Source organism: Drosophila grimshawi, unplaced genomic scaffold (genome assembly GCF_018153295.1).
Source record: "Drosophila grimshawi isolate 15287-2541.00 unplaced genomic scaffold, ASM1815329v1 contig_131, whole genome shotgun sequence".
In the NCBI taxonomy this organism is placed as follows: domain Eukaryota; kingdom Metazoa; phylum Arthropoda; class Insecta; order Diptera; family Drosophilidae; genus Drosophila; species Drosophila grimshawi.
In genome coordinates, this window is record NW_025062826.1 from 670,472 (window position 1) to 884,072 (window position 213,601).

Sequence of the window (213,601 nt, forward strand, 5' to 3'; positions counted from 1 at the left end):
AAGCTGTCGATCAAATAAAGCAAACTTATTCTACTTATGTTATACGAGAACTTATATTCCAATTTTGAAGTATCTAGCTCTACAGACAGACGGACATGGCTATAATGACTCGTCTGTTGTTGCTGATCAAAAATATATATACTTTATGGGGTCGAATATATTTCCTTCTGCTTCTGTTGCATACATCTCCACAAAACCAATATACCCTTTTTACCCATTTTCGAGTGTTCAGGGTACAACAACAACAGCAGCAAAATATGGCCGCCCACTCATAAACACACACACACGCACGAACAGTCATTCACACACACACACACAAACACACAGCCATCGCACGCATGTGCTCCAGTTTAACACTTTCGCTCTCTTTCGAACGCACATGTCGGCAATTTTAACCCTTTTAATGCCATCTCCGTCTGCGTTGTCGTCTGCACTCTCTCACACACACACACATATTTTCGGCCATTGACTTGCCGCAATCTCACACACACACGTAAACACACACGCACACACGTAAACACACACGCACACACGTGAACAGCCTCCCAATTGGGGCCCGACTCTCTTAACTCGCTCAATTCGCTTTGCTCACACACACTCACAAATGCTGCCGCTCTCGCTCTTCGCCGCGTTCTCTTGCCAAAGGGGAAACTTCAAGCCTTTTTACTCTCATACCCCTTCACACACACACACATACACTCGCTTTGAGTGAGTTTTTTTTCGCTCACTCATTTTTTATGCGCGCAGTTGAAAGTGAAAGGATTTGGGCGCACAATTAAAAGGGGTGAGTGTGCGAGAGCGCTGTTCATTTTTATTGATTGCTTTGTGTGCGTGTTTGTGTGTGTGTGTGTGTGTGAGAGACGGAGAGCGCGAGAGTGCGGCGAGCAATTGAGAGCAACTCTTTCATTTCCATTCGCTGCATTCGCTTTAACTCTTTTTCTTTTCTTCGGCGACCGACGCGCATTAATTTTATTTTGACTGCGCCTGTCATTTGCCGTCCCTTGTCTGGCTGCATACGTGTATGTGTGTGTGGCGCTTTGTTATGCGTCTGTGTGTGTGTGTATGTGTTGGTGTGTGGTAGGCGGAGTTTGATCGATATCATTGTTGAAATGGCGTCGCAACTCTTTAAGTCCCAATGGAATATTGGCATTTTATTGCTGAGCAGCTTGAAGCAGTTTAAAGAGCGCGACAAAAATGTGGAATAAGGCAATAAGCAATAATTATAAGAATAAAGACATATAAATATATGAATATAAAATAAATAAAGTAATTTATGTATAAATAATAATTTGGAATATTAAGTTTTACTTAAATGTATAAATCTACTTCTTTTTATTTTAAGTAGAAGAACTTAAATATGTAACTATCCATTATATAAATATTTTTAAACTTTGGATTTTTTATTTTTATAATAATTATTATAAAATACTTTTTCCAGCATTTAAGCATGCAAAAGCTAGGAAAAAATATAAACATATAATTTTATTTTTATATGTATTATGGATACAAATTACATATGCGCATCCAATCAACAAGCAGTTGTATATATCCAATATATTCACACACTCCCCTTAAACTTTCTCCGGCCTACTTCAACTTCCGTTTTTGCAGCTGAATTTGGACAACATTTTGATGAATTGCCGACATTCAAATCTTGGCAAAATTATAAATATATATAACAGACAAACATAAGTATGTTAAGAAAATGCATTTGGCAAACCCAATGGAAAAACAGACAGACAAAACAGATACATCATCCTTCAGGACATGGATGTGGGAGGAGGACGAGGTCAAGGAGGATTTTTAAGAGCAACTTCGTTGTTGTCCAAAAAGTAAATGGGAATGCAGAAGACGTTTGTATGATGAAAGAGCAACACTGGCAACCCTTAATAGCGCAAAAATTATAATGATGGGGAGACTACACAAACACACACACACACACACACACACACACACACACACACAGACACTCGCACAAAATTCGAATCCATTGCCAATCCGAATCCCATAACGTGTTCATTAATAACTAATATCCTGCGGCCGCAAATAGCATTAGCCAATATATATAAATATATATATACACATATATATGTATGTATCTGTATATATGTATGTATATAGCATCTTCATAGACGGGCATTGTTGTTTTTGCCTTTGGTTTTCAATTACACAAGGAGTTGTGGCAGCAGCGACAGGCATAATGTGTGTGTTTGTTGTGTGTGTATTTATGTGTGTGTGTGTGTTTATTGTGCATGTGTATGTTTGTCTACAATCGATGAAAGTTTGAAATTAACACCCAAATATTGTGTTGAGTTCGTCGTAATTAATGAGTCCACAAATATCCGTGGCAAACTTTTGCCTATGACTGGCCAACTTTTCTCAGTTGGACAATCGCTCAAAGCCAGCTGCTTGGCAGCCCAACAAGCAAATGATTTTAGTCAAAACACACACACAAACAAATATCTATATATATATATACATACATTGTACATACATATATATAGATAGTGATTGCCTGAAAAATGTAGAGTCGATTTTTAATGCGTTCATTGTCGACCTTATGCTTTACTTTCCTTATTACAATTTAACAATTTAACAACAATTATGACTATTTGAAATTATAATTATTGGCGAGATCAAATCAACACTCCAAAAATATTTAATTCAGATTCTCACTTAGAATCCTTCCCTCAGACCTCTCAAGTCAATATTCCCAGCATAAATTCCAATTAAGCCATAATTAAGCTGTAAAGCGCACAATTTCCCACACACATAACTCAATATAGATTCGATTTATTTAAATTTGGAAAAACTAAGTGCAATAATTAAAAACGCTATAGTTGGCAACCCTAACAAATCGTAGGCGTTAATTGAAACTGAAGCTTCTCGATGAGCACATCAAATAAAAAAAGGGGGCGCGTTTGCGTGTCCAAGTTGATTTGGCTTGATTCCTTTGCTTTCTCAAGTGGCTACAACAATGCCGCATTGAATTGAACCACTTTCCCACATGTGGCACATGCAACATATGTTTGTATCTGTGTACATATGTACATACAACATTCACTGTTCAATTGGACAGGAAATGCCGCACGAAATCTCAACCGTAATCCGTTGCTCTTTAATCGCCTCGAATCATACGCTTTTATCGTGGCACATTCAAAAAACAGAATGAAAATAAACCGAAAACTTTTCAATTCACACACAAAAGCCTCATTCAGTTATGGGCACATTTATTTAGCTTTTTTTTTGGGCATCCATCCGGCATTTGCAACCGTTTCGACATTGGCGCCTTTTGTGCGCCTCTTAAATGGGGAAGGTATTGAATTGAGTTGAGTATTTATGGCACTATATATCTGTACATATGTATATATAGAAATGAAGAACTTGCTGCTATTGTTGTTCCTTCTGCTGTTAATCAGCGAAAAGTCGGGAAACACTTGAGTTCCTCCGATGCGTTGATCATCGCTTGTTATTATTATTGTCAAGTGTGGCGAGTTAATGAAACGCTTCTCTTATCTGATAAACTAAGCAATGACAATGGACGGCGATGAGGTTCTAACTACAATATTGATATATGAAACATACTTGAATCTAAAATTAATACAATTATAGTTGCTGTAAGAGTCAAACCTAAAATTATCTCAATCTTCGTTCTGCCTGCGGCTCACTTTTCTGATTTCTGTATTATGTGTGTAACTAATGAAAATACATAAAATAACACATTTTAACAAATATAAATATATATACAAATATAAGAAATAATATATCATTTACAGTAGCTGTCGCAATGAAAACCAGACTCTCAACTGAGCGCTCTTTAATGAACACACACACACACACACACAGCACAGCTCAAGTTAAACGACTGACCATTGCCAGCAGACCTTGTAATATCTGGGTAGACTACTATAAAAACCCAAACCCAGAATACAGCAAATGCCACGGCCCATTGAAACTAACGAGCGACACATGCAACTAGTTAACACTGTTGTTCGGTTGTTCAGGGTGTATCTATTGATATATTGATATTAATGTGCGATCAAACATGGCACCCGTTCATTGGCTCTGTCAAAGATGAACAGGAAGTCCAAAGGGGGAAGGGGGCGACAAGAGGTAGCGAAAAGCAAATTAGTTTTTTAGTTTTTTCCATCGAAATGCGCGAGTTGTTTTTTTTTTAATAGAAACAAACGCCCACGCGGCGGGCAGCCAAGCGATCAGAAGAACCAAGAACCAAGAACCAAGAAACAGCCAAGCCAATTAATAGAGTCGCAAAACAAATTAACCCCAAAAGAAATCAACACGAAAGTTCTATATTTCTTGTTGTTGTTCTTTTCAGTCCCCTGACACACGTCAGGTTCCCAAAGCGATGAGCGCCATATGGCAAAAAAAATAAACTTGACTAAGTGGAAACGAAAGGAAAACAACAAATACAAAATACAAAATACAAAAACAGCAGAAACAAAACAAATAAAACACAAATCTGAAATCGGAACGACTTAGAAATGCGGCATATGCTCTGATTTCGGAGGCGACGCGTGCGGCAAGTGTTGCCAGCAGTTTACTTGCAACCCTTTTTGGGGCGCACAATGAAGATATTGACGCAAAGAAAAGGGAAAGAATTGGGATCAGCTTGTTAGCAAAGAGGGGCGCCCCAGTTTAGAAAGATATGTTGTTGTTGATGATCACTAAATTAAGGGTTAGAGTTCACAGAAGCAAACAAGACGCTTATAAAAAACGAAAGAGGGAAACAAGCAAAGGGTGCCTTTGATCCCGATCTGGATCTTGATCTTGATAGCATCGGGGTCGCGTTCTCTAAGCGGCCTGCTAATGAGCTCACATTTCCCGTCCTTTCCCTTCCCTACTTGACTCACGTGACTTCCTCTGTGGCATTGAATTATCTTGCGGCTGCCTCTTGTGGCATTTTAATGTGTCTAAAGTGTCGCCCCCATCAAAGAAAGAGTTGATGTGGGGGACCGCCCTGGAATAGCTTCCTGGCATCCTGGAGTATCTCTCAAGTGGCTTGGCTCACGTGTCAAATTAATCATTTATGGCCAGTGTTTAGCATTGTGACAGCCAGCTGATTTAGGGGCTCAGATCGCATCAGGAATTGATTAAAGGTTGACGTCTTGCACTGAGTACTTAATGCTATATAATCGGTTAGGTTTTGGAGAGTTGGGAAACTCAAAAGCAGATGCAACTGATTTGGAAATAAAATGCATGAGTTATGCCAAGGCGAACTCTGAGGTAGGTCGGCCAGGACACAACAGGAATTTTAATGAAGATTTGTCTTGAGTTTTATGCCTCGTTTGATACCCTGTAGCCAGATAAGTAATGCAGATATATGTAACAGGCAGAAGAAGGCCTCTAAGAAACCAATTAGTACAATTAATATTATTAGTATTGTTATTGTTATTTCTATTATTAATATTATTGTAATTATTATTATTATCATCATTATTCTTTATTTTTATTAATTATTAGAGTACCTTTCAGTCGAGCTCGCTCGACGAGAGTAATCCAACTGATTAATATTCATAATATAACCTGCCACTTACATTTGATATACCAATGATGTCTTAATACTTTCACCAAATTTAAAATTCCGCTTGTTGTGCGCCACAAAATAATTGAAAGTCGAAATCAGAGATTTATAGATATAGACTTCGGGTCAGATCTCCTAGTCGAGCTCTCTCGTTGTTCCTCGAGGCCACAGCTAATTTTAATTCCGATGGTAATATTGACTACACAAAGTAAATTAGAATTTCGATAAAATATCTCACACATTATTAGATAGCTAGACTTAGGGTATCTCCCAGTCGTGCTCTCCCGACCTAATAATGTTACTCGACTTATATAAGTCTAATATACTAACTAAAAGCCGAGTACGTAAGTAGAAGATAATACACTATAACCACCCCATCAGCTATGATATATTTTAATGATACTTGAGCATCCATTGAGATGCAGGTCAAGCTAACGCTCATTAAAGCGTCTCAGTTCTCACCGATCTCCTACACACACACGTCTCACACATCTCACACAGACACACACACATCTCACTTTCGCTCAAGTCTGAAGTTCTCACAGACACAAACAAGCAGTTTTTTCACATGCGGGCTGCGGTTAGCCGAGACAGACGAGAAGCAACAAAAACTTAACCAGAACTCAACTGACCAACTCGGCTAATTACGCGAGTCCGTCAATATTTGTGGCAGATCGACAGAGAGAAAGAGAGAGAGAGAGAGGGGGAGAGAGAAAGAAACAGAGCAACGCACAAAGCATTGTGGCAGTATTGACTAACCCAAATCGCAGGCAAACACAAATAGAACACAAGATGAAAGAGAGGATGGCGACGAGGATGGTTGATGATGGAAAGGATTCCCAGTTTAGTTGAAGTTGAAGTGCGCACGCGGCTCAGGTGTCAATATTTGCACAAGGATAACGCGAGACGCGCGCTGCGACTGGCTACAAAAAGGATGTTTGCGCTAATTGCCCAAAAACACAGCGCTGCGGTTGATAAAAATAGAGACCAAAAATAAAATAATAGTATACATTTTTATGATTTGTTTAGGACGCCTTTTTTTTGTTTGGCTCTTGTGTAATTTGCGATAAGCGCTGCAGTTCAATCACAGATAAGCTTCAATCAGTGGAGCCGAAGCAGGTTCTTTTGTTTCCTCACAGGATGCCCCTATGTATGTGCCCGTACAGGTGACACCGACTACAACTGATAAGCATTTGAGGGGGGTTTGCGCAAATTGTTTTAGGCGTTTTCCGGGAAGCAGTGTTAAGTTCATGTTTGCGCCCTATTGTTTCTGGGAAAATGCAATCGCCAAGAGTCACAATTATGCTTATCTATGGAAAATCACATCCTTTGTGAACGAAATGCAATCAGGACATAAAAGAGATTAAAATCTAAGTTTGATGAGCACTAGTTGAACATTCCAAGGGATTTTGGATCGGAATGGGTGATTAAATCTTGAAAATCAACTTAAATTTCTACAATTAGAGAGAGGAGAGAGAAGGAGAATTTCTTAGCAAATGTCTACTATTGCAAGTAGGTAATATTATTATTGCAGAATGCTTAAGTGAGATATTACTAGTTCTTTTTGCATTGTAAGTATCGTCTAATTGTTGCGATCAACGCTTATTGGAACCCAGGACACTAAAGTCATGATTGACAGCAGCAGAATTATGTTTGACAACATTAAGCGAGGAATATCAAAATTATCAAACCTCTTAATACGATCAATTGGTTTGTCTTCAATTATTTAAAAGTGTATTCACTATATAAAAGAAAATAACAATTACATTAATTATTTATACATTTATCTATCTCTGCTATCTCATTTGTAGATGATATCCTTAAGAATAGTATAGCTTTGTCGGCAATACTGTTCACTTAGTAAGTCATAAATGCTCGATAGATAAATTTCCAATGAAATTCTCTAATTAAAAATGAAAAAAGTAAGAGTGAAAATGGGGCGTTAGGCAACAGCTGTTGCCAAAGAAAGTTGCGAAGGGTTTCTATTGTAAGTGTTGCAAGTGCGGGGCGTAAAGAGGACGCTAACTGGCGGCACATGGCACTGAGGAGCACAGGCAATGAGCCAAAAGAAATGTGAAACATGTGTTTGACTGAAGGTGAAAGAAGATGAGTTGAGTTGAGTATGAGGATCGATGATGATTCTAAAACGTTTGCTTGATGGAACGATTATGATTATTATTATTATGAGGCAGGCAGACCCGTGCCGCAACGGGAACTATTTACTTTCGTTTTCTGTTTTGATGCTTGTGTGTGTCTAATTGAGGAACTCAAGGGGTTGCACATTACACACTTCTCTAAATGCGTCATAAAAAAAGAGAGAAGAAAACGACAACAGTTGTTGCAAGCAAAGCAAAAGGAAAAACCAATCAACTGACTGACTGACATTCCTTTTTCTATTTTTCTTTTTTTGGGTAATGGGCAGCTCAAAGACAAAAGCCGCAAAATGCGCGCAAAGGATTTGCGATTGGGCTTAAGGATAGCAAGAGACCAAATAGCAACACATCATCATCAGCAAGGCGAATCCAACACCAAATCCAAGTCCAAGTCCAAGTCCAAGACCTTCAATACCAATACGAGTCCATGTCGCGCCACGTCATCAAATCAAACACATGGCAAAAACCTCACGCATCAACTACAACAAGTAGTAAAAACTTGCACGAGTGTGTGTGCCTGTGTGTGTGTGTGTGTGTTTATGAGATGATTTCATTTTGGTGTGTGCATGTCCCCAAACAGCAGCAGAGGGGGGCAGCAGGGGGAGTAAAGGGAGCAGTTTGGCCATTGTTGGCGTGTTGAGCGGCCATTGTCCAACCCTTAAATCAAAGTGTACGCAATTTCGTTAATAATCCTCAAGACAATATCGAAACGCCATAACAATATCCTTTTGATGATTATCGCTACTCCTACTTGCCATTTACTTGCAACGCACTCCCCCCTTCGTCTCTCCTGTCGACTCCCTAGCGTTTTGTTCGCCTGTCTATTTGATTCGGCTGCCGCAGTTGCTTTCATGTTTATTGCTTGGTTAAGGCGAAAGGATAATGGCCGCTGAGCAGCAGCAGGTTACTTAGTTACAACCAATACACCACACACACACACACACACACACACACACACACACACACACACACGTACACCGTACACACTCACTCGCACACTCACATACACTCACAGTTGAACCATGCCCAACACTCGGAGGAAAAACCGCACAGAATTTTAGTAATTCGACATACTTTTGACACTGGGGCAGATTATTATTCAAAAACTATGTTTCTAAAATAATTTTATGTATTTCTAATCTATTAATCTCGATTACAAATGCTGAGCCAGTCAATTCCACTTCCTGATTCTGAATTTTTGAAACGATAAATATTTCTAAAATAGGAGAAATATTTCTCAAAAAAGACAAAGCACAATATTTTTTGGATTGCCGATTTAGGATAAGCCTTTGTAATTTTAAGAAAAAAATTATCTCCACGTTAGAAATTATTTCTACAAACAAGAAAAATGTTCTAGTTTTGACTGCTCTGTTTTAAATCTCAGAACGATTTTTTTCCGAGTGTATTCGAGCTTAGCAGCTGTTTCTTTGGGTACAACCCCACTGGTTTTTTGGTTCTGTGCTTATTTTTCCCTTCCTCCAAATGCTTTTTATTACTTATCCCAAAAGCTGGCCTCATTAAAGAGATGAAAACTGTGTGTGTGTGGCAGAGAGAGGTTTAGCTGTGTGGAGTGGGGGGAGGGAGACAGGGAAGTGCAGTTCGTTGGGGTTGCGTCCTGTACGCATTTCAATTAAACTGCTCTCATTGTTCAAAACTTTGCTTTTATGCTTAAAATGCTAATTTAAATTACACGCACAATGTAAACAAAAGAAATTTTTGGCCTTCCCCATCAGCGAATATTTGATACTCTTTTTAGAGAGGGCAACCTTGGAGACCGCCCCTTTTATGACCCTTATGACCGCCCCTTAATATGAATTTCATATGCGCCCCCGCAGCTCAGAGCTAAAGAGCATAATGATAGCAGGCACTTAGGCCCAAAAAAAAACACCTGATGCGAAATGCCTGCCAAAGGATTCCCTTTTTTTGCAGGCCAGCAGGACACTCATTTCAAATGCACAGAAAGTTGGTAAGCACAAAAAAAAATACAACAATGTTTTACAAACTTTTGACAAAACAAAGCCAGCTGAGAAAGGAGAAAGGAGCGGAAAGAAGAAAAGAAAAAATTGGTCGTAATGTTTCAGTGAGCTGAGCACAACTCGGACGGGCCAACTCCTTTTTGGTCTCCTGTTGGTCCTTGCGCTGGCCATTTAAAATTCTTTTCATGTCTAAGCGAGCAGAAGCAAAAAGGAAATGGAAAAATGGAGAAATGGAGAAAAGAAAGGGAAAATATGTAAAAATTGTAAGCAAAAATATTAAAAGTATTAAAATTTTAATGCAAATTGTTATTTTATGCAAGAATGTTCGCAGGCCGAGCAAGGTCCGAGCACGTTTCATGTCCTTGTGCCGTGTCCTTGGCCCGACGGCAAATCCCCCTTTTATAAAAAGGCTGCGTAAAGGATTTTTTTTCCGGGCCCTTAAGAAATGTTTCTGTTGTTGTTCTGCTTTTTATATATATATGTATATATATCTCATGCACAAAAGTCGACATCGAGAGCAAATGACCTTTGGCTGAGCCCGAGCTCTGTTTTGCAAATATACGGCAGGATATGTGTGTGTGGCCTTGGTTATTTTTGGGCATTCATATGCATTGCTCGTGCTACGCAACTAAGCCCAATTTCCTTATGGCTTAAACCTTTAGAGCCATTGAAGACTCCCGAAGCCAAAAAGGATAATTGAAATGCGGCCAGCTGCGCATCTGCATGCAAATGATTTACAGCTGCCTCATTACTTGAGAAACATACTTGCATATGTACACATATATATATGTATATATATATATATATATACTTGTGGGCCACAATAAATGAATTATTTGACCGCAGAATTTGTTTTAAAAATTTATAAAAACAAAATAATGCCAGTTGAAGCCGACTCGGGCAACTCGCATATGTCTGTTTGGCTGATAGCTTCACCCTAACCTGAAACCATCAAGAGAAATGGCTATAATGGCTGTGGCAGCAACAACAACAACAACAACACCATCAGCAACAACAGCAACAACAACAGGCAGCTAAATGACATTAGGAATTTAGTTTAAACGAGGGTTGCTCCATTTCCCAAGTCGTTTCGTTGTTGCTCGTCAAAACGACGACTTCGTCAACGGTTGCTTTTCTTGCTTCGGACCTTAACCCTAAATGCAGCGTCTGTCTCCCTTCCTTCCCCTCTTCCTCCCCTCCACCCCTTCCCTTCTGCTTATCACCTTCTCCCTCTCCCACTCGTTCTCTCTTATGTAATTTAAGCTTGTTGTTCAACATCTACCAGCTACGAAAGGGGCTCAAAGCCACTCGTTTTTATTTCACTTGAAATACTCTTTCCTACTCAGAGTACTTTTGCTATTATATACAGTTAAACATAAATCTTTCTCTACAATGACCCCACCCAAAGCCAGACAAACTGTTGATAAATTTGGAAGATGTCACAAATATATGGAAATCCAACAGCTTGAATGAACTTAAAGCGGGGAACGTGTATTGAAATCTATATATCTATCAATATACCTTTACTTCAGGACAGCTTTATAGCTATTATGAAATCTGCAATATAAAACAAAGCTATATAGTATACCCATATTTTACTATACATATTTAATAGAGGGCATTCCCACTTCGTTTATTAGCTGTCAGATGCGTTCGCTTATTTTTGTTGTGTGTGTGTAAATTTAGTCGAGCGTGTCTGCGCATTTCGAAATTGGATACAAAAATTCGTAATTTTCTATTTCTATTTCTATAGTTTCAACCAATTTCGAATTTGAGTTTTGGCGAGGGTTGGTTGTACGTTGTTTGGTTCTTCTCGGTGTCGCAACTGTTTAGCTCTTTTATTTGTCACCCCGTAACCCACACACACCCCTCCCACCTTATTTCACCCCCTCAGACACATCCACCATTCACCATTTCGTTTCGTTCCGTTCCGTTTACCCGTTCCTTTGACTCTGGTTCCAGTTGTATGGCTCTTGTAGCAAGTTGCCCTCTAAAAAGACCTCGCGTGTGCCGTTGTATTTACTTAAATGTCCTTTCGCGTTTTGTGTTAATTACACTGCCAGTACACACAGACACACACACACACACAGGCACACACACACTCGCTGTGTGTGCTTATCGTCGCATTTAAATTGAAAGGCGTGTCCAAAAACCAAAAAAAAAAAAGTCCAAGTTTCCAAGTTTAGGCATTCGTTTGGTTTTTATTGCCGCTGCTTTTGTTGGCCGTTGTGCGGCAATTAACCCCTTTCCCACCATAGGGTTGTCAAGCACTTGAGCAGATGCACAAATCGCAGACTTAGGCTAGACTTTGGTATATAGCTTAAATGAGAGTCGATACACAATTATTTAAACAATTATTAAGCAAATTGAGTTAGAGCTAAATATTATGTATTTTACTTATTTCATCTTGTTTACTCTCCATTTATTTCCCTCATTTTAATGATAATTTACTCTACTATTCATTTATTTATTTATTTTTTACTATTAATTTACATCGCTGACTTTACTTGATTATTCATTATATTTTAAAATTTTGCGATAAAAATTACTATTAAAAGAAAGAAAACTTTTTGTTTGCTTGACAACCCTGTTTGAGCCTGTCATGCTGGCCCATTAAATGCGCAATCATTATTCATAGCCCAGTCAGGCAGGCAAGCAGGCAATCAGGAAGGGACAGGTTGGTTGCGTGGGGTGTGTGGAGTGGGGTGGCAACCCACTCAGCTGACAGCAGCGTTTAATTAAAAGCCAAAAGCTTGACATGCCGGGTTAAACGCTTCTGCTCCAGTTTAGCCCCTTGGCATGCATATAATTAAGGTCCTTTATGTCCTTAAAGTTTTCTCTCTCTCTCTCTCACTCTGTCCTTCCCGTTGGGTCTTTTTATGTTTTGCTTTGTTTTTGATGGTGGTGCAGCAGTTTGTGGCTGCCATTTTGTAGCCATGGACAACGCTAGCAACCCTGGGCAAGGGGTGTAATATGTAAGAAAGGGTTTGGTTGGGTTCAAAAGGGTTGCAAAAGGGTTAAATGCCTGGCAGAGGGCAGCTTTTTTTACACACATATATATAGAGAGAAATAGGATGTAGCCAATGGCAACGCTTAGAAAATAATAGTAAGGAAAACATTGAACATTTTATATGTAAGGGTTAGTTTATTATGAAAATATTATACCATTTTACCGCGATTCCGATACTGGTTCTAAGATTCAATCGGTTAGTTTTTATGAATACTATTGCTTTTTAGTGGTACCGGCTCTTAAATGATTACGTGTCGAGGAATGTAGAATATGGGTGCAATTTCCAATTCTGGAATCGGTTAACTTCGACTTACGGTTCTGCTTTTGGTTTGTTTCCCTGTAAGGAATTTGGCATTACCGAATATGGGTTCAAATTTCAAACGTTTTATTGCAATTGACAGTTCCGATTCCGGTTTTATCATCATTATCCGATTCTCTACGATTTACAGTACTACTCTACTTTCAACCACCGATATTTAACTTTATTAAAGCTACTCCAATTCTATGCCTAAAACACATACACCGTGCCACCCCCTGCCCCGCTCACTTATGAGCTCTCTAATTGCATAACTGCCCTAGTTCCTTGTTGCTGCATTGACTATTAAATTTCATAAGCACTTCCTGACAAAAAATATCGCATATGAACAGTAGGCACTAAAAGTACGAAAATGGTCATATATTTGTATATATACTGTACAGTGGGCACCACAAGCTAACATTTGAGCATTACTAAACGGCCACTAAATAAAAATTTCCATTAACTTAATTAATGGGTCGCAATTATGGTCACTAAAACAAAATAAGAAGAGAATGGGAAAGAAACGCTGGCAAACAGAAACTCTATAGTTTTTAATCAAAAAGTCATTAGGGATATATGTCACAGCGTGTACTCTGCTTAGAATAAGAAGAAGAGTCCCCCATGGAATGTACTTAGCCCCCATGCGCCCCTTTGTACCTATGTAGCCACCCACCCATGCCCCTAACCATATAAATCAAGCAGCATAAACAATTTGTCGCCCGCTGCTAAATTTGCAATAAAAAAATCTCTCAACACACAACACACACACATGAGAAAAAAGGCGCAAATTAATTTGCTGTTATTATTGCCGCCTTTTATCCTTTTGAGTACATCGAGCGACATCCTGTTGATATTTTTAGTGTGGCCACAAGGTAATAATTATTATGTGTGGAGTACTCATAAAAAACCAAGCAAATAGAGCGGGGAGGGGGGAAGGGAGGGAGGGGCATACCCTCAACCCCTATATAGGGTTCGCTACCTTAACTCCTTTGCTTTTGCTGATTGAGTGCTTTCTCCTTCATTGAAGGAACAACTATTGTCAGATGCAAGCAGCCCTCATTCTCAGCCCGAGCCTCAGCCTCAGCCTCATTGATGATGTTGCTGATTTGATGATAAAGTTCGGGTTTATCTTTTGTTTACAATTATTGTCGTTTTTTATAGTTTTGTGCAAAAAGAGAACGAGGAACCCAAAACAACCCTTAACAACGTGTGCTGCCCCTAATCCGCAAGTCGAACTGTTTTAATGCCGGGGCACGTGTTTGGCTTTTGAGCAAATTGTTTAAACATCAACTTCGATTGCGATTCTTAAAAAAAAAAAACAAAAGGCATATATAATGTATAGAGAACGTAATTTTAGGATAATTAAGGAATGTTGTAATCGAGAGAGCTCAACTAAAATCAAAGCAGGCTTGCTAATATTAGTCTTTTTATTTATAATAATATATAACGTAATATATATAATAGAAATTTAATTAAATGAAAGGTTTTACCATAACAGTTGTCTCCCTTTTATTGCTATCGGTAATCAGTTAGGATCGATATTCACGAAACGGGTGCTGTTATCGATAAAAATGAAATCAAATATAGTTGCATATTTTCAAAATGCTCTATCTTTAATTCTGATCTCTTCTAGTTGCTGAAATCAGCTCAGACAGGCAGACAGACGCACCTGTCTAGATCAACTGCGTTGTTGATGCTGCTCAAGAATATATATTATATATATATAGCACAACTACATCATAGCCTTTTTCGTCATTTTTAATGGATTCCAAAAAGTGAATAATAATAAATGTAGATTTCTGATGCTCCATCAAAGTGCGTTCCAGCTCCTTAAGCGCGCATTAATTGAGTGTAAGACAAAAAAAAAACAAAAAAGCTTGGAATATTAACCACATAGCGGAATAAAAAGAGAAAGAGAATTAATGAGATAAGCAAAGTAAGAGAAAGAGAACGAGAGAGAGAGAGAGCTAAGGCGATAAAGCAATGGGCACAAAATTAATTGAAATTTTATTTCAAATGCGAACTTTGACATGGTTTTTTCCTGGAAAACCGCTCCGCAAACCACTGACCCACCCAACCACCCAACTAAACCTAGTTAAAACCACCGCGAGAAGGCCAGTGAAATATTTAAGCTCGACAATAACAACAAGCAGCACGGGGAGCATGCGAGGCAGGTGGAGCAGGAGGAGAAGTGGCAGCTCTTGCGGGCATTTTATGAAACGGATATGAGAAACAAGCAAATGCAAGGACAGCCCTTAACCTGGGGACAGGAGAGAGTAAGCGGGGAGAGTGGCAGACTCTTCGCTCATGACTCAGAATTTTTGCGTTTGTGAAAATTAAAAAATGTTCGTCCCAGGACGCGGTTGGCTGAGTGCTAACTACGCGGGGCTGCCTCCATATCCTGAGTGTATTCTGGCTGCCGCCGGTCCCCCCACCTCGTTGTTGGTGCTTGTTGTTTGGGGTAAACAAAGGATCAAAAGCGCACTAATTGTTTTCTACTTAGGCGTAGGCCAAGCGCATTGGGGGTGCCCCCAACCAACTTAAAGATTGCCCGTATCCAGCACCAGGCTAATCTTTCGCCCCGGACACCGTCTCCATCTCCATCTCTTTCTCTATATCCATCTCTGTCTCTGTCTTTGCCTTTGCCTTTGCAGCGTAATTTTTCAAAACGTAATTTGCAATTAAAGACGGACAACAAGCGTTGGCGAGCCACGCAATGCGTAACCATCAACAAACCCCCCAACACCCAGCACCCAGCACCCAATCCTCCCAAAGCTCCAACAGGAACGCCTTGAGCCTTAAATTGTGAGCTTTGAGCTGGCTGGAACCTTATGACGTTTCATTTTCATTGCTTTAGCATTAAGATTACGGGCTACAAGTTTCTCTAAGGATGGTCTCTCTGTCTCTCTTTGTAAAGGATATTTGCTTCAGCTGGTTTACACAAAGAGAATTTTAATTAATTTTATTGCCTGGCCACACAACAACTGGCAGCCAAATGCCATTTGCATCGAATTCGCTTATTTTTGAATTTAAAATATAACGCGAGTTTATTCAAAATGTTTATTATTTTTAAAGGAGGAGTTTCATATAGAAATGTTGGAATTTATCTGTCGGTTAAACGATTATTAAAAATTAATCAGATATTAGTTTTGACCAAGTCTTGACTTTAAAAAAATAAATAGGCAATAAAATAAAATGAAGAAAAATAAAAGACTATTAAGTCAACTAAATAATAAAATAAAAAACCAAATAAAAATAATATTTAATCACATATTCCAAATTTGCTCATATGTTTCATGTTTTCATTATGAAGCATGTTTAAAAATATGTTAAGCAAACCCACAAAAAATCTACCTTAAAGTGTTCAAATCCGCCCGGTTTGACATTAACCAAGCACAGGAGACTTGGACACAAAAATCCATGACGCCAATTTATCAAAGCACACACACACACTACAAACACACACACAGACACACACATATACTGAGCAAAAGTTGAGGGTCCTGGCATTGGCGATAGAAATCGATAGGTCGTTTTGTTTTTGGCCACGCAGCCGGCGTATGGCGTCTGAATTTGCTTGATGACATGCCTCCTTTTGGCAAACCTCCCACCTCTCTCCAACACCCCCTTGGGCCCGCGAGTAACCCTTATGATGATGGGCCCGAGAGTAAAACCAACAACCCTATAACTGACTGAACAGCAACCCATTTGATTTCTTTCTTTTTTCGTTGCTTTTTCCCTTTTTTTTGCTGCTGCTGCTCTGAAGACGACATGTGGCTTTTGGTTAGAGAATCGAGACCGGTTTGTCCATGTCCGTTCAAGTTCAAGCCAAACAGAAAGGACACGCGCTACATGCTGCTGCTGGGGTGGGTTTGCAGCATTCACACACACACACGCACACACACACACACACACATACATGTATAGCAAAATAAAAACTTTTTATAAGACACAGGGTAAACGTAGCTCAGAATCGGGTCTACACTTTCGTATATATACATTTATATATATATATATGTAATACATATGCTACATAAACGAGTTCTGCGAAGGGTTTGTCACATGTCTGTGTGTGTGTGTCTGTCTGTGTTTGTCCACATATACATAAAAAGCTGTCACACACACACACACACTTACAAGAGTTTGCTTTTCACCCTTTTTATTGCGTCTTGAAGTTTTATGTTTCGGCTTATGTACTGCGCCATAGGCACAAAATGTGTGTATATAATATATAAAAATGTGTGTGCGAGTGTGTGCGTATGTGTGTGTGTGTGTGTATATGCATTTATGTATGCGTTGTTGGATAACCGGAAATATGAGACATCAAGGCTTTTATAAATGGCGCACGTTTGCTTCTTGCTTGATGCTGATGTTTGATGGCAGGCAACTTGGAAGTGGGTGTGAGGGGGTGTGTGTGTGTGTAGTCTGTGTGTGTGTGTGTCTGTCTGTTGATGTATGTATTTGACAGGCCACATAAGGGGGTAAAAATTGAGTTTTCACATGGCGCAAGTTTTATTCCTTAACATTGTTTGCTTTGGCCAAAGAAAGCCCACACACAAAAATTGAAGGCGCCTCGTGCGTGCCACATGACGTGCCACACACACACACACAGCCACAGCGAATTTAATAAATGACTTTATAGTTATTTTGGCAGTTCGTTCAGCTGGCGCTGCCAAAAACCCTTGCTGTGCCTCTTGCCCCTTGCCCCCCATTCCTGATCCCAATCCTAATCCCAATCCAAATCCAAGCAGCCTCTCGCGTTTTATGTTTGCTGCTTGTTTGAATGGAGCGAAACGGCGGCTGCAGCGACTATCAAAAATTAATACTTTTGTCTGCATGTGCCCCACTCACTGCCCCACCCTCTCACCCTCAACTTGCCACACACAACACGTCATTTTCACGTAATACTTTTTGCGACCCGAACACGAACAACAAAAGTTGTAAAAATTTTAATTTTCCCTTCAATATTTTTGGCATTTCAGCTGCTGGCGACATATGTGTGGCAAATAAAAACCAAATGCATTTATATGTGTATGTGTGTGGGAGTGTGTGTGTGGGAGTGTGTATGGGTGTGTGCGTGTGTGTGTGTGTTAGTGCCCTCTATGTGGTTGTAAAAATCTGCGCAAAGAAATAGGCCTTAATGTGGTACCACATTGCGAACGCATTTTAAGCCTTTAATAGCTTTAAAATGGCCACTTTATGGGCGTATAGCTTGTGCTTGTGGGCGTGGCAGCCGTGGTATTGACTCCTAAGCAACTTGCAAAAGCGAAAAAAAATATGACGAAACAATTAAACGAAGCTATATTGAGAAGGGCAGCAAATTCTATTTTTTACTTGGACTGTTCTATTCGAGAGAGTTCGAAGGAGAGAGCAACCTGAAAACTGTTAAAATATAATTTGACTCAGTTCAGCTCTTAAATATATATTCCGTTTCGGCAGTTATCGGGAGTTATCGACTTAATTAAATAAAGGAGAACTTATATTACAAATTAGAGGTATCTAGCTCTTACAGTCTCTGAGAGAGGCTTATCCGTATATATCCGTGTATAATACTAAATTCATGTTGATCAAGAATATATAAATAAATAACTTATGTGTCCGAAAATGCTTCCTTCGGCCTGTTGCATATATATTTAAACTTTCAAACAATTCACATCAGAAATATATATTTTGTATAAAAACTTTAACAGTCCCAATAGTTTACTAACATAATCAACTAGAACCGTCAACTTTCAATAAGTTCTAAGCATTCAATAAAAATAATTCAAGTCTTGTGGTTAGTAAGCCTCAATTAGAGCCTTTCCAGGCACGCAAAATTTGAATAGGTCGCCGCGTCAAGTGTCGTGTGGTAATAATTTCAAATTTTACATAGATATTTTCAGCTGCAGGCCGGTTTCATAAATAAGACACAAGACACAAAAGGAGCCACAGCCAGGCAATAATTTAGTTTTTTTTTAATAACATGGTTGGCGAGGCGAGGGATCGGCTGGGTTCTTTAATCTGGTTTGAGAACAAGACGCGGAACACGACCACACAAAGCCCATTAAAGGGAAAGTAAAGAGCGACCGACTCAAAGACACAAGGACTGAGAGACTGAAAGACTGAGAGAAAGACAGCTCGAGGTCGAAATAATTGGAACAATTTCCTATCAAATTTATGTGCTATAATCGGGAGCAGCAGGTTCAAAGATAATAATCGAACCGAGGACCTGCGAACAGGTGAAAGTGCCTGCGACAATAGAAAAAGGATGCTCGACTTTTAACGGGGCAGGGACAGGGAGGCAGGGGGAAGGGGAAAGGACTATATATAGGTTCAGTTGTTGGTCGAGTTATTTTTATGGCCACCAAAGCGCTTTGTTAACAATGATTTTTATATGTGTGTGCCACCGTGTGGCAAGCAGACAGGCAGACAGCCAGCCACTCAGGCAGTGTGGCAGGCAACACTATTTGTGGTTAGCTCAACTCGTTAGAACGCCTTGTTATAACCCTCCTGCCCCAGTTACATTGCCCCAGCTCTCCTCTATCCTTGCTGCTGCTTATCGCTGACGTTGCATCTTGATGGCGACGTCTTGACCAGTGTATGTGTCTGTGTGTGTGATTGGGTGTGTATGTGTGTGTATAAAATGGGATGCGAAGGATTGTGGACTGTGAATTGCGGATTGGAATTGGTAATAACCGTTTTGTCCTGCGTCCTGTCACAAATGTCTCAATCGTGGCTTTTATAAATTGGCTCGGGCCCATAATCGAAATTCCATTGAAACGTAAAATTGCCAAGAGAGAGCGAGAAAGAGAGGGAGGGAGTGATGGTGAGTGTGTGAGTGAGAGCAATGAGGCAGCTAACGGTTTGCTTCAACCGCTGTCAAACATTTTTAGGCGCCATTGTTGACATTTCTCGTGTACCCTTTTCTATTTCTCTGTCTTTCTCCATTTTTTGCTTGGCTTCCCCTTATTGATTATTGCCCGATAAGCAGAGGCATCATCCTCAGCAGACATTTTGATAAAATCATTCGAGAAAGGCAGGAACATAACTGTAAGTGAGTAGCAATGTTATTTTTGAAGGAGTGAGTTTCAAGGGGTTTCACTGGAAGAAATTGAGGTTTATGTAAGCGAAGTTGTTGACAGATCCGATGAAGTTGATAACACGCAGCACAACGTTAACTGTTGGATAAATTATCCCTCGTTCGTTGGTAAGACTGGACTGGAATATATGATAAGCAAACTTGATAGAGTTATGATGGATAGTAATCGCATAATAAACTAGCAAAGAGTAGCCGAGCAGGCGTTTCTCAAAGATTGACTTAGAAGATATTAACAGGTAGGTTGTCAACATTGAATACGAATGTTGAATCGGGGCGTTTGTCAGCGAGGGAGCAAACCCCCTTTGCTTTACTTGATTTTCTTCAACTATTTTACTCACGCAACTATACTTCAATTTTGAGGCACCTGTGGTTTGGTTTGAAAAAAGTTTGATGCCCTGGTTGAATATTGGAGAGTTCAAAGAAGAAAGATGACTGGAATTGAAGTATGTTCCTTCAAAAAGTTGAGCAATGGCAAAATAAGTCCTGAATCGATTTCTCTTCTTTTTTATCATGTCAAATTCTACAGTAGTCACTTAGTAAATTCAATTTCTTGATAGATTAGATGAAAGAAGTGCCTTAAGAAAACATGGAAAATAACACATAGATATTCACACAATCTTTTCTCAGCAAATTTCCCTTGAGGAATAAAACTAAATAATTATTAGTGCCTTCCTTAGTCAACGAAAGCAATGTACTTCGAGACAGATAATATATGAAATATATAAGATATATGTGAACGATCTTTTTAAATTCAAACTAAGCAACTAAAAAATACAACAACTCGAACAACTAGAACAATTTTCAGCTTCCCTGCAAGTCGCTTGCTGAATTAAAGTAATTAGCTTAAGACAACCTTTGTCAAGTCAGGAGTTAGGTGCTCGTATGTCATATTAGTGGCATAATTAAGAACTTATGATCGATTATGGACTACAGAGCTGTTTGCCAGGTACCTGCCATGTGCCAAGAATTAAAAACTCTCTTTGGCAGCTGCTATTGGCCAGAGAGGCCAAGCCGAACTAATCTTATCAAAAGGCACTCGTCAGTCATTTGGATTGGAGTCTTTACGAAATGCCGCCGACGATGAGGAATACAACGATGAGCTGATCGTTGGCAGGTGTAGGCCCGGCCAATAACAATAACAACAACATTTCATTTCGTTTGTTACAATTACCCAAAACATTTTGCGGCGCGAGCGCAAACTCTTAAAAATGTTTTCCAGGAACTCGACTTTTGCCAACTTGGCCTGGCTGATAAGATAAATAGCAAAACGGTTTCATCCACATGCCACATCTAGTCTAGGCATCTAGCCAGGGAGACATGTTGTTACAGCTATGTGCCTGCCGTGCAACACCCGCTGTGGCAAGCAGCGTGCAACGTGCAACGTGAAACTCAACCTGCAACTGACCTCTGCTGTGTTAGTCTTATCATTTGTTACATTTGTAATTCTTTTGCACAAACTGACCAACCGTTTGATGTGCACTTGATTAATTGTGGCCGAAAGAGTTTCGATATATTCAGCATATATATTTTGTTGGCTGTCCGCTGCCCCGCTTGTTGTGCACTCCACAGGGTGCTCTACTTTGTATGCAACCGGTTGTGGCACACATTTGTAAAAAAAATGTAATTGAAATACAAAGCGAAATGATTAATGCAGAGCATTCCAGTTGTAGGTCAGCGATGCGGAACACAAAGGATTTAGGTGGAATCGGTTAATGATTTTATATATATTTATTACATGTATGGGTTAAAAGATACGGTGTTCAACAAAAAATTTATCGTAGGGCAAAGAATATGAAGAGAATATCAATGTTAGAATATAGAATCCAAGAGACTTTTAAGCTGTGCACATAATCTCTAAATTATTTTATACGGGATATCAACTAAAAAGAAGAGGAAATCAAAGTTTCATAAGTATTTTCATAGTCACTCACTATATATGTCTTCTAAGAGGTATCTATATAAAATCATTTGGATTTCCTTTTATCAACTGACTGCTTAGTTGTCCTGGGTTTCTCAGCTTTCAGTTTCACTTCACTTTTACTGGGTCTGAACAAAATGAATGCATTTCCAACTACTTTGCGGGCTCACTCATGATGCATTTTTGGTTGCACAGCACACACGTGCCACGCCCCCATTCGATACCTTAAACTGTGCCCCCTCTGAGACCCGTGCCCGGCCTCTAATTACGTTCTTCCGGCTTAGAGCTGAGTGCGGCTTTCGCTTTCGTCTGGCGTCCTCTGCTGCAGCAGGCAACACAATTAGTGTCCTTTGACACGCCTCCCGCCCCCGCCCCACGCTCTTTTCTATCTTGACGAATCAAGAAAACGGAAAACTGAACTGAATTCAATTGAGAAAATGCGATGCACAAAGGAAAACCTTTGCTTTTATTGATACGAAAATTGGGTTTACACTGAAGAAAATCGCTGGCAGCTGCCTTTACCTCCTGCCTCTTCTTCTTTATCTTGAAATGCGGGGGCAACACCTACAGGACACACGTGTGTGTGTTTGTGTGCATGAATTTTGGACACGCGTTGATGAAATCTACTTTTGCTGTTGCTGTTGGCTGGCTGCTTTTGCTTTTGCATCTTTTTTTTGGCCAACGGCGACACCATCTAAGCAAAACATTTCAATTTTCTAGGCCAGTGGCCAGGCGCAAGATGGGAGAGAGGGGAGAAGGATGTAGAACTAGGCTACAAACTACGATGGCGATGAGAAGGAGCCCATGGGGCCGTTGTCCTGGCGAGCGTAACCACGCACAACGAAGGATTCGCAGCCCAAGGATTTGTTTGTCAAAAGCAGACAACAACAACAATAATAATAACAAATGGACTCTTTTTAGGACTCTGGTTTCCAGTTCGAATCCTGGTTGCCTGTCAACTTTCAAGTTGGTTTATTTATTTTTCATTTTTGGGCTCCTCACCCCCGACAATCTTTGTGCACACATTGATGAACCTTTTGCTTAGCTTTTTTGCTTTCTTTCTTTCGTTTTTTTTTTAATATTTGCAGCTTTGCTGTGTTTGTTTACAGTTAAAGGACACAACAGGAGCAGCGGCCACCCACAGGAAGTGCTGGGCGTAGGCCCATTTTTTGTCTGTGTGTATGTCTCCAGTTGGTGGGGATAAGCCAGGCCAGATTTTTAGACGCCAAACCTGGCCCCAAAAAATAGATTTCGTGCAAACGAGAAATAAGAGAAAACATTTCGCCTTTTGCGCTTCCTTTTTTGCCTTTGCTTTGCTTGTCTCTTCAAAATTTTAGGTAAAGGAGAGAGGGGGCCGGATACCTTGAGCATGGCTCGGGTTTTTCTATTTTCAATTTACACCCACAGTGCTGATGACAAAGGCACATTTCAGTGCTGCGCCAATCAGTTCAAGAAATACTTCAACTATAATGATTTTAAGCAGTTGTTTGGGAATTGCTTTTGGATATGGGCCTTGGAAAAGTCAGAAGATGTTTTTCATACTTTATGTGGTTACCTTTATATACAAATTTAGTTTTAAAGTGATTTGTAATTTTAAGAGAAAAAACTAAAATGAAGCTCCAACCGTTCTGTCCACAAACCGTATTCCTCCTATAATGCTTAATTCTCTTCTCAATTATTTAGACTTCAACTTCACCTTCAACTCGGTTAACAAGGTATTTACTCTAAGGTCAAATTGACTACTGACCTACTTCAACGAAATACACACATAACTCTAGTAATCTAACAGCGACATCGAAACCTTCATTTACATTTCTGGTTAAGGGAAAATATGTGAGCAGGCCAATTATCCAATTAAAATGTGAAAAGTTGACCAAGAGGAAACCCCAAACAAGGGTTAAACAAGCGCCAGGGGCTGATGACGTTTTGTCTTTTTTTTTCTAGATCTGGTTCAGATGATAAGGCCACACACACACACACACCTGCACACATGCACACACACTTCCGTTAGTGAACGAGTTTCTAAAATTGGAATTTACGATTAAGATAATGTCTCCGCCCCCTTCAAGACGAGACGAGATAATGTCATTTTTGGTGTGAGAGTTACATCAATTTAAATGAGCAGCAACTGTACTTTATTTGTGGGGGTTGCAAAGGAAAACGTTGGCATTAAGGACTCACATTTCTTCAAAAGGATAACAACAAATTAAAGGATTTGCTTCTTTGTGCCTCTTTTGTTCGACTGTCTTTTTTTCTCCATTGTTCAACTTCTACTTTATTTTTGCCTCTTTGTAAGTGCTTGCTGCCCAAAAAGGATTCCGGGAAATTGTTTATTATTTTTCTTTATGTGCTCATTTCGAGGTAAAAAAAAATGTTGCGCAATTTGCTGGAATTTGTGTGGGCGTGGCATTTGCCATTAGGCGGCTGCAACGAATGTTTTGAATGTTGGACAAAAGAGAGAACAAAATCTGTCAAAACAAGAGAAATCACATTTGAAGTGTAACTAAACCCTTTTATTTGTGGACATGCCACTTAACTTTATCACATGTTGTTGCTGACGATGAAGTTGTCAAGTCAACCCCTCGATAAAGTGAGAAAACCCTTTCGCTATGCGCAAGCGCAACATTTAATGGCTTATTAAACATGAAGGGTTGCTGGCAACGGAAGGGGTTGCAAAAGGGTTGCATGAGTTGGTTGCCGCTGATGACACCGCTAATTGTCGGCTAATTTGTTAAACACGCGCTCAAAATAATGGGCTTAATAATGAAAGGGTGCCATGAGTGGTGTTGCAAGCTGTCACTCAGAGCAGTGTTGAGCAACGGCACAGAGTTGCACACACCTGCTGAGAGAAGAGAAAAAAATAGAAGAAAACTATAGCAAGAAAGAAGTCGCTGCGCTCAAGTGAACTCATGTGAAAATTTCTCATTGCTGGCATTTCCGGCGCCAGCGGCGTGTGATAATTAAAAACTAAGACAAACGATGACAGTCCAACGATGGACAGCAGCAGGAGTAGGCATAGGAGTAGGAGTAACAACAGGAGCAGTGGCAGGAGCAGCAGGACAATGATGTTTACTATGCAAATGACAGCACAATGGACACTTGTGCCAACGAAACGAAACGAACAGAACCATCATCATCATCATCATCATCGTCATCGTCATCTCATCATCATCATCATCATCATTCTGAACAATACAATGAAAGAATACACAAAAATACAGATACCCAAATGGATATATATAGGAAAAATATACAAGCAAAAGCAAGGGCCAAGTGAAGCTGGTGTTAACGCAGATTTAATGCCCTTGCAAGATAGATCTGGTAATTGACTGGATTATATAAAGCTGGTTATATGACTTAAGACAAAATCTAGCCAGTAACAAGCAGGCATTCTCCAGTCGAGAGAGCTCCTCTAACAAATATGTCAAGATATGTACAAGCCCGAGGTGAAATATACATCTTTAAAATTGTGGCTCTTATGGCTATCAATAATCGATTTATATCGATATCTGCGAAAGGGAGCAAGTACTCGATCAAATAAAATAATCTTGATATACGCAGAATATGGGATAACTTAATTTATGAAAACACGCTGACAAAATTCGAATACCCGTTTTTGGAAAGTGTATGCTAAAAATGGCGGCTAATTAAAAACGTGGCCAAGCAAATGCCGCTGAATAAACAAGAAGAAGAAGCAAAAGATGAAGAAGAAGAAGCAGCAGAAGAAGCAGAAGCAGAAGTAGGCATCGCGATAATGGTCGCACCAAAAATGAAAGGACACGACGGCCAGATAATGTCCCTGGCACATCATTGGCCATGGCCAAAAAGGATAACCAAAAAAAAAAAAACACAAACTGAAAAGCAAGCAGGAAGAAGGCAACTTTTCTGCTTGAGCTTCTTCTGCGTCTTCTGCTTCTTGCTCGCTTTGCTGCTGCTGCTGCTGCTGATGCTGCTTTTGTTTGTGGAAGCCTCTTTTAATATTTAAGGCACACGAGCGTAATTTGCGCTTTGTGGAAATTAAAAGCGAAATATGCACAAAAATAAAAGCAAGCGAAATATTTGCCACCACTCATTGGAGCAGGCCACTAACTGAAGTGGAGCGAGGGGCGGGGGTGGAGCAGTTGTCCTGCGCTTGTCGCGCTTTTCCATTGTCCTTGGCAACATTGGCAGCCCGATAAGGTCGTCCCTCTTTTCATTGTTTCTCCGGCAAAGAATGCAAAACAAACTTTGCCCCAAAACTCGTGGGCGGCTGACATAGGGGGTGGTGGGTGGTAGCGGGAAGGTGTAGAGGGTGTGCAAAGCAAGTGGGCGTGGCTCAAGTGTGCCTCGCTGCCTGCGCACAAAAGCCTTTATTTAATTTAATTTTTGAGTGCGATTCTTCTCCTGCTCAAAAAGCTTTTTCATTAGCAGCTGCCCCAGTTTGGGGCACTAACGGGGGTGGTGCGGGCTTCGTTGAGGATGTTGGGGTAGTTGGAGAACAATGTAAACGAATGGTTGCCTACAACTTGTGCAAATATGAGATGCGTGGGTTGGCCTTTAAAGCGGAGTTCTACAAAAAATCTACAATAATTACAAATAAGTTTGAATATAGCAAAGAAAATCTTCATAAATCGATTAAATTAGCAAATTATCTTAGAGAGATCGACGAGGAAATAAAGTTTGATGATTGGTTTGTTTCTTATGATCTATAGGATGTATTTGTATAAAAATCTAAGGGAATTTTTACAGTAGATCAATATTTTATATACCTACCTCTTCTTGTCCCGTAGATCAGCTTTCCCATACATACAGACGAACTTGGCTATTGATTCTGATACTTCTTCTTAAAACTTTTTTATGACCTCTCCGACATTTTTAATATGCTCAGGGTATAATTAATATATTTATATTTTAACAAATCTAAGGTTTTAATTGTTATGGAGCTTGGAGCATCACATTAGTTCAGTTACACTACCCCCCTCCGCTGCGCCTGGCCCTTCTAACTCTCCCTCTCCTACAACGTAGTAGGAAACATTAATCTGCTATGTAAATCAAGAGCAGAGTGTAAGCAAAGGCATCGTACTTGCGCATTTTTAAGTATCGCCGAACCAAGATGAACGTCCAGTCAGGCGGGCAGGCGAGCAGGCGGGCAACCAACACCCATCCACACAACCACCCATCCACCCCACAACCCACGCATATTCATTGAGCCACCCACAGAACAAACGTTGGCCAGCATGAAAGTTCACTTTTTGCGCGTTGTCATTATTCATCAGTTGTGCGTGTCGAGAGGGTGGTGGGTAGGGATAGGAGATACGGAGTGCGGGGTGTGGGGTGGGATGTTGAACTTTTAGCTGCCGTGCAAATGCTAGAAATGTTTGCGTTCCCCTCCACACACCACCCCCTCAGCTACACCCGCTACCCTACCGTAATGCCATTTTCATGCAATGCGGCTCCCTTGCCTTGGACTAGGGCTTCTTTTCTTTTTTTAATACCCTGAACCCATTAAAACTGGCCAAGAAGGGTATAATCAAGTTGGGCAAAGGTATGTAACAGCCAGAGGCTTATATAAGTCAATATATATTCCTGATCAGCCGAGATCGACCGACTATGGGCGTCTGGGAGCCTCCTAATTTCGAATTTATTTTTCTCTTTTTATAAGTTTATATCATCTAACATCTAACAGATAACTGATATACCTGATATATTGTTAAGCTACTGCAATCTCTGAAGTTTTAAAATGGAAAGCACAGATTTTATTATCTAGAACAAACTAATATCAGCAAATCTTAAATTTTAATTTCGGCTGAGATTGGGGTATCTGCTAGTCGAGCACTCTCCACCTCGAACTTGTTTTTTACTTTTACCCTAACAGCACATTAACCCACCGAAAAATGCCCATTAGAAATGTAAGCAGCGAGCGAAAGAAAAATTAAAATTGGCCACGATTTTCATTTCTCGCTGGATCTGGCGCTATCTACGTGAATCGTTTCTCTCTCCCTCTCTCTATCTCTCGCTCACTCTCTATCGCTCTCTCTATCTCTCACACTCTACTGAAGCATTGTTTCATTTCATTTTTTGCTCATTTTTCACTTGAAATGAGCCGCTGGGCATTCATGTCATGTGCCCCATTCCAATCCCATCCCATGCCAGACCATCCCAGCCCAGTCCATCTCATCCTGGAGAAATAACGACACCGGCCGGGCAGATAGCGTCGTTGTTGGAGCTGGCTTTCAATTTACGCGACTGTGTCCGGCATATCCTTTCAGCGAGTGTGTCCTTCGAGTTGAAAGCAGCTTAAACAGCCTCCCAGTTTCAAGTCTTTGTTTGCTTAAACATTTCGGCTGCTTCTCTTTTTTCTGGCTCGACTTGGCGGTATTTTCCATTAAAATTCCGACACTTTTCTTCGTTTTTTTTGTGTTGCTCTCGAGCACTCGTAGAACAACAAAAACAGCAACAAACAACTGCTTCGAGCTGGACGAAAATTTAGAAAAATAACGCAAGAATTTAAATAATAAAGCAAGCGCGCACAAATGAATCTAATTTTTTACAAAGGGGGCAACGGGCTGGCAGGGGTGGGGGTGAGTGTAGAGTAGGGTGGGGTTGCATGGAGGTAGTCCAGTCCAGTTCAGTTCAGTACTTGCCCCGTAAAGTGCTCAAAGTGGGGTAAATGAAAAAGTGTTTTTTGCTTTCTGCCGCTTATTTTTGTTAATTTTTTTCGCCACTTCTTCGCACTTGAAAATTAATTTTATTTCGCCTCGCTGCTCCTTCATCGGTTCCATTGTCGTTGTTCTTGTTGTTGTTGTTGTTATCCTTCGGAGCCGTTGACAATTTCTCTTAAGCCTAATGGTTGCCACCACAGAAAGGACAAACAAATGGGCCTTGTGGACCTTCTGGTCGGCCCTGGTAATGTGTCCTTCCTTAGTCGATTAGAAATAAAATATTGCCACTTTTTATGGTTATATTTTGAACATGATTTTTGATGGAAAATCCACAAGGGTTCTTAATAAAATAATATACCCGAGGACTTTCGAGCTTCGATTTAGAAAAGCGTTTCGAACTTAAATGCAGTGTTAATTTGGTGATCACCCCATGTGCAAAAATACGTTATTTTTCCAAATCATTTTTTGACAAAGTTGTGGCTACCCTGAAACCGATCGCAAGTGGATTTTTGGAAAAGAATTTGAACATGAGAATCTATTCAGAAATGCATTCGCCACTTTAAATGCAGTATTTATCTACAGGTCAAACCATGACTGAGAAGGCCTCGTTTTGAAAATCAGACCTCTTTTGAGAATGTTATGTAAAGTGTAGATCCATCCCTACCAATTTCTGTCCTTAAACATCGATTCACCTTTTTCAAAGTCGAATAATATCAAAATCTATGACAATAATATAAAGTTTTGGCACCTACAGCTAAAACTGAAAATAAAAACAACCCTATGAACAAGTTAACAACGTTTTCGAACACCTTTCACACTTTATTTTGAAATTATATTTCAAAATTTTCGTTGTTGCTGTTGTTTAAGCCCGTGGCATTAGGGGTGGCCCCATAATCAAGTGTGACACATTAGAGACACGCACACCCTTTCCCTGCAGATGAAACCAAAATAGCAAAAAAACAAAATCGTTAAAAAATTTTAAACAAAATCGAAAGAAAAAAACACAAACACATTGCAAAAATCACAACAAAAAAAATCGTGTTTCATGTCACGCTTGGCGAAGTAGCTCAAATCACAGCAGAGCCGCCTCTCAGCCGCGCCCCTTCATTAAAGCGAGGGGCTTAATCAACGTGCAACGTGCAGCACCACCACGAAAATCAACTTGAAAATGGGTGCAAAAAATTGCAAATTGATACAAAAAAAATATAAAAAACGAGGCAACGACAGGCGCACAAAAGGCGCGCCGATTTCTCTGTCAAAGGGGCCCCCTGTCAGCTCGTGCGTGCCTGATTATAGGGTTGAGTTTAAGCTGGATATGCCGCAGGATAACCGGGCACGCGCGCAGCGAAAGGATTTAGGCGAACAACACAATAAAAAACAAGAGTGCTCTTGTCGTGAGACGCGAAGATACCCTGAACCCCAAACAAAGTCTGTGTTTCTGATGCGATCTTAAAAATTGATGAAATATGTATAAAAATATTTAATATATAAAAATATAATATAATAATTTCAGGAGTATAAGGATTTATCTAACTGCTATCGGTTATCGATTTATATCTATATTGGCGAAATGTATGCAGTTATCATTAAAATTAAATAACGCAAACTTTTGTCGCAAATTAAATTCCAGCTCAGCTCTTTCATTAGAGAGATAGACGGACATAGCTAAATAAATCATATATTTATATTCTTTATATATATACCTTATAGGTTTGTCACACCTTCCTTCTGCCGGTTACATCCCTTTGCACAACTGCAACACACCCTTTTTGCAATGGTTTCAAGGGCATAAAAACTGTAAATTTCATTGATTTTCCACAAGAAAAATGCGTTAATTTTTGAGCCAGCACACTTGCGGGTGCTGCTAGGCCCGGAAAGGGATGACTAAATTGATTAGGATGATGACGATGATGATGATGATGACAATGATGAGGATGCCGATGAGGATGAGCGGGTGGTTGTTACATAAGCCGAGTATATACTGTGTGTGTTTGTGTATATAGAAGAAGCCTTTATGTGTATGTGTAGCAAGCAACCCCTTTTGAGGCAGGCGGCAGACGCAATTAGATGACTCGAAAAGTGGACAGTGGACAGCGACTGGACACGCACACAACGGTCAGTTCTCGAGACTACCTTTTCATGTTACTATTCTATTTTTTTGGCATGACCAGCAGCCGACCAGTTTCGATATCCTTTTTCGGAGCAACCACCGAAAATAGCATGAAGAACTCAACAGCTGGCAAGGAGCTAGAGTGTAGAGGTCAGCGAAGGGGCGGGCAGCAGAGAGTGACCTACAAATGCCGCCAAAAATGGACAGCAAATAAAACGCTCAAAAAGGATGCGCTCTGGATTCGATTATCCATTTGATGGACGCACCCAAAAACTGACAATTTTAATGTGGCAGGCAGCGCGAGGCAGGCAGGCAAATTTCCACAAACTAACAAAAATTGCATGATTTTTGCTTTTTCGTTGCCAACAGATTACGCGGCAAGTTCTATTTGTTGTGTGGGGGAGCCTTGAAGGCGGGGTTGTTGGAGAGGGGAATATCTTGGAGTTGTGGAGTTCTGTGTTCCATGGAAATACGCGCCCGGACATGCAAAAGCGGCAGCTGTGCGGCTTCCTCACACACACAGCTCCTAGCCGTTATATGTCGCCTAGATAACCTTTGGCCTCTGTCCATACACACACAGCGACAAACACACACACAGAGCGAGAACAACTGGCACAAAGGATAATACACAAAGGACCTCCGCGCTGACGCAACAATGGCAGCACAGAATTTTTAAAAATGTTTTTGTGCTGTCAACTTTTTGTGTAGAAACTATAGGAAACGCAAAGAGTGAGAGGGAGAGAGAAAGAGAGAGAGAGACAGTGCACCCCATGAGCCACGTACCCCGTGCTCCGTACCCCACTCCTCACCCCTTGGCATAAAGCCGTAGCAATGCCTATTGCCTATTGCCACTTCGATTGCGACAATGCCACATATGAGGGCTGCCTCGGTGCGGCATCATAGCGTGTGTTGCCACAATTCGTCACCGAAGAGTCCACTGAAAAGTTGTTACCAACTAAAAATAAATAAAACAACAGCGAAAGTAACGATATAAATAATTGAGCTCACTGTGAACAGTATTCAACATTGGGTTAAATTGCTACAAATAATGATAAAAGTTTCATATTGTTTGTATCTAGGCGTTTGAAGAGTTACATTGCGGGTTTGCTTGATTGATTGATGATTGATCTAATATTCGTATTTTAACTGTACACATTCTAAATATTATTTATAGTTTAGCTATACATAGCGATATTTATAGTTTAGCTTACATGGAAGAATTGATCAAAAAACTGTTTTGACCAATCTAACCTAGTTTTATGTTCCAATTCATCCCTTCTGAGCCTTAAGTTCTTCCTCCATTATCATTGATTCATTATATTGAATCAATCGATAGCTAAGCTCTTGTATAAAAAACTTATTTACTTAACTAGTTATCCAGACTAAACTGATTTAATATACTTATTATTATATAAATATAGTTATGTTCCTCAAATTCGGGCAAAAAACCATCCACATCGCACTACTACGAGTATATCATATCGCTCTTCTAATGAAATTTAGATTTGACTCGGTGCCTAAAATATTCTCTCCTACCTGCATCTAATACATCTAATCTACATCAAATTTACATATACCAACTGTTACTGAATGTTTTACTTGAACTTAAACTTGAAATCGAACGTCAACCTCTTCCCTAGTTTATTTCGTATGCTCTCCCGATTTAGTTAGCTATTTAGAAGTCTACTTTGAACTATGAACCACCAAGTTAGTGGGCATCGCTTCGCATTACTCAACATCAACACCAAAATCCGCCCCACCTCGTAACTCCCCCTTCAGTTTTTCTTGTGGCACGTGGCTGCAGTCATCAAACCACAAGAGGCAACTTGCAGCCTGCCTGCAACAAAAAGTCAGCGAACTCTACGAAAAACAAAAACCGACACTTTTCTGCTCGCTTTGCTTCTCGTTTCTTTTCTTCTCTTCGTTTTTTGTGGGTGAAAAAACGTAATTCTTTAATCGCGCCAACTGTGTTTGGCGATCAAATGACAAATCAAACAAAAAGTTGACAACTACAAGGGGGACGTGGCGGAGGGGTAGGGGAAGGGGGAATGTCAGGCGAAGTGTGCAACACATTAATTTACCCCCCCTTCCCGGCCGGACCCAACTGCAGCCAGACTAGGTTTTGTTCCCCCACAAAGTGACAGCAATTAAAAGCCGCAAGACACGCGTCGCTTTCTACACTATCCCCCTCTGTTTCCCCCCTTTCTATCTGTCTCCCTCCCAAACAATTTGGATATGTAAATGTGCGACTAATGAACACTTCAAAATGTCGCCTCGATGCCTCCTTGCCTCTCGCCGCTCATTGAGGCAGCTGCTGCTTCTGAAAAAGTAGAGGCAACAAAAAAACTCGACGCGCGTTGAAAGTGCAGCAAGAGTCTGTGGCAAGTAGCCAAGGATCCTAGTCGCGTGCTGAGGATGCTGCTGCTGTTGTTGTTGTTATTGTTGTCGTTGTTGTAGCCTACCCTCGATGTGTTTTTTAATGCTCCCTAAATATAAAAAAGAAAGAGAGCTGCTGCAGCTTCTTAGGTCTCAGGACTCTCGTGCCTGGCTCCTGCTCGCTGTCATCCTGTTTGTCGTTTCCCTATCATATTCTGTGTTCCTCTTTCGCATCTCATCTGCTTGCCTACCTTTATTTTTTTATAGGTAAATCTGCTTTTAATGCCATCGATCCGCTTGTTGTTTGTATTTTGTATTTTGTGTATTTTGTGTGTGCGTCTTTTTAATAGGATTTTTTATAGACTTCTTCGTTTTGGGTGCAGCATCTTTTTATTTATTATACTTTTGAGGGGTTCCCTATTGCTTCCTTCTGCTCTCAGCTCACTTCAGTCGCGTGCTTTGCTCTGCGTTCTTCTTTTTTTTGCTTTTTTATTTTGTTTTGATATTTTTAGCAATTTTATTATCTTGTCTTTTTCTCACTGTCACTTTCCCTTTTTTTATGATATATGAAATATTGATGGATATTTTATGGCGAGGGCAAATCTTCGTTTAAGCGAGATCACTTTGACTTCGACTAATTGTTGAGCTAACTTCAATTGAGCAGTTAAAAAATAAAATACAGGTAATATAAATTATTATGGGATGAGCGTAAATCAATTTTTACATTTGCCTTTCTTCAGTTTGTATTTGAAAGAAAATACAAACGTTTTTTTGAAATGTTTGCCAGTGAAAATTGTTCAACAACAAACCTCCAATAGATTTATCGAAAATTGCGCAACAACAGAAAAACTTTTCGAGAGGGAAATGAAAATAAGCAACCCCTTATTCATTGAGTGACAGTTAAAATTTACTTTGCATAGAATTTTTGGCATTTGCTGCCCAAATGACCGTTAGAAATCTGGCGAGATGTCATAAAAGAAATAGACGTAATACGGCTTTTGTTCAGCAAAGACATTGACAAAGTTGTTGCAGGACATTCCAACATTCACAACTAAGTGCTGAGGAGTTGGGGTTTAGAGGGATAGAGAGGGGTACAGCTGATATTCCTTAGAGCAATTGTTATAAGAAATGCGCCGCATCATGCAAACGGCAAATGAGACACGCAACATTGTAGGGGTATTCCTTCTTAGGGTCTGGGCTAGGTTTTGGTTTTGGGTTGGTTTGATTTGACAGACATGTTTTGAATACGAAAATCAGACTGTGGGAATAACTCATAAGTTTGAGTGTGAATTGAGTTTCAGAAGGTTTTAATAAGATTTCTGTGAGTTGAGCAATCATTCCTTATAGCTTCTACTATAATATATATATAAAATCTACCATCAATAATACTACAAATAAAGAAAACATTTAACATTGTTCATTTATATATATTATGCAAAACGAAAAAACATAAAATGCAATCGACACGGATGAAATCATCAATGATGGCATAAAAGTGCAATTAATGTGCCATGACCCGATGATGTTGATGACGACGACTGCCGACTGACAATTGACAATTGCCAATGGCTGCCGCGAGGATTAGTTGGGCAAGAGAATCCCCCTCGACTTGGATATGCATGACTAAAGCTATATGTATAAAATATATAAAATATATATGTAGAGAGAAGAGCAACCCTTACACGCTTAGAGATATATAGATATATGGGTATATATGCATAATATGCCACCCCTTTATGTGAGGCCATACACCCACCCCTCGTACGCTTATGCAGCCCTCGTTCTTTTTGGGGTTAAGCCAAAATGGCGCGTGTTTGCCACAAACGAGCGGGAAAGAGAGCACCACAAAAAATGGTTGCTACAGCGCGTGGCAAGGCATCTTGCAGCTCGTCGCGTGGCAGGCAGCCAGGCTGGCAGCATCCTTAACCTTTTTGCATGCAACACAGATAAAAAATTTAAAATTAAAAAAAAAGAAATGCAGCACACAAATTTTGAACAGCCAAAATAAAAATGCGGAAAAAAACAATGTGAAAAGTGCCCAAAAAGCAGGCAAAAATTGCATATGTGCTGTGTGTGTGTTGTGTTGTGTGTGTGTTGCATCCCTTGTCAACAATGGCACGAAAATCCCGTTGCTGACCTCACGATGACCCCAAGCCCCTGCTCCTGTCCCTGTTCCTGTCCCTGTTTCTGTTGCTATTTCTATTTTCTGTTTTAGATGCTGCTGATGATTTTCTAGCTCTCCCCTTGGACTTTATTCAGGCCGCAAACAAAAGCCGGAGTTTTTGGGACTGATTGCGTTGCATGCAACGTGTAACAGCAGCAGCATATCCTTGCATATATCCTTTTTGTGTGCCTGCGCCTGGCGCTTTGACCAAACAATGCTTTTGCATTTGGTTTTGTGCACAATTTTTGTGCGCCATTTGCATGTTTTTCCACTTCCACACCAAACACATTTCCCATTTCCCGCATTTTCCGCATTTCCATGGCACGAAAATGTGCAAAATGCTAAATGCAAAATGCAAAATACATATGCATAAAGGGGGCACACCCCGATCCTCAACCCTCCCCTCTCTGGCTGTCTGTTATTTATGGCAACAACAGGGAAACGAGAGGTTGCCTTAAATGGCGTTATGCAAAAAAAAATATATAGAAAAAGAGAACAATTCAAAAAGGACACAATGCGCTGGTCATCAGTTGCCAACTTATGAAATTGCATATGAAGAATTCCCCTGCATATATTAAAACAAAATAAGAAATATAAAAAACCAAAAGTAAAAATGCTGTAGTCGAGAGAGCTCGACTAGCAAATAATCCAAAGCCAAGTACTATTATAGTTGTATCTTTATATTTATCCATCTATCTTTAAACATATTTACAATTAATTCATATAATTAATTATTAATACTTCCCTGCTTATCAACCGATCTTGATGAAATCCTAATAGATAATCAATTATTATTAGTATTACTATTATAACTATTAGTATTATTATTATTATTATTATTGAATACAGCAAAATTTCAGTTATAAAATATGAATCAAAAGCTAAATTTACTCTGATTTTTAATATGATTTTAAAGTTTATTATTGATTTAACTTAACAAAATATTCCCACACAATTTAAGTGACGCTGCCATTTCTTGGAAACTGAAGAAAAATCCAAGTCAAATTTAATTTAAAAGAAATCTTTTAGATGAACACATTTCGCAAATCCAATAAATGAAAAACATCTTCAACGATTTTTTCAGATTATAAAAAAGATCAAAAGCCAGATAAGATTTTAGTTCCAAGAAAACTAAATTGCATTTCTCACAATTCTGCGCCACTTAAAAACTTGACCCCAAGGACCTGGACCTGGACAACATATGCAAAAATGATCGCAGCAACATCAAAATATTATGCAAAAAAAGAAAAGAAAAGAACACAAAAAAACTTGACCTTGAGATCGACCCAGGAGACATTTAAAAAACCATTTGCTTAGCCATCAAAAAAAGTCTCATTTAAAGTGGTGCGGAAAAAACTAGGTGATGCCCGGGGAGCGACAGAGGGAGATGGTAAGAAGGGACATTCACACGCCGCAGGACTTCGAACTGTAAATCGCATATATACAAAGCAATGAGGCAAGCCTTGTTGCATTGTCGCCGTTGCAACAGCTCTTGGCTGTTGCCTCTCAGCCTTGCTGACAAGCGAACAATGAGCCAAAAAAATATATATATTTTTGCATAAAGCCGCCGCTTTTATATTATGCAAAAAAAGAAAAAACAGCAGCAGTCTCTAGAAATTATCACTGCTACCTAGGAGAAATAGATCTCTCTCTCTCTCTCTCACACACACACACACTCTTTCTCTGTGTCGCTCCCGCTCTCGATCACTCATGACGTTGCATTTTGCACGCCTGCTCCGTTTAATTAGAACAAACAAAACCAGTCCCAAGACGCACTCTGAAAGATGGTCTTTTTCCCATCCCTTCCATTATTTTTATTTCTGTTTCAATTTTTTTTTTTGCAAGTAACCTCGCTGCTGAAGGTCCTGTTTACTTAAGCCCAGAGGGAATGCCTCTGTCCCTCCTGTCCATCTGTGTGGGTGGCTTAAAAAAACACTCAGCGCATCGAGCTGTAATTATTGACCGTTAATTTGTCTGGCTTTAATCCTTTTTTGGGTAAAGTCATTCGTGCGTTCCCAAAAAAAAACGACCAGCTCATGGTTCGTAATTGTGCGACTGGTTTTAAAATAAAAATGGGTTCGACTTAAGGATTCAATTTCGACAAGTAATGCACTTGATTTCCACCTAGGTGATCTTCGCTTGAGGATTAGGCACTAATTCTAAATGCTCAAGTGAGTTATCGCTCTAGGGTAGTTATATACAACAAGGATTATCTTATGAAATCAATTAAATAATAGAAATATTCGAAAATCTTAATGTTTTCTTCTAAATAAAAAGTGTAATATCTTGCCAATCTAAAATCACCATAAGTTTACTTAACATAAGCTCCTCCATTAATTCCAACAGACACACCTTTCTCCTCCTTAAGGTTTACTGGAAAATACCCTACTCTAAAAATTACCTACGTTTGGAAATCATATTTGTTCTGCATTCCAGTCTTCCCTAATTTTCAACACTGAATAAAAATAAACAAAACAAATATGTAATTATTAAATGTTTATGTTATGATAAAATAAAATAAACATTAACATAATAATATAATTTTCTAATTGCTTGCCAATTGAAAATGATCTTTTGGTCCAATAATATAATATTATAATATTGAAATTTCCTGCCAATTGAAAATTACCTTCTTGCCCACTTGAAAAGTGCGACGAAAAATGCCCAGCAAATTGATCGACTAAGGAAATTTATGTTTACAAAACTCTTGCTGTTCGCACGTTTCGCACGCGAAAAAGAGAGATAGCCATACAGAAAATTATTTGCGCGCACTCCTCTTAGCGTCGCTGTTTGCGTTTTTTAAGTCGCTGCGCACACACACACTCATCTGCATATGCAAAATTCCCAGAACACACACACACAGACAAACTAATTGCATATGTGTGATGCTTGCTGAAAAAAAGAGGTCGCTGCACTGAAAATGAACTACGCGTTCATCGCCATCATTGCCAGCTCAAAAAGTGTGGAGAAAAAACGCGTTGTCTACTTTAATGCTTATTGCGTGTGTTATTATTTAGTTGATTTATAAGCAAATTAAAAGTGATTGCAAATGAGTTCGCAGGAATCGGATTTGAGTTTGGCTTTTAGCGCAGTCAACTTAAATGTGCGTTCCTCAACGACAGCATCGCAGCATGCAGTTGAGCAACCAGATGGAAATGTGGAATCAGCTGGAAGTGGGGAAGAAACTTTGACAGCGCCCGCGCCAGCTTCCCGGGTGCGTCGCAAGCAGGCAATGCCTTTAATTCGGGCTGAAAGATTACAGGGGGAGATCCGTCGACTGCAGGCCACTTCACAGTTTATGATACCACGCACGGCATTCGGTCGTGTCGTGCGTGAAATTCTGCAAAAGCACACGCGGTATCAGAATTCATTTCGCATCACGATGTCGGCACTGCTAGCGCTGCAGACGGCGTCAGAGTTATATATGACGCAGCGCTTCGAGGATTCCTATCTGATGACGTTGCATCGCAATCGGGTCACATTGGAAGTGAGAGATATGGCTCTGATGGCATTCATCTGCAAGCTGCATGGACTACTCTAACGGCTTCCCAGTTAAATATTTTTGTATGCGTATGTGTGGGCTCACTTATCGATTATTTATCAATCTTTTTAATCGATGTTTTTTATTTTGCTTTCAGCTGCTAGAGATCATATGAGCAGGCAGCTCTGCGTAGCGGAAGAGTGCGTGAGAGAGTCGATATTTTAATTTATGTATATTTCCAAGCAAATTCTGCTCTCACTTTGTAAGATGTCTTAATCGAACTTTGTTATGATTTATGCTTATGCACAGATGCTACAGTTTATATGAGACAGGCAGTTCTTTTACTATTAAGTATTCATAAATCAATATTTAATTCGCTTCAATAGCAGTTTTGATATTTTGATATTTTTTGCATTTTAGTTTCTTGCAAAACTAAAATTCCCTTAATTTCGCTCACTGCGCCGCCAAATTTCCCAGCTAAATGATCAGCCAAAAGGGAATTTACACCCACACAAGCAAAGCTTGCGCTACGTTTCGAAGGAGTGCGAGAGAGAAATTGAAAGAGAGAGCAGATATGTTGATATCCATCTATTTCCGGCAAATACTTTGCTCACTTTGGCCTTCTAATCTTAAGCACAGTTGATTAAAGAGAACAAATTCCCAATCCAAAACCCAATCATTCATTTGCATCAGAGTGAGGCAGAAGGATAGCGAGAGGGGGAGGGAGGAGGCAAGGAAAGTCGACAAAAAGTTTTGGCCCCAAGTGATTACTCAATTTAAATGGCAAACAGCTCTTCCTCCCCAACGCAGACTATATGCTAAAACAAAAAAAAACCCCGAACACAAATCGAATTCAGAGCAATAAGCTGGATGCTAATGCATCCAAATCCAAATTGTGCTCCCAAATGGCTGCGGTCGAGTGTCTTCCTCTTCCTCCTGCTCTTCCACATGTGGGTTGGTTTGGATTGGAAGGCGGCGGGTGTGTGCATATGTGTTTGTGCTAATATTTTTATTTACACCCTTAAAATGTGTGTGTGTGTGTTGGCCTGCTAATCTAATGCACACAATCGAAATTTGCCTAAAAAAACTGGCCACACCTCGACAGCAGTGGGTGGGAGGCGAAGGAGGAGGAGGAGATGTTGGGAGGGGGTGGCAAATTCTTTGGTCAGCGTGTCGCAGATAAAAGCATTATGGACCTAACTTTCCACAGAAACAGAAACATACACGCACACACATGCATACATACATATATATATATAAGTCTATTACATAGATCATTTATTACACGACCAGCAGCAGGACGAAGGACTCTTCTCGGCTGTTGACAACGCAACGTGTGTTTCTAATGTGATTTTTTATTTGGCCACACGCATCCCGTAATGTCTTCGGTTTTTTTCTTTCTTTTTTGACTCCCCCGCTATTTTTTAGCGCTCTCTTATCGCAACAGTTTTATCTGGTGTTGGCCCACTGTGCCAACGATTGCTCAATTTTCCAAGGCACTTGGTCCTCAAGTCCATGTCCTGCAGGATGTGCAGCTGAAGCAAAAGTTTGTTGTCCGCAACGATTTAGAGATATGCGAAGGGAGCAGAGCCCAAAGTTTAGCTTAAAAAGCAACCCTTAAGAAAATAGTAGAGTTGAGGGGGGTTTTTCTTAGGTTGGATTTGTGAGGTAAAAAAAAATTACTTTAATTTTACATTCTAAGAATTAAAAAGAAAAAAGTTAACTAAAAATGTAAAACAAATTTTGAAAAATGTTGTATTCTTTAAAATCTTTATTTTGTAACATAAGATCTAAGCTTAAGCCTAATTTAAACACATTTTCATAAAATTTAAACTTAGGAGAACTGAACGAAAAGTATCTTTATAAATCTTAAGCTCATGGAAGACTATAACTGATTTAAGTTAAGTAAATATTAAGAAAAGGTTTAAGAATAACTTGTAAAACGACATAAAATATTTAATTATTGAATATTATATTGTTTAATGCTATTATTAAATATTATTTTACTCAACTCAACTTCAAATTTGAAATTTTGATATCCTTGGAATATAATATATTAAAAGCTGATCAAGTTTATTTAATTTTATAGATAACAGCAATCGTTTCCGATTTCCCATGGCATTAAAACACAATTGTAAAGATATAACCTACCGATTGACATATTATATGTACACTGTAAAAATTTCTTTAACATCTGATAAGAAACACTAACATTGTTAACCAAAACACAATTTCAAATTAAACAAACTAATATCAAGATTGCTGTTTATGTTTCATTTGGGTATCTGTTAGTCAAGCTCTCTCAAATAGAGCTTTCCAAATCCCAGATCTACCTCCCACAAATATTTATACACTCAACTGAACCTGAACTTTTAAAATTTGAATATCTTCCAGCTATTTCTCGTTATCATTTCTCAGCCATTTTTCTAATCAGTTTTCCCCCGAGCCTGCTGCCACTGCCTCCAATAACTTTGGTTTTAGTTGCCACAAACACAACTGTACGATTGCAGACCCCCCCCCCCCATTCCCCCTCCGTCTCCACACCCACTCAAGTCGAATTCTAATCAAACTGTCAACTGGCAGCCAAAAGTCCTAACCCAAAGGCCCCGCCTCTCGTTAGTCAAAGCAAAGAAAAAAAAACCGAAACATGTGAGTGTGGCAAGTATCTCAATTTGATGCTTTTTCTTTCGGTTGCTCTTTATTTATTTTTTTTCTTTTTTTTTGGTGGCAACTTAATTTACTACTGGGAGCATATGCTAAAAAACCGAATGGCCATGACTCCAGTTTCTGTTTTTGTGCTGCTGCTTTTTTGCGCTTATCAAAAGTCAAGTAAATATCTGCAGCTAAGAGATACAGATACAGATTGGCCCCAAACAGACACACACTCGCACACACACACACTCGTTGATGATGCCGATGATGCTCCCGTGAGATAGTTTGATTAATGGCCAAAAAGTGCCCAAACATTTTCCGTTTTCTCTGTTTGCTATTTGGGTATTTGGTATTTGGGCATTTTCTAATGCGAACAGTTACAAAAAAGCGTTAATACACATGTGACTCGATCTGTTTTCCTTTTTTCCTGCTTTTTTTTTTTTTTGGTCTTTGAGTGTGTTTTACTTGTGGACACTATTAGGCGCACACACCCCCCATTCCCAAATAGTATTCACAAAAAACGTTGGCCTAGTGTTTAGAGACCCTTGCGGAGGGTGTTATGATTTTATCGTGCAGTTTGTAACTATTTATAGTTGAAGAAGATATCTTCTTTCCCCTAAGTATATATATTGTTGATCAGCTTCACTAGCAGAGTCGAAAGAGCCATGCTATCATAGGAAAGATGGGTTGTAGTAGAAACAACTTATTGGCTTATCAAAATATGTGAACGAAACTTATATATGCGTACAATTATGCATTCTACAATTGGGATGAGGGTAAGGGTATCTAAGCTTCGTCTTCTTCCCAAGAAAGCCCTTCTTTCTACTTCTTCTTCTTCTACCACTAGTTATTTTTTAGATTTTTTTTGTGGGCATAAAAAAAGTTGACTGTTTATAACGCGAAATCATCAAGTTAACGTTAACGCTTGATTTATGGCATGTTACGCTCACAAATGTATTGGTTCCGTTCACATACAGGGGCGTACTGGAGAGTGGGTAGGGGGAGTGGGTGGAGAGGGGGGAGGGTTTAACATACACAGTTTGCGTTTGTCACGCGACGGCATTTAACGGGTCTTTTGCAGTCATCGTCTCAGTCTTTCAGTTTTTGTAGTCGGTGTCGTTTTATTAATCAAAATTTCACCATTTTGCCTGTCGCCAGGTGGCGTGTTTGTAGCGGCATTTTATTTAAATTGCTTACAAACGCCATGTTCTTTGATTGCCACACGAGCTGTCTGTCCGTCCATCTATTCGTCTGGCTGTCCCTCTGTCTGTTTTACGACTTGGCAGCCATTTGACAAGCGGAAAGGGTTCGCTATTGACTTATGACTCTTCGATTTGTGCAACCTTAATGGGCATACAAAACCAGCAAAGGCAGAACACCCACCACCCCCCCCCAAAATTGTGGCACGACATGCAAATGGCTAAAGTTTTCAAGGTGTTTGAGTAGGCATGGAAATTGCTGGGTAAAACATTTAGACGATTTTAGAAAACTTGTTAAGAGAGAGAGGAAAAAGCACGGTTTCTATTTACAGGCATTGCAACTTGTCCAGAAGAAGGTGAGGTAAAAATATAAACGAAATTATGAAATATTTTCTAAATAAAAGAAAAAATAAATAATGCTCTAGTCGAGGGAGTTTGAGTGGAATATAACCAGAACCCACCTATAGTTTCTTCAATATGAAAATAGGATTTGATTAACGATCTTAATTAAATTTGTTCAGTTGATCAATATCTGTATATTAAAAATCAAGAGAGCTATCGCAAATCGATTTGTATCGATACTTCGCCTTTTGCCTGTTACACACTTTAGTAAATAATATATATCATTATTCTGATTATAAATAATATAATTTCTAGCTTCAATTTCTTGCTATAAATTTAGTCAAGCAACAGACAATTTTTTTTATCAAGTTTACAGAAACTACCATTAAATTTTGGGTATAGAATTACTGGATGCCATAACGTTCTGTCTGCTAGAATTAACTCCAAGGGACATCGTTTTCAATTACTGCCCGGTGAACATTGAGTTAACCCTTAGCTGTAGTTTGATCTCATCACTCATCGCTAAGGTCATTAAATACACCCGCACTTAACCCTTTAATTGCCATGGCTGAGGAAATGTGAAACCCTGTGGAAAATAGCCATCAAACCCTACTCATATTCATATGTACACACAAATACACACACAGACAATAGACTGACAACAGATCACATGATATGAGAAATAATGGGTTAAGATATACCCAGCTTACTCAGTTCGCTGTTCATTTTAACCCCTGAGCAACGGTCAAATTGTGCATTTCCGTTGGCCACTACAAATAAGCAAGCAAAACAACAAACAAACAAATAATATTCCTATTAAATTCAAATTACAGGCACGAACAGTTGGCGCCTCCCACACACCCAGATACAATATCCTACCCTACCCTACCCTGCCCTACTCAAGGGTTAAACTGACCCCTGTCCACTTGAACTCCTAACCCGTGAGAGACCCGCACACATGACGATATATTTATGTGTATATGTTTTTTATTGGTTTTGTGTGCCATATTTTTGATTGTTTTCAAAGCAATTAAGGTGTAGAAATTTGTCTAATCGCGTGCGGGTGCTGCAGGGTTGAGGGGGTGTTGATGGAGTGGGTTAAGGGTTAGCTGTTTCTTTAAGGGTTCTGTTGACGCGTTGTAATTTAAGTGAAGGGTTTTAGCTGCAACAGCTGTTCATGAGATTAGAAGACAGTTTCTTCTATAATCATTTATATATTTACTTACCCCTAAATCCATATCCTGTTAATCCGAAACAATTCGAAAACTTTAAGTTCAAGCTGAAACTTAGCTTGTCACACAGACTCCCAACAACAATATACACACGTACCAGTTCAGCGAGTATGCCGCATAAATCCCCAACAACACATAACTATATATATATACATATATAGACGACCCTCATCTGCATGCGTAGCGCATAAATTTTAACCCAAAAATACGCCCGACAGCTGTCTCCGCCCACCAACTTCCCACCGGCCACCTCCCTCCCCCTTCAAAACTTCCGCTGCTGTTGTCTGCCTTCGGCCCATTGGCGCTCAAGCTGAGCTGCCTTACCCCATTTTAATATTATGCCATCGGGAACGAAAGAAAGAGTTTCTTATCGTAATATATGGCCTATAAAAAGTATTAGGCAACTGTGTATATATATATTTATATATATATATATACTTATATATGTGTGTGTGTGCATTGAAAATGGCTGTCATAATTTGGGTGCTTGGAAAGTGATTCGTGATGTGCTACACTGCAAGAAAAGTTGTAGATACATAAAATAAAACACAAAAAACGAAGAAGCTTAATAAAAGTAAACGTTTTTTACTTTGAGGTTATCAGCAACACAACATATATGCCAAGGAAATAATTATAAAGTAATTGATTAAAGTAGCTTTAGTGAAACTTCACTAGAATAATATTTATATAAAAATAAATTAATTGAAGTATTTAACTAGAGTTGCTTAATATTTACGAACTAAATTAATTAGCTCTGGTGAAACTCCACTCATTTTTGTATAAGCATTAAATTATATACAAACTATTGCTATTAAGAATGCTCGATTAATTTGTATTGTCTGCAACTTTATAATCATTTGTATATATACTTTATAGGTACATTTTATTTTATAAATCTTAGACACTTTCCTAGAATCTCAATGTCAAGACTACAACAAGATCTAGGAAATTTCGCTTCATGTGTAGCCAGCCTCAAGTGGGAGTAGGAGTAAGACATCCTATTCTGTCTGCTTGTAACCCAAAAATAACTCAGTCAAGTCATCTCGATATTAAAAAACAACACACAGCAACCAAAAAGACAGAAAAAAAAACATAAAAAAGCAGACAGGCACAGAACAACACAGCATGCAACCCCAAAAACTGAAGGGGAGTATGCGGGAGGAGGTAGGCGAGGGGGGAGTGGGTGTCCCCCAGGGCAAAAAAAAAAAACGACAGCTTTTCACATACGTGCCCGCCCCGACAAAACCATATCCACTCCGCCAGTCGCATAAAAAATGAAAATGTCAAGAAGCAGAAACAAAAAAACTGCCGCACTCGGTTAAAAAAAGCAGAGCGCACAAGATACAAGCAAAAGATACACACAACGAGGCTGAGTTGAAAGGGGAATGGCGAAGGGGGAACGCAAGTCAGGCAGTCAAAGATGGCGTCTTTGCCACCCCTTTTGTTTTTTTGCTCCAATGAGAACGCAGACTGATTAGCATATGTGTAAAGAAAACTCTCTTTTTTTATATGCCCAAAAGAAAATGGCTGCCACATTTCAATATATGCATGCAGAAAAAATAACCCTGAAACTTCGAAAATCGTTTTAAATGACAATCACCCTGAAAGTTTGACAGTTTTGCTTGTTTACAAGAACACATTTTACTTAAAATTGCTGCTTTTTAGAAAGTAAAAATTAAGTCATATGAATTTATAAACTATGTTAAATGTTTGTATGTGTGAAAACTTAATATACTTATGTTTAATAGTAAATATAAGCAACAAGAATTCTATGTAATCACACAGAAAACCACATCGTCAAAATGAGACTTATTTCTTCTACATTTTTAAGAATTGCAACCCTGGTGTTTATTAGAAGTCCACAGAGTTCAAGAGTATGTGAATAATTAGGTGAATTTCTAAAATTCAGCTCGATTTTTTTTCCAAGTGTAGAGATCGGATGAATGTTTTTTTTTGCCGTTTGCCACAATTGTTGTGGTCAGCACTTGACCAGACAATTGAACATATGGCGAGGACAAACTGCAGGGCATAATTCTTGCATAATCATTGTGTGTAAGTGTGTGAAGGTGTGTGTGTGTGTGTGTGTGTATCTTAAAGATCTGATGCAGTAGCTACCCTCGAGGGCAGCAGGCACGGGCGCGCGCCAACATGCATAATCTGTCTTTGAGTAGGGACCGTGTTTGATTAAGGATAACTAAGGATGGCAAGGATAACCAAGGCTGGCCAAGCAATGCAATGATTGCATCGAAATTGCAAACGAATTTTCAAGAAGTGAAAACGAGTTCTCTTTCAAAACAACAACAGCTGCCAGTCTCACTGAATGTGTGTGTGTGTGTGTGTAGTGTGTGTGTGGCGTATGCAGAACGGATGCTAAGCAAAGTCGTGGAGAGAGAGAGAGGATATCAGGTAACAGTAGCTGTGTTTATTTGTCTCTTTGTGTGTATTTGCATTGCACAGTGAAAGTAATTGCTTGAATCTCCCCCGAGGGGTTACTCAATCCAAAAAAGAGAGATACACGAAAAGAGTCTGAAGAAGAATTTGTGCTAAAAACAAAGAAATTGAGAGTGATGCCATACGAACTTAAATACTCGCTCTCTCTCTCTCTCTCTCTCTCTCTCTCTCTATCTCGTGTGTTAACTCAAGACAACTCTCTCTCATATATTCCTAACTCAACTTATATAATGCTGTTAATATAGATCAGTTTATAGAAGCGAATTGGTCTATTTCAATGTGATATTAATCGAATGGCAAATAAAATATAATTTTAACTTGAAAATCGAGTCACAATCGCATTTCCATATTTAATTGCAGTTTTAAATTCAGACCGAAACTTATCCATTAAGTCAAGACATTTAAAAATCTGTTCACTTTTGGCAAACTTATAGCACAGGATAACTAACAGAAACCATGAATTTCGTTCAAGGCAAACAGGATTCCTGGAATAAAGTTGCTCGCAGGTTGCAAAGAAAATCTTGAATGGCTTCCCATTATATAAAAGGCATACAAATAGAGAGTTTTCAGTTGGCAGAGAGCCTGTCGGAGCCATATCCTTTTGATGCGTTGGCAACTTATCAAATCGCAAACAACAATGAGTAAAAATGCCAATAAATCAAAACACCTACAAGAAAAGGGAATAAGGGCATTCCTCGGCATTGGTTAAAAGGTTAAGCAGCCTCACAAATAGGGGTAAGCAGCTCCAGATTGAGCATAACAAATCGAACAACGATAAATCGTGGCAAACAAACTCAGTTGCAGACACAAAGGACATGAAGCACCATTAAAAAATGTTTAAAGAAAAGAAAAGGAAAAAACGCAACTCAAAATTTATAGGGTTACATTAGGTGCGAAGAATGCACAATGGCAGTAGCCGCTAGGGGAGCAGGAGCAGGAGAAGGAGAAGGGTAAGGGGAAGGGTTCAAAATGCAGCCAGGGGTAACCCAAACAATGCCGTCCTAAGTCACCACAAAGATCTTGGGCCAAAGCCAAAAGGGTTTCCTTCAAACCGAAGGTTACAAATAGGTGCGCAATAAAAGTCGCCTGAGTAAAGGGTAGACAATGGGTAACCAGTGATCGGGGGTTATTCGGGGACATAAATTCCTGTTGATAACATGTCTAAATCGTAGGTGTTAAAAGTAATGCGGCAAATGGTTGCACAATGGGGGGTCGAGTCTTACACAAATGCCGAGTTGGGTTTTAGAGCAAATGCAGAAGCTTTAATAAAAGTGAAAAATAAATGTGCTCGCTTGTTTTTCTAGAATTCAGCAATTTTTCCTTTTCTATTGTAAGAACTTACATGCCTTAGCACCTAAAAGAACTCTTAAAAACTTTATAAGCTTGCCCCATTTCTAAAGATACACTATCAGCTTATGTAATATTTCCAACAACTGGTTGTCTGATTCGAGAACAGAGGGTCTCGCAGAGCTGCTAATTCTAAATTTAGAATGCAGCCTTTCAGTTAGTTCTCTGCTCGGTTTGAAATGTGACGAACTAACCCCAAAGCCAAAGACCGCTTTTAGACATTATCTAATTAGATTTACGCTTGACAATGTCAGCTACTCCAAAGTAATTAAAAAAGAGCAGAAAAACTGTGCACGTATTGTGCACAGGAAATCAGTGGTGTATGTGTGTGTGTTGGTGTGTGTGTGTGTGTGTGTGCGGGGATTCTGGGAATTGTGCGGCAAAGGATGCTAACTCAAAATAGTGTCACATATTGTCCTATCTATCGAGCTGTCCTCTCGTCCTGTTGGTGGGCGTGCAATTGTCGCAGCTCATAAAAAACAATAACTAGCTGCCTGTTGGGATAAAAAATTTATGAGTTACTTTGGCAGGGACATGACTAAAGGGAGAGAGACATCGACATGTGTCCCAATATGCCTGACAGCAGCTCCGTTTCCATGTCGGGCATTTGTTGCATTTTATGCGCCAGCTTAAGTTCAACTACAGCCCAAAAACAAATTTTCATATGTTTAGCAAAAAAGATAGAAAAAGGAAGATTCGAAATAATTTTTGCTTGTTGCGGGATTTTAACACGAATTAAGCACTTTTTATATGTGGGGGTCGCCATTGAGTTCATTTAAGCTGAGCTAGCCCCCAAAAAGCAAAGCCGGCTAATGGCCACTTAAGTGAATTTACTTTTATGGCTAAATAACAGGGCACAGGACTATATAGTCCTGGCCAGGATCAACTTGATAGACGGCTCAGTTTACAAGGCTCAGCTCAGCTCGGCTCGGCTCGGCTCCTCTCACAAATCCCGTCCAATTTCATTTGTTAGCAAAACTTCCGACACTTGGCTTAGACAAGCCGCTTAACCCTTAGTCGGTGTCGGTGTCGCTGTCAGTGTTATCCCTATCTAATCCCTGTTCCTGGAAACATCTTGTCTATCATTTCAAAACGTGCCGCAACATTTGCAAATATGCAAATATCTATCTACCTCTCTCCGTCTCTGATCTGTAGGTGTAGACGTGGGCTGCAAATTAGCCAAACTGTTTGCAAACTCGACGCAGCGCTTCGTCGGCTTAGTCCTCCCAGCAAGATCCTTGTGATGTGTAGCGTAGGATTTGCTTGGTGAGGCGTGTTCTATTAGCCGCCTAATGCCCACTGTTTACTTTGCTAATCAGTGCAGTTTTCTCTTTCTCTCAGCTTTGGGCTTTGCTCATTTTTCAATGCATTCCGGCCACCAGCTCTATTTTAGGTAATTAGCCAAAGAAGACAGATGTTTGCGAAGCGTGTTGAACAATGCCATCTACGAGGTAAATATGAAGCTTGGGCAAGCCAAAGATTGCATACCCTTGCTGCCCAGAGTCAAACCGAGAACATATAAATTTCACTACGAAAGCTATGTGATATAGTAGTTCGATGTGGTTGAGTTGTTGTCCAAAACTGTTAAATAAATATAAATAAAATGTCAACCCACACCTCTACGCAAACAGGGTGTTCCAGGTGCTCCGCTCTTTTCCCCCCGGCTCCGCTGTTATCCTTTGCAGGCAAGGAATGCGACACACATCAAAGTGAAAGAGCGCTGAGAAATCCTCAAAATCCGAAACACCTACAAAACAAAGCGATTTAACGCAAATCCCCGAAGCCGACAAAGTGCGTTGAGGATTGAGAAATGAGAAATGAGAGACGAAAGGGTGCATGCAACATTGTGGCAAGGTGCCTAAGCGAGCGGCTTACAGAGCGAGACAAAACAAAAGCAGCGGCAAGAATACAAAATGGGAGCACTTGGCAAATCACAACCCACAAAAACCAAACACAAAACACCAAAATATTTGGCGCAATTAAAAACCGTTGAAAAAGAGGAAGAAAAAACAGCCGGAGCTTAATGCAATGCAGCCAAGTGGAAAAGCCGAAAGTGCCGCAGTGCTTGCCACACAATGCTTTAATCGCCTGTGGTGCAAGGTAAACAAAATAATGAATTCAACGGCCATTGAAAAAGATGCTTGGCAAGGCAAGCTTTCATTAAGGGTTGCGTTTGAGGGTTGTCCTGTGGCGTTAACCCTTTTGTATGTGTGACGAGCGTGCAACCAATGAAAATGGGGCAAGCACTTTTGATAAATGACTTTGTGGGTAATTTAAAACTTGTAAATGAATCGATCTGCTCAAAATATTTACGAGTGCTGATTAGAAGAGCTGAGAGGAAACAGGATGTGTCAAAGGATCAGCTGCAGCTGGATGCCCAAAAACAATTGGACACCTTGCCCCAGAGAGAGAGAGGGAGAGAGAGCTCTTCAAGTGCCACAGGATATGTTTGGGTTATTAATGAAGTGCGGGCATTGCAACAATTTGAGTAGCGTGTGAAATATGCAAATGTCACAAGGGATATATATATATATATATATATATATATATATATATTGTTTAAGTGAGAGCAGTGACTCTCAAACCAACCGATTAGAGTAAATTTCCGATAACTGAATGAATGACCAAAGATTATAGACTATATGAGTATATGGACTATAGTCTACATAGACAATATTTTGATAGTCTTTGGTCACATTTTGAGGTATGGACTCTATATATTCTATGGACCTTGGTCACACATTGAAATAGACAAGATATAGTCTAATAAGTTGGTTTGAGAATCACTGTCACATTGGACTAACTCTTGTCGATCCCAAGAGACTATAGCGATACAGTCTTTGGCTGGACTAACTAGAGTTTAAATTTGAATACTATCTTGGCTTTGGGGTGCTCCTTGCTGGCTGATCATCGGCATGCAGGACTCGCGTTGCATGTGTGATAAATGGCTTTGGCCGCCGGCAGCTGACAGGAAGTCAAACGACAAATTAACTCGACTCGACTCGACATATTTTTTGTACGGTTTTATTTTTATAGCCGATGACATCTTTTTAATGAATTTCTAAGACTACTCCCAAGTAGGACTATATGTGCGAGTAATGCACTCCTCTGTCTGCATTTTCTTGTGGGGAAGGGGGAGGGGAAAGGGGGAAGAGAGAAAAGAACTGCTGCTCAAGATTTTCAAGTGTCTTTGATGGCGTTCATTTAGACAGTTTGGAGTGTGTGTGTGTCTGTGTGTGTGTGTGTGTGTCTGTTTATGGATGCATATATGAGTGTGTGTGAATGTCCTTTTGTATGATAACACAAATGGGGTATTTTTAACAGAAGAATTATGTTTTTTTAAAGGATACAACATATTATGAATTTTATGATGCGTTAAAGATCGTATCATTTATTATGGTAATTTATATATGTTTATTAGACAAATATTAAAAAGTTGTTCAATATGTTGCAGTTTATATATGTCAAACTGAACTGCATCTTGAATCGTAGCTCAGATCTATAACCGGAACCAAAATTCAACTTTCTTGAGAGCCAGTTCCAGTAACCATTGTATTTATTCCATATTAGGAACTTTTAACTTTACGTACCGGAACCTGAACTGAAATACGATACGATTCTGCTCTCATTTTTAGGGTGTTATCGAAACTTTTACAGGTGATTCTTTAGTCGCTTAGCATTCAATTTGAAGTTGTCGTTTAGCTTCTTTTTTCTGTTTTATTTTTTGCTTTTTTTTTGTAGTGCTGTTGAGTTCTGATTGAGACGAAGTATTCGAGAGTCTTGTTTTTTTTGTTGCGGCTGTAGGCGGTACATGCCACATGTGACACACACACACACGTGTGTTCTATGTGTCCTCTCAGGTATATTTCAAGCATAAGCTGGCTACGCCTACAGTCCCACTCCCCCGATTGCCCCCGATTCCCCCGCATTTCAGTTTTTCATTTTAAGCTACGTTTTCATTTTTTGTTTTTTTTTTTTTGGAATTTTTTGTTCCTGGCTCCGTTGTTGGACATTCAGTGGCCTCATATATCCTGATGCTTGGGTCGTCGCTAGGATACCCTTTTTGCTTTTAAGGCACTCGCCTGTTATTTGATGCCTTGTTAACTTTCATCTGAATTGGGGGGGGTCAGGTGGAAGGGGGGCGAGACAGGAATTCGGCTTGTTTTAGCCAGATATTCGTGTTTTTTTTGTTGTATATTTTTTTGTTCAATGAATGTCCTTTCTGGCTAGGAAAATGCGTGTTCTCGCTGCTGCTCGTTTTTTGTTTTTTTCTTTCTCTTCTAATGAAAAGAAAAGTGGGCTTTCATTTTTCATTTCTTTTTCGTTATTTCGTCAGTTTTCTTAGCCTGTGTTGTGTACTATTTTTATTTTTTATTTATTTTGTTGTTTTTTTTTTTACTTTACAGTTGCTCTGAGCTGGGATGAGTCCTTGTTCGCTGCGTGGTATTCGCTTTCATGTACCTCAACAGAGTTTATTAGCTTTAAGCTGGGGGCAACGTGTTAGTCTCTGTTTGCCTCCCTATGTGTGTGTGTGTGTAGGAGTGTGTGTGTGTGTGTGTGTGTGTGTGTGTATGTGTGTGGACAGCTCTTTGGGTTACCTGGACAGCGGAGCGCCTTTGGAAATTAAAGCAATTATCGCGAGCTTCAAAAATTGCTCCAAAAATACTCCCCAACAAATTCTTTAAAATTTCTTGTAGAGTGGAATAATGTCAGAGAAAGGGAAATACGGAAGTTAAGAGCGACAAACTGAACCGAAGCCTTAATCAATGCATAAGTCGTACACATTTATATATATATATATATATATATATGATGAAATCTTTACCCTATTAGAAAGATATTAAAATTATTATTTCAAATTGTGTCTTTTATTGCTGTCGGTTCTCGATTTTTATCGTTACTGGCAAAACGGGAAAAGTCATCGATAACGTGAAATAAACTTGATCTGCTTAAAGTTTTCGAACACTTTCATTCGAAATTTTAAGACTCCAGCTCTCTTAACAAAACCACAAATGGTTTGAGGGCAACTGCTGCTAATTGGCTGGCTACAGTTTGAGAGCGACACACGCTTGACACTTGTTTGAAAAGGACACGCGTCCTTATTCTATTTAGCCCATGTTTATTTTTCTTAGGCCATATGTGGCTTTTGTTGTTATTTCTTGTCGCCGCAAGCCGCACACTTTCGCCTTTTTCAACCTTTTCGTCCTGACATGGAAATTTGTTGCGCTTGCGCGTCCTGCGTCCTTATCGTCCTTATTTTTGCCATATCGAATGGCATTCGCTGTGCCACATAAATTCATAATTGGAAGCAGGGCGCTGGGCGCAGTGCGTCAAAGGATTCGACAAAGGATACTGACCAACGTTTAGCGTTTATCCTTTTAACCGGCGGGTGGCGAGTTCTGCAGGATGCACAGCCAGACAGCTGCTGTTACTCTTTGGTATGCTGGTCAGTTTTATGGCTGACCATAAATTACACAACATGTCCTGCATTGAGGCAGGACTCGTTGCACGCAATCCTTTTGCTGACTGCGTTTTTGGCGAAACTCTCTTTTTTTGATTTCGTCCTGCGTCTGCCTTGCAATCAATAATTATTGTCCCGCATTGTGCTGGCCATTATTTATTGTCCTTTTGCACTGTTTACCTTTCCCACGACGTCGACGCCGACGCCGACGCCATCATTCGTCCCATATCCTTTTCTCTTTTTTTGTCTATTTTTCTATTGATTTCTTGGCTGACTCCTTGTTGCGTGTGTGTTTTGTGTGTTCTAGCTTCTGGGAAACCATGCACTGTGATTTTTACAGTTATATTTTGAAGCTAAATTTCTTATAAAATGCAGCTAAACCCTTTAAATAGTTTGTCTGGAGAGGTCCTCTGAACTTCTCTGCAGCATTATCCTTTTTGGCTAGTTATTCCACTTACAACCATGGCATTTCTGGTCTAACCTATAATTAAAACGACAGCAGTTGCAGCCTTTTGCGCAATTATCATTTCACTTAAAGCAGAGAGAAACGAGTGGGCGTTTCTTAAGGACGAAGGATGTTTGATTTGCTAAATGGCTTGCTTTGTTCAAAGGGACACCGACGCAGGTACAATTGCAGCCACACACCGCTTTTCCATTTATTCAATCAGTATTTATTTTAAGCAAGCTGGCTAAATTTGAAAAGGACTCAACAGTTTTGAAGTGTCTGTTTAAAGCTTAGAAATGCTGTTTGAGAGCAGCTGTGCATTGATAGCCATGCAGCTTGAGGGTACTTGTAAAAAACATCGCACAGCATTGAACGAACAGCAACAACAAGTGATGCAGTTTGAGAGCAGCTGTGAAGATAACATCGCAGAACATTCAACAAGTATTTCTGTAATACGTTCTGGCGGTATGAGCACACGTAGAACACCACTGCTGTTAGAATTCCAGCCACACATGGCTTTCGCATTAACTCAATCAGCATTTAAAAACGTCATTCGAAATATTTATTTTAAAGATATGCTCAAAATGCAAAAGAGGATTCAACAGTTTGAGGGTGGCTGTATATCGCTTAACAGCGCACTTTGAAAGTAACAGTAAGAAAAAACAAAGCAGCTCATGCAACTAGTAAATCAATGATAAATCGTGGCGGTTGGTCGATTTGGGCGACAAATGTGACTGCTTAACACGATTTGTAATTCCAAAAATACCAGCGCAGTGTTATCGCTGGCCATATTTAGGACATTTGTGAGTCGATGACAGTCAGTCTTCTTGTGCCCGGCAAACAAAAAAAAAAGAAAGAAAGAGAGAGAACTGATAAACGTAACGCAAGCGTGCGAAAATTTGTTGAGACATGACCAGTTTTCGGAAACGGACCGTGCAAAAGCCAATCCGTGGCACCCGCACCAGCCCCCACACCGCCCAGGTGATCACCTCCAGCGGCAATCCATCGCTCGATGTGATTTTAGGCGGCGGTCTGCCAATCGGCTCAATATGCCTCATAGGTAAGTCAATCTGTGTGTGCGTGTGTATGAGTGTGTGCAGTTAATGTGCAAATGTGCAAAAAGAATCTGTTTGATATTTTCTGCTCCCCAATTGCAGAAGAGGATCGCTTTATGACGCACGCCAAGGTGTTGGCAAAATATTTTCTAGCCGAGGGTGTGCTCTCCAAGCAGGAGATATTCCTCGGTAGTCTGGACGATTTGCCAGCGGAAATGTTGCGTCGTCTGCCCAAACCACTGACCGACGAGGAAGTCGAGCTGGAGCAGCGCCAGGAGCAACTGGCCAGCGAACAGCCAGCGGATAAAAATGGTTTGCGTATTGCATTCCGGTACGGCGATTTGCCGCTGGTCAATTCGGAGCAGGCGGGCCACAAAATTGGCCATCATTTCAATCTGATGGAGCACATGGATTCGATGATGTTGTACTATGCACAGACAACCGTCTGGGATGATAGCTACAAGGAGCATGACATTGTTGTGCAGGAGGACAATATTAGCAACTCTTCCAATTCGCTGGATCAGACGGCAACAATTGTTGCTGATGCGTCTCCTGCTGCTGTTGATGCTACTCCTCCTCCTGCTGCTGCTGGTGAGAATGCATCAACAGTTGCAGTTGATGTTGAGATTGAAGCGGATGCTGAGAGCACTGCTGTCATCAGCAGCAGCAACAACAACAATAACAATAATGACAATAATACTGCCAGCACAACTCCAGGAACAACAATAGCTATGCCGGCCACACAGCCACCTCCACCACCACCACCACCAGCAGCAGCAGTCGCACCACCAACAGCAGTCGCACCACCACCACCAGCACCATCAGCAATGGAGCCCCATTTCTTTTATAATCCACGCTATGGGCGCCTGCTCAACGATGTGCAGCAATTGCTGCGCGACGAGAGTTTCGTGCCCGGCACCAATACGCAGCAGAAGAATCTGTGCCGCGTCTGCCTCACCTCACTGGGATCGCCGTTGTGGTATGATGATCACTTCGCCGGTGACTTGCTCAAGTTTTTGACCATATTGCGGGCCAGTGTGCGCAGCTGCACCGCCGTCTGTTTCATTACAATGCCAATGCATCTGATAGCCAAATATGTGAGTAACCATTAGATAGATTATATTTCTATTTTTATGCAGTCTAAATTCTTTAATCTTGCATTGAGGTAGATAAGTTAGAGATATATTCTGATTAGTCCGTAGTTGTTGGTCAGACATTGAGATAGATAAGAGTTAGTCTAATCAGTTGATTTGAGAATCACATTAGACTAACTCCTATCTATTCCAGACTTGGACTATAGTATCTATGTACTCCTCTGTCTAGCCTATAGAAATTGTATTCGTTTATTTTGCTCATTAGGATACCAGTTTGGTGCCCAAGATACGTCAACTGGTTGACTATTCGATTGAGTTGGAATCGTTTGCCGGTTCGGAGCGTGAAACGCATCCGGCCTTCAAGGAGTACAGCGGTCTGTTGCATCTGCACAAGATGAGCGCACTGAATACGCTCGCCGTGCACATGCCGGAGACAACGGATCTGGCGTTTAAGTTACGACGCAAGAAGTTTGTCATTGAGAAGCTGCATCTGCCACCAGGTGAGTAAATGGATCAATAATTATCCAACAGCCTAATGAAATTGTGTCTTTTTTTTGTAGAATTGCAGGAGACGTCGGAAAAGTCGGCGGCTGCTGATATTATGGCCACGCCAAATTGTGGATCGATTGTGTCTGGGAATTCTAATGTATCAATGGATTTCTAGTGCCGAATTGGCCCCCAACACACACCCCACCCTCCAAATTGATGGCCATTGCCACAAGTTTTGTTGGTTGTTTAAAGAAACCCTACTTTTTTATACTCTGTCTCTGCGCAACAATCCAAAGCTGTGCGAATGCAACAAATCTTTTGTACGACAACTAAAAGCAACAACAACAACAACACACACAAAAAGTGATGAGTTTATATATAAAAACAAACAAACAAAAAAATACAAAAATTACATATATATATATATACATTATAGAGAGGTGAGTTGGTTTTTAGCCGATCTTCGCGCTCTTTTAGTACAACCGATTTTACAAGTTTTTCTTACTGCAAAAAGCAAACAACAACATAAATATATATATAGTAATGTATGATTTAAGCAGAGAGTGTGCACAACAACAAACACAATTCCAATTTCCATATGCGAGGTGGAGTATTTTTAATTTTTCCAAAAAAAAAAAAACAAGAAAATAATGAGATACGAGCAAAATTTGTAAGATTTTATGTAGTTATGTATGTATTAAAAACAACAACACAAAAAGCCATTGAAATTTTATTAAAAGTAGTTTTTACACAATTGGTTTTTTTTTATTTACAATTATACACATTTTTTAAGTACAATCGATTTTTGCCTTGTTTTTCTTTAATATTTAATTTACTTATCATTTTCATGTTAGCCAGACAGACACCATGGCGATATTGTCTTTATCTTGTTAATGCTGATCAAGTTTATATATACTTTATTGATGAAATTTATACATTTGATTAAAATGGATTGGTCCTTATTGCCATCGATCATCGTTATTCATTGGATTTGGCGTATTCCTCCAGGACATAAGGACAAAGATTAGATAAGGATAAAATTGTCTAATCGCCAGTATCTGAATACTATTGCCCAATATTTCCTTCTTCAAATCAATAACTTGGCAACTCAAAAATTGGGCAGATTAGTTGAGGAGCTTAAGGACTCTGGAATCTTTCAGCTTTTAGTTTTGGAAAACTCTTATTGAGCATGATTCTATGACAAAATCAGTCGATATTATTTGTAAAAGGTAAGATTTGATATTGATTATAATAAAGGCTTATTCATTGTAATATAGTCTGATGAAATTACATCTGCTCATATAGGACAAATATGCACTCACAACCAATCTCAGACACTCATTTGATCTACAAAAAAATCATTACGAACTTGATAGGATATCCTATTGGATGAATTGACTAAACTTTTCAAAATGTTTCATTAACCATGGGCAGGTACAAGTTGTGAGTCATATATATACATTTATATGTGACAATCTGAATCGCTCAATCTGTTTTTCTTCTCCCTCAGCATTTTGAAAGATGTTCAAGTTCATTGAACGCCCCCTCGGCAAGAGAGCACCTCTTAACCCCAATAAAGCCCAATTTTTGGACTACTTCTTCTAAAGATATATACGTGTATGTATGTGTGTGTGCATGCGTGCATCTGATTAGCTTTACTTTGCATCTTTGCCGCAACCCATCCACCCACACACACCCTTTGGGGCATGTACAAGTGGTTGCAGCAGCTTTGACCCCAATCGCTGAAGAGTGAATGAAGTAATGAATGATTTAATGGGCCTACGGGGGCATCAGCTATACACACATCTGTGTGTGTGTGTGTGTGTGTGTGTATTTGTGTAAGTAGCATGCGTATTGCGCAACAGCAGCGGAAATGCCAGCGCCATGTGGATCACAACGGTAAAATGAGAACGGGGCAGCGTAGAACATTGAGAGGGGCAGTGGAAAACAGAGAGAGAGAGACATTGGTGAAGAGAGAGGGGGGAGAGAGAGAGAGAGATAGACTCCAAGTCGCAGGTCAACAAGAAAATTCAATTAAAGTGTCGTCAAAGAACTAAGCTATTGCGAGGGCAGCTTCCGAAACATATAGAAATTGTTAAATCAAAAGTAATAAACTATAATATCGAACGATTTATTGTCTATTTCTAAATCTATTTAAACCTGTTTAACTGCATATATCAATTTTGACGTAAGAATTGCTTCTGGAACCTAAGCAGACTTTTTGGAAGAAAAAAAGTACTTAGCATTATTTTAAGCTGATCAAACTGCAGTGTTTTCATAGTAGTTTTGTAGCTATGACATCTCTTCATGCTGCCTTATCTTTAGAATTGATTTTCATAATATTTTAACTATTTTGTATGTATACATAAATATATAAATAAATAGAACGCTTATCACAACTTTAATAGCCGCTCTCGCTCCCAGTTAGATAAGCTTGTCCAACTAGTTTTTCAAGCAGCGTTCTGTCCAGCTCCAAAGTTGTTGTTGTTGTTGTTGATCTATTGTTTACAAGCGGTTCCATTTGACTGCAGCTGCAGACATGCCGCCACAGACAGAGAGAGAGAGAGAGAGAGGGAGAGAGAAAGAGAGAGAGAGAGAGCGGGAGTGTGAGTGTGTTAGAGTTAAAGGCAAAATGTGAATTTCAAAGAGTGCATAATAATCGTAAAACAAAAAAGTGAGCTCAGAGCGCTCTCTTACTCTCTCGCCCTCTCTCCCTCTCTCTTTCTCTGTCTGTTGAACCTGCCACAGCTTGGGGCAAACAAAGTTGCTGCTGCTGCTTCCACAGGCTTTTCAGTTATTGTTTTACAGTCGCGAGCAAAGCGCGCGTCGCTTTTCCGGAAAATACATTGAAAATTTGAAAACGCTATCGCTGCAGTTTTCCATAAACTTTTCACCCGCTGCAATGTAATAAAAGTCAAGAACTTAGAATAGCTGATCGCTCAATTGTGCTGTTTTCGAAATTAAGTGAACTAATTGATAGCTATCATAAACTCCCCCACAACAAATAATAATCAAAATAATAACAACAATAACAATAACACGCAACATGGGTCGCTGTTTCAATCACAAATTTGTGCTCAATTTTTGCAATTTTTTATTTTTGGTAAGTATATATATCTATATGTATATATATATAGATATTTTTTGTATATTTTGGATATCTAAAGTGAAATCTAGACCTTCTACAGTCGGGCAACTTTGTTGTACTTTGTTGCTGTGCTCAAGTTTAAAGAGCACAAAGCAAGCAACAAATTAAGGTACTAAATTTTCAATATGGGATCGTAATTTTTCTTCAGTTAACAGTCAAAGAACTGAAATGAAGATCTGGGTTTTCAGTTATCTTATCTTGAAGTCTGACAACAGTTGTGCTTCATCTTCATATCCCGCACTTTATTTATTTTGTAGAGCATTTGAGTTTCGTTTGTGGCAACATTTTAGACCATTTTGACTGCTCGTATTTTTTTTTGGTTGTATTATAATTTGGTTCTGCTTGGCTGGTTGAAAGTATTTGAATGGGGAGCTGGTGGGCGGAGGGAGGCTTGGCGGGAGGCGTGTAGACCAAAAAGTCTTTCGCCAACGCGCAGGCGCAGCTTGGCACCACAAAATAACAAAAATTAAACAGGTAACAAACAAGTGCGGGCGGAGGAGGAAATGGCGATCTGGAGTCAGTGGGGGGAGTGGGGCGGGATAGGGCGGCATTCAACTTCCGTTGCGTGTTGTGTGCAGACCACATGTTTTTCACACACACACACCTCGAAACACAGCAACATCGAAAGTAAACGACTGTCTTCATACTCTGTTCAGAATTGGACAGCAGCAACTTTTTGCATTCGAAGTTGGCCATGTAAGTCATTGCCTAGATTAGCTTTCGGCAACGCATACTTTTTGCATTACAAAGTAATGCAGCATGTGGAGAAGCTATCTTATGCTTATAAAAAAAGTAATATGCGTTCAAAGCTACACCGCCAACAAGGTACATATATATTACAAATCGTGTTCGTAATGGGGTTATTTCGCTGCTGGGTAGGCAGTTTTTGAGCTGCTTACTTTTGCACTGCTTACTTTGCACTGATGCAACTACAACTATTTATAATTATATTCTCTCCCACTCCCTCTCTCTTTCTGCATAGCTTTGCGGCACACTGCTTATTGTGGCCGGTTGTTATTTGTACACGGATAGCAGAAGGATTTTGCTGTCCCGCCTCCTGGCCGCGCCCAGTGAACAGCTGAACTCGCTGCCCCAACCGTTGCTTTATTATATAGCTGTGGGTTTGGCCATCGCTGGATTTGTGGCTGTTGTTGCCGCCGTTGTGGGTTTCTGGGCGAGCTGTTTGCACACCTACTGCTTCCTCACCATCTATTTTCTGAGCGTAGTGGTGCTGCTGCTGGCGGAGTCTGTCATCTGTCTGGCCATCACACTGTGGCCCCACTGTTTGGGCATTAGTCTGGATGAGGCACAGATGGTGAAGGCGCTGCAACGCAACTATGGTGTGCCCGGCCAGGAGCAGTTCACCAATGCCATGGACTTGGCCCAGACCCGCTTCGGTTGCTGTGGCATGCGTAGCTCCGTGGACTATGACACAGCGCTGTGGCGCCTGCAGGGCTATGGCCAGCGCAACTGGGCCGTGCCCCTCAGCTGTTGTGTCCTGTCCAATGCACCACAACCGCTCGCCTTTCTTGATCCCCAGCCGGCCAATGAGTCGCAGTGCCAGTCGCTGGAGCGTTCTATCCACGAGCGGGAACGCTACACGGAATCGTGCCTGGAGCATTTGAATGGCTGGTATCGGGAGCAATATGGTATCTTTTTGGCCGCCAGTCTTGTGCTCGCCCTAGTGGAGTTCAGTGTCCTGCTGGGCATCATACTCACCTGCACGGGCATTGCCTCGCGACGTGCCCGCTTGGATAAGACGATACCTACACTGAGTCAGAGGGGCAGAAGACGACCCACGGCAAAGTCGCGTCAGGCGCTCGTCGACAACATCTACGAATCGGAGGTGCAACTGCGTCATGGATCTGCACAGGGATCGGGTGCAGGTCAAGACATGAGCCGGCATGTCAGCAGCGAAGACTTCAAGGAGCTGTACGTGCAGCCGAGGGATCTCTACAAGCAGCGCCATAACACCACCTTCAAGCCCATTGCCAGCGATTATCAGACGCCAACCAGAAGTTATTTGGTTTAGCAGAGACGAGAGGAGAAGAGCAGAGGACTAGGTAAGCGGAAAATCTATACCGAAAGTATTTTCATATTGAGGAAACTATTATCAGCTAGATACAGGGTATCTTCTGGTTGATTCGAAGTCCGTAGAAATCGGAAAAGAGTCTCTTAAGCACGCCAAAGAATACATGGACCTGAGTTAAATTTACCAACATCTAAACATTTTTGAGCCTATTGAAATTATATAAAAATGAAGTTCGACAGACTCAATTAGTGATACTTATCAAGAATACATACCCTAAGGGATCAGAGATCTCTTTCGAAATTCGAATACCCTCTAGTTATCAACTTGCAATATTCTGATTCAGATTTAAGAACTCAAGCCTTCACCGATTATACTGCCATTAAGATGTCTAACTCAACTCCCAACACCCAACACAATAATGCACAATGCTTTGAAAAACGTTATCAAAAATATATATGATTATGATCAGTAACAAATTATGATATCATTATGGTAATTTCACAGTTCGGGTTTAAGGTACTTTAACTTAATTACTAAAGTTTCTTACAGTTTGATTTTATCTTCTTATTTTTATAGGTGCTTCAGCTCAAGGGAAATCACACAAAATTAAATAAATATGCAAAACCAAAGTATTAAAACAAAAAAGATACAAATAAAGTACTTCAACTTAACTTGTTATTGATTATATATATAACAAATAAACAGAGATAAATCCGAGTCATTATTCAAACTGACAAGCAGCAATGGGAACAGCTGTCTAGCTGAAGTGGGAGCACTTAGAAACCCGTTGGGAACACTTGTGATTAGGCATTAGCAAAGACAACTTTATCATTCTCAAAGGAACTCACAAAGAGAAGCAGTCATGGGAACAGCTCTCAAACTGATCACACTTAAGTTAAGGCATCAACAAAGATCACATCATCATCGTCACTGGAATCGCTGACGATTTGAATGCGTCGCCTTTTGCCATTAGTTGGGGGAGTTTGGACTTGGCCACGTCGTCGCTGTCTGCGTTGCTCCTTTAGGATACGCTCAGCACGCTCCAAAGGACACTCGCTTAGATCTTGGCTCAACTCATCATCGTTGACCACAAAAGAGCAGGGATAATATTGTGATGGCTCCGCTTCCACATCCTGCGAGTAAATGGAGGCATCGTTAAACAAACGCGGCGCTGGCATCTTAAAGGCGCCCGGACGAGGCAAGGGACTCCTAAAAAAGAGATTGCCATCAGAGATTACTATCAGAGCAGTTACAATTCTTGGTGTAATCCAACCTGCTGGCCTGCAGATACATGGCATGTGCATTGGTGTCATTATGCTGCTGCTGCCGCTGATCCTCATCATCGCTGGAGACGATCACAGAGTCCTTGAGGTAGGCGCCAATTGTGTCTTCCGCCTCCTCATCCCCGTCGTCATCTGAGCCACTTTGTGCCGCCTCCTGCAGCACAAAAGGATTGCATTTTCGACGCTTGCAACGATTGCGTGTAGGCGGCTGAAAAGGAAAGAGTTTTAGTTGCTTGAATATGGGAGCGTAATCCTGGCACTTACCAGCTGCGTGGCGGGCACCTCTTCAAAGCTATAATCAGCCGGGAGCTGTGTGCAGAGCACATCCTGCTCTAGCTCAGGTACCTGCTCGTCTTCGTCATCGGAGATGTCGTAGATTTTGCGCTTGGCTGACCGCCGGCGCACAATTGGTGAGTCCTGCTCGTGCTCCTCCTGCGCCTGCTCCTGCTCCTGCTCCACCTGCTTAACAGTAGCCAAGCTGGTCATTTGATGTATGCGTTGCGCCTCCTTGGACAGCTGGCCACGTCCACGCATGCCACGCAAATAGCTCTCGAATATGCTAGGCGAACGCTCCAGGACAGCAGCTTGGCTGCCCGCTGCACGCTGCGGGGATTGAGCTACCTCCTGCTTGCTGGCAGGCGTTTCAGGTGCCTTCGGTTTCCATGGTGAGCTGGACTCATCCGCAAAGAGATCGGGCGACAAATTGCGTGGCTCATTTTTGGGGGGCGTCCTTTGGAGCAGCTGCTCCTCAGGCAGTGGCTCTAGAAAATCATTGAGATCAAGATCGAGATTCTCCTCTGGTTGCTCTACTAATTCCTCAAAAACAGACAGATCCTCATCCAGCTCAGCCAAGAGGCAGTTGGGGCGATTCAAATTGGATTCCAGGCCAGGTGTTGGCTCCTGCTTCACTTGCCGCAACGGTGTCGAGCTGTCCACGGTTTTGTTATCCTGCCACTGGCTCTGAGAGAGTGAAGAGTTTTCCTTGCAGGATTCGTCGAGCAGGGTTTCCATTTCATCCTCATCCCAGGAATCCTCGAACATTTCATTGTTCAATTGCTCCCAGTTTCTGATTGTCAGCTCCAATTGACGCTCTTCCAGTTGCTCCAATTCCTGTTGCAACAGCTCATGGTTGTCCACACACAAACCGCGATCCGGCAGATCCTTAAAAATATCCTCAAAGAGGGCAGACTGATTCCTCGTCGTCCTCGTCATCTGCAGATCCTTGAAGTTTAGTTCCGCCGAGTTGGTTTCGGTTTGGAGCAGCTGCTCCAGCTGACCTTGGCACACATCCTGCAACAGTTCGTAGCTGCGACGGGTGCGTTGTTGCCGCGTATTCAAACGTGCCTCGGCAAGTTGCAGCTGCTGTTGGCATTGCATCTTCGCATGCGTTTCCCGCACAAATGGCACATTGCATTCGAGCAGATAATATTTGAGTGGCTGTGGCAACTGTTTGTCCTGCAGCTGTGCAACTAGCTCCTGGCTGCACTGCGCTTCGCTAATCAATGGCTTGGTGGCATGCAACAAACCTTGCAGCTTTCGCAGACGTTGCGACTCCTCCAGGACTGGGATTGGAGCAGCTGATGCTGCTGGTGCTGCTGCAACTGGCGTGCTCTGCAGAAAGTTGTCAATTGTCATAGGTTTTTGCGCCATCCTTTCTTGCAACATTTGCTGTGTTGCCTCACTCGGTTTGTAGGCAGGCTGATCTTGCTGAAAACGATCCTGACTCGGCTTAAAATATTTACGCAAATCATGGCAGCGCACAGGCTGCTTGCGTCCCTTGACCATGGGCGAGGGAGTCTTGGACTTGGCCGGAGTTGCAGCTTCCATGAAACGCTGCTCGCAACGCGGGTGAAATTGGGGGGGCACCAAGCGTGGCGCGTGTGGATAAAGCGATGCCTTAATTAGGGTCGATGTGTGCAGTTTGCGATTCGTCTGATCCCTGCTCGCCAGCACCTCCTTGAGCAGCTGCTGCTCGCGTCCCTCGGTGACCAACATGACGACCGCACCCTGTTTCTTGCGGCCAGTGCGTCCAATCCGTTGCACAAAGCGCGTCGGATTCGAGCTGCTAATGTCGAAGCAGACAATTAAATCGACCTCGCCCACATCGAGTCCTTCCTCGGCAATGGAGGTGGCCACCAGCACATTGCAGATGCCCCCACGAAAGTCCCCCATAACTTGCAGCTGTTCCTTTTGCGTCAGCGCACAAATTCCCACCCCGTTGCTGCTCTGACCCACAAAGCAGCGAGGACGCAGCAGCGGACGATGCTGGAGCAGTAAACGTTGAATCAGCATCACCGATTCACGATATTCACAGAAAACAATGGCACGCGATTCCGACTGCGACTGCAAAAGGAATTAGGAATGATGTATGTATTATATATATTATAGTTTGTGCAGCTCACCTCGAAATGCTGGAGCAGTACTTGGCGCGCCTGCTCATATTTGGGATGTCCAAAATCGAGTGTGGCAGGCATTGGTGCCACTTGTCCATTGGTCATGGTGTGTGTGGAATGATCCAGTGGATTTGCACCCAGTTCTTGACGCACCTGCTCCACCAGATCCCTGAGCGCCGCATCTCGCAACACGAGCTTTTCGTGTCCCTTGTCATCCGCCTCGAAATTATTGACAAACACACGGAGTCCGTGTCGCTCCAGCAGCTCCAGCGCATAATACAAACTGATGCACATGGCAAAGTTGCCAACAATCTCGCTATGCTCCGGATGGCGTCGGGATTCGGTGGCGGCACGCTCCATAAACCTGGCCTGATCGTAGAGCAGATTATTCCTTGAAATCTTGCCCCTGGCACCCTTCAGCACATCCGCTGCGATTAGTTGACGCAAATAGGGATCTATGATTTGTAGGAGACGCTCACGTGGCTCCTTTATCCGATCCGCCAGAGGCACAACAATTGTGTCCAGACTACGATGATGGACATAGGGACGCACATCGATCGAATCATCGCAGCGCACCTCCAAATGCGAGATATACAAATTCCTGCACACCGCAGCCACATCCTCCATTGTCCGTCCGGGCGTCGCAGATAAAGCCAGCATCCGAAAATGCGGATTTCGGGCCATTAGCGATTCAGTGACCTGGCGAGGATTGTTTTAGTGTATATAAGGGGCAACAATTTAAGGAAACAAATAATAGCATCATTTTTCATGCTATTATTTTGTCCCCAACGCAAGTCAATCAATCAATCAAACAATCAATCGGAGAGATATCTCGCTTAATCACCTGCGTGTAAGCATATCGCCCCTTGGCCCGATGCGCCTCATCCACGACGAGCAACTTGATGTCCTCGTAGGGAAACTGGAAGCCATCTGCTTGTTCCTGCTGCTCCAACATATCCGATTGCACCACTTGCGGCGTGGCAAAGAAGACCCGCTTGCTGCGCCACAGTTCGGCACGTTTGGCGCGTGGCAAGCGACCCGTTAGCTCCACAACATCCGACGCTGGCAGTGGCATTATTTTGTGGCAGGCGGCAATCTGTTGGGCGACCAAAGGACGCGTTGGCGCCATAAAAATCAACTTGCTTCGGGGAAACCAGCGATGCAAATTGTACATCACAACCGATGCAATAAATGTCTTGCCCAGCCCAGTGGGCAGCACAACCAATGTGTTTTTATACAATGCTGGTTGCACAATATTGTGTTGATAGCTACGCATTGGCAAATTACTCGGATAAATCCAATTATTTCCAGCACTCGAATCAAAACCAGCAAATTCCGCGTTTAATTTTGGCCCATTTTGTTCCTCATTTTTCCGCTCGGTTTCTTGGGTTTTCGCATCGAGCATGGGCCAATTTTCGTTCATTGTAGAATTAAAGATGTTCAATTTATTGTAAACATAGAAAACCGTAAACCAAAACAAAAAGTAAATAAAAAGTGTGAAATTTTCAACAGCTGATTGAGCTGCCAGACTGTCACGGAATTTTGGTATTTTTGCAGATCGATAGCGATCGCGTTTATAAGCGTCAATATAAGCAAATATGTGTAAGTATAAATGAATTACTAGTTTTATTTAATTATTAGTTTCTAGTTTATATGTATTTGTCTGAATAATGTTATAGAAACACTGTATAGGTAATTCGATCATTCTCTGTTGTCACTTTACAGCACTGCCTAGCTTGCTCATATTTTACACACAACTACCGACATTTTTACGCTAAAGCGCCTACGGTCACACCGCATCATCAGTTAGTACCGCTTTTTTTTCTGTTGCAGGCAGAGCATGCACGCGGTGTTTTTCATACCATATTTTGTGGTGTTTTTCGTACGCCAACAAACCGAATTGAATAGTAAACAAACAACAGCAACAAAAATAACAACAACAGTGCGTGTATGTGCTTAACAATTTAGTGTAAGCAAAAAAAAAAGAATAAAAAAAAAAAATAATATATACATAAATTTTTGGCTGCGTCCTTTTTGTGCGTGCAACAAAAATGTGCCATGTGAAAAACTGCAAAGCTGATTTAATTAATTAATATTTTTCATAGATCTGCAACATGTACAAAAATACATTCACATGCATATAAGCATAACCCAAGTTCTTTTTACATTTTACCGTTAGGGCCAGTCTCGTCTATGTGTGTGTGTGTTTTGTGTTTGGGTGCAACATTCAACATGTTGCACCAGTCAAAACAAAAGCCAACAACAGCAATAATAATAATAGCAACAACAACAACTACTACAGAAACAACAACAACGATCACAACTTAATTTTTTGTTGTTCTTTTTATGATTTGCTCTTCGCATTGCGCGCTCTCTCCCTCTCTCTTTCGCTCTCACTCACTCGCTTACGTGCTCGCACTTTTTCTCTCTCTCGCTCTCGGTGCCTATGCTCGCAACTCTCTCAGTTGCCGCTATGTGTTGCTGCGTGTGTGTGTTTTTGTCGTGTTTTGTTTTGATTTTTACACACACACACATACAATTTTGAACTGATTTCCGTGCTGCTCTTCCTCTTCATCTGCTTGCTGTTGTTGTTTTTCTGTTTGCAATCTAATAAAATTTTGTCATTGTAGTTGTTGTTTTTTTTACGTACGCGTCGCTCTCAAATTGAAATAACAAACTAATGAAACGAAAAAAGTGATCAAATTGGATTATCGCAAAGCGCAGCACTTCAAATAATAATAATAATCATATTCTTTGGTAAGTGACACAGCTTCTTCTTACTATTATTCTCATTACTTATTGCGTATATGCGTATGTGTGTGTGTGTGTGCGTGTGCGTGTGGGTGGACAAAGCTTCTAATCAAAGGCATCGGCCATTAAATAAATACTTTGCATTAATTGTCGCTCCGATTTGCGGAGCGCTTTGTTTTCTCCGTTTTTTGAAAGAGCTTTTTTGAGCGCCTTGAAACTGAACTAAAAATAGATCAAGCCGCAGACCAGTTTAAGTGTTGGAATACTCTAACTCTAACAATAAGCACAGCGACTGGCGATTATCAATTAGTGCGAGGGCAGCTCTAAGAGTTCATGAAAACTAAAGAACAATAAACCATTAGAAGATTTCATTCAACATATTCTTACAAAACAAGTTCTATAACAAATAAAACCACAACCAAAAACCTTAATGGCAACCCTCGCAAATCGAACACAGCTTGCGATTGCACTTTGTTGTTGTTGTTGTTGTTTTGCCTCTTCTTCTTCGTCTTGTTCTTGTTGCTCTCTAGAAACAATTGCCTGGATTTTCTTTTGGAGTTTAGTTCGTATTGCATACAACGACGAATGATGGATATGCTGCTGCGACTACTCTGCCGACGCTGACGCAGATGGTGACGCTGGCAGCAGCATTTGCCGAAGTCGAAGTCGAAAAGTTGTCGGTTGAGTTTTTACTCAGCCTTTTGGCTTAGGTTAACATTTATTTTTTGTTATTTGCCTTTGCGTTTTGCCCTCTATCGCTTCTGCTGTTGGTGTGCGCTGTCCTTGCTTGATCCTTTTAACTGTGTGTGTGTGTGTGTGCGAGCGAGAGAGAGACAGAGAGGGAGGGAGGTGGCAGAGAGGAGAGAAAGCGCTATCTAACATTTTAGCCACTGTTTCGAAGCAGATCAATCAAATGCGCGAAGCGAGAGGTAAGAAGAGGAACCAATAATAGTGTTGCAAAATAAGAATTGAATTTAGTATTTCAGAGCTGTAACATTTAATGAAAATGTTAGTGGAACATTCAAAATATAGTATTGCCAGATTTAGTTAGAGGTCAAAATAGCCCACGAATCGTCTTGAAATTTGAAAATGGTTTCGGCTTTGATAAAATGATGACAGTTATAAGTTTTGAAAGGATAAAGTACTTGAAACCCTTAATGTATAGATTAAAGATCTGAATAAACAAAAATTGAGGAAAATAGCGAACACTTATTATTATATTATTTATGTATTATATTTTGTATAAGTATAACAGAAAAACAGTTATTGTATTTAGTACTCGCATTTATAGATCAAAGATTTCAACTCGAGTTTCGAGTTGTTTCCACAACAATCGAGCGCTCGCTGGTGCCCTCTCTTTCCCTTCTCTCTTTCTCTCTGTCTTTTACTGTATATCTACCTAACACTTGGGCTCTCTTTTGTTGTGTCTTCTTCTTTGTTGTTGTCTCTTACCGGAAGTTGCTGTGCCTCAAAAAGTTTTTTTTTTGTGTGTGTTTGTTTTGTCGAGCAAGTGAATGACCCAATTAAGCTGGCTAAGATCGAGTTGGGCTTAGGTTTAGGCCAACAAATGTAGGTGGTACAGCTGGAGAGAGAAATAGAGAGAGAGAGAGAGGTAGAAGAGTTAAAGAGTCGTAGTTAACTTTAAACTGGTTTCCCTTGCAGTTGCAACAACAACAACAGCAAAACTTGCAATAGCCTCTTGCTCTTTTTGGCCATCAGCTTTTGGGGCACAGGCATTTTTTTGGTATTAAATATTTCGCACCATGTTCTGCATTATTTCGATTGCCTGATCTGAATCTGATCCCTGCTGCTGCTAGCCGGACTCTGTGGCATATTTTGTCGTTGACTCAGTCTTGAGGTCAATGCTGCTCTGCTCAGCTCAGCTCTGTTCTGCTCAGCTTAACTCTGCCTGCTTCTGGCCAAGCAAACAGGTTTGGCAAAGCTTAACAGCCTCGCTGTTATTGTCTGTCTGTCTGTCCGTCTCTCCCACAGTTTTGGGACAGTGCGCGCATTGAACCCCGTCGTTTGCTCAATATGCAAGACGAACCTTATATAAAACAACCCCTTTTGAAACAGAAGACAGCCCTTAGCAAAAGCTGCAGTTGAAAATTGGCAAATGCCTTTTTTATACCCTCCAGAAACCATTAAAAATATGTGTAAAAAGTGTATAAAGTTGTGCTGATGTATGTACAAATGTACAACCCCATAGAGTATATATATTCTTGATCAGCATCGATAGCAGAGTTGATTTAGTCATATCCAGCTGTACTATCAAGCTGATTTCAGTGACTATACTAGCTAGGTAAACTAAAAATTTGGGTACAAGTCTTCATATATTATGGAGAAACTCGGGAGACAATCGTATATAGTCGCATTATAGGGCTGCACAAAGAGCTGTATCTCATTTATCAGAGAGATTAAAATATAGTATCTCAATTAAAATCTAAATAGTAAATAGTATTATAATTATATCTTATATCATATATCATATAAAAAGCAATCTAAGTTCTAGAGACAAAATCTAAATAAATATAATTTTTTGAGAAGTATATGTAAATTTTGAATACCCTACACATCATAAATAAATAATATATTTAGGTAGGTTTCTTCTCAGTGGATTTACTTGATATTTATAAACGTTGCATCTTAAAGATGTAAAATGCTTAGCTTGCTGCAGGTGTTGCGAGCTATGAGTAAGCATTGATGACTCAATGCGAATATATGCAACATCTGCATTAGCTATAGGGAATCTCTATAGTCAGTATTTTATTTGGTTTTTTTTCTGTGTATACGTTTCGATTCCCATTGCGTTGATTCCCCGATATCCCATATCCCATATCCCTGAAATTGTATGCCCCATTCCAGGTGTTTGTCTGTGGCTGCGTAACAGGCGCTCAGCTGTCGCGATTAGTGGCAAATTTATGTTTTTGCTTGCTTGTGTGGCTTGTGTTGCATGTGGCACAATGCACAATTGCAAAGACAGACATGGAGACTGACAGACAGACAGAGAGAGCGAAAGATAGCAATAAGCCAACTATTTGCACCGGTTTTGGCTTTCTTTCCGAGACACACACACACCCCCAACCCCTCCCCCTCCTCTTTGTATGTGTGTATTTTGTTGTGCAGCTTTCAGCTTGCGCTTTCTTTCTAGTCGCCTGTTTCTCGTTGCTGCCACAGCGGCGGCAACAGTTGCACAGCTGCACTTGCTGCAAACAAGCAATTGCCGAAGGGATCGGTGGGGAGGAGATACTGGAGGGGGTTGCTTGTAACTTTGAGCATGTAGTTAAAGATTTTTTAAGCAAACTTTTTAAATGAAATAAAATAAAGTCAACTTAAAAGTTGAGTTCGGAAAAAATCAACCACTTAAGTATTAAGTATTAAAAATACTAATCAATGCTTAAGCAAAGCTTGGAACTTTAATTAGAGGCCAGAGGTCAACTGTAATTTATAGCTTTAGTGGGTAACAGTTACAAATATGTAGTTTAAGTTGAACTTTAAATATGACTGCAGAATGTAGTAAAAAACTGACGTCTTTTCAATTTTATTATAAGCTTGAACAATTTTATCATAAGAAATAAAAGTACTCAATTGTACTGAGGACTGCAGAAGTGTACTCGGCGTGCCTTAAATAATCGTTGATCTTTCATTCTTGCTTAACACTGAAGCCACTCGAAATGGATAAGTCTCCAGCGCACTATGGGATATTTATTCTTGATCAGAGATCAGGATCTCAGAGACTTCCAACTTGATTCCGATTTGGAATCGGTAAAAATGCGGTTCTGATTTGATTGAAACTATTGTTTGGCATTTAAACATAAGCTCAAAAGGCACAATTTGCATTTGTTTTGTGTAAAATTAAAAATCTCGGATTTGTATGTGCTTTAATCACTGACAAATTCTTAAAATTCTTTAAGCGCAAAGAGCTAAACAAAAACGAATAAAAGCACGCGACTGAAATGCTTTAATCAGCATTAAATCTTAAACAAAACATATATAAATATGTATCACATATCAATGACAACATTCATATATATAGCTTGTACTTACTTTTACACTGCAAGAATATAATACTCAAAAATATACAAATAAAGAAGCATAAAAAAATAAAAAATACGCCGAGAGAAAAAAAGAAATATAAACAAATAATTAACTGACATATCCGTATGCTTATCGCACAACAAACCACAGCAGCAGAAGCAGCAGCAGCAGCACCAAACAGCACACACACACACACACACACATACAAACACGCACACACACACACACAGACACACTCAGAAGCGAGCGCTCGAGAATCTGAATTTTGTATCTGACAAAATGCCATAATGAACGTGCTGAGTGGCGTCGTCGTCGTTGTTGTCGAGACCCGAGATACAACAACGACAACAACAACAGCAACAGCTCAAATGTATCTACAACATCAAACGTGCGTTGCGCCGACGTCAGCAGAGGCAGAGACAGAAGCAGCAGCGGCAGCATTTGCTCTCTGTACATTTTTTCGGTTAATATAAATCAGTTGGGCGCACACACAAAACACACACACACACACATAGCGTATATGTACAGTTGTATGTACTAGCTACATTTTTGAGGTATAGATAGATATGCTACGTGCTACATGCCTCATGCTACATAAAACAAGCAACTCTTGCTGCTTATGTGTATTATTACTATTATTATTATTATATATGTTATTATATATATATATCTATATGTCTTTAAACATTTAAGAAACGATTTGCGAAAGAATGAAAGGCAGGGAGAGGGCTAAAGAACTCTTGGCACGCGTAGCTCTTAGATACATTGGAGTCCAGAGCTGAGTTTGAGATTTCGTCCAAGGTTGCCACAAATGCGGCATACGTTACACTCAGGGAAAAATCTACGCCAATCGCCTTACTTTTATCTCCTTATTTTAGAAAGAAAATTTGTAAAATTTATGTTTTTGGATGAATTTTGTGAAAATGTAGAAGAAAATGTGTATAAATTCCGGTGTATTTGTTTGATTTGTGTGTGTGTGTGTGTTTGTGTTTATACATATAAGAATTCCTATATTATATATTCTGTTAGTTTATTATTAAGGTTTCAGGGCAATTTTTTTGCTGAGTGTAGTTGTCCTATTCGCTAGCTAATCATAGGGTGTTATACAACAACAACAACAACATGTAACTAACTACACACAGATCTCAGTGTATGTGTGTGTGTGTGTGTGTGTAACTGGAACTGGTCTGGATTGCATTTTTAATCAAGCCCAAAGCAGACAAAACCAAAACAACAACAAAAACAACAATTTAAAATGCTGAGCTGATACTATTTTGCCACAGCGTGGGAACTTTAGTCCAATATCTCTAAAAAGATATATATATTTATATATATATATGTATGTATACCCTACATTAGACAGGCATTAGCAACTGGTAATGATGTATTTTGTTTGGGTCGTAAATTAACATTTGGTTCGGCTTTGTTGTTTGTTATTTGTTGTCATAATTAATAAATAATTACATATTTTCCAGTTACTAACTAACTTAAGTTAATGTTCCATAAGCTCAGAAAGATGTTTCCCATAAAAAAAATAAAAATAAATAATGATTGATTTCAACAAAGAATGCTTGAGTCGAGAGACCTCATTTGGAGGATACCCTGTATTTAGCAGTAAAGTAAACAGTCGGCTTGCTGATATTAGTTTGTTCAATATTAATATTGATGCTGATCAAGAATATATATATACTCTGAACCCAGAGATTTCTTCTTCTGCCTGTTACACACTTTAGCACAACTTCGTTATACCCTTTTACCCAATTTTTATGTGTTCTGTTTCTAATAAGTCAATAATCATTCAAATGCACTTCATTCCGAAAACAGAGTATCGCCGCAGTGAGACTAGCCAGCAACTGTCGCAATCTGAATTGTTTGTTATTATTTGTGATCATTAAGCAGATCTAAATGGAAACTAATTAATCGAGTTTCCTGTTGCGAAATAACGTTGAATGAGAACAAATGAGAAATATATTTGTGATAACTGAAATTTCCTTGATTTAGGTAAAGTAATATTTTATTGAATTAAGCGAGAAATATAATTGATGAGTTCAGAGACAGGTGTCCTCTGTCTGCTACATTTTTAATCGAATTAAGAATGCCCTAAAAGAAAGCGTATTTAAACTTTATTCAAGTCTGTGTTCTTCTCACGGCCTTGTTTTGCTATCAAATAAAAAGTGCCTTCATTGACTTCATATACAAATTATTTAAATTTGCTGCAATAAAACACAAACAAAAAATGTTCTGTGTCGTGTTTTGCTTTGTTTTTTTTATCATTATTATTATTTGTTTCTTTTGTTGCATACATATATTTCCTGCACAATTTTATCGATTTCGAATTGGCTCGACAAAAATCCAAAGCAAGAAACTGGTTTAGACACATCTGGCAACAATTGTTGCCACAGTTCACATACCTATATATACCTATACCTATATATAGGCGGGGGTGATGTTCGAGAGAGAGGGAATTGAGATACGCTCAAGATTTTTATATTCATTCATTAATTTTATGGCATGCCAAAGACGCGACTTTTTTTGTTGGTTCGCTTTTTGCTGTTTGCTGTTTGCTTTTTGCTTTGCTTTTGCAGATGCATAGTAATTATCTTTAATTTTTTTTGTGTTAGGGTATTATTGATTGTGTAGCAAATACCTGCAACCCTATAAAGTATTTATATATTCATCATCAGACACATATAGCTTCCATAGGAACAATTGGTCGTCAAGCTACAAAAAAGAAGAATTTTCTGCTTTTCTGAAATAATTTCTAAATAAATAAAAACATAATCATTTTTGTATGTAAGAAACACATTTTTTCTATTGCTTCTATTCCGTTATATATTTCTTAATATATATATATATATATATATATATATTTCACTTGATTCTTGATTCTTAATAATAGCTAAAAAACATCTTTTCTGCAATTTAGAAAGTAGAAATAGAACATGCTATGTTAAACTGTTGTTATACTTATTTTGGAGAGTGTACTTTACACTTGTAGTGAACTTTATATGTATGCCAGGGTATGTCATCGTCGGTGTGCTCTAAAATATGCATTCTTTGCTCAGTTTTTTCATTTTTTCGGTAAGGAGGGACTCTATTTATTTAGCTTGTTTTTTCCTCTTGCCAGTTAGACTTTCACTTTTCTGCTTTGTTTCAAGCAGACATTATTTCTTTTACTGTTTGCTAGCTTTTGTTATTATTGTTGTTTTTGTTTCTGTTTTTCTTGTTGTTGTTGATGTATTTTGAAATTACATAAAGATGAATGGCCGCCTATTGTCTGAGGCGCTGCCTTTGGAATTTGGAGCGTCGGGGGCGGGTGTCGCCGCAGGTCGTTGCTCGATTGCAATATCAATCTCAGTGAATATATATATATGCAAATTCCATTTCCAAATCGGAGCTTATTTGACTATGCATTAGATACCTTTCTGTATGTCTTGAGAACCCTTTAAGGGCTGTTCTATTTCTGTTCATGGTTCAAAGCATTTATCCAATTCATTTATTCCACTTTGTGCCTAATGAAATGTTTGCCATTTTCCACAAAAATCTACATAGACGTCATTATATATAGAGAAATTCTTAATTCTTGTTTTACCTTTTCAATTGCATTCGTAAATGATTTAAATAGCTTTTATCTATTGAACGATTGACATTGTATAATTATTGGTTTGGTTAAGTGGTTTCTTATATAATTTTCAGTCAAATATTATTCTTAATTTTGTGCGTACAAAGAGAAAGTACATACGTCGTCCTCCATTTCGATCTCCTCTCTCTCCCCCCTATTGCACCCACTTTCTTTACAAACGTTTCTTCTATTTTAGATTAAAATAATATAATTTTTGGTTTAGTTAGTGTTCACAGAACCTTCTTACTTATTTACTTCTCTTTCTTTACTTTCTCTCACGCTCTCTCTCTCTCTCTGATTTCTCCTCCTTGTCTCAGTCTCTCTTGCACATTTTTTCTCGAAAAAAGTTATAGCATAAATTCTTGTCCACGTTTCTTGTATCGTTTTCGTAAACGTTTCTTCGACATGTCGATCATACTTATTAAGATTGTTTGCTTCAGTTGTGAGCTCTTCGTAGAATTCGAATTCCAAATGAATTCCTACTTATTTTGCTCTAACACTCTATATTGTACCTACTTTTCTTAATTTCCACTTTAAAACGCCTTCGGAAACGTTTTATGAAGAGTTCTGTTTGTTTTCGTAAATGTTTCACAAAGCCCAATTAGTAGATTGAGTTATTTCCCTACAGTTAATGCTCCACCTACCAATACATCATTGTTATTTACTGTGCATTCGATAAACATGTCCGATAACTATTCGATAGCTGTCAATTGTCAGAGTAAATGAATGGCGCACACACCTTTATAAACATTCACATGTCATGAGCGCAAAAAATAAAAACCCAAAATAAAAACAAAATTAATTTTTTACCTACAACTCTCGACACTGTCGAAATCAATCAAGGCCACACACACAAAATACGCACACACACACACGCATTTAGACATCATGACACATTTCATTGGAAAATGATTGTAGGAAAACAACAACAACAGCAACTCAAAGATGTGGAAAAACGGGCCCCGCAACGAAAATGAAGTCAATTTATAAAAGTCGACTGCGAACTGGACAACAAATAAACCCAGTATATATATATATATGTGTGTGTGTATGTGTTGTGTGTCGGCTTTTTACTCCTTTCTGTTGGGTTGTCAACGTTAATTAATCAATCATTGTACGCAACTTTGGCAGAGTTGCATTAATCATTTTTCCCCAGTGCCTCTAAAACTTCAAATTTCAATTTTCAAAGAGAGAGAGAGAGAGAGAGAGGAAGATATAGTGGGTAAAGTGGGTAAAGGTAGACCCAGCAGCGAAAAGACTACATTACGAATACTCTACAATATATAACAGATTGAAATATAAATATAAATATATTTTATTTTTCACCACACAGCTTGCATAACAGATAAGAAAAAGCAACTTTCGACGCGTCTGTCCAAATTAATAATTACAATTGTTAAGAATCCAATAAATAAATAAAGTTTTTGCTTGACTCTGCATACGAGAGCATTAACAGGTAATGACTTACATTGTATGCCTACAGAATGCCTTCCGTAATGAGACGTTATTCACTAATTTGCAGCTGGGACAGACTGAAGCAATATCATCATTCAATCATTCAATGCAGCTTTAAATATTATTTCTTTTTTTTTTCTGCTGTTATCCTTTTCATAGCCTGCCCCTCTCCCCTGCTTCTCTTCTTCTCTTTCGCGTGCTGCCACTGCTGCTGCTTCTTCTTTCTTTCACTTTGCATAGTCAACGCTGCTGCTGTTGTTGTTGTTGTTGCTGTTGGACATTTGTAAATCAAATTGCATGGAAGACAAAGTGACCAAGGATGTGGCTTATGCAAGGGCGAGGGGGACAGTGGGTGTCTGGGGGGCGTGGTGAATTGACCCGGCTGAATTGGCCCTCAGCATTGAACGTGCGCTGACCCAAGCGGAGTCACAAATGTTGTTGTTTTTTTGTGCAAGAGATAGCGAAACATTTGCCAAAGCCCAACAGAGATGCGAGCAAGATAGAGATAGAGAGAGACAGAGAACGAGATGGAGACCAAGGTAGATGGAGACAAAGCGACTTGTTTGGTGGGGCCACTCAACACGTTTCTGACTGCTCTGTGTGTGTTTGGTATGTGTGTGTGTGTGTGTGTGTGTGTGTGTGTTAGTGTGTGCTTAAGCATGCGACCGCACTTGTGCCACGTACAAAAAAAAACAAAGCAAGTAAGAATGTCTAAAGATGATCAGTGAATGCTTCTACTCAAAAATACCCTGTAATTGAAGGACTTGAAGTGCAATAAATAATGATGAGAGAAATTGAAAAAGATGAAAATAAATGAATATTAGGCAGATTCATAAAGGTCATTATAAAAACTTTACGAGCTATAAGATGAAAATACAAAAAATATATTTAGTTAAATTCTTTACTATAGTTATAGGAAGATCAACAATAGAAGTTCATCAGAAAAAATATTAAATTACATAAACAAATACTAAAAATCTATTTTGAAACTGAAGAGAATAAAAATTATTAAATGCCAAACTTGTTGTCTTGAGAGATATGCAAAAGACCTAAAGAAAGCCGAGTTAAATGGAGGTGACGACTATAATACCATTAGGAATACTTTAAGTTCACACAAAATAATATTACAAATCTATTATTAAAAGATTTTGGTAAGGAGAAGCAGAAAAAACCTTAATGAGTTGAGGAAAGTTATAGGGAGGTCAAGTAGAGAAGCTCGTTAGCCAAACTATTAGATTACATAAACCAATGATCAAAACATATTTTTAAACAAATGAGATGATTAAAAGGTGAACCAAAATCATAAAAAGCCAAAGAAAGATATCAAAGAAAAGAAAAGAAAGGGAAGTTATAGGAACACCAAGGGAAGAAGTTCATTAGAGTATGGAAATATCAAGAAGCGAAATTCATTTGAAGATCTTTAAGGTATAATTATATTTTCAAGATTATTTTGCAGTTAAAAGGGTAACTAAACCAAGTATCTATCCATCAACAAATTCATTTTGAATGAATATAAATGAGTTTGTTTCACTATTTTAAATATATATGCTAATCAATGCTTACCTCAGACAACTCCCACGCCAATATGTCTCACCAAACAAAAAAAAAACATTTCCAGGGTAAGCGAAAAGTTTATTTGAAGGTTTTTCTTTTACGCTGCGAGGAGTTGCAGATACACAAATTTTTTATGCTTGCCGCGCCACTCGAGTATATTTTGGTGTACTGTTGTTTGTTGGTGCTGCTTGTTGCTTGTTGTTTTGTTGTTGTTGTTGTTATTATTGCTTGTTGCTTGCAGCACTTGAATTCGGTTTGGCGCGCTCCATATAAAAAAAAATAATACCAGGTTCGTAGAGCCAAAGCCAAAGCCAAAGAAGAAGTGATTGCACTCATCGTTTGTTTTAATTGGGCATTTTATGTATTTTTTTTTATTAAATGCAAAAGCAAATCGAGTGCAACAAAAAACTCAACTCTTGAGCAAGACGCAACCAGCCAGGAGGAGGCTGCCTGCCGCTTGTGCCACTTGAGGCATAACAAATTTATTATATGCCCCGCTCAACCCTCCATTCTCCTGTTGCCCAACTTGTGTTTACAGTGAGACTTTAATCGGAGTGCGTAAAAATTCATAACAGATAAGGACTTTAAATGTATTTACTCGCACATAAATTTTGGAGGAGGCGAGTGGGTTTTTTTCTATAAGTTAGATAAGCTTTTGGGGAATTTTAGAATTTGCACAAGATTTTGACTTTGCATAAGATGAGCTCTTGATATGTGATAGACTAACAAATACTCTGTATGAATTTATTATATTAGATCTTTAAATTTTTTTTTTTTTTTGTTCTATTAAATATCGCATAAATTTAAATGGCATTATTATGGATAATAGAGATAAGGCCTTTAAAAATTAACTCGCACATAGGAGGGATTTGTATATGATAGATAAGCTTTGATGAATTTGCACATGATTTTGCCTTTGATTTGAATGTCATGTACTCTATTAGCTTTTATTATTTTAGATTTGTATATACTTTTGGGTTTTTTTTAAGTAAATGTCGACATAGATTGGGAGATGTTTTTAATTAGAAATATATTTTTAACAAGATGAAAGCTTCATATTTAATAAACTGATATAGATTTATTTATATATTTCATTACATTTTTTTAGTAAATCACTCATAAAACTAAATAACAATTAAAAAATCCATTTATAAACTAATTAGAATATGTTGAAACTAACTTTATAATTCGATTAATATTGATAAATGCTTTTAAGACAGCACTCAAAACATGTACCGTTTATTTCAAAGCACACACATAGTGAATTGTGGAGTTTGGAAGGGGAGGGGAAGGGGTGTCAAGCATGAGTTCCTTGTAACATTCCATGCCACATAACACTGACAGAGACTGTTCCATGTTAGTTCTGGCTGCCTAGTATTGCTTGCTGTTGAAAGCGCCACAGCGACTTTTATGGCAATAACTGTAAATGTTGTTGATAGAAGACATAACACAAGTATTTGCTAATGAGAATTACTCTATTATCCAATAGAACAGCAGCTTTAGCATAGCATAAACATGTTACGCTTACGTATGGAGAGCACCACACGCGCGCCAGAGAGAGCGAGTGAGAGAGCGTAACAGAGCAAAAAAAATAAATATCTGCATGGGGAAGGAAGGCTAAGGCAAAGCCGAAGCCGGTCGGTCAGCTACACATGTAAGAAGAGAGCAGGCGATGGAGGTGAAGGTGGGAGACACGGGAGACAACAACAGCAGCAGTAGCAGCAGCCACCACAATGTTCTTGATGGCCGATGTCCGTGTGCAGTCGACGTCGACGTTGACGTCGCATCGTGGCCTGCATGTGTCACTGCACACACACACACACACACAGCAGCAGCAGCGCAGCTACAGTGCAACGACCTGTGACAAAAAGGCAGCGACAGCAGCCGCCGACGCTGACAATGTGTGACGCATCCGCAGGGATGTTGAGTTACGTGCCAACAACAGTCCAAGAGAGCGCGTGAGAGAGAGAAAGAGCGAGAGAGCGCGCGCAAGCAGAGAGCGCAAGCATTAACTGCGTGCATGCATGAGTATGTGTATGTGTGTGTGTGTGTACGCTTTTGTACAGCTGTTAACAGACTCCCACGCTCTGTTCACAGAATGCGTCGCTGTTGTTGTTGTTATTGTTTTTGTTTCTTTTTTTTCTTATGCGGCTTCTTCTTGTAAGTCGGTGTTGTTGTTGCTGGTTTCTACGTGCATTATGCGGCTAGCGGATGACCGGGCGAGCGGGCGGGCGGGAGGGTAGCGTTGTTGGTCATTTTGTTCGTTGTTCGCTTCATTTGTTCGTTCATCGTTTAATTTTCTCTCTAGTAAAAATATTTTCCATGAAATTGCTTTGTTGTTGTGTACAAACAAACAAACAAACAAAACAACAAACAGGTTGCCGGGCAGCCCTGCGGCAACAGCAGCAGCTAAGCTATTTCTAGTCTCAGTTTCAGCATTCTGTATTCTCAGCTACATTTGCTGTTACTGTTACTGTTGCATTACATTAATTACCTTTATTAAGTGCGACTGTTGCTGCTGCTGCTCTTGCTGTTAAGCATGCGTAAATTAGTGGGTCAAACATTGCCCGCGGGTATAGTATACACATACATACATACATATCTCTGTAGACACACACACACATGTACAGCTCTTGCTGTTAATGCACTTACATACATACCCAGCGGCGAACTAGTGACTGACCTTTCATTACCGAATGCATTCTGTATGCACAAAATGTTATTCTTTCTTTAGTAATACTCTTGTATGCAGAGTTGTATACTGGAGCTTCTGAGACAAGCATGAAAAGCTGTTAGTCAATGTCTTATTACATATTTATTATATGTATTGGTTTCTTATCTATTTTACTATCTCTCTTAATTTGGCTTTGCTTATTCTTATTTGGACAGGCACGTCGTAAAGAGTTTTCACATAAGGTGTGCGAGCCTGTAAGGCGCATGAAAAGCATTCGGCAACGCATACTTTTTGCATTACAATGTAATGCAGCATGTGGAGAAGTTATCTTATGCTTATGGAAAAGTAATATGGTTTGTGGTTGGATTCGAAGCCCGAACACCGCCAACAAAGTGTAGATTACGAACTGAATGCGTGGTGTGCTCTTTTCGCTGCTGGGTTCTACATGCGTATGTAGCTCTAGCTGTTAATGCACATACATACATATATGTAGTTGTGTATGTGTGTGTGCATTTCCGGCTGTTGCTGGGAGCTGTCATTTGCCTCGTCTCTTCTACTCTCTTCTGTTCCCTTCTCCTCCCTTTTCTTCTCGTCTCGTTTAGTCATTTGTACAAATAAACGCAACTCGTCGTCGCATGGATTAATTAATGTTAATCAACTTTTCGATCCATAAACAACAACAACAGCAACAACAAGTAGCAACAACCATGGCAACAAAACAGTCAAATTAAGTGGCACGAGACATTTGATAGAGAGAACTCTGTTTGCCTCAGCTTGGCATAGATAAGTATTTATATAATTAGAGCTGATTAGCACTATATATATACATACATACATACATATAAATATGTATGTATATAGTCATAGTTATAGTTATGATAATTGCGTTTCAGGCCTTGTTAAAATGAAAGACCTGCGCCACTCAATTTGCTGTCGAATTTGTTCAATTCGTATAAAGAAATTACAAATATAAATATTGATTAAAGAAATATTGACTTTATAGATAGTCAGAAGCTGTAAGAAATGTCTTAATACATTTTATTTCACTCTTGAAAATGTTGAGAAAAATATGCAAGTATTTTGTTGAAATAGAAATCGAAATCGAAATAGAAATATATCTTGTCTTATTTAAGACTATAAAGTCTATTTCCAATTTAACATAGTCTACTTCTTTTCAAGGTTTATTTTTTATTATATATTTATATTCAGTTTATATGTTTTTCTTTCGTGTATGTATATTTTACATATATATTATAAATTTATATTCTATTCTGCAAGCGTGTGAAAATCATTAAGACCCATTTACAAATATTTGTACATTTTGTAATTCTTTAATTTACCTGTTCACTTTACACACAAATTCCAGCATAGAACTCGTTTTGCTGTTGTCCATCACAATAATAATTGTTGTCAATTTTGCCAGCGCACACACAGATTTCCCTATGCGCACACACACACACACACACACATGAAGCGAGAACACGGCTTAAATCCGGTTTGAGGACGAAGAAGAACAATGTGCGTTACTTGCAGACAGTCCTTAGACAGGCTGGCTGTGTGTATGTGTTTGCGAGTGTGTGTGTATGTAAATATGCCTGTCTTTTATGAGCAGGTGTGCTTACTTGACAAAAGAGAGAATTTACTTTACGCTCTCTTGCTGCCTAGCTCTCTCTGCTGCTGCTCTACTCTGCTTGTGTGTGTGTGTGTTGGCAATGCCATGCTCTGCTGCCTGTGCACATATCCTGTGTATGTGTGTATGTGTGAGTGAGCGCTATTTAAACTTTACTGCGGTCGCAGTCCGCCTTTGCCTTTGCTGTTGAGCCCTGTTCGCTGTACTATTTTGCATTATTTGCAAATTTAGACGACGGCTAGCCACAAACACCCTGTGTTCCCCTCGCCCCTCGTCCCCTTATCGCCTTGTCCCTTTTTGCCCATTTACGGCGTTGCCACCCCACGCTAAAAAAAAATAATAATAAAAACGCGCTTGTAATGAAGTCGAAAATTGCGAGTCATTTCGCAATGCTTTTTGCTAAATTAACAAACACACACGCACACAAATACACACACACACACACACACACACTCACACAAATACACACACACACACACACATAGGCACACACATATAGGCACACACAGAACAGCGCACAAAACTATAAAACCCCAAAGCCCAGCAACAGCGGCAACAACAACAACAACACTAAGGGGTCCGGTCCACTCTGCTCTCCTCTCGTCTCTCCTCTTCCTCTTCGCCGTTTCGTTTTAAATATTTATGAGCTAGTCGTGACGTCGGCAGCGCCATAAAAACGACGCGCAGCAGCAACAACAACAACAGCAGCTCGTAACATGGCAACAAAATTAACAGCAACAACAATAACAACATTAACAGCAAGCAGCAGTCAAATGTCGCCTTTAAAACTAACTAGCCAGCTTATGACACTGTTTATTATTAAACTACAACTTGTTGTTGTTCCTATTGTTGTTGTTCTTCTTACTGTTGTTGATATTTTTAATTGTTTTAGCCACATACACAGTAAAGCAGAAGTAAAAGAAATAATATAATAAGCAGCTAGAATATTCAAGTTGTGTTTGATTCTTCTTCTTCTTTTCTATAATTTCTGTTTACACTTTCACTTGCTCCTCTATAATAATAATAATTATTATAATTATAATCATAATATTTAAAGCCAGTTTGTCAACTAATCAAAGCTGAAGTCGGAACTTTGTCGAACTTTGAACCACATGATAAATGGAAATAATTAGGAATTTATAAGGGGTGACTAGTAGATACCCTATACATCAAAATGAGGTCGCTCAAAACTGTAGTCAGGCGACTTGAAGATACGCTGTATATATATATCATATAGGAATGATTGCAATAAGGGTGCTGATTTAGTGATACTCTATAGACATGCCTATAGGCAAGGCTCCGCTATGAAGATTAAAAATCATTCTCAATAGAGCTTTCGAGCCACACCTCACTTCGGAATGATTTGGGCAAGAGTTAGCGCCTAATAGATACCCTGTAGTCAGACATAAGCCAGGCTTAACATATTATCAGTTCTCTACACATATCAAAAGAAATACTTGCGTAATGGGTATTTGCTAGTCGGGCTTGCCACAAATTTTATCGTTCCACATTTATTGAGAGAATACTTAAAAATGTTGTCGTTCTAATTCATTCAAACAACTCAACAAATTTGAAATATTTATGAATTTGGCTTTGATCGTTTTCCATGGTCATCACTGTACTTGTGTAGTATTATCCATTTTGCTGCAGGATATGCTGTTGTCTTAATTCCGACTGGTTTCAAGTGACATTCCCATTGTGATGGTTTCATCCTACCTACGCCTCGCCACACCCCCTTCTTCTTCTTCCTACTCACCTCTTCCCCCTCCCTGAAGATGGACAGAACTCAGCGGTGCGTCAACTGTGTGATGAGTGTGCGAATACCCTGTAACTATTTAGAATAAAGTTGAGTAGAGCATATTAAAATTTTTGCATGTGTATGTAACGATTGTATTCTATTAGGTATTATGTTTACTCTTACTCTGACTCTGAATTGATTAGATAATAAAATAAACCCATTACAGAGTATTCTTGCAAAAAATAATTAGTACAGCGATTAAGAGAAAGTGGGAGGAAGTCACGGATAGAGTTCTAAGAAATTAATTTGTATTTCAACTAACTAGATATTTGTATATAGTTTAAAAAGTGTTATTAGTATGGGAAGTGATTCTTAGATCTATTGAGCCCCTTTCTATAGCTCTTCCATAAATTCTAATTCGAGCATGAACAAAAGAATTTCTATCATGTTGACCTTGAGTCAGGTTTGTGTGTGTTGCGAGTTTAACTAACTGGCTACAGTTCATAGATCTTAGCAATGTGCTTAGCTGTTTACAGGGCATTTCCCAGTCGTACACACTGCGCTTTAAAAATTCTTTCTCGTTCGATTTGAACTTCTTTGGCTTCATTTGCCACCCAAATGGCTAAAGTCAATGTCGAAACCGAAACGAGAGCGAAGCCAGTCTAAAGTATGCCTCATCAATCGTAACGTTTGTTCCCCTGGCTGCCCCTCCCCCTCCCCCCTGTACATCCCCCCTGCCCCTTCCACCTATCGGTTGCAAGGCGCAGCTGCGCCGTTTAACGCATGTTGTACAACATTTTAACGGCCAACCACTCGATGGATGAATGTATGGAAGCAAGGATAGAAGGATGGTGCAGCTAGGTGTGTGTGTGTGGCTGTGTGTGTGTGTGTGTGTGGCTGTGTGTGTGTGTGTGTGTGTGTGTGTGTGTGTGTGTGTGTTTGTATCTACCCGAAAGGCGCGCACAAGCGAGGTATAGATACACACACACACACAGTTGTAGATACAGATACAGATACACACACACTCGCAGGGGTGACTTTTCCCCGGAAAAAAAGGGATATAAAATTAAATAAGTAAATGGTATTGCTGCCTGGCTTGCCTGAAACTGCCAAACGAAAGGACTCTAAAGGACTCGCTCTTAACTTTAATTAATTTTCTATTTCTGTTTTGTCGATTGATATACATTTATTTATATAAATGTATTATTTTTAGACAACTGCCCTTGCGCTTTAAATAGCGCAAGTCTCCCAGTTCCAATTACAGCTGTCCCAATTCAGTTATGCCACATTAAACTGGGTAAATGCTAACTAAAAGAAATCAACTAGTTTCAAAAGTCATTAAAAATAATGTATATAGATATTCTTGATCAGCATCAAAAGCATAGTCAATATAGCCACATCTGTATGTCTATATACATCAAATTTGGAATTGAAGATCTCGTTTACTTAATTTATTATTATATTCAAGATAGCAATAAAAGACACTATTGTTAAGATATAGATTTTTAATTTATTTAATATGATTTTATTTAGTTTCTTATAATATACCCAAACATGTTATTGTTATTGATCAACTGTACAAATTCCATTAGGATCACACTTCTTAACTTAAATAAAATCAGTAAGCAGACAATAAATAATAATGGAGGTATGCCGCAACATTATGTATTATTATGTATTGTTTGCTTAGTGATAATATGCAGAGACTTAGCTAAATAAATAAGATATATATTATTGCGTGCTATTTAATATTTGTTATTTAACACTTGAGTGTTGATTAAACTGCTCATCGTTTTGTTGAACACTTTGTGCAATTTGCTGCGAGCTGATAACACTTGAACCCAAGCCAAATGATAGGCAGTAGTATATATATATAATATACTATATATACATATTAATTATACTTATTTATTAAGCGAATAATTCGAAATCAGATTTGGTTTTTAACTGGCAAAAACTGCTTAAGGATTTTTGGAATGCTACAGCTGCTCCATATATATAAATAGCAATATATTTAATAAATAATAATTGATTAAAATATGAATATTTATTTATTATTATTAGTTTTATATATTATTATTAAGTAACATTATACAACACTATTAATGTTATAATATTATTTATTGATTCCTTTTTATAATTTAAATCCTTTTTTCTGTCTATCGCATCCTGTCGGGATTCGTCTGCAGGTAGAGTTGAAGTTAAGTTATGTTTTTTATCTGTTTATTCTAAGCTTGTTTGCGCTAGATTTTCCCGCAAGCAAAACAAACAAAACTTAAATCAGCTTGAAAACAGCTGTCAGAAATTATCATAAAATTTGTTTAATCCGCAAGAAAAACATGAAATTAAAACAAAAATTTCAACGAACGAAAGTTAAAAGTTTTCTGATGCATACACAGGGTGGTGCACAGCAACACAGGCTGCGCTTGCCACAGGGTGTTAAGTGACATTTTTGGCTACATATTAAATGTGGCATGAATATATTAAGATCAATAAAAACAAACAAAGCAAAGGAGCACCGCAGGAGAAGCGGGAGAGTGATAGAGAGAGAGTAAGAGAGAGATAAAGGGAGAGAAATAAGGGAATATAAATCAATGTCGCATGCTGTTTGCTGCTGGGCGCCTGTGTGTTGAAGGGAGCACAGCAACTGGGAGACGCTGATGAGGAGACAGACTGACAGGCAGACAGAGAGACAGAGAGAGAGAGCAACAAACAACACGAAACAAGAGCAACAACAACAATAATTCCCAAGTGGTTCAAGTGTCGCTTTTGTCTACTTTTTTGCGCTAGTTTTGCTGCTGTTTGAACCGGTTTCATTGTTGTTTTTGCTGTTGCTGTTGCTTTTGTTGCTTGCTGTCTGTTTCTTGTTTGCTTGCGAATTTTCCAGGCTGTGTAGATGTATATATATATATATGTATATATATCCCGATTGGCTGCCACTTGCTGCAATTGCTGTGCGCCGCATCGCTGGTGGCACGAAACAACAACAGTGGCGCCCTCTGCAATGTTGCAGCAGCAGCAAAATGTTGCTGCTTGCTGCTGCTACAGCATGTTGCAGCTGTTTGCTGCCACTGCCACATGTGAAGCAGCAACAACAGCAGCAGCTACGCAGGCAACTCCAAACGACATCTGTTTTTATGCTGCATGAACCTGTTGTTGTTGTTGTTGTTGCTGCTGTAGTTGCAGTTGGTGTTGCTACTGTTGCTGTTGCTGTTGCAGCTGCAACAGCTTGCAACAGTTGGAGCCATCATGTCGCTGACAATTTGCATTTGATTTACTTGTGGGGCTTTTCCTTTTTGCGGTTTTTTCTTTCCAGCGTCGTGTGAACCGAAAACTAAAAAAGAAGCAAAAAAAATTATAATAATAATCTAAATAATGCCACGCTCATGGCGCTGTTGCTTGCCACATTTGTGGCATATGCATTTATTTGTGCAATATTTCATGATGTGAATTTATTAATATTAAATAGGTGTTGTTGTAGAAATGTTGTTGGTTTTTGACAGCTATATTTACCCATCTCAAAGTTGAGCTAGCTCTAATTGAGTTTCCTGACTTTATGACAGCCCTTCTATAAAAGTTATGCAAATTAAGATAATATACTCATAAGGTATTTCTATTCTTGATCAGCATAACTAGCCGAGTACATAGAGCCAAGTCCCAGTCTGTCCTTTCCTATATCTGTCTTCATTCTTTTTTATTTACTTATATTTATTATATATAATATAATAAATATAAAAAACTAAGAAACATATAATAAAAAATAAATGTGTAATTAAATGCAATGTTTTTTATGCTATTAACCGCTGTTCGTTTAGCTGAAGTGGCACGCAACACTTTCACATGCAACTTGTGGCAAAACAGTAGATACAATCTGCTGCTGATTGCCACATTGCCAAATTGTCGTCTTCATTCAGATTGTTATCAGGCTGAGAAGGCACAGGCCAAAGTAATAGTTGACATTTTCACCTAATCCGTGTTTCAACTGTTTCATCTTTACAGGCAACAACAACAACAACTGCTGCAACAACAGGAACAACAACACTGCCACATTTTCCACACTTATGGCCAGTAGGAAAAACTGCTTTTGGCCAACAAATTTAATTGCCATTGTACAAAAGCTGTTTGTTTGCTGATAAGCGGAGGAAGAAGAAGAAGAAGCCAGCCACCCCTCCAGCTCTGATTCCAATCAAGGGGTAAGTTTTGTGCCAAGCTATCATGCGGCATGCGGCATGTGGCATGTGGCATGTGGCATGCGGCATGTGAAGTATGCAAGACGGCGAACATTGCGCATGTCCTGATTCTTGAGCAGCTTTGCAGCGAGGGATGCTTATCAAATAGCGGGCTTCATTTACGCTTCTGCTTCTCAGTTTCAATCAGAGTTTTGTTATGAATTTTGAAGTTCCCAAACAAGAAACTATTCTTTGTAATCTCTAATTTCTCAGCAGAAAGCTTCTCCAAAGCCATAAACTATATATATTCTTGATCAGCATCAAAAGTGGACTTAGCCAGATCTAACTGTCTATCTGTATGCACAATTCGATTTCAGAGACTAGCGAGCTTTTTACCATGTTTTCTCTTATATTTCTTGGTTCCATTTATTTGTATCATTTGAAATGCACTCATGTGTGAAGCTCAAGCTTTATAGAAATTAAAAATTTTATGTTGTGTTTCAGTTTTCGCTTCTGTTTAACAGCGCGCAGTAATTGTCACATTCTTATCAGCAATAATTTCTTTAGCTTTCTCCCCGCATGCAACTTTAGCTTGTTACATATGTAAATTAACAGAGCTGCCCTCGCTGTAGTACAGCAACTGTAGCAGCAACAGCAACAGCAAGAGCAACAGAGACAATTAAGCTAATTGCTGTGCTAGATAGCACGAGCAGAAGAAGAAGCAGCAGAAGAAGAGGCTGCGGTGAAACACCAACCAAATACACCTCACTCGCTTGCACTCTCATACACACGCGAGCCTACCAACCAACCACCCACCCACAGCGAATGCAGTCGCATTTTGCTCTCTCGACACGCTCTCTCCCCACGCTCGCTCTCTATCTCTCTCTTGAGTGTTGGCAATGCTGGTTTGGGTTTGGGTGCGTTTTTTTTTGTTCGCTGCAATTGCGAGCTGAACTAGCTCTAAAAGCGGATCTTTCTCGCAGTTTGGATTAGGCGCCCAGCTGCCAGTTGAGCGAGTGTCGCAAATTTTGCGCTTTTCCGCACAGCTTTTCATTTAGCCATTTGTTTGCTTGTTGCCTGTTAGATTCCGATAAAAGTGACTTTTTGTCGGTCGTCGTTGGCGTCACTGTCAGCGTCATCAGCAGCGTCGCAGTCGCCGTCGTCGTCGTTCACCGTTAGCCGTTCATCGTCTCGTCGGCACCATTTTGTTTGGCGTCGTTTTCTAATGGGCCAACAGGCAGCGCAGCACATGGATTTATTTGTAGCCTAGGCAAAAGCGCTTTTCTTTGGGTTTGCAATTGGAATCGGAATTGGATGGAGTCGCGAGCGTTTATAAACGCGCGCGTTTTTCACATTACACGCAACGCTGATGTCCCATTAAAATGTGCCATAAAAGAAATGAAGGGGGGAGGAGGGTGGGGGTTGCAGAAAAACGTTAAATGTTTGCTGATTGTAATTAATGTGTAATCGAAGTAATTGATATACTTTTGAGCTTGTTATTCTAATTGCACGAAAAACAAACAATCATTTTTCATTTATTTTTTCTCATTGTGCTAAAAAGCACTTTTGATAAATTAAAATGCTACGACTGATGATTTCATATTTAATTTCAAGACGAATAGAATTTTAATACATTTTATGCTATAAAAAACTGGTAATAAATTAAAATACTCGAAAGTTCACGTTTAATTTCTAGACGTACATTGTATATTTTTATATATTCCTTTTTAATTTCTCTCAGCTCAAATTACCAATCGGCCACTGTGCTCATTTCTAATTGGCTGCCAAAAAACATTTCGGTTTGTGTTTACATTGGAAATCGTTTAAAACTTTTTAATATACTAATTTATGATATGTAACACACACTCACACACACACACACATAAATGCGCTCCTTCAAATGTTATAATATACTCCACTCAATACTTATGTTTCTCTCTGCAAGGGCATAAAAAAACCAATTCATGCTGTTGTTATTGTTGTTGCTGTGCTGCTCACACATAAAGCGAAAACCAATGCAGACAACAGCAACTCATACACACACATGCTCACATACTAAATACACACTTAAATATGGCGAGACAGTCGTCGAGGCGAGATAGCAGATAGAGGCTAACATTCACTCAGCAACAGCGACAGCAGCAACGAGCGAACGAGAGCGCAAACGAAACACTGCTGCTCTCTCACACCACAGACATAAATACTCGCACTCACGCTCTCTTTGCTCTGCATCGTTTGCTTGAACGTAACGTCGCTGCTTACGTTTGCTGGGAGCCTGTTCGTTTTTGCGATAGACGCGCGACGTAAGTCGCCGTCGTCGTTTTGCCTGAAAAAGTCGCCGTTGCACAGTGAACACAAATTCTACGTTATATTCGAATTTGACTAATAAATATCGTCATTCATTTTAGTTTCCAACTTTAGCTGTTGTAAAATTTTCCACTGTTCTTGTTTTCCATGCAAAGTGTGTTGATCTTGGGTCTTTGGCGTCATATTGAGCAAATAACATGGTGCAGCGGCTGTGCGCTTGTTAGTTTTTTTACCACTGTGCGCGCGATTGTCGTCGTCGTTGTCGGGCCGACGACGTTGCTGCTTGAACGCGTTTTTTTGTCGTCGCCGGCGATTTTTTTCTGATTTGCGCCGATTTTGCAATTTTCCATGCCGGCGGCGACTGTTACTTAACAGTGGCCAGGCAGACACAGTCTCAGTTAACAGAACGCGAACGCCTCGTACTCTCTCGCTCTCTCTGTTGTTTGCTTCTCGCTGGCATTGATTGCGAGAGCTGCTTAAAGAGTTTGTTTGTTGTGTGTTGAAAGTATTTAAGATGCTTGCATAAAGAAACGTTGTTTTTATTAGATTTTTAAATCAGCTTAAAGATGGCACAGTGGAGCAAAAGTAGTTGTATTTATTTATTAAATATACTTCAAATAAATGCAATTGTATATATTTAAATTAAAACACTTGCCATAGAAATTGTGTCGCCTGTGGCACAACCCTCCCTCTCTCTCTCTCTCTCTCTCACCCTTTTACTCTTGTGCTGTTATATTGTGTGAGCAGAGTTGAAGTAATTATGTCCCAAACGATGAAGATGTTAATGCTGTTAATGATAATTACAGCAGTGCTCTGCTTGCTGCTGCTGATGATGATGATCATAATAATAATTATGTCAAATTGAGTATCTCAAGTAAATCTGCTCATCTTCTTCATTCCTGCTTTTACAGTTAATGCTGTAAACCATTTTGTGACTAGCCAAAGCCAGAGCCAAAGCCAAAATTTACTGCCAGAATTTTTACTGCACGTAATTTTTATGACTGTTATCGATTTCTTAGCCTCCCCTCTTTCTCCTCCTCACGCAAAACAATGCAAATGTCAGTGAGGGATTTACTTAGAAGAAGGGCATGTAAAAAAAAAGAAAGCAATTCGCACTTTTTTCTTAATTAAATGCTCGAGCTCGTAAAATTTCTTATCGATGCTTTTGTTTGTTGTTTATTGTTATTGTTGTTCGTTCAATATTCGTAGTTTCAACTGTACTTTGAATTACAATCGCTATTGCTGCTGTAAAACACTTGACGTCATGTGACGTCACGCCAGCTGTTTAGTGCAATTTTACAAATTGCATTACTATCTGCTAATTGCTAGATGTAAAAAAAAACCCTATCTTAAATAATTATTAGACGTCTACACATAAATAAACACATACGTTTTAAATTAACTGAATGGGTTTCAATAAAATAAAAATAAATAAAAAAATAGCGCGTGGCTTAGTTTCCTAATTAAAATCAAACAGCCACAACAACAACAGCGAACAAATCGCTCGCCTTCAAATTTGACCTTTTTCGCTTTATGCTATTCTCTGCTGCTGCTGCTGCTGTTGCTCTCTCTCCCTCTCCCGCTCTCTCGCTTTGCTTTGCCAACCTGTGGGTGGCGAAAGAGTGCCAGTAACAGTAACAACAACAACAGCAATGTCAAATGTAAACAATGCTCAGGCCAACTCGCTCACACCAATGCTGTGAGAGCGCATCTTCTCGCTCCCGCTTCGCTCACTCGTTACGTTCTGCAGTTCGTTCGCTTGCGCTCTCTCCCACTGTCGTTGTCTGTCTGCGTCAGCTGACTGCCCATTGCTGTTCGCCTGTTCAAGTGTTCGGCCAAACCGCCGTTCGTTTGTATGCGAGCCGGAGTCCGTCGTCGCTGCTTGGCTGCTTTACTGCTGCTCGTTCGTTGTTCGTTGTTCGTTCGATCATCGAACGCGTCGCGTCGCGAGTAAAATTTCAATTGTTGTTGTTTTGGTTTTGGTTTTGTGTGTTCTTCTCAAGCCTGCAAACCCGTTTTGTGTTTACAGCTTAATTTGTCGTCCCTTTTTGTGTTCGCTGTTCACGTGCCACTTTGCAAAAGGTTTTTGCTCATTTGCGCCCACTGTCGCACACACACAGACACACACACACACACATAGAGCCACATACACACACATGCAACTCCAACATATTCGTTTGGTGTTCGCTGCTGCTGCTGCTGTCAGTTTGTCATTCATTCATTCAGCGGACCGCGTGCAGGCCAGTTCTCAACTCAGTTAGTCAGTCTGTCACTCTGTCAGTCTGTCACTCTCCTTAGCTTGCTTGCGTTTAATGCTTTTAATCAGTTGTTATTATTTGTTGTTCTTGTTTTAATTTTTGTGCGTAATTATTGTTGCTGTCTTCTCTTTTGGGCCTTTCTTTGGCATTTCGAATGCATTTTTTTTATCTTCGTGTTTTGTTTTCGCTCTATTTTGCATTTTGTCATCATTATTATTATTATTATAATTATAATTACTGTTTTTTGTGTGTGTTTCTATTTCCTTGTGTGTGTTTGTGTTTTGCTTGCGAGCACGTAGCACCTTAATTTTTATTCTTTTTTTTTGTTTTTTGACTCATATGGCTAGTCCGTGTCTTATCAGCAGTTACTGTTGTTGTTGTTGCTGTTGTCGCGCGGGGGGAATCCATAAGAACTAAAATGAGAAAAGTTTTTGAAAAATAGCGCAAGCAAAAACAAAAAAAAAAGATTCAACTTGGTGGCCAAAGTTTAGCACCAAAAAAAAGAACCTCGTAAAAAGTTTGATCTGTTTTAAATATGCCACAAAAAGTATCTGTGTGTGTGATTAAGTGTGCAATCCAAAAAAAAAGTATCTCAGATCAATCTTAGACATATTTAATACGTAATAAATACCTTTACTATTGTTAACTGTTGTTAATTCGGTTAAATGGCTTTCGCATGGTTACAGATTGATAATATTTTATCAGGCAATTGTGGAATGCGACAAGTTTCTAAATTAAACTGATTTTTCGTAACACATTACACTAATTACAGTTAGCTCTCAATACGATCAAATCTTATAAGATACAATGCAACTTAGATATGGTCGATTAACTAAAATTACCTTTTGAAACATTTTAGATGGTTTTTGATAAAAAAAATAATAATTAATTTGAAATGGGTTGTTACTGAGGTTAATTAATCAAATGTAAACTGATACGGTGCAGCCTCGATATGGTAGACTGAACTGAAGTCAACTTTCGAATCATTTTAGATTGGTGCTGATAAGAAAACTATAAAGAAGCATAAAAGTATATATAGCATTTTAAATTGTTTTTGATAAAACAGATTAATCACAAGTAAGTTGTTACTGACACTAGCTAATCAAATTTTATATGGTACAGTGCAGCTTCAATATGGTCGATTAAAGAAAGTTAACTTACAAAGCATTTAAGATGATTTCGATAAGAAAATTAATTATAAATATGTTATTAGTGAATGATTCTGTGCATCTTCGTAAAAGTTTCTTACTGCGAGTAGTTAATCAAAATGTATATGATACAGTCCATCTTCGACATGGTAGACTAACTAAAGCTATCTTTGGCAGCATGTTTTTTATATGAGAATCATACTCTGATATCGAACGCAGAAGCATGAAACTTGGTCTATATATATTCGTCTTAAAGTATTAAAATCGGGGTGATATGCTCACTGAAGATCGGGGAAATCGATAACATCGGTAAATGTAAATCGATAAGAGCTCATTCCTGGAAAAATTGCTGAAAGATTGGCATTTAAATTTCCCATTTGCTATCTTTTTTTTACAAGAATTGTTCATCGAATCTTGATAGAATTCTTAACTTCTAAATAATTAATAATTAACAATAAATAGCTGATTAATCACATAGTTTATTTTTCTCTTCTAGTCCTTCTAATTGCTTAACCTACTTAAATAGTTTATTAATCATATATATTTATTGTTTACTCTCTTGCAGGCACTGCAATATGTCCAGGCGATCGTTATATCGCTGCCTCATGCCTCACGACCCGCCACAACGAGCAGCGTAGAGTTTTCTTCTTCTTCGTGACTTGCCACAAATGCTTCCAACAAAACGGCAACAACAACAAATAATAATAACAGACAAACGCGTGCAACAAGTGCATTTTTTCAACGATAACTAACCAACTACACTGTGAGAAAAGCAGGTATTTCTTGTTGCTGTTTGCTTTTTTCTGTATTTGTTTTTGGGGGGGTTGGTCTTCGTTACTTCGTGCTTTCTTCGTTCGCCGTCGAGGAGGACGAGAGAGGCGAAGCAACGCAGCCACGTAGCAAGAAGGCCTCACCACGGACGCATTTATGGATGCGGGCGGCCTGCCAGTCTTCCAGAGCGCCAGCCAAGCAGCAGCAGCCGCCGTCGCCCAGCAACAACAGCAACAACAGCAGCAGCAGCAACAACAACATTTGAATCTCCAGTTGCATCAGCAGCATCATTTGCAGCAACAGCATCAAAATTTGGGCATACATTTGCAGCAACAGCAGCAGCTGCAATTGCAACAGCAACACAATGCACAACACCAACAGTTGCAGGCGCAACAACAACAGCAGCGACAACAGCAACAGCAACAGCAGCACTCACCCTACAATGCAACAGGCGGCATTGTTGGCAACCTTGTCGCTGGCGGCAACGGAGCTGGCGGCGTTGCAACTGCAACACAGCTCAACAACAACAACAGCGGCAACAACAGTGGGAACAACAACAGCGGCAACAACAGCAACCTTAGCAGCGGCAACAATTCACCCATTGATGGTGGTGGCATGCCAACGAAACGGCAACCGATTGTTGAACGTTTGCGTCGACGCATGGAAAACTATCGCAGGCGGCAAACGGACTGCGTGCCACGCTACGAGCAGACCTTCAGCACCGTCTGCGATCAGCAGAACCAGGAGACAACAGCGCTCCAGAAACGATTCCTCGAGAGCAAGAACAAGCGTGCAGCCAAAAAGACTGAAAAGAAACTGCCGGAGACCCAACAGCAACAACAACAGCAGCAGCAACAGACTCAAATGTTAGCCGGACAGCTGCAGAGCAGCGTGCATGTGGTAAGTGCAACCCTTCCATTATCCTAGATAGTAGTCTATATCGAGTATCTACTTTAAATTGAAGCCAAAACAATTGACAATTGGTACTCATCTATGTTTGATGTTTTTGTGGAGTACTATTTTGAGTGGAAATATTGTTTTCAGATTTAAATGTGGTATTATTCTGAAGGTCGAACCATGATTAAGAAGCCCTGCTTTTTGAAAATTTGGATCACTTTTGACAAAGTTTGGAAGTATTTTGGAAGTTTTTGTTTTACAAAATCGGATCAGTTTTGTGGGAGTTATAGCTGCTTGGAGAGTCTTTAAGTTGTTTTTAGGAACAAGATTTTAAACAGGATTTTCGAGTCAAAATCACGTTAAGTGAAGTTTTTATCTATATGATAAGTAATGATCAGAAAGAGCTGGGTTCGCCTTACTTTTGACAGAGTTATAGCACTGGGAAGTTTGGTGCAATTGCATCCCAATATGTGATGCACTTCTAGCATTACATAAAGGAATGCTCTTCATTTAATTTGTGCCAAATAGGGTTTATTGAATTAAACACGAAACACGAAACACGAAACTACGAAAAATGTAGAATAAAATCAACATTATTTTTCGGAAAAGTGTGTGTTAATAATTTGGAATCATTTTAATTATTGTTCTGGCAAAAAGCTTTTGAGCTAAATTTGTTTTTGCCACATGTGCAAATCACATGCATGCATATCGATATATGTATGTATATATATGTACATATATATATTTAGATGTATGCGAATTCCGGGTTTGCTTTTGGTTTTGGTCTCTACTCAGTTAGATGCGTTGCAGCCGTCGCAGTATTTGGACGTATGCATGCTTAGATACATGTGTATCTGTCAGATACATCTCTCTCCCTCTCTCGCTCTCTCTCTCGCTCTCTCTCTCTCTCTCTCTCTCTCTATGCCTGTCTCTGTCTCGGCATGTCGGCAAGGCTCATTGTGCTGCTTATTATTATGTTTTTGGGCGCAATATTAGAGCTGGTGCACGAAACGAAGCCAGCACACTTTGAGTTACACACACACACACACACACACACTTGCACACTCGCACACACACATCAGACTGCACACTACTTGTGTATACATAATAATAATGAGGTCAGCGTTATTATTTTTTTTTTACTTATTTATTTTGTGTTTTTTTTTTTCAGTTCAGTTTCACTCGCTGCTGCCAAAGTTGTAGCTACAAGATACTTTTTTTTAGTTATTATTGTAGGTACTGCGAACTGCTTTGGCTTTGGCTTGTGCATTTTAAATACCTTGAAAATTTTTTGTAAGCCAAAGATTTTTCTCGACAGAGACAGAGACAGAGAGAGAGAGAAAGAGGGAGGGCGAGAGACTCCCTAGATTGTGTCTCTCTGTCTGCCTCTCGATGTATCCATCTCAATCTCGAACTCAGTTTCAGTTGGCTAGGCTTGCAACATGTCTGTCTGTTTGTCTGACTGGCCAACGGGGCTGACTAACTGACTAACTGACAAACTGACTGACTGATTGCAACTCTAGTTTATATAATTGTTGGTTCTGCCATTCGCCATTCGCCGTTCGTTGATTGTTGTTTGTTGTTGTATTTTTCGTTGTTGGTTGTTGCAATTCTAGAGACCCGTGTAATTGCCACAAATTTACACAAGTCAACTTCATCTCAATCTCAATCACAAACTCTATCGTCATCGTCATCGTCATCATTATCGTCTTTGGTCTCGAAAAACACAACTCTTAAGTTTCTATTTCTTTTTATCAGCTCTTGCTGCAGCGCTCAGTTGCAACGTGAGTTATTCGCATTTCTGGCAAAGCTGACCAGTAGCCAATCTATGAACTCAACTCGGCCAAGATGACTTTACTCGAATTGCATTCGACTTGCATTCAATTTCTGGCTGCACACTTTTAAATACCCTACACTGAAACAAATTTTGAGTTTGAATCTTTGACAATTTTTAAAGAAATGTTCTTGCTTAAGCAAAGGTTTAATATACCATACCTTTTATGCGTTTAATTAATTCAAGATTCAGTTAAGTTGTGCTGTGAAGTATTTATAGAAATGTTTTCTGGAGATCTGCCATATATATATTATCCAAATAGAGTTTTATCCTATTCAAATTCATAGAGTACAGGACCTAGACTTGTAGACTGCTTTAACCAAATATCTGTTTTATCAAAATATCTCTCCCTTTTCTTTATCTATCTTTATCCATATTGCAATCTTTAGCTTCAAGTTAAACAAATATCCCACACTATTCCCTTCAGCTAGCTTTATCGCCAATCAATCTGTAAATAGAAATCTTTCTACAGGGTACGTGTTAGTCACTCAATTTTATTTATATTATATTGATATATATAGCTTTATGGCTTGTCGCTTAGCAGACACTATCTGTGTTATCTACATTTTATCTAATCTATCAATCCAAATAGCTATTTACAGGGTATCTATAAGTCACCAATGATTGGTTTATATGCTCGCTCGTTAATCAAATATCTCTTACAATGCTTTCCATCAATCTTTATGATCCATCGATAAACGTATGTCATTTTATTTTTATTTATTTCATTTTATTAACATTTAAAATATATATATTTCTTTTAATTCTACAGGACATGTTTTAGTCGTTCCGATTTAACCTCGTTTCATTTCTACTTTTTCCGCATCCGTTTGCAATGTCATTTGTGTCATGTGCGACCGGTAATCATTCACTTGCATCTGTGTGTGTGTGTGTGTTTGTATGTAGTCAGTACCCATTACCCACTCTATCCTTCCCTCTCCTTTCCTTAACCACCACCCCACCTGGGTTTGACCGATGCAAAGTTTTTGTTTAATTTTAATTGGCTTGCAAGTAAGTAAGTAAGTTCTTTGTCGTCGTTTCTCTCTGGCTTCTTTCTGTTGCTCTCTCCCTCGCGCTCTCTCTCTCTCTCTCTCTCTCTGTTTCTCTTTGTAGTTGATTCACTTTGGAAAGACTTATCTCTTATCCGTGAATAATAATTTACAAAGAAAAGCCTTAGCTCAATGCGATAAATGCTGTTATTATCGCTATTCGCATACCTTCAGCCTTAATCGCTGCCCAGTTGGGTTGAAGGCCCAACTTGTCGGTTAACCGCAAAACTCTGTCGAATTATGTAGAAAATATGGATAATTTGAAAAAATACTCAATGCACAGCTTTAATTTGAGATTTGATATGAAAAACCACTTGAAATATTCGATTATGTACTCAACTAGCTTTATTATTAATTACTCAAGTTGTCCAGCAAAGCTTGAGGATTAAATAGCAAAACTCTTAAGGATATTATAATTTATTGAATTTGTCAAGCAAAGCTTGAGGATTAACCAGAAAATTCTTAAGCACAGCTTGGCAAAAGATCTAAACTTAAATATAATCCACATATTTGCATTAATCAAAATACAATTTGAGCAAGTGGAAACGTTTCGTAGACTGAAGTCAAATTGGCGACATCAAAATTGTAGTATAAATTAAGAAAAATCTACAAATTGTTCCTTTGAAAGACTGACTCTGATTTTGATGATTTTTGTTCAAAGCAGCAAAGCTGATGAGTTTAGTTGGAATAAGTTGTTAAATTAAATAGTTGTTAGTAGTCATCCAATTCGGCCAACTCTGACAAACCTGCAACAAAAATGTGGAACTGAGGCTGAATTCCTGAATACCAAACTATTTAAAATTATAGGCATATTTTGAATCTAGTTCAGTATTCCCAGAAATGAGTGCAGTTTTCAAGCAATTCTTGAGAAATCTGTTCGGTTTGCAGTAGATGTGTGAATACTTTTTGCACTGTGCCTAGTTATTCAGTGAAGCGACTCGGCGACAGGTGGCATTAGAAATGCGCAAATGAATGATTGAATTGAATGAATGAATGAATTAATGATCAACTGTTCGTTTGTCCATCGAGCTCGCGTCCGGCCACTGAGCAGGGGTCCCAATCTAAACTAGCCACTGGCTTTTCACTTTTCTTTGCTGGTTTTGGAAAACTTTTACTGCTGTTTAGTATTGTTGTTGCGGTTGGCAGTGAAAATCATTACAAATTACGGCCAACAATTGCAACATGCAAAACAAGAAAGCAACAATAGTAAAACATATTGTTTATAATGCGTTTTTTATTTGGGAAAGTCGCGTGTTGCACTTTTTTTTCTTCTCTTCATTCTCTCTTTCTTGCTTTTGGTTTTTTATTATTATTTTCTTGTTTTTGTTGTTTTTGTTGTTATTTTTTTTTATTGGCTTCATGTTGTCTTTGCTTGTTTTTCATTGTTTGCATTTAGTTCGCAGTTGTTTTTGTTGTTGCCAATTTTCACTTCACGTGGTGGCATTTTCTGACACACATCACTCAAAGAGTCACAGCGTTGCATGTTGCCTACCCCAAACACCCCCAGCACCCCCCTCCACCCCTCACGCTCAAAGCTTCATTTACCCTTCTGCCAGCTTTCGACACCTTATACCCCAAGCCCCAAACCACCCTCCAACCCCCCCTTAGAGTTACCAACTTCCAGTTTTTCGTGCTGTTGTTTCAAGTGCGAGATTGCCTTGTTGTTTGTTGTTGTTGCTGCTGTTTGTTGTTGCTGTTGCTGTTGTCGTCAGTGTTGTTGTTGTTGGCTTGATTGACAAGTGACAACATATTATTGGCGTATCGTTTCAAGCTCAACCGACTTGTTGTTAAGTTAGTTGCAAAAGTTGTTGTTGTTGTTGTGGCATTGTGTTTGCCTGCTTTGTGCAACTTGAGGTGTTTTTCACTTAATATATATAAAGTATATACATATGTACATATATATATTTGTATTACGGCGATTTTATCTATACAAATTGCTGCACAAATTGCTACAACAAGTGTTGTTGTGAAATTATTTGTTTAGCCCGATTCTCTTGCTATTGTGGGGCATTTGACAGGCCTTTTGCAGTTATCTAGATTTTTAACTGAGTGTGTGCCCTTTCGGATAATTTTGGATAAGTCCGTGTAAATGTATGTAATATCTTATCTGTTTTTGACAGCTCTGATTGCATTTCGGATGAGTTAAATATTGAATAAAGACGGATAAGTTTATATAACTGCAAATGGATAAATGCAGTTATTTAGATGTTAAACTCAGTGTGCCTTTTTTTCAAATTTGTCTTTGGTTTCGAAGAAAGGTGTATAAAAACGGATAAAGTTGGATAAACTTGGATTAAATCGAATAAGTGTATATATTAACTTTGCTGTTTGCTTTTGACAACTTTGATTTTGTTTCGGATAAGTTCAGTTCGAACCGGATATTATTGAATTGTCGGATAAAGTCGAATAATTATAAATAACTCAATTTGTCAGCCATGTGCCTTGGTTAGGCTTGGATAACCTCGGATAAGCTCGGATAACTCCAGACCAATATGATGAGTTATTGGAGTATTGGATTATTGGAGTATCCTTCAGCTTCAGCAAATACTTGAAGTCGATTTGCAGCGGCAACATTAAATTGATTTGATTTTAAATTACCCCCTGGAGATTAGCATGTAAGCTTCAAATGTATAATGTATATCCATATGTATCCCCCTGCTCCTCCAATTGCATTGGAAAAGTGTGTGTGTGTGTGTGTCTGTGTGTGTATGTGTGTGTGTGCTGTGGGCGTGGTGTTCACTTTAAATTTTATACCTAGCCATGTGCATAATTTATGTTTTTTGCGTTATACAAATTTGTAAAATGCATCATTTATCTTCGGGCCGACTCCGACTCCGGCTCCGGCTCTGGCTCCGACTACGAAAAACCGCCCCAAGCAACACGGGCTGGCATGGCACCCTCCACTTGAGCCAGCCCCTCTACAACCCTACACCCCGTCAACGCCTCTCCTCCCCTCCCTAGCAAACACACCCTTTGCGTGTTGTGTCTTTTCTTTGGGGCTTATGTTATTTTCTTCTTTTCTTTTTTTTTTTTGGAAAGCTGAAGTTGGTTTGGCTGTTACTGTTACTCTTAGTGGAACTGGTGGCTCACCAAAATCGATTCGCATTTCGAAGGCATTGCCATTGTAGAGAGAAGTACCCCCAACCCCAACCCCATCCCTATGTCCCGCCCTCTCTCTTCCTTTACAAAATGCAACATTGGGGCGCATTCCTGTGTTATGGCTTGTTATTGTTTGGCTGTTGTAAATGTTGTAAATGAGTTGCTAATGCGAAAATTATAAATTATACTTGGAAATGAATACGCTAGCAGATTATAAAGTAGCACAGTGGTCGTTTGAAACTTTTAATTATGAAAATGGTAAGCTGAAGTTGCGTCAGGCAGAGGCAAGCATCTACAGGGACTATATATATGCCTGATCAGCACTCGCGGACAACTCGATTGTTGCCATATTCGTTTGTCTGTCAGAGAATATAGAATATATACATATAGTCATAGAATAATAATTAGAGTAGTTGATATATAATCTACACAGACATTTCGACTGTGAGGATTGCATTGAGGCCGTAAAAGAAAGTCAGATTCTGTTAAGCAAAAGCTTATTTTCAGCAGAGTGCAGGGTATCTGCTAGTCGACACACAGTGACTCAATTTGTGTTGTTTTGCATTGTGCAGAAGAATCTGTCTCCAATCCCATTAAGTATATAGCAGTACATGCCTGATCAGCATCTTAATTTGAATCAATTTAATCACTTGCTTCTGAAATTTTCAAGTTGTAAACTCTAAAAACCTGCACTGTATTGGCAATCGTTCCACTGTGCACAGTGGTGTCAACTTGTACAACCGTATCGCACTTCGTTTTGTTCCACAAGCCAAGTTCGCCACACACTGAAGGATGGAGCTGGTTGTGGGGCAGAGAGGAATGCTTCGTTTTGTGGGCTCCACTCGTATTGTGCTCGTATAACACACACTCTCACACACACACACACATGTGTACAGAGTGTCAGGTTGTGTGTGTGTGTGTGTTTTTGGCGCACTTCAAAGGCTTTTCTGCGTTAGTTGCTGGTTTCCCCCCTGAAAAAAGAGGGCAAGCGGAGCCTTTTAAAGGGTTGTTGGAAGGGGGAAGGGTGGGGTGGGGTGAATAACTGAAAGCTGAGAGCTTCGCTGAGAGAGTTGGGCGTAAAATGCATATTTGAGAATTTACATCTTTTATTTATAATGTTTGGTAAATTTCATTGCATATTAATAATGCAATTTTCTGTTGCACTTTGAACTTTGAAATTGAGGCGAGCTTTATCCGATTTATAACCCCTTCCCCTCCGTCCTTTTACCTGGTTTAACTTAGTTGAAATTGACAGACGCCCCCCTCTGTCCTCCCGCTTGTCCTGTTGTGGAGCGCAATTGTCTTGCAAATTTTAATTGCAGTGCGTTTGGCTGTTGCCCTGGCCACAAAATAATAATAAACAAGACAAAGGCGTTGCAGCAACGTCAACAACAGCAGCAACCAAGGAGGGGGTAGTTGAAAGCTCAGTGAAGGAGGAGTGCGACTCCTTAGGCATTGAGCTGTTCTTTAAAATTATTTGTAACCCTTAAATATTATGTGCGCATTTTTCACTTTTATTTTATATGAATTTATTGAAAATTGCACATGAGAATCAAGTGTGGAGCACACACACACACACACACACCCAGTCATTTATACTCACACATTCACATCTACACACCAATACAGATGCGGAATGGAATGAATGAGGTTGCTGCTTTTTTGCTTTCGTTTCCCTTTGCTACACTCAGACTTTTCTCTTCGACTCGGCTTTTATTTAAAATTTCAAATCAATTTTAAGATTAGATTTTTAAAAAGTACAAAAGCAAAACCTTGATTCTTGGAACTAATCCTTTCTCAAACTCGGAAAATAGTATTAAAATTTGACAGGGGAATTTTAAAAATTCAGCTCGATTTATTTTTCAGAGTGTAGCTTTTGCTGTGCCCCTCGGCACACACACTCACACACACAGATACACACGAGTGCACAGCAAGACAGGCAGTCAGCTCGACTACCTGCCCTTCAGTCAAAGCCCCACCACCCCCGTTCCCCCCAGTTGGCAACCCCCTAACACACTACCCTTGCCTCGAGAATGTGGCTTGCCTTAAAATCGATAAACTCATTTTGAAGTTCTCGCTCTCTCTCTCACTCTCTCTCGCTCTCTCTCTCTATATATGTGTGTGTATTAGTATGTGTGTGTCTACTTTTATTTTCTATGCGCCTATTTACTCCCTCCCCCGCCACCCCTTCTTGGCCGTAGGGTGCTTCAGCTTTTAAGGCGGCTTCTCATCTAAAATTGCGGCTGTTGCTTTTGCAGCCCAGCAATAAATTTGCCTTACGCTCAACATTTTTAGCTAATTAATTTAATTAAATTTGTATGCTTCAAAGCGAACAATAGCAGTTTCTATTACTACTACCCCCTCTCAGTGGGTTGCTGACAATCTAAATTGGGATTGTCACCTTTTCCTTTTGTTTTCTAATTTATTTATTTTTTTGGGCTAGAGGATTTAACGTTAGTGTATTTGATGGATCTATAAAGATTGAGGGGGGACTGCTCAGCAAAATCAGAGCAAATTAATTACACTCGCTTCAAATTCACCCTCTGCGTCTCTGCACCATCTCCCCTCAATCGGAATTGTGCAATTTTTGGCTTTCCTGTCCGCCATTTTCTTTCGACTTTAAATGCGCTCTGGCAACGCTGTCCGTTGTTGTTAAACCGCAATTTCTCAATCATAATTGCTGACAATGTTGTCACTGCTGGACCTACGAGTTGCCTGCCTCCTCACCACAAGTCCGCACACAAATCTAGCAGCACCACCTGCACCACAATCCCCAACTAAGCTCAAAAGCGCCCTTTTTATGCCCTGAAACCATTGCATGAAGTTGTGCGAAGGTGTGTAACAGGCAGAAGGAAGCATCTCTTATGCCATAAAGTACATCTGGATCAGCATCAAAAGACGAGTCGGCTTAGCCATGCTCCTCTGTCTGTCTGTCTGTCTGCATGAGCTAGAGACTTTCAATTTGGAATAAAAGTACTCGCAAATCCAACACAAATCAAGTTTACTTCATTTTATCGATTAAAATCGTTTGCCGATAGATATACAAGATGCAATTATAAAGACATAGTCTTGCTATTGATATATAATATTGCCTCACATATTATTGATTAACTGTACAAATTGCATATAAATCGCAAAAGAAAAACACGGTTTTTGTTATTGTTATTTTTATATTGGCCAAGCAAGCTTACCGTGTATTTAACAGGGTATCTGCTAGTCTAGTCTAGCTTGTCTACTGTGGTTTCGCTTCGTTCTATGCGTATCTATGTGTATGTGGAGGGGGAGGGGAGGGGGAAGGCAGAGGATAACGGCTCAAAGTGCCAATTGGCAATTGGCAGACGTCAGTTAAAATTGTGCGTTGGCATTTGCCAATCCTTAGACTGTAGTCCCTTGCCACCTGCCCCTCTGCTCTGTGGCATGCTCTCATCTTTATGCCCCATCTGCATTGCTTCACGCATTGCACTTCATCGTCAACGTGGCTGATGGTGCTGCTGCTGCTGCACTCGACCCTGCCACATTTGGTGGCGAGTGTCGATTGCTTTTTGTTGGCTGCTTAACGGGGATTATTGTTTTGGGGTTGCTTTGCTTCGCACTCACTTGTTAAATTAAGCCAAACAAGCCAAGCAAACATCTTCGCACCCGCAAAAAGACTTGCGACTGATTATTTCGCCTCAATGCCGCACGCATTTAATATTTAACGGGGCAAATATATATATTAGCATGGCTTAAACAAGCGTTCCCCGGAGAAAGCCAGTTAAAAGCTTTGCAAAAGCTCAGCTGTGAAACTGCAGCGGGAGAAGAGAGAGGAAAGCATTTCCATGTCTTAGAAATATATAGAGAAAAAATGAAAGCTCAACTGAAGAGCTCTTAAGTTGAGCAGCTTATTCAAAGGAAGAGATTCTAATCATTGGAAGCTCACTAGGAACATTCTAGATCGGTCTACTATATCAGACAGCAATCGGTCGAACGATGAGTTCCTATATGAAACAACTTGCTTTTGCTAATTCATCCGGCCTAAACTCGTTCTGTTCTGCGTGTTATTATGCTAATGTCATCTAGACAAGAAAGTATAAACATCAGACTAACAATACGACTGCAAGTTTGACACGAAGAAAGACACAGGCGTCAACGGAGGTGGGCAGAGGCATCAGTTCTCCGGCAGGCCAGATGTCCTCTGGGTGGATATAATAACAAACGATTTACGTAAGTAATAACCATGGGGTAGAACAGGCTTAGGATACTTACCGGTCTACTGACAGGACATTCTAGACTAAGGAGTCACCCAACTAAACACCTATCGCATTAGATCTAGTAGATCGCAGTGCCGATATCCCAATAATAATAATAATAATACAATATCAAGTATATGTATACCATATATATATAGTATGTAGCCTTAAGCATTATCTTTGCCATTCCAAATCATGCTAGAGTGTAGCCAAATATACACTTAACAAATGGTCCACGCAGAACAGTTGATATTATTAAATGCTTGTCACAAAAATGATGCAATATGGATAAGGATCTTTTATAGGAGGCGAAGCTAACTGCTTCATTGGGCATTTCCTTTTTCTGTGCAACTATTAGTTGAACATTTAGGCCACAAACACACACATAACTTGGCCATTACTTGGTTCACTTCTGCGTGTGTGTGTGTGTTTTGCCGTTGCTGTTGCTGTTGCTGTCAACATTTCAAACATCTGGCAGCGCATAATAACCATAACGGTAATGTTCGAGCAACATGTGACATCAGCATCAACATCAACATCAAAATCAACAGCATGCAATAACCAAGCGGGCGGCAAAGTCCTTTCTTTCCTCTGCTCATCCCCTCTCGCAGACTGACCGCTGTGACAATCCAAATGTTTGTTGGACATTCTTCATTTGATTTGTTGTTGTTGTTGTCGTTGTTGTTGTTGTTATTGTTTCCTCTACGTTTGTCTCACCTGCAGCGCAATTAGCTTGTTAATCAGGACTTCCCGCTGTGTTTTTAAATTCCTCGCCGATTTTCATGCCACACTCAGAAACTACAATATTAAAATTTGCCTCTCTCTGTAATATTCAGTAAGTAATTCTCTAAAATTATGGGTTGTGTGGATTTCTGAAAACCAAAGTTTACATTCCTTGCAAGTTCAGGGTGGATATTTCTAAAATATAGAAAAAATATGCCTGCTTTATTTGGAAATTATTTCTTAAAACAAGAAAAACCTTTCTGACTGTAGCAATTTGCATATGACAAAAGCCTAGGGGGAGGGAGGGAGGGATTGGGATTGTGATAGGGATTGGGACTGTGACTGGGTGTGCCAGCTCTTTTAATGAGCTTTATGCCTTTCGCCTTGCAGCCTGTCGCCACTTTGATGATTGAGCGGCAACTGATTGTCATTTAATGCCGTAGTGTCCCTTCTGGTTGAGATATTTTCGCCCCTCTCCTCTCTCCACCCTCTCTCTCTCTCTGTTTGGGCTTATGTGGCGTATGCGCAATATGCGAAATTGTCAAGCTTTGAAAATTCAGTTGCAGTTTGTTACCCTTGATTTAGCGGTTGATTCGCGTTCGGCTTGGAACAATGGACAACTGCTGACCACTTGCACAAAGAGGGGACCGGGGAGAAGGTGGGGGGAGGGGGGTGGGGGTTTAAAAGGGGCTTTTCATTTTCGTAGCAAGAGCAAAACATTTTTCATTTCTTCACTCGAGCGGAAATGGCAAATTAACTGCACAAATAAACGAGAAACACATTCAAAAACACACACATTTCTTTCTCTCTCTCTGCCTCTCGCTCTCTCTCTCTCTCTCTCTCTCTCTCTCTCTCCATTTCGATGTGTGCTCATTTATTCATTATACACAGCAGGGGGGTTGCCTGACACGCCCCTTTTTCGAAAATCGCTGGATTTTCGCTGCACAGCTTAACTCATTGCAACTCATTTCATTGACTGACCTACGAAAGTCGATTTGGTTTTTGCCTTTTGTATTCACAGCTACACTCATGAGTGTTTTAGGGATGAATACTCCTGTTTTATGTTGGTCATTTGAGTATTGTGTGGCCTAATCACAGATTATTCATTATTCAAATCGTTAGAATATCATAGAAATGTTTATACTAATATCAAAAATATATATTTAATGGGATCGTAGATGCCTCCCTCTGCCTTACACACTTTAAGCAACTTCATTCAGGTCAGCGTTCAAGTCATAAACATATAAAAGCTATTATTATTATATATAATAATATAATTATTATTGTGATATGATATTATAATCTAATTATAGCCTATATCGAAGTTCACAGAACGACTGGTTGTTGTCACAAATATATTTTAAGAACTGCAAAGAAATCGCAAAACATTTTAATCACATCAATTTGCGGAGCTTTTTTAAGCATTTTATCAGCGCATTTTTGCACGCTTTTGTTTTAAACAAGCAAAATTCAACAGAAAAAGGATGTTGAAGATGATGAATAAGAATTGAGGCAGCTGATGAAACACGTCGTGACTTTTATGTCGTCATCGTCATCATCATCATCATCATCATCATCATCATCAATGTCAACTGCAACGAAATTGTTGTTGTGAATAAACAAATGCCAGCAGCAACAACAACAACAATAACAACAACCAAATTAACAACAACAAATAGAAATGTTTAATGAATCGAGCTTGGACAGTTGAAGGAAAGGTGCTGCAAGCAGACGAGGGGACCAGGCAAGAAGAGGGGGCAGCTTCAACAATGAGCACGCCCGTTCAACGATATGTAGAAACATTTACGTCTGAGTGAACAGACGCACAGCTGCTTGTTGGGAGTGGGCGAGGGGCGGATTGAGGGGAGAAGGCAAGAAGGGAGAGTGAAGGGCTTGCGCTGGACAGTTAAATGTATCAACAGACGCCGCCGCCAACGCCAACGCCGACGACGACGACAAAAACAAAAAACGGAAGTTCAAAAGGTGACAATGACAACGAGAAAGACAACAACGATGATGATGATGGGACGACGACTACGGAAAATGAGTAAAGCAAAAGGGTGGAGAGGTGAGGGGTATATACACAGAGAGAAATATAAATGAGCTTAAGCCAATTAGAATTTTCTAACTCAAATCAAGCTTTATATATTTTCTGTAGATGTCGACTATGAAATCAGGCTATAAACTTGTTGTCGATTGTTCAGTTTAAAAAAGAAAAAAAAAAAAAACAGATGAATTCTTTATCGAAGAGTCGTGAATGAATTTTGTTGCATTCACATTGTTTCTCTCAGTGTGGTTGAGAGCTACTGACAACTGGGCAATTTTTCTGCACTGAACGGCGGCGAAATTCACTTTAAACAATTAAATTTATGTGATTGTCGTTGCTTTTATATTGTTATTGTTTTTGTTGTTGCTGTTGTTATTGTTGCGGCAGATGAAAGAAAGCAAAAGAGAGGAGGAACAAGAAGAAGAAGCAGAAGAGTTGCCCGGCTGTAGCGGAAGAGATGTCAAAGGTTAGAACTAGACAGCAACTGAGGGTGCAAAAACAATAAGCAACATAAAAAGCAAATACACAACAACCATATATATATATCTATATATATACATATACATATATATAAATATATATCTCAAATAGAGTGAGCTATAAAATTTCTTTGGTTTCGCATTTAAATCCGTAATTTCAATTCAACTTGTCGTGTTTACACACACAATGCATAATTTATAGAAATTTGTCTGCAGGTCCACGCGTGCGAGCGAGATAGCAATGCCAATTGTGTGTGCGAGCGAGATGCACAGAGTCGAGTGTACACGTGTGTGTGTGTGTGTTTGTGTGTGTGTGCGGAGCTCATGTAATGTCAAGTATACGCCGCGTGCGACTTGGCAATACAGTGACTGCTAAATATTTATGAAAGAGCAACGAAAATGTGAAGTTCGAGCAGCACAAGATTTTGTTGGATAAATATTTAATATATTTTAGAAATAAATGTTAATGAATGTGGAAACAATAAATGTGTAGTTGCAAAAGAGAATTGTTTCATTTAAGATTTTGTTATTTTTTGTTGTTAAATTCAAATTAAAGAAATGGTAATTATATAAACAAAGACAGATATTATTTCGAAAATACATAAAAACGAAGCTTACTTGATACTTGAAAGAAATAATCTTTGACAGACTCCATTTTCAAACAATATTATCTATTTAGCTAGTCGAAATAAAATATGGAACGATTTAGTTCGAGTGTAATATGAATATTAATAGAATATTTGCCACTCTAGCGCTATAACTATAGTTATTCATATATAGTTATGGGAACGTCTTTCTTTCCGAACTTTAGATTGCTTGCTAGTAGTGAGCCAAACTTTTTAGCCAACTTGCTTGTCCCTTATATTGTCAGATGTTTCTTGGTGCTTGGTGCCTAAACATTTGTTTTAGTTGTGCGCATTGTTTTCACACCCACTGTATTTATAGGCAATGGCACGCAGTCGACAACTGTTCGAGTGTGTGTGTGTGTCTGAGTAGTGTGAGTAGTGTGCTCTTCCCCTGCCTGTGTTCCCCACTTGAATTTTGTGGCGCATATGGCTAGCAACGTGTGCCCAGCAGAGTTGCCACCCCAACCCACCCCTCTGCCTCTGCTTCTGCCTCTGCCTCACTTGGGGGAGCTGTAATAAGGGGCGCCGGTGTCGCAGTCGTCTCTACGTGTGCCTATCATTGTATGTAAATATGTGTGTGTGTGTGTAAGTGTGTGTGAGTGTGTGTATTTGTGTTAAACTCAACGAAGCTTAAAAGCTTTGTTTGCAACCATAGACGACTCAATATTTGCTCCTGCTGCTGCTGCTGCTGCTGGACTGCGTTGAGTTTTTTAGTCGCATACAAAAATAAATGAAATAAAAAAATAGTTAAGGAAAGCAAAAGCAGAAAGTAAAAGCAGAATTTTGTTTAATTACGCTGACTAATTAGTAATGGCCAAGCAATTAATTTGCATCTTTTAATTAAGCAAGAGAAAGAAATCTTTGTAAAAAGTACACTTTGTTTATATCTATATATATTTATATATATATGTAAGTATTTGTATTCATTTTGCAGCGAGTTTTTTTTCAAGACGCCGCTCAAGTGGGGCAAGTTGATAAGAAATGTGAGCTCTTCTTGTTGTTCTTGTTTCTGTGGCAGTCAACAATCAAAACTGCAGCGTGAAAGGCGAGAGAGAAAGAGAGTGAGGGGGGGGGGGGGGGGGGGGCTGTGGATAGTATTTGGGAAATGAGTAAAAGGAAAAGGACCAAAAAGAAATAAAATACGAGAAGAAGGCACACCGAAGCTTCAATATCCTGACAGAACTATATCCTGACAGACCCTCACGACTAAGTTTAACAATTAATTTAGAAATACTGATCTATTTTCTATAATAGGTATATAGTATTGTTCCTATGGGAACTATAAGAATATAGTAGTCAGATCTAGATTATTGTCAGTCAAAATGTGAATAACATATATCTGATTGCTTAATAAATTAAATAGGTGCTTATGCAAGAACTACTTATTTTTATGAAATTTATGCAGTTGATTAATCTGGAGTGTCCATTATTGCTATCGATAATCGATTATTATCGATATTGGCAAGTTTCAAACGAATTCAGGGTATAATTAGGTAATTCTTCAAGTTCATAAGCACGAAATAGTAAAACAAGTTAACAAATTACTTATAGATAGCAAAAAATGCATTTCAATCTTTCTCTATACCCTGTATACCCTCTTGAAGGGTATACACCACGTTGGCTTTTGGTTGCTGTTGCTGTTGCATTTGCCTCACGAGTTTTCCACGCACGCCGAGCAGTAAAAGTATGAGAGCAGCAACAGCAGCAGCAGCAGTAGCAGCCACCACATAATCCATTTTATGTACACCCCCTCCACCACTCCGCCTCTGCTTTTACTTGCCCCCACTCCCATGGCTGTAGTTGCTTTTGTTGCTGCAGCAAATATAAAAAATAATTGGAAGTCGCTTGCAACGATGTCGTCGTCGCTGTCGTCGTCGTCGTTGACGTTTTGCTTGTTAGCTGCTGTTGCACCTAACCCCCTCCCCACCCCCTTGTACCTCCCCTCTTGCCCCCCCCGTCACCCAATTCCCCAGTTTTGTCGTTGTGGTTGAAAATCTTTGCTGCTTGCCTGGCTTCTCTTTTGATTTGACTTTTGTTTGCTGGTGATTAGGGCCAGTCTAGCAGCTGGCAAGGCTGGGGAAAAGGGGTGTGGCAGCGGCAGCGGCAGCCTTTTTCCAGCTGAGCCTACAAACTCAGCGTGTGTGCCCCATTTGTTTTTAACAAATTTGGAACGCCTATTTCAAACATTTTTCCCTTTTTTTCAGCAATTCCTGACGATTTTTAATTGATTTGCAGCTGCTGTTTTCTTTTTTTGCTTAGTTTGCCAGCAGATTTGCATGTCAACGTTTAGTGTTAAGAGAGAGAGAGAGAGACAGAGGGGGGATGGGAGTGGGAAATTGGGATCTCAAGTGTTAGCCCAGTTAAGTGTTCAGTCAGTTGTAGAAAGTGCTTGCGAGAAATTGCTTTTCGAATTCGATTAAATTTGTTGCACAAAACACGACCGAAAACAAATAAATAAAACTTCATGAAATTCAATTAAAAACATTTGCATTTTGCCTATGCATTTTTTATTGTTACGCAATAGTTATCAATATTAAATAAACTAAATATTAAACATTAGCTGAAATGTATTGTTTGAATGCCAATTTAAAGAAAACTTTATATCTTCAAAACTTTATATTCTATTGCTTATTATTGCTGCCTATTGCAATTGATCGTATTATTTTTCCATAGTTTGTTGACTCTTGCATTCAATTTTCATGTATCAAAGTTGCTTATATGTGATTATCGATATTGGCAGCAATTTTTCTACACATTTTCGTACTTTCCCCATCTATTCATGTATCGATTTTACTATTTATTCATCAATTCTCGATTATTCCGGCATCTTCAATCTGTGCTCCTCCTCTTGCCACACATTTCCCCCTAAAATCTAATCAAAAACGACTCTTTTTTCCACTTGCTGCTTAGATTTTCATTATTCTACTTTTGGAGTTGCTTGGCTTTTCTTCTTCTTCCGTTGCTGCTCCTGCTGCTTCATCATCTTCTTGGGGACTATTTCCACTGTGAGACGGGCATTGCCACTAAATTAATAACTTGCATTGAACTTTAGCCAGTTTCTGCTGTCAGCACATTTACCGTTAGTTCTTCAACTCAGACTACCCATTTTTTTACACCCTCCATCTGCACCCTGTTGCTGTTTTATAGGGTGTTTCCTTGTTGTCGTTGTTGTTGTTATCAAGTTGAGCCTCGCTTCTTTGTCGCTCATCACCATCAACATAATCATAATCATAACTATTATTATTAATGACACAAACAGCCTATTTAGCCAAAATCACACTTTCAAGCTCAGCCACCCTCTCCCCCCACACCACACACCACCCCCACCCCTTAACCCCGCCCACAAGCACACTCCATGCAAAAACTTTAGCAAGCGATAAAAATTTGTCTACATTAGCCCCGAAAAACACACACAAAATACACACACACACACACACACACACACACACACAGACAAACACACAATGAGCAGCCGTCACAGGTTTTTAGGGGCATATGCTTTAGTAAACGCCCCTCCACATCCCACCGCCCCTCTTTGATCCAGCCCAAAAGGCCCCTAAGGGTAGAGAGCAACCCCTAACTATCTTGGCAACTGATATCTTTGCAAGTTGTTGAGCCGCAGCAATGTCTAACGGTGTTTACTATGCCACCCCCTACACCCCACACCCCTTTTTTAAATATATATATATATGTATCTATATAGATATATGTATGTGTGCAATTTGTGGCCTGGCTTAAAGTCCTTGGCTCTGCGCATGTCTCCTGGCCATAAAAGTCAGCTTCAGTTTTCAGCTTTTCCCTAGCGACATTTGTCTTTCGTCTTTCTCAATTTTGTTATTGAAAATTGTACAAAGTTTTTGGCAAAGCTGACGCTGCTAATTGGTTGCAAACTAACTAACTAACTAAGTACCATTCCCCAAAAACCCCTCCTCCCCTCCCCCCACCTCTCTATAGAGTTTCATTATCAGTTGACCCCATTTGCATTTTGCGTTTATCGAATTAACTGATTCTGATTTTTGCCATATCAACAAATAAAGAAAACGCGCACCAAATAAATAAACAAATGCAGTTAAATTTAATTTCATTAAATGACAGCCGACAGACGATGACAAAACCTAATTGAATATCGTACACGATGTCAGCCTCGTCATCGTCATTATCATACTCATCATCATCCTCGTCATCATCATCGTCATCGTCATCATCTTCAGCGTAGTCACAGTCTCGATGTCTTCGTCACCGTCGTCACTTGACAACAAACAATTCAAGACAACTGCAGCTGCCTGTTGCGGCACAAGCAACGCGACTAGCAGCTACCCTGTACGATTTGTTTCTTTCTTAAAAAGGGATATAGTTGTCATCTATATCTATCTGTTTCTAAATTTATCTTTTTCATATCTATTTTTATATCTCTAATTATATTTGTAGCTATATCTATCTTAAGCAGATGTCTTCATAAAGTATATATATTCTTGATCTTGGCTGATATGTCGGAGTTGACTGGATCAAATCACTATATCATATATCTGTCTCAGAAACAATCCTTTGTTGTATACCAAGAGATCCCAGTCAAACTTACCCAAAATATAAATTAATTCGATAATTTCTATGCCGATGTCGAACTGAATTGGTTTCAAATTTCTTTCGATATTCGGTGTATGTAATAATAAAGGTTCCCTTAACTGCTTCTTAAAGAAATGTTGAATTTCCGTGGCATTTCTGAATTGTAATCAATAAAGTTGCGGTTCCTGTTTCTATTTCACAAGCGATTAAATATTCCTTATATTCAGTTACAAGTTGTTGCTTTGGCTGATTACGCCCACTGTTCAGCTGTCTTACTGGGTATAACAATTGCAGCGCTTCTTGCGCTAGTCTCCCTTTTACACACAAACGCTCTCTCTCTCTCTCTCTCTCTCTCTCTCTCTCTCTCTCTCTCTCTCTCTCTCTGTCTCTCTCTCTGTCTCTCTCTCTGTCTCTCTCTCTCTCTCTCTCTCTCTGGCGTAGTGAGCTTTTTTAAAGCGGCTTGTGCATTGCATAAAAACAGAATTCAATTTAGTTGATTGCAAATCGTGTCGTTCCATATATAGAAAAGAAATTGCAACCGGGGCGGGGTACGGGGCACGGGGCATGCACCAGCAAGCTGTCAAGGCAAGTGTAAATTGCAAATAGGACACTTTCCACAATAATATTCTTATAATTATTGTATTATATACATTTTATTGAAATGATTAAAATTCACATTGCGTATACTTAATGCCACGCAATTATATTTAAAATGGATTCAAGTGTTTCTCATATATTAATTTGTTGGCATTTTTATCGCATTACGTATACGCTGTGTATATTGCACGATATTAACTAAGTTAATTGCTCTTTATAGTTTAGTTAAGTCGATGGTTTTAGTTAGCCTTTTGTGTTGACCTTCTTTTAATTGGACTTTTATATTCAGCTTTTGCTTTGGCTTTAACAGACAGCTGCAAATATTTATAAGCCATAAAGTCAGTTAAATATTAAGCGTTGAGCCCATTGAAAATCTGAAGACGGGTGTATTGAAGTTGTGGAAACGTATGTAACAGTTATAGAGAGGCATCGACGAACCCAAGAGGTATACGTATAAATATTCTTGAAAATCATTAACAGCAGAGTTGATTCAACTAATCTTAGAGACTTGATAAAATTAAATTTGTTATCTAATTTCTCGTATATCAAACACACATAAAGCTTATTTCATTATCGATAAAAACCGATTAGGAGACACAATTATAAAGATATAGAAAGATCTTGGAATTAATATATATTATTCTGTGATCATATTATTGATCAACTGCAAGAGACACAGATTTTGTTAGCTAAAGTATATAACAGGGTATCTGCTCATCGAGCACTCTGTCCAACATTTTATATTTTATTGAATGTGTTTTTATTTTTTTTAATTTGTGTGTTTTTGCCATAATGCAATTTTCATTTCACACATTTGCGCGTTTCTCTTCGCACTTAAAAAATCCGCCCAAAGCTATTTAGTTGTTGTTGTTGCTGTAATCTATTGGCCGACTCTTGCTGTCTGGCTAATTGAATTTGTCAACATGTCACTGTTGCCACTGTTGCTGCTGCTGCTGGCTATCACTTGCATTTTTATACATATTATTAATATTATTATTTTTTTTTGAATGTTTTTTGTTTAATATTTTACACACGGAACGTCATTATTCAGATGCAGGCACACAAATATATATATATATGTATGTATATATATATCGGCTTAATAAAGTGTATACAGTCGTTAGTCAGTTGTATATATACACCCAATTATTCATATATTTATCAATACATATGAATATTATTTAATATTTGGTTTCTGTGCAACTGTCTCGGAGTGTTGCGAATATATTTGTGTTGCACAAGTATCTTTTTGTGTATTGTTGCCATTGTTGCTGATTTATTTTTAACACTTACGTGCTGTAATATATATTAATTAATTAACAACACTTGTAACTTTAGCAACAATTAACAATAAACAACAATAATTAAAACAAAGTGTTTAAATTTTAATCAAGCTAACAAAGTTTTTAATAGCTACTAAAAAGTCGCTACAATTTCACTATTAAGTTGAACAAACTAGTCATTCATTTTGTGTAATTTTCACAACAGCAAACAATGGAAATCTTGAGAAAACTATCAAAACAGAAAATGAAACACAAATAACAACGGCAGAGAAATTTTCATTTAAAATATTTAAATCACTTTTATTATATGTATATGCGTATGCTTTGTTGCTATATTTAATTTGGCATACATATACACATTTATTAGAACGAAACCATTTTGTGTGGTCAAACGACTTATTTTTAAAAGCGATTTAAGTCTCTAATTAATTTATTATGTTGTAAATTGCTTAACAGCCACAGCGCTGTTAAGTGCGACGGCAACTGTTAACGTTTAACAGCGCACTGTTTAAAATCGCCCCCATCGGTTTTGTCAATTTCTTTTGTTATGCTATGCTGCGAATGTTTGTCTATGTTTTCTTGCACTCACTCACACTCACACTCCGCTCTCTCTCCCCTCCCCGCTCGCCTGCCTCTCTGCTCCAACTCTTGCGCCTCAATGTTTGCGTTTTACGTGAATAACGTAAAGCTTCTGTGTACATTTTAATGGCAAATCTGCTGCCATTTGCGGCGTACATTTCGCGTACAATTTTCATTTTTGTTATGCCCACATATTCTTTTTCAAAATGAGGGGATGGTGGGGCGTGTGGGTTGTAAAGGAAGGGCGCACTTTACATTTGTTTTGTTTATTTTGGCGTGAGCCGTTGCCCGGAGCTGCATGAGAGTGTGAGAGAGGGAGAGCGGGAGAGAGAGAGAGTAACCGGCTAGGCGAGAGAGCCACAGTGAGAGATTGTGAGTGAATGAGTGTAAGTGAGTGAGTGAGTGAGTGTGAGTGAGCTGGTGCTGCTGGCATGCCATTTCCCGTTATCAGTGGCAGACTTTCTGCCAACCTGCTGCTGCCGTCGACAGCAACCGCGACGGCACCGGCGACGGTTCAACAGTGACGTTCACACGTCTCTCCTCTGCTCCCTGTACACCGCTGACGTCGTCGTCGCAGCTAATTTTGGATATTCGAAGCGAATACAAAATATTTTTAGCTTCACTTTGACGTCGCTTGTGCAGATTTTTGCAATTGTTAGCCTTTTTAGGCAGCTGGCGTCGACGCTGACGTCGACGTTGCTGCTGTTGCTGCTGTAATTGTTTTTGTATTTTTAGCCAGTTGATTTATCATTTACGCTGCATTTCATGTTATTAATTTGTTTTTTCTCCCTCTCTCTCTCTCGCTCTCTCTCATTGCAGGTGAGTTTCATTTTTTTGGTGTTGTCAACACTTAATTATAAGCAGCAAAGTACGTAAGTAGCGTAACGTAAGCAATAATCACAGTGGCCATCGATGAGTGACGGATATTAAGAGTATATGTGTGAGATTATTGTATGAAGTGAATACAGTGAAATCACACATAAATATATTAATATTATTTATCTAGACCAAAAACACTGCTATAATAATTGAATTAAATTTCAAGTTTGAGATAAATGTTTTGCGGTTAGACGTTGCAGTTATTGAGTGCTGACTGTGACTCTGTTGTCCTTTAACTTAATCAAATCATGAACAACGCTGAGAGAGGCAGAGAGATATAAAATCAAATCGTTGAACAAATCAAACCTTGACAAACAAAGCTCAGTTTAAGCACACAAATACAAATACAAACAAACTCAAACACACACACAGCATACACATAATAGGTGGGAGTGAGAGAGCGGGTCAGCAAAAGAGATTTAGAATTGTGTCATCGCGTAAACAAACAAAGTATATTTTCACATGTGTGTGTGACGATATTAAAAGCCAAGCCAAGCCAAACCAAGCCGAGACGAGACTCGCACAGCCGAATAGCAAAGCGCAGCAAGCAGAGACCAAGGCGACATCTCTCTCTCTCTCTCTCTTCTTTCTCTCCCCTCATTCTCACGACCACCCACCCAATGCAGGCGCCTCGGCCAGCTGCTCAGCTGCAGCGATTTACAGTGCAATGCTGCAGCGTCGCAGTCTATGCTGCTGCTGCTTGTTCTTTCTTTCTTTATACTTTTCTTTCACATTTGTGTTTTGATTTTGTTGCTGTTGTTTTTTTCCCCCTAGATTTGAAGTGTTTACATATTGCGTTTGAATTATATTCGAAATTGATTCTCCCCCTTTGAACTTTGTTGTATTTTTTGTTTTTGTTGCTAGCCTCTTCACTTTTATATGGAAGCTAATTTTAGTATTTAGCTTTACATTTGTATTTCAATTAGAAAATGTGTGTGTGTAGACTGTACTTTTTGGGCTTTTATTGTTGTGATTTGAAATCATTTTGTCGATATTCGATTTGAGTTCATTTCTAAAACAATTAACAGACAAGTGTCGATCGTACACTGAATGTTATTTTACAGCTCCTGTTAATGACAGTGATTAGACCTATTCCAAGAATTGCAATAAATAACAGTTAACAGAGACAAGTGGAGCTGTTAACGGGCGATCGCGCCCAGTTACTGTTAGGCACGCACTGTCTGTTAATACGTACGTAAGCTTGCAGTTTACTGCGCTCCGCTGCTCTGCTCTGCGCTGACCTCGCTCTTCGCTGCTGCTCAAGTCAAGTTTTTGTGCGTCGCGTCGCAATTGAAGCCCAGTTTTGTGTCCCTTCAAGCGTTGTGTTTTTCAGCAACATTTTTAATTTTATTTTTTTTTTGCACTTCGGCTTGTTTGATTTGCCTTGCTCACCTTCGGCTCAACGAGTCGCAGCAGCAGAAGCAGCGACCCAGCAGCAGCAGTAACAGCAACAAGAACAGCGACAGCAACAGCAACAGCGGCTCGTGCTGGTTACATTTGAATGAGCACGTCGCTGCTGCAGCGCTGCTTTCGTTGCTTTGGCTTTGGCTTTAACATTAAGAGATGGCTGATGGGCAACAGCAACAGCAACAACAACAACAACAGCACACAACACTGTAGCTGTCGTTGTTGCTGTCGCCGTCGCTGTCGGCATTGCTGTTGGCTTTGCTGTAGTCATTTATCACCGGCCTCTTTGCTCACACTCTGATTCTGATTCTGACTCTGTTTTTAGTTCGCTTCCACACCCCCCCGACCCCACCTCTACCCTCTCACCGCTGCCGTCTATCGTCTTGCCCCATAAATATCATATTAAATATTTGCCATAGAATCGTTGTCGTCGTCGTTTGCATTACCGCCAAATGTTGTCTGTTTATCTCGCTAGTTATTGTTTTGCAGTCCTCTATATATATATATATAAATTTATATATATATATGTCTGTATAGGTAGTTAGGGGGTGTCTGTGGAGGTTGCTGCATATTTAGGGGTAAATTTGGCTAAAAGACGGTGGTTGTTGTTGGTAACTTTTTGTGCGGCATTCGCCAGTTGATTGGATTGCCATGAGATGAACTTGACATCACACACACACATAGGAGAAAGTGTGTGTGTGTGTGTGTGTGTGGCATGTGATTTATGAGTCCCCAGTGCTGATATGCGATATGTGAGATATGTGGCATATATGGGATATAGTATAAGGGATACAATTTGATACATTGTGATTAGTTAAAGAGGGTGCTGCCAATAGAAACTAAGTTCTATTCCTCTACACACACACACACACATGTTTACTTGTAAGTGTATCCATAATTCCTCAATTTCACACGAGTCACGCTTTTCAAGGGTAGTTTATCACTTGGTTCTTTTTTATTTGCATTTAATTCACACAATTTTCCTTTCAGGTGTTTTTCTTTTAAGTGTTCATTAATTGTTTTTCAAGTAGCGTTTTATAAATGAGTCAATGTGACTTTGAAGCGCCATCTTTCAATCAGAACTGCGAATTTTAATTTGAGAAACACCTGCAAATGTTTTTCTAAGTCTGCTTAGTGACTGAGTCCAATCAAAATGGGTAAAAGAGAGTTTTTCACTTTTCCATTTAATAATGTTGGTTAGATAAGTATAAATAAATATTTGGCATATAAATATTTTATCAAACTATCGGAAATATTTCTACAACTTAGCAAACTGTTGCAAAATCAACTTGACAGCAACCATATATTTCTTTTGTTTTGTTTCAAAAATCTCGAACTAAAATAAATACGTAAAAATTAAGATTTGAATTTGAATTCAAAATAAAAATGGCAAGTTTGCTGTCCGCTAAGAATCAGCTGTTCACCTGTGGCTTCGAGGTTTTCGGGGAGGTGCAGGGTGTTCAGATGCGCAAAGCAACCCGCTCCTTAGCCTTGTCCAACGGGGTGCGCGGCTGGGTGATGAACACGGATCGGGGCACGGTGCAGGGGGAACTGGAGGGAACCTTGCCCAGTGTCAATGAGCTCAAGTTCTGGCTGCTCTGCTTTGGCAGCGAGAATGCCATCGTGGATCGGGCCGAGTTCACGCCCACTTTGGAGATACCTGTCCACAGTTTCGACGGCTTCACCATACGCTATCATCCAGATCAGAGGGGGCGCCACTGACGATCCTGCGGGGTTTCAGAGGCGGCAGATAGGATGTATATTTTTTCGGGAAGTGTATTTTGGCGTTGACAAAAATTGATTGATTGCTCTGAACGTGCAAAATAATAAATAAATAAACGATCTTAACCAAGTCTGTAACTATCGAACTGTCCATCTATCTATCTATGAGTCTATCTGTCTACATATGGATCTATCTATCTGGCTGTCCATCGAATCAACCCGGTTTTGATCCTAGCTAAGTCAGTATCTATCCAACTATCTTTATATTGTAGACTATCTATCTATATTTTATCTATCTATCCATCTATCTATCTATATATTTCGGGGCGTTGACAAAAGTTGATTGATTGCTCTGATCGTGGAAATATATCTGGTTATGATCGTAAACAAGTTCGAAACTATCCATCTATCCAACTATCTATCTATCTTTCTATTTATCTATCTATCTAGCTGGCCATCTTTTTTTTTCTTTTTTTTTTGGTTTTTGTGTGTTGCTGTTTCTTTTGTTTTCAACATCATTTATTAAAACTCACAACTTGCTGCCAGCAGCTACTAATTAAGCATTTGGCCAGGCACACGCTGATTCCAAGTATATCTATAGATATATATGAACCTGTGTGTGTGTGTGCATATATGTATCTTTGGACAGACACCTGCAGCCTCTGGCTGGCTGGGCCGCATTTCCAGTTGAGCGCCGCCGCCCCAAACTGGCAATGAGTTTTAACGACGAAGCAGCCAACATCGAAGCAACAGCTACAACAACAACAACAACAACAAACAGCAACTGAAAAACAGAAACAGAAACAGAGCCATAGAAATGGGCAGACATTGTCGTTGACTCTACTTCTCAACTTCTACTCTTCTACTTCTGCTTCTGCCTTTGCCTCTGCATATTCCTCTACCTTGCCCCTTACCTCTGCCCCTGAACCTGCCACCGATACTCTTTCCTTATCCACCACATGACGTTGCCAAATTGCTGGCTAGAACGATTAACTCTTGTGAACATGGCTTACGCTCAGCAGTTCTAGATTGAAGGTAATACGTACATTGAAGTATTGATGGAGAAATATGGATTAAACCCGATATATGTTGCCGGAGCTGGTAAGAGATGTAGCCCAATAGAGGAATAAAAGGGTTGAAAAGGCGGCTCAAAATATTAACTGATAGAAACTCCCCGAATAATATTTAAACAAATAAAAATAGTAGCATAGATTGGAAAGTACGGCTGTGGCAAGTGTAAAATACAAGAATTGGATAAAGATGATACATATATATATATGTATATATATATATATATATATATATATATAAATATATATATATATAAAGCAGGTGCTATACTTTAAAAGAAAACAAAATTAAGATAATCTCGATATTGATTAAACAGTTTTGATGATTATAACAAGAAATGAGGCCTATCTTTGGCATGCCGAGGCCTAAATACCCTTTACCCTTTAAATCAATCATATTAATAAGCGGCAATCTTTTGACACTTACCCTAATCATAAATACTTATAGGGTATTAGTTTAAAAAAATTTGTCATGATTCTAATAAATGAATCAAGAATTTATTAATATTTAAAGCGGATCTCAAATATTCATTTCGATATTTTCATTTTTAGCTAATTTATTAATAAGTACAGGGTATTAGCGGGCTATCTATATATCTACATACACATTGATTGTTTGAATACCCTATTTTTTTTTGAATAGCTAGCGTATCTGCTGGTCGTTCACACCCCACAGCCACAGAGACAGCTTAGCTGCATATTTAACATGTTACTCATGTTGTTGTTGTTGTTTTGGTTGTTGCTGTTATTGTTTTTGAGTACTCGAATGCCCTCCATGGGTCGCTGGCTACAGCGCGACGCTGACGTTGACGCAGACGCCGCCACTGACGCCAATGCTCGTGCACTGCGCATAATCACAACAAAGTCAAATAAATGAAAATAACAACAACAATAACAGCTATTTAGCAGAGCAAATGAAGCTAGCGTCGCTGCTGCTGTGGCTGCTGCTGCTGCGTAATATTTGCGCGCGCTGCTTGTGTGTGTGTTGGCAACTCCGTTGCGTGCGTAACAGGCGCACAGCGTTAAAGAGCAGCAACAGCAGCCGTCGCACATAAAACGCAACAGCAGCGAGCAGACAACATTTTCCATGCTGCTGCAGTCGAAAACCTGCTCTGCGTGTTGTTGTTTTTGTAACATTTGCTCTTGCTGTTGCTGTAACATTTGCTGTTGTTGTTGCTGCGGTATTTTTATAGGTTAAACTGCAAAGTGCGTCGTGGTGAGAGTCAGAGAGAGTGTAAGGCGTATGAGCGTTGGGAAGGGGTGAGGGGTTAACTCTGCTCTTGTGGCTTTTACTAGCTTACATTACAGCCGGCCGGTGTTGTTGGCATTTTACAGACAGAACGAACGAGCGAGCGAGCGAGTGAGTGAGAGCGAGAGTCGGAGCGTGCTTGCTTGCTGGCGAGAGAGCGCTCAATAGAGCATTGGCTCTCTTGCAAAGTCTTGTATTTTTTCGTTGGTTTTTTTTTTTTTTTGAGTGATTCTTGCTTTGGGCTACTGTTAACGCCGCTGTTAAAGTGCCCGCAGCGTCAGTTGGCACTCAATGCGGGCAAGGACTGGTGGATGCTTGGAGAGGGGAGTGGAGGGATGGGGTGGGTTGTGTAGAAGTAGATTGAAGGAGTCGACATCAGTCGCCGTTTGAAATTCCTTTGCGCATTCCACGCGTTCGTCGTTGTCGCTGCTGGCGTCACTGTTGCTGCTGGCATCGCTGCTGCTGTTAGCTGACTGGCTTTGCTTCCGGTGTCACTTCCTTATTTAGTTGTTTACATTGTTGTTGTTCTTGTTCTTGTTGCGAGGGTTGTGAAATTTGAGTGTATAACCCAAATACCCCATCATCCCCCTGCCCACGAAGAAGTTGATTTGAGTTGGCCAAAGTTGGGCGAAAAAAAACATTTCAACTTAATTTAACAGTCATCAAAATGGGGAATTCAATTTGCCTGAAAGGCATCCACAAAAAAAAATAAGCCACAATTCGCCCCTCCCTCTTTCACCTGCTGGCAAAGTATTGTCATTAGTCGCATTATTATTGGGGGCTATTATGTAGTAATCAAATTTATAGCACAATTCACACACACAGGCACACACACACACATTTATAGACGACTTGCGCCTGGCAACGGAAAAACTTTTATGACGCCAAAATGAAGAAAAAAATACACAAATAATAAAAATAACATACAAAATTATTACGATGAAGAAGAAAATGGAAATTGAAAATGAGTTGAGTGGCACACACACATTCGCAATGACACACACACACATGAATGCAAACACTTTGCACAAATATTTGTGTCATTAAACAAATGACAAACGAATTGGTTTCAACATGAAAGCTGAAAGCAGGCAGCGGCCAGCAAGCAGAAGCAGCAGGCAAACAGCGACGCTGGCAGCGCTGTCAACGCTGACATGCAACAATGCGCGTTTGGCAAAAAGCTAAAAACACAAAACTGATAAGCCAAATAACAGCGAGCAGCAACGCTCTGTTACAGTTAACAGACAGACAGTGAAATGTTAACATAACATGGCATAGCTGGACAGCAAGCAGCGCCACCCCCACACACACGCACGCACGCACACACATACACAGACAGACAGACGCAGCGGCGCACATTTTACAGCGCTGAAAAATTCGCTTGGCTGCCTCTGCTGCGACTGCCTCTGCTGCTGCTGCAACAATGCAAACGCAAACTTTCTCGCTGCTGGCGTCAACGTACTGTTGTCCGCATTCGGTTCGTGCTGCTTCGCTGACAGCGGCTCGTGCCAGTTATAAACCGACTGCCAAGCGACTCACGACAACAGCAGCAGCAGCAACAGCAGCAATAGCAACAGCAGCAGCAACTTAAAAAGCAACAGCAACAACATAAAAACAGCAGCAGCAGCAGCAACTGACTGAGAAATCAGAAGCCGAAAAGCAAAAGAAAGAAAAAAGCGTGCTGTGAATAAGAAATAATAATAATAATAATAATACAACAAAAACAAGAAGCAAATAAACAAAAAGTGTGCAAGGCGGCTAAAAAGTGCTTACACAAAACAAAACAACAACAACAACAAAAGGCAATTTATTATCATAAAAAGTCGCTTAAAAGTTTTATTCTTTTATTCTTCCGCGATATTTACAACATAGTTTTTAGTGCTTGTTGTGAAATTCATATTAAATGCATTTTATTTATTGCCCAAGTGCATCAATATAAAGTTCAATATAAAAATCAAATATTTGAATACATTTTGAAAAATAATGTAAACAGTTTTAATACTTTTTGACTGCTCATAATATAATATGTGAATAAAGAAAAAAAAAGCTGCTTAAATTAATAGCAAAATATTTGCATAAATTTACAAAAGTAATGTAAATAAAAAGATTTAAAATTGTTTGTTTTGAATACATTTATTGACACATAAACCGTTCTAATAATTTGTGCTTTCAATAAATTCAAACAATAATATGATAATGAGATTTAAAATTTATATTTTGTATAAATTAAAACAATGTAAATGAAAACAGATTAACTATTATCGATGATTTTCTTGGAATTTTTAAATGCTTCTTGTTTTCAATATTTAAAACCAAAAATAAATATTTCCCTAAATTGTAAATACGTTTTGTGCACCTAAAATATATTCTTTATAAAAGAAAAATTCTAAGAATAATAAAAATTATTTCGGTTTTCAATATCTTAAAACCAAAAATAATAATTTCAAAATATATTTTGTACAATAAAATACAATTTATTAGTGTAATAAAATTAAAAAAACACTAAAGACAATAAAAAAGTTTTTCACAAACTGATAAAAAAAACACATTAAGACAGTTAAACGTGAATAATTCATTGAAAAGATAAATCAAAAAATTAGAAATTAGCATAAAAAGGCATTAAAAAAAACGAATTCATTGAAATTGCTTTGTTTATTTTTCGCGTCATTTTCGCGTTGACAGACTTAATAATAATTCGCATACTTTTTATATTTTCTATATTGTTTTCGAAGAAAATTCGGGCAGCTCTAGAAATCTTTTTTTCCCCGTGTGTGTGTGTGTAAGTTGTGGTGTGTGTGAGTGTGTTTATTTATTTGACATTTGTATTTCCTCTAAAGAAATTATGCATAGCGAATGCAAATTTATTAGCTGTGCAGACTCATTAGATGATATACCCCTAAGCCCCAACCCACCCCTCTGTCCGTTACTCTATCTCTCTCTCTCACTCTCTCCCCCAAACTGCCCCTATCTTTTCTCTTTTCAGACGCGAGCGAAATTAGAAAACATAAATCAAAATATGCAAAATAAATCAACGTGAATTGCGCCACAAATAACAACAAAAAAAGTGCGGACAATCTATTTGCTTGCCCCCCCCCCCCCACGTCTCTTCCTCTGTATTGCTCACTTAATCAACAAAGAAGAAGAAGCGAAAGCAACAAATAAATAAGTCAATTAATTAGACACATTTTTAGAATATTAACCAGGAAAGGAAAAACTGTACAAAAAAAAATCTGGTCATATTCGAATAAATTTGAAGAAAAATTGCGCTTTTTTCAATACAGCAGCAGCGGCAGCAGCAGATACAAACCAAAAAATTGGGCAAAAGATAGAAGAAGAAGCAGTTGCGGCAAGAAATGCCATTAAAATATTTTCAATTCACGTGAGGAGCAGGGGCAGGGGCAGGGAACGGGGGAAAGGGCAGGGGAAGGCTGGAAAATGGATACATTTCCTAGCTGCGCAAAACGATGAAAACCTCCAACAATATCATATTTTGCTAACGCCAACCAAAATATCAAAGAGATTTTGTACAAAACCCATTACGAAAACTCAACAACCAACAAAATAAGAATATTTAAATTAGCTGTTAGTTATTTGTGACTGCGGAAGGTGTGTGTGTGTGTGTGGGAGTGTGTGTGTGTGGGAGTGTATGGGTGTGCTTAAGACTGTTTAAAGAAGAAGAGACACAACTTGATCAGATATCGCTATAAAAAACGAACTCAATCGATAGAATATTGATAGGTTTTCTGCTTTATTAAAAATGGATAAAGATGCTATAATTAAGTTGAGTAAAAGTTTCCTTTTTCAATCCATCAATAAATGCCATCGCAATTTTTTCTCTTTATTTTTTCAGTTTTAATTTTTTGAGTTAGAATTTGGAAATCACACTTCTGATTATCGATCTATTTTCAATTGTTTATCGTCTAATAAGTTGAACATAAAACTTAAGATTAATATGCGCCCACATCCGCATCATCTGCAATATATTAAATAATATTATTACAAATTGTTATTATTGATTACGTGTTGAGCAACATGGAAGTCATTTGTATATTCAGATATACCAAATTATATAGCAGCAAACGGAAGTTGTTTTAGCATAAAACGAGTGTACTTGCTTCAAGTTGTACTTTCATTTAATTAATATTTTGAATATCCAAGTCTTGTTCAACTTTTGATCGGTAAATTCAGAGTATCTAGGGTATTAAGACGAGCTCTCCCGACTAGAGCATTCTTTCTTGATGAATGAAATATGGCTTTGATAATATCCTACTTTTAGGACAGTACTAATTTCAATCGATTTGTTGAGTATTAATTAATAAGAAGAATATTCGATTTTATTCACAATTCTGCTTCTTGTTACTTAATCACTTCTTGGAAGAGAGGAAGACAGACACACAGAGGAAGACAGACACACAGATAGACAGACAGACAACAAATAGGTAAATGAAATGTGCATGCAACAACAACAACAACAACAATAATAATACTAATAAGAAGAAGAAGAGAGCCAAGTTGCAAGTGGCAAGCAAATCAAAATGCGGTCGCTGCTGTTGATCATTTGTTGTGTGCATTAGATGTGTGTGTGTGTGTTTGTAAGTGTGTGTGTGTCTGTCTATGCAATAAGATTATTATTTTAATTACAAGCAGTGTTCTTATTCCGCTTCCTTTTGTTATTGTTATTATTATTGTTTTTATTGTTTCGTATTTCGCCTGAGATTTTGCTCTTAATTAAATTTGCCATCAGAATTTCTCATTAGTTTTTCGCATGCAGTTAAATGAGTTGCAAAATGATGTATAATGCGAAAAAGGCATAATATGATTTACATCAAGATACCCTGTAAAAGAAAACGACTACAAAAAAAAGGTTGACTTGGAGTTAAACTTAATGTTATTTATATTTTTGCTCTTAGACTCAGCTGCAGCTTCAACACATTTTCACATACAGGGTATCTGCCAGTCGTGCACTTATTACTTGCTGTTATATTTTTTTTTTTTTTTGCTGCTGGCCAAGCGCGAATTTTTCTGGTAATGTGCAAAAAAATTAATAGCATGGAAAATGTAATCCAAGCACAAGGCACCAAGTGGGCGTGGTAACAACACGTTCTCCTCCACACACACACACACCCATGAATGATGAGGGGGCGTTGGAAATTGCTGAAATATTACGCATACGCCTCGGTTAAAATTACCAAGAATTAATTAGAGAATAAACCAAAGACCAAAAATAGGTGAATTTAAAAAAAATATATACATATAAGGCATATATTTGTTATATAGTAGTCATTTGATAGAGCCGATGCCCTTTTTAAATCAATTAATACAGAGTGAGAGAGAGGGAGATAGGAGGAGAGAGAGAGAGAGAGAGAGAGAGGGCGAATGAGTTGCATTAATAATGAGCGTGATAAAGTAAATGCTTTTAATTATGACAACAACAGCAACAAAAAAAAGAGACGTCGACAAACCAAATTTATTAATGAAATGTAGAAAATGATGATATACATTGTATGCAATCAATTTCAGACAGATAACAATTAATCACTTCTCAGCTCTGACAGCTCTGCATAAAAAACAAACAAACAAACAGAATAGCAGAACACAGATATACCCTATTTAACTCAGACTTGAAGGATATTCAGGGTTCCCTACAAATTTGGTGGCTGTATCTTAAAAACTGTGGGAACTATGCGATGTTATCGATTTATACTTTCTGGTATATCGCTTTCATCGATTATTGTAAAAAAAAGTGGAATGTTTCGTCTTATCAATTTGGCATTATCGATTTTGGTCGATTTGAACGTAGAATTCAAATTTTACAATTTTATAGCAGAGTACAACAATTGCCTTAGAATCTAGTGTACAGAAGTTGTAAATGAAATTGTATAACTCTTTTTAGCAAACCTTAGCAAGTTCTTAATTTAAATGTAATTTAATGATTGACTCTTTGTTAGTAAAGTTAATTTCATTTCGTTTTTTTTTTTTTAGAATGTTATTTTACAATTTCCTATTTATTTGCAGCAAGTTGTAATTTCAATAAGTCCACCCTTAACTTTTCTATTGAATTTTCTGTTTTTTTTTATGGGCACACGAATAAACAGAAAGCAAATAAAGAAAAGAGGAAAATTGATCCATTGTCATCATTGAGAGAAGCTTGAATCCATTTTATATGCTTAACGCTTAACGGATTACTTTCGCACTTATTAGCATGCCTCTCGCTCGCACTCGCAGTATGGAGGAGGGGGCGGTGGGCAGGGAAAACGAGGCCTATCAACACCTAACAAACAGTTAGCTCAAAACTCGAGACTTGAGTCTCAACTCTCGAAATAAACAAAACAAAAACTCGACAAAAAGCCAAAGAAAAAAAATACAAAAATTCGACGCAACTCAATTCGAATCACGCACAAAAAAAGAAAGGGGTTTGATAGAGGGGAGGGAGTGGAGGGGGTGTAACTGACACAAAGGTTTTCCATGAATTTTTCGACCACTTCCGTTTTGCTTGCCGACCAGCAGCTGAGTTGCTTTTTTGAGCAGTTAACAGTTAAAGCTCGCTGCTCGGCTGCTTTTTCACTCAATCGTCGCTGCTCTTGCTTCTTGTTCTTCTCACTCTTCTCGCTGCTAATTCGCATTAATCATACGCCGCGTTGTGTACGGCATTTTATTTTTATTTATTTTTGCATCGCGGCATGAAAATGAAATTCAGACAAAAACACCAACAACAACAGCAACAGCAAAGCTTTTTTCACATTTTTATTTTTACACGCAAATTTACTGACTGGCGACGACGCTGGCGACGACGTTGACGACGGCGTTTTGTTTTGCCGTCTTACTCACAGTGTTGCTGCTGGCTGCGCTGCCAGCGTCGCTGCTGTTTGCTGCTTGCTTTTGCTTTTGCCGTTGTTGTTGCTTTTGCTGTTGCTTATTTTAATGTGTCAAGGTTCGCGGCATCATATTTTGCGCTTTATTTGAGTGCGCTTCAAGCGTACAATATTATTTTAGTCACTGATAGAGTGTGTGAGACAGAGAGAACAAGAGAGCTCTCTTTAATTTCTGCACTTTCTTTGCAATTAAAAGTCGGCAGAAATGGAGAATAGAGCTTTGCAAAAGTGCATATAAAAGATGATGGCCAGCGTAGTGTTGAAAGGTGTGCTCAAGAGTGGAGAGGAGTGACAAGAAGCAGAGGACGATCGGCGAACTGCCAGTGCTGAGCGTTTAGCCTTTTTTTGGCATGGCTGAACAGCAGCGCTTTTTTTTGCACATGAGCCCTAAACAAATGTTAAGATTTAAGTTATGAATCTTATTTTTATGGATGTATATATTTATGTATATATAAATGTAAGCAGGTATCTTTGTATGTATGACTTGTAAATCCGTTAAAAACTAAAGCAGCTGTAAAAAAGTTAAAGTGAGATGAAAAGCATCAGAAGAGGAGAGGAGGAGGGCAAGGAAAGAGGACAGCGACGACGAAGACGTATCGATAAATGTAAATGCAGCATTAACTGTGAGCGTAGGAGTTGTTTAAGAGGGGGGAGGGGAAGTGGTAGACGAGCAGCAAATGCTAAACGAATTTTTTGTTTCTGTAGTTGTGTGTAGGTGAGCTGCAACTGTGTGAGTGTGTAAGAGAGGGGAAGCGAAACTCGATGTGTGTGCGAGCGAGTGAGGAAAAGATTTTTATTACCGCAGCGGAGAGTCGTAAAAAGAACTAAATTACTTTTAAGTTTGTAAATTGTGCGGCGAGCTGCGAGCTGCGCCTGTCTGTATGTAGATATGGATGTCTGTGTGTTTTAGTGTGCGTGCAGCATAAGTTTAATATTATGGCAACTTACACACAGTCCCCCTCCCCCTTTCACCCTTCCCCTCCGCAAAAGAGTTTTGCATTCTTTGTGTCACGCGTTCCATTGCGAATAGATGCACACAGCAAGCAGATGAGAAAGCTCTTCCAAACCCAAAGCCAAAAACTGAAGAAGTATAATGCATTGGGGAAGGGGGAAGGGGGGGAGCTGAGATAGAAAATAAAATGTATGAAAAGGCATTTATCCATAATGAGGCAAGGCGTGCGAGAGGGAAGATGAGAAAGGGGAGAGGGGGTGTGGAGTATTTGTATCGCTTCACTTGCTTTTTATTATGACCACAAAATGGACAGTGGGGAGAAAGAGTGAGCGAGAAGGAAGATTGCGAGCCAGAGGCAATTGGGTATATTGCACGGAGCAAGTGTGGTGAGTATTAGATGTGTACGTGTATGTGTGTGTGTGTCATAAAGTTATTAACTAGTGCAGAGATGAGGGAAAGTGCTTGATTATATCGAGAGTGTGTGAGGGAGAGGGATAAATACACATAAAGTTTTTATGATGAATGTGAATATCGAAGAAGATGCTTCAATTGCTTTTTATTTTGTGTCAGTTAAAGTTTTTTTTCAAGCAGCAAAAACATTGTACATATTCTCTGACGATTTTATTTAAAGACGATGATGAAATGCTTATCGTTTAATGTGTGGTTCTTTAATCATAACGAAGTTAATTCTGAGAAATAATAACATTTCCCATATTGTTTTTTATAAATATAATTGAATTTCTTATGTACTTCTTTGAAGTGATTACATTTAATATGCTAATGAGTATTTTTGTAATAAAATGTAATTTACTATATTGCATCCCTTTGTTGTGCAGTGTAACATTTATTTAACAGTATGTACCCACACATAAATGAGTACCTAAAGCAATCAGTAGGTGTCGCCACACACACACGCACACACACACACAGCTGCTTCATGCGACGTAATCCCGAGTCAGTTTACCGTTCAATCCATTTCGCAACTTCCCTCACATTGCTCACACACACACATCCAAAGCCATGTGCATGTGTATGTGTATGTGTGCTCTTCTTTTGCTGCCTTTTGTCAAAAGCTCACACAAAAGAAAGAAATAAAGAAACACAACTGAAGCTAGAAACACTCGCTTTGTGTCTCCATCCCCGCTGTCCCCGCTCCTTCCCAGCCGACGACCCTCGCTGCGCCTATGCGCCTATTTTTTTTTTTCATTTTGCATTAATTAAAAACAAAATAAATAGCAAAAGTCGCGCGCGCCGACCCGAACAGAGCCGAACCGAGCCGAGCCGATCAGATGCGAGCGCCGATGGGCAGCCGAGGCGTGAAAATAAAACTGTAAAAAAGAAACAAAACACAGTCTCTGATTTAAATGTGTTTGTGTTTTTCTTTTACTGTTTTGTTCTCGTTATTGTTGTTGTTACACAAGCAACAAGCAAAACAAAACTCTCTCTCCCTCTCTCTTTAGTTGGTTTTATGCTGCTGCTGATTAGAATTGACTTTTGAGTATATTTTCTTCTTGTTTTTGCATTTACGAATTTTCGCTGTTGTTTTGTGTATTTTCAATAAGTATTTTTTTGTCGTCGTCTTGCATTGAATTTCTTTTGATTATTTGTGAAGTCAGCGAAATTTGCATTTTGCATTTTTCGCTCGCCGTTTATTGTTTTTTTTTTGTTGCTATTCTTGTTGAACTTTTGTGTAAAGTGTTAATCGAATTTTGTCGCTTGCTCTTTTTAAATGCAGCTGCCAAGTCAAATTGCAATCAAAAGAACTCAGCAAAAAACAAAAGAAGCAAATAACAAAGAACAAAATCAAATAAATAGAAAAGGAAAACAAAACCAGAAAACAAAACAAAACAAAAGCAAATCAAAAGCCAAATGCGCGCACGCAGCAAACGCAACAAAATGCACAACTGTCGACGCTTGGCAACACTGTCGACATTCTACAATACTGGACGACAGCGCCACTATTATCAAGTCTAAGCCGAGAATTAAAGAGAAATCAAATAAAATACATTAAAAGTGACAAAACTCAAAACTCAAAACTCGCTTCTGTTTTCTCAAAAATAGACTTCGATTCTATAAAACTCAATCTCAACTCTTAACTCGCTGAATGCTCTAAACTAATTTTACTCTTTGAAATACTTTGCCTAATCGAGCATAAATAACTTAAAAGTGTATCTATGAATATTTGGGTAAGCTATTAAAATATGTAGAATAATTAAAATATATAAAACAATTAAAATGTATTAATAATTAGACTGTAAATTCAGTCTTAACTTGATTAAGAGCAGGGCGCTCTTATAGAACTGACTCTCTAAAGTGATCCGGGATGAATTTCTATTACCACTGAATATAATTTTACTAACATTTTTATAATTACTCGAGTAATTGATTTAAGTAATTAAACATTCGCTAATTTGATCAACTATTTTGTTGCAGCAACAAAAATTCCTAAAACGACCTGCGGAGGATGTTGACAATGGCGCCGACAACTTTGAACCGCCGCACAAGTTGCCCAACAACAACAATAACAACAACAATAACAACAATAATAACAATAATAATAACAACAATAATAATAATAACAACAACAATAGCAGCGGCGTTGGCAACGGCAGCGTCGGCGGTGGCGCCTCTGAAAATCTAACCAAATTCTCTGTGGAAATCGTGCAACAATTGGAGTTTACAACATCGGCGGCAAATTCACAGCCGCAACAAATAAGCACAAATGTCACGGTGAAGGCGCTGACCAACACCTCGGTCAAGAGCGAACCGGGAGGCGCCGAGCAACAGCAGCAACACACACAGCAGCAACACACACAGCAGCAGCAACAGCAACATCAGCAACAGCAGCAGCATCATCAGCAGCAGCAGCAACATCAACAGCAGCAACATCAACAGCAGCAACATTCGCAGCAGCATCAGCAACACCAGCAGCATCCGCAGCAGCATCAGCAACATCCGCAGCAACATCAGCAACACCAACAGCATCAACAGCAACACCAGCAACATCAGCAACATCCGCAGCAGCATCAGCAACACCAACAGCAGCAGCAACAAGTCGGCGGTCTGGGTGGTCTTGGCAATAATAATGGGCGTGGCGTCGGTGTCGGGGGCGTGGCACCAGGCGCTGGCGTTGGCATGCCCCAAGCACCCCCCGGCCTTGGTGGTGTCGGCATGGGCGCAGCAGCAGCCGCCGCTGCAGCAGCTGCTGCCGCCGCCAATATGATGTCATCCGCCCAGCAACAAAAATCGGCCCTCGGCAATTTGGCCAATTTGGTTGAGTGCAAACGTGAACCGGACCATGATTTTCCCGATCTTGGCTCACTGGACAAGGATGGCGCCAATGGGCAATTTCCCGGCTTTCCCGATCTGCTGGGCGATGATAATTCAGAGAACAATGACACCTTCAAGGATCTCATCAACAATCTGCAGGATTTCAATCCAAGTTTCCTCGACGGCTTCGATGAGAAACTGGACATTAAAACCGAGGATGGCATCAAAGTGGAACCGCCAAATGCCCAAGATTTGATTAACAGTTTGAATGTGAAATCCGAGGGTGGTTTGGGTGGTGCAGTGCCTCATGGCTTTGTTGGTGGCGGTGGTGGCTTTGGAGGCGGTGGAGTGGGCATGTCTCTCGATCCGCAGTCGCTGAAAATGCGACCCTATCAGAATGCAGCTGCCAACGGCAATGGCAATGGGGCAGGCAACAACAACAACAGCTCTGCGGGTTTGATGTCTGAGCATTCGCTTGCCGCACAGACCCTGAAGCAAATGGCCGAGCAGCATCAGCATAAGAATGCCATGGGTGGCATGGCCGGTTTTCCACGTCCACCGCACAACAACCTGCAACAGCAGCAGCAACAGCAGCAGCAGCAACAGCCGCAGCAGCAGCAGCAACATGGTCAGCTGATGGGCGGCGGAGGTGGAGGAGGCGTGGCGCCTCCAGTTGGACAACAGCAGCAGGCACGTTACAGCGACTATGTCAGCGGTTTTCCCAATGACTTCAACATGGGTCCACCCAATCCCGCCCAGCAGCAACAGCAGCAGCAACAGCAGCAGCAGCAGCAACACTTGCCGCCGCAATTCCATCAGCAGAAGCAAAGTTTCCTGGATATTAAACAGGAGCTTTTCTATTCCACACAAAACGATTTCGATCTCAAGCGTCTGCAGCAGCAGCAGCAGGCCATGCAACAGCAGCAGCAACATCATGCCCAACAGCAGCAACAACATCCGAATGGACCCAAAATGGGTGTGCCTAATTTTGCCAAGCAGCAGCCGCAGCAACAGGTGCCAACGCCGCAGCAGCTGCAACAACAACAACAATACTCGCCATTTAGCAATCAGAATGCCAACGCCAATTTTCTCAGTCGAGGCAATCAGCAGCAGCAACAGCAGCCGCAGCAGCAGCAGCAGCCAAATCGTGCCGGGCCGCAGTCCAATGCGGGCAGCGCTGCTGGTAATGCAACGCAGCAGCAGCAACAACAGCAGCAGCAGCAGCAACAGCAGCAGCAACAGCAGCCGTCAACACAAACAACAACGCTGCAAATGAAGCAAACGCAGCAGTTGCACATCAGTCAACAGGGCGGCGGTTCGCACGGCATTCAGGTGAGTTTCTTCTCTTATTTTCTATTAACTACAACTATTTATAAATATGCATATAAATATGCTATTAACTTAACTATTTAAATATGCCATTTTGACACGCATCCAAATTTCCCTATGCAGTCTTAACAGCTTTAACAAAAATCCCTCATTGCTGAACAGCGACACTGGCGTCGACCGCGCTGTTTCGATTAAAAACACACCCACACTCACGCACAATTGACACACAAAACAGGCACGTTGTATATACAGCTGCGGTCAAAATAATAGTAGTGCACACATAAATTTTTGGAAAATATTAACAAAAATATGGTTAAAATATAATTTGTAGTGTGAATACATAAGTAAACTTTAAAAGGTGCAAATGCTAGAAAATTATTAACATTAAAAATTAAAGAATAATAGTGAAGCTTGCACAGCGTTCCCTGCGACTTAATAATATATTGAGAAACTAAATATTATGGGTGGATGCAAAATATGCTAAAATTACTATTTTGTTTAATATAAAATGAAAAGCATCAGTATTATTATTTTGTCGGCAACTGTATATAAATCTGCCATTTTGACACGCATATAAATTTCCCTATGCAGCGGTAACTGCTTTGACAAAAATCCCTCAGCAGCAGCAGCGATGCTGACGTCGACAGCGCTGTTTGTGTGAAGCTTCGACTAAAAGCCCACACACACACACACGCACACACACAATTGACACATTAAATAGGCATGTTGTATATATGTGTGTGTGTGTGTGCCCGAGCAGCAGAGACTTTTTTCATGCTGGAAATTTCACTCCGAAAGTCACTCAGCCCAGCTCTGCTCTGCTCTGCTCTTTTTCTCTCTCTCTCTCTCTCTCTCTTTCGTATTCACCGCACCCCGCGTTTAACCCTCCTTAGCAGCGTCGTCCACCCAAAGCTTATCTCTGTCCATTAATTTTACCACACATCTGTTCATAAAATTGTCAGTCGAACTGTCGTTCGGCTTCAGTTCGTTGCTCGTGTCGCGTCGGGCAGCAGCAAACGGAACAGCAGCTAGCGACTGTGTAGCCATGTGCGCCATTTTCATTACGTGCCGCACGATTCACGACTGAAAAGGGAAAAACATTAATAGTTGTTGCTGTTGCTCCCATTTCTGCTGCTGGTGCTGCTGCTGCTGTTGCTGCTGCTGTCTAGCAATGAAATTCGTCGCAAAAAAAAGATGATAAAGTATTCGTCAGTTATTCGTCCTTTCGCCTTGTCCTGTCGCATGGGGTTCTGCTTTACACAGATTCTCATTTCCGTTGGGCGAGAGCTCAAATTGTAGTTAATCGCTTTGAATACCTGTGTTATTCCTCTATTCCTCCATCCCCATGAATAAAATATGTAATTATAGATACACGATTATTCATGCTTACAAAAGAGCAATAGTATTCACTTGCCAGCATTCGCTGAGAATTGCATAGTCATTTTCATGCTAGCTTCTATTTGTAATTCATTTCGAAGAGTAATTTTGATGAGTGTACTTATATCTTATATCATATAGTATTCATAGTACTCATGAATGCACTCATGAGTGTATTCACTTTCAGTGGAGACAATGTGCTATCGATCTACAATAGCAAGTTCAGCGCTATGCATTTTTTATATCGACTAATGTTATTCACATTTAATTATTCAAAAGAATTTTATTACATTTTTCCTTTATGTCGAAACTTTTACTGCACTTTATGCGAGGACCCAATCTCTGCTTCTCCCTCTCCCTCTCTCTTTCGCTCTTTTGCTCTTTGTCGGTTTCTCTGTTTCTCTGTTTCTCTGCTTCTCTGTCGAGGGTCTCATTACAAGTTGTGCGGCTCTTCACTCAAATGATATTCTTACATTCAGTCATGGGACATGATGCCCTACCTAACCCATATTCATTATCCGCTCCAAATTGTTTTCCTGTTATTTCATAGAGGCAGCAACAGCAACAAAAGCAACAAAACATTTCATTTACAAAATGAAAGTGCAAAACTTTTTAAGTTAAGTTTTATGTCGCTGAGTAGTTTTCATCAGAAAAGCCAAAAAATAAAGCAAGTTGAAGAGCTGTACTCGAGTGAGCTCGACTACAAAGTACCCTGTTAAGCCAGCTATTAAATGTGCTTGAGGTTTATTGGCAAATATCCCTCTAAATGGACGGGTCCAGGAGCTGAAGAGTAAAAAATATAATATATTAAATATTGATCAGTAATGTAAATATTATATAAATACATAATATTATAGTTATCGATCAAATGAACTCAGCTTGAACTGTGCGGGGTATTAGGAAAATTGATGCTTTCATCTACCTGGTTACATCATTGAGCAGAAAATCATTACACCCATCTGTACATATTTTCAATGGGTTCAGGGTATAAAACGAGGAGCGACCAGAACAAGAACGAACTAAAACTCGTTGGATTTTCGAGTTGTTGTTGTTGTTCCTGCTGCTTTTTGGCTTTGGTTTTGCCTTTGCCTCGGCTAAAGGACACGACTAAAATTTCAGTTTTCGGCTGAGTCCAAGCGCACCAACAGCAACAGCAGCAGCCACCAAGCTGAAGTTTTCCCATGAATTTTGTTCATGCATTACAAAGTGGTAGCCAGCTGCACCCCTCTCCCCCCTCCTCCCTCCCCTTTGGCAACCCACACCCTCCATTTTCACAGTCTATTCGGTGGTCAGCAGCAGCATCATCATCATCATCATCATCCATCCCCTGCTGTACATGCTATATATGCATATAGAAATAGTTGTGCAAGTTGCGAGCCAAGCAAAGCAGATTGGCCAAAAAAAGGAACTTGTTGACAATTAAGATTGAAATTTGGTTTAGTTGCTACACTCAGAAAAACAATAGCTAATCGCCATACTTTTTGTGCTATATTATTCAGAATGTAAATTATTAATACGCATTTTAAGTTCATGTAATTTAGATTGATTTATGTTTAGAAATTATATCTAAAAACTAGAAAAACATTATATATTTCGCTTTTGGGAGATTTACTAAAGTTTAGAGCGATTCTTTTTTCCAAGTGTACCCACTCCACTCCACTCCCTGCGCTATGCCAGAAGAGAGTAGAGTTGCCACCCTGCTGCGGACATTAGCGTCCAGTTTGACAAACACCTACCCTTTTTGCCGCTGTCTAAATCAACGCATTGACTTTTGAGGCAAATAAAAGAGAGGTTTGCTGCGTCTTCTTATCTTCGAGTCGAATGAATCTCTCAAGTCAACACGTTTTACACACACACTTGGCTCTAACGATATATTTGCATAGGACTCATTAAGGGCCCAAGCAATAGCCCCTGGCAACCCCAAAAAAAAAAACAAAAGCTTTTGGGCAGGGTGTACAAAGCAACAGCCACAAAAAAATGGAATGGAATAAAAAAACAAGAGTTGAGTGCAAGAAATGAACACGCAGGGTGTAAAATGTGAAATGTACAATAAATATTACAAGCTAAAAAAATTTAGTGGGTGTGTAGGGATATGGTGGGGGGTTGGGGGGGGGGGTGAAGGCTGTGGATAGCCACAGCGAGTGGCAGAAGAAGAGCTGAAGAAAAAAAAATAGTACGCAAATGAAATGAAAATAAATCTTCCTTGTAAATATTTGCCTAACGAGCTTTTTAGGATGCCCTAACGAGAGAGGCAGCGAAGCAGGCAGTGAAAGAGAAAGAGAGAGAGAGTGAAAGAGAGCGAGAGGGAGAGAGAGAAAGGGGTACAAGCCAAATGCAGAATAAAGTGGAAAGAATTCCAAAAATAAATGCAAAGAAAGTTGAATGCTGGATAAATGAAAGCAGATAAATGTCAGAAGGAAGATACATATTAAAATATTATACTTCCATTATTCTTTTTTGCTCAGTGTAGCTATAAATATATTTGTGGTGGGTTTTTAAACGATTGACTTTTTAAACGGAAGCAGTCTGCTGATTTTAATAAGCTTAAATAAATCATTTATTTATATTTTAATTTAGCAATTCTGTTTTTGCTATGGAGTATTTTGGGCGGAGAAGCTTTATTCTGTTATACACAAGGAAGTAGCTTGATTATGATGTAGATTGATCGTGTGATAGTTTCATTGTTTGGCAGCTTAGGCATTGGAATATCATAGTTTAATTATTTATACATTTAAGGAATTTAGATTCTACATAAACAAAATGCATTTGAAAAATAGATTTGTTGAGGCGCATATCAGATGCGATATTCTTTCGACTCACTCTGATTTGGCATCTCCCTCTCTCTCTCGTTAACGGGCTATCTGTCGCTGTGCCCACAACATGACGTCGATGTCAACGAAGCCACACGATAACAGCGACAGCGACAGCAGTAACAGCAACAGCAACAGCAGCAACCACAGCAGAAGCAGCAGCAGCAATAACAGCAGCAGCAGCAACAACAGCGAAGCCAACGACCATTAACATTGGCGTCGGCGTCTGTCTCGCTGTTGTTGTTGCTCTTTCTGCTCTTTCTGCTATTACTGTTACTGTTGTTGTTACTGTTGTTGTTGCTGTTATTGCTGTTGTTGTCTTTGGTCGTTGGGTTGTCGTGTAAAAGTTCAATGAATTCAGAATGTTCACATTTGCATGTCCTGCATTAACTCGTTAAAATGCCAACAGCAACACAAGCGAAACAACAACAACAAAAACAACAGCAACAACAAGATTGCTAACCAGTGGAATTGCCAAAGAATTTGTATAAAATAAAATAATGCACGATTACACATTACATGTATGTAGTGTGTCTGTCAGCGGGTCTGTGTGTGGAGTATAACAAGGAGGAGCAGCAACAAGAATAACATGTAAAATGCCTGGACGCTCAAAAGTATGCAACGGAAATGTGCGAAACGTGAAAATGTGCGGAAATTATATTTTTTCAAGGGTGCAGATTTTCGAGTGGGGTTATGGAGTGTGTAATGGGGGAAGGGTGTGGGCGGTTGGTGTGGGGGTGGGGGTGGTAGAGTGTCAGATTTTTATGACTTGCCGCGTCAAGTTAATGAAGTTGCAAGACGCGCGCTACACATGCGACCAAAGAAAAAGAGAAAGCAAAAGACAGAGAGAGATAGGGAGAGAGAGAGAGAGAGTGAGATAGGCAAATGGCTTTTGTAATGCTTCGCATACAATAAATAATTTATAACTATAACGTAACAGATCCTAGAGACCAAAAAAAAAACAACGAAAATTGAGCACAAAAATCAAGAAGAAGATGACTCAAAATGGATGAAGATGAGTGGAATCCAGTTGAGATTCATTTCCACTGAGAACAAAACGACTCAAAATGGGAATTGAGACAAAGTCGAGTCGAGTCGAGTTGAGATTTGCGATTTTCGCTCGAAACGGAAAACTTTCAGTGCGCCGGCGCCAAGGCAATAAAACGAGAATGGTTTTTCTGACAGAGTGTGTACTGTGTGTATAAGCCCGACTAGTCAGATACCCTGTAAGCTAAAGGTGTATTTTATATATTTCTGTGACTCACATTAAAAATGATTGCTGAAAGAACATTTATAAATATATTAATTTATGTATTTGTTCTTTTCTTCTTTTATGTTGTGCTAAAAATTTAGATAAATACGTAAGCATAATATCTAAACAAATTTTGAATTTTCCTTTATTTAAGAGAAAAGTTTAAAAATGTTATGCAGGCAGTTTTTTGTGTACCCAAATCAATTTCTAAATACCAGCATAATTGCAGGCAATATGTGAAATACTCGCTTTGTAGACGAGTGTAGGGTATCACAATGTCTTGACTGTCTTTTGGGTGCCTTGTTGACTGCTTGGGTGGAAAGGGGGCGTGGCTGAGTTAGAAGAAGCTACACAGGAAAACATTCGAATTGTTTAACAAACTCGTGACATAATTCGTTTGTTATGTCGTTGAGTGCGGCTACCCTCCCCCCCCAATCCCCTAAACGTCCCTTATCCACCCTTTAGCTGTCTGTCTGTGTGTCCATCTAGGCGGATTGAGTCGAGGATTATTGTAAAGTTATGCAAAAGTGTTTTAAGAGGGTTATAAACACGCATACACAGATATTTGTGTATATATTTATCCATATATATAGATAAAGATATAGATATATATATGTATTCGTACATTTGTTGCTTTTGGCCGTGTTTAACATTAATGAACCTGGTCTATTGTAAATATACGGCCAGTCTATAGACCAAAGCCAACTTATCGTTGGCTACAATTGAATTTGGGAAAGAAAATAAAAACTTTAGCACTAATTTGTTGTTAGAAAATCACCTGAAATATATTTATGGCAGAAACTTTAACAACAAATTGCGCAAAAGGCAGAGCAGTTTGGGGCAAGCAGGAAATCGAGGCAGTTGAATCAGCAGCCATAAAATCTATGCCAGGGTTGCCGCCTGCTCCGCAGTTGCATTCATAATTCAAAGAGGAGGCCCGAATATGGCAATGGGGGCATATTGTGTGTAGTTGCTTTTGTTCTTGATGGGAGGGGGTTGGTGGGGTTGGCGGGGTTGGGGGCATATCCACTTTAGCACATCCTATCAAACGATGAGCCGCTGTTGCCCCGCCATTTTGTTTTAGGCCGCCATTACACAACGCATTTGATGCTCTCAAAGGTCACATTATTTACCTTTTATATTCCCATTCGTGTGTGTGTGTGTTTGGTGTGTGTGTGTGTTAGGGGGTCCTAACTGTAACACAGTATTACAGTAACAGTTGGCAAAAGTGGCGAGGGGGCGAGGGGGCGTGGCAGCGTTCAGTTTGATGCTGTTGGCGAGAGTTTATTTTGTTGGTGCGCATCGCAAATATTTGTTGAAATTTTATCTGTGTATTTTCTATGTTATTTCGACTTCTTTCTGCTGGCCAAAGAAGTTTTCCTAATATTTTCATCAGTTTTCCGCTGCGTTTCAATCCATTTTGCAGGTGTTGAAGCGGCACTGTGGGCAGGGCTTGGGGGGGATTCGTCCCGTTAGCTGCTAAGAAATGAAATTGGAAGTTTAATGAAATCCTGCCTTAAGATAGCAAGGGAAATGTATTATACCGATATATGGACAAATATATATCTGTGTTTGAGTCTCAATTTCTTTTCTCTCAATTTTCTTTGAGTGCGATTATCTACTCTAAAATTAACTACTTTATGTATTCCACATTGTTTTTAACTAAACATTAATATTTAACCAAGTTGAAGGTTTAATGGAATGGGTCTAAGGATTGTTATTGCTTAAGGGCAATCTTTTAATGCATATATGTAAATATGTATATTTATATGTAAACTATCTACTCTTTCCTCTCTACATTTGTATGTAGATAGTTATCTAATGCCCTTTTTCTCACTAGATAAATAGATAGTTGTAGTTGTCTGCTATTTCAAACTGCTTTCCCCATTAAACTTGCCACTGCTTCTCGCTGCTGACTTTTTGCTGTCCCAAAATGTGATTTTAACCTTGTCAAAGTTCAGTTTTCGTTATTTTCCGATTGGTTAGCCAACTTAACTTAAATGCTTACCTTGCCCGAGGGCAGCAGCAGCCAACACCTGGTCAGCGCGGACACCTATTCCTATTTTCCCTCCCTCTCTCTCCCTCTCCCTCTCTCTATGTATATATATATATGTATTTATCGTATGTATACATGTGTATTATATACTTAGATATGGGAACTCTGAACTGTTTGCTTGCTGCTTTCATTCTTTCGTTTACTTCATTCGCTGGCATAAAATTTAATATTTGCGCGTGTGCTTAACCCCAACCCCAACTCCCTCCCCCTGCCCCTGCCCCCCTCCCACTGCCTCATTTATCTATCGTGTGTGTGTGTGTGAGTGTGTGTGTTGTGATTATTATGCCATGTAATCTGCTTCACGACGCTGTTGAGCGTAAAGCGTGGCAAGTACTTTTAATACTTTCACCTTCTTCTGCTGTTGCTTCTGCTTCAGGTGGGGCAACTTCCCCAGCCAAAAGCTCTTCAGCGAGCGACCCTTGGGGAATTATCCATACATATTCATCGCGCACCACTCACACACACACACACACACACATATATTTATATCCATATATAAATATTTCAGTTTTTAATCTATTTTAATGGATATTATTTGAAATGAAGCAAGCAACTTTCTTGGCGAGTGAAATGCTCAGGTTTTACAATTTTACTTTCTATAATTTTTGCTTGTCGCCATGCACTCTCTTTCCTTATCTCTGTATCTCTCTCTCTCTCTCTCTCTCTCTCTCTCTCTCTCTCTGTCTAGTTCTGGCTAAGTTTAATTTTTCTAATCTGGCCATAGAAATGGCAGACAAATCGTCGTGTTGTACGCCAACAAGTATGCAACACTTTTGGTCTGCTCCTCGACTCGCTATCTACTATCACTTGTGTCTCTTGGTGTGTGTGTGAATCTGTGTGTGTATGTGTGTGTATGTGTCTGTGTTTGTGCATGCTCTGCAAACAGCTCACGTCGCATATTTATAGGCTGCCAGGCATAAAAAGCGATTTCAACTCGAGCTCTCCTCTCCTCGAGCCGTTTGCCAAAAGATTTACAAAATGTTATTTGCCAGCTCTCGCTACAAGTCCACTTCTCTCTCTCTCTCTCTCTCTGTGTGTGTGTGTGTGCTCTATTTGTCTTACACACACACATATACGAGTATACTCTCCTTATCTCTTCGAGTTGCTTTTTTTAAACAAATTATAAGAGGGCAGATGCAAAGTGCAGACTTAGAATACCAGCATTTAACTGTTGCTGATTGCGGCAACTGAATAAAACTGCTGCAAATTGCTTACAAATAGTTTAAGCTCTGCTTAACTTAAGTCTAGTTGCATTTCCCTTAAGCGAAATTAGTTACAATAATATTAAAATGCCCTGATTAAATAATATCAAAAGCAGTTCTGCTTAAAAAGGGTATCCACAAGCGTAATACTCTCCAGTGCAAAATATACCCTATCTTGGCTAGTTTTTAGTCGCTTTTGGCTTAGTTTTTAAGTTGCAGTCGCATTTGTTTAGGCCACCAGCTCAAAGTTTGTTATCACCGACTGCAGTTGAATATTCAAATTAGTTTTTATTTATATTTGGGGCCAAGACCAAGACAGTAAACAGTTGCCAAGATAGAGAGAGACAGCGAGAGAGCGAGAGAGAGAGAGAGAGAGGGGGGAAAGAGAGACAGCATATCAAATAGTGTTTGTACAATTTGTTTAAATTTCATGCCACTCCAGACAGAAATTCATATAAAATGTCGAGGTGTGTGTGTGTGTTTAAGTGTATGTGTGTGTGTGTGTGTGTGTGTGTGCGAGACAAGCAAATAATATAAAAATCGCTTCATTCTATGCAACTGTCAAAGGCAGACGAGAACAAACAAACGAGCGGGTTGAGCCCTGGTCAAGTGTAAATTGTTACAAAGGGAGATGAGACAGAGAGGGAGAGAAAGAGGATATATAGACAAAGAGAGATATATATATACATATACAGAGGGTAACATTCAGATAAACAAATGTTACACACACAACATTTGAAATTCCATTAAAATTTGTTGCAGTTGTCGCACAGAAATTTGACACTTACCCAAACTGTAAGCACTAAAGAACATATTTTAACGGCCGGGGCTGTAGTAGGGAAAGTAGGGAACGTGGGGGTGGCAATAGGTAGAGCAAAGCTCATTTCATTAACTGTTTACCGCAGCACAACGCACAATCTGTTGCCTCTGTATTTGCTCATAAATATGTCTGTCCTGCCCACTCTCCTCACTCCCCCTCACTCTTCTTTCTCTCTCTCTCTTCCATTCTCTCTCTCTCTCACTTTATCTCTCTTCGGCTGCTAGTCACTTTATCAAATTAATTACTTTTTCAACAACAATTGGGGAGGGGCCTTGGTCAGAAAGTTGTTTTTACTTACATTCGCCTTGTTTTATTGCCCCCGTGGCATTATAATCACGCACACAACTTGAGCTGCAGCTTCAAGAGATTAGGGATGCCCATCCTACACTCAGCAAAATGAGAATCGACTTGGTTCTTGAAATAAATTCTAAATATATGTAAATATTCAAGTGAAAGTATCTGGAATTTGTAAACTATCTAAAATATGTTTATATGAGAAATCTTAAAATACAAATGTTTGTTAATAATATAGGCAGGAAAAAGAGGTTATATAAGAGATGAAAAAACACTAAAAATGAAACAAATTTTTTTTTTTTTATGATAAAGCAATTTGCCTTAAAAATAAGTAAAGATAAAACTTGATTTTTATAAATATACTCTCTGAATAATAATGTATGTATATAGTAAAGTATGGTGAGTTTCTAAGGGCGACTTTTATTTTTCTGAGTGTATAGATTATCCACAAGTGAGCATAAGGAGAATCTCCGTTGAGTTGAGTTCAGTTGTGTTGAGCCAAAGTTGAGCTCTCCTGCAGAATAAAGTATTGTGCATTCAATTAAAAGACTTTTAGCTAAACATGCTGCTAATAACCATTATTCCTATAATAGACTTGTATGCTTGAGTGGCGTGCGTGCATATTTTTTTATATTTTATTTGTTCTGCTCTTGTGACGTCATTAAATGCAGTTGGGTGCCGTTTTAAAAATAGTTCAAGGAGTGCGAAACAAGGGAAAATCAATAAGAGCACAAGTGGAACTCTATAAGTCACTTAGTGAAGAATTGCTTCTCCCCCTGCCCCCTTTTGCCACCCCCTTTGCTTCATGTGTGGCGCTAATAATAAAGTAATTTAGTCATATGTCAAAATATGCTTTGACAAATTTCCATTGCAAATAAAATGTGAAATGGCAAACGCGGCGAATGAGCGACGGCCAACTTGGAAAACAAGCTCTCGACCCAAAGGGGAAGGGTATGGAGGGGGTTGAACGGTGTGACAAGGACAACGCGCCAAAGCCTGTAATTAAAAATATAAAAGAAGTCCTGCAAAAAGCACAACACAAACACAGCCCTCTAATATAACCACAACAAACGGCAAGCGACAAAACGACACACGACAAACAGCAAACCGTAAACTGTAAACAGTAAACAGTAAAGAGACAACCAGCAACTAAACATTTAACCCACCTGGCCAACACGGCGTATGTGTAATTTAAATAGTCAGTCTTTGCTGCTTTTTCTTTTGATCTTTGCCTCATACAGCAAAAGGCACAAAACTATAACCAAAGCAGCTCAGCTAACGAGAAGCTAACGAGAAGGCACACACACACACACACACGCACAACAAGGGCTAGGCTGGTCAGGAGAATGTGGAGGCTTTAAGAGGGTTGGTGGGGGGTTGTCAGGTGCGTGTCAGACGCTCGTCACTTCAAAGTCCTTGCGTAATGTAATTGAAAATGTAAATGGTCGACACGAGTAGAAAGTGTTGATATACCCCATATCTCTATTTTTCTCTCTCTCTCTCTCTCTCTCGCTACTTAGCCTCACTCTCTGTCTCTCTCTTCCCCTGCAAATCATTTAGGCAGTTGTAAGTTGGGGTATTCAAATGGATAGAGTATTAGCAAGTCGTTTACATTGTGTGTGCAAACTGCAGACGCCGGCTGCTGCTGCTGCTGCTGCCAGTAAAACGTTTACGAGCGAGCAGGGGGAGCAAGACCAAAAGTGGGAGAGTGTGAAAGAGATAGTGATAAAGTATAAAAGTATCCGACAAATGTTCAATATTGGTTTTTGGCTATTGAGGACGGATTCATTAGGCAATAATCCAGGTTTTACTTTTAGCACTGCCAGTAAAAAGTTAACGGAATACGGTCTATATATATTACTTTGGATCAGGAGCAAAAGCAGTGAAAAGCTGATTGCATGAGAGAAAAAGAAAGAGTATAAAGTCTGCAGGAATATTTCTATTTCTGTCGGCTAATCTTTTTATAGAGAAAGGTTCGATTAAATATTTATATTTATATATTTATAATGCCTTACTTACTTTCAACAAATAGCTCACTTTTACCAAATAAGTAATGCAGAAAGTAATTTAGCTTTCATTGTGTAGCTTACTCTCATCATTTAGCTTAGTTTCATCAGATAGCTTAATTTCTTCGCATGGCTTACTCTCGTCTCAAAGCTAATTTTCATCACATAGCTTACTTTCAGCGTATGGCTTACCTACATTATATAGATTAGCTTATCCCGTTGGTTTTAATGACTTTTACAGGGTATTTTAATGATTACTATTAGTTACTGAGTACTTTACAGTCTGTGCAGGCCCCAACTATTATGGGGCTTAATTCGTGGTATCTATTTCATTTTTTTCCCTTTTTTGTTGACATGTTTTGTTTAGCCTGCCACATTTGTGGCTTGGCAAATGTTTTGTTTTTGTTTTTGCTTTTATTATTATTATTAATTGCTTATTATTTGAATACGAGCGCAACAACAATTGACAATTGAGAACCCTTTATTAGTGGCAGTGTCAGCTGCAGCTGCAGCTGCTGCGGTTGGGCAAATAAATTAAGTAATTAACTTTAACGGCTGCCGCTGTCGGTTTAGGGGATTTACCAAAATGGGATTTAGTTCAATTTTTATGCCTTGAACCCAATAAAAATGGGCAAAAGGCAGCTTGTTCTGCTTGTGCAGAACTGTGTCAGTGGCAGAAGCAGGCATGTCCGAACCCATAAAGTATATATGTATTTATACCTGATCAGCATCACTGGACGAGTCAATTTGGCCAAGTCTCAAATAGCTACAGACTTTAAATTTGGAATATAATTTGTCGGTTGTCAAGCTTCTCTAATTGTATATATAAATCGATTACTGATATCAGTAAAAGACACAACTCGTAAATTAATATGTAATATACCCATTATTATATTATTGATCAGCTGTACAACTTTCATTCAGTTTGCATAAGAAACATAGATTTTTTAAACAACTTATGCACTGGCTGCAGGGTATCTACCCGTCGAGCTCTCTCGACTAAAGCCTGCTTACTTGTTCTCATTGATTTTTAGTGGCAGCTTAGGCAACAAACCCCAAAATGATACCTTCTCCCTTAAGCCACGCCCCCTTGTAGTCATAGTCATTTGCATTTAGTGGAAATCAATGCGAGAATTTCGAAGTTTCGACTGCGAATTGCATTCAATACAACCATTTTGTTGTCGGCCAGGTCAATTTCCTGATGATGTTGGCCCCTAAAGAGAGTAACGTGCTGGAGGCTATATAGAGGGGAAGGGTCGAAGGGAAGAAGGGAGGGGGGGAGGCGGGTAACTGTGGCCATGTCTCATTTTGCAATATATGCAATAATTTCTCGCTGCGTGTCGCTGGACAATTTGTGCGTTTATTCCGTTCCATTTTCATTCGCATTTTCCATTTTCATTTTGATTTTCATTTTCCGCTTGTTCTGCTGCTGTTTGCCATGTTTTCGCAGCGACTATTTGGTAAGTGCGTGTAAATAAAATTAGCGTGTGTTGAACTTTTAGCCATGGCCAAATTGACAAACATTTGAAAAGTACCAGAAAAATAACAACTTTTCATGCTAATTAAAAAACTACGACGAAATTGATATGGAAAAATATAAATATGCGTATATTTAATAAGATACGTTAACTTAACAGGACTATTATTATAATTAAACTATAGCGAATCTTTAAAATTCAAGGCTTTTTCTCTGAGTTTGTACTCCATTGCAAATATGTTACTCTCCTTCACTAGGCACCATCAAAAACTTGAAATATATAAGTGAAATTATGCATGAGAAAGTTGTGCTTATCTTTAGTTGTATTGCAATCTTGGCTGTGCAATGTTCTGCTTCTTGCCAGTTTGATGCAGTATTCGTTTTGGATGACAAATAGTTTTGGCATTTCATTTCCGCCCCTTTTCGACGAGTAACCCGACAATTTCCATGCATCTACAATGCATCTACAGCAATGCATTGCATATCTCTCAGTCTGTCTCTCTTCCCCTGCTCTCTTCCCCCTGCTGCTACTACTACTGGGCATATCTCGCAGTCTCGCTTCGCTCTCTTCCCCTTCTTCGTCTATTACTCGGCATATCTCGCAGTCTCTCTTTTCCCCCTCTTCACTTTCTTCCTCTTCTGCTTCTGCTTCTGCTTCTGCTACTACTGGGCACTTGGCACGTTCCGTTTGGCATTTTAATAATATCGCAACGCGATGCTTAGTGAAAAACGCGCGCTGACTCAGAGGCGCGATTTGTGCGCGTTTCTCTAGCGTTTTCAGTAGCGAGACAGATGTTATTGTGTTGTTGTTGTTGTTGTTGCTGCTGCAGTCGAAAGAATTCTTCTCATTGCTATTTTGATTTCGATTCGTCTTCTTCTTCTTCTCCCTCTCCCTCTCCCTCTCCCTCTTCTTCTGTTTATTGTTGTTTGCTGTTGTTGCCGTGCAGCTGGTTTTATCTATCAGATGCCTTAGCTTTGACTCATCGCCGAGCAAGCTTCTTGTTGCCTTATCTGCTGGAGCCAAACAAGATAAGTGCCTCACATGATATCTATATAAAGATATATATCTATATATAGATAGATATATATATATGTACTTATGAGAAGGCAATTATGCTTTGAGCCAATTACAACACAGATTGAGTTTGAGTTTGTGTTTCAGTTTGCGGATAGCTCATTATCGGTTGCAATTATTGTTGAATTGATGAGATATTGTTGAAGGCAGTGCAGCTGCTGCACGCAATGCATATATTTTTGCTAAATGTCTAGCAGCCAATAAAGGCCCAACCAATCAACAAGCAACAGTTAACAGTAAGTCACTTATATATATAGACATATTCTTGAGTCGTTAACAGCTGCATAAGTTGCATATATTTTTCTCTGATGAAACCAGGAAGCAAATCAGTTGAAATAACTTGTAATTATTACTAACAATTCAAACTGAGTTTGCATTAGCAAATTGTTTTTAAATAGATAGATGTATTTAAATACAAATATTCAAATTGCTCTATTGCCGAAGTTTAGATATATTTCATGATATTGTTGTGTAAAATTATTGTTCAGTAAAAAATCAAAATCAATTGTAAGAGTTTTTTGTTGTATTTAATTATATTGTATATATGCAGTTCTTCTGGCCTTATTTATGTTTGTATAAACCGTTAACTGCTGAGCTTTTCGTGCAGCTTTTTGTTTTTGTTTTTGGTAGCATAACTCAGAGCTTTTGGCCTGGCCATTTACACGAGGCCATTAACTTTGACAAGCGATCCATTAAAATGCATTCATAAATTGTAAAGGTGAGTGTGTGTGCGAGTGTGCGAGTGTGTGTGCGAGTGTGTGTCTGGTATGCTGTTCTCCAATGAGCTGGACCTTAAATTAAACCAACAAAGTTGCAAATCGAATGTGCTGTGCAAAGCAAGCAGAGCCCACAAAGCGGCCCAAATGATTTAAGCGACAATTCCCCAAACTCGCACACACACCAAAGCACGCACATACATGTGTGTGTGTGTGTGTGTGTGTGTGTGCTTTATATGTGTATATGTGGCTACACTCTGTGTGATGTAGTGCAGTTCATTTGGGGCTACAGTTGGGGCGCCAGTTGCATGTTTTGTTGCTGACTCTTCTCTCTCTTCTCTCTCTTCTCTCTCTTCTCTCTCTTTCTCTATCTCTTTCTCTCGCTCCCCTCCCTTTAAAACTGGGCTTTTGGCTGCTGCACGCGTACCCCTGAACCCCCTTTCTGCCCCGCGTTGCTTTTGCATATGGCGCTCTCATGCCCATTTATGCCAAAATTTAATTTATAATTATTGCTAGTTTAATTTATGATCATTGACATGCTGCAGCATTCACACACACACACACACACACACAGAGATACTTGGGATGGTGTGTGTAGCTGAGATTGTAACCTTTTTGTGTCTCTATACTACAACTATGTGCTGTTGTTCTCCTTGCCTCTCCTCTGCTCTCCTTGCCACATGCATTGTGTGCTAACTGCAACTGTTTCAAAAGTTTCACTGCATATACATGCAGCTCATGTATATTGCTGCCTCTGTCGCTCATTATGTCAATAGCTGCATCTCTTTCACTCACACACACACACACAGACACATACATATACAGATGCACATACATACATATATTGACATTTACCCTCGAGAATGTAACTCGAATCCTTTGGGCCACTCACCGCTCAGCTCATTCAAAGTTGCCTGCCTCTGAAATATACCCAACTCATGTTGTTGTTGTCGTTCTTGTTGCTCTTGTTGCTGTTGTTGTTGTTGTTGGCGTCGAACTGGTGAAAGTTGTTGCTGGCTGCCCGGGAGACATCAAACTGAGCTGCTGTTTAGGATGTGCTTGTAATCCAGAGTGTATAATCTAAACAGCCTGCCTAACTAGCTGGCTACAAACCTAAAATTATTAACTGAAAAGCTGTAAAAGAATTGCTTCCTTCTTAGAGATTGGCAATACTCTTCAACAAGGCCCACAACTATAAGGTTATATCTCTAAGGGTTATAACTGCATTCCCTACAAATTCAATCTTCTCGCTTCAACTTTGGCATTATCTCTGTTAATTTATATACAATCGCAATTGAGTAATATTTTGTATAGTACTAAGTCAGCTTATATATTTCTTTAATATTCATATTATAATAAACCTTTCTATCATTCTGCTTAAAGAGCTGGCTAAGAATACGCTCAAGCCGCAATTTGAAATTAATTCAGTGAAAAGCCATGAAAAATTGATTTTTTCTTAGAAACTTACAATACATTGCAATAAGGCCAAAGACTATAAAATTATATATCTATTTAACTCCAGAGTCTTTGTTAAGACTGCTCACTTTTAATGGACAGAAAAGAAGCTCGATTCTTTGGAATACTGCCCGTTAATATCCATTTTAGTTTATATAGTCGTAATTTAATATTATTTCGCAATTTAATATTACTTCACAAAGTTTGCGTTTATCTACTCTTCTTAATATTAATATTATTATAAACTTTTCAAAGTTGAAATTTATGATGCCATTTGATACGAAACGCATTTACTTTGGTATACTTAATCCTAAGCTCGTCTAAAGTCGATAAGTGTCGATAAAGTTTATGCTTTATAACATTTCGTCCCCTGCCCGCCTGCCCACTCCTCCGGTCACCCCCCTCCGGTCACCCCTCATTTAGTAGCTGTCATTGCCAATTAAAAAATCAAATTTGCTACGCTTTAGCGCCTCGCCAAATGAGATTTCTCCTACACCTTTCTCCTGCTTCCTCTCTCTATCTCTCTATATCTGTATCTCTCTCTGTCTCCTTGTCATAAATTCGTTAAATATCGCGGGCACCTCTGCACATACACACACACACACACCAACACACATACAGCTTTGCTGAGTGAATTGGAACAGAGCGCAGCTAGTTTATGTCACACAAATATCCAATGACAGAGACGCCCTCCCACACCCACACCCACGGTCACACGCACCCCTACCCCTTCCTCTCCTCTCCTCTCCCCACCCTCTACACCCCCCCAGACATGCATACATAGCTGTCTGGTGTCTCCTGGCCAGGACACGACACATTCTCTTGGCTTCGTTTGGATTTTTTGGCTTCCGTGCCAAAAAAAAAATACAGCAAAAAGAAAAAAAGCAAATAGAAAATGAAAATGAGGAGGGAAAAGATGAAGAAAAGCGGACAGGCATGTTGTGCCCCTCCCCCCAAGGGCCAAGAGCACGACGAGGGCGTGGGCGTGGGTGTGGGCGGTAGGCGTGTCCTCTTGCTAATTTCATTGAGTCTCCGCTGGTCGGCTGCCAAATAAGTGCATCCAACCCAGCCAGAGTTCGATGAGTGGGCGGCTGTTGCTTCAATTGCCTCAGTTGCTTCAATTGCTGTCAATTGCTTTCTTCTTCTTCTTCTTGCACTTCTTCTTCATCTTCGTCCTGCAGCAAACTTTAAGTAACTTCAATTATCCTTGGTCCTTCGTTCTGCTCCAATCGCTCATGCAGCGCATAATGCAAAATCTTGTTTTTGTCAGCTCGAACGAAGTAAAAAACTATTGTTGAATTTTCTATAACAAAAATAGGAAATAAGAGTGTTGCGGAGCAATCACCAAATGCAGTGTTGTTAAGTGTGTTGTTAACTGTTAAGTTAAGCAAGTCTTCAAATAATTGATCTATTTCTATAATGATATAAATATAGAGTTGCGAACTATACAGGTTTTGTGAAGGCGAGGAAGAATCCTCAAGAGACACTCTTCAAGCAGAGGGTGTCGCCTCAACTAGGATTATGAGCTCCAAAGACATAGAAGCCCTTAAGCCAACAAAGATTCTCGCATTCGTGCAGCAGCTGGGTTTGATGGAGGATCTATAGGCTGAAGGCAAAAGGGGCACAATAGATCTAATAGGTCGCAGAGCAGATATCCCAATAATAATTATAATATATATCGATTTCTATCAGCATCAATAAGAGCAACAAGTGTAACGGATACATCCAGCGATATTATTGATTTCAATTAGAATTAGAATTTCATTAATATTGGCTTATAATCAGAAATTTTGGCAAACAAGCAGCAAGCAGCAAGTCTGCCATATATATTTATGATAGGTGCAGTGTATCTCCAAGTCGAGCTCTCTTGACTAGAGTATTCTATTTTCTCATTTTTCACTGTTACACAAAATGAAGAGAAAGTGTTGCAAGTGTTGAGTTCAAAATAACAATTTGTTATAAAACTGTTACGTTGCCGTATTATCTAAAAAGATATAGCGTCATCCTGCCACCAGCAGCAGCAGCAGCAGCTGTTTAGCTGTTTGTGTTGTCAGATCACACACTCAAACAGATTCACATTTGATATGAATGTATTCACGAATACTTATGCATATATATTGCGTGTATTCATTTTCAATTATTTTAAGTGCTGGGCAACAAGTTTGCCACTCATTTTGCGTTGATTTGCTTTCCGTATCGGGTACAGTTGCGTTCCCAGTTCTCAACTACTCTTGTTGTGCTTGTTGTGTTTGTGTGTTGTATGTTGCATGGGGGCCAATACCAAGAAGAAAACAGCCCCCGAGGCTGACTTGAAGTTTCATTTCTTTTTGTAGAGCGACCCCAACACACACACTTGCACACACACACACACATGTCACACACACACACATATTGTGGCATAGTCACATATATCATTGTCAAGTCTATATGCAAGGCAGCCCAAAAACCCAGACCCCATCCCCCATCCCCCCGCCCGGCTGCCATCCGCTATCGCTGGCCACCCAACCAGCAGCATTCAAGTTGCCCTCTGCTCAAATATCAGTCCCTTGGCGGGGCAAGAGGCACAGGAATGGGGACGGGGGGTGTGGCAATCTTTTTGGCTTGTCAAATGCGCATTTCCTGCTTACGCCGAGTCCTTGCTGTGTATGTGTGTGTGTGTGTGGGTGTATGGGCATATGTGTGTACACTCGGAAAATAAATCCAATCGAAATCTAAGAAATTCAATATACTTTTGGCACCCAGCGTAATTCGCCTTATAGAGCAGGTAGTCAATTTCTAAAATTAATCTTTGTTGGATTTATTTCGAAAATGAATTCCAGAAGAATTCTTTTAATTGTTTTTATTACTTATATTTAGTATTAAATATTAGTTTTTTAAGAATTCACATATTGCAATCGATATGAACATTTCATTACTATTTGCTGAATATTTTTTCCGAGTGTGGGTTTACGTGTGTGTGTGTGTGTGTGTGTGTGTGAGCTGCCCGGTTTGTCTCCAGCGCAATCAATATGGCGGCGCTGGGGTAATAGCTTAGGATTTACGCGCACGGCTTACACAGCACAGCTAGAGAGAGAGTGAGAGAGACAGAGACAGGGACAGGAGTAGAGGGGGGAGGGAGGGGGATGGGAGAAGGGGGCTGTAGCTCCTGCTGCTTCTGCTGGCTTCAGTTTCTGCTCCGGTTGGTATTCCTGTGTTCCTGTCGTGGTTACGTCGTCGCCGCCAAGTCGTCGTCGCAGTTACCTTTAAACTTTTCTTTTTTTCTTTTTTTTTATTGATATTTTATGTATGTAGTCGTTGCTCCTTGTGCTGCTGCTGCTGCTGCTGCTTCTTCTTCTACTCGGCCATGTTTGTCCTTTTATGAAAGCTGCTGTAATGATTTGTTTTATGAAGTCGTGTGCAGCTCAATAACCTCTCACTCCTGCCACCTGCCACCTGTCACATGCCTCTGTTTGTCGACGGTGCGCTTCAAAGTATGCTACTAACAAGTATGGATTTGTGTGTGCATGTGTGTGTGTGTGTGTGTGTGTGTGTGCACACCCACTTTCTTGTTTGCCCAATGACTTAGTTATGGAGAGTCCTTGCAACGGATTTCTTCAATTCTGAGCTGCAGGCATCTCTCATCACAAATGCACAAAAGTGTTGCATTCACCTCGCCCAATGCGAATACTCGCCTGAATCGATCAAACATCCACTCTGATACCAGCTGCACCTGTCAGATGAATGTAGTCCTGATTATTTCGCGTCTTTAGACAGTTCTAATTCCAAGCGAACATGTAACGCAAATGCTTTCTTGCAGCCACTGCGTACACTCTGAGAAAAAAGATTGCCCTGAATTTGCTCTAAAATAAAAATCAACCTATGAAACTAGAAATCGTTTCTTGTTTATTGGAAATAGTTTCTTAAAATTAGCAAGACTTGCCTTTAAATGACAATCCAACAAATTTGATATTTTTTCTATTTTCTATTTTCTGAAATTCAAAAATTCACCATTGAAATTGGACATTTTTTGTATATATATTTTATATATCAATTTTAGAAATGTATATTTTGGTGATTTGCGAAAATGTAGAGCTATTTTTTTGCGAGTGTAATCAGTTCTAATTGCAACTGCAAATGGAAAGCAAATGTTTTCTGGCACACAGTGCGTATACGCAATACGCATCCTCTTCCCAGATGCAGGCCTCAAACATGCTGCTGCTGCTGCTGGTGCTGATTGTGCTCATGCCACTGCCATGCAAATGATTTATGAAAAGTGTGAAAGCGAGTGAGAGAGAGAGAGAGACGGGCAGAGAGACAGAGAGAGAGAGAGTGATGGGGTTGGGGTTGGGGTTGGGGGTGTAACTGGTGTGGCAGGGTCAATGGCAACACTTTGGCTGTGCTTGCCGAGTTGGCCATTGTTTTGGCACTAAACTTCAATTAGCTCAGCGACGACGAGTCCATGACTTTTAATCAGTGTACTTTATGCCACACACACGCAACACACACACGCACAACACACACACACACACACACACACAGGCAGGCAGGCTGTCCACTGCATATTCGTGAGCCACAAAAACGTTATAAATTAAACCAACAAGCAATTACAACAGCAACAGAGCCAGCCACAGCAGTGGCAAACAAAAAGGGGCCACAAAGTTTAGTGCGCTTTTTGGGGCGCCACCAGGCCGCAGAGAGCAACGCTGACGTTGACGTCGACGTCGACGCTAAAGTCGTGTCGCCAAGATTTATTGGCGCTGGCCTATGCGTCGAGTTGAGTTGAGTTGAGTTGAGGCGAGTCGAGTCGCGTTTGAACGATGACGAGGACGAGCACCTGGCCGAGGACGTGGACGAGGCCGAGGATTCAGTAGAGGTAGACGAGGACACGGCTACAACAACAACAACAACAACAACAACAACAACAAAAAGCTGCCTCAGCTCAGGGGCAAGTGATTGCCTTTCACACATCAGCAGGCACAGCATTGAAATGTCAGCCTCTCTCTCTCTCTCTCTCTCTCTCTGTCTTTGTGTCTATCTATCTCTCGCTCTCTCCACACTCAGACTCAGAATTTTAGAAAGGGTTGCTCACCTTTTGATGTTTAGGGCAAATGTTTTGTAATTTTAAAAACAATAATGTTTTCTTACATTTATAAATTCTTTTTCGAAAAACAAGAAAACCTTTCTAATTTTTAGACACATTTTCTGCAATTCAGTGCGTTTTTTTCTGAGTGTATGAAGGACAATAACAAATAACACAAATGAATATCAACTGTGGTGCGGCTTCCAGCTAAATCAAATGCTAAAGTTGACTTTGGAAAAAGTGCCACAAGATTTATGCCTCAATGTTGTTACCAACTATCTGTCTGTCTGTCTGTTTGTCTGTCTGTGTGTGTGTGTGTGCTAGTGTGTGTGTGTCGGAGTTTGGCAGCTTCGCAAATGCGGATGCGAATGCAGTTGGGTGGCGATAATAAGCCTCAGCCAATGATGACGACTCGATGTCTACTTTAAACACCCCTAAATCCAGCGCCAGCATACACTCGCACACACTCGCACACACCAACACACTCGCACACGCACACCAACACACCCACTTACACTCACATAGAGCCATCTACACCCAATTTGCAGCACAGACTCTCGTCTGCTGCTGACAGTCAAAGGCTGTCAACTGTAAATGGCATAGATATGTTGACCAGGTTTCTTAATCTGCCACTATCTCTCTCTCTCTCTCTCTCTCTCTCTCTCTCTCTGTTTGCCTCTCTGCGTCATCTGCCTTGTGCCTGGTGTCTCTGGTTCTGTCCTGGAATCAACCAGAAAATCTTTGACTTTGGCTCAGGCAGTCAAATTTCAAACACAACGCCCGAAAACTCAGCACAGCAAGTCAAAGAACGAACCAAGGCTTATCTGCAATTAGCAGAGCACTGCTGCCGTCACTGTGGTTGCTCGTTATGAAGAACAAGTATTTCGATCTTGTTACGCCAGCAGAATAATCCTGCAGAAGTATCCTATAATTAGATCAACTTATATTGGATAAAATGCTCAATTGAAATGCGAATTCAGGATGCATCAGGATTGCATTAGATGCACTTTGAATATTACATGAATGTTGAACCTATTCCAAACTCACCAGAACAGATCCTAGTCCTCTTAAACTTGGTATTTACCAATAGTATTCATCTTATTCACATTTGCGCAACTGAATGCGGCGAATGGAATGTATTCGATTTGCAGACGTGTTTCTTCTGCGTAATTTGTCAAATTGTTGCCCTGTCATTGGCTCTCGTGAATGTGGCCTTCAATTACACGCAAATAAGCAAATATGCTATTGAACTACAATCTCCTCTGACCTCTGACCTCTGACCTTTAATTAACCTGCTGTCTTTCTCTGTCTCTCAGGTGTCAGCTGGGCAGCATTTGCATCTGAGCGGCGATATGAAGAGCAATGTTTCAGTTGCTGCCCAGCAGGGTGTCTTCTTCAGTCAGCAGCAGCAGCAGCAGCAGCAGCAACAACCTGGCAACCCTGGCAATCCTGGCAATCCCAATCCACAGCAGCAGCAGCAGCAGCCGCATGGAGCTGGCAATGCTGGCTCGAATAACGGCGCTCCAAATGCACCACAGCAGCAGCAGCAGCAACCAAATCAAAATATGAACAATGCAAATGGTAAGTGAATGTCAAGTGAGTGCCAAGTGAATACACTCATCTAAACTCAACGAATGCTTTCCACTTTCCACTTGAACAGTACCCTCCGACGGCTTCTCGCTCTCCCAAAGCCAAAGCATGAACTTCACACAGCAGCAGCAGGTGGCGCAGCAGGCGGCGCAGCAGCAGCAGCAGCAACAGGCAGCGGCGGCGGCAGCAGCAGCAGCTGCCGCACAACAGCAACAGGCAGCGGCAGCAGCAGCAGCTGCGCAGCAGGCACAACAGCAACAGCAGCAGCAGGTGCCGCCAAATATGCGTCAGCGTCAAACGCAGGCGCAGGCTGTGGCAGCAGCGGCGGCAGCAGCAGCCGCCCAAGCCCAGGCAGCAGCCAACGCGGCCAACGGAACTGCCGGCAACAATGTGCCGCTGATGCAACAGCAGCAACAGCAGCAGCCGCCGTCGTCTGTTGGCGCCGGCAACGGACCACAGAGCGGTGGCCCCATGAATCAGCTGGGCGGACCCATGGGTGGCATGCCCGGTGGCATGCAGATGGGCGGCGGTGGACCCGGCGGACCCGGCGGACCCGGCATGAATCCCATGCAAATGAATCCCAATGCGACCAATGCCCAGCAGCAACAGATGATGATGGCCGGCAACGGTGGCCCCGTGCCGCCAGCAAGTCAAGCGAAGTTCCTGCAACAGCAGCAGCAGATGATGCGTGCCCAGGCACTGCAGCAGCAACAGGCGCAGCAGCAGGCGCAACAGCAGGCGCAGCAGCAACATCAGCAGCAGGTGCAGCAGCAGCAGCAACAGCAGGTGCAGCAACACATGTCGGGGGCACGTCCCCCGCCACCGGAGTACAGCGCGACCAAGGCGCAACTGATGCAGGCCCAGATGATGCAGCAGACAGTTGGTGGTGGCGGTGGCGGTGGTCCCGGTGGTGTTGGTGGCGTTGGTGGCCTGGGCGGTGGCGTTGGTGGTGGTCCGGGCGGTGGTCGGTTCCCCAACAGTGCCGCCCAGGCGGCAGCCATGCGTCGCATGACCCAGCAGCCCATTCCCCCATCCGGCCCAATGATGCGGCCCCAGCATGCCGCCATGTACATGCAACAACATGGTGGCGCTGGTGGCGGCGGCGGCGGTGGACCACGCGGCGGCATGGGTGGTGTGCCGGGCGGCGGACCGTATGGCGGCGGCGGTGGTGCTGGAGGCGGTGGCGGTGGACCCATGGGCGGCGGCGGACAACAGCAACGGCCGCCCAACGTGCAGGTGACGCCGGATGGCATGCCGATGGGCTCGCAGCAGGAGTGGCGCCACATGATGATGACGCAACAGCAGCAGCAAATGGCCTTCGGCGGACCAGGACCCGGTGGTCCCATGCGACAAGGACCAGGAGGCTTCAATGGAGGTAAGCAGGCGAGCCGCATAAAAAGGATTCATCCTCAGCAGATCTACTTGAAATTTGCTATTTGCTGTTTGTCTACAGAGAATAACTTGAAGTTGAACAAGTCTGTTCCAGGCGTGAACTGTTCAGTTAATCGAATATAGTTGGAAATGAATCGAATATAGTTCAGAGTTAATCGACTTTTGTGCTTGCAGGTAACTTCATGCCGAACGGAGCGCCGAATGCGCCTGGCAACGGGCCCAATGGCGGCATGATGGCTGGCCCCAACGGGCCACAGATGCAGTTGACGCCGGCACAGATGCAGCAGCAATTGATGCGACAGCAGCAGCAGCAGCAGCAGGCGCAGCAGCAACAGCAGCATATGGGACCCGGTGGCGGCGGCAACATGCAGATGCAACAGCTGCTGGCGCAGCAACAGAGTGCAGCGGTCAGCGGTGGCGTTGGTGGCGGCATGATGGCCACCCAGATGCAGATGACCAGCATGCATATGAGCCAGACACAGCAGCAGCAGCAACTGACGATGCAGCAGCAACAGTTTGTGCAGAGCAGCAGCACGACGACAACAACACACCAGCAGCAACTGATGCAGATGACCCAGAGCGGCGGTCCCGGGGGTGGTGGTGGTGGTGGTGGTGGTGCGGGTGGTGCAGGTCCCAGCAACAACAATGGTGCAGCGGTGCAGCAGGCGGCCGGGGTTGTGGGCGTGGTTGGTGGTGGTGTTGGCGGCAACAATGGGGCAACAATTGCCAGCGCCAGTTCGATTAGTCAGACGATTAATTCCGTGGTTGCGAACTCGAATGATTTGTGTCTCGAATTCCTCGACAATCTGCCCGTCGACAGCAATTTCTCCACGCAGGATCTGATCAATTCGCTGGACAATGACAACTTTAACATTCAGGACATTCTCCAGTAGATTGTTCCGGAAGAAGAAGATGAAGAATAAGAATAAGAAGAAGAAGAACAAGAATGTTAAGTTGCGCTCAGCACCAACAACCACCAGCAATTGTTTCCCGTTTTTGTTTGTTCATTTTTGGTTTTTATTTTTGTATATGCCTCTTGTTGTTGTTATTGCCTGCCCCACCCTCAAAGCCCCTCTCCCCCCGCCCCACTGTTTGTTAATTGTGTGAATTTTTTAGAAGCTAAGTTTGATGTACTCTAATTTGAGACTTTACTGTATTATTAGCCGCTAGAGTTGCCCTCCCTTCATAAGTTGCCGGGCAGCAACGGTCCAAGGCGGGCAGACGCTGGACGAAGGCGTGGAGGGGGATGGGGGGCGTGGCAGCGGCAAAACATTCCATACTCAATAATACAAATACATATATATATATATATATATATGTATGTATTCGTCTAAATATATATGCGAAAAACAATTCGGGCTGAGAGCAAAAAGAAGAAGCAAAAGAAAGTATTTGCAAGTACTTTGAGAAAGCAGCAGAAAGCAGAAAGCAGAAAGCAAGCAAAAAGCACACACACACACTTACACACACACACACACACACTTACACACACACACTTACACACACACACACACACACGGAACTTAAGCACTTGTACTTAATGCAATTTGGCCACGCCCATCGCTCAGTCTGCCCGCCCACCAATTTCACTTTACTTAAGCAAAATGCAAAAAGCAAAAACAAATCGAAAAACTAACAAAAAAATACAAAACAAAAAATGAATGGAACCAACAACAAAACTTTTTAACAAAAACAAAAACGAAAAGAAAAAGAAAAGGAAAATTGTACATTTTGTATTGTATTTAATTTAATTTAATTTTTTACAAAAATGCGAAAGTTACAAAAAAAAAACAAAAATGAAAAAAAAAACACAAAAAAAAGAGTAAAAATGAGAAAGAAAACAGACACAAAAACGCAGAAGAGGAAAAAGCAAAAATATATTGGTGATATTTGAATTGCTTGAAACAAAAAACAAAAAACAAAAAAACACAAACAAAAAAAAACAAAACACACTGCAAAATCAAACAAACAAAAAGCAAACAGAAAAACAGATTTAAAAATAAACGAGAAAAGGATGAGATAGAGAGAGAGAGAGAGCGCGAGGGGAGAAAGAGTAGAAGAAGGAAGAAAACAGTTATTATTATTATTGTACATTATTTTTGTGTAACAATTAAGTTTAAATGGAATTTTTAAAAGAAACGCGGAGCAAACAAGCAAGTTAAGCGCAAAACAACAAACATATTTAATATATATATACACCTACATATATATATATATATATATATATATATATATACATATATACGAAACTTATAATTAATTACTACGCGTAGTTTTTGGTAGTGAAAAGCGTGCATAAAGCCCTAAACATTAGTAGTTTGTTAAATAAATTTATATATACACCCCACACACACACACACTCACACATACACTCACACACACACACACAGACAGACAAACATTATATATAGATATAGAGATATATATATATATTCGATTATTGTAAGAGCAGCGCTAACAATTATTGAATTTAGAGTTAAGATCAGCCAGAGCAAAAAGGAAAGCAATCCAGAATGAGAATGAGAGAAATTTAGCTAAATGCGTTCAGGCCAAGTGTGTTACCAAGTGACGCCAAGTGCCACGCCCACAGCCACGCCCACTTCACAAAATGTATAAAACGATTAGCGATTAATGTTTAAGGATACGCCGAGATTCCAGCTATGAAATTATTGTACGACATTTAATTAGCGCAATTCCATAAGTCCATAAGTTAAAGTTTAAAAGTTAAACACTTCAATTCAGATTCAGATCAGTTCAGTTTCAGAGGCCATAGATCCACACTTCCAGATACAAAACAAAAAACACAAAAATAAAAACAAAAACAAATAAAAGAAAGCAAGTAGCAAAGAAAACAGCAGCAGCAGCAGCAGCAGCAGCAGCAAACACATCAAGTATAATGCATACGATCCGAAAGCGGATCGGGAACTCATAGCACACATACACACACACACACATACAAATATACACACAGAAACACACTCGCCTAGAAAACAAACGCGTAGCCCAAAGTATTTAAGCCGCAAAAACAAACAAAAAGCAAAATGAGAAACAAAAACAAAAAACAAAAAACAAAAACTAACAAAAATTATTATTACAATTATTATATAATAAAATACGCGAATTGTAGTTTGTAATTAATGATACGAAACAAATTTGTTTACAAAAAAAGAAAACCGCAAATTATATATTATATATATAGTATATATATATACATTATTATTATTACTATATACAATATGGCATATTATTATTACATATATATATATATACTTACATATACAAGAACATATATATATATATATTTCTATATATATATATATATTGAACACGAGTAAGCTAAAGTTCGGCGTCGGCAAGTCCTTGGGAAGAAGAGGAAGGAGATAAAGAGGCGAGCTGGAAACAGCAGGAAAGATGAAATCCTGAAAAATTACAACTCGCATAAGACAACTCAAATTCGAACTCGAACTTGAATTCGAATTCGAACTCGATATCGATATCAATTAAAAGCAAACAGCTGCCAGCGGCAAACCAAAACTTTAACAATTTACAAACAAAAAACAAAGAAAACAAAAAACAAACAAGCTTCAAAGCAAACGCAAAGCAAATGCAAATTAATTTTAGCTCATAATTTATATAAACAAAAAACAAAAGAAAAAACAAAACAAATCAAATTTGATTTGGATTTGTATTTGTATTTGAATTTGAACTAAAATTCAATTTGATTTGATTTGTTGATAAAGTTTAAGGCCTATTGCAGCATTTTGTTTATAAAGCAACGATTGTTTTTTTTTTTTTTGTAACTAGCCAAAATTTTTTTGGTGCATAAGTCGTCGGTTTGCCGTTTTGTTTTGTCCTCCAGGATGTGCAACAAACCTTTGTGTCCAATAAACTTGAACATGATCGCATTGTTGGCCCAACAAACAACAAATTTGTAGATTTTCTTTTATTATTAAAGAAACCAGAAAAAAGCAACAAAATAAAATAGTAAAATATTACTTTTGTAAATAAATAAACAATTTTCTTTTTATTTCAAAAGGATTTGAGGTGCCATATAACCATTCAAATATAGATATATATGTATTATATATGATGAAATTGTAGCAACAGGCGGTATCCAATCAGAGCAAAGCGATGCTTGAAATGTGATTAGGCAGAGAGTGTGACAAGCGAATCCTGACTCAGGAGTACAAGGGGCTATCCTTGAGGAATCAAGGAGAGCGCTAGTCCTGGTGAGCTGCCGGGCGGAGTGCCTGAGGCCGATTCTAGCGCACGTAAGCTTTTGAAGAACGTTGTACATATTTTTCATTCATATTTATTGATTTCTTTATACGCATGTTCATAATAATATAATTGCATATTTTATGACTTATAATAAATATATTCCATAAATGTAAATACATGCATTTAATGTGTGTGTGTATGTGTGTGTGTGTGTGTTTGTGTGGGTGGGTGAGTGTGTGTTTTTAAATGTTTGTGTAGGAGTGTGGGGTGTGCTTTTCTTGTTTAACATTATTTTCATTATTATTATTATCATTATTATTATTATTATGTATAGTATGCATATTTATTTGTAATGCTTAACTTGCTCGATATATGTATGTATGCATGTATGTGTGTGTATTTTATTGTATGTGTATTGGTAGTATATATAGAGTTTCACATAGGTAGGACTTGCATGAGCTTTCGACATGGATAATCCCTACGCATTTAACTTAAACAATTAACAAGCTTTCTGGCTAAAATATGCATGGATCTGCTATGGAAGGATGGGTAGGGGACATGTATGGATCTAAACCAATTTACAAATAAAATTAGCAACTATTGCGAGAACTAAATAGTGTGATAAGTCTAATTAAAAGCTAGCTTTGCCAATATATATTCTTTAAATTGTATTCGTGTGTGTGTATGTGTGCCTGTGTGTATGTGTGTGAGTGTGTGTATGTGTGTGTGTGGGGCTATGTTCAATAACTTTTCAACACTTAGACGCTAGTGCAAAGGTGCGGCCTGCCAATTCTAAATGTTTAAATATTACGATTATTATTATAATTATGAATTATTTGCGACACCGTTTTTGTTTTGTTTTGTTTGTTTGTTTTAACAATGTAAATGCCTTTGCCTGTTTTCCATTAGTTGAGTTTCGTTTCGTTTTGTTTTTTATTTATTATTAATTGCTAGTAATCAATGTTAAATGTTGCACTGTGGCACGTACTAATATGCAATAAAATCAGCCTTAGTTATAATAATTGTTACTCGTGAATACGCGTTTCTATAAGTTGCTCGGGTCTATTTCAATATATTTGCGGCAAGTGCTTGCAAATACTGTATCTGAGAACCTCTTTCAATATTATTATTTCTCTTCATATTTTTTGTTGTATGTTTTACTTTGTAATACTTTCGCAAGTTAAAGTTTCTCTCTAAAAAAAACAATTATACAAAAAAAGTTTTAAAAGTAAAAACCTGTAAATTTACTAGCAAATATTTGCGACATCAATTTTTGCGATTATAAAATTCGCCGCTCAATGGAATTGCATTAAATGTGATTTTTAAAAACGCGATTAATTCGTAATTAGTTAGTTAATTACTCCAAGTAATAAGTAAATAGTTTTACTCTCTTTTCTTTACTATGTGACTCGACTCGACCATTCTGCTAAATGCGCCAATTCAAATTCTAGTATTGTTATCAATTTAATGTCGTGGGACTTTTTCGGTTTTTCTATATAAAACGTACACTAAACTTTAGTTTAGATTAGATGTGAGTTTTGAATGTTTGTTTTCTTTTTGTTGTTGTGCATTTGAACGAATGAATAATAATGGATGGATACTGAAGAAATGCACTTGAAGAACTGCAACTAGCCACTCTTTAAACACATTCCGTACTTAATCTAAATATTAACTAATATTTCTGTATTGGCCATTTGCTGTGGCAATAATAAACATCCATTTTTCTATTAACTATTTCCACAACAAATGCGACCATTTTTTTCCTTTTCTTTTTCTTGTGCAGAGCTCGAAAAGAAACTGAGCTGATTAAATTGGCAATTTAGCTCAGTTTGCTTTCAATCAACTAAGTTTAAGATTTACATACATATTTATAAAGATTTATAGTAACGGTTGAGCTTTACTTAAATATTGCAATCATGTTTGGGGATGCTCGATTCAAAATATATCGAATATTTGTTGTTACTTTGCTGCGCATACCGCCGCTTACATAAATTTATATCACACGCAATAAATATAATAGAAAATAATAATATATATCGAATATTTGCATTTCGAAATTAAACAAAACAAATTAAAAAACGTTCTCGTAATTATTTGATAGCTTTCGTGTTTTACCCAACTTTCCTTTCCACTAATATACATATAGAGGGCAAAATAAGTATATAATTCGAAATTAAAAACTTATTGCTGTTGGTGCGCATTTCTCTGTGTGTGTGCTGGGTGTGTGAGTGTGTTGGGTGTGTGATTTTCGAGTGCAGCTATTCGTTGTGAATGGCAATGACTGTTTTTTATTATTGTTTGGATTTCTCTTGTTTTCTTGTCGTAAGACTAACTAACGCTTTAACGATTTGGCAAATGATTATTTATCGATTAGTTATCGATTGCTGGTGCTTAGTGCAGCCTATGCTGATTGGCCTTGGGCATGGCGCCAACAATGCGCACACGCCCCAAGGTGCCCACTGCGCCAGCGCCAGCGCCACCAGACAGCCGCTGATGTTGCTGCTGTTGCTGCTGCTGCTGTTGCTGCTGCTGTTGCTGCTGCTGTTGTTGCTGCTGCAGCAATTGCAGCTGCTGCTGGTGACGCTGCTGCTGCTGCAGGAGCTGTTGTTGCTGTTGCTGCTGTAAATGATGTTGTTGTTGTTGCTGCTGCTGCTGTTGTTGTTGTTGCTGTTGCTGTGGATGATATTGCGGCGCATGCTTGGCATCGTTGCAATCACAAAATTGTGGCGGCGGCGCCAGCACAAGATTCTCGGTGCACAGCTGCTGCATATTGTTGTTGCCCGGCGCAACAGAACCAGCAGCTGCAGCAGCAGCAGCAACGGCAACAGCCGAAGGCACTGCCACCAATTGGCCGCTGGGCAACATGCCCACAATATGCGTGGCCAACTGTTGCTGCTGCTGCTGCTTTTGCTGCTGAAGGTGTTGCATATGTTGTTGCTGCTGCTGCTGCTGTGGTTCGCCATCGCTGTCGGCGGCCTCGAGTGGCGGCGGCAACTGCACCAGAGACACGGCTGGGGTGCGTGTGGCGCCACGCTGCATCGCAATTGCTGCCGCCTGTTTGCGTGTGAGCGAATTGTGTCGCTGAAATGCCTTCGCCGGCGGCGATGGACTCAATTCGCCATCGTCGTCATCATCGAGATCGGAGCGCTGCTCGAGCTCGAGGGAGTCGTGACCCTTGTGCAGTTGCTGCTGCTGCTTGGCCACCAGAGCGGCGGTGCTAGCGCCACCACCGGCGGCGGCTGCCTTCGCTTTCAGTATCTGCTGCAAGTGTTGCTGATGGGCCAGCTGTTGCTGTTGCTGCTGCAATATCTGCTGCTGTGTGGCAATCAACTTAATGTTCGGATTCGATTGATGATGCAGCTGCTGCAACTGTTGCTGCTGCTGCTGATGGTGCACATTCGGTATGCGGCCGAGTACCTGTGGACTGGGCACAGATTGTGTGGACTTTAAAACACCAGTTGCTGTTGCTGTGGCTGTTGTTATTGTTGTTGCTGGCAACTTGTTGTTGCTGCTAATTAGTTGCTGCTGTTGCTGCTGTATAACAGGCGCATGTTGCTGCTGCACCAGCTGCTTAACAGTCAGCGTTGTTGTTGTTGTTGAGTTGCTGCTGCTGTTGCTGTTGTTGTTGTGATTGCTGCTGGCATTGTTGTTGATGTTGCTGGTGGACTTTGTTGCCGCCTCATAGGCAGCAGCAGCATTTGCCACATTTGTGCCCGAATTTAGATTGATGATGTTGGTTTTTGTATTTGTTGTTGATGTTGTTGCTGCTGCTGCTGCTGCTGTTGCTGTTGTTGTTGTTGCTGCCGCGCCAATGCTAATGGTCGTCTTGGCCATTATCTTGACCGTTGGCTGTGTGTCGGGTATTGTTTTGGGCTCCTCGACAATAGTTACGCTCGGCTTCTTCTTGATTGTGTCTGTGGGCTTTGTGGCGCCTCCGCCGGTGGCTAACAACAATTCCTGATCGCTGCTAACGCCCGAGCTGCTGTTGTCGCACTCATCCTCACCATGGCCAGCGTGTGCTGCTGCTGGTAGCAACTGTTTCTGCTGCTGCTGCTGTTGCTGTTCGTCTTCTTTTTTGAGGAAGCCATTGGGCGAGGACTTGGAGGTCTTCAGATTGCTGCGGATGCGCTGTATTTCATCCACGGACAACGAATGCGAAATCGAAGCACCCGAACCAGAACCAGAAGCAGAACTGCTGCCACTAAAGAAAGAGAGAGCAAGGAATGAGTCTCGTTGGATTCGAGTCCAGTTAATCATTGCTAGCAATTTATTGCAACTTACCTGGCCTGGCTGTTGCCACTGGTTTCCGGCACATCGAACAGTGCAATTTTCTCGTTGAGCTTCGTGTTGCGTGCAACGAGTATGGAGTTCTCATCCTCGCCATCCGATTCGCTGCAGCTGTAATCTGGTTCGGGTATGGGCGGTGCAGAGCAACCACCAGCAGCACCAGCAACTGTTGCTGCTGCATTAGTATTGCCATTCGCCTGTTGCTGCTGCTGTGCTGCTGCTGGCGGTGGTGGCGGTGCTGGTGGCGATTGAGGTGCAGCTGTTGACTGCTGCTGCTGCTGCTGCTGCTGTTGTTGCTGTTGTTGCAGTTGCAATTGCAATTGCAGCTGTGGTGCCGCATAATGCGAGGCAATTGCGTTGCCAGCAGAGGATTGGGCACGCAATTGGGTTGGCGCCGCATATTGACTGACATGTTGTTGTTGTGGTTGGTGTTGCTGTTGTTGCTGCTGCTGTTGTTGCTGTTGCTGCAACTGTTGCTGTTGCTGGTTGTCCTTTGTGTCCTGCGCCTGTCGCAACTTCCAGGCCATCACATTGCGCAGCTCCTGCGGCGAGGCATAGATCTTGGCATTGGCCGCCGGATTGAAGCTACTCTGGACGCCATCGATGGCCGCCGAGGTGACTGCATCGTTCTCCGTGCGCTTCTTCAGTTTCTGTTGCAAGGATATTGTGCTCTCGTATTCGGAGACGTTGCTGCGCGTCTCCACCTTGACCACCTGGCCAACGGGCGGCGGCGGCGGAGGATGATTGGGTGGTGGAAGTATTGCAGCAGCTGCAGCCGCTGCGGCAGCCAGTTTGCTCTCCTCCTTGTTGTTGTTGTTGCCGGTTGTGTTGAGGCGCTGCAGCGAGGCATGCAACGTGGCCACATCGTCCTGCGAGTGATGCCCCTTGCCCACCGCCTGCCAAATCGACGAGGCCGAGCCATGCAGCTGCGGTCCATGCAGATCGGGTGTCGAGTGGAAGCGCTTCAAGTCGCGACCAACTGTTGTACCATTGCCCACTGTGGGCGTGGCAACGGGCTTACCACGTAGCGTGCCACTGCCATGCTTGCTCCTGGCCGTCTTACGCTTCATCTCGGCGACGCTGCCATAGACTAACGGACCCGCTGCTGTTCGCATGGGCGAACCATTGGCGGCGGGGGGCGTGGCCGCACCACTATCCGTGCCCGACTGGAAACGGGAGCTGGTCATCATGGTGGCGTAGCGACTGGACGCACTCGAGGCACTGCCCTCGCCTTGCTGTCGCTGGAACAGCTCCTCCAGCTCGGCAGCTGTGATCCGGCTCGAAGTGGGTCGCGCCTTAATGCTGGCCGTGCGCAGCTGGACAGGTGTGCCCGGATGTGTGGGAGTTGGCGTCGCAATCGACTCCACCGAATTGGATTTGGTATGTGGCACCTGCTCATCCTGCTCCTTTTCGCCGCCATTCTCCAGGCCGGCGACCATTGACTTGGCTCTGGCACGACCCACACTCAACGTGGTCTTCGGATCACGTCGCGGTGGCATCGGTGCCATGCGCACGCTGCCGCCGCCACCACCAGCTCCACCAGAGACGGAGCTGCCACTGGCATGGCTGCCCGGCCCCATCATCGACATCTTGCGCGGCAACGTGGCGCATTGGCGGTGGGCGCTTTGCGGTGTGCTCGGTCCACTCGACAAATGCTGACTGCCACCGGCACTGCGTGCACCACCACTGGGCAAGTACTGTGCACTCGCCTGCATTTGGAGCGGAAACTGGGGTGAGACGACAGTCATGTTGACCAGTGCGCCCGCGGAGCGTATCATTTCGACTACCTGCTCGTGCGAAGCGGCGCTCACATCCTCCCCGTTGATGGTCAGCAGGAAGTCACCGGGACGCAAGCCGGCCATGTCGGCAACACCCCCAGGATCCACATCGTCCAAGTACTGGAGTGCCGGGAAGCGCTCGGAGGGACGCAGTTGCATCAGCTGCGAACTGGCCTTGGCACCGCGCAAAATGAATCCAAATCCGCGCTTGGCTCGATGCAACACCACCGAACGCGGAGCGTTGTAGGCACTGCAAACAGTTTCAAGTTTAATATGGAGATAAATGCAGAAACAATTTTAGAGTGATTGTTTTTCTGAGTGTAATCAGCTACTTACCCCTTCTTGATGCGTGGCGCTGTTGCGCTGCTGTATTGTCCAATTGTGTGGCCGCCATTGTTCTCCGGCTGATGCTGTTGCAGCTGCTGCTGTGGCAGCTGTTGACAGGAGCCATTGCTGGTCATGGAGAGCGAGGGCGACTGATGCGGCTGCTGGAGCAGTGTGCTTGAGCTGCCCGAGTGGCCGCCCAGGCTGAGCTGGGGGGAGCCCTGGTAGGAGGATTGCTGCGGCTGCAGTGATGGTGGTGCCACCATCTGCTGCTGCTGCGGTGCTGGTGGTGCCACCATGCCTGTGCTTGCCGTCATCACATTGGTGATGTGTTTCTGTCGCAGATTCACCTCCTGGACACAGTCGGCGGGGAAGAAGCCCGACTGATTCGTGCCACGGACATAGCCCTCGAGGAGGCCGCAATCGGTGCTGCCAACGACTTCGATGACATCGCCCGGCTGCAGCCGGATGTGACCCACTGTGTTGCCCGCATAGGGTTCCATGCACACCACTGTGGTGCTCGGATGCCCAATCGAGCAGGCAGCCGAATCCGAATTGGTTCCCACGCCCGAAGAGTCGCTAATTATGTCGCTGGTGTCGCCCAGCGATTTATCTGTTTTGGGATTGCAAAAAAGCAATTTAATTAGCCAATTGATTTGATTCACAAATGATTTATCTGATCAGATGTTGGCCAGAGAATACAGAATGCCACAGAGACAACATTTAAGATGACGATAAGCATGCTGTGAAATTGGAGCAGTTGCTGGGCAGGAATGGAAAGCGGGGAGTAAGGAGGGGAGAAGCACAAGAAGCAATACGAGCGAATGCGATGAATATATCTATTATATTAGGTATGATTTAAATAGTCACGAATCACACTTTCGAGAGACTCATTTAAGGAATGAATCACAACACAAAAAAGTGTTTCTGCTTAGTTTGAGAAACTCATTTCTAGACTACTTAAATCGATTAATCGATTAAATTTATTTAAATGATGATTCAATAGATAATTTCTAACGCATACCTTGATTCTATATCAATCTCAGATAATTTTCCAAATGATTGACTTAAGCCATTCAGCTGAGTTGTTAATGGCTCATTTATAGGCTCATGACTATTAATATATTGTGAGTATAACAAATTTACTAATTCCAAGTGAATTATAATGGTTTATCGATTGCTTTTGCATTGCTTCCCATAATAGACCCATTAGACATGCTCTCATGTGGGTGATTTGTAGTATAAAACCAAAACTAATTTCACTTATTTAACTAAAACTAGGCATGCTTAGTGATAATTTAATGGATGTCATACTTAACCTCGTGAGTTGAATTTATATATATATACATATATAAGTATATTAAGAGTAGAGAATATGTCCAGTAAAACATAAAATGTAATTTAATTCAAGTGTAATTGAACTTATAAAGGCGAAATCAGTGTAAAATTATTGTTTGATTGATTGATTCATTGATTGACTGATTACCTGTGACAATGCTGATGTCGTCCTCGTGCGAACGATGTCCCGACGAGCCCTCCGAGAGGCTCGAGCTCGCCGAGCTGTAGGCGCCCAACATATGCTCCGAGGGGCATGGTGACGGCGGACCATGCAGCTGCTGCAGCTGCTGCAGATGCGGCTGCTGGTGGTGGTGCTGGTGGTGTGGGTGGTGCATTAACTGCAAATGCTGATGCTGGTTCTGATGGTTCTGATGGTGCAACTGCTGCTGCTGTTGCTGTTGCAGCTGCTGGCGCGAAAGTGTGCCCATCAGATTGACACCTCCATTTACGGCACCACCAGCAACGGCACCACCGGCACCGGCACCTGCACCACCCAAACCACCGGTAGCCGCAGCAAGCAGCACAGCGCCAGCTGCCCCATTGGCCGAGAGCCAACCGATGCCGGAACGCCGTTTTGGATTGTAGCGCGGTGGTCCCCGATAGGGCACTGCATAAGTGTGAGTAAGGATGGTATTCGCTATGTAAGTATTTGCTCATCTGTGTGTGTGTGTGTGTATGTATGTGTGTATGTCTATGTGTGTGTGTTTTGCTGTTGATTTTGTTGGTGTTGTTGTGGGAGTTTTGTCGGTTTGGCAGTCGGGCGCTTAACAGCTGAATTTATGCGTCGCGAGTTGGGGTTCTTTTTTAAGGGATGAGCGAGGATTGTTACACATTTTTGCTGGCAATGATTATGGGTTTTTTATGCTGTAATTTTTTGGTCACATTTTGTTGTTGCCAAGTTGCCTGCCCAGCCAATTCCAGAGCTGAGCAAATCTTCAATAAAAATCCTTCCATTGCTCAACTCTGGAGTTGGCGACTCGACTCTATCTAAAAGTTGCTTTTAATATATGTTGAGGTATTAGGAGCAAATAAACCTAAGACCAATTTAGCTGCTAACCTAGGGGAGAACTAACCCTTAGTTTGGATTGCATTTGGGATTGGTTGGTTCGGATTGGATACACACTTAACACTTTAGTGGTTACTTACTGTACTTACTGCTCTTTGCATGGTGATGGTTAGTTAGATCGACCGTAACACAAAAAGCAAAACAGAGCAAAAACAAGGACATTCTAGGAATGACCAAATTAACAAAACAAACTCGCTAAACATATGATTTATAGATAATGGTATTTTATATATATAAATATATTTTGATGATGATTATAAAAACATGTAACGTGTAACAAAACATTGAACAAGAGATAGAGAGATAGAGTCAAAGATAGCGATAGAGGTGTGTGAGATAGAGAGAGAGCGAGACAAATGAGACAAAGAACGAGCAAATATGGAAACGAGTTACAGTTACGATTAAGAGTACTATATATAGTACTATATAGTATACATGTATATATATATATATATATAGAAAAAGATGTCAAGCAACAAATGCAAAAATATGCAAGGCAATTTTACATATAGTTAAAATCTTTTGTATATATTGTTATAGCCAGAGTAAATATATTTTACGAATATTTTATGAATGAATTAAATGGCAGAGACCTAAATGATGAAATGTTTCAATGATATATGATTGATTTTCGATATGAACTGTTTTGGCGTGTCTGAGTCTGAGTGGGCGAGAACTAAACATTTTGATTGGGAATATCGGAATATCGGGACTAAAGGTGATTCAAAAATAATTAACCAAGTACAGTTTGTGGAATTGAATCTAACACATGGAAGTATCAATCAACTATAGTTTGAGTAAATTAAAACCAAATTGTGACAAAAAAAATGGGAATAATCGAGGGGGGTTTGGAGAGTATGAGTAAAAAGTACGATGTGATTATGTCAAAATGTCGAGTACGAGTAGTCGATTGGGATTTGTAGGTCTATGAGTACCACGAATATGTTGATATCAGCTCAAATGAATCAAGAAGTGATATCAACATGCCCGACAGTTTGTGTTGTGAATGCGAATGGAATGTTTTGTTTTGTATGATTGTCTTCGATTGGCTCTCGTTTGTGGCACTCACCAATTTCCTCGGATTTGTAATTCTCAATGATTTCGGCCAGTTCCAAGTTCCCAGCGATGACAGCCACCTAAGGGATACATTTAAATATTAGCCCAGATTTTAAATGAATATTATGTTAATATTGAATTTCACTACATAGCAAGCAAGACTACATGAAATAAGTACCAGACTAAGACTACTTGTATATTTATACATATATTATTGAAGTATTAATTGTAATTGTAGCTTAAAAGTGTCAATTTTGTAATTTGGAGATTTGATTTCGATTGGTTTTTGTTTTTAAATACCTGATAGGGAGTTTGGTTGGCAAAGTTCTGGGCACCGCGTTGTGCGCCGCGAAAGAGAAGCATTCTAGCACAAGCCTCTTGGTTGTTAACAGCACAAACATGCAACGGGCTGTTACCGGACGCATTGCGTCCATCCATGTCAGCACCGTAGAACAACAAGTGTTCCAAGTGCTGCACCAGGCCGTGACGACACGCCTGCTCATAATCATCATCATCATCATCATCCCCATTGTTTAATTGAATAGTTAGGCAAGCGTTTTTAAAAGTTAGCCAGAGCAGAGACAGAGAGAGAGATAGAGAGAAAGAGTCATAAATATAAAAATCAATTAGCGAAATTCTCAATCTCTCAAGCCAAAATTAAATTGAATAACAAAAACATCCCTTCACCAGAGATTCTCTCTCTTTTGTTTTATTTTGGGATAGGATCTTTGGGAGGGGAGCGGAGGGCAGCTATTGCAAGTACCAGAAAATATAGTTCTATATCAATTTGGACCGTCACCGACTTACCTGATGCACTTCATTCCAGCCCTGGCTGTCCTGTATGCCCAACGTGGCATGATCGTGCAGCAGACTCTCCGTTATCTTCGCCTCGCACTTGCGTGTTATCGAAATGTATAGGGGCGTAATGCCACGCCCATCGCGATAATTGGGCGAGGCGCCAAGTTCCAGCAGTGTACTGCAATGGGGGAGATATTAATATGTATACGCATAAAGAATATAGACAACTCTACAATCAGAAGAAAAATAGCTCTGAATTTTAGAAAATCACCATGAAAACTAGAAAGTTTTCACTGCTTTTAGAAATAGTTTCTAAAAATAAGAAAAAATACATATAACATCTTCTCCCAAATCGTTTTATTACTCTGAAATACATTGTTTTATTAAAAAATCCAAAGATCCTTTATAAAATTCAGAAACAAGTCATGAAATTTACTGGCTCGGTTTTTGTTTTAGAGTTTATTATTTATTGTGAATTTAACATATCTTTTCAAACCCTGTTTTTCTTTAGAAATAAACTATGTGAACAATAAGGTGAGTTACACTTGGAGTCTGAAGTAAGGCAAATTTCTAAAAAGCAGGTCGACTTTTGTTGCTGTCTGGATACTCACCTGACCGCCTCGAGCGAATCGTGCTCGACGGCTCGGTGGAGCGCTGTGGTGCCATCCTTGGTGCGATAGTCCAGCAGAGCACCGCCATTGACCAATGCAATGAGCAGCTTGTTGGGTTTCTTGCCGCCGGTGGCCACCGACAGCGGTGTCTCGCCGCTGTCCGAGCAATGAAAATTAGGATCCAGTCCTTTGGCGCACATCTTGGCGATCTTCTCTACATGCCCCCCATTGATGCAGTCGAGGAAGCGACGCAGATTGGCCCGTGTGTGCAGAGCCTTCAATTGACGCTCGTCCAGCGTGAGCATTTTATACACACGCCGCTTGTACTTGAGCTGTGGCAAGAGTGAGGATTGTTAGTTGAGATTCAGAGTAGTTAAGGGTGGATGCAACTGTTACCTCCAGATAGCCAACGGGTCCATTGAATGGATAGTCGCCCAGGCGCCGTTCCTCGTCCAGAAATTTGCCCGCCTTGCCATTCGAGGGCGGTGCAAAGAGGCCATAGTTGAAGCTCTCCTTGAGCTCCTGCAAAGAGTACAATCGAAATAGATGAGTGTGGGTATGAGTATGAGTGTGAGTATGAGTGTGAGTACGAGTGCTCGTCCATCAGGTGTGCCATCGACGTGCTCAAGTTGTTCATTTTCATACAGACAAAGGACTTCCTGTGCTGCTCTCGCTAATGAGCGCATGACAACAGCAGCGCCATCTAGCGGCGTCGTCTTCATCGTCGTTAGTCATTGCATTTGTAATTTGCCGCCTTTGCCTTTAAGTGGCAATTTCTTGTTTTAATTATACAAAAATGTTCGTTGGCAAGCAACAAACAACCAACTTCCGTAATCATCTTAAGGGAAACTCTGTCCTCAGTGAGAACTCCTTCCTCATTCTCACTCCCCTCTCTTCACACCTCTCTTCACCCTTATCATATCATATCATATGATATGAGCTATGCAGTCTCAAGTGAATAACTGGCGACATTGCCAACTGCTGCATTAATTATGCAAAGTGCGTGTTATGCACACACATGTGCCTCCCAGCACATCAGAGCTTAGGATTGCGTAGAGTTTGTGGGTTGTTGTATTTGGGTTTCTTAAATCCCATTAGACCAAAAACTCATAATGTGCTTAATGTGATAAATGTGGCCATTAAATTAGTGACAACAGCAAGCGTGAAGTAGACACAGTCCGCATTTGCATCTGTTATTAGTTCACTTTTAAAAATTCTTTGGCTTTGCTTTTCAATGTGTCGTAATTAACTATTTTCTTCCAGTTTACCCGCACATTCAGTTGCTAGCTAATTCTGTCTATATATATTTAAACTAGCTGTAACTCGGCATCTGTAAGAGCTACTTCCGGCTTTCAACCGTTGTTGTTCTTGTTATTGTTTTTGTTGTTGTTTTGTAGTGGCTACAAATCGCAGCCATGAAGCCCTGCTGGCGACACAACACCGCCACCACCACCACCACCACCCACACCCACAACAACACACACACACCCTCAGACTCATCCATCCCCTTTTGGCAGCGCACACATAAATTTCCACGGCATAAACTAAAACGCCCCAAATAGCGGGCATACACTCAGAAAAGATTCGCCCTACATTTTTCTAAAATTTAGAAAAGAATTGTCTAGTTTTGTTTGCTATATGTGTAGGTGGAAGAACCCTTATATTTGCTATAAGCTCCAATATAAAAGTCAAGACAATAAATGTAATTAAAATATGCTTTTTTAGAGGAAGCTTTTCGATTTTGTAGAAAAATGTTTTTTAATATTCAGAAATTATTTCGAAGAGCAAGAAAAACTTTCTAGTTTTCAGGTCTATTTTCTAAAATTGGTAGCGATTCTTTTTCTGAGTGCATCGTGTGCATCGCTCCGTAACCATCCCTCGCGACACGTTAACTGCTTGTGCGCCAAATGGGTTTTATGTTGTCCTCAATACTGCTGCTGCTGGTTTTTCTTCTTCTTTGTGTGCTTGGGGGCAACACCCAACTTGTGCTTCCCTTGTGGCATGCAGATGCAAATTGCAAACACGTCGACTGACTGCGACCTGAAGTTGGAAACGGATTCGGATTCGGATTTGGTTTATACGTATTTTATATTTGTGCCTGTGTTCGACTTGGGATTGGGTTTTGGGGCGACTCTCTGCTTAAAGTCAACTTCTTGGCGCAAATTGCATTTTTATGAGTTTTGATTTCGACATTTCGATCCGTGCGAAACGACCCTAACCCTGGCCCTGGCCCTGGCCCTGAGCGTGAAAGAGAGCGCAAGAGGCAGAGCGAGAGAGAGGGTTGAACTCATTTACAATTTTATTTATTTGGTTGCTCAGTTGCAGGTTGTAAATTCCGTTGGCTGCAATTGAAATTGGACCACATGGAATATACACTCAGAACAAATTTTAAAATTAGAAAAATCCTGATTTTTAGAAACACACTTTAGCATTAATAAGTTGAGGAAAATTCAGGGCGATTTCATTTCAGACTGTACATGCCAACATATACACAATGTATTTGCTGCCCATAAATCAATGAAAAAAAGAAAAGAATAGAAAATGCAAGCAGCTGCGGTAGGCAAGTGTGGAGGGAGGGGCGGGGGGGTGACTTGGTGACTTGGATTTTCCTGTTTGTTGTTTGTTGCTCAAGAGCGTCAGAGTCAAGAGTAAATGTCAATGCGATGCGCACTTGCTGCAAATAAGCGACTTCCTGTTCCAATAAGAAAAGGCAACGCACAATAACGATAGCAACAACAACAACAGCAACAAAATGCATTCATTGATAAATTGTCAAACTGTTGTTGTTACTGTTGCTGTTGCAATTGTTTGCTGCCGAGACAGAACAGATAGCTAGAAAAAGAAAGAGATAGAGAGAGAGAGAGAGAGAGAGAGAGAGAGAGAGAGAGAGAGAGAGATAGAGATAGAGAGAGACGGTCAGCAGCAGGTAAACATACACACAGTGCCAGCAAAAAGTAAATAGCCAGCCAGTTGGCCAAGTTGCGATTGCAATTGGGTCGCAGCAGCAATTGGCGGCCATCTGTTGCAGTTGCTGTTGCAGTTGCAGTTGCAGTTGTTGTTGCCGTTGCCATTCCTCGTAATCTTATTCTATTGCAGCAATTAGAGTTTCGGTCTGTGGCTGCAACTGCAACTGCAACCGCCACGGCAACGGCTTGCGTCTTGTGGCAGGCTTTACATTTATGGTCTCATTAGCGTCAGCATTTGCCTTACTCTAGCTATTTATATTTGTTTTTCCTTCGTTTATATTTTGGCAGCTACAACTACAGTTTGACAGCCAATGCAAATGTGCACGGCCTGTCCAACTTTAGCGTTTCAGTTCAGTGGGTTTACTGTACTGTGACCACAACAGGAACAAACACCCACTGCAAAAGGTATCAAGTAACACAAACACGACTTGACAAAAGTCCACAAAGCTCCACAAATCTGCGAAGAGTTAACTAAATGATAACGGCAAAAAACAAAAGACAAAAGATGTCTAACCGTCCATACAGTGGGCCACAAAAGTGCACATTCTTGGCAAATATATACTCTGGAATATAGATATATACTCAATGGAGTTATTCAAAAGGTGGACTTTGTAATTTTAAAGAGGCTAAAATAAATCAAAAATATTTTATGGGAGAAACTTGAAAGTCCCTCTATTCTTCAAGGTGATTAGTTTAGAAAGCCAAGACGAGTATTATAAATCTCTAAAGAGTTACACTTGACCACAATTGTATCTTATGGAACGATATATTTACATCTGGCTCTGATCCAGGTAGTTTTCCTAACAATATTCAGTACACAGTTCTTCAAATGTTTCTGTTCATAACATTAAGTAAATAGTTCTCTAAAGAATTCTTAGCATACACTTTAAAACTAGCTTCTCTCATTTTTATCATCCCCCAATATTTGACATGTTAATATTTAAATACCATTTCCGGCTAAAAAAAATAAGTTTAATTTACTCGCAGCGCTTTGAACTTGACTTGTGTAAATTTGGCTAGCCATTTAGCAGAAAAAAGAAGTGTCATTTCAAGTGTAAATAAATTAGAATAAATTAGTTAGTTAGTCAAGCACAAAAAGTTAATGGCGGACCAGTTCAATTAAGTGAAAAGAAAAAAGTTAAATATTTATGATGCCTTATTTATGATGGGGCTCAGCCATCAGCGGCCTCCTCAACTGGCCATTATCTAATTATATGTTAGGCACTCCTCTTCACACTGATTATCATAATTCTGCGCAGAAATGCCTTTTCATGGCCAACTGTCATTGCCTCTGCCTAACCCGCCTCCCCCCTCTTAGCCAGCTCCCCCTCCTCTGCCAGCACTGTTTGCCATTGTGCCAAAAGAGCCGAGGGCGCTTTTTACGCTTCGCTCTGCAACATTTTGCGTCTCAAGTTGCAAGCAGCTTCAACATCAATTTATGTAATCTGAACAATACACAGAACAGATGAGAAGAGGATGGGTGAGGAGTGGGGAGGGGGCAGACATGCCTGGCACATCATCTTATAAATTCTGCTCGTTGGCAAAAGATGCCTGTGGTTAACCGCAATGACAAGCAGTGGCTGAGGGGGAAGCTGTTTCGTAGGGGGCACTTTGAATTAGAGTAAGTTCTGTGGCCAAACAATGCGCAGGCGCAGCCACAAAGCCACAGAGCCAGAGACGAGAACCAGCACACACTCAGAGAAAGATTGCACTGGATTTTAGAAGTTCGGCAATGATAAAACTTATTATTCAAAAAATATATTTATAAAAAGCTGGGTTTTTCTTTTAATCGTGAGCCAAAGTCATGTCAATATCGGATCTGCTACGCGATCTGCTAGTTAATGAAAGAAATACAGCTGCAAGTAACCAAAACTGTGACAAAAAATGTGTGCAGCTTTAAAGAGCCAGAAGAGGCGCTTGGCTATCTCACTTCGCATGTAGAGGACATATTCAAAGCTGCTGCACAAGCATCATATCACCGGGGATTGGTTTGCTTACAACTTGCAACTGTTGGTACTCACAACGCCGTGGAACAGCAATCTTCCATACACTTAATTGTGCGAAAATTGGCGAATGGTTTTTCAACAAATACAACAATAATCGTTTATGCCACATGGAATTGTGGAGCGATGCAGCGTTGCAGCTGAAAGTGAGTGCCGATGATGGGACAAGTGAGCTGGAGTGCGTTGGCGTTGCCGAGGTGCTGGATGCACTAGTGAAAGCGAACCAGACAATTGGCTTCTATTCCAATCCGAATCTGCATTCGAGTGTCCAGGGCCGGATAGATCCATATGGTCTAGTTGTGGCGCACTGCTGCGGCACATTACACTCGGAGCACAGATCCGTTGGCGTCTTTGAGTGCTCGTTTGGCCTATTGCGCGATCCGCATGCGTGCAACAATTGGGTGTCGAAAAAGTTCAAGTGCCTGCTGCGCAGTGCAACGAGTCCACTGCCTCTGTACACCCTAACTGAATACGATACACTGCAGTGACACACTGGTCCAGCTGTTACTGACTTAAAGAGTATCGTTAATGTGTGGATATTTATTTAATTATATTTCTATATATATTTCTACAAATATATATATTTAATTTAGAAATAATTTCTAAAAGGAAGAAAAACTTTTTAGTTCTCAAATTCAGTGCGACTTTTTTCTGAGTGCAGCAAGCAGCATCGACAGAGTGTTCGTTATGCCGCCCCAGACTCCAGTTCCAACTGCTGCTTCCGCTTGCTCCTCGCCCCACTCCAATCGCCATGTTGAGTTTGTCAAGCAAGAAACTGGTTTTTCAGTTTCGGTTTCGGCGCTTTGCGATTTAATTGAGTTTTGTGCTGTGCTTTTTTTGTTTTCTTAGCCATTTGGCTTGGGCGCATTCTTGACCATCGTTTTTATTTTGTTTTGGTTCGAGTTGAACTTGGAATTGGGGTTTTTGTCTTTGGAGGCGTGGCAGCAGATCAGAGCAGAGTTGTCACAGCGAGAGATTTTCGTTTTGCTAATTTATGCGTGCATTGGCCCCACAAGAACAAGAACAACAATAAGAGTGCCTACTGTCATTTCATTCTTTCAACTTGATTCCATTTTTTGGGCTGCAGTTGCGACAACGTTGCTTGCCACAAGTAGGAGGTCAATGACGCGTGCTTCGCCTGCAGGAGACAAGCTGTAGAGCTTGCAATAGCAGCATAGAATTCTAGACAAGACACACACAACACACACAATGCAACAGCAACAACAACAAGTTGCAAGGATGGGCCTGGCTCGCTCCTTGTTGTAAGCTGCTGTTCTTAAGGGGCAGGGCCGTCAGTCTTAGGGCCTATGTCTCTCTGTCTGTCTGTCTGTCTTTTTTCGCTTATCATAAAGAAAAAAAACTAGTTTCGTTTTGCTGCATTTTGTGTTGCATGTTGTATGTAGCATGTAGCAGCTTGTCATGCCACCTACAGCCTACAGAGCAGAGCGATGATGTGAATCTTTGCTTCAGATGCGGCTACGACGGCTGCTGCGCAGAAGAAGAAAGTGTTGCAAGACGCTTTTGACTGGTAAATTGGCGGCCTGCTTTGCGGAGAGGCGCTGACTAAACATTTATCAGAGAGCCGAAGGAACAACTGCAGTCCATTGAACTTCCCTTTCAGAATATACATCTATATACGTACATGTGTATATACACTCAGAAAAAAATCGTACGAAAATCGTCCTGAAAAATAGAAAATAATTTTGGTTTTTCGAAATAATTCCGAAGTATTAGGGAAAATATGTCAGCAATTTAGAAAGGCTAACCAATTTTAATATTTAATAGATATATTTATTATTCTACTACTATTCATATTCCTATTTTAGAAAGCCACAATCATCAATTTTAGAAATGTACTTTCTGTATAATAAGATGACGATATAGTGTTGGTTTTTTTTGAGTGTATGTATGCAACATATGCAATTTATTTTGCACCTAGAGCTGTGGGCGTGTCGCCTTTGACGCTCGACGCCCATTCGCCATTCATATTTTTTCACTCGACTGCATTCAGACAAATATCTGCAGCCCAACTCAGGTCGGTCTATCTGCCTGTCTGTCCCTCTGTATGCCTGGGCCAAAGGACATTGACAGCAGCCGTCGAAAGGTAAACTAAAAGTGCAGCCAGTTGTAGTTGCCAAAGGATGCGGACAACGTTCGTCACAGAGCAAACACAGTCAACAGTCAACATTCAACATTCAACTTGCAACGTGAATGCAATTGCAGGTGACATGCATTTCCAATAAAACAGCGACAAGCGACTGAGAAGAGAATGTCATTGAGTGCGCGAGAGGCAGAGACAGAGACAGAGAGAGAGGGAGAGCGAGTGGAACAATAGAGAAAGGCAGCAAGAATCAGTGGAGAGCAGTTGGGGTAGCTGAATTGGCAGACCTTTCAGCGATTAACTGCTGACTGCTGTTGGGTGTTGACAATGACACCGCCGCCACCTGGAATGACAACTGTTAAAGCTGACGAAACATCAAAAAAAAAAAGTGAAGTGTGAACAGCTTAACAATCAGATATATATATGCATAGGTATTTAAGCACTGCCTGACCAATTAATCTACATATCTTAAATAAATAAATATGTGATACGAGCAAGCCTAATTACAATTTCCACTTTAAGACCTGTTTATAATTCGAAAACTAATTTCGCGTGTGGAACCCAAAAGTCAAGAGGTTTGTTGCTGAGACAAAGTGCGATTAAAATAATTTATTTTTTCTCTTTCACAATTTACTTCATCTATTTCGATTTGGAAGAGTATTTTCTTATAATAAGTTTTTTTTCGATCTGAAAACAGGTTTTTATGGAATAACTAATCCTCAACTGCCTAACTTTAATATTTACTAGTCTAAAGACACAATTTTAATTATCTGCAAGGCCAAGGTTCTACAGAACTCTTTCTACATGAATTTTATTTACTCATTAATTCTATGTGTTCATAGCCAGGTAGATTTAAAGCATAAAAAACCTTTGCGACTTATCAGGTTTCACTAAAGTTCAGACTTCCAAATGTTTAACTAATGCACACCTCACCTAAACAAATTTCTAGCCTGATTTTCACACACACACAAAAAAACACCCAAAAAAAGAAAATCAATATTTACACAGACATACAAGGAATGCTGCTCCAGCAACAACAACAAACATAAAACAAAAAGGCAAAACACATAACGGTTATGATTGTTGACTGCGCCCCGCCCGGCTTAGGGGCTGGATGGGGTACAGAACAGAAGCCGGCCCTGGAACTGGAATTGGAACTGGAACTGATGGCGGAAAGCACGTAACAAATTTGTGTTGTTGGTCTGCCTGTCTAGCAGCAACAACAACAGCCGACAACAATAGCAATGGAAACAGACGACAAGAAGAAGAAAACAGGCGACAAATGCTGCCCATTTCGACTAGCTGGCGGAGAGGGGAAGGGATGGAGGAGGGGGCAGTGGCTCAAGGGGATGGACTCGGAGCATTTCAAGATGTGCGTCGTAGTCATCGTCATCGTTGTTAATGTTGTTGTTGTTGTTGGGGTTAAAGTACCGTTGAAATGCTTTCAGCATTTCTCATATTCATAAAAAGGGTAGGGGAGGGGAGGGGGTGGGGCTGCTGTAAAGGGGTGCTGGGGGAAACTGCATTACAAGAAAATAAATAAAAGGCGTAAAAACGTAAAAAAATGTGAATCAGTCAGTGAATCAAAGCAGCAGCTCAAGCGAGGGTTGCTCACAACCCCTAACCACAACCACGCCCCCTCAGGCAGTCAGCGGGTGCAATGGCATGTGCCACTGGAAAGGGGGGTTGCTCTGAATGGAAAATACCATTACCTGTTTTTGTAGCTGCTGTTGTTGGCAGCAGAGAGAAAGGCCAATGCGACTTTCCAAGTTGACGCTGTGCTTTTTTTTTTGTATGTCAAATCATTGGCCAATGGTCAATGTGGAACAATTGCAGAACGAGACACACGAAGCAACAGTAAACAGCAAACACCAACAGCAAACAGCAACCAACAAACAGCAATAGCAACAGCGACGACAAAACAGAGCTTAAAGTCAAGGCACGTTTATTTCATTCAGAACTCCGCTGTTTGCTCGATTATTGTTGCCGCTGATGATCATGACGCTAATCGATTTGATGCCAAACGTGCGACCAACAATCAGCAACAATCAATAACAACAGCAACAACAATCAGCAACAACAACAATAATCTCGACTGGTCAACAAGCAGTAGCAGCGATCGCCCAGCTCGAATCGATCCTCATTGCTTGTTGCTGCCGCATTATTGGTTGCCACATTGGTTCTGGCCACTTGGCCACTTTTCTAACGTTCTGCGCTTTTTACTATTTATGTCACAAGCCTCTCAATGCTTGCTCTTAAACTTGCCACGCCCCCCTATCTCTGCCCTCTCCCCACAAGTTGTCGAGACTTCTTCGGATTTTCTTGAGCAAACTTTTCCAATTGCCCGTTGCATGCAACAGCGAGCATTGGACATTAAATTAATTATGGCCAAACTGCCCTCTACTACACTCAGAGAAAAATTGCACTACATTTTAGCGGTCCTCAGCTTGTTATTCAGGAAGTATATTGAAGATTTAAATTAAGAATAAATTTGAGTTGAGAGACAAGAACGGAAAAAATCGCCATACTTTTGGGACTGTTGATGTAGGGAAAGCTTTTCTAATTGTAAGAAAATTGTTTTCGTATATTTAGGCATTAATTCTGAAAACAAGAAAATCTCTCTACACTTCAGATCGATTTTCTAAAATTCATTGTAATTCTTGTTTTGCTGAGTGTACTCTTTGCCTCTCTGTTTACATCTTTCGCTTAACCACCCAGGTCATTTAGTGCCCAGCCACCTGAATAAGTGAATAAACAGCCCTCTGTGCACAAGCAGAAAATTAAACATTTCTCCTATTTATTTTTTTGGATTAAACTCAAGCAATGCGGAAATGAAAACCTGCCGCAATGCCAGATGTAAAGGCCGAAAATTTGTTGCATAAATGCTCCGGCTTTAATTCTCCCCCCCAAAGATATATATTATATATTTTTTTAATGGAAATTGGGCATCAACTTGGTTCAAACATAAATATAATGGACCAAAGTTAATTCACTTGGATGCAAATTTACTGTGATTCGGTCTAGCCACAAAACCGCATTCTCCATTAGCTGACCCGTTTAGACAACAGCCCGAGGAGGAGTTCGTCCAACTTCCAAGTTGCCGCCAGCAGCAGCAACCAAAAAAAAATAAGCAAAGAGTAAAACAAACAAACAAAACTTCCGTTTCGATGCACTTCAACACGCTGCTGTTGCACAAACTGGAGGCAAGCAGCTAGTGACCTAAATTGGCGACTCGTTGCTCATAAAAAGCGCCACAGGAACCAGCAGCAGATGAGGCAAATACTGCGCAACAACAACACCAACTGGCAACAGTGGCGGCTGCAATTACATGTCACCAAGTCAGCAATTAACTGACTACGATTGACAAATCAAAGCAAAGCAAACGCATTGCCCTCAAGTCAATATCCCACTTCCCCCATCCCATACCACAACAAGCTCTCCCTTGAGGTGTCGTGTTGCAGTTGCAACAGTTGACACAGTCCGTCAACTTGGCCATCGGCTGTCGTTCATTATGAAATTTAAGACGACTTCACATTGCTACATTACAAAAAGAAAATATCAATATTGCGTATACGTCGTGTTTTTTGCTTTGGGGCAGCAGAGTTGTTGAAAGTATCAGCGATTTGGAATGGATAAATTAATGGTGCAAGTAGTTTGGTTTTTTCTTTGAGTGTACGTTGCGAGGCGTAAACAATGCAAACACTCTAAAAATAAAAAAAAATCAGGTGTGAGAAATCAATAAAATACTCATGAATGCAATCAAAAAAGTGCAGATATGTAGACACATGTGTGTATTATGTGGCATGTGGCATATATATATATATATATATATACATTTGTGGCATGTGGGGTCTGTGCTGATAAAAGCCACCTGGCTAGCACTTTTTATTTACGCCTGCAATATTAACAAGACAGCAAACATGGCTTAAAGGCACATTTGGTAGCTGTCTTAGCCAGCTGCCACTGCATTTTTTATTTTTTGGTTTTTATGGCTTTTTTCGCTCTGTGTTTGTCTGTCAGTTAGTTGGAGTCAAGCCTTTAGTCGTCCCAATTTACGCAGTCGCCTCCAATTTGAATCTTTGCCTACTCCGCCAGAGAATCCAAAGAAATGCGAAAATGCAATTGGAGAAGCTAAGAAAAAAACTACAATAAACAAAAACATAGAAACAAATCGGAAATTTGTAGCACAGAACTTAACGGTAAATGTAAAAAAAGGGTGGCCGCAAAAGGTAAAAGCAACTTTAGCTGCGAAATTTATGCGCTGCTGCAGCAGCTGCCGACTTGAAGTTTTTTAGCTAGATGTTTGTTGTTGTTGCTGGTCAATGCAGTTAGAAAACTGACCGCAGCCATATTTGACAACGCCAACGGAACGTGCTCAGTAACAGCAGCAGTAGCATTAGCTACACTCAGAAAAAACTCGACCTGAATTTTATAAATTCTCCATAGTCTTGGCGCCAAGGGTTGCTTATCTTATTATGTCTATTATTATTATGTCTAATTTCCCAGACTGTTTTTATACAAAATGAAAAATTCTTATGTTATCTACCATCAAATGCTATGTTTCTAAAAATTTAATTTTCTAATTTTCAAGGTGGTTTTTTCAGAGTGGAGCAGCAGCAGTAGCAGCAGCAGCGCTAGATAGGAAGCTGGCCAGGTTGTCCGCCACAGCAGCTCTCCACCAATTCTCCAAATGGCTGCCAGATGCTGTCTGTTGTTCCGTCCGTGTCCAATCTGAAATCCCGTTCGCAATCCCATTCTCATTCCCATTGCCAGTGCCATTGGAGTTGGTCGTCGTTCGTTGTTCTCGTTCCACTGCATCAGCATTAAATCAATCGACAGCGAATCGCAGTTCAAAAGAACTTTTCTGTGACCATCAATTGAAGCACTCTAAACGGGAGTGCAAAATTGCAAATGGACCATTTGCGGTGCGGTTTGCCCTTCAAGTGGAGGAACGGTGAGCGGAAAGGAGTAGCCAGAACTTTAGTTGCAATCCGCAACGAATCCATTATCTAGGGACAATCACAGCTGGCATAATATACATAATGCCGTCCCATTTTCATATATATATATTTATATATGTATATGTATATATATAGTAAGAGTGCTCGAGTCACAACAGTTTGACAGTAGAGATATCGATAAAATAAAATAAACTAGATCTGCAAGTGAACAACGATAAACTATATTCCAAATTTGTCTCTAGGTTTTAAGGCTCGGCGAATTCCTAGAGATGGACAGAGCTTAATCAAATCAATATTTCATGCTGATGTCGTATATACTTACTTCTGCCTACCCTCTTACCCATTTTTATTAGGTTCAGGTATAGAAATCCCAGTCTTGATTTTAACAATGAATTTGTGATTAGTTTCTGCATTGTGAAAGAAAATTCATCACTCTTTGGTTGTGCTCTGCCTCATTAGCTGTTCCTAGTCAGCATTCCTTTTTCTACCACCCACAAAAATCCTTTAGAAATTACAGCTTGCATAACTTAGATCTGTTGATTAGGTAATTGGTTCTGGTTTTATATCAGTTGGCCATCGATGCCGCACAGCTGGCAACGGGCCAAGTGTGTTGCCAACAACAATAAAGGCAAACCCAAACCAATACAAATACCAATATGTATCAGTACACTCGGAAAAAAAGTCGGCTTCAAAGACTAGAAGAGTAAAAAGCTTATCTTATTTTTAAAAATAATTTCGAAAAAAGTCTTAAAACTAGAAAGGCTCCCATAAATTGACAATCCCGAAGATATGGCGATTTGTTCTATTTTTAGAAATATTTTCTATTATTCAAAAAATATTTCTAAAAAAAACGAATTTCTAAAATTCAGGGTCATTTTTTTCTAAGTGTATGTATGTTCAATTGGCAGCTTATGCACGAAATATCACAGCTCGTAAATCGACAGCTGTTTATATATATATATATGTATCTACAGATCCAAAATCCCGCTTTGCCGTATACAATATGTGTCCTCTGTGGGGACTATTTTTGGGCGTCGGCTGGCGCGCGAATTATGCCACCAAAGCGGCATGCGGCATAAGGCAAGGCAACAAATGAAATGAGCACCATAAGAAAAACCGAAAAAAAAGAATCGTTGGGATTGTTTTTTCATACATTGCCAAATTGGCTTGGCTTGAGCTTGAGATGAAGCCTTGCAGCAGCCACCTCTGTGTGGCAGTTAGTTGTGCATGTTGCACGTGCGCCTTTTTGGTGCGCGTTTTCTGGCCGGGCGAGAAACGGGTTTTTCGCTTGGGGGCCTTGCGCGCACTTTAATTTGCCAAATGGCAGCTACAAAAGATAAGCGACTAAAGCCAAGACTGAGACTGCAACTGCGACTGCAACTGTGGAGCTGAATCTGAAGCTGAAGGACATTTGGCGTCTGAGCAAATGAGCTGGAAAAATTGCGAAAATGCAACCGCAACAAAGTGAAAAACGCAGCCATGCTTTGGCTGCCAAGCGAGCCAAAGGTAAGCGAAAATCCACACACACACACATACACAAATGTCGAAAAGTCGAGAAAAAGGAGGCTAAAAAGAAAGGCAGCTCCGCAAAATTGTGGCTAAGTATCTTTGCCTTGTTCAGCTGCAGGCTTCTTGTTGTTGTTGTCTGCTGTTTTTGTTGCTGGCTTGTGCTAAAGTCAATTTTACAAGCAATGAACTTCGAGCAAAGATATTGCTGCCATTTTCCCCGACATTGCCTACGGTCTACACTGGCGTCAAACTTTTCTACACTCAGCAAAAAGAAAATTCCTGAATTTTAGAAAATTTAAATACATTTGGAGACTAGAGTAATTCCGCTTATTATTCACAAAGTATATTTCTCAAAACCAGTTTTGCTTATCGGATATTTTCCTAAAAATTAGAACAAATATGTGAATTTGTCAGGGCTTTTTTTAAACATCATCATTAACTTCCAAATTTTTAGATTTCAAGTTTGTAATTGTTTTTAGAAATTATTTTTAAAAAAATAATTTTTCTAATTTTCAATGCGATTTTCTGAAAAGCAAGGTGCGATTCTTTTTGCTGAGTGTACTAGGGACTGTGAGACACGCCCACAAAATTGCTAGCATATTTGCGATGCTTATAATAACAAGCAGAGCAGCGAGCACAAGGAACAGCGACTCGGTGTCATTTTGTTGCTTTGCCACAGCGCTTAAATAGCTCAAATGATGCAACGCAAGGGGGAGACAGGAATGCGGAGTGGATGGAGAGGGAAGAATGGGAGTATGGAACTGCAACACACTAGAGCTGCAGACTAGTTGGGGGTCTTCCTGCATAAGGAACAGTTATGCTGCACACACAGAACGATAAACTCGATGCTGTCCATCTAAATGAGTTCTTTTTGGAGTGTTTGACTAACCCACGCCTTTTGACACATTTTGATATGGGCCCCGAGAAATGTGTCCAATGAATGGAATGAATGTGCCATTAAACCAAGCACTCAACACTCAACACTCCACATGACATTGTGTGGGCAGCAAGTATCCAACTAACTAGATATGAGCTTGATCTGAACGCATTATGACACTCAACTCTCCACACCCCCCTCTACACACCGCAGTCTGCTCTACTCACGCACCAAATGTCACTCAATTAGTGTGAAAAACGAATATTCACTTGAATTAGATGGAGTGGATGTGTTGCTGATGTGTTCTTCTTACCTGCAAGTAGAAGAATTATTCACAAAAGATTAGCAGTGAGCAGAGATGTTGATTACTAATGAGAGCAATAAATAAATCAATTAATATAAATGCTGAATTATTAAAACGGCTACACTTAAAGTTTAAAAGGCGATTCTAACCCGAAATTCATCTTAAAATATTATCCCCAAAAGAGCTTTCCTTAACCATAAGGTCAAACGTCAAAACCAGGACTTTTAAGTCGTTCATTGACCTCTAGAACAAAATTATACTCCCAAAAAAGCTTGTGGGGATGGGTGAAAACTTCCGGGCACAAGCCAACAAAGATGCTTGCTTGATGGAAAAAGGCTACAGGCTCAGACAGACTCAGAGTCCGACAGAGGCCAATAGATCTAATAAATCGCACATCATCAGGTCCGCCCCTCAACAAAGTTTTTCATATCCGATTTTTGGTTTAGCGAACTCTGCTCAATCATAATGCTGCTGGTCGCGTTGTACATTCATTCATTCATTTTGGACATTCATTATTATTGCTATATCCGCTCAAAGAGAGCAGATGCTGGCTTAAGCACAGTGCTACGAATCAAAGATCCGCAGCATCATTCATCAGTTCAGCAGTTGGCGACACAATTTATACATATAAGTAATATTGTATGTGTGTGTTGTGCACACAACTAAATTTTAAAACAAATTGACGCAAACTAATGAATATAATCCACAAAATGCTCACACTCTCACAGAAATACACACACATACTCGTACGTACACACATGTGGTAACCGGAAATGCTTCATTGTTGTTTTAAGTTGCCCACAAAACAGCAGCAACAAAAAACAACAATAAGAACGTTGGCGTCGGAAATTGAAAAGCAACCCAAAACCAACATCAAATTTAAATGGGAAAATATTGTGCAAAAAAAAAATGACAAAAAGAAAAATGTAAAATAAAAATGCTATTACAAATTTAGTTGGAGGGCAGCTCCAAAGCAATGTGTGTGTGTGTGTGTAATTGAACTTGCGCTGCTCAATTTACGCCCGCAGCGAACACAACACAACCCAAACACACACACAACAAACATAGTCGCACACAGCACAGTTGAGCGACTTTAAACAGTTTGACAGCCATTGGGCTTAGTTTTTGTTGTCGTCTATCTGTCTCTGTGCCAAAATAACAGCAATTATTTGCCATTGTGCCTGAACTGTAAATTGTGTATATTGTTAACTGTTCTTCCCCCCACACCTACCCCCTCCCCTACCAACCCATTTGCGATCTGCCTTGTTTTTTCCGCTTTGGCGCTTTTGTTAGGGCCAATTACTCAGGGCTTTATGCAACTTTCATTCAAGCCACAAATAAAACATTTGACAATCGCTTCGAGCCATACACAAAATTACAGTTCACAGTCAAGGTCATTTGGAGGTCTTTTTTGCGGCTATTCCTCGTCCAATTCAAAATTATTGCAAGACTTCTGCTTTTTTTAATGAATCTTTTTATTTGCAAGTTTTGGCAATCAATTAACAAAGCGTTAACAAACCAAGAGCACAAAACAATGACTGTGTCTATGCTGCAAATTGACTTTAATTAACACCTCGCCAGATTTATTGGTGGATCGTAAAGCTATATATAAATAAATGAAATATGTGAGTTTCAAGTGTCACAAATTAATCACAAGATCTAAACGCGAAATAAAACTTGGTTATTTTAAGGTTGCTCTTGTTTCTGTTGCCTTTGGCTAATTGTAAATTGTGTTATTTTTGTTGTGACATTTGCTGTCCGATAGTAATGATAAGAGAGAGAGAGAGAGAGAGAGAGAGAGAGAGAGAAAAAAAAGAGAGAAGGGAGGAGTAGAGAAAGACAGAGAGTTGCTTTAAATTTGTTTGACAAGCTCTGATGATAACAGCACAAAATCAGAAAATTATCAAAATATAAAAACTGTCAAATGCAAACCAAAACATTTACAAATACAGATGCTACTAGCTATAAGACTGATTATTCTAGCGACTCTCTTGCCAAGCAAAAGCAATTTAGACATTTACCGGCTTTTCTCTGAATTTTCAATACACTCAGACAAAAATCGCAATGCATTTTAGAAATTCGGACAAGCTTCATTTATTTACAGGGTATGGCAGTCGCAAAACAGCACTTGAGCGCCCAATTGACAGTGAGAAGTGGACTCGGCAGACAGCGGCACGCCCAGTTGCTTGGTAACGGCATTTGGGGGGCCGGGGTTTCCCCAACACGCTCCATTTGTTATTCCCGAAGCGCTAAAAATCTCTTTGCATTTTAATTGAATTACAAGCGTTGCAGGCTGACTTCAAGTCAGGCAAGAGAGGGTGGCAAAAGGGTAGGAAAGCGGGTTGGGGAGAGGTCCGAGTCCTGGTCATGTGTGTCGCCTGCCAGCCTGGCCTGCCATAAATTTGTAACTGTTTGCTGTACTTGACACATTTCATAGTTGGAGCTGAAGCTGAAGCTGGAGCTTAGAGTGGTTTGCAGTGTCTGCTTTGTAGAGGTATGACTGTATTTGTGTGTGGCCCCCACAGACACACACATATCCACTTTTTTACAGTTACAAGAGCTACAATTTGTGTAAAAATTTGCGTAGGTGTTTGTTGTTCAGTTGTCGCGACTCTGGGAATTTGTGTAAATTTAAATTAAACTTCATTTAACAACTAAACAAACAACACAAGTGATAAATATAAACAAAGCATAACATGTTAAAAAGGGTCGCAGCTCAAATACCCTTTCAGTGTGTTTAAAGTTAAAATAAGGACAAGGGTCATACAGCGAAAACAAACTAGAACGCAACTCGACTAGCAGTTACCCTGTAACCAGTTACTTATCGCTTATCGCTTTTATAACTATCAGAAATCGATTCGGATCGATATTCGCACGACTGGTCCATTTATCGATAAAATAAAATTAACTTGATAACTGAGAACTTATATTAAAAAATTCTAAATTGCGTCTAAAGATTCTGAAAGTGGCGAGTTCATGAAGACGGACAGACAGACTCTTTGGTATATCTAAATCGGTTGTCTGTTCATGCCTCTCAAGAATATATATACATTATGGGTTCAGAGATGCTTCGATTCTTTCACAACTTGGTTACACGCTTTTTACCCATTTTTCTGTCTGTTTATGTTACTATATGACTTTGATGTGCTCATACTTTTCATTCTCATTCACATTCTTGATTTGAGATTGTAGATTTTAATTTAAGATTAAAATTCTGCACATGACATTTTACTATCTAGAATGAACTTCAATTCTCAAACCAAGATTATTTTCTCTTTGTAGTTTTTATTGATGATTTCTTAGAAGTACTCCCGATGGCAGTTGTTTCAAAAAGGGACTCATGCAGGTATATAAGCATATAGTGTATTGTTATTTATATGACAAAAGTAGCCGAGACCAACCTTAAACCAAAAAGCCACCTGATATATTGATATTGTTGTTGTTGTGGTGGTTGTTGTTACATCGTTGGTTTCCCATTACGTTAATTTATTGAGGGTCGGTCGTATGACGAAAGTGCAAGCGGCCATTAAATGTCATTAAGTATCGCATAATGCCCACAATAAAGTATCAATATCGTTCAACAGACAGTCAGATATATGTATACATATACATATAATCATCATTAATCATGTGAGTGTGGGTGGTTGGGTGTGTTTAAGTGTATTCATTGTTAGGTTGATTAAATTGTTACGTTTAAATGGCATCATCGTAGTCATTTTTCAATCACGTTTTAATATCCATTTCCATCCATATTCCAAATGGCCAAAAAGCGGACATCACACATACGCAGCGTGTGGCAGAATGGACGAATGTTGTATGTTGCATCCACAAATATCAGTGGTGATTGTTGTTGTCATTGTTATCATTTAAATTACGCAGTTTTTGGACGTTTTTATTTGCACGTTGCACGTTTTATTTGTTGTCGTATTTAATTAAAAAAGAAGCAGCAGCAGAAGCGTGTGGAAACAAAACATTTTAATTATTAATAACGCAAAAAAAAAAGAAGAAACAAACGCCAACTTGTTCTGGCCATGTCTGTCATGCTCTCATGCTGTCAATGTTGTCAATTTTGCTGTTGTTTGCTGGAGAAATTATGTACGCAGCGTAATGTGACATTTTCATGTTTAGCATACAGAAAACAGCATACATTATTTAACAAAAAATATATATAAATACATATTACGCATACGCTCGAGTGGCTGACAATGCAAATGTTCTTACACATCCTTTTATGGGCTGCTTTATGAGCTGAACATCCATATAGTATAGTACATATATATATAATGTATAATGTATATGCATATTTTATGCTCTGTATGCAAATGAATTTTCAGTCCATGCTCTCAAAAAATTAAAAGTGATTTCTACATTAAATCAAAATGGATGCGAATCGGTTTGTAAAATTGTATTGAAAAAACAATAAATATGTGAAAAATACAACTTAAAGAAAGATGAGCCCAAATAAATACTAAATTTCGCACAATTATCACTAGAGATAATTATGGAATTTATTGCTATGTTGGTTTTATTTTTTATGCGCAGTCGGGCATTTATCAAAGAAATTTATGACAATATGTACTTTGAGCGGTTTGTTTAAAACAAAACACTTGCCTATCTGATAGCAATCATGGACTATGTTTTCGATTCCATAAAAGTTTACCACTTCATTTCACTGACAAGCACAACATGCCCCGATCCGCCAACCCCTATGCTCTCTGTCTGTATCTCTTATCTTTGCCGAAAGCAAGAGAAAAACTTAAAAAATTTAAAGACCAAAAAGAAGAGGAAGAAGACGGCACTATCTGTGCCGAGCTGAGTTTTCTATAAATATATTTTTTTTGGGTTGGGTTTGGAACTTTTAGTGGCTTATCAGTGCCATCTTTATTGTGCCAAGGCGACGTAAGTGAATGTTCCTTACAAAAGCTGTGCAATTGAATAGCACAAGAATAAGAAGATGAAGTAGGGGCGGAGTGACAAGAAGAAGAAGAAGCAGAAGTATAAGCAGTGACTAAAACTATGCCACACTGCTGCTGCTGCTCGAGAAATCAGGCACGTCGCAGGACTCGAAATGTGGTTTGAATAATGTGCGAGTGCGATAAAAAAAAAATATAAAGGAAAAAGCTTACAGGAAAATGAGCGAGAAAAGAGACGTCAGCTTGTGTGGCAAGTGGCAAGTTAAGATGGCACACAAATTAACGGTTCAATAGAACACACACAGCATCTCTCTACCCAGAGAATGGGGTCGTCTGTGTATGTGTGTGTGTGTGTGTGGCAGCTTAAACCAGAGACAGAAATGATGTCGTGCGTGCCCAAACTATGCACTGTCATTAAATCTAACGAGCATCTTGGGTTTTACATTCGTTTCGGTTAAGGACAGGCAGGGGAAAGGGAAAGGGACGAGGTTCATGCAAAATAACTATAATTCCTACACACACAGAGAGAGAAAGAGAGACCGAGCGAATTAGATTAGAGAATCTGAACTAATGTTTTGACAGGCTGCCTCGCCAACTTGGCTTATATGCTTAAGCTCAGGCGCAGGCATTATACATTAGTTTTAGCTTAATTACATCTATATATATCCATATATCTATATATATATATAGCTTACTGCACCTTCTTCTTCTTAAACAATGGCAAGTTCTAGGCAGGCACTGATTTATGGGCCAATTCAAAATGGCAAACATTTAAATTGATTCAAGTTTAGCCATCAAATAGCCAGAATCAACAAAGAAATGGATAATAAACAGTGGATTGAGTTGGGCTGGTTGAGATAAAAAAAAAGGGAAAACTTGGTCACAAATGCTTCCTCCATCCTTTGGCAAGCGTTGTCTCACTCTCTTTCTCAATCTTTCTCCCTTACGCGTCGATTTCAATTGTGCTCAAAAGCTTAAGAGCAAATCGATTCTGAGCGACACACGCTGCCTGTAAGCCCCTCTCTCTCTAGGGGCAGCTTTAAAACAAGCGTCACGTATACAGTTACGGTCAAGATTTTAGTTGTGCTGTTTCATAAAATCTGTGATATATATGCAGACATCATATCTATTAGCATTTTCCCCATCTTATAATGCTTTCCTTTCTTTAGGATTGATTGATTGTATTCAAATAAAATTTCCGTAATTTCTTAACTATATTTAACATGTTTCTTTAACATTTTCCAAAACATAATATATATCCAAACATCATTTTAATTACAATTAAACCATTTTCCAAAAGATACTATTATCTTGACCGCAGCTGTAAATTATATTTACACACTGAAATAAGTTCCTTTAAATGTACCAGGGGAACAGAAGTAACATTTAATTTTGTGTACATTACGCAAGCATTACTTAAAGTGAGCAATATTTGATTTTGTTAAGTAAAATGTGTTGTTTTAGATTTGTGTGCTCAAAATTGCGTCAGTGCCAGTGTAGAGCATTGAAATTGCTGCTTGATATTGGATATTAGCGGGGCTACTTTATGTGTAGACATTAGCGCACATGTTGTTGATAACTTGATTGTTGGATTGTTGATTGGCTGTTACCAATACAAAGTTTTGTTCTGGCCATAACAGATGGTTGGGCATCTATTAAAGCTGCGCATTACATGCAAAACAACTTAGCCAAACCGGTAACCGATAAAGCAGCTCTGCTCAACACTGCTCTAAGTTGCCCGCCCACTTCAAAGAAAAAACCAGAGAGCAGATAGGAAAGAAAGACTGAGAAAAAACAACTACCTCCAAGCGCTTAGTGGCGATTAATTTGATTAGCAAGCGGAAACCAAAGTCAATACCAAAATCAAGACCAAAACCTGGACAAGAAATTGGCCCACACGCACAGCGTGGCTTGCAACTGTATTATTGATTGATTGACTGACTGACTGGACTGACTGACTGATGATATATGCGTACTACTTGTAGTTAAGGCATGTGAGCAATTCAACACAAAGAGTTTTTTATGACCACTCATCATCAATTTATGACAAGTGTAAAAATATTGTAAAACAAAGATAGACTTCTAATCAAACAGACGATAACGATGACGACCGATAAAAGAGTACCGATACTCTTGCTGCATCTCTCTCTCTCTCTCTATATATATATATATATATATATATATATATATTATTATATATATATATATATATATTATTATATATATATATAATACTTATACTTATCTCTCTCTATAAAATGTGAAAGTAATGCGCAATCAACAGATATTTGTTATGATTTTGCCTTGCAATCGAAAATTGCCACTCGTAAGCTCCGTAGCACCTAGAAGATGACCTGCCAGTGAGTGGCAAATATTTATGCGATGAATACACTCAACAACGGTACCCAGACCCACTCACGCACACTCTCAAAAATAACTTGGGGAATTGCGTGCGAGCGAGCAGCTTGTTTACATATAGCGCGCTATATATATTTATATATATAGTAGCGATAAGATATGAGCAGCCAGCTGATGCGTACCAGATTAAGATCAATTACGCTCTAATCGCATTATAAGTATTTTTGAACATGTCAGACTATTTTTAAGCAATGTGATTCTTGAGTACTCTACAAAATATGCTTCATTCAGCAGAAAAATCGAAACTGAAAAAGTCTCTTGGTTTTTAGAAATCATTTCTTAATATAAGAAAAACAGAATGTCTTGACTTCTTTTTGCTACATTTTAGAAAAATCGAATATGGCATTTAGAGAACAAAAACCGTAGATTTTAGAAAGACATAGAAACTTTCGTTTTAGTAATATACTTTTTGAATAATAAGTGTGGTGACTTTCAATGCGTTTCTTTTTCTAAGTGTAGTAGCAGTTGTATTTCACAATATCTCAAAAATTCGCCTGACTCACAAACGGGAAGAAATATTTTAGTACATTAAGATGACACAGAAATTTGTCACATCCGTGAAATGCTAAGTAAAAAGTAAATTATTCACGAATGTTAAACGAATTTAGCTAAACTTTAGAATTGATTTGGGAAAGTGCAGATAACAAATCACAAGTTGTACTTTGGTAGAACTCAACCCAATTAAATAAGTCTCACGCTATTCGCATGTCCGAAACATGGCATGCTCTGCATGTGCCACACTCACAACAGAGACTCACACTCAACTCGAGAGACACTCGCGAGTAGGACTCATTTAGCTGGACACCCACATGTGTTATGCAAAACAAGCAGCGTTCAACTCTGCATTTGTAATTGTTTGTGTCTATCTACTGTGGTGCATGCCACATACACTTGACACCAGAAACATATGCAACGCCCACAACTCTTGGCTTTTGTTTTCTTATTAGTTGGAGGTCGTTTGTTTCATTTCGGCCAAAACATTTTGACTGCTTTTTTCCGGTCATTGGTATTGAATTGGGTGTGGAGCAATGCTGTAGCTTTGAGCTTTGTCAATGTTTTGGCAACGAATTTGTTAAACAAATTGTTATTAAATTGAGCCATGTTCAGCAGTTGATTGGCCATTGTGTCAAGTTAATTGCAAAAGCCCAAGTTTAAAGCAAACAGCTGAAGAGAACTTCACTGCGCCGGTCGAGCCACAAATCCGCAGCCCTAAAAACAAGTTTGGGTTTTTCATTTTCCAATTTTTTTTTGCATAGTTTTTCTTTGTTTTCTGCTTTGCTGTTTGATTGGTTTTTTTTCCCCTGTTTTGTTGTTTTTTGGGACAGACAGACTGTCATTCAATTGTCAATATCTGCGAGACTTGATCGTCACGACTTGCTGCTCGGCAGTCGGAAATTGGCTTTGCATTGAACTTCAATTGAAATTGCACGCTGGCACCCCTGCTGCTTGCTGCTTGCAACTTGTTTTTGGGTGCCATTTGGGCGTGCAAGGGGCGTGGCTGCCAAAGCACGTGGCTGCAGCTGCAAGGCCCAGCCTGCAACATATTATTTCAATTGAAAGTTCAAATATACATAAAAATAAAATAAAATGAAATCTAATTAATTAAATCGAAATCGGAATTGCAATTTTCTTTTCTGGCAGTGAAAAGAAAAAAATGAAGGCATGATATTTGAAAATCAAAAAATCAAAATTGATAAATTATTATATTTTATAATTTAGAACCGTTCTCAATGCTATTTTTGGTTCTCATTTTAGCTTGAATTTCGACATAGAGATACGATTCCCGATTTAAATGCAGTATTAATATAAGGGTCAAACCATGACTAAGATATCTGCTCACCATTGACAAAATTATGATAGTAGAAAGCTTAGAACCGTTCCAGGGAGTATTTCTTAGGACAGAATGTAACATGATTTTCGAGCCCAAAACTAACTACCAACATTAAATGTAGAAAATGTAGATATCAAACCATGCAAAAAAAAAGCCCTGGTTTTTAGTTTTAGTTTAGTTTTTGCATATTTATCGTTGTGATACATTTTAACCTCTATCTAAACTCGATTTCTTTGAAATTGAGATTTCTTCGAATTGGATTTATAGATTTAAGCAAATTATCAATTTAACTGATAGATTTAGCTTGAATTCAAGCAAACACTGCCTTAGTTAGCATTTATTTAATTTGCAGACCTTTTGTAAATGCCGTAGACATATATTTAGATAAGAATATATTTAGCGATAAGAATGTTACGAAAGTGCTGTTACTTCTTCAGCCTGAAGACGGGCACATTTGCCATAGCACTGACAACGACTCTAATCTATGGCGCAACTGTGGCAGTTATGGCCCTCTTTGTGGCAGGTGTTCTGCCAGGTAAGCGATTTGGATTTTGTGCCCGACTATAACTATCTACAGCTGATTACTATGTATATGTAGCGGAACTGTCCAACAGATTCTTTGAAAGGGATGTACAACTTCGTGTGCTGGGTGCTGCCATAATACTGTTGATAAGCGCTCTCTTGCTGGTCTATGGCGTCATAATGGTAAGAGGCAGATTGGCATATTATTAGGGATAAGCGCTCTATCTTGAACTGTAACTGTAACTGCCTCTAGGAAATACCCTTTTTTCGTACTTCCCTGGCTGCTTTTCGTTTGCACTCACATCTTTGCCATGATTGTGACATTCGTTCTGATTGTGTGTTACGATGCACCCATTTTTCTGATCACAGTCACAGCTATTAGTTTGGGTAAGTTATCTCACAATGGACTCTGGAAGCATATACACCCAGAAAAAAAGTCAATATACTCGCGAACCAAGGTTAAAAAATTTACGTTTCTTCAAATTAAATTATACAAATTTTATGAACTATGAACTTAAATAACATAACAAATCCAGGGTTCTAGAAATATAATTTCTTGAAGCTTAAATATTTAAATATTCTTCCTTTTGCAGTTGTGTACTTGTACGTTTGGCTGGTTGTCTTGTCCTTTTTGCTAGACATGTACGATTAGCATTTCTCGACGTGTGCTTAGCAAACACAATCAAATTCGTAGATGTAGTTGTTGTAGTATTGATTTTAATTGTGAATTATGCTCTTTCGTCGCTGCTGCTATTGTTTACCACTTCGCACTGGCTGCATAATCATTGGCATTGTGTTCATCTGTTTATTTCTCACCGAGATGATCATCCATGGCCAATCGGCCATTTTCATATGTAAGTGGACGCGACTTGAACTATATATGGATTATATATATATATATATATACATATATCGCATTGCAGATTATAAGCCGAGGCCCTGGGATTATGTGCAGGGCATCATACTGTCATGGGGCATCGTTGCATCCATGTTATTAATCTATGGCTCCTACAAGGTGAGTGAGTATCTCTTATCCCAATATCTGACTAATCACAATTCTATATATCTATATCTATATTCGACCAGGAAAACCGTTGTCTACATTACTTTTGGTTACTCACATTTTTAATAATACTTCTCTTATACGTGGCAATGAGCACAGTGGACTTTTATCTTTTCAAAATGAAACTCGTAATTCTTATCGGTCAAATAGGGATTGAACGTAAGTTTTTACAGCATTCTATTATAAATATTGTCTTTTTTAGTTGTAAATCTTTCCAAAGTGATAATAATCTATTCATTGATGATTGTGCATTCCAACTACAAGGAACTGAAAGAAACTCAAACAGCGACCCTGCCACTTTGACTAAATTCTCCAATCGAAGTCGACATTTTCCAAATTGTTATTATTCATTTTTTTTTTGTCTCGACTGTGTGTGTTTAGTCATCTTACTCAAATGTGTTAAGCCAACAGAAAAAAAGAAAAAACTATCTTTCATTAATATTTCAAGTTAATACCCAAATTTCGTAAGAGCTCCTCTTCCTCCTGCTGACTGACAACAATTATAATAATAATGGCCTGTCGCTGCAAGTACTTCATAAAGATCCTCAACAAATGCTGTTTCTGTTTCTCGCTCCGTACGGGCACATTGCTGTTGGGCTGCATATTTCTTACGTGGTTCGTCTATTTGTGTCTGGGTAGCGCCTTCCTCATGGAGTGCATCTTCCCCAACGAATACCAGCGGGAGGTTTACGGCCCACCGGCCGCACCCAAGACAACAATGGTCTTCTCATTCTTTGGCATCATTGCGGCTGCAATGGTCTGCATTGGTGTGCATAATGTGAGTACTTTCAAAAAAACATCATATCTAACACTACACTATAAAAAACCATATTTAATTGGGTTTATCTATAGAATAACGAACTGTTGTTTGTGCCATTTCTGGTGCTGACGCCATTCTACATCCTGGCACACATTCTCGCCATGATTGTCTACGCCTTTGTTTGGGTCATAGTCATTCTCTTCGTCATCACCATACGTAGGTTTAAGTAGTCCACTAATTTAAGTGTTATGTTCTAACTAATACTCCCCACTCTGATAGTTGTCATGATATATGCCTGGATGGTCATCTTCTCATATTTCACCGAGCTGCACTATGCCTTCGATGATGAGCAACCTCAACACACCACCTACATCTGAGAGAATCGTGGATTGATGATAAATTCTCAAAATGTTATTTACTTGATTATTTAAATTTTAGCTGCCATACAAATTGTGAATGTGAATAAAAGAAAGAGCGAATCTGACTATATATTAAGAGATATTAACTTGAGATATAGAGAGTATTGAATACTTTTTAGTAATAAAATGTTCTCCGTCGACTGTATCCTTAAATTGCGGATGGTTTTTGAGAATTTTGGGTTGTGAGATATGTGGTTTTTATCGATTTCTAATTATCGATTTTATTGATTTCTTAGCTTGAACAGTTTAAGAAATTCTACGCTTAATTTAAGAAAAGATAAGCCCCGGATTTTAATGAGAGACAATCTTGTATTTTGCAATATATTTGCAATCGATATTTTTCCCGAGTGTAAAATGGATGTGATTGAGGACTATTTATAGGGCCTTATAGTTAACAATGGGACAAATACACAATTATCTGGCTGTCATGCGTGATGCAGTCATGCAGATGGATTCAGTTGCTTTTTAATAGGGGCGAAAGTAATGGGAGAATGAATGGTGGGGGTGCGACAGAACTCACCTTTGGCAGTGAGGCGAGCACCTGCTGTTTCACATCCCAGACGAGACGCTCCGATGGGAACTGGAGACACTTGTAGACATTCAGCTCGGGCACATGAATGCGCACCAGAAGCCAACCATCTCGGGGCTCTGGCGGCGGCTCATCGTCAAATGCACCCGGCCCGGACGTGTTGTCCATGTTGGCCGGGTTCTGTTTGACTTTGGGCGTGGGTGGGTGATACGTCGTAATTTTGACGGCTTTTTCCGCGTCAGCGTCACAGTGAAGGAGTCAAAATAAAATATAGAAGAAAAGAGCAACTTGACTTCAGTTGCGTCTTTCTTACACTCGCTTTTTGTTACTGTTTCGTAATGTTTCTTTTTGTTTTTGTTTTGTATTATTATTGTTATTATTCGTTGGTTTTTCTTTTTTCAAGTGTATATTCTTGTCGCAATTATTTGATTGAGCTGGCTGCTGTGTTTCCCATTAGCTGAAAAGCGTTTTGATTGCACATTATATCGTTGTTATGGGTTTTCCTTTCATTAGGCAGCTTATCAATTGGAATGTGCATCATGCTGCAATCGAAAAAGAAAAAGAGAGAAAGATTAATTACATAATATGCTAGTGGAGTAGTTTCCCACAATCTTAAGCTGTGCGTGTGCAACGGAGTTGTCAAATGATAGATTTAATTTGTAAATTGGTTTACTTTTTTACCCTCCTCCCACTCTATCAGTCTGTCTGTCAGTCAGCCAGTCAATCGAAGGCTGTCATTGTGTCAGTTGCACAGACACTTCCCCATAAGCTCTATAAATTGTCAAGGCGGGCAAAAGGCGAACACATTGAAAACATTTACTGTGGCAACAGCAACAGTTGTTGTTGTTGTTGAGTACACACTGATATTGACATTTTATGGCCGCTGTTGTTGCAGTTGCAGTTGCAGCCAGTTGCAATTATTCACAAATTAAATTCACACGCTAACCTCAAAAGCGAAAAGAAAAAAGACAACAAAAAACAAGACTGGGAGGCTGTTTTTTTATGGAAAAATGTTTGCCAAGTTGCAGCAAGCGTAAAGAGAATGGAGATTGGTAGTGGTGAGGGGAGTGAGGGGTTGTGTCATTTAATGTCGACCGTGTTGAATGCAAGCACTAATTGATGCACCAGTATTTAGTACTAAAGAGCCGGCGAGTGGCAGATTAATTGCTCAATTGATTAACTGGCACAACACACAAAGTGATAGTTCATTGGGTCACCAAAGTGAAAGAAAGAAAATCAAAAGAGAGACAGAGAGAGATGGAAAAAGAAGTTAGAGTGATAGACTGAGAGATACTCCACCCCCCAGTAGACTAGCGGATAGTAATTTTGGCCATATGTAAATACCTTTTGTTTAACAAAATCTGTGTTTCTAAACCGATTTTAATGAAATACTTACAGTTGATCAAAAATATATCTGGATATATTTTGATTCCATTTGAAATGTATATTTATAATACATATAATATTAACATATATGGGCCTATTTATATATATAATATATAATTATATAATATACATTTTTAAGATCGACTTTTCATCCAGACACAGAGCTGCATGGCTAAATCGCATCGTATCTTAATGCTGATCAAGAATGTATATACACTATGGGATCTTCGATACCTTCCCACAACTTTATTATGCCCTCTTTCCCATTTCTAATGAGTGAACATCGCGTAGAGCAAATCGCTTAAGCTGAATACGCTCTTAAATTGTAGTTAAGTACACTCGAGAGCGCAACTCACCTTGACAAGAATTTTAAAAGCCAACTAGAACAAACCAAGTGAACTATTATCTGGTACGCTTATCAACAAAAACTTTAGATAGTTCCACTCTACTTATTCCCACACCAGTGTTTAAGAACCAACAAGTAGAAAGAACATTTTTGAAAGTGAAGAATGGGAAATGCAAACAAACATACATAAAATACTTTTAAATTGACTTAGTTCAGTGCCCTCAAAAACAAAAAAAAAACATAAGAATGACAATTGAATAGATGTCATGGTCAAGAAACAGTGTAAACCTTAACGAAATACATAAATTAAATAAACATATATACATTTAAACAAGTGGACTGACAACAAAAGCCGTTCACATTGGCAACCCACCCACAACCCACTAAAATAAAAAGGTCAAGTGAAAATTAAGAAATTAACAAACAGCTCAACGACGACAACGGTTCCAACTTTTATTTGGAGTGATAAGCCGCGAAGAATAAGTTTAAAATGTGCCCAAGGCATTCGCCAATTGATATGGCCGTTAATGAGCTGGCTGGCCAAGAGATTACCCACTCTCCTGAGCTGATAAAAACAACGGACGTCCAATTCTCGGCGCCTAATTAAAAATAACAAAATTCTAATCAAGCATATGTCACGTAGATAGAAGTCACTGAACTGAACTAAAAGCGAACATTATCATTTACTTCAGATTTTATTATCAGGTGTTATACAGTGGAAGAAATGGAATAAAGTTTAGTGCCAGCGACTTTTGTAAATTTTAATTGAATTGCATTTTCAGCGTGGCTTCCTTTCAGCGATTTGCGTACACCAAAGTTTTTATGGCCAATTGCTATACCCTGTACTCATGAAAAATGGCTAGAATAGGGTATAATACAGCTGTGCTAAAGTATGGAACAGGCAGAGATATATATATTCTTGATCAGCATGAAAAGTCGAGTTGATCTAAGCATGTCTCTCTGTCTATCGTTAGAAGCAACTGTTTCGCGTATATCGTTAGCAATAAAAGACACAATTGTTAATATCAATTCCTGTACCGTGTCAGTCAATACAGGGTATCTGCTAGTCTACCTCAACCGACTAGCGGTCGCTTGGTGATGGTGATTGGAAAAGTTGCTAAGCGTGCATTTCTTTGGCTTTCTTTCTCTCACTCTCTCTCTATCTCGCTCTTCGATCTTGCTCTCTTCGCAGTTGTAAAGTACGCTGATTTGTTAATAGCGCTGAAGCAACAACTCAATTATCACAATTATGGTGCGAACCTGCCACACGAAACAATAATAAACAACAATAAGCAAGCAACCGCAATAGTTTGCCACAATTTGCAGGCCAAACTAAGTGCTGCGATTTTTCACTTAAATGCGAATAATCGTTTGGGTTTCATTGCGCACCCCTTTCTTGATTGAAAAATTATGCTTGACCTTTGCGCCGACTGCTGGGCAAATCAAAATTTATGTTGCCCCCAACACATCCCAAGTCGCCCAATTGTTTAGCATATTACCTGACAGCTGTCAGTTGTGTATGTGTGTGTGTGAGTGTTTGTGTGTTTGTCTGTGAAAGCTGTCAAAGCAACAATGTCGTTCAACATCAATTCACGCCCTCGCCCTCAATCCAGCTGGCAGTTATCTGCTCTTCCCTCACTTCCCCCATCAGGAGTTCCGGTATTAGCTACTGTAATCCATTCATATTCCAGAGGGGAGCAGACAGGTCAATTTCTATAGCTCTTCATGTTTATATCTATCTCTTTCTGCACTCAGAAAAAAAATTAATTTCGTAGTAAATATACAACTTCTAAAAAGTGGAAATACAAATTTTGATTCTTGGAAAAAATCCTTTCTCCAATTCAGAGACAAGTAAGGAAACTCAGTTTTACGGGGTGTATAGCTCTCTATCTCTAAAATCACTATCTCTTTCTATAGTCTGTATCCAAAAGTTGACTACATTTAAGCTTCCTTTCTGTTGTCAAGTCTTATTTTTTTTGACATAGCTTTCAGCTCAGAGGTTACAACATAGTTGTTAACTTGGAGTCTGGTTGTAAAATACACAAGTTTCGACAGGCGCTTATCCTTCTCCCTGTCCTCTCTCTCCCCACCCCATCTCTCTCGCTCTTTCACCATGTCTGACAGTTGTGCTCAAGTATTTGTGACACTTTCCGACAACCGTCAAAATCGGCCAGAAAAAAAGGTTTTTGAAGAATCTGACAAGGAGCAGAGAGTGTCAGAGAAGTGGCTGCAGTGTCCCACAAAATTGCAACATTCAGCTGCATATGCTTTACGGCTTAAATGTGCCACATCGAATTCATTTTTTTTAGCATACCAAAAGTGACTTGAGTCGACTTGGCTGGACAGTAACCCCCAAGGGGTTTCACTGTACTGTGTGATTTGTGGGTCAGTATGCTGACTAAATGTCACTTAGTTGCAGCAGCACTCGTGTGTTCACTCATGCAGCACTCGCAAATATATAAAGGCAAAAACGAATATGCTGTTTGTATTCATGAATATTTTACATTTAAAGCAAATTACTTTTGTCATTTTAATGGCCGTGCTTAAACTGAGGCATACACGCCGATTTTTGCTGATGCCAGCAGCAACTAACCAGCTGCAGTTTTTTATTGGTCTGTGTGTGTGTGTGTGTGTGTGAGTGTGTGGTAGCAACCACCACCAATCTTGTCGGATGCTGCAAATTATTTGCACTGGCAACGCAGTGCACCAAATTGACAACAAGCAACTGCACAACAAGGCCGACACGCCCCAAAACTCCGCTTTCCCCATCCCACAAGCCTCCCTCACTTCACACCCACCCACTCACTCACAAGGACAACTTAATAAATGTCTAGCTATTTTTCTTAAGCAGTCGCACAGTGCAACTAAATAATTCAACATAATATTTCAAACCTTTTTTAGCCCACTTGCAAAACGCAACTGGTTTAAAGATAATTAATGTGGATCTTCTGTTACAATTCCGATACACACATTCCCTGGCTCAGCTTCTATATTATAAAGCTCAAATGGATAAAAATAAGCTCAGTTTGTTTTCTTAGTTTGAACCTGTCTTTGGATTCTAACTATTGTCTGCATTATGTTGTTCCACTGTGCGTTTGCCGCTTTGCAAATCGAATCGCCATTTTGTTTGCATGGTTCTTAGTGCACCGGAAACGGAAATGCGCACATCTTTTTATTAGATAATGGGCTGTTGGCCAAAGAAGACAGTTCTTGAGGCTTGAGTGTATCTGGAAACTGAAAACTAAATTCTAGAAAAGCGCACTTTAATTAAATGATAAAATAGATGATAAATGATAAATAATTTAATGATGCAGCTGAACTGAACCCAAGTTCAGCCTTTTACTTTTATTTATTAAGAACTTAAAATGTATAATAGAGTAAAAAATTAAGAATTTAATTAAAATATAAAGAATAAAACAGATTTTATTATAAATTTGGCTGTATCAAAATGTAAAACAATCTAACATTTACTGCAAGTACAGGAAGACCCAGAAAAAATCACAGAAAAGGGGCTAGTGGGTTAATAATAAGATGGGTAAAAATTTAAGAAAAGGGAAGAAGTTTGTTGCCGTCTTTCTTGTTGCTGTCAGTTTGTTAGTTGCTGAGGACATTTATGTCTGTTGTGTGGTGCATAAACAACCAAGTAGCGCAAAAACATGTCGCTCAAGTTAATGGCAATGTCAAAGTTTCTTGGCTAATTTATTTCACTATTTTTTCGTGTGCTTTTATTCAAGGCAGCCAAGTAGAAGAAATAGAAGAAGCAAAGGAAGCAACAGCAACAACTACGACAACAGCAGCAGCAGCCCAAGAACAACAAACAAATATAAAAGAGGCAAAAAAAATAAATACAAAAAATAAAGTATAAAGAAACCGAAAACTTGTTTTCCAGTCACGTTCATTTTCAATCAAGTGGCATCATTATATGCCAAACAAACTGCACAATTGTGTGGAGGGGAGAGGAGCGTGAAGACTAATACTATAAGAAAATTAACTCTGACCCAGGCCGGCCACACACACAACACACACGTGTGTAACCCCCTTAACCCCTTTTTTTCATATGTGGTTCTTTGTCTAGATGAAGAGTATGGGGGAATGGGGAGAGGAGGAATTGCCTGAATGGTCATTGAATACCGAGGAACCACGGCGAATTACGCTAAAATCAAACTCGCAAAAGAAACCACATCCAACTTCCTGCGTTCTGAGATCAGGCACACAAAAAAAAATCGAAATAAACTTTTCTCCATTTGATTGAAATTGTTGCGTTTTCGATGGGGCAAAAAGCAGACGCAACACAAAGCTTAAACATACAGAAACTTTATTTATTTACTGTCACTAATATCAGTAAAAAAAAAATAATAAGAAATATTTCAGACATTTCTGTGGTATTTAAAAATGCTGCAACTGGGGGATAACCCAGAAAAAACCCATTCAACTCACAAAAACTAGTTCGTATGAATTAATTAAGATGTCTAACAAAAAATATTATTGACTAGACAAGAGCTGTAAAATTGAATACCTACCTGATAGAAATATAGGACACTGAATTGATAAGATGACAAAGTCTATTGTAATCATTACAACGTACTCGAAAAGGTTCATGCAATATATAATTATCAGTAGGTCGTATTAGGCTCAGCTAGAGTTTGACAGGTTCTGTTGACAGTTAAGATAGCTATCAAATTTGAATTTATGGTAAAAGTATTCACTTCATTCACAACTTGCCGAGTTTGAGCAACCAATTCGAGATTGCACAATTTAAATGACACAAATTTCTTACTAATTTCAGCAGCCGAATTACGTCACTGTGCAAACACACAAATCGAGCCATTAAGTCAACGATATATATATAAATGGGTTTATATGTATATATATATATAGATGTTTGCCTCATAAGTTAGCCTGTTGCCGCAATCAATGGAAATAAATTAAAACGCCGTTTAAAAAAGAACAAAACTCTATGCAAATGGAGACTTTGAGACCGGTTTTCGAATGAATGCAGCGCAGGTAAAAACAAACGACAGTCATATAGCAAACACACACAGTACTCACAAACTCACACACTGACACACACACACATACACAAAAATCACATTCGCAGAAATGTGTTTTATAAATCAAATCAAAAGCGTTTTAAATGCAAACCAAAATATCATAAAAGTTAATGTGCAACTTGGCAAAGTCCAAGTCCCACAATCCTCCCCTCGCCAACTCCTCTATTTAACTTACCCCTGCGCCGTAGCCAGGCTCAAAATGTGCTGCACATCATCAGTGATAGAAATAGCTGCAAAGAGAAAGAGACAGAGAGAGAAAGTGTGTGAGTGAGTGAGAAGATAAAGTTATTGCAGTTACTTAATTTCTATTTAACGTGCAAATATTTTGCCTGCCAATTTTGATGATAAATGCAATTTATTTGCCCAGCAGAAGCAGCAACAAGCCAGGCCAACTTCCGCAAGGCTAATTTCATATTTTGCGTGTGGTTTCCACATGCTCCCCTTGCACGCCCTCCACCACCCATCCTCCTCTCTCTTATACGAGTTGCTGCAGGGCCATCAATCATACGCCATGTTAGCAGCAGACGCAAAAGGCAAAGGCAAATCAATGCACAGACAGAAAAAAAAACATAGTGTTGTGCTGTGGGTGGCTACAAGCACACACACACAGGCATACACACAGTCACACAGACGTACACACACAGCTCACTTGGAGACAAATAACGCCCACAGCTGCCTCATGGAAAATTGCATGGCAATTGGCAAACAGCGTCGAAACAAATTTTCGCTCTAACTGCAAAACGAAAACAGCAACAAGAAATAGCAGCAGAAATATCTTTACTGCAGCCAAATTAACGTGTGGCCAATTGAGGCATACACTCTACTAGGAGCAGGGCATAACACCTAGTTAGAATACTCAAGTCGAAAGTGCTCGTTTAGCTCTTAACGGTTAGAATTGTTTAATATGAAAATGTAAGTAAGTAATTAAATTCTAGAGCTAGTGTTTCAGTGTAATGCCAAATTATACTGTAAATGAATGTATCTTTTATTTAACATGAACATAAACATTACTCAATGCTCGAATTAATCTTAAAATGATCATTTAGAGTCAGCTTACACATAAACAAAGCAAGACTTCTTAAATAGCAAACAGTTGAGGTCAAAAGTAAGCAATAGAAGGACAGAGTATTTATATTTCGGTGAGGCATTGAATGCAACATTAATTTACTTATTTATAGAGCCACGAGCGTTGTCAGTTTGTAATCAGCGATGTTGTTGTTGTTGCTGTTGTCTTTGACACCAAACAACTTTATAAGTTAATAAAGGAGACCTCGCTCAGTGCCATTTGAGCCATGTTAAGATCTGTGAGCTTTGCATTTCGTTGATTCCTCAATCACTCAATTTGAGCGCGTGTTATGTAAATCATCTTAGCCACAAGCAAAATGTGTTGGCCACAATACTTGTGTGACAGCCTCAAAACACATAGCTGATAATTAAGAGTCATTTTACACACACAAAACACACTCAGAGTGGAAACCAGACACTCGGTTATGTGTGTAATTAGGCTGCAATAACTGCCAAAAACAGCTTGGCAAAAAGCTCTAAACACTTTTTTTTTTGTATAACTTTGCCTTTAACGGCCAGCATCATTTTGGCCAGTTGGCCACATGGCTAACCAAAATCGTGGCCTGGCAAATGATTTTTAATAACTTTGACACTCATTAAACTTAAATTACATGAATTTTGATTACGCACTTTTGCATTTGGGCTCAAGTTAAGCCGCTTACGTTTCCACATATGGCATATAACATATAGCATATATGGCTATAAGGCTATTTGTTTGTTTGTCAATTTGGCTATGTGTCTGTTAGCCCGAACTGTTCAAGTATCCTCTCTTATACTGTATGGTCATTATTCGATGTGTCGTCTGCTAAGCAAATTACGAGCCAGGCTTTTTAAGCCGCTTTTTGTTAAGAAATTCACACAGCTTACACTCTTAAATACACATAAAAATTCCTATATGCACTCGGAAAAAACGCCGTCAAGCTAAGTATACATAGAAAAAACAAACCATTCAAAATAAACACTTTTTTTTTAATTTGATAAATATATAGTTACTTTCTGAATAATAAGCTAAGCTGCCCTTTGCACCAAAAGAATGCCGATTTTCCATGTTTTTTTAGCAAGATTTTTTTCAGAGTGTAGTATTTGATGTGAAATTTAACAGTTAAGGCTAACTGGCATTGTTAACATTTTTATTGTCCATCTAAATGTGTGCCTCAACAAATTCCTCATGGCAACACTTGAAGTAACATATCGGCAGCCTTGTCTTGTCTTGTCGTTTGGACACATTAGTGATAAAAACCTAATCAAATCAAGTGCTTAATTAGTTTTTAATTGATTCAAATTTGTCTCTGCTAACCGCTTGACCCCCCCTGGTGGGCTCATTGAACTGTTTACATAAAAATTGAATCGCTTTGCAGAAGAAGAAACTCATTAAATCAAGTTAAAAGTTCTCATGCAAAAAAAGGGGGGCCATCAGCAACACAAACGATTCTCAGCAGGCGGCGAGGAAGGCGAGGACCGGGGGTTTGGGGCGTGGCTAACTGGTAGATGAAGATGCAGTGCATCGAATTAATAACGCGTTTTATTATTATTGTTGTTGGTGCTTTTTTCACATTAAGTTTGACTCGCAGTTGGACTTGGACTTGGGGGCCTTTTGGCTGTGACCATTTGAAGTGTAACTTCCCCCTTCCCTCTTCTCACCCTACCGGGAAAGTGTTTGCCTTTGTTCGTTTTTCTTCTTCTTTTTTACCCATAACCCTGAACTTGACATTTATAAACTCTTTCCCGCTTTATGGCCATTTGGTCATTTGGCAGCTGCTGCTTTTTCTTTCTTCTCCACTTTTTTCTTTTGTAGTTATCGCTCGTGTCGCGACCATGTGCTAAGTTCTTTTTAATTACCCCCCTCTTGGCGGACACACACGCATACACACACACACGCACCTCCCCCTCACACCTCTTAACACACACAAATGTGTGCTCAGTTCTCAGTTATTGGTGTTGGTCGTAAACTTCTGTTTTATGACCCATTGCGATTTAGAACGTGTTCTTCTCAAATGGAAACGAAAATTGAATGGAAATGCAATCTTGCCGCACCTCCCTAGACTCCGTCGCTCCCCCTTCAGACTACGAGCTTCTATTGTTCCCCCAGTGTTATGTCTTTTTTCTGCATGTTTTTTTACGGTTCACATGTGAGTGTCGTAGCCAAGTCGTGGTAAAAGCCAGGTAGCCAGGCGTTGGCAGGTCTACAGGCTAAATGTTTAAGACTAGTTATTGGCTTTTAAATGTCACGAACTAGAAAACAGACTTATGGTCAGTTAGAGACGGACCTAAGAATAT

At 39.9% G+C, this 213,601-nt stretch overlaps 8 protein-coding genes across 8 annotated transcripts; 6 read left to right on the forward strand and 2 right to left on the reverse strand.

Moving 5' to 3' along the window:
- Positions 1–38,315: 38,315 nt before the first annotated feature.
- On the forward strand, positions 38,316–38,830 carry LOC6568826 (histone H3-like centromeric protein cid). Its single transcript, XM_001995345.2, has one exon. It carries the CDS (start codon positions 38,316–38,318, stop codon positions 38,805–38,807), a length of 492 nt encoding a protein of 163 aa, XP_001995381.1. The 3' UTR covers positions 38,808–38,830.
- A 15,839-nt stretch (positions 38,831–54,669) lies between these two features.
- LOC6568825 (putative elongator complex protein 4) lies at positions 54,670–57,480 on the forward strand. Its single transcript, XM_001995344.2, has 4 exons — positions 54,670–54,936; positions 55,034–56,028; positions 56,291–56,525; positions 56,586–57,480. Exons 1-4 carry the CDS (start codon positions 54,786–54,788, stop codon positions 56,687–56,689), a joined length of 1,485 nt encoding a protein of 494 aa, XP_001995380.1. The 5' UTR covers positions 54,670–54,785; the 3' UTR covers positions 56,690–57,480.
- A 3,036-nt stretch (positions 57,481–60,516) lies between these two features.
- On the forward strand, positions 60,517–62,396 carry LOC6568824. Its single transcript, XM_032741105.1, has 3 exons — positions 60,517–60,537; positions 60,645–61,725; positions 62,271–62,396. Exons 1-2 carry the CDS (start codon positions 60,517–60,519, stop codon positions 61,692–61,694), a joined length of 1,071 nt encoding a protein of 356 aa, XP_032596996.1. The 3' UTR covers positions 61,695–61,725; positions 62,271–62,396.
- On the reverse strand, positions 62,348–66,887 carry LOC6568823 (Fanconi anemia group M protein). Its single transcript, XM_001995342.3, has 5 exons — positions 66,215–66,887; positions 65,380–66,069; positions 63,242–65,320; positions 62,968–63,185; positions 62,348–62,903 (listed from the first exon to the last, which is right to left on the reverse strand). The coding sequence occupies exons 1-5, from the start codon at positions 66,791–66,793 to the stop codon at positions 62,585–62,587; spliced, it is 3,885 nt and encodes a 1,294-aa protein (XP_001995378.1). The 5' UTR covers positions 66,794–66,887; the 3' UTR covers positions 62,348–62,584.
- A 22,052-nt stretch (positions 66,888–88,939) lies between these two features.
- On the forward strand, positions 88,940–162,281 carry LOC6568820 (neurogenic protein mastermind). Its single transcript, XM_043214515.1, has 9 exons — positions 88,940–89,025; positions 95,280–96,385; positions 134,075–134,467; positions 134,510–136,243; positions 159,156–159,420; positions 159,500–159,561; positions 159,640–160,143; positions 160,222–160,804; positions 160,996–162,281. Exons 2-9 carry the CDS (start codon positions 95,642–95,644, stop codon positions 161,712–161,714), a joined length of 5,004 nt encoding a protein of 1,667 aa, XP_043070450.1. The 5' UTR covers positions 88,940–89,025; positions 95,280–95,641; the 3' UTR covers positions 161,715–162,281.
- Positions 121,151–121,644, forward strand: LOC6568821 (acylphosphatase-2). The gene has a single exon (XM_001995340.2). The coding sequence runs from the start codon at positions 121,163–121,165 to the stop codon at positions 121,496–121,498; it is 336 nt and encodes a 111-aa protein (XP_001995376.1). The 5' UTR covers positions 121,151–121,162; the 3' UTR covers positions 121,499–121,644.
- A 5,152-nt stretch (positions 162,282–167,433) lies between the features above and the next one.
- LOC6568843 lies at positions 167,434–210,485 on the reverse strand. The gene is made up of 13 exons (XM_032740829.2): positions 210,435–210,485; positions 203,468–204,018; positions 176,697–176,822; positions 176,301–176,632; positions 175,699–175,867; positions 175,192–175,386; positions 174,905–174,971; positions 172,918–173,376; positions 171,444–172,044; positions 169,324–171,357; positions 168,849–169,243; positions 167,690–168,653; positions 167,434–167,599 (listed from the first exon to the last, which is right to left on the reverse strand). Exons 2-13 carry the CDS (start codon positions 203,642–203,644, stop codon positions 167,434–167,436), a joined length of 5,685 nt encoding a protein of 1,894 aa, XP_032596720.1. The 5' UTR covers positions 203,645–204,018; positions 210,435–210,485.
- On the forward strand, positions 200,606–203,017 carry LOC6568844. The gene is made up of 9 exons (XM_001995336.3): positions 200,606–200,718; positions 200,782–200,888; positions 200,959–201,092; positions 201,299–201,559; positions 201,629–201,720; positions 201,792–201,927; positions 201,989–202,546; positions 202,621–202,744; positions 202,808–203,017. Exons 7-9 carry the CDS (start codon positions 202,280–202,282, stop codon positions 202,903–202,905), a joined length of 489 nt encoding a protein of 162 aa, XP_001995372.1. The 5' UTR covers positions 200,606–200,718; positions 200,782–200,888; positions 200,959–201,092; positions 201,299–201,559; positions 201,629–201,720; positions 201,792–201,927; positions 201,989–202,279; the 3' UTR covers positions 202,906–203,017.
- Positions 210,486–213,601: the final 3,116 nt, after the last annotated feature.

Coding starts and splice junctions, on each gene's coding strand:
- LOC6568826 (XM_001995345.2), top strand. CDS start 38,316: ATGAGTTCGCAGGAATCGGATTTGAGTTTGGCTTTTAGCGCAGTCAAC.
- LOC6568825 (XM_001995344.2), top strand. CDS start 54,786: ATGACCAGTTTTCGGAAACGGACCGTGCAAAAGCCAATCCGTGGCACC. Junction 56,029..56,290: donor TGCATCTGATAGCCAAATAT/GTGAGTAACCAT, acceptor TTTGCTCATTAG/GATACCAGTTTGGTGCCCAA. Junction 56,526..56,585: donor GAAGCTGCATCTGCCACCAG/GTGAGTAAATGG, acceptor TTTTTTTTGTAG/AATTGCAGGAGACGTCGGAA.
- LOC6568843 (XM_032740829.2), bottom strand. CDS start 203,644: ATGGACAACACGTCCGGGCCGGGTGCATTTGACGATGAGCCGCCGCCA. Junction 175,868..176,300: donor GATTCGCTCGAGGCGGTCAG/GTGAGTATCCAG, acceptor CCCCCATTGCAG/TACACTGCTGGAACTTGGCG. Junction 175,387..175,698: donor GCTGGAATGAAGTGCATCAG/GTAAGTCGGTGA, acceptor GATTATGAGCAG/GCGTGTCGTCACGGCCTGGT.
- LOC6568823 (XM_001995342.3), bottom strand. CDS start 66,793: ATGAACGAAAATTGGCCCATGCTCGATGCGAAAACCCAAGAAACCGAG. Junction 65,321..65,379: donor TACTGCTCCAGCATTTCGAG/GTGAGCTGCACA, acceptor TTCCTTTTGCAG/TCGCAGTCGGAATCGCGTGC. Junction 63,186..63,241: donor AGGTGCCCGCCACGCAGCTG/GTAAGTGCCAGG, acceptor TTTCCTTTTCAG/CCGCCTACACGCAATCGTTG.
- LOC6568824 (XM_032741105.1), top strand. CDS start 60,517: ATGGGGTTATTTCGCTGCTGG. Junction 60,538..60,644: donor TGGGGTTATTTCGCTGCTGG/GTAGGCAGTTTT, acceptor CTTTCTGCATAG/CTTTGCGGCACACTGCTTAT.
- LOC6568820 (XM_043214515.1), top strand. CDS start 95,642: ATGGATGCGGGCGGCCTGCCAGTCTTCCAGAGCGCCAGCCAAGCAGCA. Junction 96,386..134,074: donor TGCAGAGCAGCGTGCATGTG/GTAAGTGCAACC, acceptor ATTTTGTTGCAG/CAACAAAAATTCCTAAAACG. Junction 134,468..134,509: donor AACACACACAGCAGCAGCAA/CAGCAACATCAG, acceptor CAGCAGCAGCAG/CAACATCAACAGCAGCAACA.
- LOC6568844 (XM_001995336.3), top strand. CDS start 202,280: ATGGCCTGTCGCTGCAAGTACTTCATAAAGATCCTCAACAAATGCTGT. Junction 202,547..202,620: donor TCTGCATTGGTGTGCATAAT/GTGAGTACTTTC, acceptor GTTTATCTATAG/AATAACGAACTGTTGTTTGT. Junction 202,745..202,807: donor TCTCTTCGTCATCACCATAC/GTAGGTTTAAGT, acceptor CCACTCTGATAG/TTGTCATGATATATGCCTGG.
- LOC6568821 (XM_001995340.2), top strand. CDS start 121,163: ATGGCAAGTTTGCTGTCCGCTAAGAATCAGCTGTTCACCTGTGGCTTC.